At 38.5% G+C, this 288,358-nt stretch overlaps 16 protein-coding genes and 1 long non-coding RNA gene across 31 annotated transcripts in view; 7 read left to right on the top strand and 10 right to left on the bottom strand.

Moving 5' to 3' along the window:
* septin9a (septin 9a) overlaps positions 1-4,184 on the bottom strand; it is a 78,773-nt gene extending 74,589 nt beyond the window's left edge. The window contains exon 1 of the mRNA XM_060892048.1: positions 3,907-4,184. Within this exon, the coding sequence (XP_060748031.1) occupies positions 3,907-3,925 (19 nt within the window). The 5' untranslated portion in view covers positions 3,926-4,184. The remainder of the gene's footprint in view (positions 1-3,906) is intronic.
* Positions 4,185-30,230: 26,046 nt separating this feature from the next.
* LOC132861025 (uncharacterized) lies at positions 30,231-32,701 on the bottom strand. Its single transcript, XM_060892361.1, has 4 exons — positions 32,547-32,701; positions 31,737-32,078; positions 31,200-31,342; positions 30,231-30,946 (listed from the first exon to the last, which is right to left on the bottom strand). The coding sequence occupies exons 1-4, from the start codon at positions 32,614-32,616 to the stop codon at positions 30,857-30,859; spliced, it is 645 nt and encodes a 214-aa protein (XP_060748344.1). The 5' UTR covers positions 32,617-32,701; the 3' UTR covers positions 30,231-30,856.
* Positions 32,702-41,778: 9,077 nt separating this feature from the next.
* On the bottom strand, positions 41,779-43,101 carry tac4 (tachykinin precursor 4). The gene is made up of 5 exons (XM_060892747.1): positions 42,909-43,101; positions 42,712-42,808; positions 42,479-42,511; positions 42,323-42,376; positions 41,779-42,114 (listed from the first exon to the last, which is right to left on the bottom strand). Exons 1-5 carry the CDS (start codon positions 43,011-43,013, stop codon positions 42,083-42,085), a joined length of 321 nt encoding a protein of 106 aa, XP_060748730.1. The 5' UTR covers positions 43,014-43,101; the 3' UTR covers positions 41,779-42,082.
* An 8,091-nt stretch (positions 43,102-51,192) lies between these two features.
* On the bottom strand, positions 51,193-100,217 carry prkar1b (protein kinase, cAMP-dependent, regulatory, type I, beta). The gene is made up of 11 exons (XM_060892487.1): positions 99,970-100,217; positions 99,101-99,296; positions 95,195-95,365; positions 76,005-76,096; positions 63,083-63,144; positions 61,925-61,971; positions 59,869-60,027; positions 59,177-59,237; positions 56,173-56,294; positions 52,837-52,918; positions 51,193-51,867 (listed from the first exon to the last, which is right to left on the bottom strand). Exons 2-11 carry the CDS (start codon positions 99,272-99,274, stop codon positions 51,695-51,697), a joined length of 1,143 nt encoding a protein of 380 aa, XP_060748470.1. The 5' UTR covers positions 99,275-99,296; positions 99,970-100,217; the 3' UTR covers positions 51,193-51,694.
* Positions 100,218-104,617: 4,400 nt separating this feature from the next.
* Positions 104,618-107,616, bottom strand: LOC132861360 (uncharacterized). 2 transcript variants are annotated; one of them, XR_009649927.1, is made up of 4 exons: positions 107,215-107,616; positions 106,347-106,417; positions 106,051-106,230; positions 104,618-105,138 (listed from the first exon to the last, which is right to left on the bottom strand). It is a non-coding gene; the product is annotated as an uncharacterized LOC132861360 (long non-coding RNA). The 2 variants fall into 2 exon arrangements; XR_009649928.1 differs by lacking the exon at positions 107,215-107,616 and having other exon boundaries at positions 104,622-105,138; positions 106,347-106,458.
* Positions 107,617-117,972: 10,356 nt separating this feature from the next.
* On the top strand, positions 117,973-137,177 carry LOC132860857 (dynein axonemal assembly factor 5-like). The gene is made up of 13 exons (XM_060892136.1): positions 117,973-118,538; positions 120,580-120,764; positions 121,496-121,620; positions 121,722-121,840; positions 124,197-124,429; positions 126,605-126,832; positions 127,065-127,208; positions 130,200-130,365; positions 131,613-131,760; positions 133,118-133,268; positions 135,034-135,190; positions 135,305-135,484; positions 136,850-137,177. The coding sequence occupies exons 1-13, from the start codon at positions 117,998-118,000 to the stop codon at positions 136,972-136,974; spliced, it is 2,502 nt and encodes an 833-aa protein (XP_060748119.1). The 5' UTR covers positions 117,973-117,997; the 3' UTR covers positions 136,975-137,177.
* A 1,733-nt stretch (positions 137,178-138,910) lies between these two features.
* On the bottom strand, positions 138,911-140,145 carry LOC132860858 (myeloid-associated differentiation marker-like). The gene has a single exon (XM_060892137.1). It carries the CDS (start codon positions 139,893-139,895, stop codon positions 139,059-139,061), a length of 837 nt encoding a protein of 278 aa, XP_060748120.1. The 5' UTR covers positions 139,896-140,145; the 3' UTR covers positions 138,911-139,058.
* Positions 140,146-144,072: 3,927 nt separating this feature from the next.
* On the top strand, positions 144,073-145,648 carry mettl23 (methyltransferase 23, arginine). Of its 4 annotated transcripts, none has more exons than XM_060892342.1 (5): positions 144,073-144,222; positions 144,319-144,408; positions 144,802-145,039; positions 145,120-145,204; positions 145,390-145,648. In XM_060892342.1, exons 1-5 carry the CDS (start codon positions 144,112-144,114, stop codon positions 145,550-145,552), a joined length of 687 nt encoding a protein of 228 aa, XP_060748325.1. In that variant the 5' UTR covers positions 144,073-144,111; the 3' UTR covers positions 145,553-145,648. The 4 variants fall into 4 exon arrangements, with proteins under 4 accessions (XP_060748325.1, XP_060748324.1, XP_060748323.1 ...); XM_060892341.1 differs by having other exon boundaries at positions 144,304-144,399; XM_060892340.1 differs by having other exon boundaries at positions 144,304-144,408.
* Positions 145,649-147,629: 1,981 nt separating this feature from the next.
* mfsd11 (major facilitator superfamily domain containing 11) lies at positions 147,630-160,363 on the bottom strand. Of its 3 annotated transcripts, XM_060892484.1 has the most exons (17): positions 159,959-160,363; positions 158,933-158,999; positions 154,873-154,965; positions 154,518-154,597; positions 154,054-154,179; positions 153,764-153,819; positions 153,398-153,505; positions 153,241-153,320; positions 153,053-153,149; positions 152,870-152,928; positions 152,601-152,760; positions 152,450-152,490; positions 152,293-152,358; positions 151,728-151,853; positions 151,482-151,653; positions 151,212-151,347; positions 147,630-148,314 (listed from the first exon to the last, which is right to left on the bottom strand). In XM_060892484.1, the coding sequence occupies exons 5-17, from the start codon at positions 154,147-154,149 to the stop codon at positions 148,153-148,155; spliced, it is 1,359 nt and encodes a 452-aa protein (XP_060748467.1). In that variant the 5' UTR covers positions 154,150-154,179; positions 154,518-154,597; positions 154,873-154,965; positions 158,933-158,999; positions 159,959-160,363; the 3' UTR covers positions 147,630-148,152. The 3 variants fall into 3 exon arrangements, with proteins under 3 accessions (XP_060748467.1, XP_060748466.1, XP_060748468.1); XM_060892483.1 differs by lacking the exon at positions 158,933-158,999; XM_060892485.1 differs by lacking the exons at positions 154,873-154,965; positions 158,933-158,999.
* A 2,078-nt stretch (positions 160,364-162,441) lies between these two features.
* Positions 162,442-171,148, top strand: jmjd6 (jumonji domain containing 6, arginine demethylase and lysine hydroxylase). The gene is made up of 6 exons (XM_060892422.1): positions 162,442-162,868; positions 164,127-164,515; positions 164,832-165,118; positions 165,901-166,036; positions 166,127-166,265; positions 169,580-171,148. Exons 1-6 carry the CDS (start codon positions 162,740-162,742, stop codon positions 169,709-169,711), a joined length of 1,212 nt encoding a protein of 403 aa, XP_060748405.1. The 5' UTR covers positions 162,442-162,739; the 3' UTR covers positions 169,712-171,148.
* Positions 171,149-185,096: 13,948 nt separating this feature from the next.
* foxj1a (forkhead box J1a) lies at positions 185,097-188,465 on the top strand. Of its 4 annotated transcripts, none has more exons than XM_060892644.1 (3): positions 185,097-185,283; positions 185,893-186,431; positions 187,159-188,465. In XM_060892644.1, the coding sequence occupies exons 2-3, from the start codon at positions 185,913-185,915 to the stop codon at positions 188,002-188,004; spliced, it is 1,365 nt and encodes a 454-aa protein (XP_060748627.1). In that variant the 5' UTR covers positions 185,097-185,283; positions 185,893-185,912; the 3' UTR covers positions 188,005-188,465. The 4 variants fall into 4 exon arrangements, with proteins under 4 accessions (XP_060748627.1, XP_060748628.1, XP_060748626.1 ...); XM_060892645.1 differs by having other exon boundaries at positions 185,885-186,431; XM_060892643.1 differs by having other exon boundaries at positions 185,831-186,431.
* An 11,285-nt stretch (positions 188,466-199,750) lies between these two features.
* On the top strand, positions 199,751-210,947 carry tsen54 (TSEN54 tRNA splicing endonuclease subunit). 3 transcript variants are annotated; one of them, XM_060892635.1, is made up of 12 exons: positions 199,751-199,871; positions 201,380-201,538; positions 204,258-204,321; positions 204,468-204,551; positions 204,693-204,791; positions 207,820-207,872; positions 207,947-208,045; positions 208,384-208,514; positions 208,653-208,988; positions 209,330-209,390; positions 209,527-209,634; positions 210,608-210,947. In XM_060892635.1, the coding sequence occupies exons 1-12, from the start codon at positions 199,810-199,812 to the stop codon at positions 210,753-210,755; spliced, it is 1,404 nt and encodes a 467-aa protein (XP_060748618.1). In that variant the 5' UTR covers positions 199,751-199,809; the 3' UTR covers positions 210,756-210,947. The 3 variants fall into 3 exon arrangements, with proteins under 3 accessions (XP_060748618.1, XP_060748617.1, XP_060748616.1); XM_060892634.1 differs by having other exon boundaries at positions 204,705-204,791; positions 208,384-208,988; XM_060892633.1 differs by having other exon boundaries at positions 208,384-208,988.
* A 4,212-nt stretch (positions 210,948-215,159) lies between these two features.
* Positions 215,160-218,231, bottom strand: LOC132861710 (myeloid-associated differentiation marker-like protein 2). Its single transcript, XM_060893280.1, has one exon. The coding sequence runs from the start codon at positions 217,449-217,451 to the stop codon at positions 216,540-216,542; it is 912 nt and encodes a 303-aa protein (XP_060749263.1). The 5' UTR covers positions 217,452-218,231; the 3' UTR covers positions 215,160-216,539.
* Positions 218,232-219,956: 1,725 nt separating this feature from the next.
* Positions 219,957-224,140, bottom strand: ccdc137 (coiled-coil domain containing 137). 3 transcript variants are annotated; one of them, XM_060892205.1, is made up of 7 exons: positions 223,989-224,133; positions 223,539-223,587; positions 222,398-222,531; positions 221,261-221,480; positions 221,046-221,119; positions 220,865-220,944; positions 219,957-220,734 (listed from the first exon to the last, which is right to left on the bottom strand). In XM_060892205.1, exons 2-7 carry the CDS (start codon positions 223,544-223,546, stop codon positions 220,540-220,542), a joined length of 711 nt encoding a protein of 236 aa, XP_060748188.1. In that variant the 5' UTR covers positions 223,547-223,587; positions 223,989-224,133; the 3' UTR covers positions 219,957-220,539. The 3 variants fall into 3 exon arrangements, with proteins under 3 accessions (XP_060748188.1, XP_060748187.1, XP_060748189.1); XM_060892204.1 differs by lacking the exon at positions 223,539-223,587 and having other exon boundaries at positions 223,989-224,140; XM_060892206.1 differs by lacking the exon at positions 223,539-223,587 and having other exon boundaries at positions 222,398-222,527; positions 223,989-224,121.
* Positions 224,141-227,731: 3,591 nt separating this feature from the next.
* LOC132860902 (uncharacterized) lies at positions 227,732-229,394 on the top strand. Its single transcript, XM_060892207.1, has 2 exons — positions 227,732-228,427; positions 229,017-229,394. The coding sequence occupies exon 1, from the start codon at positions 227,779-227,781 to the stop codon at positions 228,400-228,402; it is 624 nt and encodes a 207-aa protein (XP_060748190.1). The 5' UTR covers positions 227,732-227,778; the 3' UTR covers positions 228,403-228,427; positions 229,017-229,394.
* A 3,590-nt stretch (positions 229,395-232,984) lies between these two features.
* On the bottom strand, positions 232,985-236,233 carry cenpx (centromere protein X). Of its 2 annotated transcripts, none has more exons than XM_060892209.1 (5): positions 236,079-236,229; positions 235,922-235,973; positions 235,778-235,831; positions 234,038-234,126; positions 232,985-233,238 (listed from the first exon to the last, which is right to left on the bottom strand). In XM_060892209.1, the coding sequence occupies exons 1-5, from the start codon at positions 236,112-236,114 to the stop codon at positions 233,224-233,226; spliced, it is 246 nt and encodes an 81-aa protein (XP_060748192.1). In that variant the 5' UTR covers positions 236,115-236,229; the 3' UTR covers positions 232,985-233,223. The 2 variants fall into 2 exon arrangements, with proteins under 2 accessions (XP_060748192.1, XP_060748191.1); XM_060892208.1 differs by lacking the exon at positions 232,985-233,238 and adding an exon at positions 233,282-233,385 and having other exon boundaries at positions 236,079-236,233.
* Positions 236,234-239,002: 2,769 nt separating this feature from the next.
* Positions 239,003-240,630, top strand: LOC132861576 (uncharacterized). Its single transcript, XM_060893176.1, has 2 exons — positions 239,003-239,088; positions 239,968-240,630. Exon 2 carries the CDS (start codon positions 239,974-239,976, stop codon positions 240,628-240,630), a length of 657 nt encoding a protein of 218 aa, XP_060749159.1. The 5' UTR covers positions 239,003-239,088; positions 239,968-239,973.
* The last annotated feature ends 47,728 nt before the right edge of the window (positions 240,631-288,358 follow it).

The following is a 288,358-nucleotide window of genomic DNA, read 5'->3' as shown; positions in this document are numbered from 1 at the left end:
TTGTTGCCACATGTCACTTCATTTTATTAGCAACCATTACACTGTTTCACAATATCTCTAGGTATGATAAGTGAGTAGAAGCATAACATTGTTCAGCACAAGCATCCCTTAAAGTTCCATCAGCCTCAAACATTCCTTGATCTAACAAGTCTTGATAATGATCAAAATCTTATGTTAAAGTAAGTAAAAAACAACAATGTACAAGGGAAGGGTAACCAAGTAGGTAATTATGAGCCACTTACTTATTTGATACAAACAAAACTGAACTTGACAAGAAGAGATATGTTTCTGTGGGTAGAATGAAATCTTGTACTGACAGGAATTTTCTTCCGTGACTCAAAGGGTAGCATGCTCCATCATTATCTACAAGTTTATGCACTGTGTACAGTATATCTCAAATCACTACTTTAGACCCCTCATGATTCACTCTTCAACTGAAAACAATAATGATATCTGGTACTATGATAATGACATAGCAATGATTTTGGCAAGTATCCACACATCCTACAAATACAACAGATACCTACATTTTAGAAGTGTAAATCCACAACAAGCACAAACTTTGAAAAACCCAAGAGCTAGATTTAATCTGCTTTGGATAAAATGATGAATCTCCCTTATACCTTTTGTACCTTATACATTTTGTATAACTACGTAAGGCTGAGGTGATTTAAAGTATCTGATGGACAAGAAGACAGTGGTGGGATTCATTCATTACACTCAGATCGAGAAGCATGTTAACTGAATGGAGATCATATTTAACATACGTTTTCTCATATATTGCACTCCTGGCAGGGTTGAGAAGTGAGGGGCCATAACAGGAGCCCGCTACATTCCTGCGTCTGCACATAATAATTACAAAGCACACAATCTGGTTTCAAAGACATAGAGATGGGTGGGGAAAGAGTGAAATAAATAAAAAGGACTGAGCAAGAGAACTAGAGGGGAAAAGAGAGACAGAGGGGGAACCATCTGTTCTCCTAAATTCCATCCCCAACTCATGCAAGAAAACAAAGGGCCTAAGCACTAAACTGTCAGGGAAAAAATTAACAGGATCTTACTGAAAAATAAAATGTTTTAAAAAGATGTTCAATACTCACAAATTAAAAAAGAAATCATTAATAAAAAATTAACCATCTTGTTACATTTCATGAGATTTACTTCAGTTTGTAGGTTTTTCAACCAGGCATATATATAAAAAGGTTCACTGGAACTGCTGGACAAGTTCATTGTTGCTGTTGTTGTCCCTTGCTGATAGCATCCATCCATAGCATCCAGTATTTCAATATTAAAAAATATTTAAAAATGTAAAAAATAAAAAAAATAAAAATAATAATGTAAAAAAATTAAAAAAAACAAAGTTAAATGATTATTATTTAAAAACCCCATCAGTGACATGCAGCTCTGTGCACAGTGTTGAGTCTGCATAGGATTTATGCAGCAGCAGATCTATAAATCAAAACATTTCTTTTGTTTGTACAGAAATATGATAGAAATATAGTTTTATTTTGGAACTTATTAAGACAGTGTTTAGATCACTTCCATTGAACAACAGTACGTCTCTTATTTATATCATGCTAATGATCTTTGTCCAAGTAAAATTATGCTGACGCCTGGCTACTCTGCCTGCAAGGGTTAATTCTTGCTCCCTTGTATGGAAGCTCTGTATGGAAGAACAAACTTTATATCCTGTGGGATCCCAGTCAAGATGCATATATTAAGTCTTTGTGTGGAGCTTTCTGGTTTACAGTACCTCCTATTCACATCTTTATTTGTATCCATTTAAAATACATTGTGTTCAATCCAAATCATGTACAACCATATATCTCTAATTTCTATATAACACTGTTTAATTCTCAAAGCTGGAACAGCAGTGAGAGACATTTGCTTTGGTTGAATGTGCACTGTAATGATGAGACATGCCGAGTCTTGGCCCACATCTGCTGTAATTTTGAAACTCCTCCAAAGACTGGAGTTTGCTTAATTTTGTGTTCATTTCTATAATCACAAAATCATGATATCGTGGCAGACTGATTATAGCACAGTGACTTCTGCATATATTTACTGCTCAGTGTCAGAAACACTAAAATAAGTGATTGTGTACTGAATACTGTGGAGATTCGTGTTCATCAAAACCACATCAATTTGGCAGTTAACTATTTTGTCATTAGTTAAAAGCTTAGAATTCTAATTCCTAACCCAAACTAAAAATACTATGCTAAACAATGCTGTCACATGGCAATCAACAAAAGAATGCACAGTTATTTTCCAGAAATAAACGAATGAGATAATAATAAGAAAATATAAAAGTAGTGTGCAGGCAGTAGAACTGAACCAGGCCATGTCTCATAGTCTGTTTGCCCTGGCAATAAATAAGTTGTTAGCCTAGCAGTGACACATCAGGTGAGGCAAAAGGAGGAGGACAAAGTGTGATAAAGAAGCTATCACTGCTCACATGTGCTAGGAGCAAAGATTACTTTCTGGTCGGCAATCCTCCAGGAAAGGGATTAACAAAGACATTCATTCATCCTTCTATAATGATTCCCTTCCTGTTGAGTACTGTAAGTGGAATCCCTGACTGATTCAAAGCCTTGCGGCAAATAAGTTTAGATATATTACACTCATTTTTGGGGAAATCCAACTATTGAGCTGATTTTAGTTCCGTCATTCATTACCTGTAATATTAAATACGATATATGCATACTGTTAAAAATCCAAGAATAATATGCAATATCTGGGGAGTAATAGGCACATATATTGCACTGAGATTGTATGTTACTCATTTACCAGAATTGCTGAGTCTGTGTCATGAGTACATTTAAATAAATGGGTTTGGGTGTTGAAAAGAAAACTCTGCTGAGAATTCTTTTCCCTGAGACTTCTAGGATTGAAGCATTGTAGATACATACAGTGTGTGTGTGTGTGTGTGTGTGTGTGTGTGTGTGTGTGTGTGTGTGTGTCTGTGTGTGTGTACGTGTGTGTGATAGAGAATGAGAGAGAGAGAGAGAGAGAGAGAGAGAGAGACTACATGATCCAACATGTGTGTGAGACTAGTTGGGTGTGCTGTATCAATGACTTTGGCTAACCGTAAGAAGTTCTACATTCCAGTCAAATAAGTGTGTACACAAAGTGTACTGAGGGGTTATATAGCTGTGTAGATTACAGAGGACAAAGCATGCAGCCTTTCGTAATGTAAGACCTCATGTAACCACCCCAGTGTCAATAGTAAACATCAACAATTAGGAGGTGAGAAAGGAAGCAGAATGTTTTCACGCAAATGTATACCAAACAATACACTGAGACATTGTTGAAGCATATCCAGATGTTTGACCTTTTGATTTAAGTCACAGAATAAGATAAAAAAATATGAAAGTTCTCTTTAAAATCTTGTGTATTCTATCAATTTGGATGGGACTCATGTAGCAAGCCCTCATGTGTATTGGAAAGTGTCAGTTTGTTTATCTAAAAACAGTGTCATGTCGAAATATCCCGCCCAGATGTTTCTCAATACTGTACTGTAGCACAGGAACATGCCACCTAGGGGTTTATAGGGTTTCCTGACACACCCTGTAGGTAAAAGTAAAATAGATCACAATTACAAGCTTTTGTATATGTATTTATCAGCTCATGTCTGTCATGTAAAGTTTCCATTTTCCATCCAAAAATCTTTGTAGTTAATTCTCATGTAACATTAAACTCTATTCATCCCCCAAATTCATGTATACCGCCAAAATCAAGTGTCTGTATATATGACTATGCTGAAAGTAGCTGCAAAGTGAGTTCTAATCCGATATTAAGTCAAAAGATAAACTAGCTGAAAAGATGACGTCATCTTGGATAAAAGATCGCTTCATCAGAAGTGTTATGCTTTTTAAGGTTATAGATTTATAATGAATGCGAACTCACCTGAAGATGATTTCTTCATTTCCTATTCCTCGTAAAAAAAAAAAACAGCCGGGATAAATAATATCACACACTTCTAGAGTGTGAAAGTAAACCTGAGTACAGTGTAGTTTAGAGGATATTTTTCTTCTCACCTTAACGCAGGTGGCCCCGCCCCCCTCCCAAAATAGTCCCCTTGAATAGTCAATATCTAGCTGACAAGTCGATTTCACGCAGATTGTTATAATGTACTATCTGTTAAAACCGCCACAAAACGAACAGATTCCTGTCGTTCTGTCAATACGCGTACACCTGAAGGCTGACTCCGCCTCAGTTAAAGAACAGCACACACACCTTTTTTCTCAAGTCAAACGCTGAGGCGGTACCAATGTTACTGTTACACAAACTGGCCTGCCTGCGGTGGCATCATCTCTGTAAGCCATGCTTCTTCAGAATATTATATACACTTTTGTTCACGGACTAATAAACAGTCAATATCTTTGGTATTTTATATATATATATATAAAGGATCTATATATATATATATACAGTATATAAGGATCCCCATTAGCTGTCACCAAAGTGAGAAGCTAGTCTTCCTGGGGTCCACAAAATAAATAAATCACATATAATAATCTAACAGCAGTAAAACATTGTAGACATCACTATAACCATCATCAGAAATTATTCATAATAAATTATTACAGTATTACATTCATTATTACATTCATACATTCCCTACTCACAATTTAAATAGTACATTCTCAGATGATACCTGAAAGAGACTTTGCCATTCATTTGACGTATATTCAATGGGCAATTATTCCAGTAATTGATGGCACGATAAATAACTGTTCTCTTTAAAGCATTTGAATTTGGACGTGGTAATATTAGCTAGCCATCATCAGCTGACCTAGTCAAATGAGAATGAACCTGATCACACCTAACAATTTGGTTATATAAGAACACTGGTTGAGAAAAAAAATATAGTTTTACTGAAAAATTTAGTTTTATTGAAAACCAGCCTTTTCTCCACCGTTAACCATGAGAGTCGACGGTGCATACTGATAGTATTTGTTCTTTGGGACAATGTAATACTGACCTGGCAGCTCTGTTTTGGGCAGTTTGTAATTTCTTTAGTTGACCTTTAGATGTAGATGACCATACAGGGGCACAATAATCCAGGTGACATAAAATTAAAGATTTAGCCACTTGTCCTATATATATATATATATATATATATATATATATATATATATATATATATATATATATATATATATATATATATATATATATTTATCATTTGTTGAATTATTAGAAAGATGTCTATAAGAAAGTCTGTATGCAGAAAGTATTCCTACCACTCCTCTTTTTGGATTCCAGAATTGATTCAGTCGACTTTATTGCCATAAATCTACACACGATAATCCATAATGACAAAACAAAAATGTTCTAAAATGTCTGCAAATGTATTAGAAAATGCAAAATTCTAAACTCAGCTGGATAAAATTTAAAAAAAAAAACAGTAAAAAGAGACTTATTGTATACTTACCTCTTACCCTGAGAGATGGTGGGACCAGACGAGCATGGGAGCATGATGCTAAAGAGCATGTCACTTTAGCAACATGCGAGGAAAAAAAAAATGGTGAGAGAACCCATGTGAGGATATGACTTCAACAAGAGAGTGAGTTCTTAGGGAGAAAAGGAAAGGACCAAGTACTGAGCCCTGTGAGACACCAGTTGAGAATCTGTGTGGAGCAGATGTGTGGAGCACTCTCTTCCATATGAGCAACCTTCCACATAGTAAGTAAACCATTCCCATTCTCAGCGACAAATTCCAAGATTCCTGAGGGTGGACAAGAGAGTCTTGTGGTTGACCATATCAAATGCCACCTACAGATCAAGATGGATGAAGACAGATAATAGCTTGGCTAATGTAGCAGCATGTACTTTTTCAGAGACAGAAAAAAGGGCAGACTTGTTGGGATCTTGGAGGTTGTTCTGTTACTGTATGTGTCTTGTCTTGGGAGAGGTCTGGAGCATAGTGGAAGGCATTGGATACAGTGGGCAGGTTGCTCACAGGTTCTGCTGCTATGGTTGAAAATAGTGACATTGAAGGAGTATTCAGGCAGAAGTGAATGTCTGTCAGATTTTCTCAATCTTCTTGTAAAAGGAGACAAAGTCTTCAGCAGTCAGGGAAGATGAAGGGCAGCGATGCTCTATACACTCATTGTTCACATTATTAACTTCACCTGCTCATTTATGCAGTGATCCCAACATGTAGTCATTTTCAGGATAATGCATAAAATCGTGCAAAAACAGGTCAAGAGCTTCAGTTAATGTTCACGTCAAACATCAGAATGTGTGTAAAAAGCTCGTGATTATTTGGAAATTGCCAGATTTGTTTGAGATGAAAGGAGGGATATAGCAACTCAAATAACACACTTTACAACTATGGTGAGAAGAAAAGCATCTCACTGTGCACAACCATTAGATCTTATTGTATGGCTATAACAACAGAAGACCATATTAGGTTCCACTCCTGTTCACCAAGTACAGGAATCTTTGGCTATCGTGGGCACAGTCACCAAAACTGGACAGTTGAAAAAAAAATTAACCTGTCATTTTCCAGGCTTCAGCTGTCTAGTTTCAGTGAGTCTGTGCTCATGACAGCCTCAGATTCTTTTTCTTGACAGACACAAGAGGAATCTGATATGGTCTTTTGCTGTTTGATGTGTTGTGCATTCTGAGATGCTTTTCTGCTACTTTTCTGTTAGTATTGCTTTTCTGTAAATGGCTACTAGAAGCTTCCTATGAACTAAACTAATTCATTCTTCATCAGTTTCTTTTATTTTTACTCCACTAAACACTAAACGCCACTGTCCTTTCTTTTTCTCTGATTGGCTATGATACGAGTGTGGCAGAGTAAATTATTTGACTAAATACTGAGTCTGAAATTCAAATTCTTACCCCTAGCAACTTCAAAACAGAAATAAAATATTAAAAAATACATTTATTCACTACAAAATAGAAAAAAATGTGATGTATCTACAATTTAAGTTTCATATTCATTAAGACTTATATTCGTTAGCATCAGCTTTCAAGCTTTATACAATAATGAAATAAATTTGATTTTATGAAATAAATGTCACATTGTAAAATGAAAAGATCATTATAAAATAAAAACACCCTTTTGCAAAAAAAAAAGACAATTTATAATAAAATTCATAATTCTGGAGGTAAAGCAAACATAAATGTGGCATAACAATTTATCAGAACAGGTTTCCATTCCACTTATTATGTTGCTTCTCTGAGTGAAGAAATTTGCCACCAATTTATCCTCCTCAGTTTCACCTGGTGGTAGCCGCTTTGGATGCCAATTACTACAGTCATCTGTTTTGATCTTCGTGAGTTTGTGACTGTTAGATGCAGGCCATTTTATTGACCACCGCAATTCACCATAGTTTTCATTGTCGGAGTGTACATTCCCCCAGAGCTAAAGCTAAATTTGCCTGTGAAAGTGATGCCTCCCTCCCAGATGCACTGAATGACTTTTACGCTTGGTCTGAGGTGCAGAACAACATGGAATGGAAGACCATTCCTCCCCCACAATGATCAGCTACTCTGTCTATCCACAGTCAACGTGAGGAGAACTCTATTCAGATTAAACCCACAGAAGGCTGTTGGACCAGACCACATTCCTTCCAGAGTGCTCAGGGAATGTACAGAACAGCTAGCGGATGTCTTCACAGACATCTTCAACATTTCCCTAAGTAGCGCTGTTGTTCCTACGTGCCTCAAGACAACCACCATCGTCCCCATGCCAAAGAAGTCTACAGTATCCTGCCTCAATGACTATCATCCCATCGCACTCACACCCATTTTAATAAGGTGCTTCGAGAAGCTCATCATGAGGCACATCAAGACCCATTTACCAGACTCAATGGACCCCCTATAGTTCTTGTATCATCCAAACCGCTCCACGGACGATGCCATTACCACTGCCCTTCATTTAGCCCTCACCCATCTGGACAATAAAGACACTTATGTACGAATGCTGTTCATAGACTTTAGTTTAGCATTCAACACAATCCTCCCTCAGCACTTGATTGAGAAGCTGAGCCTGCTGGGACTGAACACCTCCCTCTGCAGCTGGATCCTGGACTTCCTGACTGGGAGACCTCAGAATCTCCAGTAGGATCTCCAGCACCACCACACTGCCCAGCTCACTGTTGTTCACCTTGCTGGCTCACGACTGTGTAGCAATGCACAGATCAATCAACAATTGGTCTGGTCAATCAACACCAGCTACATCACCAAGAATGCCCATCAGCATCTGTACTTCTTACAAAGGCAGAGGAAAGCTCATTTCTTTTGTTTTACAGAGGGACCATTGAGAGCATCCTGAGCAGCTGCATCACTGGTTGTTTTGGGAACTGCACCATCTCGGATTGCAAGACCCTGCAGCGGATAGTGAGGACATCTGAGAAGATCATTAGAGTCTCCCTTTCCTCAATCATTGACATTTAAACCACACGCTGCATTCGCAAAGCCATGAGCTTTGTGGATATCCCCACACACCCCTCACACACACTCTTCACCCTCCTGCTGTCTGGAAAAAGGTACCGGAGTATTTGAGCCCTCACGACGATACTGTGTAATAGTTTCTTTCCACAAGCTATCAGACTCCTCAATAACTGAGCTGAACTTTGTTTTATACTGTATAGCACCATGGTCCTGGAGAAACATTGTCTCATTTCACTGTGTACTGCAACAGCTATATATACTGTAGTTGAAAAGACAATAAAAGCTTCTTGACATGACCTGACTTGACACCTGAGGATATTTTTAAACAATCTGGTGGAATGTCGAATCTGTCAGTAACATCTTCAAGCCAATCTGCAATATTTTCAGCTGTGTGTCTCTCTTCAAGGGTCATCGTGGTCAGGCTGTGGGACTGTGTGTGTGTAACAGAGACAGTGAGACTATGAACATGAATGAGGATTAGGCTTTGACAAAATTTAGCTAAATGGGGTACATCATAACTAGCCACCATATTGATTTATAGTCTTAAATAGTCACTACATAAAGAGAAAGGAGGGTAGGGTGAGAGAGTGAAAGGGAGAGAAAGAGCGACAGTGCAGCACACAGTGATGACATTTTCTAGTAGAATTTTAGATGAAATTCTAAATTCCCCTTATTCTCCAGAATTCACACTTACTGCCCTTTTCCTGTTACTTAACACCTTTTTCTTCATTGTTATTAATAAATGTGCTCAAAACACATTTGTCACTCAGTCTTTCTTCATTGTTATTAATAAATGTGCTCAAAACACATTCGTCACTCAGTCTTTCTTCATTGTTATTAATAAATGTGCTCAAAACACATTCGTCACTCAGTCTTTCATGACAGGTTTTTCAGCATCCTCTTTTCAGCTACAAGTTTCCTCATTTCTTTTCTTGCTACTTTCTACTGCATATAATTTTCTACTGATTATATGTTAACTTTATGAGTTTGGGTAATGATAAACATTCTTACTTATATTGGTTATGTTGTATAGTTATTTCTGCTAAGCCAATGCTGTTATAATGTTGCTTTGTATATAAGTGGAGTTCTATGTTGACTCCTTAAGCTTGCTTAACTTATGAACTTTGTTATGATCTCAGTCTGTCACTTTCCAGACTGGGCCCGCTCATGCATATTTTAAGCCTTAATTCCTCTACTTCTACTCCCAAATGTCTTATGACACCAATTGTAATATTTTGTAAGGCATAATACTTTATTTTGGGGCATTCTTGAGTTTCAAGATTTTTCACAACAAAGGTCCACTCATTCTGCTGGCAGTCAGTGATGAAGAGCAGAGGAAGCTTGATGAATAATCCATTGAATTGCGGGGAGTTGAAGGTTTTTGCCCCAGGAGCATGGCTCAGGCTCAGCAGCCAGGCGGGTGAGTCTGTGAAGGAGAGAGGCGGAGACTGTGTTTCACAGCCAGAGGGTGAGTGCCACAGCCGCACTCCTGATTGGCTCTCCACTTTTCGGTGGTAATTCTGCAGCCCCACCTTGCACACTAATTCAGCAGCACTGACTTTGGTGCTAAAGCTTTTTGCCACTTTGTCAGCGAGACTATATATGGTGCTGAACTGCTGGATTTTCCTTCCGTTTTAGCATTTCGGAGGCAAGGTACGGTATTTTTGCTGCATCAGGCAACAGTGTGTGCTCTGCTCTCACAGGGTCCCCCCCTTAGCTCTGAGCCCCTGCCTAGCAGCAGTCAACCACAGAGGGTGTGGCACAGAGAGAGACCATCCGTGTTTCCATGTTGGTTCCCGGCTCTGTCCTGGACCTGGAACGAGAAGTCCTGCAAAGAAGGAAAGTTGAGTTACCCTGGCATTATTCTTTTTTGTTTTTGCCATCCAAATCAGGGGAGCATGGTCGGTGGCCCATGGTGACGTGCCACCCTTCTAGGTTATAGCAAAGTTCCTCGATGGTCCATTTGATTGCAAGGGCTTCCTGTTGCACCATAGTTCTTTTAGGCGGGTGTCAGTTTCTGGGGAATGTAGAGGACCGGGTGCTGCTCCCCTTTAAACTCTTGCTATAGGAGTGCTCCAAGGCCTGTCTCTGTGGTGTCAGTCTGAAGGGTGAAGGGGAGGACGAAGTCAAGGTTGGAGGAATGCCCACTCGGTCTAATTCATCCACTGCACCCGGTTCAAGACCCCCAGGATCTCCCCAGATGGAATAAGTGTTCGGCCCACATGGGAAGTGGATGCTGACATTGTCCAAGCCGGAATGAAGGATCGGTGGGGGTGGAGGATGATGTCCATGAGGCACTGGAAGGTAGTTGGTACCATATGCAGGCCAAAAGGAAGGAGTGGCCATTGGCAGTGCTGAAGTTCGTCTTGGGCTTGGAGACTAAAATTGCAGCAGCAAGATCTGCTTATTTTGCACAGATTGTTAATAACAATCAGAATAACCCGAGACAATTGTTTCATTCCATCAACAAACTGCTTAAAAGTAATCATTCTTTGACTGGTTCTGCCTCAACTCACTTTTTTAATAATTTTTTTGCTTGAGTTTGATACTTAATTACAGTATATATCAGATACTTTAAGACTTTTGCTTGAGTAATATACTCAAGCAAAAGTCTTAAAGTATCTGATATATACTGTAATAAAGTATCAAAAGTAATTTTCTGATATTTAATGTACTAAGTATTTGAAGTAAAAGTAAAAAGTAAAATTTCATTGATTTTCGGTAGGCATAAGAGGCACTTCATCCAGTAGGAAGAATCTTTCATTCCAATGTACAGAAACATTTCTTGCAAATACGGCCACGGGTGTATAACGTTATCTTCTTCACACTGTTCACCACTGTCGTCGGGGTGGTCGTCTCAGACAGGGGAGGCCAAACCGTGGCTCCCGAGCCGCATGCGGCTCTTTGCCCAGTTTCATGTGGCTCTTATGTTCATATCGAAGTTTGTATTTGTGTCTTTTTATTGTGCGTGTTCACTTCGCTTGAGTTCAATACGGTATTTTCGTCAAACACACATGTGAGTGGGATGAAAATACCTCAAAGTTTCCCAGTAGGAGCAAGATCATTTGAGTAAACAATTTGTGTCAAGTTCGTTCTCAAAATGGCAGGTGATGTTCAAGTGTGCCCATGTGTATAATGTGACTCTTTGCGGTAACACAGTAAAAAATGTGGCTCTTGGTCTCTGACTGGTTGGCCACCCCTGGTCTACGATAACGGGAGGTCCTCCAGTATGGGCTTCCATGGCAGATTCCTCCTTTTGGCAACATTACACTGAAATAGAGCGTGCGGAGCTGCGTAATGTAATCTAGGAGCAGTGATTCGCCAAACCTCCCTTATTGCAGTCGCACACATTTCTTCTGATTTTATTTTGTAGTAACGAGTAACGAAGATGCTTAGTGGAAATATAGCAGAGTAAAAGTATACATTTTATCTAGGAAATGTAGTGTAGTAAAAGTAAAAGTTGACAAATTTAAATAGCGAAGTAAAGTACAGATACGTGAAATTTCTACTTAAGTACAGTAACAAAGTATTTGTACTGGTATTTGTAACAAGGTATTTGGCCTGTAACTTCTCATATATAGCCCATTCATATCGGGTGGGACCCTGATATCCTCAGGCTCATAATGCTTACATCTGATTGACGAAAAAGCATAGCTAAGACTTACACCGATGTGGCATTTTTATGATGTCTAGAAATGAGTGCCAAAAAGGAGGACAATGGGAAGACATACTTTAAATGTGCATCGCATATGTTAAATGTGCATTTTACGACTTCTTTCTTTGAAACATGCGAATTTAAATGATTTTTTTGGTATGTGGATTTTGACATTTAAGCGGACTCTGTACTGCTTCACATTATGACACAAATGGTCATCTATAGTGGTGCAAAATATGACTTTTGAAGAAACTATTCTTTGTGAACCTTGACTTGCAACCAGCTATACAATAGGCACAGTCACTTTTTGCTTAATTTTTATCCAATTGTTGATGATTTACATACCATTTTACTCATTATATAGCAATGCCACATATAGGACATGTGGATGTTTTTAGAACACTTGCCGTACTGCAAACTCAATTCATCGTAATGTTTGCCCTTGGATATACCCCCCAACTGCTCCAGGTAGTGGTTCCAGGTAGCTAATGTTCCAATTCAAGCATCAAACAACTGAGAAGAAAAAAACAAAGAGTTTGCAAACTGCTGGGTAAAAATAATTTAAATAACATTGATTTTCTATATTCACTTGGATCACAATTTAAAATCAGAAAATTAGTAATTTTCTAAATAAAAAAATCAAATCCCTAACTATCCCTAGTTTAAACGTCCATGGTTATATAGTGTAGTTAAGCTTTAACAATAGGAAATAAAGGTTGTTTGTTTTTTAAACCTTTACAATGCCACCATTTAGCACAATAGAAGCGCCTTTTCCCCCCATAACATTTCAGCTTTGTATATAAATTACACATAATTTAATGACATTTTTTAGAACAAAAATAATGCTTCCTCTACCACAAATGTGGACGCTTTCTGCTAGACACAGAGGGCTGTCACCAAAAATATAGCTTTTTATGTAGCATCTAAAATCAATGTTGACTTAACCCAAACAATGATAATTTCCCAACATGTTTGATGATGTATTGACCCAGGTATTGCACTTGAAAAAGCAATGTTAACATGGAATATTTCATAGCTGGTGCCAGCAAGTTATATAACTTTAGTTAAAAAATACAAGCTAACATGAAGAAAATGTTCTTAAAATGGAATAATAAACACTGTTTAAGTAACGTTAAAACTCAGTTGAATCCTAGCTAACATAACATCTTACCTACTTGTTCATTACTTGAGTTCTTTTTGGTTGTCAATCAAAATGGACACTCCAACTATGTTTTAGCATTAAATATGTTTGTATGCATCGATTAAATGATGAAGTTACCTTTCAAACACGTTGCCTCCTCTGGAACACAGCAGAGTATTCACCTCCAAGCTGCATCTCCGTTCATTTGGCACATTTCTTACAGCTGCGTAGTGCAAACACTGCCACCTGTACTACCTGCAGGGCTGTACGTCTTCATTCTACCGCTTATCCGAACTACCTCGGGTCACGGGGAGCCTGTGCCTATCTCAGGCGTCATTGGGCATCAAGGCAGGGTACACCCTGGACGAAGTGCCAACCCATCGCAGGGCACACACACACACTCTCATTCACTCACACACTGGCGACAATTTTCCAGAGATGGGGCTGTACGTACTGAACATAATTTTCTGTGAAGGAAAGGTGTGAGAAGGGTGTGAGGGTATTTCGTTTGCATTAGTTTTTGGCACCAGCACTGTCACCCTACAGGTGGGCTACTGTTGGTCAAGGAAGTAGAGGAGGGAGAAGGGTTTGTAGGCAGAGAGAGAAGAGGAAAGGCAGAAGCATAGGTCTGAATATTGGGACTCTTAACATTAGTACAGTGACAGAGAAAGGTAGAGAGCGGGTGAATGGGTGAATATTGTAGAGCAAAAATAGTAAAGATTAGAAAGGATGAGCTGAGGAAGGCTCTAAGGAGAATCCAGAGTGGAAAGGCTGTTGGTCCAGATGAAATGCCTTTGTAGGTGTGGAAGTGTCTAGGAGAGACAGCAGTGGAGTTTCTATCTAGATTGTTCAACAGGATTTTAGAGAGTGAGAAGATGCCTGAGGAATGGAGGAGATCTTTAAGAACAAGGGTGATGTGCAGAGTAGCAACTATAGAGGTATAAAGTTGATGAGCCAAACAATGAAGCTATGAAAAAGAGTAGCAGAAGCTAGGCTTAGTAAGGAAGTGGATATTTGTGAGCAGCAGTATGGCTTGATGCCTAAAAAGAGCCCAACTGATTGTTGCTCTGAGAATATTAATAGAGATGTGCAGTGATGGTCAGAAGGAGCTGTCTTTGTCATGTCTTTGTGGATTTAAAGAAAGCGTATAACAGGGTGCCAAGAGAGGAGCTATAATACTGTATGTCACGAGTGGCAGAGAAGTACATCAGAGTAGTTCAGGATATGTATGAGTGTAGTATGTCAGCCGTGAGATGTGCCATAGGTCAGACAGAGGAGTTCAAGGTGGAGGAGGAGCTACATCAAGGATCAGCTTTGAGTCTCTTTTTGTTTGCTATAGTGATGGACAGATTGATAGATGAAGTCAGACAGGGATCGCAGTGGACAATGTTTGTGGATGACATTGTAATCTGTACTGAGAGTAAGAAGCAGGCAGACGAACACCTGGAAAAGTGCAGGTCTGCTTTGAAAGAACAGGAATGAAAGTTGTACACAGAATACATGTATATGAACAAGAGGGAGGGAAGTAGAACAGTGAGGTTACAGGGGGCTGAGGTTAAGGTGCAGGAGTTTAAATGTTTGGAGGCAACCATCCAGTGTGACTGGGAGTGTAGAGAAGAGGTGAACAGTGTCAAAGAGGCAAGGTTGAGAAGGTTTGGACATGTACAGAAGAGGGATATTGGTTATATTGGTATATTGGAGATGGAGCTGCCAGGTAAGTGGTCAAGAGGAAGGCCAAAGAGGAGATTAAATGAGGACATGAGAGTTAATTGGTGAGAGAGTAGAGGATGCCGAGGATCAAGTTAGGTGGAAAAAGATGATTTGCCACCTAATGGGAAAAGCCAAAAGTAGAAGACTATTTAATAGAAATTGGACTTTTTTCACTTATTTTACTTTTTAATTTACAAAATTATAATGCATACTAAAGATCTAAAGACACTAGCAAAAATTATATAATAATTCTTTATTATGTAGATTTTTGTTAAACTCATATCCAGATTTTGATGGGATACACATGAACAAGGAAAATGGTTTGAAAGAGACCAACATGTTGAAAAAGACCAATAGATAAAACCTTTTATGGTTACTTTTTTAAAAAACAGATATTTAATATATTGCATTAAACAGAAATCCTTTGTTAATTCGTGTTACTGTACATAATTAAATAGACAGTTTATTGCTGTAATATTAATAAAATTTTTCTCTCATTTAAAAAAGCAGGGAAAACACTGTAAAATGTATTGGCAAAAACTGAAAAAAAGTGTTTTTTCTTTACAGTGTAAAATAATTAAACTAGCATTTATTTTTCACTTTCTCAGTTACTTTTTCCTGTTTGGGAACTGACTATGATTTCCGTTTTTGATGTTTGGATTTTTTTACTCTGTGCTTGCCTAAAACACCTCCCATATGTGGTTTGTTACAATAGTATGAAATCAGAACGTTTCAGAGTTTTTGAATTTCCATTTTATCTAATTGAGTGTTTGATTTCCTTCTTACAAATGGAATACCCGGGAAGGGCTGATTCTAGCATTAATAGATAGCCATCGGAGCTGACTCATCAGAGGGTGCCATCATTCTCTAGAAAATATGATTAAATGCATATATGTGTCAGGGATCCAGCAGCCACACCTTCACTTAACTGTTTAGGCTGATGAACATTGCTGGACTACCCAAGCTATGTGTTTAGTGTTGTTTTCATAGTTTACGGGACTTTGTGTTTAGTTCTCTAAACTTTATCTGGTCTTAGCATTCACCAGGTTTTGCTAAACCTGGAGCTTAGCTCTAGTTTGCCGTTTTCTGCATTTGTCCTTTGCTTTCTTCATTAAAACATCATGAATTGCACTTCGGTTTCCGGCACGTTCTTCCGCCTGACAATATGCCCAATTCTAATTAAGGAAAGAAATGCATATTATTGTGAATGTTTTTGACACAGGGACAATGGAAACCTGCATGCTATTCCAGCTTTAGAACATGCAATCTCCATGCACATAGGGCATAGACAATACTCAAACCTCCAGCAACGGAGATGTAAGTCAAACATTCTAATCACTAAGCTACCATGCCCTGTTTTTGACCTTATTATATTGCAATCAACAACAGTACTAGAGTGAATGCTATGTGGTAATGACTCCTAAGACTCATTGATACTCATTACTTGATTCACATTTTCCAGTAGCAAATCTGACATAAATGTTAATAGTAAAGCTGCAATGAAAAAGTAAAAAGCTGCAAGTATGTTCAGACACCTGACCAATCACACCCATACTTCCCATTATAGATTTAGTCTCTAGTTGCAGTTATAATAACCTCTTCTCATGGAAAGGCTGTACATTAGATTATGTGTCTAGTGGGGGCTTGTACCTATTCAGCTGCAATAGGGTAAGAAGGCCTGGCATGCAGTCTGTGTTTCAGTTTATTTCAATGGTGTTCAGTGGGGTTGATTTTAGGGCTTGCTGAGGGTTAAGGGCCTTTCTCAGGGGCCCAGTGGTGGCAGCGTTGTGGTCCTAGTCTAACTGGTGTGCTTTGTGTTTTTTTCCTGGTAGAATGAAGAGGCAGACATCGGGTTCTGGGTTTACTCTTCATTTACTGATAATAGATAAAGCAGTCTTTTACAATGCAGTGACCCATCTTATTTGCCCTTTACCTTTCTACCCAATCCCAAGAAAATACAGGAATGAGAAATGAAAAATGGAAACATTAAAGAAACATTCAATGAAAGAAATTAACAACCAACACATTTCTGAAATGTTATGTGCAGTAATATTAGCACATGTTCCAAGCTCACTGAGAGAAAACTAAAGATAACCTTAAATGACATTAAAACATAAAAAATAATAAAACATATAAAGAAAATACATTTGTTTAATATGTAAACAAATGTATAAAAAAAGAATAAATATAAAAATGATTTTTTTAAAACAAAGATGAAATTTGATTAATTAGAGCTTAATATAAATCTATTTCTCTCATCCCAAAATAATGCAGAAAGGAAAATGGGGGAATTACAGTCAGAAAATGTAAAGAGGATGATACATATACTGTACATATAAGCACATCATGTATACATTTGAATATTCTGTGTAATTTTAAATTTGATACATCTATGTTATAACATAGCACACTTTAAATTTACATTTACATTAGATGCCCTTATCCAGAGTGACGTACAAAAGTGCTTAAAAGTGTCCATCACTAAATACATTACAGACATCCCAACCTGCAAAAAAGTCATTTCCGGGAGGTATTTTGGGGCTCTCTGCCATGGGCCATGATGGTATAAAATGTGTCTCATACTTTGTTTTTTTGGGACTCTCTCCCTCTGCCATGGGCCATGATGGTATAAAATGTGTCTTACTGTATACTTTGTTTTTTAAAAATAAAAGATAAAAGAAAAATAGAGATAAAAGCCCGCCCACACTGACAATTGATTGTTTGACTTACCGAAACCAAGCCAATCAGGATGCTCTCTGTCTTACATGCGCTTAATGATGCACACACGCACACTAGCACACACACGCAAGGTCTCTCGCTCCCCCTCCCTCTCTGCTGTGCGTGCGCCATAGATATCTATACATATATTATTATTATATTATTGTTGAGAATTCTTTGTAGCAGGGTGGGAGGAGCTTTGTCTCCACAGCTGCATTAAATTGTTAATTAGTGGCTTTTTGTTCAGTGTGGCATCCAACAGCTTATGGGGAGATTCAGAGTTGATGAGTGCTTGAATTTATACCATACAACTCTGATCTCATGATTGCTTGACAATAAAATGTTAAGGAACTGGATTATTTGGAGCTTCTGTGTTTTAATGGGCACACCATCCTGGTAGCACTTTGCCTGAACTAGCATCTATCCTTATCAGTAATTTATACTTACAGTATACTTTGCTTTTTTGGGGCTCTCTCCATCTGCCATGGGCCATGATGGTATAAAATGTGTCTTATACTTTGTTTTTTTGGGGCTCTCTCCCTCTGCCATGGGCCATGATGGTATAAAATGTGTCTTATACTTTGGTTTTTTGGGGCTCTCTCCCTCTGCCATGGGCCATGATGGTGTAAAATGTGTCTTATACTTTGTTTTTTTGGGGCTCTCTCCCTCTGCCATGGGCCATGATGGTATAAAATGTGTCTTATACTTTGTTTTTTAAAAATAAAAGATAAAAGAAAAATAGAGATAAAAGCCCGCCCACACTGACAATTGATTGTTTGACTTACCGAAACAGCCAATCAGGATGCTCTCTGTCTTACATAGCACACACACGCAAGGTCTCTCGCTCCCGCTCCCTCTCTGCTGTGCGTGCGCCATAGATATCTATACATAGATGCCATCTTGGGGTCCTAAAAATGCGTCAAAACCACCGCCATCTTTGTACAGGGGTCTTGTACTTCAAATGCATGCACGATGCCGGACTTCTGTTCTGAGCTTGGTTGTTCAAACGAACGAAATATAAAAACCAGACAGCAAGGGATTACATTTTATAGGTGAGAATGTGTTTTATGATATTGAATGTTAGGAAATTATATTTCTGGTTATGTTGGTTTTGTTTTAGTCCTTGGTTAATGACCACAGCTAATCCATGCTACAGTAGTTACACGTTTGTTTTTGACAGTTAGGAAAACCGACAATGTTTGTAGATTCCGAAGCTCTTAATAAGGACATTAAAAATTGACCCTTGCTTTTTTGCTTAAAGGTGAAGAACCAACTTTATGTATGTTTTGTAAGATTCCCTTATCTGTCAAACATATTTTATTAGATTGTCCTGGACTTAACACAAGAAGAATGCTTTTTATGCATTCAGAATATGCCTTCCTAGGTTTTGGATTTTTTTTTATCGTAAGTTAATTAAAAAAATGTATAATGACATATTTGGTCTTTGTGATCACATTGTTGAGACTCAAGATGGCATAGACAACCATCACTTTAGCTTAATTTCACTGGTTGTCTGTGCCTTCCATAAGTTGAGACAACACCATGTCACAAAGGTTCATCCTCTGCAACTGCAGAGCAAAAATGTCAGGAAGAAACTGTGTAAGGTAGTTGTCAGGACTCAGCCCGGACTTTTGGCCATGTGTCTTTGTTTACGTTCCTCGTCACGTGTCTGCCCCGCCTTCGTCTGCTCCTCCCTGTCTCCACACCTGTTCCTAATCATTGTGTTTTGTATTTAACTGTGCTGCATTGCCTTGTGTAGCGCGGAATCTACTGTTGTCTGGTCTTGTCTTTATTCCGTGTCATGTTTCGTGTTCCTTTGTTATTAAACCCCGTTTGTTTTGCTATCCTGCGTTTGGGTCTGTTTTATCCTGCGTTCGTGACAGTAGTGTTGTTGCAGGGATACTTAAAACTTAGTTTTAAATGGTTAACTCAGCTGACAGTCCTGGAAGGATGTCACCGGTTTGCTTGGCAGTGTAACACACAAGTCCAGCCTCAAAGTCAAACTTTGTTTTTTTTTTGGTTTATGTGACTTTAGTACATACTTATTTAATGTGGCAAAAGTATTGCAGGACAGGAATAAAGAAAAGATTGAATGGTCTTTGGCACCTCAACTATCTAACTTTCACATTATGTTCCTCTCAGATTTGTGATTGTTCATTTGAAGTTTACTCAAGTGGAAGAATGTAAGTAATAAACATAGACCTACTAGCACTATGCATTATATTTTGAAAAAGTAGATTATTTTAATATCAAAACCTTAAATTTTCTCTGGACTTAATGATAAATACATGTCTGACTTGGGAACGAATCATGACGATTTATGGTGATTTTATTTCTTTGCCTACATTGACGCTGATGCATTAAGAGGAGGTGGTCCCCTGTACCAAGGTCCCCTGTACTCAATTGACGCATTTGTTTCAATGTACTGCCGTACCCAAGGCAACATCTACTGTATATACTGTATCTATGTGCTTGTGCTACCAGGTTTGGAGCGCAGTCTCTATTGCACATGCGTGCTCTTGCTCGCTCGCTCTAGATTCTGGGAGATTTTAACTAATTTGCAGGCATCAGGGAGCTGCTATCAATATGCGGGAGACTCCCGGAACTTCCGGAACACGGGATGTCTGACATTAACTATAGTTCATTAAGTTACAGACTTAAGATACCATGAGCCTGTTCAAAGTTTTAAAAACATTAATAAATTAATTTTTAAGTTTTAAATAGACACATACAACAAAGAGGGGAGAAAGTGCTAGTTCAAGTATTTCAGGAAGAGGTAGGTTTTCAACCGTTGTTTAAAGATTTCTAGGGGAGATGTCTGGAAACCTAGGGGAAGTTCATTCCACCACTTCGGTGCCAGTACAGAAAAGAGTCTTATTGTATATCCACCTCTTACCCTGAGAGATAGTGGGGCCAGTCAAGCAGTGCTGGTAGCTCTGAGGGTGTGAGGTGCAGTGCAAGGAGTGATAAGGGCTTTGAGGTAAGAGGGAGCCTGTCCCTTTTTGGCTTTGTAGGCAAGTATTAGTGTTTTAAATCTGATGTTTGCAGCTGCAGCAGATCGTTATACAGGGATATTTCAAGATTCCGCCCTGGGGATGAATCACCTGGAATGATCAGCAGTTCAGTTTTGCTGGAATTGAGTTTCAACTGTTGAGCCACCATCCATGATGACATGTCTGCCAGACATGCTTTTATCCGAACAGAAGCTGTGGTATCTGTGGGGAAGGGGAAGATTAGTTGAGTATCATCAGCATAGCAGTGGTAAGAAAACCCGTTTGAGGAAATAACTTTACCAAGAGAGTGAGTATACATGAAGAAAAGGAGAGGACCAAGTACTGAGCCCTGTGGGACACCAGTGGAGAGTCTGCATGGAGCCCTCCATGTTACCTGATATGAGCGACCTTCCAGGTAGGAAGCAAACTGTTCCCAAGCTGATTTGCAAATTCCAAGACTCTTGAGGGTGGACAAGAGAATCTTTTGGTTGAGCATATTAAACTTGCTTGGCCGATCTAGCAGCATGTAGTTTCACACATATATCTAAAAGGGCTGTCTCTGTTTAATGTGCTGCTTTAAGCCAGACTGGTTGGGATCTTGGAGGTGATTTTGTGAGAGATAGACAGAAGTCTGTAGTTACTGATGTCTGATGGATCCAGAGCCTGTTTCTTCAGGAAATGAATAACCCTTGCTCTCTTGAAGGTAGTTGGTACATGACCAGATGTTAGGGATCAGTTCATGACTATAGTGATGGAGGGCAGAAGGTCTTGCGAGATGGTCTAGAGAATAGTCAAAGGGAAGGGAGTGGATATAATAAGCAGGTGATAGGATTGCAAGACCGGATGAGTTGTAAAATCTCCTCTGCTGCTAGGTTGAGAAATGCGACAACGAGGTAGAAAGGAATCCTGGCTGTGAAATGCATTCGAAGCAGAAGTGAAGATCCCACAGATTTTCTCAATCTTCTTGTGGCAAAAAGAAGAAAAGTCTTCCGTAGTCAGGAAGGATAGAGCAGGTGGAAAAATACCTGTTACACTAGGATTTGAACTCGCAACTTTTCATTATGACACCTGACTTGGGCAGGTTCTCAATAGCAGTGAAGCCCTGTATTAGGCTGTCCTCCATCGGCCTTCAGAAAATCTTACCGGTCATCGAGACATTGCCTCATGTACACTGGTTATAGTTCCATTCCGCAAACTTATCACAGGGTTTCTTTTAAAATTTGGTTCTATGTAAAATATTTCCTGGGTTTGGAGCAGAGGCATTCAAGAACCATCACAGCCAATAAGATAAATTGGCTTTGATAAATGAATTATCTGCAATCTGACATTTCAATATGGAACTCATACAGCCAGGGGCGGTTCTAGAGGCGGGGCCACAGGGATTTCAGGCCCCTGCTGAAATCTGATTGGCCCCTGATTGGTCCCCATTCTATCAATCGTCAACGAGAAGAGCAACAGGAGAATTTTTCACAACAATCACAGATGCAATTTCACCCCCAAACAATTGGCGGCACTCGAGCGTTTGAAAAAGGAATAACTGCAGAAATGTATTTTCACTGTACTGAATGTACCCTGTACTTGGCCCCTGAATGTAACATGTGGCCCCTTAATGGCCCCTGTTACAGAAAAATTCTAGAACCGCCACTGCATACAGCATAGCATAATGCATTGACAAATAATGTGGAAGATGCAAATACAAACTGCAGTTTTAAAAGTTACATAAATAAACTTGAATAGGTAATATATTTGTTGGTAAAACTTTGTCTTATTAGGGCCTTAAAACTGAGTTTGTTCTAGAGTAGTTCTTGTGCACTAATCCAAATTGATATTCCTAGTCCCAGTGACACCCAGTGCACTCTTCATAAACCCCAATAACTTCTGACTGATGGAGGTTTATTTGATGATGTCCTGTTAGGTGGTCTGTGAATGAGCTGGTTGAAACAGCACCGTGATACCTCATTAATCTTGTTGTCAAAAGGTCCTTATAAATTCCTGTCACACTCACTCCGTGTGATCGTTTATCCATGTCTGTAGACCATGCTGTAAGATTTACCAGGACTGGAACATTGATCCCTTGTAGGTCACTGATTAGCACTCTGGGATAGGGTTGCACAACTACACCTGATGGAGGGGTTAGTTGTTGCTTTCGATACTTTTGTATCTTAACTGCTGTCAGATGGGCTGCCATGACCACATCCTAGTTCATCGCCACACTTGCAAACATAATGAATTTATGCACTCCCTCCATTTTATACACAACACAGAAAACATTACAAACACATACAATACACACTTGTCTATATACATGGCTAATTTATGATTGCATAGTTTTAAATTATCTATGTAATCTTAACAGGTTGTAAGTTTTTAGTTTTGTGGCAGAGCTTATAATCTGAATCTCTACATTTGTCAAACACTGGGTATGGTTTTATGAAGTTAGCAGACCATTGGCCTTCATGTTGGTAGTTCTTTACCATGACTTCAGTTTCAATGTTGTGATGGTGCACATCCTGACCAAACAACATATTGTTGTTCTGACTGTATGAAATTTGCTGTCTTGGTGATTAAATAGCAGGCTAGGTTTTACTCAGAGCTCCTTAACTTCTTGAGCTTCTTACTGTACCCTGTAACTAATTTAAATAAATCTTTGTGCCTGTTCTCTTAAAGGAAAATTTATCAGAAATATATCAGGATTATAAGGGGATAATGCTGATATCATATCTAGGACTTTAAGCAGTGCCTGATCTGGCATTTTTGAAAATTGGTTACATAATCTGGCATTTCTGGAACTTGTTTATATAACATGCTACTGTGGTGGTGACACACACATTGCTGTACAAACGCATCAAAAGACTGCTCTTCACCCTAGAAAGTCACTGCCAGGAGGAAACAGAATGACAGGATCATTCAGCACCAATAGTCATCTCTGCTGGATCAGAGTGCAAGGCAGAGGGTCCAAACTCCTGCCCCACATGGACGCTTTGAAGACTGGATTGGGGGCCGTACTTTCTTAGAAGTTTGACATAGAAGAGCACCCGATCTTCTTTATCTCCAGAAAACTTGTAGTGGCATGTTGTGGCCACCTGATGGGGCTAGAGGTCCAAGCAACAAGAGAGTAGAATTAATAAAGTGTTTTCTGCTTTCATCCAGTGAGTTGTGTCCTTGAATACAGAGTATAGAGGAACAATACAAAACTGACTCCACCAAGAAAAACTACTCCACCATGGAGCGAGAACCTCTTGCAATTAAGTGGGCCATGAAGGATCTGCTGGATCAGAGTGCAAGGAGGGTGGCCAAACTCCTGCCAAAAAACAGAAGGCCAATCAGGAGCACAGCTGTGGCATTCACCCTCTGGCAGAAGAGTACAGTGGAGAAACAGGCTCAGCAGCTAATGGAGGTAAATGGCGGCACTTTCTTGATGGAAATGCTGTTTTATTTTTTTTAGATTTGTCCAGGTGAACAACTCTTCTGCCTCCTACTGAGCCTGCGCCATTCTCCCGGAGAAAGCTGCTCCCTCCTCACCACTTCTGGCTGGACTCCCAGAACCAAACTGACCTGGAATCTATTACCTGGAAACATTACCTGGCCTTCACGTCTAGAGCTTCCAAAAAACTGCACCTCCTTTTTTCAGCTTTTTTTTCACCAACAACTTCAGTGAGTATGTTTTCTAGTTACTTTAATATACCTATTAGTCTATTTATTCACAGCTCCAGTTCTTTGAAGGCAAATAAACAAAACAGCCACATTCCTTCAGGCTTGTGAACTCGAAAGTCTCACTGGACACAACCACACACCTTTGGGCTTCAGGTGCAACAGTAACACTCACAACAGTTTAAAATGTAACACACAGTATGTCAGACAAAAACACTATTTCTGTTTTTTATTTGTTATATTTTAAAACAGTTTACTAAGCCACAGTACTTCAGGGATAAAAAATACTTGCAATTTAACACAGATACTACCCGATAAATAATTTTATGGTTAAATCTAAAAAAGTATGCCAAAAAAGGAAAATTCTTTTTGTGATACGTCTGTTGGAACATTGTTTTATTTATTTTTAGAATCTTTGAAAAGAATTCGCTATGTTTATAATTGATGATATTGACATTTTATTTGTGAGTACAAAATGTTTTATCTAGTTTTATGGGTTAGTGTTTGATGTTAGTAAACAGAAAGTGGGATGTATGCAAAGATAACAGAAGAGAAAAGTAAGAGAAAAGTAGGCCTTCAACCAGGCTAGTGTCCTTTTTCTATGTTTTTATATATGTCTTTTTTTATTGCTTGTGGGGGTGATGTATACTCATTAAGCCTTACTGTCTGTGAAGGTTCTTTTATAAAAGTGTGCCCCCAGCTGTGGATGCATGGGATTAACAGTGTAATAAGGAGCCACCTGGGAAACAACACCATGGTTCATTGAAATCAAAAAATTTTATGACTTCGCCCAATGCATCCTCAATCTGTCATCAAGTTATAGAAAATGTAATCAATTCTTGGCACTTGATTGAAGGTGTGCTTCATTGTAATTACATTTCTCCTTTAGTTGTTAAACTAAGAATTGGTTTAGGCGTGAGAAAACACCTGCTCACATATTGTATAGTGTGTTTTTTGGGCTTATTTAAGCCCCTATATGGCCTCAGTTGCAATTGTACACGTGTAACAAATGAGAAGACAACATAGGTGAGATTCAGACACAAAAGGGTGGTGTTTATTGGTTAAAAAGTGATTGGATTAAATTCATAACCATATTGTTCATCATTTAATCAAGTCATAATTATGCTCAGCTGTGGACGTCGCTCGGTCCCCACCGGCCTCACCGTGTGCCTCGCTCCCCACTCCTGCCTCACCATGTGCCTCACTCACCCCTCGTGCCTCTCCGTGTGCCTCGCTCACCACTCTTGTTCCTAATGTTTGTAGCCTTTGTCATTTTTCCTAATTAAATCCCTTTTTATGTTATCCCTGCTTTTGGGTTTGTGTTTTATCTGTTAAGACTGCCTGTTCTCTGACACTCTCAGCAATCAGTCAGTTCAATGTGGGGATATGAGTCAGATTATTTTAGAGAATCAGTTCATTTAGTATTTTTTTTATATCACATTGCTTACTGATCACAAACCACCCAGTCCTAAGTCAGCTGCTAAATGAATAACAGTAGAGACCTGGAGCACACAACCCACCGCAAATTTGAGGACAGATCGGTAATGTCCCATCCCTCTGCAACTTCCCTGACTCAATTCAGCATGGGAGAAAAAAATAAAAAGATGATTTAGTAAAAATGTAGGCCAAGTGTTACTGGGGAGGGCTCGGGACAGAGTAGGAGTTTTGAGGTGGCTGTTCAAAAGTTTAAGTCCCCTTTCAATTTATCAAACCTGGGCAGGTTCCGTTAACTATGATGACTCAATAGGTAAAAACCCACTCCCTCAGAACTTGCTTCAAGCAATGTCTGATGCTGTTGCTCAGAGATTCCACCCCACAGCATGTGACTGGAAGCTGATAAAAGATAGAATTAATTAACTTCTCAGAAATAAATAAAAAAAGTTTTCTCTTTTTTAAAATTTACAGTAATGCTTGCAAGAACTGTTTGAACATTTCCATTGCACTGTATTTTGTACTTTGTCATATGTTTAATAAAAGCAACTATGTTGAGCAACAATTGATTTTTTGTTATTTACTTAGGTGGAGCTAAACTTTGACAAATAAATTGCTGTATATACTGCCTAGGCTGTGATATACGGTAATACATTATAATATATTTAGTAGAATGTTTTTTGAGTGTTATGACACTAATATTTGCTTCTCAGTTTCAAGTTGCTTTGTCCCAGAATAAATGTAAAAAACACACTGTATTTTAGCAATGAAATCTGCGCTAGACCTCCTTATTAAGGAGCTAGACTTTCTAAGGTAACCATGGGGCTAGCTTAATTTTAAGGTGATATTTAAGACATCTTTTGTTTCAGGAATTTGGATTATTTTTTCCTAAGATCAATCTTGAGAAAACTGTCTACATTTTGTTTTTTATTGCTAACTTTTTCTTAAATTTGAATTTAGGAAGATTGAGGCAGTTGAGTAGAATTTTTTTCTTAAGAATGTATTGTGAATTCTGATAATAACTTTCAATACATTTACGATAGCAAATGTATAAAATAAGACCACACATTACTCGTTAATGTGCCCATGGGTTTGATGTGGCTCTTTGCGGTAACACAGTAAAAAATGTGGCTCTTGGTCTCTGACTGGTTGGCCCCCCTGCTTTAGATTATCTACAACCCACTCTCACGTATTTCCATGTCCCCTTAGACACCTTGACTGGATAAATACAGTTCAGTCCATCCACATGTTGAGCCATTTTAAAATGAATAAGATCAACAAGCTTCATTGCCAAAACATCAGGAAGATGAGAGTCCACTCGAGAAATACACCGGCATTTGAATTCTATTGGTGTACACGTAACCTCGCACAATGAATGAGTAAGTTATTCCCTTCAAGATGCTACCACAAATGTTACAATGTCTTGTATTTGTTGTGCCTAATGTGTCAAATATTTATTTCATGTTTTGCACTTGCTTTCAGGGACATTGTCCCAGCAATAGAGAATATTACTAGCCAAATTGATTAAATGTCCTCAAGGCCAGTGAAAAAGCAGCTATGGCATAACAATGGCGTGGATATCAGTGAGCGATAAATATGTAGGATCAGGCAAAAACTTGGGTGGACGTATGGAAAAACCCAACACTGTCCCATGATTAGAGAAAAAAATAAAGAGGAACATCTCGTCTCCAACAAGCCCAAAAATAGATTGACAAGAAGGAGTTGTTTCACAACATAATTTTCACTGATGAAAGAACAGTGGCTTTGGATTGAGTAACTTACTCAATCTGCTTCCAACAAATACTGTAACTAAATAGGCTGTTGCAAAGTTCTTCCTGCTGTGATTAAGAATCAGGGTAGACACACAGAAATGTAGAATACTGTACAGTGCAAAACCAAAGTGTAATGCCATAAAATTAAAAAGTCTACATATATGACCACATAAATTAATTACATATGACTCTTAATTACAAATGACTCTTTTTTTTGTATTTATTAGATTAAACCTTATTTTTGCTGGCCATAAATATCGGGCAGACCCCTCTGTTATTTGTAAAGGCTTTGTTTGATTTATTTGAATAAATAAATCAAACACTTATTTATTCAAATAAATTTGACCAATTGACTGATCATACAACTCTGAACACAGAGATTGTTCAGAGATTTGGAGACCCCCGCCTTCAACTATTTTAATCAGTTGTGTTGTGAGTACACTGCTACTTTTTTCTTTCTTTCTTTCTTTTTTTTTTTTTTTTGCAATCTAGCATTGTTTTTATTAAGGTGTTGTGATGTTGGATCATAAGGAGCTTTTGTGCCTTATATACTATTTAAATACGACTACTCAAGAAAGCCACTAATTGGTACTGTTATTTGATAAATACTATGCAATGAGTAATAAAGGTTATTCCAATACAAATGATAAGAGAAAATAAACAGAGAAGTTGATCATATGGAAAAGTATCTGAATCATTTACATTTACATTTACATTTACAGCATTTGGCAGACGCCCTTATCCAGAGCGAGGTACATAAGTGCTTAAATCTCTAGCATTGAATATATTAATGCTGGCTCACTAAGTTACATACTTAAGATACCATGAGTTTAAAACATTTGTTCAAATTTACAATGAAATGAATAAGTAATAAGTTTTTTTTATTTTTAATGCAAAAGATAGGGAAAGAAGTGCTAGTTGAAGTGTTTCCTGAATAAGTAGGTCTTCAACCGCCGCTTGAAAATAGCCAGTGTCTGGACCTCTAGGGGAAGTTCATTCCACCACCTTGGTGCAGACATCCATGATGAAATTTCTGCCAGACATGCTGAGATCAGAAGCTGTGGTATCTGAGGGTGGAAAAGAGAAGATAAGTTGTGTAATGTATCATCAGCATAGCAGTGGTAAGAGAACCCATGTGAGGAAATAACTTCACCAAGAGAGTGAGCATACAGGGAGAAATTTAATTGAACATAATTGTCTTGTGTTTTGGTGTTTTGTTTAAATATTGAAGGTGGTCTATTTTATTTACAATAAATACAGGTGAATGTCATATCATATATTATGATATTTATATCATATCATAAAAAAGTCTCTCCCCCCACCCCCCTTTATGAAAGTGAAATGCCCCCATTCTGTATGTTCTGGCCATGGCCCTGCAATACATTAATGTAGCTTCTGAATGCATGTGGCTTCTGAATGTATGTAGCTTCTGAATGTATGTAGCTTCCTGACACACATATAGATGACATTTACATTTCCTGGCTGAAACTATCTGTTAAAGTCACAAAGTGATTATGAGCATAATATGTCTGTTAACTGAGAATATGTTTTTTGAAAACCTGATAAACAACAAAAATCATCGAGCACTTAAAATTCTCTTACTTGTTAGGATCAAGTTCAAGAAAAAAATCCAGAGCACTGCTGGCTGCAGAGGATTGTTATTCTTGTTAGAAAAAACTTCTTTTTTTAACTCCAAACAGAAATTGAAACTCACACCTTAGCTGAGATGTATCATATATTTCATGCTGGCTCATGTTTACAGAAGACTGTTTTCTGCAGCCAGGCAATGTTTTCTGAGGTTAAAACTTCCTGACAGAGAGCATTTACATTTACTGACACAAAGGTCAAAAACATGTACTAGAATGACTAATATTGTGCTTTAAAAACCACATTGATTCACTTAAAATATCTAATGATGAGCTGAGAATGTTTTTACCCTCTATAAAACATTTTTTGGTGAAATATTTTCTTTTCCTTCCTTTTCCTCAATAACTGCATTAGATGTACAATAAATAATCAAATAAATAAATGAATACATACATTTAAAGTTTAGATTAATTTAAAATATAATATATATACGATTTCCCTTTTTTATATACTAAAGTATTGTTGAATACTTGACTGTTGTTGAATGGCAAGATTTATATTAATCCTCTCATTCTAATAAGTGATTTCTGGAGGAACAACATAAACAGGGACTTGTATGGCAGATGCTCCATATAAACTGATTTTTACATTTAGTGTAACTATTGAAGTTGTCTATAAGCATTTTTCATTTAAATTACCCAGGCAATGTTGGAAGGGGTCTCAATTGTTGTCACTTTTTAACAGTCAGAGATAAGAATTCATAACCCCACCTCCTCATAGATTACTGTATTTGACTTGATATATTGCCTATGTTGCTTCTACTCTATTTTCAAGTAACATACTATCTATGCCTGCTCAGGTCACATCTTTTGTTTACTCGATTTGCTTAGCCAGTGAATGTAGTCTGAAAACGTATGTTGGTGTGTTTTGGGTCAGCTCCACTACTTAGTGGAACAGAAAACCTTCAGATGTAAAATACTGTCTATGGTAATGGCAGCTTGAGTTGTGTTTTAGTAGCTAAAGAACTTCCAAGTTGGCAGAGAATGATGCTTGTTCATCATTTGTTGGAGAATGATCATTTATCATCATCAACAAAAAATTATATATTTAAAAATCGTCAATTATTATCAAATGATCTGGAAAAAAAAAAGAGATTCAAATGCAATTCCACATTTTATTTCTTTTATAATATTACAAATATCATCAAAAAAATAATTGCATAACAAATGAATACATAATACATTCATTCATTCATTCATCTTCTACTGCTTATCCGAACTACCTCGGGTCACGGGGAGCCTGTGCCTATCTCAGGCGTCATCGGGCATCAAGGCAGGATACACCCTGGACGAAGTGCCAACCCATCGCAGGGCACACACACACACACACACACACACACGCACACTCAGTCACTCACGCAATCACACACTAGGGACAATTTTCCAGAGATGCCAATCAACCTACCATGCATGCCTTTGGACCGGGGGAGGAAACCGGAATACCCGGAGGAAACTCCCGAGGCACAGGGAGAACATGCAAACTCCACACACACAAGGCGGAGGCAGGAATTGAACCCCCAACCCTGGCGGTGTGAGGTGAACGTGCTAACCACTAAGCCACTGTGCCCCCTACATAATGCAATCTGAGAATTTTAATGCACTGATAATATTTAATACATTTACAGTAAGAGAAACAGATGGCAAGTTTAAAAGCATTATTGAGCATTTCAGTAATGATGACATAAACAATCCTTATATTTTTAAACAAATAGGCAAAAAATAGCATCTTATTTATTTTGCACCCTGTGCATATCCTCATAGACTGGGCTATATTCCCTTGAAGTCTCTGCATGTTGCTTCACACATTTGGCCTTTATCTGTGAACATAAAAAAGTGTAACCTTTCTGATTCTTTTGTAGCTTTGCAACAACAAACCACAGGCACCACATCACAGTCACTTTTTGGGAAGTGCAGAGCTTTGCATGACAAATAAAATTAACACATTGAAAAACACATAAATACAGAGAGGAGCGGATGTTCTGTCACACACAACATGCACACATATAAGTTTCATAATAAAAAAGAAGACCAGAACATTCATATGGGTGCAGACTGTTTTGTTGTGCCTACCTTGGGTACACACATCCATATCATCAGGAAACAAACCAAAAATATAGTGCATGCAATCAGGGCAAATACCAGCACCAGTGGCTCAGACATAGCATGTGACGTGTTACTAGTTGATTTTTCAGTGGGTACGGTCTTATCCACATCTGTAAAAACACATAACAGGTAGAACATTCATTATTATTACATTATTGACTTAATATATAGCTTATATGTAATCCATGATTACATATAACCTAGACTATAGCAATAAATGTGGTCTGACTGGGGATCCCCAATGACTAAGTTAGGAAACTCTGATCTAGGATCAAGACAATTACAAACTATATGGATATACTCGTGTTCATATGAATTCGTACTTTGGTTACTAAACTGCAATAATTCCCATTTATTGATGCTGTACAAGCCACGCATTTATCACTTTTTTCTGATTGGACACCAAGAATTCAATATGCACTGTTATTTAGTATTATAGCATAGAAAAGTGGTGTCAGCATTAATACTGCCTTATATATAGTCTAAAGACAAATGCATACTTACCATACACAAACAGGAGACTGCTGCAGCCTTCTTCTCCTTCTTCTACACCTTTTGATATATTAAATTTTGTATACTGGCCTATGTAAAGTCCAGAATCATTTGGCTGCATGTCTCTAATTGTCACAGTTAGTTTTTGGGCAGTGCCACTGATTGTCAGTCTTTTGTTGTATTCTGGACCAAAAGTATAGACGTTTGTTTGTATGTCATAGGCCAGCACTACATGCTTGCTCGGGAGTCTTGAATATATATTTAAAGTATCTGTTTGCTTGTCCATTGTATTGCATTTCATTGTAAAGTTTTCCCCCTTTTTCATCTTTTCAAAACCTTTCTTCCTCTCAGAGTCTGTATAAAGAAAGGAAAATAAATCATCCTTCGTGAAAACAAAAAACAAAAACAAAAGCAAACTAAACACTGAAGCAAATAGAAGATATTCTGCTAGACAACTGGTAAAATTCTATTCAAGATACTAAATTCAAATTCAAATTCTATTCGAGAATATTCAAGATACACAAGTAGTATGAATCTATTACACAAGTAGTATGAATCTATTCCAAGAAGGTTGGAAGCTGTAATAAATGCAAATGGTGGTCCAGCACAATTAATAAAGAGATATTACATATTTCATTAAAATACCTAATTAAAATTCCAGATCATAAAATGTCTATCAATGTCTACCAGAAATATATATATATATATATTTAGATATATATATATATTTTTTTAAATGTCCTATCAAAAGTTTCCAACAAAATATGTTAATAATTCATGATAATAATGAAAGACAATTATAAGAGAAAATGCTGCTCTCACCTGCTCCTTGAACACTGTAGACAACCAAAACAGCAGTAAAGCACAAAGTTATAGTCAGTTTTGACATCATGGCTTTATCAGCAGAACTAAATCTACTTCATACCGTGTGCTGCTACATATAAGCATAACAGGAAATAACCACATCTTCTTAAAGGTCTGTAAGGCAAATGTGCTGACATCAGCGCAGTACTGTAGAAACCAGCGGTGTCAAAAGTATTCACATTCATTACTCAGGTAGAAGTATACATACTAGGGTTTAAAAATGTTTCTGTAGAAGTTGAAGTATCAACTCAAGCTTTTTAGTCAAGTAAAAGTGTAAAAGTACTGGTTTCAAAACTACTAAAAAATGGCATTAAGGACAAAAGCTTAGGCTGTGCCAAAGGGGCTTATTGTGCACTACCCCACCTCCTCAAAAAACTTATTTCTAAAAGCCATAATGACTATAATGTTATATTAATATGATAATGTTGAAAAATTTGGGATGCATTAGGCTACCTGTTTCAGCCGCATTCTGTATATGCCCGTTAAAAAAGAACGCATTTTAGTACAATGCAAATACATTAAAGAACCATATATGTGTACTACTTAGCTGTGTTCATGGAGCAGAAGATATGACTAGTTGGTTATAAGTATTGTAATGGTCAAAAAGTCAAACTTCAGAGGCATGTCATCAATAACCTTTATTGAACCAAACACAACCAAACAACAATAGAGTAAACAACAACAGGGAAGCACAGAACATGCGACAAAGAGTTACCAATATCCTTTGTTCAGCTGCAAAAGCAGCTGGTTTTTAAGGTTCTTTGAGCCAATGCATGCTCTTCTTGACCTGAAGATCAGCCCTGCAACACTGAACAGTCTTTCACAGGCTGCTGAAGCTGTTGAGTGGCGTATTAAGCTTATGTCATAGCTGGCACACAGCTGGGAAGGACTTCAGTACCTATACTGTGTCTCCTGGGCACCCCAGGTACGAATCCAACTGCTGGGTCGAGTCAAGAGGGCTGGTCTTCTTTAAGCAGGAAAAGAAGTCCTCTTCCTCAGATGATTGGGAGCCCTCACTGATGTGATTCTCGGCCTGACAGTCCATGTGGTTAATGATGTAGTCACGGCCTGTGGAATATAAACAAATATCACGGCAATTTAGACCATATGACACTATTGTAATTGTGTATTGGGTGTGTTATTCAATATCATTTTAAACTCAATTCAAACTCATTTAACTGTCTCTATAGATTTTACACACATTAAAGGGATAGTTCACCCAAAAAGAAAAATTCTGTCATCATTTTCAGATTTACCAGACGCCCTGATCCAGACAGACTTTTTTCTCATTTTTCTTTTTTATACAACTGAGCAATTGAGGGTTAAGGGCCTTGCTCAGGGGCCCAGCAGTGGCAGCTCAGTGGACGTAGGAATCAAACTCACAACTTTCCGATTGGTAGCCCAACACCTTAACCACTAGGCTACCTCATCCTCATCCTCATGTTCTAAATCTGTATGAATTACTTTTTTCTGATGAACACAAAAGAAGATATTTTGATAAATGATGATAAGCACATTTGTTTTCGAGAACAAGAATTGTTTTCGCATTAACAAATCCGAAAACAAATTAACAAATCCGAAAACAAATGTGTTAATGTGTTTTCAGATTTGTCAATGTGTTTTCGGATTTGTTAATGTGTTTTCGGATTTGTTAATGAACCAATAGGGTGTTGGAATGGTACAATGTTTATACTTCTCATCCAACCACAATCACATTCTCTCTATCCGGATGGTGCGATTTTTTTTTTTTTTTTTTTTTTTTTTTAAATGCGCGATTTATCTTGATAGGGTTTTTTTTAATGATGACAAGCCGAAATGAAATATTAGTAACGAGGCTATTTTTAAAATGTAAGGAGTAGAAAGCACAAGTAATTGCTTGAAAATGTAAGTAAAAAATAATCACTCAATTAAAGTATAGATACTGTACAGTACTCAAAATTTCTACTTAAGTAAAGTAACAAAGTATTTGTACTTCGTTACTTGACACCTCTGGTAGTAACCATGTCAACACCACAAAAGATGAGTAGAGCTTATCATGATAATAAGTAGAGCGTATTATTTCCTGTATTTACTTTTGATCCCAACTTTATTTGAGGTCACTACATCTAATCAATCCAGATTATAAACACAAAGTATACATTCGTAAACATTTTGGCAAATAAACCAACTGTAAACATTTTATTAAACATTTATTTGTCACATTTAAGCAGTGTAACACATGACATAAATTCATCCTGGCTTAATTTGCAAATGACTTACATATCAATGTTTATGCTACAACAAAAGTGAGCTGAACTGAACTGGGAATATTAACAGGTGTGAAATGCATTAAAATAATGGCCCTTCAATCAATTTAGGTTACCACACAATAGCAAAAAAAGTCAGTCAACTGTGCCTGTTTGCCATTAGGATCCAGGTTTCCAGGATCCGGCTCCTGTATCCAGATATACTTTTTGGAATAACTCAAAACTGTATATGAAATTCTTGACATATCTCAGATCCAAAGCATAGGTTAGTTAAAGATACCAGCTTGTGATGTCTTATTTATACCTGACCTTGTGTATCTGCCTTTGTTCGTCATTGTTTGTGTTGCATTTTTTGTCATGCGTGTTTATTTTGCCATGTTAAGTTATTCTAGTTTGTGTCTGAATGATTGAAAGTTGTATCCTGCATTTGATTCTGGTTGCGATGCTTCCGTGTAAGAGAACGTGACACCATGTTGACTTGACTTTTTTTAAAACTGGCCAGGTAAAAAGTTTCTCCAAAACCATACTGGTCGCAAAGTTGTAAATTATCATCTTGGGCTTAGCTTATGGCTGAACACACCTATGAACAGACTACTCTATGGAGTTATTTTTAAACCCTATGGAGTAAGTTGAAATATAATTTCATAAAATGTGCAAAATATGAACATTACATTGTTTTACAAAAAATATTTTCAAATGCACCTAATAAGAATCAAATCAAAATTAATTTTTCAAAAAGATCATTTCTGGAGCGTGGAAGTTATCTGTTATGGGAGACAGAGGGTGATGACAATGGAGTACAAACCAAAATTATAACAGGCAGTGATCAATGGGCAAATGGCAAGAGAGATAGCAGGGATGATGAGGATGGAGATAATGAAAAGGTAACTTTTTTAACCTTTTGTATACCTCTTGCTATATCCTTGCACAACGATCTGATCTCCCCTTCAGCCACAGCTCGCAACCTTGGGGTAACCATGGAAAATCAACTGTTCTTTTCCTCTCATGTTGCTAATGTGACTCGCTCATGTCGGTTTCTTCTCTACAACATTAGAAGGATTCGGTCATTTTTGTCCACACAGGCTGCTCAGGTACAGTACTTGTTCAGTCTCTTGTCATTTCTAGACTGGATTACTGCAATGCACTGCTGGCAGGTCTACCTATGAACGCAATCCGTCCTCTGCAAATGATCCAAAATGCAGCTGCCTGGCTTGTTTTCAACCTGCCAAAGTTCTCGCATACCACCCTCCCTCCACTGGCTTCCGGTAGCTGCACGCATCAGATTCAAAACACTGATGCTGGCCTACAAAGCCAAAAATAGACCAGCCCCCTCTTACCTCAAAGCCCTCATCACTCCGCGCACTGCACCCCGCACCCTCCGATCTACCAGCACTGCTCGACTGGTTCCACCAAGACTCTTCTCTGTTCTGGCACCAAGGTGGTTGAATGAACTTCCCCTAGAGGTCTGGACAGCTGAGTCACTGGCTATTTTCAAGCGGCGGTTGAAGACATACTTATTCAGGAAACACTTCAACTAGCATTGTAACTTTGAACAAATGTTTTAAACTCATGGTATCTTAAGTATGTAACTTAGTGAGCTGGCATTAATGTATTCAATGCTAGAGATTTAAGCACTTATGTACGTTGCTCTGGATAAGGGCGTCTGCCAAATGCTGTAAATGTAAATGTAAATGTAACTTCAAACACAAACACGACTTTATGGTCACAGATAACACAAGACACTTTCCTTAACTTCACAGTAGACGGGGGGGACGACGATGACGATAGCTGGAGAGAGAGACAATAAATATAAAGGTTAATAGAGTCAGGCAGGTAGAAGGCTATACTCAAAAGGGATGCATGTACTAACAAGACCGGAAGGGAAATGAATGAAGTAGCGGTCCTTTATACTGTGAGTCAGACGAAGCAAAGCGTTGTGGGAGTGTGGAGCCTGGCAAAGCCGTAACAATATCCCTGCCCAGCCTTTCAATGCTGATGCATCCTTTACATGCCAGAATGTATGGGTGCTGGCACATACTGTATAATAGGATTCGAATGTATACATTCTGGTGAGGCTTTGTACAATATGTTTAACCCTTGGTAGAGGATTACATCAAGATTTTATACAGTAGACCGGATTCAAAGAAAGAAGACATGTAAAAGCAACACATCATCAATCATTGGCTCAAATGCACACCTGCTCATCTCTTGATCAAGCTAATCTTGTCTTACCAAGGACTACTAGAAGCTGTTTATGAGCCTAAGTCCCGCCAACTCGTCTCCAGTCCTCTCTGTCCTTGTCATAATCTAAGAAAACAACCACTGGCAATGACAATTTCTAGTCACAATAACTACCAGTCATGAGCATAGAAGAACAAGGCCTTACAAACATCTCTAGAGTAAAAATATCCACCACACCAGGTAAAGAATGAGCAGTGTGAAAATAAATTAAAATAAGAACACGCAGGATTATATTATATTGCACAATCATTTTTATATATTTATACATACATATTTTTTACATATATATTTTTAACTGTGGAGCAGAACACAATACGAAAACAAAGAATAGAGTGGCATCTGGTGGTTAACAAAGATACTAGCAAAATAATAGTTTTAAAGTCACAGACTTTTTAACCATCCACAGCACAGTTGGTATGCTTTGTTTGAGTACCAGTGGATGTTGGGGAAATATCAAGATGTTGACAATACAAGATTGTTTTGTTTTGTTGCTTTGTAAAACTGTACGACACAAATATGAAAAAAGAACACTGTGTTTTGTTCACACAAAAGAGTCCTGACAAAAGACAATATTTATTAAGTAATAACTGACCAGTTTTGTGTTGTCTGCTAATAACAAAAAAGCATTTGCATTTTTTTCTTGTGATGATCAGTGTCAAATTATTGAGAACTCTTGTGGAGAAATAGTGGAGTAACTTTAAAGTCCATAGATGAACCACTGAATTGCCCATAATTATAACAGAGCCTAAGCATTGTGGGAAACTTAGGAAACATTTTGAAGGAAATTCAACCTTGAAAATGTCAATTCTGAATGAAATTTTAAACTAAATCTTGTCTGCAGTTAAAGATCACATGTTAATTATGAGGAAATACAGTATGTTCAAGTCACTCAGGGTGTATGTTTCTGTTGCATTTTATTAAAAACTGTTAGCAATTCGATGACTAATCGTTCACCGTATATATAGATGCCGAATTTCATTCATGGAGGACAATCAAAACCTACATTATACTGTAGAGATAAGTCTAATTATTTAAGCATAGTTTGTAACAGTAATTAACATTACCATTAATTTGAAAAAGAAAATCAATTAACCATTCAATCAATAAACCAATTAAATCAATTAACCATTAAAATCATGTCAAATTAGACAACAAATCGCTATTGCTATTTAATTTAAGATTTTTTTGAATGTTTTTCTAGTATAATACATTTCTAAACTATACAGATTATTAAGAGATGGGAATGTTATAAGGGGCCATTCTCTATAAGAACAAACACGCATACACATATGAATCTCACTGATTATTATTTAACATGGGTGGAGACTTTTTCTCTGACACACAACATGATCCAGGATGTAGCAATGTTTATTGCATGTGATCCTTCAACTTCAGCTACAGCTATTGTTTTTTTTTTATATATTATTATTATTATTATTATTATTCTTATTATTATTATTATTATTATTAATATTATTATTATTATTATTATTATGTTTTAAATTGATAATATCAAGTCTACCAATAATTCTGGACCTGCTTGTATGGAAAGATTTGAATAGATTTGGAAATTGTAAAAGTGAATTTATTTGAATTATTAATAGAATTTTCAATTTTATTGAAGTTTTATACTTACAGTAAATATTGTAATTGATATTTTTAGCTTTGTTTTTTAATCTGTACTATAAATTCTATGTTATGGGGATGTGTCTGGTTTCCTTTTCTCTCTTTTCAATGGCCCATAAGAGCTATATAGAAATTACTACCAGAATGCTCATGAATTAAAATTCTTTAATACAATACATACTACTGTATGTTATGTATTTAATTTCATCTTCAGTATTTGCTTGCTTAACTAAACAAAATATCAGTTAAAAGTGCTGCTTTTCATAAACATAACCCAATTACTATATTACAATTAGTAATCACATTTTGCTTAATAATCATTAATAATATTAACAACAACAAGAACAACAACAATAATATAATAATAAATTAAATATATTATAAAAAAAATTATAATAATTGCATATCATTACTCACTTTCTTTGAATTCTGCATTTTTTCTGTTTGTTTGCTTTGATTTCTTTTAATGCCAATTCTCCTGCATCTTTCCAACAATGGTGCCCAAAGGTGTCATTGACTTGTAAATATATGTGTGTCCTGCAATGGACTGTCATCCGATCCAAAGACATTTGGACTTGAGATCAAAAGATGAATACGGGACAATAAATTAAAATTTCCTGATGCTTATACTGTATCTATGAATGTGTGTTGAACATTTTGTTAAATGTTGCAATTTTGGTGGAAGTCCAAACAAATTTTTGGTGCTTTGGAACAGATCATCTTAAATGACACTTAATATTTGGTTGCATACAGTATACCTTGCTTGCAACTGTATCGACTCGGGGACCACTGACATTACTAAATCTTTGCATTCTTCTTTTGTGATCCTTTTCCAGTGTTGCACCATAGCTTCTTCAGTTATTATTTGTTTTGTGGGGTTCTACCTCTGTTTCCTCTTCACAAAGTGAAATGCATGCTCAACTGGATTAAGGTTGAGTGATTGACTTGGCCTGTTTAAAACATTTCACTTCTTCCCTTTTTGGCCACTTTTTGGGTGATTATCTTGCTGCATAATGCGCTTGTTTTTTACTTTTTGGTTCAATCTTGGTTTTCTGTATGTTGGCAAACTGATTATTTAGATTTATTTTGCTGCTACCATCATTCAGTATGTTCCATCACCAATAAACATTAGTGAACGTGTTCCAGCCTACCTCATTGTATTACCTCTTTATTTATGCTCTCCATGTCTTTGAACAGTATATTGTGATACCTTCACCCCTGCTTTGTGGGGTTTTTTGCTGTTGTCACTGATTGATGTTTTTCCACAGATTGCACAGTGTTTCTGTCATCAGCTGTTGCTGTATTCTTTGAACAACCGTATGATGCCACATGTTCCAATATTTCTGATCACTTGAAAAAGTCTACAAAATGTTGTATGATCTAAGCTGTTTAACAAATCTATATATACATTTCAAGAAATGAAAGGTGATATGACTTTGCTGTTCCAATTTTGTTGTATCTCATACTGGATTTGAGAAATGAATAGAATGCTACTGTAAATACAGAACCAGTAATTCAATATTGTGTACTAACATTTAAATGAGTGTTATAAGTTTACAGTAAGTTTTAGATGCATGACATTCTAAAAAGGTGTGCAAGCTCGTCTCTAAGTAATTAACCTAGTTACCATTAATATGTGTATATATAGAACCAAGGACAATTATAATTTACAAATCAATCTATATAAAATTATACATACGAATTTGCTTGTTCTGTTAACAAGCATGTACTTGCTGTTGTTTCCATTGTCAGTACAGATTATTTTCCAAGTCTCAATCTGTCTTAAGATCACATTCTTATGTTCAGTAGTTTAAACTATTGTGCTTGGATTTTGACAGTAAAGTGACATCATAATTTTTATTCCTGACTAAAGAGAAGCTGTGCCTGAATATTTACAAAATATTTCCTAAATAGTGCAGCACTTCTTTTGATGAATTGTACGGGTTTGGGTCATATTCTTTTGTCAGGTTTTTCTTTACAGATGCCCAATCTAGTCTGCATGGTTAGACAGGAATAGTAAGAGAAGAAGTCCATTTCATCACCTCATCAAGTTATGATGTGAAATTGAAAGATTGTCGATGTTTTAAAAAAGAAGAATATTCTCCAAATAATGCAAACTGAATAAACCAAATGTCCCTTACTATTTAAAATATTTAAGTATGCTAATAAAAAATTCTTAGCGGAACTTTTAAAATCTGAAAGCTGTTAAATCAGAAGGTGTTGATTATCAATGATTACCTGTCGGTTTTTTGCAGAAATTAATACGCCTAGTCAAAAAAAATATTTTTCAACGAGATCTCTTTTTGGCCAACATATGTGGTTAGTACTAGGAGAGCAGTGTTTTTCAGAGAGTCAAATCATTCAACCACCACAAAGATTTGACTCATGATGTTATGACTGATTGTGGTTCTTAGCTGAAATCTTCTGATGAAATATAATTGTACCTTAGAATTAAAAAAAAACAATGGTTTATAAAATGTAATTAAATAATTGATAGCCTAGATAAGCTAACTTATACTTTATGAAATATACAGAAATTTACAATTAAAAAATTTACAATAAATTTCTGGATCTTAAAAATATGAATCTAAAAAAACAGCTTGCCCGGATGTGCATCATTACTTTGTTAATGCAGTGTGTGTTTACACCAGAGGAACAGTGAAAGTATATCATAGTTTTGATTCTTACAACTACTTTATAAGATAATCTAAATGTATATGTAATATATGTATTATATAGTTGGAGAAAGTTCAAGCGCATAAGAATTCTATAATGGACTGTGTGACAGCATGGGTTCTTCATGTCAGATTATGCAAGGAAGATCCTAAAAAAAAGTTAAAAGCTCTGCGAATACCAATATAGCACATGTACAGTAGTGTGTTTGTGTATCTGTTTGCATGTGTGTATTCATACAGTATATATACTGTAAGTAACCAGAAGTATGTTTTCCTGTTTATATTTTTATTATGTAAATTAATATATTAAACCATATTTTTAATGTTAATAAATGAATGTTAATAAATAAATAAATTAAAAAATAATAAATTAAAAAATAAATGTTAAAACTACCCTGCAAAGACTTAAATAAAGCATTCTATTAAGACATTGATTATTACATTTACAGCATTTCAAGTCAATAAGCTTTTATTGTCATTTCAACCATATATAGCTGTTGCAGAACACATTGAAATGAGACAAATGAGACACTCAATCTAGAGCGACTTACATTTATTTCATTTATATTTTACATTGAATTTTGTGACATAAATAAAAGGTGTCACAAGTAGCATGGTTTTTAAATTTTATTTTTAATATAAATTAGATAGGAGCACAATACAGTACTGTATATTGAGGCAAAGCCAGTCATTTTGCATTATAGCATTACTGTGGCTTGTCTGGTACTTCTTCAAAATCTGTCAGAAGAGATAACACACATTAGTAAACTGATGTACATACTGGACATAAAAAAAAAAAAAAAAAATTAAAAAACAATTAAGAAAAGGCTTTAAATGGTTGGGGAATTGACAGATGGCTACTGCAGGACAAAGCCATCTAAATGAATTACTGCTTATCCAAGGTGACTGTATTTAGATTCATAATGTTTATGTGTAAAATCCGTACCTCCCTGTGAAGATCTCTTCCCCATTAGTCCAACAAACATCTCCCCATTGTTTCCTGGCAATAAAAAATTAAATGACAATGTGAAAAGCGGGATGTGAACAGGATACACTACACAGAGAAACAGCTTGAGAATATTAGGCATGTAATTTAGCTTACTTTTCTGACCAAGTTGCAGGGGTTGAGAAATTTCTGAGGAAAGGAAATCAGATTCAGTAAATATTTATAATCTGCTTTGGGGCAGTGTGTCCAGAATACTTCATTTTATTTTTGGTAGGTGTACGTATTCAAAAAAGTGCTAATTCTTCAATCAATATAATAACTGAAATGTCCAAATCATAGTTTTTTGGAATTCAGAGTAAGCTGGTCATTAAGAGGTAAATGAGTTTTACCTAAGCTTCGGCCCATTAAACCATGAAACTGCTGTGATTTTGAGTGCTTCAGCAGGTCATCAATGTGCAGAGTGAAATCGCTTTCTGCTGGATCACCCTGAAAAAGCAAGTGCTACTATTGTAACCTTACAAATGACTGAAAAGTAGCTGTGGCTTCTACTTGCCTACTTGAGATGTAAAGTAGAGAATATGCTTACCTGCCAGTTCGTCAGGGACCAGATATCCATGTCCTCACTTGACACACCAGTTTGCAATTGTGCATATAGGGCAAATGCCAGAACAGACAGTTTAAAAAGTTCCATTGTATGATTTGTAGCAATAAGTGAAATTAAAATTAAACAGACAAATTATGCAACTTATTTCATCTAATATTCTGTTAGGTATTGTAGGACAGTGAAAAAGCATCTGAACTTCAGTACTGTGCAGGTCATATTTATATAGCATTACCTGCAATGCCCCTCCCATCCTTAGTTATAGAGAAGTCACAAATTATACCAGCAATCTGTCATGTGGACACAGACAGGCTTTTAAAGTTCCTTAGATTTCTGTATGTTTTTTTGTTTGTCCTATTTTTTTTTCTTTTTCTTTTTGCTTTAAAGTAATCTCTTTGAGATCTACATATGCTATGTTACCAGGTCATTCCTGTATTCTTTGTTTATCCTAAATGCTCAGGACTCTTTTATCCTATAACACTCTATTACTCTATGTATATGTAATATATGTAAATGATAATCTCTGTTATTTCCTGTCACATTTATAAATATTCCCCTGCATGCATTGATTTAATATTTAATGTGTCCCGAATGTAATCCAATACATTTAACTAAAACTCTGACAGTTTCACTATATACTATTCACTATATATATACATGGATACGCCCCAAGAATATCACTGATAAACAAGAATATTTCTTGTTTCTTAGTAAAGAAAAGAGAGCATTAAGATAACTATTCTGCTGGTAGCAGAGTGGATGGTGTATTGATATCTACAATATTTGTTTACTTACATTTTTTAAAACCTGTAAATGCTGTTTCAAGCTCTTGACTCAATGTGATTGTTTTATTTCACTAATCTGAAACTTTAACTTCATTATATAGTGCAAAATTCTCCAAAGATTTTTTTATCACTATCTTTTTACCCCGTCACCCTTCATCATGCATTTGGGTGCTGGACAACCATAATTATATCAACAATCTATCTTTGTAACAATACTAAATTAATTTGAACTGAATTATACCAATGTTTGCACTGTTTACAGGTGTGATTCTTAGCAAATATTTAACCATGAATCATATTTCCCTTGTCCATTACAAGTATGCTTGTTTTTCATTTTACAAGTAAGTTGTATTTAAGTCGTCACTTTTTATTAATCAACTTTGGTCAACCTTTTAATTAGTTGTAAAATAACTGGTGTTAAGAATTGTTTATTTATGAGAAGTTTACTGAAGGAACTCTCATTTTTATTAGGTCCCACTGATGTTCTGAATGATTGACCAGATTATCATGATCTTTCCCATCTCTATCAACTGCTGGTGAAATTCTGCACAGATGGAACCTTTTTCACCACCTGTCAAATGGTTCTGACAGGTACACCTACGCCCACTCAGCAAATGTGCTTTTAAACAGGTTGATGGTGTGAATATGGACTGACTTTCAGCCATGAATCACCCTGGGATGTCGGTATGGTTGCTCAAAAAGAACATTCAACAGGCAAATCATGCACAGAAAGTACACATCCTGACAATATTTACATAATTACTCAATATACTGTATAGACTCTTAATATATACAATCTCATATACTATGTCTTTTTAAAATAATAACTTTCAATCCATTGTACTAATATTTTAAGTTACAAGCATACACTAAAAGAAAACAAGACATATGCTTTCACTTTTCTGCCATTCTTATAAAGCAGGGTTGTCAGGTGTTATTAAAAACACCTGTTATTATATCAGAACTACAGAATGGGCACACAATCTTCATCGATTTATTGGCCTTTGTATATGCAAACATTTTTCCTTGTCTTTTCATCCATGTCTTTTCCATTAGTATCTTTATTATTTACATTTTTCCAGTCTAAAGGTCCACACCAACGTCTTGATAGACAAAAACTACCAGTAGGAGTGAAGACAGAAGAGAGCACATGATCTGACCAGACATTGCTTTTCCTTCATCTTTTATGATAGGCTGCATATATACAGTGGGGAATTTTAGCAGCAAGAAAATTGATTTGTCATTAAAAGTGAAATGTGGTAGCTTAGTGGTTAAGGTGTTAACCTACTAGTCTGAAGTGAGTTTCTGTAATGATCAGGAAGAATGAACATGGAACAAATACAACATGAGTAACAATACATAACAAAAATATGGAAATGTAGAAACAAATCCAACCGTACCGTGCAAAGACAAAACAATGACTGACAAAGACAGATACATAAAGACTGATATATATATATATATATATATATATATATATATATATATATATATATATATATATATATATATATATATATATATACATGAGGGTAAATGAGAAGCAGGCAGGAAGGGCAAAGCACAACTCACGTGGAGAATAACAAATGGAAAAGCCGGCTATAAAGAAATGCATGCCAGCACCCTCTGGTGGTCTGGCAGGGAACTGTCCCAGTAGCTCCTGACCCTTAACCCTCAACTACTCAGTTGTATAAAATGAGATGAATATGTAAGTCACATTTAATAACATCATCTGCCAAATGCTGTAAACATAAAAGTGGAATCCACTGATAAATGTTATTACTATGGCAACCAGAATGGTACTTCATGGTTCAATGATTTCATAATACAGTGACTAGGTACTTAGATTTAGATCTTCTCTAGAGACTTATTTAGGAACGTTGAGATGCTGAGGACCAGGTAAGTCAATTGAATTTTATATAGTTTATTCTCGTTAATACATGACTGGTAATAATGCTCAATCACTGCTAAGCAGCTGTCCCTAAGTTCCACTTTCTCAAAAATGAATAAAAAACATTAGCAAAACTGCATGTGGTGGCAGTAAACTAGGCAGGATTATTTAAGAGATTGTTAAAATGTGGAATGTTCATGATGATCATAAGGTGGGCGCTGTTTTTATTTTATTCCTCAAGCTGATCTATGTCTGCCTAGGTCTAACTATGTGGATGACCATAGTCATAGCTCATTCATAGGTAGGTAGGTAGAATCCTTCCTGTTACAGCAGCTCCCGAGCTGTATTTTTTATTTTTTTTTTCGAATCCACTCATCATGGTTCATATGCACTTTTTTCTGCAATTTTGAGGTATTTTTGCTGTTATCATCACTGGCTCAGCGCTTGAGAGGTAAGTTATTATTCAAGTGAGGATACTAATGGTGGATCTTCTCCTTCCCTCTGCATTCCAGAGGTTATATGGAGTGACATTTGCGGATCCCTCCAGCATATCAGCTTTCTGTCACTCCTCTGCTGACCAACAACGCTGCTCCCCACCCCCACAACCACTTTCAAGCACCGTTCCATGACCATGCTGAGCTGCATATCCTACAATCTTCACTCTACACCTTTTTCACTGCACAAAACTAAAATAAAAGATCACTATATTGTCTTACCACATTCTGCCTCCAGGCCTTTATTCCTGTGTCCCATCTCGCCGTGCTACGGTGTATTGTCTGGCTGGTGTCCCTGTCCCTGATTGCACTTTGTACATTGTCCGTTACCATTACATGATCACAAGCATACCTAATATTCTCTCTCTCTCTCGCTCTCTCTCTCTCTCTCTCTCTCTCTCTCTCTCTCTCTCTCTCTCTCTCTCTATCTATCTTTTTCTCTCTTTCCTTCCACTGTTCCTGACCACTACTTCTGAAGACTGTCTAATCCATTGTCATGCCCCACATCGAAGTCCCGCAACCTGGAGGTGCTCATTGATGCTGAAAATGGCCACATGTGTACAATCTGGAGATACATGGGACTTCTGAGAGAGAGAGAGGGATAGAGAGAGAGAGAGAGAGAGAGAGAGAGGGGTCATAGTTGTGGGGATAAATTAAATTTAAATTTAATTTACTATTTACCTCTAACCTCTGAAATCTCGAGAGGAAGTAGGCACAGACGGGAAAATGTCCGTTTTACAACAGTTTATTGTCAAGTGGAATTGTGCAACCAATTTGTGCTCCCGAGGAACTAATAGGTCAGGATAAATTCTGAGTTCATTACAAAGTTAACATTTATTCCTTCCTGCTGAAGTCTTTAAATAGATAGAAAGTATACCATTTTTACCATCTTTTCTAAACAAGCAAATGTCACCTGGTGGGAAAAAATAAATACACACTATAATTCATTAACATGTAGGACTAGCTTTAGCAACAATAACTTGATGTAAGCAGCTTATGTTTTGAAAAAAACTAATTTGGCCATTCTAATAGCAGACTACTGTTCTTGGTTTACAGGCCTGGAACCTGATGAGGTTTTCTGCTGTTGTAACCCATCCAAGATCTTCTTTCTTTTATTCCTTTGATCTTTCTGTATTTTATATATTTCTATCTATCTATCTATCTATCTATCTATCTATCTATCTATCTATCTATCTATCTATCTATCTATCTATCCATCCATCCATCCATCCATCCAACAAACAGCTATGGCATTCCCTAGACCCACTGTGCTTGTGCTACTGTAGGTGGTAACATAACCAACATAATCCAAGGACTGCAGAATCATTCTGGAGGACAATATGCACTCAGTGGTTCAAACATTTTTCCCTGAAGGTTAGCTCCGACTGCTCACGACTGCACTTTGTTTGTTTTTGTACTTTTTTTTGCTTTTTTCTAGCCCAGACAGCTACATTTCTTCTCCATGGCCATTATTACAGTAAATGTGACAAAGACACTCTTATTTCTGTTGGTGTAAAACAAACTCACCAAACGCTGTTTTTAAATCCGGACTCAAGCTGGCCGAGCGAGATCTTGAGGAACAACAAAGGGCACGACGTGAAATGGCGACCACAAGGGAAACAAGCCGGCATCAGAAATAAGCTGAGAGCACAAGCACACTGAACTCCCCTGCTTAGTATCCCATTAGCCAACTTCTAGTTTCTGGAAAACAAACTCGATGACCTCAGAGCCAGGATAATATTCCAGAGGGACATTCGGAACTGCAACCTCCTCTGCTTCACTGAGACCTAGCTGAACCAAGCAGTGCAGGACCATGCAATCCAGCCGGCAAAATTCTTCTCAATCCATCATATGGACAGGAAAATGGAGTCGGGGAAGACAAGAGGTCGTGTGTCTGATGGTAAACAACAGCTGGTGCAAGCATTGCTCACACTCCTGCTCACCCAACTTGGAACTCCTAACCATCAAATGTCACCCTTTCTACCTTTCTCAGGAGTTTAGTTTGGTCATTGTGTAAGTGGGGTTTATATTCCACCTCAGGTGGACAAGAACACTGCATTGCGGGGCCTATATGAGGCTCTCACCTCACAACAAACACTACATAGGGACACTTGTGCCAACCTCAAGCGTGTACTGCCAACAGTGTACGGCCAACAGTGCCAACCTCAAGCGTGTACAGCCAAACCTCCACCAACACATCATCTGCCCCACCAGGGTTAATTGGTCCATGCGCCCATCTTCCTCATGCCAAAGGCTAAAACTGGAAGCCCCAGTTCACAAGAGATCGCGTGCTCTTCAGGACGCTCTAGATGACTCAGACTAGGACATGTTCCGGCACAGCTATGATGACAACAACATGTTTACGTAAGCGGTCATGGATTTATCGGGAAACTAGAGGATGACACAGTTCACAAAACCATTATCAGGAATGTTTCCCAACCAGAAGCCATGGGTGAATAAAACCATGACTCTCTGAGATCCCACTCCGCTGCCTACAACACGGGTCTTGCAAAGTGGCAAAGTGGTGCTACAGGAAGAAAATGGAGTCATAGTTCCAACACAGTGGCTCCAAGAGCCTGTGGCAGGAACTGAGAATGATCATGGACTAGAAAGCACCATCCTCCAAAGCATTGGCTTCTCTGGCAGACAATCTGAACACCTTCTATGCTTGTTTTGAGGCTGCAGCTAATGTCGCTAATGGCACTTACAGCGCTAGCTTGTGCTATCATTGTGCATGCTGAGAGAGCAAAACACGTTCACGATCTTGGAGCAATACGAGAGGAAGGCGTTCAGGAGAGTGAATACCAGGAAGGCAGCAGGACCAGACAGCATCACAGGGAGGGTCCTGAAGACCTGTGCTGACATGCTAGCACTGGTGTTCACCGAGATATTCAACCTCTCCTCAAACATTCAACCTTAAAGTTGGAGGAACTGGGACTCAGTTCGTCTCAGTGTCACTGGATCGCCAATTTCCTGATGCTTAAGGGACTTTAAACTTTAAAATGGTCTACACTTGCACCATTGAGAGCATCATGACCTCAACTGAACATACTATCCTCACTGAGATCCCTGACCTGGAGTCTATCTACAGCAAGCAATGCTGGACCAAAGCCAGGAAGATCATGAAGTACCACAACAAACAGCTATGGCATTCCCTAGACCCTAGTACAACAATGGACTCTTTTCTCTGAAAGCAAACACAGAGAAAATGAGGACGAGCTTCTTCCCAAAGGCCACCCAAGCCCTCAAAAAACAAAACACCTAGAATTATGTCTCTATAGACTCATTACTCACACATGACACTACTACCTCAGACAGACCCTTTGACACACCATACATTACAGAATGTACACATCACTTTGGAACTCTTTTCACACTTGTCACTTTACATTACTTTGCACATTATCATGTACAGTACATAACATAGATCTAAATTATATATAACATACTCATCCACGTTCCATCCCATTGATTGCAAATTGTACAGATCTGTTTTTACTCTTACTTTTTTGTTATTTATCCTTATTGTATGTTTTATACATAGAGCTATGTTTATTTTTTCTCTTTATTTATTCTTCTTATTGCACCTACATTTTTTATTTTTCATTTTTTATTTTGTATTTACTTCTCACTATAAGGAATAGTCATAAAACACATTTCACTATGTATTCACTATTCACTGTGTATGTTTAGTGAGGTTGGACAATTCCCATGGCCCGTCACTAGATCTGAATATTATTGAGCCACTTTGTGTTGGTTTGGAGGAGTCAGGAAACATTTTCATCTACCAGCATCATGTAGTGACCTGATTTCTGTTCTTCAAGAGGAATGGCTTAAAGTCTATTTAGCCACTGTGCAGGACTATCTGTCCGAAGGCACAGCGATGTTGTATTAGCCACATAAAAATACAAAATAAAAATAAAAATTCTGCGGTCTAAATCCATGTTTAAGTGTTTAATTATAATTGTCCAGCCCTTTCTTTGTGTATTTGTTTTTTGCTAGTTTCTCAGCCTGGTATCAGTACTGTTTCAATGCATCTTAATGTCTTAATACATTTAAGCATTTTAATGTTTTCATAATGTAATCATGTCTGAAAACTGTGATGATAAATGAAATTGAATGTCTGCATAGATTTTATGATTGTAAGCACTCTCCAACTCTTTTCTGTAAATTTAGATCATAGATCATGCCTAACATTGATATGACATGGATGACAGCCTTCCTGCCACAGCCATCAGAGAATATTGTTTCCATGAAAGGGTGTACATGGTCTGCAACAATGCTTAGGTAGTTGATATGTCTCAAAGTAACATCCACATGGATTGTAGGACGCAAGGTTTCCCAGCAGAACATTTCCTCCACCAGCTTTCTTTCTTCCCATAGTGCATCCTGGTTTTCCAGGTGAGCAACACACATGCACCTGGCCATCCACGTTATGATTCATCAGACCAGGCCACCTATTTCTTTGCTCTGTGGTACAGGTATGATGCTCACGTGCCCAATATTGGTGCTTTTGGCAGTGGACAGGGGTCAGCATGGGCACTCTGACTGGTCTGCAGCTATGCAGCCCCTTATGCAACAAACTGCAATGCACTGTGTATTCTTTGAGCTACTGTACAATAGTCTGTTGGTTCAGTCCACACAGGCCAGCCTTTGCTCCCCACATGCATCAATGAGCCTTGGCCACCCATGACCCTGATGCTGGTTCACCACTCTTCCTTTCTTGGACCACTTTTAAAAGATACTGGCCACTGCAGATCAGGAACACCCCAAAAGAGCTGCATTTTCGGAGATGCTTTGACCCAGTTATCTAGCCATCACAATTTGGCCCTTGTGAAACTCGCTCAAATTGTTACACTTGCTTACTTTTGAGGGTTTTTATTTTACATTGAATGGAGCTTGAGCATGAATGGCTTGAGCGTTTCCTCATCTCACGCTGTGTTGTGTTTATGTGGGTGGTACTTCATCCTTCATCTGTTTGTTTATCAAACCCTTAATCAGCATTTCAAAAGATAGAAAAGTCAAAGACAAATCTGTAGATATTCAGAGGTGTGTCTTTATTGACTTTAAAATGTCTCATCAAATTAATGCTATTATACTGTACAACAAAGAACAACAAGAAAAAACATATCTTACTTCAGAACAACACCCTAGAAAACCTAATTTTCATATGTCTATAAAATGAAGGGAATGGTTATGAGATTTATACTTAGCTCCCCTAAATGTTGGGGATTTTCTGAAGAGAATATTACTACTGAATAGCTCAGGATTTAGACAAACACACACAGACCAATTAATTTACACATCATGTGGAGCTTGCTCTTAAAATTGCTCTCTTCACTGAAATTGCATGCAGCAAAATGTAAAATGTACACCTACATACTGATCCACCTCTTCATGGCTCATAATTAATAGGTCCACATGGCACGAGTAGAAGTGAAATAATAAATGCACAAAAAAGCATTAAATAAGGCCTACAGCTTGCAAACCATCATTCAGGCCACATCTTTGTCACATCCAAGTTGTATTTAAAAAGTTAAAGAAGAAAGAAAGAAAGAAAGAAAGAAAGAAAGAAAGCTTGGAGGCCTTGTGAACTGTGCCTCAGACAGTGAGGGAGATGAAGCTGTTGTATCTCTGGATGTTTCTCTTCAAAATTTCGGAGCAAGGCCCTAAAACACGCTCAAAGCGTGGCCTATCCAGCTTCACACACTTCAATGGACCTCTGGCCACCACGGTGGCTGCACGTGGCCTGTTCAAGAGCAGTGCTATCTCGCCTGAGAAAAGAAACACTGAATGAGTAATATTCCTTTTTCCTTTTATAAAATGTCTGATACTGAATGATGATTAACAAAATCTTATATGTGATTTGAGTCTTCTTTATGCCACGAAAACCTCAAACCAGTGCAAGAGCATTCTGGACAGGCATGAACTTTATAAGACCTCTGAAGGTGCCTTGTTGTATCTGGCACCAAGATGTTATTCATTAAACGTGTTACTCCCACAGATCTCTTTAACAACAAATGCAGTTTTCACAAATGAAATTCAGGACTCTAAGAGTAGATATTCAAAGCATTGTTCTTATCTGCAAAGTGTCATTGTGGGTACTGGTTTTCATTCCAATAAAGCAGGAGCCACACCTGATTCCACCTGTTTAATCAGTCGATCTTGGCTTCACAAGTGCTTCTGCTATTTTAAAATGAAAACCTACACCCATACAGCTCTTTCAGAAAAAGGTTGGGCACCCGTCCTTAAAAATAATCCTTTTGTTAACAGTGAATAGTTGGTCAACTAGAAACATCTGTAAAACACATCTTGCAATATTTCTGATTAGATGAAAAATAGGTGGGCTTTATTCTCTAAATTGTTCAAAATCTAGTTAAAAATACAAGGAAATGAAAACTGAAATTCTGATCTAGTGTCCTATATGTATCTCTTGATTTCAGAATTGAATTGCATTTCTAATACTGTAGGGAACTATATAGCAAAAGCAAAAGAATCTCAATTACCCTTCTAATACTTTGCAATAATGAAATAGTATCACTTTCCTTTAAACACTGACTGTCATACCCACGTATGCTTGTTGAACAACATACTAAACATACATACATATGCTTGTTGCACTCTTTGATACTGCAACAGCCACCACTCTTTTAGAAAGGTTGTGTTGGAATGTGACTCTGTGGCCCATGTGTCATGAACCACAAATCTGTTCTGGCCATACTGGTGACTTTTTAGAAACTCACCAAAGTAGTCAGAGGGTCCAAGGCGGCCCACCTCTACATACTCCTCATTGTCAGATCTTCGCTGCAGGACAGATGCTGTCCCCTACGGAAAGTGGGAGACAGAAAAAGAGAGAGGTGCATTTTAAAGTTTAGACTTTTTATACAGACAAAGAAAATGTCACACCCTAATTATCAAATATGAATAATTATCATTAATTATCATCTTTTACTGTATCAGTGAGAAATACATATATGCTACAGTATATGCTGAAAATGTCTAATATTCTATATAATAATAACACACAGATACACTGTAGCTGCTGCAAGAATATGCTAAATCTAAAACCAAATATTTTTCCATATATACACAACCAGATATAGACAACCAGATATAAAGAAGCCTTAGTTGAAACTTTATATTAATCAATACAGTTTTTAGCTGATGTCTGCACAGTTAATACATACAGACATACACTGTCCATGTCTTTTCATTGTTCATAAAGGCTTCTTCGAATTCTTTTAATTGTAAGTTAAAGCTACTGTACATGATGTTTTGGAAATTTAACCTTGGTGGAAGAATGGTATTGTAGCAAAGTGTTGGAGGAATATTTTGCAATATGGGTTGTATTGTGCTGTACTGTTACATACCACCACAGATCTCATGGTTATGTGTTGCCAGATTATAGGCTGTGTGTGGAGATAATGTGCACTATGTAAACACAAATAAAGAAGTAATGTATATATAGTAAAGAATATGGTTCGGGATGTCATTAAAACTATATTGTGTACATGAGTCTGAGTGCCCCAGTTACTGGTTTCCTGCTCAAGAAAAAACCTCTCACTAAACTTTGATACCATTAGTTGGCTCTCAGTCTGACAGCTAATTAAGTAGCACTGTCCCAATACTTTATTAGTGCTATGCTAACGTAGTAAACAGCACCAATCCTGTCAAGTGGGAGGATATATTAGGCAACAAGTACACAATCAGTTGTCAAAGTTGATGTGTTAGAAGCATAAGAAGCAGAATCGCTTTGACAAGAACTAAATTGTGATGGCTAGACAACCGGGTCAGAGCATGAGAAATGCAGGAGGTTTTATAGAATGTCCCAGTGGATACTACCTACAAATACTGTCCACTGAAGGGCAACCGGTGAACCGGTTAGATGGTCATGGGTGCCCAAGAATCAATGATGGACATGGCCAAACCAGTCACAGAGCCCAGGCTGACCCTTGCTCACCAGAGAAAGCACCTAGAATGGGCATATGTGCATTGGAACTGGACCTGAATCATGAGTTCTTTTACAGCATGTGGACAGCTCCTTGCAACTTACAGGACTTAATCAACCTACTGCTAAAGTCTTGGCCCAAATACCACAGCACACCTTCAGGAGTCTTGTGGAATTTGCATTAAAAATTTGCAATATTTGCATTAAATGTTGGCAACAGATGCACTGAGCAGAGTGTATTAATCTGCTGCTAGGCCATACCTACAGAAATAAACAACCAAATCCATAAGGATGCCAAATCTCAGTGCCTATTTGGGACAGATGATCTGCTCATGGAAGAATACACCAGGGCATCAAAGTCTCAGAAGGTTGTCTGGCTTTTTCAGATAATATGTTAATATTATAATTTTGCACTGGAAATGAGGTCCACTCTTTCAAACTGTCCACTCTTCAGAGACAGTTGGACTTCCCTCAATTCTAGTTGGTTGCAGTGTTTTGAGGTTGAGTTGCACTTTGACACGTAGCAGATGTCTGAGAGTGTGGTGTGTCCCCCTGCCTAAAGGTAGTGTTTGCACCTAGCCCTGCACATGCTTCACTATTTCATAATCCCTGTCTCGGGTGTGTCTGTGTTCTGTAGCTACACTGGAGACTGTGGGCATGAACACAAATCCACCCCACACCACCATTATGGTAGACCAATTAATTAAGCATCTTTTGGATACAAGCCTCTAGCAGCAGGCAGTGACCCATGAGCTGGAAGAAAACCTACACGTAGCCACTACAGAACTAGTGGCTCTTAAGAAGCTCTATTTTCATTGCCAGTTCCTTCACCCTGACACCTGCCAAGATGCCCATAACCTTCTCTGAAAGATTAGCAATGATGTCAGCGATGAGAACATCAAGCATTCTTCCAGACCTTCTAACAGATCGCCACACAGGGAGAATGGCTGATGAAGTGGACTTTGCACTCTACTATGCACTCTACCTACTATGCCGACTAACAGGGTGGGACCTATCAGCTACCACCTGCAAAAGATTATATTATAATTATATATTATAACATACATAAGTCAAATCAATTTCTTAAAAAAATGGATTGAGCCACAATGGTGTCTGCATTTGCTCCAGTCCCCTCATCATCATAGACACTGTATGACTAACAAGCTGGGCCAGAATTTGAATTTGCTAAATCAACATGCATTTGACATGGATATTGCAATGCTGTGAGCACAATTCTGGTACTCAGTTTCATTTGTTAAGATGTACACCGTGTTTAAGTGGTATACTTTCACAAAGGTGTTTTCTTTTGTGTGTTTGTGTATGCAATTTTGAATTTTTAGGAAAACCCTGCAGATCATTCATATGGACTACAAGTGAGGTTTCTACACCTGCTCACTGGGGATTGCCAGAGGAATGGCTGCTCTAATTTTACATCCTCTTCTATGAGCAAGGCTCCAGAAATATTTTATTACATAAGACGATTGAGGAAACACACAAATTAAAAGAGATGCTTATCTGTAGTACTACTCACATAATAATTTACATAATGAAGTAAATAAATAAGTAAATAACAATTTAATGTTACTCACAATGAGTCCCTTTACCAAACCATGGCATAGTGCTAAACTTTCAAGTAACATATTAAAAATGTTTCAAAATATGTGTCTGAGAAGTGAGAGACAGACTGATATAGGATGAAGAATAACACCAGACTTTTAGACAAAGTTTTAGTGTTGTAGTGTATTTACAGTGTGTAAGGCTTTGAGGTGACAGGAAAATGTGCAACCATGGTAGCATTCATTAAGGAAGCAAGTGATGACTCTTTTAATTCTTATTGAACAATATGAAAATTAAAAAATGTTTTTAATACTACACAAAATAGAAGAAAATGGAGGCAAGCAACATTAAGATATGAAAACGATATCACAAAAACAAAAATTGTGCTTTACATTAAAAAGTATGTTATATCCTCAAATATACATTTTAAAAGAAAACAGTGATCACATCACAAGATCAGTCATGAATCTCAAGCTGTCTGCTCAGAAAAGGTAACAAATAACAAATAAAAGGCAAAAATAAAGTACAATTCTATAAGGGCAATATGATCTGCTTAATTGAGATACACACACACCTCTGTGATGATGAAGAAGTCATCCCCTGGTTCTCCTTGTACCACAATTTTTTCACCATCTTCAAACTGTACAGGCTCCAAAGCATCAGCCACTGTCAGTCTTTCCCACTTCTCTAGAGATTCTAAAATAGTGCATGAAAAAAACATGAGAAAGATATACTCTTTTTAAACTTCTAGAACTTTAAATTAAATCAATTTTAATGCTACATTGCTCTCTGTAATAAATAATATAATTTATTGGAATTAAGTGGTGTGGATATTGTGGTGAGCTGCAATGTTATAGTGGTGAGCTACAATGTTTGCTAAAAGTCACACAGGTGAAATTTTACATTTATTTTAAATATGCATTTTTTTCTTTGTCTTCAGCTTTCGGAATTGACCTTTATGACCTCTATAAGCTATGAAAGCTAGTTAAAAAGGATCAAAGTACACGTGACAGGGTGACAGAAAAGGGACTTCTGTGGGTTGTGATTGTGATTTACTGGTATTTAACAGATAATGTGTTTATTATTTGGGGACAGGATGCACAGTTTATCAGACTAGGCAAACGATGTAATAACTGTGCAGATGCTTAATAGCTTCAGGCATAATGTGATCCCAGTGAACAAAGAATGGATGTGTGTGTGTGTGTGTGTGTGTGTGTGTGTGTGTGTGTGTGTGTGTGTGTGTGTGTGTGTGTGTGTGTGTTTGGACTCTTGAATACTAGAGGGTCTACAATGAGTAACCTCATGTTTTTTTAATAACCTCAACAGTAAATTGTCTGTTCAAATTCAGTTAATTGTTAATTCAGATAACTAGTGAGACAGCTCTATTTTAGTAATGACTACTGATGTCTTTGTGAGACTTTGAATAAATAGTGGTAAAGAAAGGCTACATTACTTAACATACACATGTGGACAGAATTGTTGGTACCATTCGATTAAAGAAAGAAAACCCACAGAAGTTACTGAAATAACCTGAAACTGAGTAATAATAATAATAATAATAATAATAATAATAATAATAATAAATAAAAATATACTGAAAATTGACACTGCTTTTGAATTGTGGTACAACAGAAGCATTTAAAAAAATAAACTATTGAAACTGGCCTCTTAATATTATATTGGAAACATTTTGAGGCAATCACTGCAATCAAGTGATTTCTGTAACTCTCAATAAGACTTCTGCACCTGTCAAACCGGTTTTTGGCCCACTCTGAGCAAACTGCTTCAGCTGTCTCAGGTTTGAAGGGTGAATTCTCCAGACTGCATATTTCAACTCTTTCCACAGATGTTCAGTAGGCCAGGGGTCATAGAAGACCACTTCAGAAAAGTCCAATGTTTTGTTCTTAGCCATTCTTGGATGTTTTTAAACCCAAGGTTGAACTTGTCTCTAGTTTCAAGTTCCTGGGTATCCAAATCTCAGAGGACCTGTCCTGGACCACTAACACCTCCAGCCGGGTCAAGAAAGCTCACCAGCACCTGTTCTTCTTGAGGACACTGAAGAGCCATCAACTGTCTTCAGCCATCCTGGTGAACATTTTTCACTGTGCGATTAAGAGCATCCTGACCAGCTGTGTCACAATCTGGCACGGGAACTGCACAGCCGCAGACCGCAAGGCAATGCAACGGGTGGTAAAAATCACCCTGAGGAAGAACTTTACTTCCAGCCATCGAGAATGTCCAAAGGAAATGCTGTCATTGTTGAGCTCGTCTGTTTGCTTACTGAACTCTGTCTCCTTACTGAACTCCCCCCAAAAACCCCCACCCCCCAACCCTTCCAACGTCTGTATATTATGTCGATAACACCTGTATATTTGTATATATAATATATAACACCATGTATATCATGTGTATAACACCCAGCCTGTATATCTTGTACATAGCATATTCATCTGTATACTATCCTGTTCATACTGTAAATACTGTACTCAAAATGTAAATACGGTACATCTTACTCTTGCTGCTTATTGCACTTCTGATTAGATGACATACTAAATTTTGTTGCTTTGTACTTGAACATGTGTAATGACAATAAAGCTGAATCTAATCTAATCTTTTAGCTGTGTGTTTTTCGTCATAATACTGTTGGAGGACCCATGACCTGTGACTGAGACCAAGCTTTTGGACACAGCACATTTTGCTCCAGAGTACCTTGATAGTCTTCAGATTTCATTGTACTCTGCACAGATTCAAGACACCCTGTGCCAGGTGCAGCATAGCAGCCCCAGAGCATAACTGAACCTCCTCATGTTTCACAGTTGGAACAGCGTTCTTTTATTTGTATGCTTAATTTTTGCATATGTGAACATTTGCATCTGTTACTTGTCAAAAAGCTTTGTGGATTGTCAGCATGCATTTTGGCACATTCCAGTCTCCCTTTTTTATGATTTGCTTTCAACAGTGGAGTCCGTCTCAGTCATCTTTCATTAAGTCCACTTTGGCTCTAACAGTGAAGGATAATGCGATCTCTGATGTAAATTGACCTTGCAGTACACCTCTAATCTCACCTGGGTTACCATTCACAACATCCACTTCTGAACAATATCTGGAACTGTAGCTATAAGAACATCAAGCTGCTTGGAGGTGGTCTTATAGCCTTTATCTTTAACATGCTTGTCTATACTGTAAGTTTCCTTCTAAGCTCCTGAGACAACTTTCTCCTTAGCTTTCTGTTGTCCATGTTTAGCATGTGCACACCATGATACAGGACACACTTTACTTGTCCCCATGGTCAAATGATCATTTCTATTTTTGTCCAGGTCAGTTTCATTAGTTTGTTTTTGAAATGTTTGTGCTGAATCATAATTTAAATTTTCAAAATTGTCAGTAAATTTGTATTTATTATTACTTTTGTCAGTTTCACGTTATTTTAGTGACCATTGTGGGTTTTTCTTTTTTTTAATAAAAGGGTACCATCTAATTTGCATAGTTTATTTTTAATTTTATTATTTTTTTCAGATATTACTGGGTGAAAATGGTCCTACATAATTGAATGTGTGTTTCTCATGAGCACTGCTCACCAAGGATTGACACCTTACTCAGGAACTCTTCATACATCTTCCTCTTTCTCAGTGTACTGCCCTGGAGAGAGAAGAGCCACTGATTATATCTGTTGGTCATTAGATTTGATTAGTTTGGTGGACATCAAGTGGCCTAAAATTAAAAAATAATGGTATTTTAATAAAAGCGAAGGAATTTTAGGAATTTTAGTCCCTCAAGCTATTTATATACTGACAGGAGAACTAGTATTAAAAATTATTCAACATTCAGACAATGTGCAATATGATAATATTTATAAATCAAACTAAAACAGTACAGAATACCTAAGGTGATAGATACCAAACTTGATACACTTGGATAGTCAGCCAGAATTTGCATGGTTTATGTAATGGTTGATGTGGCCTTTGGGCTGTATTTTACATTTCGTGTTTTTTTTAATTATTGTTTCACTCATCTTTCAAGTAGCAAATAAAAAAGAATCCTAATTAACAGGTAATCCTGTTTTATAAGGTGCAATGAAATTAGATTATACAGAAATGCCTATTTGTAAAAACAATACACTTAATCCAGCCTTCCTCAGTGTTTGGTTATGATTGCCTGAGAATGAAATATTTGATTTACTTTAAGAGTGACCTAGGCCATTTGAGTGTTCCATTAAGTAGAGAAAAATTTCCCTAGATTTGAAATGTACTATGTGTGTGTTATGATGTACCATAAGAATACGCCGGTAGCTGTCACGGTCTATACCCCAAAGCTTGAGATCAGTCTTAGCCTTAACAGTGGCAGCACGTGGAGTTCCATATATCAGAGCTAGCTCCCCAAAACTGCCACCTTCTCCAATACTGGTCACCCATTCACCATTCACATATACCTGGTGAAAAACAAAGTATTATAAAAATACCAATAAAAACAAAAAACAAAAATATATTATTTTTTTTATTGTCAAGTGATTTATTTGCAACTGTTTTCCCCACTAACAACTTTACATTTAAGAGTTTTTTTTAAATAAAGCACAACGGATAATTTTGTTTCAAATGCGTTTCAAATGCATCATGTATAAAAATTTAGTCTGAGACGGGGCGGTTCTAGGCCTTTTTTAGGGTGGCTTCAGCCCCCCTGTCTGTGATCTCAGCCACCCTAAAACTAAAAGTATAATTTTTATTTTCATAAATAAACAATAAAAATAACGTTAAAATGCAGGACATGTCGATAGGAAAGAAAATTATTTATCAGTTTGATCCAAGAGCTATTTTTTTACTTTGATTTTACGCACGTGCGTTGTAGTCTTTCAAAAGTGAGTCATCAGCTGTCTGCTTTATTTGAACGGAGAAGCTCAGGCACACACAGCGTGCACACGCAGTCAGAGCTGGAGGCAATCTATAACGTTAATCAGCTTGGTCTGAGATCAAATAGCTGGTCTGGTCTGAGATCAAATAGCTTTATATGACTTATACTTACTACTTATCTTCTCAGCCTGATGTGCTCTTTAATGTCTTATTTGAAGATAGATTTAAGATTTCTAGAGTACAATATCACTTTAATGTGTGTACTTCTTCTGTAGTAAATAAAATGTTACGAATACCTATGTTAGTATTAGCTGGTCAAAATTCAATAACTGTGTGTACAGTATATGGGTATAGATGTAACTGTCTGTGTGCTTATGTTTCAAACTACACACACTTACAAGAATGTACACACACACACACAGTCTACACACAGTCGCTCTTTCTATCAGGACCAGTTCAAGTTGATGCATGACACAGTTTTGACTTTATGAGTTGGGGATTAAAAGAAGCAAAGCTTCTTCCATATATACTGTAGGGCTTCCATAGACTTGTATTTCTTCAGGAGCACTGTAGACTCTGCTTAAGACTCAGTATTGACTAATTTATTAACAGTAAACTAATTATGTTAACATAATTAACTAATAGGAAGAAGTAGATCTAAGGAAGAACTACTCATTCATTCCTGGTAAGTTACTAGATAGTTGCTTAAAGGTTGTACAATATCTACAATAATGTAGTTTCTTACAAGTGTGTGATGTGGTATGCAGAAACCTTTAGAAGTTGCATGCTAAGCTAGATACTAAACTAAATTAGCTAACTTAATTCCTGTTTGTGTGTTAGTGTGTGTTCCTGGTTGTGGTGTTAACTTGCCTGAGTCTGTGAACACAAATGCTTCCCATTTTTTTATTAGACAATAGAACCATAAAGCCCCAGTTACCTGGTCCCTCATTGCCAGACTTTTCCATCTACCAGTGCAGGGTCAATGCTAAGGCCACCATAAAGTTTTTACTCTGCTTCTGTTCTTAGCCCAGCCCTGCCTCACCTACATGTGAATCACAAACATGCCTTATTATCTCATGTCCTATATAATTGATCTGAAATCGAGCCCCGCCTTGACAGATACACTAGTCACACACACTCTGCTGCTTCTGTCTTTGCTTAAGCTTACCTATGACTCATGGGCAGAGTGTCTACATTGCACTCTGCTGACCTGAGTCTAAGTGTTGGCCTTGACAGTTGCATCAAATAATACTACGTCCCACCCATGTCTGCTTCAATGTATCCTTCTATAAATTCAAGTTTAACCATCTGGCTCTATGTCTGTGTTCAGCACTTGGGTCCAAGCTCTCATTGGTAATAACAGGCTCTTTTTCAATACTGATCACACAGTACATATGTTTAAAAACAGTGACCCAGAACAGGGATGACAATAAACATTCAAATGTCTATGTTTAACTGAGCTCCAGTGAATTGTTAACTTACATCAACTTCTCCTTGGTCAATTACGTAAAAGTTGTCCCCTTCATCACCTGAGACAGAAAGAAAGAGAGACAATTACAGAGAGATGATGGGAGAAATATGATAAGCACATAGAGGCAGAATGCATGGCACCCTTTAAGAGAATGCTCTGTTTATCATATGACATACCAAGATTTTGTTCATGTTTGCTAGTTTTGGTTCTGACCCAAGTTGGCCTTGATTTGTGGTTCTATCATGTAAATTGATAACATATGTGTACATTGCCTCACCCATGGCCTGTTTCTGAATTTTTCTTTGATATTGTGATTTAGATTTGTTTGCATTTAACAGAAATTGTTCTTAATAAACACAATGACCTAACTGTCACTTTCTCTGCTGCTTGACAGTATACTTGCAACTGGCAACAGGCAATTGTGGCTCAAGGCCGAATATTTGGAAAGCAACAACAACACAATGAATACCAAAATCATGTAGCTGCCTCTGCACTGCGATAGACTAGCACCAAGATGGTGATGACCTATCCTTTGGCTCCTTCTCCCAATGCTCACCTTGAAAAATACACAGATAACCCCACTCAGTGTTGGGATCCCACTCCCATGTATTCATCCAAATGTATTTCTCCAAACAAGTTTATGAACAACGTAAGGTGGCTCGATTCATCAATCCCAGGGAAAATGAGGATGCGATATGTTGCGATATGTCCTGGATTATGTGAAACTATACATAATGCACATCTAAAATATCACATGCATTTTTATTAGTATAAAGAAAGCAAATTCTGGAGTTGCCTGCAAGATTTAGAACTATCACAGGTACTTTCATAATCAGTGATCATTTCTGGACTTCATAGTACATGTTTCATAGAAATGAATAAGCATTTTCATAAATATCATTAGTTCATTCTGTTGAATGCTCACACCCTCTGTATCTTTTCTACTTAAAATCCAGTTATTCTCTTCAATACATTCCCATTCATCTCTCTCGTTTTCACCCTCTTCTTTGTCTATTTCTGTCTTTTATCACCTTTGTCTTTCATACTATCAATCCCTGTTACAAAGAAAATATATAAAAACACCAAATTCACACTTTAGGTTTTATTCTGATTGATATGGAAGTCTGAGATGAAAACACCTAGGTATGTGTAACATTTTTTCTACACACCTTGTTGAATGACTGTTTCTCCAGCAATGTGTGTAACCGGGAACATGGCATCAAATATGTCACTGAAAAAGAGAAAAATACAGCCATTAGTGATCTCCCTACTGTATATCTAGATGCCCCACCCATACACCCCCCCCCCCCCAATACACACAAACACATCTCAGAATGACACACCAAATAATCACACAGAGAGATTTTAACACACAACTATGCACAACATACATTTAACAAAAACACAAGGATTTTCCCGTTTAAACCTAAACATCTGGAAAAACACACACACATAGACACACACACAAACACACACAATTTAAGTTGTAGTAATAATTAATTTTGAAATAATAGTTAATAATTAATTCTGAAGTTGTAGTAAATATAGTTAAGTATAATTATCTCAAATATACATATTCCATCCACTATATTAAGGACACCTGTAATAGGACACCTCTAATCAGCCAATCATTTGGCAGCAGTGCAATGTAAAACTTATATAACTTACTGCAGATACAGTCAGCAACTAGGTGATATTCACAGAAAATATTAGGATTAAGTAAAGACGTGATCTCTGCGACACTGTGACATGCATCAGAATGCACTCCTCACACAACTGCTGACAGGATGCTGAATGAAAAGTCCTGCTTTACTGTTTTGAAGAGCATGTAACAGATGGGAAGGGTGTACAAATATGATGTTCAGGAGGTTCCTGCCACAGTGATCAGGAACCATACTGGGTCAGAAACCATACAGGTAAGAGGTCAATATTAATTTGACTGGTCCCTGAACTGCTTGTGTCCATGAATCTAGGGAGAAGCTGGCCAGGGTTCCCTGCATATAAACCCTCCCCAAAAAAGGACCATTTGATGTTGAAAATGATGGAGGCATCTCTGTCAGAATCCGAACCTGATAACGACATCTGTAATTTCCAAACCTACATTCATGAAATGTACACAGTCCTCAAAAAGGAGGGATAATTAAACTGCTGCTTACAGTACAACAGCCAAGTAATTGACCTAGCACACAAACATGTTAGCCTGTTTAAGAAATTGACTTAACCTGTACGAGTTATTGTAGCCATCTGTCAACAAAAAGCTATGGGACATGATCACGTACTGTAGACAAGTAGCCTGCGTTGACAATGTTGTTATCCACTCCAACATGTGAGCACCACCTCAGGGAAGACCTGTACTGTACCTTTTACGTTACAGTGCTTATTGTATGTTATGCCCATGTACTATTGTCTGTGAAATTCAGATTTTTGAAATACTCAAACCAGTCCATCTGGCACAAACAAACATGCCATGATTAAGTTACAGAGATCACATTTTCCCCATTCTGATGTTTTATATGAACTTTAAAGATTTTTACCTGCATTAGAATGAGTATATGCATTGTGCTGCTGTCACTTGATTGATTGACTGATTTGATAACTTTACAGTATACAAGTTTACGTGTACAGGTAGATCTGAAAATAATTCTAATGATTTACCACAGAAGGTGTCTCATTGTAGGAAACTTATTATGAAATATAAATTGTTGAATAGAAAATTGAAACATAGACACTGGAAAGTTGATAATGTATTTTTTCACATTTGTATTTATTATATCAGTATTATAACATAAGAAAACCGTCTGGCGCCTCAGGAGCAGGAAGCAGTCCCCTGCACACATTGTTTACAGTGGGAGTGGGAATCTGCTGACTTTGGGGACATCCTCGGACGGTGGAAGGAGTACTTTGAGGATCTCCTCAACCACACCGACATGTCTTCCACTGAGGAAGTAGAGGCCGAGGGCTCAGTTGTGGACTCGTCGATCCCCCCAAGCTGAGGTCACTGAGGTAGTTGAGAAGCTCCTCGGTGGCAAGGCACCGGGGGTGGATGAGATCCGCCCTGAGTACCACAAGTCTCTGAATGTTGTGGGGCTGTCTGGGTTAACCAGAGGGACCACCACCCCAGTCTGCCAGTCCAGAGGCACTGTCCCCAGCCGCCACGCGATGTTGTAGAGGCGTGTCCCCAGCCGCCACGCGATGTTGACACGCCTCTACAACATCGCGTGGCGGCTGGGGACAGTGCCTCTGGACTGGCAGACTGGGGTGGTGGTCCCTCTGGTTAACCCTCTGAGGTCTGAGGGTATTTTTAGGGCCTGGAGAAGCTCTGTCATACCCTGACATTTGTGCCTGACATTTTTTTCAGTTGCTTATAAAAACATAAATGGCTAAAGTCTAATATTACTGTAAGCAGCACAAACTGGACTACAATAATATGTGAGCAGCATGTATGTACATGATTGTGTTTTTGAGAAAACAATGTTTATGTGTGGTTAGTGAAGAATGAAACATTTTAAATCACTTGAATAAGGCCATAAACACATACAGAACATTGGTTCACAGGACTTTTGAGAACTGGATCTTGTAGCCTAGAGTTTTTGCTTCAAAATTATGTGAAAATCATCTTGTTTACTCACTCACAGAAAACAATATATTGATTTAAATTTTCTAAGACATTTTTTGTTTGTAAAGGACATATGCGAGTAGGCGTCAACTATCATGAATATTAGTGTGATTCACACCTGAGAAGACAAAGGCCCGCATAATGAGCTGCATAATGAGCCTTTCAGGCAAGTGTGTGACTGAGAGAGGAGTTACAAGAAAGAATGTGAGGACAAAATAAATGTGAATATTTTTTGTTTGTAGTTTATTTAGAATATTTAACTATCACAAAAAATCACTTTATAAGTTAGTAATAACACAGAAGACACAATCAGGGCAAAACTGTGCAACAAAAAAAAGTGTCAACAGGAAGAGTGCAAGGTAAAAAAGGGTGTAAGGTTTGTAGAAGCCCACTAACCTACTCTGTCACATAGTACCCAGAATTGAACAATTATACATCTTTGTGCCACTCTAGGAAACAGTTCCTTTTCAGCTGAACACACAAGTGAACATCACATGCCTGGCATTTCCAAGGAGTGTCCAGCCTCTTACCATGCTTTGCTTTGCTTAGCAAAGCACACAGGTCCGGATTTCATGTACTGAGTCATTCCTGTGTCTCGGGGGCGTGTACGTGATTACCTGAATCACCTCAGTTCAGTTGCATATGAACAGCGCGCTCAGAGGGAGGCAGGAACACATTAGCTATACTGTAATTAGGCGAAACAGGAGAAACCGGACCACTCCACTTTCTTACGGATTACATAAAAATAGATTATTTGTTTTTGACTTAAATTTGTTTATTTAAAAGTAGACATTTCAAGCTTTCTATGCATATATTTATCTTGTCTTTGAGTCAAGTATTCGCTGAGATTCGGGTTGTTTTATTTATGTGTCTGTGAAGAGTGGTGACTGAGATCAAGATGGCAGAGAACGCACTCTGTTTATTTTCTTTATTCTACAAAAGCACAGTGTTTTGTTGTTATTATGTGTGTATACAAATAAAAATAGACCCTTTACAGATTCGATTGATGTATTGCTCGTCTGTATGATCGAAACTGAAAGTGTAATTTAAGTTCTTTCGGCCTTAACAGGAGATTATGCCACAAAACGCGTATACGCGTTCATCGACTCCAGAGGGTTAAGTGGGACCGGAGGGTGTGTTCCAACAACAGGGGGATCACACTCCTCAGCCTCCACGGAAAGGTCTATGCCAGGGTACTGGAGAGGAGAATTCGGCCGATAGTCGAACCTCGGATTCAGGAGGAACAATGCGGTTTTCCTCCCGGGCCTGGAACACTGGACCATCTCTATACCCTCACCAGGTTGCTGGAGGGTTCATGGGAGTTTGCCCAACCAGTCCACTTGTGCTTTGTGGATCTGGAGAAGGCATTCGACTGTGTCCCTCGTGGTGATCTGTGGGGGGTGCTCTGGGAGTATGGGGTCCGGGGCCCTCTGCTAAGGGCTGTCCGGTCCGTATATGACCGGAGCAGGAGTTTGGTTCGCATTGCCGGCAGCAAGTCAGACTTGTTCCCGGGGAATGTTGGACTCCGGCAAGACTGCCCTTTGTCACCGGTCCTATTCATTATTTATATGGACAGGATTTCTAGGCGCAGTTGGGGGCCGGAGGGAGTCCGGTTTGGGGACCACAGGATTTCGTTTCTGCTTTTTGCAGATGATGTTGTCCTGTTGGCTTCATCAAATCAGGACCTTCAGCGTGCACTGGGACGGTTTGCAGCTGAGTGTGAAGCGGCGGGGATGAGAATCAGCACCTCCAAGTCCGAGGCCATGGTTCTCAGCCGGAAAAGGATGGCTTGTCCCCTTCAGGTTGGTGGAGAGCTCCTGCCTCAAGTGGAGGAGTTTAAGTATCTTGGGGTCTTGTTCACGAGTGAGGGATGGAGCGGGAGATCGACAGGCGGATCAGTGTATCCTCTGCAGTGATGCGGTCGATATACCAGTCTGTTTTGGTGAAGAGCTAAGCTGCAAGGCGAAGCTCTCTATTTACCAGTCGATCTACGTTCCTACCCTCACCTATGGTCATGAGCTTTGGGTCATGACCGAAAGGACAAGATCCCGGATACAGGCAGCCGAAATGAGTTTCCTCCATAGGGTGGCTGGGCGCTCCCTTAGAGATAGGGTGAGGAGCTCGGTCACTCGGGAGGAGCTCAGAGTAGAGCCGCTGCTCCTCCACATTGAGAGGAGTCAGCTAAGGTGGCTCGGGCATCTGTTCCCTGGGGAGGTGTTCCGGGCATGTCCAACCGAGAGGAGGCTCCGGGGAAGACCTAGGACACGCTGTGTCTATGACTATGTCTCTCGGCTGGGTTGGGAACGCCTCGGTATTCCCCCGGAAGAGCTGGAGGAAGTGTCGGGGGAGAGGGAAGTCTGGGTGTCCCTGCTTAGACTGCTGTCCCCGCGACCCGGCCCCAGATAAGTGGTAGAAGATGGATGGATGGATGGATGGATGGATGTAACATAAGAAAATAAAATATTGTTGAACACCACTGAGTAGAGGATCAGGTCAAACACCTATGTGAGACGAATTTTTTTATTCATTTAACAAAATCATATTAACAGGTGGGGGCACGGTGGCTTAGTGGTTAGCATGTTCGCCTCACACCTCCAGGGTTGGGGGTTCGATTCCTTCCTCCGCCTTGTGTGTGTGGAGTTTGCATGTTCTCCCCGTGCCTCGGGGGTTTCCTCCGGGTACTCCGGTTTCCTCCCCTGGTCCAAAGACATGCATGGTAGGTTGATTGGCATCTCTGGAAAATTGTCCGTAGTGTGTGATTGCGTGAGTGAATGAGAGTGTGTGTGCGCCCTGCGATGGGTTGGAACTCCTTCCAGGGTGTATCCTGCCTTGATGCCCGATGACGCCAGAGATAGGCACAGGCTCCCCGTGACCCGATGTAGTTCGGATAAGCGGTAGAAAATGAATGAATGAATATTAACAGGTAGTAGTCCTTCCAACATTCTTGTAACCTTCCCTCTTCTTTTGTTACTATGTGAAAATGTGGGAGAATCTTTAAATCGCAGTGCTGCAATGTCTGAGCATGTGTGGTGTTTGTGTGTTATTCTTAGCAGTATGCTGCTCAGACATCACAATAGGGTTAGGTTAAAAGAACATGTGAGCTTATTTTGTGTTTGTGAATGCTAGATGGTAACAAGACCTTTCCGGAAACAGATAATACAACTGTTTTTTTTTTTGTCTTTCTTCTTTCTCTCTACCCCACTATGGAATAATATAGAAATAGAAATCATATAAAGTGAAAGCAGAATAAAAAATATAAAATTTGACAACATTGATCTTATAAAGGGAATACAACTAGTCTTAGGTGTGTCATTTTAGTTATCACCACTCTAAAAGAACATCATCAAACAATTTCATCTCTGTGCCGTCTTAAGCACAGATGCTATATACCACCACTTCCTGATTTTGGCTTAGCATGTGTGTTATGACCTTCAGTCTAGTGTTTTATTTCTGTGCTGCCCTCGGGTGTTTCTTGTACCTGTTATGTGTTTCAGGAAGGCGGTTCCGGAGTTAATAGGAGGAAGGCTCCGATTGGTTGTCATCTCCACCTGTTCCAGATAAAAGGACTGCCTGGATCCCTGATTAGCCCTGCTTGGCTTTTTGCTCTTTGCTCATTGCTCTTTGCCTTTCGTGAAATTGTGGTTGCTTAGTAAGAGAGGTGTTTGTGTAAGAGGTGTTTGTGTAAGATTGTTCTGTTTATTCTGTTTGTCCTCCCCTGAAGCCTAAAATCATTGTCAACCCTTGAATAAAAGATTGTGAATTGTAACATCTCTGTATAAAGACATTCTTTTACCCATTCTGTTGCGACTGACCACTAGACGGTCGTAACATTGTGATACACCACCATCTGCACCCTTGGCCTGGCAACTTAAAAAGGTGTAACATATTCCAGTGACTAATAAGAGTGTTCTAAACAGAGGATGCAAATACACTGCAATAAGTTGTAATGGATAGTCAGCACTTTCCTCCCTTTATACCATTTGAGACCATCTGAGACCACTGATGTAGTCTTTGAGATGCATATGTCCATGGAAACTAGATACCATATATCTAGGATATATTATTGTCTTGGAGACTTTATGACTACCCTAACATCATCCATATGCCATAGGCAATTGTTACTATAGATTCCTATATCATCTAACTATTTAAGCATTATGGGACAAAGAATATTTTTACTTCTATCCCTATCATTTTGCTCAATTCATTCTAAACCACTATTTTGTATTTAGGCAAGTCATATTGCTGGCTGCAAAGATCTACCAGAGGTGCAAATAGTAGAAAAATGTGCAATGGAACAAGTGTAGATAAATATTTCAGTATATGTACGACAATAAGTAAAGTTATGACAGGTAGTATGTGCAAAAGAATAGTATGTTAAAATAGGAATATGTGCCAGTTGTATTGACAAAGTGCAATATGTTTAAAAAATATATATTTATACATGTTGTGCAAATGTGTGCATTATAGGCATTGTATGCACTAGAGTAACCAAGAAATATACAGTGCATGTACAGATAATATACATAAATGGATGTAAACTAGTGTATTGTAATGAGTCTGTCTGCTGTCTTGCCCTGCTTTTAATTGTTTGCTCCGCCCACTCGTTTGTTACCATGGACACTCATTGAACTCATTCATTCCCTCTCGTTTGTCATAGTTACTCATTGTCTCTGCTTTGTCACTGGTTCCTGTCTGATATATATTCTCTGTTTGTTCACTTCCCTGTTGCTAGTCCTTGTATGTGTTTCTGTTTCCTGTTAGCCCGGTGTTCTGCCTAGTCTTGCCTGCCTGTCTGTTTTCCTGTTTCTTGTTTTGATTATTAAATGTTTGACTGCATTTGGATCCTCACTCGCCTTTGCCTCATCGTGACAGGTATGCTAATATATGTACAGTTATATTCAATTATAATTTGTAGAAAAAGATGTCACAGAATGTACAAGGTGAAGCAGAAATTTAATGATTAAGTATAAGTGAGACATCAGGGTCCTAACAGTCCTAGTGTAGAGTTCACTAGGGGAAGGAGTCATTGATGATATTGTGTACTCTGTGCAAAAAATCTTCTGTGGTGAAGATACTCAATGGCAGGAAGTTGTGTGCCAATGGTGCGTTGAGCAATTTTCACAATGTAGAGTTGCCGTACCACACTGTGAAGAAATTTGTGAGGATGCATACAGCAGAAAAATTGGTCAGAATCTCAGGGGATAGATGAGCTTTTTTGAGTCTTCTCAGGAAGTACAGTAAAGACATTGTTGTGCCTTACTAACAAGAGTTGAAATGTTATGATGCCAAGACAGATCCTCCGAGATGTAGATGCCCAGGAAATTAAAGCTGGAGACATGCTCTATTTCAGTCCTGTTGATGTAGATAGAAGTGTTTCTTTTTCTATTAGATTTCAGAAAGTCTACAACAAGCTTTTTTGTCTTTGTGGCATTGAGGGTGAATTTGTTAACTGAACACCATGCCGACAGGTTTTGGATTTCCTCTCTGTATGCCGATTCATCTGACCAACTGCATTGGTATCATCTGCATACTTGATAAAGATGTAGAGTTATGCAGACACAGTAATGGTGAACAGGGAGTAGAGCAATGGGGTCTGCATGCAATTTTGTGGGACCCTTGTGTTCAATATGAGGGTTGAGGACATGTGATTGCCCAACTTAACAGACTATGGTCTATTAGTTAGGAATTCCATAATCCATCTGCACATAGATGGGCAGATACCTAGGACTCTGAGCTTAGTGATTAGTTTAGTGGGGACAACTGTGTTAAATGCAGAGCTGAAATCAATGAACAGCATCCTTATGTATGTATTTTTATTGTCCAGGTGAGTGGAGCTCGATACAGAGCAGTGGAAATAGCATCCTCCGTTGACCTGTTTGAATAGTGCATTTACATTTACATTTACAGCATTTAGCAGACGCCCTTATACAGAGCAACTTTCATCAATAGTAGGTGAACTGGTGTGGGTCCAGTGTAGGTGGAAGGCCTGTTGTGGCCCTCTCTTTCTCCACATTATGCTCACGGGTTTGCAGTGTGACCGCTTTTGATGCTCACAAGTTTGCAGTTTTGCATCGGTCAGCTTTGTGCTCAGGTCTTCATCAGTGTACATTTGAAGACTTCAGCAGGGATGAATTAGTATTAAGTCTGTAATGACCTTAGAAATTACCCTGACCTATTAGTTCATCAGAAGCTCTTGGTTGCACAATTTCCCTAGCCAATGAACTGTTTTACAAATAAAAGTATTTGCACCAAATGAGGATGGGTTAACTTTTAAGCCTTGTTGCGTTCAAGGTGTCTTCCTCATATCATCTCAGGGAGATTTTCATTGCCACCATATCTGCAGGCTTGCTCATTAGATGCAGATATTAGAGACAGAGTTTAGAGATAAATAGTAATTTCATTTTAATCTTCTCAATTATTCTGTTTCTATGTTTCAGGAGCTCAGACAGTTATTTTCCAGAACACCAGAAGGGGGTGTTAGCTGGTGGAAATATGGGACAGGAAAGGGTGCCCACACTATTTTTTCTATGTGGGCAACCTTTCCTGTCCCATGTTTCCACCAGTTAACCTCTCTGTGTACTCTTTCCCCTAATATCATACTTTTGAGGGATTTTCACATTCATGTGTAAAGTAGTGAGTGTACAGCTTGTACAACATTGTAAATTTGCTGTCCCCCAGTAATGTCTAAACTGCAGGCCACAAAAGTGAGTACAGTACACCACTAAGTGAAAATGTCCAAACTGGGCCCAATTAGCCATTTTCTCTCCCTGGTGTCATGTGACTCATTAGTGTTACAAGGTCTCAGGTGTGAATGGGGAGTAGGTGTGTTAAATTCGGTTTTATCACTCTCACGCTCTCATACTGGTCACTGGAAGTTCAACATGGCACCTCATGGAAAAGAACTCTCTAAGGATCTACAAAAAATAATTGTTGCTCTACATAAAGATGGTGTAGGCTATAAGAAGATTGGCAAGATCTTGAAACTGAGCTGCAGCACGGTGGTCAAGACCATACAGCAACATAACAGAACAGGTTTCACAATCAGAACAGACCTTGCCATAGTGGGCCAAAGAAGTTGAGTGCACGTGGTCAGCGTCATATCCAGAGCTTGTATTTGGGAAAAAGACTTATGAGTGCTGCCAGCATTGCTGCAGAGGTTGAAGGGGTGGGGGTCAGCCTGTTAGTACTCAGACCATACGCCGCACATTGCATCAAATTTGTCTGCATGGCTGTTGTCCCAGAAAGAAGCATCTTCTAAAGATGATGCAGAAGTAAGCCCACAAACAGTTTGCTGAAGACATTGGAAATATTGGAACCATGACCTGTGGTCTGATGAGACCAAGATAAACTTATTTGGCTCAGATGGTGTCAAGCATGTGTGGCGGCAACGAGGTGAGGATTACAAAGACAAGTGTGTCTTGCCTACAGTCAACCATGGTGGTGGGAGTGTCATGGTCTGGAGCTGCATGAGTGCTGCCGGCACTGGGGAGCTACAGTTCATTGATGGAACCATGAATGCCAACATGTACTGTGACATACTGAAGCAGAACATGATCCCCTCCCTTCGGAGACTGGGCTGCAGTATTCCAACATGATAACGACCCCACAACCTGTGGGTAAAGGTGATGGACTGGTCAAGCAGGTCTCCAGGCCTAAACTCTATTGAGCATCTGTGAGGCAAACTCAAATGGAAAGTGAAGGAACACAAGGTCTCTAACATCCACCAGCTCCATGATGTTGTCATGGAGGAGTGGTAGAGGACTCCAGTGGCAACCTGTAATGCTGTGGTGAACTCCTTGCCCAAGAGGGTTAAGGCAGTGCTGGAAAATAATGGTGGCCACACAAAATATTGACACTTGGCAAAATATGGGCCCAATATGGACATTTTCACATGGGGTGTACTCAGTTTTGTGGCCAGCAATTTAGACATTAATGGCTATGTGTTGAGTTATTTTGAGGGGACAGCAAATGTACACTGTTATACAAGCTGTACACTCACTACTTTACATTGTAGCAAAGTTTTATTTCTTCAGTGTTGTCACATGAAAAGATATAATAAAATATTTACAAAAATGTGAGGTGTGTACTCACTGTGAGATACTCTATGTTCACAAGGGACCTTATACAGTATCTTGCCTAGATAGTTTTGGATTCCCCAACACTCAAAAAGACACACTCTGGACCTTGCTTGTTGCTCTAATATTATGCCACTGTACTGTGCTGCAACTGAGTTACCTATCTCAGACCACAAATTTGTGTCCTTTTCTGTTAATATTCCATTTTCTAAATCCTCTCAGCAATGTACCATGTCCTTCAGAAATTTAAAAAAACATCAATCCTCTCATCTCCAACGCTGAAATCAGTAATCTCCTCTGCCCTGATCATTTAGCCACTTATAATGATCTTAGAACTCTGAGTTACATAACCTCTTGGACAGTTTTGCACCTTTAAAATCCGGCACGGTCACTTTTACCCACTCTGCACCTTGGTATACACCTGAGTTCCGTCAGATCAAAGCCAGGGGCCGCCGTCTGGAGCATCTTTCTAAAAGAACTGGGCTAACTGTACACAAACATGCATAATGAAAATATCAATCTGTATAAGGATGCTCTGACTACAGCTAGATCTGTTCACTACAATAAACTAATTAAGTCTGTTGAAGGTGGCACAATCCTTATTTTTCACAATTAACAATATTCTAAAATCATCAGATACATTTCCACATCACCTGTATTGCACTGTCAATGTAATGCTTAAATGACTTTATTCAGTGACAAAATTAATAATATTCATCAACAGTTAGCTTCTCCATCTAATATCTCTTACAGCCACTTTCACAGTGTGCCTGTTTCTCCTCTCACTGTTTTCTTTTCCTTTAGGCTTCCCAATGAATCTGAAATCTTTAAATCTTGTCCGTAAATCTAAATCCTCCACATGTCAGCATGATCCTTTACCATCTCACCTGGTAAAAGGCTGTCTACCTGGCCTCTCGTCTCTTATCACTCACATTATTTACCTCTCTCTCAATTCTGGCCTTGTTCCATCTTCTATTAAAACAGCTGCAATAACTCTAATTCTTAATATTGAATTCTTAATATCATAATTCTTTATGATACGGTTCCTCACACTATCGTATTAACCCGTTTAGCTGCTATCAGCATTACTGGTAAACTTTTGGCTTATTTCACTTTATACTCAGTTTGTTCAATTAAAAATTTTTAGTTTTTAAGGTTCTGTCTCAGGCCCTCTTTTATTCTTAATCTATCTTATCCCCTTAGGGCATCTTTTTAGGAAATGCATTAGTATGCAGAAAATACACAACTTTATATGTCCACAAAACCTGACTCTGCTTTCCCGCCCTCCTGTCTAACCAACTGCTTAAATGAAATTAACGCTTGGGTTTCCCCCAACTTTCTCAAGCTTAACAGTAACAAACTGAGGTTCTCCTTATAGTTTCAAAATCTACCCTGTCCATCAATGTAAAGTGATATTATCTCTCACTTTACATTGATGGTTACGCTATCATAACACTAACTCCCATCATGCATCACATTATTCCCTCCCTTCAACAACTCCACTGGCTCTCTATTAAACACTGTATTGATTTTAAGGTTGTTCTCTTCACCTTTAAAGCTCTTCATAATCTTGCGCCACCTTACCTCTCAGATCTCATACAGGTCCACACTCTCTCCTGTACTTTCTCATCTAGGCTACACCTCCTGCCCATTAAAGTACTATGGGCGGTAGAGCCTTTAGTCGTATGCTTCTTGTCTGTGGAATTCACTCCCCGAAAAAATCCATAACACAGGCTCTATCACCACATTCAAAACTCGACTCAAAATCCATTTGTTCAGAAGCGCTTATCTTAGGATGCACTTGAATCTCATAAGTTTAATGTTAGATAACTTTTATTCTTAATATTGTTTTATTGTTGTTTACTGTTACTGTATATACTGTTATTTATTATTTATTTATTTTATTTGTATGGTGACCTTGAGTGACTTGAAAGGCATAAAATTTATTATTATTATTATTATTATTATTATTATTATTATTATTATTATTATCTGTTAACGTTGTTGTCATGTGCACACTGTAACATGTTCGCATGTCCAGGTTATGATGCATTTGAGTCTGATTCGCTATTGCATCTCGGATATCCAGGTTCAATCTCCGCCATTCGCGTTGTCTGTCTGTAAATGTTACACTATGCTTATGTAAAACTGCTTTGAGACAATGTCAACTGTTAAAAGCAATATACAAATAAGTTAAATTGAAATGAAATTGACTTAGGAATACAATGGCTCAGTATGGAGTGTGGTTTAAATGTTCTTGAACCAGGAAGTAACTGATGATACCTAAAGTGTTCAGAATTTGGGTAAGGGTTCCCTCTGGCAAGGGGAAGGACTATGTGCAGGTTGAGCTCTTATACATATTAATAGATACAATTTCATAAAATTATAAGATCTTACCTCCGCTCATTGTCATCCAAATGGACAAACAGCACATTTTTAGAAATGGCCTTAGCCAAGGCTGTCATTGTCTTGTAGTCCTTTGGGATTACCTGGATACAAAAAAACAAATTTAAATTGTATACCCATCTAGACAAATTACTACTACATGACATATTAAAACTGCAACAAAACATATTTAAACCATAAGAGCAAGCTCAAAACAATATAAGATATAAATGAGCAAGCAATTTTCACAAGCAACACAATTTAAAATGATGACTGCATAAAGATTGAACAGAGATTTTAGAATTAAGCTCAAGAATACCCTACTTCAATTCTGTTTTTAATCAGGACCAAATTCTACAACAAACTGATACCTTCTGGTGACAACAACACAATGGATTTCTATATATAGTCATTTGTATTCTAAAAGTAAAACAAAATTCAGAAACTGGGTGGGGGAAAGATTTGTGTTAAGAATATTCTAATATAAAGTGGAGTTCATCGTTGTTTCTATAACTTAAACAAAGCAAGCCCAAATTATCACCTCTCCTCCACCATGCTTGACATTCAATACACTTAGGTCTGTGGGGCTGGGGCAGAATAGGGTAGTCTGAGATGCCATACTAGTTCCTGTGTTACCAGGCGAGGTCTTGGAGGCTACTCTCATGTTCGGCAGAGGTTTAAGACAGGGTCTCGGTGAGGGCATGGATGCTCTGGGGATCTGCTGTGTCCATTGTGGGCAGATCGTACTGGCAGGGGTGACAGAGGAGGGCCCAATTCAAAATGTAGACACAGGTAAAAATTAAAAGTTTTTAATGAATACAGGCAAGATGTTCCAAATCACGAGTAAACAGGGCAATGAAGGATAAGCAGTAAACAATGTCAGAAACAGAGAAATGCAGGACCGCCAGAGACAATAACGGGAACATGCAGGATTAAACCAAGCAAGCAGAGAGAAAGCAGGCTGAATCAGCATCAGGAGAACAGGCGGGGCCAAACCATACAGAAATATCACAGGATAGGCATAGTCAGAAAACCAGGAACAGTCAGAGTAGAAACCAGGCAAAACAGGAATGTTAACAAAGGTAGAATGACTAATGAGAAGTGAGAGCATGTCAGCAGCATGCTTAAATAGCACAGATAAGCAAACAAAATGGCTGATACCCTTGAAGTGCTACCTCCAATATGGCTGCTGACTCAGAAGTAAATGTTACATCACCAAACTTGCCTCTACTGCTCAAATGGCATGAACATTTTTGGAGATTCTATGGGCGCCATCTTAAGTATTCTCAAGTTTGAGAAATTTGTTGCTCAATCAAGCCATGGTCAAGATATGGTTTCTCTTGTTTTGTAGTTGCTGCCAAATTAATTTGAGTTATGACAACTGTTGTAGTAAAGTTAATGAGATTTTATTAATAGGAATGGAATGTAGGTTGTTTTGGTCATGCCAGATAGATCTGCCATGGTGCTACTGGTGCTGCTGCTGGGCGATTAAGGAGACTTGCTTGTACAAACTGCACACACATAGAGATAATAGTCATATGCTGCTGCTGATCCAAGATAAGGCAGGCAAGTGGAGGAAGCCCTCCATTGCTGCCTGCCACCCCAACCCTGCAGATCTAACCTCGTCTTCCACCAAGCCCTCCTCCAGAGAGCCATGGGACCTGACTGAGTACTATCTGTCAGTTTTTGACTGGTCTTATTAATCCTCTTCCACTTCTCCATGATGACATCACAGAGATGGTGGATGTTAGAGACCTTGCGCTTCTCCACCTTCCCTTTGAGGATGCCCCACAGATGCTCAATAGGGTTTAGGTCTGGAGTCATGCTTGGCCAGTCCATTACCTTTACCCTCAGCTTCCTTAACAAGGCAGTGGTCGTCTTGGAGGTGTGTTTGGGGTCGTTATCATGTTGGAATACTGCCTGCAGGGCAGTCTCAGAAGGGAGGGGATCATGTTCTGCTTTAGTATGTTACAGTACATGTTGGCATTCATGGTTCCCTAAATGAACAGACCAAGACACTACCACCACCGTGCTTGACTGTAGGCAAGACACAGTTGTCTTTGTACTCCTCACCGAGTATCTATTTATAAATATTAAATATAAAAAACAAAAAAGGGGATGCAGTATTGCACCAGTTAGAGGTAACAGTGGTTTGTGCTGCTTGGGCAAATACAGAGAAAAATAACTACAAATGAATCCTTGTGACTACCTGCAAGCATTTGCTAATCCAAATGGTATTTGGAATTGATTAGCTTTTAAGCTATAACTTAGTAATAACTTTAGTAATAACTTTTGAATTAACTGTTAAAAATTTCAAGTTATGCTGCTTTGGTTAGAGGCGAACCAGGAGTTGTGCTTCACATAGTGAGTGGAATTAGAAGGAAGATTTATGGGTGAGCTTTCAGCCTCCTTCCATGTGAGGGAGCAGTTTCTAACAGAATGGCTGAGTAGGGACCAAAGATGCAGAATGAGATGGTGCAACAATTGTGTAAAACAGGTCAGGCCAGGTCAGGTCAGGTAAGGTAAGGTAAGGGGTAAATGTTTACTTTTGGTTAGAAGGGAAGCCTTCAAAATGCCCTTTGTATATGGGTAAATGGATGGAGTGTTTGAAGAGCTGGATGTGCTGTAGATTTCATGCATGGGAGGGCAAGACCACTCGTGATATTTAAAACTTTTTAAATATCTTTTCTGTTTACCTGTGGACAGAGCCTGGCCCTGCTGGAGCCTTTGATAAGGTTATGGGAAGCTTTATGAAACAGATAAAATGAGAAGAACTTGTTTGAGCTCTTGGTCATTGGTAAGTTAAGGAGGAGTTACATTCATCAGTTGAAAGGGGGTGCTATAATATACTGGGGGGACAAATGGCTCTTGGGTTACTGTCTGAGCAATAAGGAAATCTGCGTTTAAAGTAAACATGTGCAGGTTATTTAGAATTAATTATAAAGGGGATGATGCTATATGGCTCGGGGATCGAGAGAAATTCTTAGTCTGCTGAAGGTTTTTTGGGCTAAACTGTTGTCCATCATAGGCTGGGCAGGATTGAAATGCCCTGTTTGTTGGTAAGGTGGCTCAAATTAGTTGAAAGCTTGTTATACCATGCTGCCTTAGATGGAAATGATTTAAGATATTCCTAGAGATTAAGGTCTGAGATAATGGCTTGGTGTCTGACAAACTCTCGTACAAGGCGGAGAAGGAGGTGAATGGACGGGGGAGTAAAGTGGTTGGGAGGTGAATTTCTATTTATTTATTTATTTGTTTGTTTGTTTTTTACTTTTTTAATTTTTTCTTAAAGCTGGAACATTGATTTTCATCCTGCAGAGAGCTGTTGTAGGGCTTTGGTTTGGCAATACATCATCATGGGATCTCTTGGCCTTCCATATGTTGAGTGGATAAAGGAGCAGAAATGGTTGGGAAATGAGGGTTTTTTTACATTGATTTGTTTTTTTGGGGGGGGGTGAAACCCTTTTTTTGAGTTTGTTAATGGAAGCCAGTCATGTGCTCCATGAGCTCAAGTGTTTGGTGGGTAGAAAGAGCACAGGAAATCTGCTTTGGCCGATAAGGAATCTTCAGTGGCTTGATGTTGGGTTCTGGGTCAAAGCTGGGTTTGTTAAGGAATTAAATAATGAAGGGTTACGTACAGTAAATAGGGTAACATGGTGAACCTGCCACAGCACTGCCACCTAGAAAACTAATCAGTGCAAGTTAGAGTTTCAAGGCTGAGCTAGACATTTGTGTGTAAAATAAAATTCTTTTATATTTTGGAAAGAATTTTCTGAATATCATGTAAGCTGAATTTGTTAAGGATTAAATAAAATTGTGGGCTTTAAAAACTTTAAAATCTTTTTTCAAAAAAGAAAAAACATGGGTGAAATGAATTTCATTCCTACATCAAACAGTCCAAAAGTTGATGCAAAATGTACAGCTTCAAGACAGCTTCAAGACACCTCCTGTATGGAGAAACGAGTTGCATGCATTGCTGAGGTGTGATTTTGGCCCATTCTTCCACACAAACAGTCTTCAAATCTTGAAGGTTCCATGGGCCTCTTCTATGAACTCTGATCTTTAGTTCTTTCCATAGATTTTCAATTGTATTCAAGCCAGGTGATTGGCTGGGCCATTCTAGCAGCTTTATTTTCTTTCTCTGAAACCAGTTGAGAGTTTCCTTGGCTGTGTGTTTGGGATCATTGTCTTGCTGAAATGTCCACCCTCGTTTTATCGTCATCATCCTGGTAGATGGCAGCAGATTTTTTTCCTTCCTTCAATTATACGAAGTTTGCCAGTACTGTATGCTGAAAAAACGCCCCACACCATAATGTTCCCGCCTCCAAACTTTACTGTTGGTACTGTATGGTGTTTTTGGGGTGATGTGCAGTGAAATTTCTCTTCCAAACATGGTGTGTATTATGGCATCCAAAGAGTTAAATTTTGGTCTCATCTGACCAGACTATATTCTCCCAGTATTTCACAGGCTTGTCCAAATGTTGTGCAGCAAACTTTAAACGAGCTTCAACATGTCTTTTCTTCAGCAGTGGAGTCTTGCATGGTGAGCATGCATACAGGCCATGGCGGTTGAGTGCATTACTTATTGTTTTCTTTGAAACAACTGTACCTGCTGATTCCAGGTCTTTCTGAAGCTGTCCACAAGTGATCCTTGGCTCTTGGACAACACTTCTGATAATTCTTTTCACTCCTCTGTCAGAAATCTTGCAAGGAGCACCTGGTCGTGGCCTGTTTATGGTGAAATGATGTTCTTTCCACTTACGGATTATGGCCCCAACAGTGCTCACTGGAACATTCAGAAGTTTTGAAATCCTTTTGTAACCAATGCCATCAGAATGTTTTGCAACAATAAGGTTGCGAAGGTCTTGAGAGAGTTCTTTGCTTTTACCCATCATGAGATGTTTCTTATGTGATACCTTGGTAACGAGACCTTTTTATAGGCCATCAGTTTGGACAGAACCAGCTGATATTAATTTGCATTGACAAGGGGCAGGATTGCTTTCTAATTACTTATCGTCTTGGCTTTCCATGCCTTTTTGCACCTCCCTTTCTTCATGTGTTCAATACTTTTTCCCTGTGTCATTTAACATTATTAAACATAACTTAATTTACGGACATCTATGGTTTGATTTTTTTTTTTGCATGTGTGGATTGAATGGGTTGTTACCAACATCTGGTGAAACATCTTTCATGTCAATAGCACCTTTAAAAATAAATTTACTGAGAAAAATGGTGACATGTTCAATACTTATTTTACCTGCTGTATAACTGTATGGCTTCTTTATCACGTCCAGCATAAAAAAAAAATAGGAAGAATACTAACAAAATAATATTCTTTCAGCAGTGCATGGAACAGCAGTAGCCACTAATGGGTCAATCAGTACCTAGCCTTACATTTTGCTGTAATTAGAGCAATAAATATCATAATAATTATGTGTAGCCACATTAATTAGTGTGCATTGACTGACATCTAGTGTTCAGTTCTTGTAATATATATGTGAAATATTATTTCACCTTTGTGAAAAACATTAATTTCTTTAGACACAACTGATAAAATACTAATATGTATGATAGACGGTTAGACATGTGTTGAATGTATGCCATTATCAAAATTATTTAACCAGACTTTGTTATTAAAATACACAGAGAACAAAAAAAATATAAAATAAATCAATACAAATGTTTGTTGGCATGTTTTTATATATAAGGTGCATAAATGTTCTGTCTTTCTTAAAATTCTAGCTTTGTCTGCTGGTAGACCCCAGAATTACTTTCAAAATAAGACCTCAAAAATAAGACCTCAAATGTAATGAGCATAAATGTACCTGAACTAATAGTACTGCTAGCGGCAAAGTCCAAAATTTGTGGAATGACTAAAAGCTCTGTGCACTATGTATTTATTTTTGTTTACCATAGTGTCGTAGATACTATCATAGACTTGTATTATATAATAATATAATAATAATAATAATAATAATAATAATAATAATAATAATAATATTAACAATGTGGATTGTTAAAATCACTATACAAATAAATTGAATTGAGTTAAATTGAATTGTATACATCGGAGTTCATTCTGCTGATACCATGCAGTTATACAAGCCCAAGCCCTGACACCGCCCCATCATGTTTTACAAATAATCTTGTATGTTTTGGATCATGACCAGACATTTTCTTCCTCTACACATTGGCCTATTCATCACGTTTGTAGAGGTTCATCATGGTTCCAAAAGATTTGTGGCTCACATATGTACTTCATTGCAAAGTCAAATTGTGATGAGTGGTTTGGGTTTTGTGTTATGGACTCTATATTTCTGCTCTCAAAGTCTGCCTTGCACTGTGGAGTGTGACATAGTCACCCATTCTCTGTGAGGCTGTTGGTGATGTCATTGTTGTCACTATCACAATGTTTCTTTTATCAGTTGTTTTCCTTGGCTGACTTGTTCAGTGTCATGTGCTCAGTACATCAGTGATCCGAATTGTAGTATTGGATCATTTTAATGCCTATGAGTAATTTTTCCCTATTGTCTCTGGTTCAAACTGGCTTGCTATAGCTCTCCTATAGACAGCTATCTGTCTATGTGCTGGTTTATCATTCTTAACAGCAAATGCAGACTTTTTCAATTAAACTTAAAATTAGAAGTTCATAGCCTTTTATTTATATACAAAATGTGCTATGTTGTTTAAAACATTTACATATTTATATAACCCCAATTTTGTCATTTCTACACTGGCTACCTGTTAAGTTTATAATTGATTACAAACTGCTGCTACTTACATACAAGGCTCTTAATGGTTTGGCTCCCATGTATCTAACAAGTCTTCTAACACGCTACAAGCCTTCACGCTTGCTGAGATCACAAAACTCAGGACTTCTGGTGGTTCCCAGAATATCTAAGTCTACTAAAGGTGGTAGAGCGTTTTCGTATTTAGCTCAGAAACTTTGGAATAGTTTTCCTGATAGTGTTCTGGGCTCAGACACACTTTCCCACTTTAAAGGTAGATTAAAAACTCATCTCTTTAGTCAGGCGTATACACAATACATCCCATAATACTGTGCTCTATTACATCAGACCAAATGAACATTATCATCTAGTACTCGCTAATATTATGAACAGCAGCTACGTTAATCCTGCTCCACTGCTTCTCTCTTCTACCCATCCGGAGGCATCCAGAAATCCAGCTCCAATTGTCTTCAGTGCCGTGAAGATTTTGGACCTCCACTGAGATGAGGCCGAATCTGTGAGAATCCTGAGGCATCTAGAGATCTACCAGCTCCAGTTAGACTCTACTATACTAAAGAGGACATGCCAACTACATGTGGTCTTTTGCGTCTTTTGTCAGACTGTATATTTATAATCACACCCTCCAGTGTCACCCATATGAGGATGGGTTCCCCTTTGAGTCTGGTTCCTCTCAAGATTTCTTCCTTCAATTCAAGGGAGTTTTTCCTTGCCACTGCTGCCTGAGTCACCTCAGATTTGCTTACTGGGGATAAATACAAACACAATTACATATATCTAATATTGATCTTGAGTAGAAAAGGTCCTATCTACTGCGTTAAACAGCAACTCCAATCTGTCAAAGCACCTCCTGAAAGCCGGTGACTCCACAGTAGAGACAGGCTGCATGTTTTCAACAACATACCGTGCAATAGCTTTGTTGATCTGTCCCTGGCTAACAGTCCGGTTAAAATCTAGTCGCTGTTGTTTGGCTGGAGGGGCTTGGCTCACTTTGAGTATGTCCACCGACACTGGGTTAGCTTCTAGCGTCCTTCTAGCTTTTGTTCTATGTTTATGTTCTGTAAAGCTGCTTTGAGACAATGTCAATTGTAAAAAGCACTATACAAATAAATTTGAATTGAATTGAACATATAAATACCAGGAAATAACTAAGAACTCCTCTTCTAAATCTTTTAAACTTAAACCCAATTATCTTCAGTCTACTAGTGATGGCCAGTTTGTGAACAAATCGTTCTTTTGAACCGGTTCTTTTTAGTGAACTGGATGAACCAGTTCACCAAATCGGGTAAACAGTTCGCGTCTTCAGTCAGTGCTGATCCACAAGTTACTAAAGTTACTCACTTTCGGTCATGCCTGACAGCCCCTCTGACTCTAAATAATCTAATATCCCGGAGTATATGTAACTCTTGTACACTGAACTGAGACATGTTGTGCTGAGAGAACTGTGAGCTTGAGCTGCTCATACTGCGCATGAATCACTGAACCGATACAGCGAATCATAGGTACAGAACTGAGAACTGTTTCTTTCAGACGCGTCCAAGAACCGATGAGCTGTTGATACTGCGCATGCTTGAATCACTGAACTGATACAGCGAATCATCAGTACACTGAACTGAGAACTGTTTCTTTCGGACTCGTCCGAGAACCGATGAGCTGTTGATACTGCGCATGTTTGAATCACTGAACTGATACAGCGAATCATCAGTACACTGAACTGAGAACTGTTTCTTTCGGACGCGTCCGACATACTGAGAACCAATGAGCTGTTGTTACTGCGCATGCATAAATCACTGAACTGATACAGCAACAAATGTAGATGGTTATGATTTAATGTCTTATCAATGTATGAGTGTTTAACTCAGTTGCATTAGTTTTTTAAACAACTGATGGAGCAAAAGAAACATGTAAAAATTCTGCTTTTTTTGTTTTTGTAAGTTGATGAAGATTAGTTTATTAACTTTATATCTTTAAGAAACGTAAAATACCCACGTTTGCACATCAATGCCTGTACTGGGTGTTTTAGTTGCAAAACTTAAATGTAAGAAACGCATTCAACTAAAGTTATGATCACAAAGAACTTTTCAAATGTGTTAAATTGATCGTATTAATATCTGCCGGCAGCGGCGGGATGAAGGATTTTACGTCATTACATCATTGTGAATTACGTCATTACGTCAGGATGTAAAAGAACTGGTGAACTGGATTATTGAACTGGTTCATTAAAACGAACTGTCTGAAAGGACCGGTTCACGGAAAAGAACCGAAGTTCCCATCACTACAGTCTACAGCAAAAATAAATGAACTGGTCTTGAGGTTTAAAAAATTTTGTTTGGGACTTCATCTGACTTACAAATACTAAAAATATGCTATTTTCAAAACCAGATTAATGAGAAAATACACAATGCAAGTCAACATTGTAAAGCTGCTGATTCATGCCCTATGATGCCCTGGATCTTCAGTCAAAATATTTTAAAACAGTGAACATTAAACATAATATTACAAAACAATGATACACACTGACATACAAATACACATTATCTTGCACCACAAATATATATAATAGCCAATACAGTGATGCCTTGAGATACGAGTTTAATTCGTTCCGTGACTTTGCTCGTATCTCAAATTGCTCGTATCTCAAAACAATTTTTCCCGTTTATATGAACTGAAATCCCATTAATCCGTTCCAGCTCGCAAAATTCCACTCCAGTTGTTTTGTTTGTGTTTTGAATCTGAAAAATGTACAGTACCTGTATTTATAAATGACAAATATTGTATAAAAACATACAGTAATAAAAGAGAATGTTAAAAAAATAAGCTGGTTTTACTTTACGGAAGATGCGCACGGAGGCTGAGGGAGGAGTAAACAGGAGGAATTTTGTCTCATACGTACACTTTCGCTTTCATTCACTTACTCGCTACTGTACACTCTTAATGCTACTTTACACTTAAATGGAACTTAACTAAACTTCACTAAAATTAACAAACTTAAATCAAGCACCACGTCGTCAACTGTGCATCAGCTGTTAATCAGCTGTCCACGACGTGCACCAATCCGGTTACGACCTCCATATTACCCGACTTTTTTGCCTTTTTTGTCACTCTTTCCTCACTAACATCTGCCGGTTGTTTTAATAAAAACCTGCCCGGTCGGCATATCAGATGCGGTGTAGTCGCACAAGTTCAAATTTTTTAACGGATCCAACGCTTAATTATTTAATTATTTATTTATGCTTAATTATTATCCGAAAATTACGGATCCGCAGATGGTCGGCACCTCACGCAACGCCTTTGCGACTCTCCATAGGAAATGAATGACTTCCTGTTTATCGGCCGTCGTTTGTCGTGTGCAGTGGAAAGGCGGCTTTAACCAAGTGAGACGGCGGGAAGCTGAGGCGGGGAAACAGAGCACACGTGGTTGTTGGGGATCTTTGTTTCGTATCTCAAAAACTTGCTTGTATCTCAAGCCAAAAATATGGTCGAATCACAGCTCGTATCTCAAAAAATTCGTATGTAAGAGCACTCGTATCTCGAGGCATCACTGTATTTAGTCTCCTCTTTTGTGAGAACATTTTGGTTCAGTTCTCTTAAATGTAATAATGTATCAAAGATATTTTAAGTTATTGCTGTTCCAATCAACCTATTCATTGATATTTTCTTTATTTAAGCAATGCCCTATTCCAACTAGTACTCCTAGTACTTTTACCCCAGATCCATCAATCTGGCTTAAAAAAAATATTAACTATTTTCACACATTATCCATTTGTGAACCCATAATTTATATCCATTTAGGTTGCTTGTGCTTTTCTAATGATCTGACCGTTCACTTTTATTACATTTACAGCATTTAGCAGACATCCTTATCCAGAGCGACTTACATTTTATCTCACTTTTATACAACTACAACTGAGAATTGTGGGTTAAGGACCTTGATCAGGGGCCCAGCAGTGGCAGCTGGGTGGACGTAGGAATTGAAGTCACAACCTTCCGATTGGTAGCCCAACACCTTAACCAGTAGGCTACCACATCCCCATTATTAACCACTATACCTGCTAGCACTAATTTTGGGGACAAATTGAGTTTTAGGGAATTAAAATTGTGATTGTGGATGTGTCCTGGAGCAGCATAGAGAGGTATGAGAAGTGTTATGGTCAGAAAGGCAGTACCAGAGCTGTCTGTGCCACATCATGATTACTTGTCGGTGGGGGAGGGCTCTGCCACCCCTAACCACTCTAATTCCCTTCAGTGACCTTTGGAGAGTAGTCAAAGGTAAAATAATAAGTCCCAGAAATTGCAATTATATCATCAAGATTAGGTTATATCAAGTGAAGTAGAACACTAAAACTAAGGAATAAATAACCCAATTATCAGAATCGTAGGAAAATGCTGTTCCATGCAGCTCATCAGCAGACTTTTTGAAAATTAATATTTGTGTCATTCTGAAAACTTCTGGCCAGAACTGTATACTCACTCCCTTGGTTATTTCCCCACACGGCTACTCTTACCACTGCTATGCTGATGACACTCAGTTTATATTCTCCTATCCTCCCTCAGATACAATGACTTCTGCTCTGTATCATTTATCATTTCACCTTGCTTCTTCGTAATGGAAAAAAGGGGTGGTCATCACTTTTGGATTCTACTTCTTGGAGAAAAACTGTGGGCTTAATTCATAATCATGTATTGAGACCCACTACCCTGTTTCCATTAGCACAGGAATAGCTTCTCAATGCTAGGATTATCATGAAACTGGACTACTTATGACTATCCATAAGGCATCCTTTAGCACCACTTCTGGTCACTTTGATGTTTGTAATCACTTACACTAAAGACATTGTAGTTCATGTCCATTGAGATTTATCTTCCCTCACCTGAAGAACCAGCTTTTTGTCAAACAGGAAAAGTGTAAATTTAATATCTTCAAAGTCTTGTTTCTGGGGTACATAATCAGCCCTGAGGGATATAACAAGGGTAATATCATAGATCTCAAGGAGTGACCAGTTCCAACTACTGTCAAGAAACTTCTGTAATTCCTGGGGTCTGTAAAATGAAATCATCTACTGGGGTTTAAGCTCTACCACAGCCTTATTCACCTTGCTGAGCAAGCCAAGAGCTCAGAGTTCACCACAGCCCCATTTGAAAACGTCCTGACCAATCGAAGCAATTCATCATTAAGGTAGGTGCCTCCTACGTAATAGTTAACCACTTTGCTGTCACAGAGGTTTAGAGAGAACCAGAACTCTATCCAGTGGCAGTCTTTTCAAGAAATAACAGAGAGTTGGCCCTAGTGGACAAGAAAGACATATATAAGGAAAACTGTTAAAAGCCTGAAACCTCAACAAGATTCAATGACCTCTCAATGTGCAAACAGAAAACGTGTGCCAAAACAAGTTCCTCATGAGAGAACACTCCTCCAAAACTACAGGAGATCTAGGCATAAATCAATCTATCGGCTTCTACCATACAAGTAGTCAAGTAGACGCTGATGGGTTGGTTTATGCCTGAATGTTTCGCAGACCTGTGTGTTTTCTGGCATCCACCTTTTTGTGTACTGCATGTGACCATGTGAAAGGTCCTTAACCAATAACAGCTGGAAAATCAACCCACATGACAGCAAACATACTCTCACATTGCCATGGACTTTGTCACAGATCTGACCAAGTCTGGCGATCATAGTTGAACATTTTTCAAAGTCTCTCTGCCTGATTCCCTTCTGGTTTGGAAGAAAACACACCACCACCTAAAACGTGCTGCACGAGTAAACAATTGTATATATGAACTCTAAACTGATGTACTGAGCCTTGTAATTATGACTGCTTTTCTGGTTTTGATCTTTGTTTCATTTTCTGTTTCTCACAGACTTTCAATAGAGACTTTACGCCTCCCAAATGAGAGTGTGCTGTGCTTGTCTCATGATTTTATTGTACAGGTCAGAAGTGATAAGAGGGGCACAAATGTGTGTGTATGAACGTATATTCTTTTCAGTTTTAACTTTGCTAGGATGTGTATTTTGGATGGGACCATAAGATATGGCCAGCACACTAAAGTTGCGTGGTCTAAGCTAGCCAAATGTTGGTGTTAGCATGTCTATAAGACATTTTCTTTCTCTGAGGCTCCTGTCAAGTTACTTGTAAATCCTGTTTATGTAAACGTTTATTTAATTCCTGTTTATAGTGCATGTACATCGACTTAAATTAGTTTTTGGGGCAATTGTTAGACTTTACCAGCTTTGCTACGACTCTCCCAGTCAGGTTCAGTACACACTACCCCAATCATGGGGAAAACTCCTGACTTGTTGTCCAGAAGACACTTATTAACACAATCCATAGGGATGGTAAGCCACAGAAGATCATTGCTGAAAGGGCTGGCTGCTCACAGAGTGCTGTATCAAAGCACATTCATGGAAAGTTGACGGGTAGGGGAAAGTGCTTTATAAAAGGTGCACAAACAACAGGGATGACCATAGCCTTGAGAAGATGTGCTTTAACTCTCTTCATTTGAATATATTGTCTTCTGGTAAAGTAGGTTCCTGACTTTTGTATACTATCTGCTTAACTCACTTTGTTCTAGAGTAGTGTGATTTGAATTGTTATATTCTATACCACTGTTGATTTTATAGTGTTGATCTTTGTTGTTCTCTCAGCTGATTAATCAGGAGTAGTTTCAGTCTACCTTAAGGTGTGAATTGTGGGCAGGGCGTACCTATTTAAATTGAAGGTTCTCCGCTACAGATGCTAGCGTCTGTAGCGGTTTGTAAGTATCTCTCTCTCACATTGTAACATTAGTGTCTAGTACTGTTTTGATATATTCTACCATACCTTAATTCTCACTCTTGTTTGACTGCAAATATATGCCTTAAACCCATCTCTGTACTCAATTCCTACTCTCGCAGAAGCTCTCGTCCACAGAGCAGAGGTCACAATCCCAGTAACCTCATCTACCCTCCTCTCAAAGTCTCAAACAGTGGTGGTAGGTGGGCTCTGGAATTGCCAGTCTGCTGTGAAAAAAGCTGATTTTATTTCTGCTTTAACTTCCCATTAATCCTTTGATTTTCTTGCGCTAACAGAGACCTGGATATCCCCACAGAACACTGCTACACCAGCTGCTTTATCCTCTGCCTATGCTTTCTCTCACTCACCACGAGAAACAGGCAGGGGTTGTGGTACAGGTGTATTGCTGTCAAAGAAATGGTGCTTTACACCTCTCCTCTTGTCACATTTAACCATCTCCTCTTTTGAATTCCATGCCATTTCAGTTACCTCTACAATCAACCTTGTTATCATTGTTATTTACCGCCCTCCTTGTCCCCTAGGTGACTTCCTGGAAGAAATGGACACACTGCTTAGTGTTTTCCCTTCCGATAGCTCCCCTCTGACGCTGCTTGGTGACTTCAACCTCCCCTCTGACAAGCTACATTCTTCTTCCCTCCTGTCTCTTCTCGACTCATTCACCCTCACACTCAACAGCTACATCCCCACACACAAAGGAGGCAATGTCCTGGACCTGGTTTTCACCCGTCCTTCTCCAGCTACAGATGTGACTGCTACCACACTACACGTCTCTGATCATCACCTGGTATCATTCACCATCACTCTCCCTACCGTACCTAAAACTACCTCTCCCCCCCTCGCTCTTACCCGCCACAACCTTCACTCTGTCTCCCCTTCTTCTGTAGCTTCTGGTACTCTTTCTTCCCTTCCTGATCCTGAGTCTTTTTCCTCACTACCCTTGGACTCGGCCACAGATACTTTCCTTTCTTCTCTTTCCTCAACTATGGACTTCCTCTGCCCTATGTTCACTAAACCCAAGAAAACTTCTTGTTCTGCTCCTTGGCTTTCAGATGCACTGCGCAACAATCGAAGAGAGCTAAGATCATCAGAGAGAAAGTGGAAGAAATCACAACTTGATGCCGATCTTGATTCTTACCGAACACTTCTTGCCAAGTTCTCCTCAGATGTGACTTCTGCCAAGACTTCCTTCTACAAGGAAAAGCTTGAAGCTTCCTCACATGACCCTCGGAAATTCCACAACATCATCTCTTCTCTGCTCAACCCCCCAGCTCCACCTTCTTCGTGCTCCCTGACTGCAGAAGACTTTGCTTCCTTCTACCAGGAGAAGATTGAGGAAATATGCCGGACTTTCACTTCAGCCCCAACTGCACTTATATCTCAGAGTATGGATTCCCCTACACTTTTGTTGTCGCATTTCTCAACTGTAGCAGCAGAAGAGATTTTACAGCTCATCCAGTCTTGCAATCCTACCACCTGCCCATTGGATCCACTCCCTTCCACTATGCTCCAGACCATCTCGCAAGACCTTCTGCCCTTCATTTCCACTATCGTCAATAGATCCATAGCATCTGGTCAGGTAAAAAACTACTTTCAAGAGAGCAAGGGTTATTCCCATCCTAAAGAAACCCGCTCTGGATCCATCAGACATCAGTAACTACAGACCGGTATAATTTCTCTCATTTCTTTCAAAAATTCTTGAGTGCACTGTCTATAATCAACTGTCTGTCTATCTCTCACAGAACAACCTCCAAGACCCCAACCAGTCTGGCTTTAAAGCAGCTCATTCCACAGAGACAGCCCTTTTGGTTGTCTCTGAAAAACTACATGCTGCTAGATCAGCCAAACTGTCATCCGTCCTTATCCTCCTTGACCTTTCAGCAGCATTTGATACCGTCAACCACGAGACTCTCTTATCCACCATCAGGAGTCTTGGGATTTGCGGATCAGCTTGGGAATGGTTTGCTTCCTACTTGGAAGGATGCTCATGTCAGGTAACATGGAAGGGAGTGACATCTGCTACACGCAGACTCTCCACTGGCGTCCCACAGGGCTCAGTACTTGGTCCTCTTCTTTTCTCCCTGTATACTCACTCTCTTGGGGAAGTTATTTCCTCATGTGGGTTCTCTTACCACTGCTATGCTGATGATACACAACTTATCTTCTCTTTCCCACCCTCAGATGCCACAGCTTCTGACCGGATCTCAGCATGTATGGCAGAAATTTCATCATGGATGACTGCTCATCAGTTAAAGCTCAATCCTAGCAAAACTGAACTGCTGTTCATCCCAGGTGATTCATCCCCAGGTCATGACCTTGCTATATCCTTGCACAACGATCTGATCTCCCCTTCAGCCACAGCTTGCAACCTTGGGGTAACCATGGACAATCAACTGTCCTTTTCCTCTCATGTTGCTAATGTGACTCGCTCATGTCAGTTTCTTCTCTACAACATTAGAAGGATTCGGCCATTTCTGTCCACACAGGCTGCTCAGGTACTTGTTCAGTCTCTTGTCATTTCTAGACTGGATTACTGCAACGCACTGCTGGCAGGTCTACCTATGAATGCAATCCGTCCTCTGCAAATGATCCAAAATGCAGCTGCCCGGCTTGTTTTCAACCTGCCAAAGTTCTCACATACCACCCCGCTGCTGCGATCCCTCCACTGGCTTCCGGTAGCTGCACGCATCAGATTCAAAACACTGATGCTGGCCTACAAAGCCAAAAATGGACCAGCCCCCTCTTACCTCAAAGCCCTCATCACTCCGCGCACTGCACCCCGCACCCTCCGATCTACCAGCACTGCTCGACTGGTTCCACCATCTCTCAGGGTAAGAGGCAAGCATACTACAAGACTCTTCTCTGTACTGGCACCAAGGTGGTGGAATGAACTTCCCCTAGAGGTCCGGACAGCTGAGTCACTGGCTATTTTCAAGAGGCGGTTGAAGACCTACCTATTCAGGAAACACTTCAACTAGCACTTCTTTCCTTATCTTTTGCATTTAAAAAAAAAAAAAAAAAACCTTTGACACTTTTTCATTGTAACTTTGAACAAATGTTTTAAACTCATGGTATCTTAAGTATGTAACTTAGTGAGCCAGCATTAATGTATTCAATGCTAGAGATTTAAGCACTTATGTACGTCACTCTGGATAAGGGCGTCTGCCAAATGCTGTTTAAGTAAATGTAAAGATTGAGAAGAAGAGAGCAGATTCAAGAACATGGGGGAGCTTAACAAGGAGTTGCCTGAGGCTGGAGTCATTGCATTGAGAGCCACCACACACAGACATGTCCAGGAAATGGGCCAGTGTAGCATTCCAAGCAGAAAGCCACTCCTGAACCAGAGACAATATCAGAAGGGTCTTACTTGGGCCAAGAAGAATAACTGGAGCAATACTCAGTGGTCCAAAGTCCTCTTTTCAGATGAAAGTAAATTTTCAATCAGGAAATCAAGGTTCCAGAATCAGGAGAGCCACATAATCCAGTCCAGTGTGAATTATCCAAAGACAGTGATGATTTGGGGTGCCATGTCATCTGAAGGTGTTGGTACACTGTGTTTTATTAAGTTCAAAGCCAGTGCAGACGTCTTAGTAGACTAGGAGATTTTACAGCACTTCATGCTTCCATCTGCTGACAGGCTTGATGGAGATGTTGGTTTCCAAATCCAGCAGGATTGGGCCCCTGCCCACAGTGCCAAAACTACTCGGAACTGGGTTGCTGACTGTGGTATTACTGTGCTTGAACTGACCTGACCTGAACACTATAGAGAACCTATGGGGAATTGTCAAGAGGAAGATGAGAGACAGCAGACACCGCAATACAGATGAGCTGAAAGCCGCTATCAAAGCAGCCTGGGCTTCCACTACACCTCAGCAGTGCCACAGGCTTATTACCTCCATTCCTGCTGCAGTGACACAGTAATTTTTGCAAAAGATAGTAAATGCATAAATTAATAGACTTTATTGAGAAGTTAGACTTTTCTATATTATAAATAATTTCGTTGATTCTTAAAAAATATTCTAATATTTTGATACTGGATTTTTTTATTTTCATGAGTTGTGAGCCATAATTATCTAAATTAAATAAGAAACTTGAAATATTTCAGTACATGTGTAGTAAATCTAAAATATGTGAATGTTTTAATGTTTGAATTAAATTGCAGGAAAAAAAATAATGTTTCCTTGACATTCGAATTTTCTGCGATGCACAGGTATATATTTTCTTTCATTTGAGTAAATTGCTGAAAACACAGACTCTGAAACTGCATTTTAAGTCTTTGATTCTTTTAATTGTGATGATTTTGGCTCACATTTATTAAACATGCACCAATTCACTTTCTCAACAAATTAGAATACTTCATAAGACCAATAAAAAAACGTTTTTACTGAATTGTTGGCCTTCTGGAAAGTATGTTAATTTACTGTATATGTACTCAATACTTGGTAGGGGCTCCTTTTGCTTTAATTACTGCGTCAATTCGGCGTGGCATGGAGGTGATCAGTCTGTATCACTGCTTAGGTGATATGAAAGCCCAGGTTTCTTTTACAGTGGCCTTCAGCTCATTTGCATTTTTTGGTCTCTTGTTTCTCATTTTCCTCTTGACAAAACACCATAGATTCTCTATGGGGTTCAGGTCTGGTGAGTTTGCTGGCCAGTCAAGCACACCAACACCATGGTCATTTAACCAACTTCTGGTGCTTTTGGCAGTGTGAGCAGGTGCCAAATCCTGCTGGAAAATGAAATCATCATCTTTAAAAAGCTGTGGTTCAGGAGTGGCTTAACAAGAGGAATACGACATCTGTAGCCAAATTCCTGAACACGTCTGTGTGTGGTGGCTCTTGATGCCTTGACCCCAGCCTCAGTCTATTCCTTGTGAAGTTCACCCAAATTCTTGAATCAATTTTGCTTGACAAGACTTTCAAAGCTGTGGCTCTCGGTTGGTTGTGCATCTTTTTCTTCCACACTTTTTCCTTCCACTTAACTTTCTGTTAACATGCTTGGATACAGCACTCTGTGAACAGCCAGCTTCTTTGGCAATGAATGTTTGCGGCTTACCCTCCTTGTGAAGGGTGTCAATGATTGTCTTCTGGACAACTGTCAGATCAGCTGTCTTCCCCATTCTTTTTTCTTTCTTTCTATGCAAATAAGTTGTGTAAGGAAAATGCATGGCACTTACTAAAGTATTCTTACTTTGCAAAATTAATTTATCATCAGAACCCTTTTTTAAGACCTTGTTTTTCTTATTTGTGGGAATTTTGTGGGGGGCTTTTATATGTGTGATCCTGTATTTAATGCACGCTGCTCATATCTGTTAATTCCTAGTCTCTTCACACCAAATTAATTAGGCAAATTTAGTTTTTAATTAAACTTTACTGATTTTAAGTATTCTGATTTGTCATGGATCAAAATTAAGTTAGCAAATATTTAGTAAATATGGTGTGACATATTGTCCATCCACAAAACCATGTTGTAAAGAATGGACAGGCCTAAAGCCTTTGCATTTGCATCTGTTGCTGGAATTTTGTTATCTTAGCAGCAAGTTACATTTGCAACTGCACAGAAAACAAATATAATGGGCACTGGGATAATCAATCAATGATTTGCAAAGCATTGTGAGTAATCGATCAACTACCCAATTGTTTAATTTGTGCTAACGTGTGTGTCTTACCTTCCTAACATAGCTCACTGCATCCTCCTCTGTGTATACCTCTGCGCTGACTCCCCCTCTCCTGCGGCGGGCCTTCACCACAGGATTTATTGGAGGAGGAGAAAATTCATCATCATGTGAATCGGATTGAGAGTTAGACTTCTGTCTTGCTAAGATTTGCTTGCTTTCCTCCTATGAAGATACAGAGAACAAAGAGAAAGAGATATAAAGAGATTACATAGAGTTAAAAATGTAGTTCCTTTGACTGTTGCATGATTGCTGGTGTCAAAAAATGGGATTTTCACCTAATACAAAGTTTACACATGATGTTATAGATTATCAACAGCAGTTAATCTCACACTGCATTTAGAAATTTTGCAAGGCTCATCTGTCCTGGGATAAATCGTTTACTTCCATAAACTATTAAATTATTAGAGATCCAATAGTACTGATGGAGATGTTTAGGGTGGTTTGCTGGGTGGTAAACTGTGTAGGGTGGTCAAATGTTTCATTTGATTTACACCCATTTAAGAAATAAAAAATGCGTAGTGTAAAAATAAGACGATGATGGTGAAGATCTTAATGAAGAACAAGAAGTTTATTCCAGCATAGCAGTGACAAAATACATGACGTACTTTGGGTTCATCGGAGTCAACAAGAACCCCGAGCAAATCCTGCTCAAGCATTATATACAGTTTTCCCTTTTGGTAATTTAAATGAAGTTCCGCTTTGAATGTGTGTTGAGTGTAAGAATTGAATGTCTCCCAAATGGCTGGGCTACACCTTGTTGTCTAGCTGATTGTCTTTAAATGTTAATCATGGTCACGTACACCTTGTCTTGGTATTGTTACAGTTGTTATCAACCAAGTGGTCACTTTAAATGGTAATCGCAGTCACGTAGACCCTTTGTTCATGGTGATGCTTAATGTCCTGCTGCCGTTCCCATATTTATAATTGAATCAAGTTTATACGTTTAGAGCCCTAAACGTATTACCTTATGATACTTAAACCTTTTTAGGAATGAGCTCTTTTAGATGTGTATCTTGGAGTGGAATTTGGGTGCAATTTCTGTAATTTCTTACACCCAGCTGCTAATTATTCTCTTAATGACCTGATTGCTGATTGTTGGATAACTTTTTAAAATTATTACGGCTTGAAATCTTTTGTGTTTTGTTTGTTTTTGGTTATATTTTTGCTTTTAGAAGTTTGTGAAGACCAGATCATTGTTATTCAGGCCCTGATAATAAAAAGAGAGAGCTGAAGATAGAGCTAAAATACTTTCTGTTCCCCATGACCATACAGCCCTTCAACTACGTGGGATACCACAGACACCTGCTATCAACACCTTAGAAGCCATCTGGGATACTACAGCAACCATGTAGCAACATTATAGCAACCACCCGAGCAATTAACTAGAAACACCATTGCCATCCACCTGAAGTATTATACCAAAAGTATGTTTGAAACAATAAATGAGAGGTGCCCAAGATTTTAGTGTCTCTGGAGCTACTGGAATACTGGATTCCCTGCACACCCTTACTTTAAAAGCATAATCTTTTAAAATGTGTATACAGGCAATATTAATCTGCAATATATTCTTACTGTATACTTAGCTACCTACAGTATACTCAAAAAATAAAACACACCAACTTGTATACACATTATTTGAAAGGATTTTTCTCAGGTCCAAGTCAACTTCCATTCATATGGTTTTGCCAAGAAGCACATTTGTGGGCCATGTGTCGTTTGGGAAATCTATCTTTACCCATTAAACAGACAAGTTTCACACAGATTCTTCAATAGCACATGATAGTTTTCTTTATAACAGTCATGGTTCAATGTCTGGCCACAGGAGTGCCATGTGGTTTACCTGTCATCACAATCACATTGCAATTTGATGCAGGTTTTTAATAGACATACCTCTTTCTACTCCTTGAATAAAGCAATTAAAATAAATTATGATGTAACAAAAATGTGATGCAAATGTATTTATCAACAAAACAAAATCCAATATTTTGCCAGCATACTGTACAGTATATGCAGTACTACTACCCATTTCTTACTTTCTTACCCACTTTACAACCAACAGGATACAGAATTTAGGCTACCGTGCCATATTAAGGAAGTACATGCTTCTATCCTTATTGCAATAGTTTGTGGAATTTCTTGTTTCACACCATAATGTCTCTTTTTAAAAAATACATTTACAGAGATTGGTGTAGAAAAACTTCACTGGACTGCACAGAGCCAACTTTGGGATGACGTCTGCTACTCAGTGATTGATGATTCTACTCAGTATACTTTCAAGACATGGGAATACTGTTCCCAAACACAATAACAACTTGCCTGATATTTACATTGCATTATTAAGCATATACCAATGCAGCACAACACAAAATTGTGCATTGTGGAAAGGTGCAATACCATCATTGTATTAGTTAAGCATCTAATGTAACTGCACTGTTTGAACAGAGGTCTCAATCTGCCCACAGAGTTAAAACATCCAGAATGCAGCACATGCTGTTTACATGATCTCATTGTTTAACTGCATACTTTTACCATTATCAAAAATCCTTGTTAAACTGATGCATTATGTTTCAATCAATCACCTTCACAATGTTGGTTCATTCCTGTTTGCTCAATAAAATTTTTTTTTACAAAAAAATTCCAATCAGGAATTAGAAGTGATTGCAAAACAGTTTCAACTGCTTTGGTGGAAAGGCCATAGCAAGACAACCCGATAAAAATGGGAATGTTTTTTGCAGGTGGTCACCACAAAATATTGCTCTCTCCTTTTCTTTGCTAAATGATGTTCTCACAGACCTCCATATACTAGTCAATGGTACCCTCACTGCTGTTAGGTACCGGGATGACATCTTGGCAGTCCTCATGCTGTTGCAGTGGGCCATGGGTTCCTCCTGGAGCATGTGACCTTATGTGGCCTTAGTGTGCAGTTTCTGTATGATTAAGAATGAATGGCCCTCACGTTCCCCGGAACTAAATCGATAAATTGAGAACCTTGGGGACATTATTTATCAGAGCATCTGAAGCCACCAAGTAGTGTCAAAGGCTGTATAGTAGTTTACTGATGACCTGATCCAGGTCATGGAGGAGATCCCCCAAGATACCACCCACCATCTCATCAGTAGTATGCACAGACTTTGTCAAGAGTTCATACAGGCATGTAGGTCTCATGCACATTACTGACTTGCATTCTGAGCTACAATGATAAAATTCAAGCCAGTTGGATCAGCCTATAAAGTCACTTTTTACTTTGATTTTCAGTTTGATTTGGAATCCAGCTTTGAGTGGATTGATGATTTTTGGTTCCACTAACCATTGTCACATCATTTTGTTTGCAATTAATTGCCCAAAGTATATAGTATAAAGATTTTCATCTTGATTATTTTGTTGATCAAGCTCAAGTGATTAAATTTTATATATATATATGTATTTTATGTATATATATATATATACGTATATATATATATATATATATATATATATATATATATATATATATATATATATATATATATATATATATATATATATATATGAAAATTTAATCACTTGAGCTTGATCAACAAAATAATCAAGATGAAAATCTTTATACTATATACTTTGGGCAATTAATCCAATTAATCCACTTTTACTCAAGATTTACATTTTATATATATATATATATATATATATATATATATATATATATATATATATATATATATATATATATATTTTTTTTTTGTTTTTTTTTTGTTTTTTTTTTTTTTTCAAGTTAGCACACTGTTCACAGCAAACTTTTTCGGTTCGCATAGCATTCGCAACTAAAAATACATGCAAGCTAAATAATTTTTTTGGCTTACCATGTTTGATTTCTTATCAATGGCAGGATATTGCAAAAGGAAATGAGTCTCAGGAACGCACCTTCTCCAGCTTTTCAAAGTGTTCCCGTAGGAACCTCATAGGACGCTCGGGTTTGGCGATGCATAAATTGACAATGCACTCTTTGAGTATCTGTTGGATGTTATGTTTCTGCACAAAAACTTCACAGCCCCTCAAACTCTCATCTTCTTCAAGATTGGGGGAGGATGTGGCCATCTTAGCACTGCTTCAGAGAGAACTGAACAGGGGAAAACAGAATGGGTCAGTAACTGGAACATGTTCAACCTGACGTTCAGTATCATCTCCAGCAGAGCAGAACCAACAGACAATCAACAGATGCCTTGTGGGGTTTTATGTGCGCAGATGGCAACTAAACTACTAAAATATTATTAACGATATATATATATACATACATATATATATATATATATATATATATATATATATATATACATATATATATATGTGTGTGTGTGTGTGTGTGTGTGTGTGTGTGTGTGTGTGTGTGTGTGTGTGTGTGTGTGTGTGCGTGAGTGTATAAAGAGGAGAAATCGTTGCCTGCCGTTTTTAAAAACGTTCATTTTAGATATATAAATCATTCATATAAGACATAACAGCCACCCTGACTTTTCTAAATCTGTCATTTCATTCCCGTTACTCATTAAGATAAAACTCTAAAACTGCGAGATCGAGATAACCGTCTATTAATAAGGGGCTAATTATATAAACACCACCATGGGTTTATACACCACATTCTGTCAGTATTCTCCGTTTTCATTCTCCATTCTACTTAATGCTAAGACCCTGACTGCACAGGGATCAATGGATTCTTCTCATTCATGCGGAAAGATTGCGAGCCTTAATACAAACGTAATCAAATGCTTCACGATGAATAATCTCGTTTCTCTTACCGTTTAATACAGGAGATGGCAAGGAGCTCTCTGGTTTGGTATAATACGTTGTATGGAGAGAGTCCGTCCGGTGTTTATTTCTCCTGCTGCGGAGTTTCTCCTCTCTCTCGATGTCAGTGACGTCAATGCGTCTGTGCTGAACCTTAACATTGCTTTACAAACACATACTCTATTAAGACCATATTCATTCAGTTCATTTAAGGACAGTTTATTGGTCAGGCCATAATGTGGTATATATGTGGATCCTCTTGAGCTGATTTGAATTCTGGGTCCGTTTGTTTTTGCATATTTGTGTTTACATTAAATAACGTGTTCTCTCACTCACACGTATTACTGAAGGTACTTGTGCTCATCACGCACAGTCACGTCTTCGCGTGCTTAAACGCATACGTGAGCATGTCCTGTAGGGAGCAGTATAACATAAACCACACCACAAATGACAAATATAATGTTCATGTTTTATTGTAGGAACCAGAAACAAAGGGCAACATGGGCATAACCACAATTCTTAAGACTTTCTGTAGAGATTTTCTTTGTGTCTTTGTTAAGCAGTTTCAGAGGTAACTGCTTAACAAAGTACATGTATTAAAGATTTTCAATAAATTTAGCAATCAAGGACACTGTTTTAACTTTAAATGAGCTGATCTACATCACAATATGTCTTTACTGGGAGTTAGTTGAAGAAAGAAGTGCAGAATGAATCTGACCGTTATCATGATCATAAGCAGCCTGTAAGAAGGATTGTATTTATCTCAGAGAACATTTTAAGACTGAGGAATACAGTGACTGTTTGAACTGCATTTGTGGTTTACAAAGTGTCATCCATTTCTATCATGAGTTGTTTCAGCAGTTTACACTTTCAGAAAACATTTTCAGGGCACCAGCTTGTTATATAAAACGAAAAGCAAACAAACAAATGTTATTTAGTAGTTTCCACGTACAATGGTATGATGAAACCTCCTGTTTTACTGGTTGACATAACAGTTTGTGTAAAACAATTCTTGCATCAAAATTACATCTTTAATAACTTTAAAACTTTAATTAAATATTAAAGGATGCTAATTCTACCTTAGAGTTAAGTACAAATTGCACAGAGACGTTAACTCAGCTCTGCTTAGTGTTAATTTTAATATATCATTTCTAAAGTCCTACAGGTAAATTTACACAATTCCCATTTATGATTTTATTTAATGCAGCATGAGAAACAGGCCAAGAAAAACAGACAGGGGTGTACCTAATGTTTTTTTCTGTGAAAGTAGTGAGAATCAAGGTAATAAGAGTTGTGGCGAGGAGAAATCAATAACTTTCATGTGGTGGTACATAGATTTATCCAGAGCCGATCGGCCCTATACGCTCACTACGCAAGTTGCGTAGGGCCCCGCAAATTACGCAAGGCTTAATTTAAACTCACCCTGCCTCATATTACAGATCATGTTAATGTTTACGGAAACAAAATGAGAGTGAAATGCGATAACAGCAATCATGTAAACTTGTGTTCTCTTCAGGTTTGATGTCAGCAAGAGCAAATAACAGTAAAGTTAAGTTGATGTGATTCTGTCTCTAGTCTCGATCTGACTAGCTAAATTAGCTGTGCAGTGCTGCCAGTGCAAGTGTGAATGTGTGACAAATGGTTTACATGGCTCACGGGTCAGGTAGGTGGGCCCCTTAGCAGAATTTTGCTTAGGGCCCCAGGGAGGTCAGGATCAGCTCTGGATTTATCACGCTGTAGAAAAAATGACGTGACAGGACGTGATGAAGAACTCCTCTGTTGGTTACTGCGTTTCAGAGAATTTCAGGAGGTAATTAGTCTCAACGTACTTAATGAGTACCTCTATACAGCATCAGCCATGTAGAATGGCTTGTGTCCCAAGGTGTAAGAGTACTGTAAGTGTTTCAGTGTAAGTGTAACACTGAAAGAATATAACATCATGGACAGATAATTAAGCAACAAGTTAGTAGAACATGACAACTAGAAAAAGAAGTGTTAGGTTGTGCCCCACTCTCCCCTATTGAATACAATTTAGATTTAGATTTAAAGCATTTATTGTCATATGCACAGTAAGGAAACAAGTTTCCCAGTACAATTAAATTATTTCTTTGCTGTCCACAGTGAATACCCAACAAGTACAAAAAAAAGAGTAAAATTAAAATTTGATTGGTATGCTGTGTGTGCTGATACATCCCCATACCTGGAAGTAAGTGATCGGGAGGTGCTGGTTGAGGGCCACCTTTTCCCAAATGTGCATAACGTGTTGTATACTCTGTTTGTCAACTTCAAGTCAGCTGGCCTGATATGCCCATCGGGACTGAGGTGGTCCTACTACCTGCCCCAGGTTTCAAAGAGCCATAAGCAGCTGGGACTCCAGAATCATGGTCTGCAATTTGCTGCATTCAATAAATAATAAGATTATTATGGTGATTACTTATGGTGTGCATTTAGCCAAATGTATTCTGTAATAATAATAATACATTTTATTTAACCCTCCTATTGTCCTCCTATACAAATTAGGAGCGCTGAGTCAATTTGACCTTGTCTGTTTTGACTGCTTATAAAAAATGAAGTATATATGATAGCCTTTTTTTCCACGTTTTTATTCTAACTTGTTTCCAACATATTAACATATATTTTGCAAAAAAATATATACATATATTTGATATAATAAACCTTATTTATATACAAAAATGCCTCATTTTTTAGTTAAAAAAAAAACAGAAATCTTTAATTATTTTCACTATAGAGGCACAAAAGTTGATGCACAATTACAGGCTGGTATATTTCAAGGGCAGGAGATTGTTTTGAAACCATTTTGACCATTTTTAGTCAGCAAATAATAAAACCTGTTTTTTTACAGGCCAAACTGACTTGAATGCTTATAAATCAAAAATTCTACAATTATCACCATTCTGTGTGTAATATCTATTTTACACTTGTAATATGTATTTTGCCCATCTGATGTCATCTGATCAACCAACAACAGGCTACACACACACACACCCACACTCAAAAACATGGCATAATTTCATGTGAATAAAACTTTGTTTACCTCCTTATGTTTTTTTTATTATACTTAATTTATGAATGATAAACCTTATGAAATTATGTCATGTTTTGAGTAAAATAAGCAGAAATTATTAAATATTATTTTGGATAACCACTGGCTGATAAATGTCAAACATTACTCAGAATATCTCCAGGCCAAAGCTGACTGATGCAACTAAATTCATAAATAAGAGAGGAAACAAATATGATTTGAATATGAAAACACAACGTGTGTGTGTGTGTGTGTGTGTGTGTGAGTGTGTGTAAAGCTTGTTTGTAGGTGTGTGTGTAAAGCTTGTTGGTAGAAGAAGAAGAGAAGATATTGTCCCCACCTGGACAAATGCATATAACAAGTGTGAAATATTTACAAATGATTGTCTTTGTTTTTTTGGAGGTGCAATGAATTGCAATGCCCAATGCTTGTGTGTGTGTGAGTATGAGTGTGTGTGTAAAGCTTGTTGGTAGATCAGATTTTGCCCCCAGCTGGACAAATGCATCTAACAAGTGTGAAATATTTACAAATGAGTAGCTTTTGTTTTTTATGGCGGTCTAATGAATTGCTGTGCCCAGTGCTTGTGTGTGTGTGTGTGTGTAGCATCATTTCGGTAGATCATATTTTGCCCTCTGCTAGGCGAAGGCATATCAAAAGTGTGAAATATTTACAAATGTTTGGCTTTTTTTTCTGGAGGCCTAATGAAATGCAATGCCCAATTTGTGTGTGTGTGTGTGTGTGTGTGTGTGTTAGTGTGTGTGCATGTGTGTGTGTGTGTGTGTGTGTGTGTGTGTGTGTGCGCGCGCGCATGTGCGTGTGTGTGTGTGTGTGTGTGTGTGGTGTGTGAGTGTGTTTTGGGTGCGTGTGTTAGTGGACATTTTATGTGTGCATTTTTGTGTCTGCATGTATGTTCATTGCGCTGAAAAGGAAGGGCAAAAGCGTGACCTGTTGCTCCACTAAATGTGGCCAGGTCAAAATGACCCAAAATGATCAAAAACGTATAATATATACTGTTCTGAACACATAGTTCAACGAAAATAGACAAAATTAATTTTACTTGCAAAGTTCATAATTTGGAACAATCCTGGTAAATTTCAGGCAAATATGTGGAAGAAAACCCAAATTATGACACATTAAAACCTTCCAGCTGGGTCAAATAGGCCCAGGGAAAATAGGAAGGTTAATTCAAGGTTAATTCAATTATTACTGATCAGGAATGTAATGTAGCATATTTATTAGAAATATGAATTAAACCATATGTAGTATGAGTATGTAGCATTAAATGGCAGAGAAAGAGATGTTACTTATGATGATAATCTTGGCATTACACGTTACACGTAAACCCAGACTTTTTTTAGTTTAGTTTACTAACACAACATTCCTATGCACATGTGTTGAAACCGCTGGCCACAATAGTGAGTACACCCCTAAGTGAAAATGTCCAAATTGGGCCTAAGAGTTAAGGCAGTGTTGCAAAATAATGGTGGCCACACAAAATATTGACACTTGACCCAATTTGGACATTTTCACTTAGGGGTGTACTCACTTTTGTGGCCAATGGTTTAGACATTAATGGCTGTGTGTTGAGTTATTTTGAGGGGACAGCAAATTTACAAATATACAAGCTGTACACTCACTACTTTTCATTGCAGCAGTCATTTCTTCAGTGTTGTCACATGAAAAGATGTTATAAAATATTTACAAAAATGTGAGGGGTGTACTCACTTCTGTAAGATACTGTATGTTATTGTTTTAAAGGCTGATATTCATTACTGCAGTTATATTTAAAATATTTTGCATGTACCTGGAAAAAATGTTTGATAGAGCATTGGTCAACATGATATAAAAAATTACCAACTATTTACAATTGTTGAAGATGCTGGCTTTTGCAGTGGCATAAATGAAAAGAACATATGGCCACAGTTTAACTGTTTCTGAGCTTATAGCTGAAGAGAAGACTGGAGTGGAGGAGCAGGGACTTTTAGAACAAAATTCATTGATGTGGCTGTGTATCAGATGGAATGTATATACTGGAGAAGCTGATCACAGTACGCAGAGTTGCGCTGCTTCTCTCTCACTTCCTCCACTTTCTGCTGCAGAAGAACATGCTCTGCAACACTACTGGCTTTCAGAACATCTGGAGAGAAGGAGATACACAGGACACATGATCTAGGTGGCAGTGATCTCTTTATACTGAAAAACACATTCCATTAAAGGCCCTACATGTTCTCTAATAGTCCCAGTTTCTCATTTTGGAAAAAGGAATAAACACATATGTTCTACTTGATCCGATGTGATCCAGGTCATAAAAATTCCTGATAGATTTAAAGAGAGGGTACAAATGGTCTTTTTTTATAATATTAGCCTGTGATTTCTATCAGGTGTTCACTTAACTATATTTCTGTTTTAGTGTTTAGAATAACAAAGTCCCCTTTATAGGGAGCCACAGAGAAGGCAGAGAGTCAGAAGAGTCATAATTTTAACTTATTTTGATTGGCATGTTGTGGAAATACTATTTACAAATTTCAACCTGTTTTTCATAATTATTAAATCTCACACTTGGTTTCAAAATACTTGGCAATCAGACAAGATTGTCTGACTGAAGTGCCCTGATTTTTCCTTATAAAGATGCAGACTAAAGCCATCTAAACTAGGTAAAAATTGCATAAAAAGAATCAGCAAAGCAAGCTGCTTGAAACAGGTTACTATAATCCAATTAAGAGTTTATAAAAGCATGGACTAGTTTCATGAACATTCAGAGAGCATATTGCAATTGCTTATCTGTAGCATTGTTAACTGTGGACACACCTGCTCTTAGGCAGGCCAAAATATACACATGACCCATTTTATGCCACACCTTAAAAAATAGTTTGGCAAATGTACTGTAATCAGGCTATTTGATTTGTGTAAGCCTATAGCACCCAAATTCCTTACTTTTTTATTCCAAACTTACCTATAAAAAACAAACAAAAAAAATACAACTGACCCTTTTAGTAAAGCCACAAAAAAGAGTTGTGATTTAACATCAACATATGATATTAACACTTACCCAAGACCATAAGCTGGAATTGGTGGTCAGGGTCATCTAAGTAAAGCAGTAAATGCTGGAAAAAGAACTCCAGATTGGGGCGGTATGTTTGTGTGTCTAAAGATGAGAGCCATGCACTCAGAGATTTTAGAGCTTCAACACGCACCTCCTGGCTGCTGTCATCTAACCGTTTTAAGAGCTCTAAAATACACAAACAAAATGAGAGAACATGTTCAGAAATAAACTGATTGTATTCAAAAATGTTTAAGAACTGCTGTGTTGCAGATTTTTGCATGAAATGATTTATATGTGTGTACCTGGTTATATCTTGTTGAGTGTATCTGGGTTAAGGCATCGTTCTGTAACAGTAATGATTGAGGATATTGATCTACAGGCGAAGACGCGAGAGAGCTGTGAGTCTTCGTTCAGAAATTTGATATGCACTGAAAACTGTCTCCATATGAAAACCCTGTCTCTCAACAGAAAACATACACTAATCAAAATGTGTCTCAGGCTATGAAGCAACTTTTTTGCACTTCTTTTTTGCATAAAAGAGGCCAAAGATTACAGAGAAAGGAATGTTTATGACTGAAACATGAATACACATGAACAACCCATCTGCTGATGTATAAAAAAGAAATATATTTCATCCATGCTATAGAATTTTATTTAGAATTTTTACAAAAATCTCCCAATTCATACAGGCTGTGATGAATGGAAAGTCTATAAAATCAACCCAACAAGCAAAGGTTTAATAAATTAAGTCAAACATTTATTTGCAACTGAAAACAATTTTTGCTATGACATCTATATATTTAAAGCTACTTCCCCAAGGTTTTATGATTTCCTCCAGAACACCAAAAATTAAGGTACATTTTGTGAAGCTACAATTATAAATAAATCTATTTTTAGCTGAATTATGCACAAACAAGTAATATAAACAAACCTTGAAAGAGTGTTTTAAAATTAGCTATTTAATTTTAGTAAATGACTTTCTTTAGTGACAAATGTCATGTTTTAATAAGTATTGCTCAGTTGTAAATAATAATAACACACACACACTCACACACTCACACACACACACACACACACACACATATATATATATATATATATATATATATATATATATATATATATATATATATATATATATATATAATTAAGGAGTTTGCATGTTCTCACCGTGCCTCGGGGGTTTCCTCCGGGTACTCCGGTTTCCTCCCCCGGTCCAAAGACATGCATGGTACCCCGTGACCCGAGGTAGTTCGGATAAGCGGTAGAAGATGAGTGAGAGTGAGAGAGATATATAATTATACTATTTGAGATTTGAATCTGGATAAAGGTACGCGATATGTTTTATGACCCCATATATCTAAATGCTTCTTTTCAGCATAGGTCTAAACCATTACACCACCTATGTTTCTTCTTGGTTAATGGGAATATCATGTTCTTGAAAAAGTGTGTGTAGACAGGAAACATGAAATTGTTAATAGACTCAGTTTCATGTTAATTATTTGGATTTGTTGGTCTCCTATAATGCCATTTATCAGTGATTAAATCACTATAATATGCAGTTATTACATCCATAACCCTTTTATTATGGATGTAATAACTGCATATTATAGTGATTTAATCACTGTAATTGGCATTATTGAGGGATTTTATTTTCTACTTCTGATTCTCTTAAACCACGTTGAGTCAAACTTCCCTTTTTGAATACTGAGCATGAAGAGTTAGTAAAAAATGTTATTGTTGACAAGATTATTGATATGAGAGCTAATTTTAAAGGTTCTCCTCTTGTGTAGATTTTTCTTCCTATTCCCAGCGATACATGTTGACTCTGCAGAGTCACTGTTGCAGATTTAGTCAGAAAGCTTAATTAATTATTTAATAATAATAATAATAATAATAATAATAATAATAATAATAATAATATTATTATTATTATTCCTTTTGCAAATTAGTATAATTTAATAGTTCTGCTCTAAAGTTGTTGCGCCCTCTAGTCCAACAATATTTATTTTAGTGCTGAGAATAGAATAATAGGATGTCATTCAGTAAAAGTGATTATTGAAAAGGATGATTAAACATGAAAAAGCTAACATCTTTTTGTTTGTTTCACAAGCTCTCCATGTTTGTGTTTCTACCAGTAGCAACCCAGAGAACTATTTGTTTTACCTGTTCCTTTGAAAGAGCTCCACCCTGCAGCATAGATAGTAGACAGCTGAGAGCTGAAGCCCTAACTGCGGCAGCAGTATTGCCTGGGTGAAGGGAGAAAAATATAATCATATGATATGGATAATAATTCACTTTCAGTATTTACAGAATTTTTGTAGATAAGAGCTCAAAATAAAATTCAGACAGGAGAATAGCAGTGTCCTAGTGTTTCCTCTGCCAAGTCTACTCACTGCCTTAACTTCTGATGTAACTGTGAATAGGTGATACCATTTCCAAATTCTAACAACAACCAGGGTCATCATTGATAATACATAATAAGACAAAAGTATACAACAGAATAAGACAAATGTATACAATAGAATAAGACAAAAGTATACAATAGACTCACTTACAGTCTATAGTATCTATAGACTTTATGTATCTATAATATTTATAGTATGCTATATAATACCTGGTCTTTGAATATTTGCCACCTAGTCAAAAACCTTTTGCTAAAGTAGGTCACATTTAGCAAACCTTACTAACAGGTGTCCCTTAAAAGATTCATACTAAAAGCAAACAGACAAGCAGTGGATGAGGCCAGCGGGCTTGACTAACCTCATCATTGGTGTGCTACATTATTATGTATGTAAATACATGGTATCTTTACCAGTTGTTAAAAATGGAAGTGTTCTTCCAGTTTACTTGCAAGCTATAGTGTTCTTATGATTTTAATAGATTATGATCCATCAAGCTGATATCATCATATGTATTATTCATAAGTTAGAGTAAGGATAAATGATCCTCCTGATAATTTTTGGCAGATGGTTGTGATGGATGAAATGTAAATCATTATGCACATTATAAAGCATACAGAGTACTCATTTTAGTGAAAGATTTAGTTATCAATTAGTATTGGTTGTGTTTATTATGCTGTCTGCCCAACACCTAACCCACAACTTAACAAGATAAGGTGTGCATAAACAATAATTAATTGCTGTAATATACTGCACACGGGAAAAATTTCTCTTCGCAAGCTTCGGTGCACAAATTCAGAACACCTACCAAGCCATGAAGTCCAAGAAATTATCTGTAGACCTCTGAAACAGGATTGTATCAAGGCACAGATCTGGGGAAGGGTACAGAAAATCTTTTGCTGCATTGAAGGTCCCAATGAGCACAGTGGTCTCCATCAAATGGTTTGGAACCACCCGAACTCTTCCTATAGTGGGCCGCCTGGCCAAACTGAGCCAATACCATCCCTACTGTGAAGCAGGGTGGTGACATCATGCTGTGGTGATGTCTTTCAGTGGCAGGATCTGGGAGTCAAGATCGAGTGAAAGATGAATGCATGAACACATGAGCAATGTCCATTGATTAAGCCATTTCTCTCTTGAAGAACAGCTAACTTCATTAAAGGTTCATCACAGTGCCAGTCAGCCATTATGAAGTGTTTTCTGGAAAAATGAGTTAAGACATCATACAAGTTCTCCTCTTTCCATGCATGTACATCTCATTATTATATCATTGTTTGTAATGTCATGGGCAGGCAAGCATCAATAATACTCATATTTAATGCCATTTATTTTAACCATATGCTTTATTATAACTTGGTGACAGTGTTGTACTCTTAGGGAAAATTTGGAAAACTGCTTTTTTATGAATGAATGGGGCATAGAAGCATTTATTATCACCATGTATACATTACAACATAGTTGAATTATTTTCTTCTGCTGGGGCAGAAGCCTGATCCTCTGATCAACAACCCAGAGCCTTAACCACTTGAGCCACCACTGACCTTTTTTAAGCTCTTGTTGTAGTTGTTTTTTTTTGCACACAATTACAATTTTTTGCACACAATTATCTGACGTTGTACCCTACATTGTAACTCCAATTTCATTAAGGTTGCCTACATTATTCTACGGAAAATGTAACATTATGAAAAATCAGAGCTCATGACACTGCAATTTGAGTTAACGAAACATGCTTAGTTTTCATAATAATGATGAAAATAACTTGATATCATTCTGTGAGCTTACAGAACATAAGCATAGAACAAAAGGTTATTATAAAGATTAATATAATACAAAATTCAAGATTAATATTAGATAACTGCTTATATTAAAAAATGAATAAATAAAATTATAGCAATGACTAACAGCGGCATCAACATCTGATGGCTGATACACTTGGCTTGGGCAGGATTCTCACAAACATAAAGAAGTGTTCACTTAGGCAGATAGAAGAATAGTATTTATACAAATTTATGTGAACCAAGACCAAAAAGGGAATTGTGTTGTGTTGGCTATTTTTGTTGGTTTGTACTCAATTCTTTAGGCATTAGCAACCTGTTGACTAATCTCACTAAAAACAAAGTACCCGATTCAGTTCATGGAAAGGTGCAGTATACAGGCTTTTGCAAGTGTTGTTGGGGGCCCAGTGTGATATGACAGACAGTAGGTCTGGCTGAAGATGTTCCACATTGTTAGAGTAAAATTACATACTGTATTGCATACATTTATACTTTTAAAGCACCTCCTCTGCAAAGCAAGAGAGAGGAGTGGTGTTCTTGGAGCAGTGTCCTCCACAAAGCAAGAAGGAGGAATGTCGTCTTCCTCATAGGAAGGGCAAGGCGCAGCGGCCTCCACGAAGCAGGAGGGAAGAGTGCCATCATACACAAGGTGGGGTCGGGAAGCAATGTACACTACAAGGCAAGGAGCAACACCCCTAGATGATGAAGGACATGGAGTAAGGACCTCACCTGAGCAGGGCGGTAGAGTGATGTCCTGAGCAAAGCAGAGCGGCAAAGAGACATCTGAAGTTGGCATGGAGGGTGGGAGATGGTTTTAGTTGGGTCAGAAGGTCCTTCCTCAAAAAATGTCTTGAGCAGGTACATGGTGTCAGCCACTTCTAAGGAGCTTTAGCCAAACTTTTTCCCCCTGTTGCTTACACGGCAGGCAGAAGTACTACAATGAAAAAATCTACTGCATCCATAATTTAGGTCGAGGTTTCTGTCAAAAACTGAAAGCAAAGTCAGATAAAAGTGTTGTTGTCAGATGAAAGGTTGAAGTCACCAAGTGTCTGATGGTGCTTGGTGACTTCAACCTCCCCTCTGACAAGCTTCAATCTTCTTCCCTCCTGACTCTTGACACTCAACAGCTACATCCCCACACACAAAGGAGGCAATGTCCTGGACCTGGTTTTCACCCGTCCTTCTCCAGCTACAGACGTGACTGCTACCCCACTACACGTCTCCGATCATCACCTGGTATCCTTCACCATCACTCTCCCTACCGTACCTAAAACTACCTCTCACCCTCTTGCTCTTACCCGCCGCAACCTTCACTCTGTCTCCCCTTCTTCTGTAGCTTCTAGCACTCTTTCTTCTCTTCCTGATCCTGAGTCTTTTTCCTCACTACCCTTGGACTCAGCCACAGATACTTTCCTCTAATCTCTTTCCTCAACTATGGACCTCCTCTGCCCTTTGCCCACTAAACCCAAGAAAACTTCTTGTTCTGCTCCTTGGCTTTCAGATGCGCTACGCAACAATCGAAGAGAGCTAAGATCATCAGAGAGAAAGTGGAAGAAATCACAACTTGATGCAGATCTTGATTCTTACCGAACACTCCTTGCCAAGTTCTCCTCAGATGTGACTTCTGCCAAGACTTCCTTCTACAAGGAAAAGCTTGAAGCTTCCTCACACGACCCTCGGAAATTCCACAACATCATCTCTTCTCTGCTCAACTCCCCGGCTCCTCCTTCTTCATCCTCCCTGACTGCAGAAGACTTTGCTTCTTTCTACCAGGAGAAGATTGAGGAAATCTGCCAGACCTTCACTTCAGCCCCGACTGCACTTACATCTCAGAGTATGGATTCATATTTGTTGTCGCATTTCTCAACTGTAGCAGCAGAAGAGATTTTACAACTCATCCAGTCCTGCAATCCTACCACCTGCCCATTGGATCCACTCCCTTCCACTCTGCTTCAAGACGTTGGTGGAGACGGCTCGCAGCACAGCGCCCACGGCGAGGATCATCGTGTCCGGACCACTTCCAACGTACCAGCGAGGAATTGAAAGGTTCAGTAGACTTTTCCCTTTTAATGAATGGCTTCAGTCATGGTGTCAGGTTCAGAATCTACTCTTTGTCGATAATTGGAATGTTTTCTGGGAGCGTCATAGCGTCACATCTCCAGGGCACTGCACACCCTCTGACTGGTAAACTACGCTTTAAATTTAAATTTCAACAGCCTTCCTTCACCTCAACACATTGACACAGATGCACACATAGCTCACCCCATAGAAACTGTGTCTGTTCCCCGAGCAGTAACATTCAAAAGTAATTATGTGAGACGTTCTCAAAATAATCTTACTGTAATTAGACCAGAAAAATGCCAAAGAAACAAACAAAAACAGTTCCTAAAGTTTGGGCTTCTGAACATTAGATCACTTGCTCCCAAAGCACTTATTGTAAATGAAATAATCTCAGAAAATAGCCTTACTGCACTCTGCCTTACCGAAACTTGGATTAAACCAAATGACTACATCGGTCTAAATGAGTCTACACTATCAGGATATATCTATAAGCACGAGCCTCGTCAGACTGGTCATGGAGGTGGTGTCGCCACTATTTTTAGTGATTACCTTACTGTTACACAGAGAACACTGTATAGATTTAATTCTTTTGAAGTGTTCGTTCTCAATGTTCCAATATTGGACATGCAAACGAAAAAATCCCTGATGTCTCTTGCGCTAGCGACCATATACAGACCCCCAGGGCCCTTTTGTAGGAGATTTAAACATTCATGTCGACGACACAAATGATGCGTCAGGACTCACATTCATGGACTTACTAAACTCACTTGGGCTTAAACAAAACATCACTAGAGCAACTTACCGTCGTAATCATACACTAGATTTAATAATATCACACAGAATAGATGTCACTGATATAGATATCATTCCTCAAAGTGATGACATCACAGACCACTACCTTATAATGTACACACTACCTGTAGAACAGACTAACTGTGTCTCACCACGTTATCGACTCGGTAGAACTATTATTCCGAGCACTAAAGACAGATTCACAAATAACCTGCCTGATCTGTCTCAACTTCTTACTGTACCCTTAAACACAAATGATCTAGATGAAATTACTAACAGCATAGGCGCTACATTCACTCATACATTAGACACTGTTGCCCCATCAGATTATAGAAGGTTAGAGATAAAACGCTTGCACCTTGGTATAATAGTCATACTCACACCCTCAAGAGAGAAACCCGTAACCTCGAGCGAAAGTGGAGAAAAACTAAATTAGAGGTTTTTAGAATTGCGTATAAGGAAAGTCCAACTATAGACAGGCTCTAAAAGCTGCCAGGGCTGAGCACCTGAGCAAACTCATAGAAAATAACCAGAACAATCCCAGGTTTTTATTTAGTACAGTGGCTAGATCAACAAAACACCAGAAATCTGAACACACTATTCCATCACAGTTCAGTAGTGAGGATTTTATGAGATTCTTCACTGATAAAATCGAAAGTATCAGGAATAAAATAGGTGACACTCAACATATGAGAACAACTAGTGACCCAGTCTCACCTACAGTAAGGCTCTAGACACACAACTACAGTGCTTTGCAAGTACAGGACAGGAAGAGTTAGACAAACTTATTACAACAGCTAAATCAACAACTTGTTCATTAGACCCCATTCCAACTAAATTACTTAAAGAAGTGTTAAATAAAGTTGGTGAGCCTCTTCTTTATATTATTAACTACTCGCTATCTTTAGGTTACGTCCCTAAGTCTTTCAAGTTGGCAGTTATTAGGCCACTCATCAAAAAACCTAATTTAGATCCAAACGAACTATCAAATTACAGACCTATTTCACACATTCCGTTTATGTCTAAAATACTTGAAAAGGTTGTGTCTGTTCAACTGAGCTCCTTCTTACAGGAGAACAATATCCTAGAAGAGTTTCAGTCAGGTTTCAGGCCCCACCATAGCACAGAAACTGCACTTGTGAAAGTCACAAATGACCTGTTCTTAGCTTCGGACCAAGACTGTATGTCACTATTAGTTCTACTTGACCTTAGTGCTGCATTTGACACTATAGATCTCAACATTCTCCTAGATCGTTTACAAAATTACACAGGTATTCATGGACAAGCTTTAAGTTTAGATCCTACCTGTCTGACCGATACCATTTTGTAGAATTAGATGGTGAACCCTCCAGTTTACTACCAGTTAATCATGGGGTCCCTCAAGGATCAGTTCTAGGACCTCTGCTTTTCTCGATATACATGCTTCCATTAGGGAACATCATTAGAAGACATGGGATTAGTTTCCATTGCTATGCTGACGACACATAGTTATATATCTCATCAAAACCAGATGAAATAACTAAATTGTCCAAATTAACTCAGTGCTTTAGAGAGATAAAAGACTGGACAAGCTGTAATTTTCTGTTATTAAACTCTGATAAGACAGAAATACTACTTATAGGTCCAAAAACCAGTACACAGAAACTCTCACAATTTAACTTCCAATTAGAGGGATGCACTGTTTCTAGTAGCTCGACAGTGAAAGACCTGGGTGTTATATTAGACAGCAACTTGTCCTTTGAAAATCATGTCGCCCATACCACAAAAACAGCCTTCTTTCACCTTAGAAATATTGCCAAGCTGAGAAACATCCTGTCTGTATCTGATGCTGAGAAACTAGTTCATGCTTTCATGACCTCTAGACTGGACTATTGTAATGCATTACTAGGTGGTTGTCCTGCATCTTTAATAAATAGGCTACAGTTAGTCCAAAATGCAGCTGCCAGAGTTCTCACTAGGACAAGAAAGTATGGCCATATAACCCCAATTCTATCATCTCTACACTGGCTACCTGTTAAGTTTAGAATTGATTACAAACTGCTGCTACTAACATACAAGGCTCTTAACGGTTTAGCGCCCACGTATCTAGCTAGTTTTCTAACACGTTACAATCCTTCACGCTCTCTGAGATCACAAAACTCAGGACTTCTGGTAGTTCCCAGAATATCTAAGTCTACTAAAGGCGGTAAAGTGTTTTCTTATGTAGCTCCCAAACTCTGGAACGGTCTCCCTGATAGTGTTCGGGGCTCAGACACACTTTCCCAGTTTAAATGTAGATTAAAAACTCATCTCTTTAGTCAGGCGTACACATAACACATCCCATTATATTGTGCACTATTACACTAGACTTGCACATTTTTATGAACAGCAGATATGTTAATCCCTCTGCACTGCTCTTCTCTTTTCTTTTTCTACCCATGCCGAGACACCCAGACATTGTACCAGCTCCGATCGTCTTCTGTGCGATGAAGTTTTTGGACCTCCGCTGAGATGAGGCCGACTCTGTGAGAACCCTGAGACATCTACAGATCTACCAGCTCCAGTTGCACTCTGTGATACTAAGAGAAGATCTGAACTCCATGTGATTCCTACACCAATACAACATTGTCTGACTGTATATTTGTAATCACACCATCTAGTGTCACCCATATGAGGATGGGTTCCCCTTTGAGTCTGGTTCCTCTCAAGGTTTCTTCCTTTACCAGTTAAGGGAGTTTTTCCTTGCCACTGCTGCCTGAGTCACCTCAGACTTGCTCATTGGGGATAAATGCATATACATATGTACATACATACATACATACATACTGTGAACTATATATATTTTCATTCATTCATTTTATACCGCTTATCCGAACTACCTTGGGTCACGGGGAGCCTGTGCCTATCTCAGGCATCATCGGGCATCAAGGCAGGATACACCCTGGACGGAGTGCCAACCCATCACACAACTCACACACTCACAACCACACACACACACTCATTCACTCACGCAATCACGCACTAGGGACAATTTTTCCAGAGATGCCAATCAACCTACCATGCATGTCTTTGGACCGGGGGAGGAAACCGGAGTACCCGGAGGAAACCCCCGAGGCACGGGGAGAACATACAAACTCCACACACACAAGGTGGAGGCGGGAATCGAACCCCGACCCTGTAGGTGTGAGGCGAACGTGCTAACCACTAAGCCACCGTGCCTCTATATATATTTTGAATTTTTATATTAATTCTTTATACTACTCCTTATGTTTATCTTCTGTTCTATGTTTATGTTCTGTAAAGCTGCTTTGAGACAATGTCCATTGTAAAAAGCGCTATACAAATAAACCTGAATTTATGCTCCAGACCATCTCACAAGACCTTCTGCCCTTCATTACCACTATCATCAATAGATCCATAGCATCTGGTCAGGTACCAACTACATTTAAGAGAGCAAGGGTTATTCCCATCCTACAGAAACCTGCTCTGGATCCATCAGACATCAGTAACTACAGACCGGTATCACTTCTCTCGTTTCTTTCAAAAATTCTTGAATGCGTTGTCGATAATCAACTGTCTGTCTATCTCTCACAGAACAACCTCCAAGATCCCAACCAGTCTGGCTTTAAAGCTGCTCATTCCACAGAGACAGCCCTTTTGGATGTCATTAAGTCACTGAATTCACCCTTTGAAATCCCTCAACCTTGTACGGACACCATAAACACACACCATTCTTCACCCAGATTGCAGGCACATCCTTCACTTCTTCAGTGTCAACAAGGCTGACAATGTGGTACATTATTTCTGCTAGCAAACACAAACAACAACAACAACAAACAAAAATATAAAGGCAAATACAGAAAATCAATTATCACACATATTTGTGTAGATTGTGCCCAAGCGTAGCACAAAATCTTTAATCAATTACAAATTTAGAGGTGAGGAGGGAAAGGAAAAGTAAAAGAAGAAAAAACAAACAAAAAAAACAGCCCACCTGCCCTTTCCCGCATGTGGCAACCTCACATATTTACGTATATTTTGTCTACGTTCGTATGTGAGTCATACTCCAATGACAGATCAGAAATTCCTAAGAAGCTATTGGGTTTTCTTTCTTGGAATACTCTTTATAAATACAAATTCGCAACCTTTAAACAGAATAATGTTTTGCACCAGAACAACAATCACCATCTGAGGTTTTAATGACCACACCATCCTTACTCAATTCTATGAACTGCCCAACAGTTCCATCAAACCCATCTGTGTGCAGAAATTTTGTTTGTGTTTTCAATCCCTGTACCTGTATATCACTGCTGCTTTCTGAGTGCACAGTGTATTGTATTTCAGACATCTTTTGAATTACTTAAGTTAAGTTACTTTAGTTAAGGGGCTCTGTGGTTTCCTGATCTTTTTTTCAGTTTCTGCATGTAATTTTCAAATGGAAATCCAGATATTAGGTCTAAATGACCATGAAGTTTGACATCACTAAGGTGAATCAATCCATGTATATTGTACACCACAAATTCTGGGCCATACAACCTACTGAAATGTTCAACAAATGACACAAGCAATGTGTTGGCAAAATCACTCATGGATAAACAGAATGATTGATTCGATAAAATACAAATTGCAACAGACAAAAAGCATGAAATTATATTACACTTGCTCAGAGAGACAACCTCTGAACATTTGGCCCACTATATAGAAAAAATTGTCTAAATTTGGTTGCTTTCCATTTTAGTCTTTCTTCCAGATTCCTTGGCTTTCTGGCAAATTCAACAGGTAGACAATTTGGTTGTATATTAGAGTGCTTACACAAAAGTCCCTGGTGAAAACCCGGATTTAAACGAATGTTGCACGTATTTAAGAACTTTCGGAGTCTGCCGTAAATAGACGTGTTTGTCGCAAAGCTGGCCATCACCATAACTACTACCGACTCAGCAATATATGCGTGTAAAAATGGCGACAGAAGAAGAACGTGTTGCAGCGGAAATTGTGAGATCTTTGGCTAGACACTTAAACTGCTTGAATGGAGATGAGAAAAACACAAGAAAGCGAGCATTGGAGGCTATAAAAAAAGAAACAATAGAGAAAGACTGGTCAAGTACCGTGTTACAAGAAGTTTTTAACTGTCTGCTGAATTCGCTTCTGAGATGCCTATCAGATCCTATGGAAAGATGCCGAGAAGTTGCTATTCAAATAATACAAGACTTTATAAGATGTGTTTCGAGACCAGAATCGTCACTGCCTTACCTTTTGCCTTGCTTGGTTCAGCGACTCGGTGCTAATGAGACAGTAGAAGCAGCAGAAGAGCTGCGGCTGTCCATGGTGGAAGTTCTGTCGCTTATTGTAGAGGTCTGTGAGAGGCACCTTGCTCCGTACCTGGACGATATGATACAAATACTACAAAAAACTATAACTGACCCTTTCCCCGACGTTATAAAGGAGAGTTGTAAATGCACAATACTTTTTGCCCGGAGTGTACCAGGTGAGTCTTTGGCGTATACATACACCTAGCCTTTAGTATTATAATAAATTCAAGTTATTACTGTTTACTGGAAACAAAAGCGAAGAAATATTCATGCCAATGTTTTTTTTTATTAGTATTATTTATTAAGGCTGGAAGTACATTTGCAACTCTATTTTAACAGTTAAGTTTGTTTACTTACCAAGGACTCGATTGCCATGGTAACCACGTAACTACGAAAAGTCATTAAAGTCTAAGTCGTGTGTTGTTTTGCATCTGGGAAACTCTGAAACCGCAGTAGAGTTTATTATATTTTGGCTATTCGTTGAATGAGTTTCTCACTTCTATATTTTTCACGAATTAAAGGTACAAGTTATAAAACGTATATATTCTTCCTGTGGCGTGGATAGAGAAATAATAATCGATAGAGAACATCAGTACAGATCAGAACAAAGTACTTTATTAGGAACACATTTACACCTACTTATTTTAGCCAGTTAACCATTACATCTTAATTGCTGAAATTCTGTCTAGACTGATTATTTATGGGGAAGTAGAAATGACCACAAATGCCATTTCAATGTTGGCCTCAGCATCCATAATGCAGGAACTCTAATATAAGATCTTGTCTAATTATGCCAGCCAACACAGATTACTTAACTGTTTTTAGCCTGTAATTACTTATAAATATACCGACCCATAACGAGTTACTATTTCATTCGGAGATGGGGTTAAACAGATAGTAGACTGCAAAAAGTTAAATTGAACAAAAAATATGAAAACACCAAAACATATATGCACAATGTCCATGCAAGAGTTTATTTTTTGTATATATACCAGTTTCCCTGGAGGATAGGTAAGTACATATCAGATACATTTCTGTGCATATGCATTCTTTATGAATGAGGCCGAGGGCTAGTACTTAGGGCTCTTTCAGACAATCAGCATTTTGTGTTTTGTTTACTGCTATAGGAGCTGCATTGTACAAGTGTGTTAAAAAGAGCTATATCTTAAGAAAACAAACGTTTTTAAAATGATCAAGTGTATATTGCAAAAATGTTTAGGTAGGTGGTATGTATCTACAAATATAAATCATAAATACAATTAAAAAACTAATAAAATTGTGTGAGAGTGGAGGTATGACAGCAACTAAACATCCCAGTTCACCCGAACACTCTAAGCCCATGAAGCCTCTGAATCCTCCCTTCAGAAAACATGCACAAAAGGCTCGACTAACCAAGGGTGTTTTCAGCCTGAACCTAAAGACAGAAGACTGTTTCATAATTGCAGGACTTTGCATTCTGCTGTAGCCTTTGAATTTATACTCCGCTGTAGCCTTTACTGTAGCCATAGACACTTTAATAGGAACACTTGTTCACCTGTCTTCTGTACTGTTTTATTGAATAAGCCAAGCCTACGTCAGAAGTGTAATGCATTAAATAATGCCAGTACGAGACGAGAGATTCAGATAATGCTCAAGCACCAGAATTGGGGGGGAAATAATGACAGGGCAAAGCTACTGTAGCACTTGGATAGTTAATGTTTGCCATAATGGAAAGTAAAAAGTTAATGTTTGCCATAATGGAAAGGTGTATTGCATCTTGATGCGTATCCGTCGCCCACCGCTAAACGGGGCATGTGAACTGGATCATGGAACAATGAAAGAAAGAGGACCAGTCTGACGAAAGGTGTTTTCTTTTTTATTGTGCGGATTGCTGGGTACATGTGCATTGTTTGCCTGTGGAAGAGATAGCACCAGAATGCAACATGGAAAGAAGGCAAGCTAGTGGAGACAGTGTGTTGGTCTGGGCAATGTTCTGCTGGGAAACCTGGGCTCCTTGCATTGATCGAGATGTTATTTTAATACATACCACCTGCCTAAATATTTTTATATAAGCACTCATCTTGGTATTGGATCAAAATAGAGAATAAGTTACATCAACCTAATGCTTTGTGGGCATGGTTCTTTTTCCGTCTTTTTCTTTTAGTTAAAACTTTACTTGTACTTTAATTGTCTGTTTTTACTTAATGTTTTGTTGTTTATCTGTTGTTTATTACATAGACCACTTCCACATGCAAGCAGAGTGCCTGGTTAAGCCTTTGATGCAGACTATCTCACACCAGCATTCTCGTGTGCGAATGGCTATCATAGAGGCCACTGGGACTGTTGTCCGTTATGGAACAGTGAAGACAATGGATGATGTTCTCTCACACATGGCACAGAGACTGTTTGATCACTCACCCCAGGCAAGATGATTATTCTCGATTAGGTTCTAAATATTTAATATTTTTTTTGTTTTCCAAAATTTAACACACCTGATCAGTTTTGGCTGACTATCATGCCATTTATGAACTGAAAACCTGCCAACCTTTTCATATTATGTGTAAGAGCTCCAGATTTTAATATTAATGTATGGTAAGGTAAAGGAAAATGCTCCCCCAATAAAAAAAATACAGCCAACCATCTGAATATTCATTTGGAAATAATCATTGCTTAGGTGCTTAGCACCTCACTTTCTCTCAATGTAGATGAAGTTCATTCATGTGAAGATCTTTCAAAGTATGTGTGAAATAGCTAACATTTAATAGTTACTCTCAGTTAACTCTATTTTGCATGCCACTGAAACTTCAATGTTTTTTTTGTCTAAAGAATAAAGAAAGTAAAAAGTCTAGCTTTTAGTTGTGATGACAGACAGAGAATGAAACAGTTTATTTCCTTTTAGCTGCAATAAGCAGATGATGGGTAAAAGGAGTATATTGAAAATGTACATTGTTCTGTCTAATTCGATTTTAAAATTTACTTGATGTACCCTTTGCAACTTGTAGTAGCTCTTGCAATAGGACATTCTGCTTTCCTATAAGCAAATTGAGTCTCATTTTGCACTCACTTTATTTAACAGTGAGATTTCATTTTCTGATATTGATATAACCTGTTATTGGTCCCTGCATCTTGCTGTTCTTTGCCATGCCTTTTTTAGGTGAGGAAGGCTGTGACTTTGGTTGTTGGTGACTGGCTTCTCAACTTCCGTGACAGATACTCTTACTTCCACAAACTTCTTCCACTGTTGCTGAGCAGCCACAGTGATGAAATCCCAGAGATAAAGTATCAGTAACCAATGACATTATTATGCCTTTCCTGATTCTAAATATGTATGAGCTTACATAAAACACTCAAAACTAGTAAGGAATATTTTCTTTGTTCAGGGCTTTGGCAATTGATCTTTGGAGGCAAGTTGGTACTCAGTGGGAGAAAGAAAATGAAGATGATCTGAAGGACAAAATGGATTTCTTGCTTTCCCCACCTGTGCAGTACCCTCCTGGAGGTGAGTTAACAAATAAATAATAAATGCCTATAATGCATGGTCCATGATGCAGCATATATTTAAGGTTTGAGGTAGCAAAATATTTCAGATGAGATTACTTTATCATGTGATGCATAAACTTTGTTATATTCTGTCCAGTTTGTGAGCCTATTTAACTTTTAAGTGATTTGTTCATTCCCTACTCAATCTTGTGGTTTTAAGCACTTTAAGGATCTTTTGTTAATGTCTTAGTGCCAGATAACACAGCACAGGAGGTAATGTGGAGTCCATGCTTTGTTGTGTCACTAGTGTTTTTGGTGGCACCTGATTGATTTGCACAATAGAGACAGGTGGTTTTAATGCTATGGCTGATCAATGTGTGTGTACACGCTGTGGTAAATACACAAGCCCACATACTGGCTGTCATGATGGAGCCCAAAGGATGCTGCACCACATTTTCCATCAGCTCCAGCACATTAAACTATCTTAACACTTTCACCCGTGTCTTACCCTGATATAGCACCCCTGTATAGGTCTAGTTTGCGGGTACCTCAGTGTCAGGCTTTTGTTTTTTCTGTGTTTCCGCCTTGCCTTTTTTTTTTTTTTTTTTTGACCTTTAATCATACCTTTCATCTGACTTTGCTTTCAGATTTTGACAGAAACCTTGACCTAAATTATGGATACAGCAGATTTTTTCATTGTAGCCTTCCTGCCTGCTGTGTAAGCAACAGGGGAAACAGTCTCCCAAGCAACTAAAACCATCTCCCACCCTCCATGCCAACTTCAGATGTCTCTTTGCCACTCTGCTTCGTTCATGACATCACTCTACCTCCTTGCTCAGCTGAGGTCCTTAATCCATGTCCTTCATCATCTAGGGATGTTGCTCCTTGCATTGTAGTGCACATTGCACATTCTGACCCCATCTTGTGTATAAAGGCACTCCTCCCTCCTTGCTTTGTGGAGGCCGCTGCTCCTCACCCTTCCTTTCAGGAAGACGTCATTCTTCCTTCTTGCTTTGCGGAGGACACAGCTCCTCCCACTTGCTTCCTTGAGTATACTGCTTCTCCCTCTTGTTTCACGGAAGATATCACGCCTTCTTCCTGCTTTTTGGAGAATACCGCACCTCCCTTTTTGCTTCAGAGAAGAACACCACTCCTCGCTTTTCGGAGGATTCTGTGTTTGTTCTTGCTCTGCAGAAGACACTGCACATGCTCAGCCTTTGCTCTGCTTTATAACCTAAACATAGCAACTCCATGATGGGTTGCACCATGATGGGTAGCACACCTAAAATCCTGTTGCCCAGGATCCCCTTTTGATGGTGTTATGCACTTTGAAAAGTGGGGTTCTGTCATGATGGTGCTTAAAGGACACTGAACTATATTTCACATTAGTGTCAAGCTTTTGTTTTTTCTGTGTTTGTGTTTCTACCTTAGTCTTGTTCTTAATCTGTATGTTTTGTCTCTTATCTGTTTTTGTTTTGTTTTTTTCTTACATTTTTTTTTTGTTTTTGGTATATTTTAGTGTGTGCATCGTACCCATCTTCATCTCCAGTACGTGACGTGTTAAAAAGTGTGCTTTATCTGTGTTTGCGCACAAGTAAATCGACTCATTACCTAGGATGATTATCCTCATCTGACAACATAGACCCCATTGTTTCTGCCATTCTTTTCTTCAAGTGCATGAAAAAAGCTGCATAGATCAAAAATTTTTATTTGCTTATTTGAAGAGATGGCAGTAAATCTATATTATTTTAATGAAACTCAATCTAATGAAAATTCCAAACTTTCAAGATTGACTGTTATTGGTCTCGCTAAATCACTTGTGTCTGATGTATAACTTAACAAAATAAGATGTTTTCTCTAAGGATATTGAAGTCAAGGGGATCTGTCAATTTCCTTTTGTTAAATCCAGTGTTGAGTAAAAGCAAATACTCAGTGTTGAGTATGCATCAAATATTGTCAAGTTGTGCCATGCTGAGACTCTTATTTTAATGTGAAATATAGAAGTGCTGTTATAAGACTCAAAAGGTGCTTCAACAAAGTATAAATTTATGCAGTTAGGTTTTTGTAATTTTACTGCAACAATGTAGGGTCATCTTCAACCAGACCACCAGTCTTCTGTCTGTTATATTACAATGGGCCCCCAGCAACACTTGCAAAAGCCTGTATACTGCACCTCAATTCAAGTCAAGTCAAGAAGCTTTTATTGTCATTTTAACCATATATAGCTGTTGCAGTACACGTTTCTCCAGGACCATGAACTGAATCTGGTACTTCGTTTTTAGTGAGCTAGTCAACAGATTGGTAATGCCTGAAGAATTTTTTAAATGCCTAAGTTTATTCTATTTAATTTGCAATATTCTCATTTCTCCTCACAGTGGATCGTCCAGGGCTGGGCTGCAGGGAACTGGTGGTGAGGAACTTGTCTAAGCTTATGCCAGCCGTGATCCATGAATCAAGGGATTGGCTAGTGCAGACGCGAGTGAAGACAATGCAGCTATCGCAAGTTCTTATTCTGCATGCTGAAGAGCACTGCACGCAACACCTGCAGCAACTGCTCATAACTCTCTACTATGCCTGCTCTGACTCAGAACAAGCTGTCAGAAAAAATGTAAGCTACTCTCTCTTATCTTTGTACTTGGATTCATAATGCAGAAACTTTGAACAATATTTTTTAATGCAGGATAAATAAAGCATTGTTATTTATTATATTATATTTATTATTATATAGCATGTCTTGTAAATTATAAGTGCAATGATTATCAGTTATGTAAGACTTTCTTGGTCAAAGGTGTAATCAGAGTTGATTACAATTGTCACTTTTTCTGTATTTTCTTTTTATTGTGAATCAAAATAAGTCATGATAAAACATTAATTAAAATGAGGCTAAATCAAAATACCAGGATTAGAGCTGCAAAAATGGTTCCATCAAAATGTGTTGATGTTATGTCCATCTTTTTTCACAAAACGTTCTAAACGGTTTCAATGTCTTCTAGAACTTAAGAAGCCTGATTAAGACACCCGGGCTCGTATTCTAGAAAATTTTAGTGCAAAGAGTTGCTCCTAGTGACAAAATTCTAAGAATATTCTTTGAAATGTGGGCATTTCCACTTAAATATAAAAGTTATTCATAAAGCATCTTAACCCTAGTAAGGGCTCATAAGGTCAAAAGTCTTAGGAGTAGAGAGGATGACTATAAGAGTTTCTTTAGCAGAGGAGAAAATGGCTGAAAGGCGAAGAGGGGAAGAAATGTATTGTATACAATATTCAGTAATGATAGTAAGTTAATAAGATGATACAGATTAGATAGTGTAGGGATTATTTTTGTGACCAGTCATATGAGGGATAACATCTTTGGCACAGAGCAGAAATGCAGTTCATGTGAGGACACCCACTAAAATCCCAAGCTCTTCTGTTCTAATGTTTTAAACTCATGGTATCTTAAGTATGTAACCTAGTGAGCCAGCATAAATGTATCCGATGTTAGACATTTAAGCACTTATGTATGTCGCTCTGGATAAGGGCATCTGACAATTGCTGTAAATGTAAATGTTCTGTGTAATGGTATAAAATTCTTTCAAGCCATTGTGCAGGACTGACCAAAAGTTACCAGAAACTTTACTTAGTTATTGCTGCCCAAGCAATTGTGAGCAATTATTGCTGCTCACAACAGATACTGAAAGCAAAGGTTCACATAGTTTTGCAAGTTAAAGATATGTAATGCTGGATCAGTTTTCTCAATAATTAAATGAAAAAGAATAATATTTGTAGCTCATTTGTTTGATTGTGTTCACTTTGTTTACTTTTAGGATTTGTGTGCAAATCTGTTAATGTTTTTGGTCATATTTAAATAGAAAAATAGGAATTTCTAGAGGGTTAGTAACTTTCAGGTGGGACTGTATACATGCACATATATAATTACAATTAGTTTATAATTACCCACAGAAAAACACTGAAGCTAAGGCTCTGGAACATCTGGCTGACAAACCAACTCATTCATAAGTGGTTTGATTGTTTGTTTGTTTGTTTGTTTTTACCAAATGCCCCTCTTTTTTTCTTAACATATTTTTTGTGATTGTGGCCAAAACATTTCATATTTAATTGATCAGTTTACATTACTTGCTTCCAAAATGCCTCAGACGTATATACTGTAGATGTATAATACTTTTGAGATGAAATCACAGGTATTCCTTCTGATGACTCATCCATGCAGATCATGAATGTTTAAACAGTGCTTTCAGGCCAGCATTGGGGCAGTACTATTTGAGGGTGTTCTTGCTCTTTTAGATCTTGCCTTAAATTGCAGTTTTCTTTACTGCCATTTCTTACCAACATTGGATGCTGGAAATTACCTGGAAGTGGTTTGATATGTTTTCATTTCCTTGCCCTGGTTTGTAGACATCAATCACTCAGGCAGCTGCTTAGAGCAGACCGTGGATGTTGATTGTTCTACAGTTTTCAGAATGGTTTCAAATAGTTTGTGTTGGGGCCTTTTTTTTTTTTTTTACTTCTTTTGACTTGAAAAATCAACAAAATATAATTGTATATTTGTGTAATTTGGCCAGGGATTCCCAAATGTTTCCACATATCTGTAAATATGTTGGATTTAAAATTATTTTGCATATATTAATAAATTAACATGCACTACTTACAGGTTACTGCATTTAATAAATACTAATAAATTATAGTATAATAGATACTACTAAATAAAAGTAACATCAGATAATTGAGTGATTTATTTATGTCCAGATGAATAGATTTTCTCAGTAATATCTATCTTCCCCAGGGTTTGGAGTCAGCCAGGCTCCTAGGGGTGTTTGTTACCCCCGAGGTCTTCCTCAAACTTATTCTGGCTCATGTGAAGAACTCTTCCTCATGCTCCAGTTCTCCTTGGGCTCCTCTAATGGTGTTTGCAGAAATGCTGAAGGGGAGCAGCAGGAAGGTGCTGGGTCCACAACTTCTCCAAATTGCACAAGTACTTTCCCATCCTGATGTCTGTCAGGATTCTCAGCAGGTAAATAAAGAATAATGACTTGGCTGATCTATTGGTTGAGGAGTGTGCAGGACACATATTTTATATATTTTAAATATACTTCTAATAACAATTAAACTGCTCTTTGCCAGTTTGTATTCAGTTTACTGCCTTAACATCACATAAACATAAATGTCTATCAGCTCAGTTTTATGCCTTTTTTTCTATCTTAAATAGATATCCCTTAAATCACTGTTACACATGTTCTTCACAGACTGTGTATGTTGAGCAGTTGCTGGCATGTGTGAAGGTTCTTCTGGAGGTGTGTGAGGAAGATTGTGGCATCATCAGTCTACCACTACTAAAGATTCTTGTGACTGTGCAGTGTTTATCCACAGAACCGCAAATCCATTCTAAGGTAGAAAAAACATGAATGCATGCATACACTCAAAAACAAAGGTTTATGACACATCATTACTTTAAGATACCATTATATTTTTTTCCTTTTTCCTTTGCTGTTCTTGTCTATCCTGTCATCTGTATTCTTTTGTACAATTATTATCTATATTATTATCATCATAAACTACATAGTTTTCCTATAGCAAAATATTTAAGTTGTCAATCTAAAACAAAATGTTTTCCTTTTTGGCTTGTATCACAAATAATTTATTGAGAAATTTCTTTTTGCTCCTTATGCCTTGAGTTCTCTTAACATAAAAATGTCAAGAACCATTTAGTTCCACCCACTTTATTTTTGACTACTTAAAAAACATAGCAGCCATCAGCCATTTAACAAGATAACATTGAGCTTTTGTACCAAAACCTGAATGTATCTGGGGAATTGATGTTTTTGCATTTAAAAGGAAGCTACTGTTAACCTCAAATTGATATAGCTTCATGCATGCTTCATGGGGAGGTTATGCACTAATTTGTGCTGGATTAGCTTGTCTGCTGGTATCTTAACGAGCACACTTTTTGATGCACCTAAATTATTTACTGCATTGTTGTCAAATTGCTTCCTCACGTACCACCTTTGTCAGTCCATACACAGTTCATAAGTTTAAAGACCACACTAACAACAGAATAGATTTAATGAACTTTACTGAAGTATTAATAATAATTATTTTCATCATCATTTCTTGACTCTCTGTCAATGCCTCTTTGCTTGTTGCTGTATTTGTCTTGACACTTATGGATTTAGTACACTGGTCAGTTCCAATCTTCTTGGGTGCAATTATTACGTAACTAGTACGTGGTGTGTTAGCTGGGTAGGCATTGTAAATCAATTAATATACTAATCATTCCAGATAATTTACCTCAAGCGGTCCGCTTTGAAGTTCTCAGAGGAATAAAGACGCGCACCGAAGGAGAGAAGCATTTCCATTGGCTCCAGTCTGCCGGTATTGGCCAATCACAAAAGTCGATATTGCACAGCCAATATCACTGAATATCCCACTATGTTTTATTATTATAATTACGCTACATTTATATGGATATTATATTGTAGACTATTGAGTGGATAAAATATAGAAATCCTTTTAATTAAAAAAAAAAAAAAATATATATATATACACGTGTATATATATATATATATATATATATATATATACACGTGTATATATATATATATATATATATATATATATATATATATATATATATATATATATATATATATACACGTGTGTATATATATATATATATATATAAACGTGTATATATATACACGTATATATATACTGTAACCCCTCCCCCCATCATTCAGAGGTGATGCACACGTGGCACACACACACACACGTCCAGCTACAATAATGTATCATATTAATTTGAAACAGCAACCCAGAATATTTGTCACAAGCATTGATTAAAACAATGATGACAATAATCACAGGAAAAAAACGACTTAAATTCTGGACCTTTGGCAGTGGGGGGGGAGTTTGTTCGAACCACCCGAACCCCCCCTGCCTATGGGCTTGAGCAGTGGATGAGGCCAGCGGGCTTGACTAACCTCATCATTGGCATGCTGCATTATTATATATGTAAATACATGGTATCTTTACCAGTTGTTAAAAATGGAAGTGTTCCAGTTTACTTGCAAGCTATAGTGTTCTTATGACTTTAATAGATTATGATCCATAATCTATAAGAGTAAGGTTAATTGTGAGCCCCCTGATCATTTATTGGCAGATGGTTGTGATGGATAAAATGTAAATCATTAATGCGCATTATAAAGCATAGAGAGTACTCATTTTAGTGAAAGATTTAGTTATGAATTAGTATCTGTTTTGTTTATTATGCTGTATGCCCAACACCTACCCCACAACTTGACAAGATAAGGTGTGCTTAAACAATAATTAATTGCTGTAATATACAACATTGGAACCACCCGAACTCTTTCTATAGTGGGCCGCCCGGCCAAACTGAGTGATCGGGGGCGAAGGGCCTTGGTCATGGAGATGACCAAGAACACTCTGATGGTCACTCTGACAGAGCTCCAGCACTGTGGAGAGAGGAGAACTTTTCAGAAGGACAACCATCTCTACAACACTTCACCAATCAGACATGTATGGTAGAGTGGCCAGACCTGGAGTTTGCCAAAAGGCACCTAAAGGACTCTCAGACCATTAAAAAATTAATAATAATAATTCTCTGGTCTGATGAAACAAAGATTGAGCTCTTTGTCCTGAATAGGAAGTGTCATGTCTGTGGGAAACCAGGCATCACTCATCACCTGGCCAATACCATCCCTACAGTGAAGCAGTGTGGTGACATCAATGCTGTGGGGATGTTTTTCAGTGACAGGATCTGGGAGACTAGTCAAGATCGAGTGAAAGATGAATGCATTAACACATGAGCAATGTCCATTGATTAAGCCATTTCTCTCTTGAAGAACAGCTAACTTCATTAAAGGTTCATAGTGCCAGTCAGCCATTATGAAGTGTTTTTATGAAAAATGAGTTAAGACATCATACAAGTTCTCCTCTTTCCATGCATGTACATCTCATTGTTATATCATTGTTTGTAATGTCATGGGCAGGCAAGCATCAATAATGCTCATATTATTTGCCACAGATTTGCTAGAGTAAAAAGCAGAGGAGAAACAAACCCGTTAATATCAGAAAAACATGATCATCATTGTCTTAATGTGAAATTTGACATAACATTGTTTTTTTTCCCTTTTGCCCATGTGAATGGCCTGTAATCAAATGATGTTAATTATTTGCATCTCACATGGCCTCAGAATCATAGAGATGAATGCTTACACAGTATTACACTGTATATTTGCATTCTTTAACTTGTATTTATTATTTTGAACAGTGTAAATGCAAACCTATTCAAAATATGCCACAACAAAATAAACAATAGTCTGATATAAATTATATTCTTTATAGTGTTTTCTCTTTTGCAGGCAGAGGATTGTGTATTGTGCTTGTGTCAAGTGCAAAGTCTCCGTGTGCATGAGCTGTACAGACAGCACATGGCACAGTTGCTGCAATGGTTGATGGAATCCCCAGAATCCTGGTCCACATACTCTATCAAGAACACCCAACTGGAGATTATCGCCTTTCAGTCTGGTTTGTTGGCTCATTATTATAACTTGGTGACAGTTTCAACCTTTTGGGGAAAACTGCTTTTTTATGAATGAATGAATGAATGAATGAATGATTGAATGGGGCGTAGAAGCATTTATTATTGCCACATATACACTGGAAGTCTTTTTTCACATATCCTAACTGGTCCTGGGCTGGGGTCCAAGTGCAGAGGCAGCTATGATACAGTGCTGCAGGGGCAGTTATGATACACTGAACCTGGAGCAGGGAGGGTTAAGGGCCTTGCTCAAGGGCCCAACAGTGGCAGTTTGGGCTTGAACCCTGATCAACAACCCAGAGCCTTAACCACTTGAGCCACCAAGTTGATAGCTACCCTTTTTAAACTCTTGTGTGTTTTTTTTTTGGCACAGACTTTGTACACTACATCAACTCCAATTACATTAAGGTTACCTGCATTATTCTATAGAAAATTCCCCATTATGAAAAATCAGAGCTCATGACTGCAATTTGAGTTAACAAAACATGCTTAGTTTTCATAATAATGATGAAAATAACTTGATATCATTCGGTGAGCTTCTGAAAGTTAGTTTGTTAACCTTTGGAGGCTGTCTACAGTGATTAAAAAAAGTTACCAACAGCAAAGCTTTTTAAAGGCAACTATTTGACTACATGCAATGTGTGTTGGAAAAATGTCTATTGTGAAAGCTGGCCAACACGTTACATTTTTAATTCTTCCATACTTAACCTTTGTCATTTAGAAAATTCACCACAACTTTTTTTTAGTTCTAACAAACTTAGTGGCTAGTAAGCAGCTAATGTCAGTCCTTTAGGCCAACAGTTACATCTTAGTGATTCCTAAAGTCCAGCATTATGCTTTTTATTTTTACCGCACAAAAGGCTGACTATTTTTACCGCACAAAAGGCTGAATTAGAGCATGCCTTAATTTGTACAACACTGATAAATAAGCATCCCTATATAGGTATTGTGCCGTTTTCAGGTTTCGCTTAAGATACAGTTTGATACAAAAATCTCTTGACTAGTAATTTTAGGCTCTGAATTGAACTTTATTAGACATTATTATTAAATTCTGTTAGTTTTAATCACAGAAAAGTGTAGAAACAATGCAGCCTTGTGTGTACATGTATTCCCTGTACAGTTTAGTGGCCTGTCACACTAGGCTGCTTTACTAAAAATGTGGTTTAGGGTCCATTCGAGTCGGACTATTTCCTGCAACTTATATTAAATATTGTTCTTGTTTTTGTTTCCCCAGGTCCAGTGGTTGGAGAATTTCTCCCAGAGCTCATATCTCTTTTGCAGAATTGTTTATTGCCCAGTCAAGATCCAGAAATGCGGCTGCACATTTTTATTATGCTCTCCAAGCTTTTGTTGAATTCTAGCACTACACTGGATTCACAGGGGTAAGTTGCTCACTGTCTCACACACAGCTGTATTATAATGTGACTGAGACTCATGGTGCATGATACTTTTTTAAAAATCACTTTTCAAGTGATTACTCAGAAATACTATGAATTACTATGTGTTTGTTTTGTTACTTATTTATTTTAAATGATCTGTTGTAGATAGTTACACTGAAAGCCTACTCATAAAATTTACCGTGCTATCAGAAAAAAGAAATACAATAGAGCATTTACAATGAGTGTAGACTTTCAGCATTTGCATCACATCTGCATTCAAGGGGTTTAGCAAAAGATTTTATGTTACCTGTTTATGAAATTACAGCCATTTTTACATAGTACCTCCATTTTACGTAGTCACTATGCCAGACCTTTACTGCAGCCTCCATTAGTTGCTGCTTGTTTATGGGTATTTCTCCCTTCAGTTTTGTCTTCAGTAAGTAAAAAGTATGCTCAGTTTGGTTGGGACTTGGGAAACTGAGAGTTGACCAAGAACATTCTATTTCTTTGCCTTAGGAAGCTCTCAGGTTGCTTTTAGAGTATGTTTGGAGTATGTTTAAAATTCCACAAGACAGTGACCCAATCACACCATGCCAGCACAACAGATTACTTAATCAAGGGAAAAAGTGGAAGGTTTTAGACTGGGCAAGTCAAGCACCAAACTATAACCCAAATGAGCATGCATTTCACCCACTAAAGAGGAGGCTTAAAGGAGGAAACCCTCCAAAACAAACCACTGTATTTGCTGGGTAAATAATCACAAAAGAAGTTTGTAACAGTTTGGTGATTTCAGTGGTTTACTCCAGTTATTGAAAATATTATGAAATGATAGATGGCATTCTAGTCTGGCATCTAATTTTCATTTTCTCTTGGGTTCAGTGTATACCAAAAACAAAATAATTTCCATTCTTATACATTCAAAGGGGATTGTATATTCTCAAAATGTGTATCTATCTAAGTGTTGGACACTTTTGCTAAATTTGACTTACTTTAGCAAAGGGTTTTTGATTAGGTGGCAAATATTCAAAGACCAGGTATTCTATAGCATAGTATAAATTTTAAAGTCTATAGACACTATAGATTGTACGTGGTATAGTCTATTGTATACTTGTGTCTTATTCTGTGGCAATCAATGATGATCCTGGTCATCCCTTGTTGTCAGAATTTGGAAAAGGTATCACCTATTCACAGTTACATCAGGAATTAAGGCAGTGAGGACAATTGGCAGAGGAAACACTAGGAAGCTGCTATTCTCCTGTCTGAATTTTATTGTGGGCTCTAAGCTACAAAAATTCTGTAAATTCTGAAAGAAGTGAATCATTATTCATATCATATGATTATATTTCTCTCCCTTCTTTAGGATGTTTTCTAAGTCCCAAGAGGTGTTTCTGCAGGAACTCCTGTTACCTAATCTGGTGTGGCACCCAGGCAATACTGCTGCCGCAGTTAGGGCTTCAGCTCTCAGCTGTCTACTAGCTATGCTGCAGGGCGGAGCTCTTTCAAAGGAACAGGTAAAACAAATAGTTGGTACTGGTAGAAACACAAATATGGAGCGCAAATAGATGTTAGTGTTTTCATGTTTAATCATCTTTTTTAATAATCACTTTTACTAAATGACATCCTATTATTCTATTCTCAGCACTAAAATAAATATTGTTGGACTAGAGGGTGCAACAACTTTAGAGCAGAACTATTAAATTATACTAATTTGCAAAAGGAATAATAATAATAATAATAATAATAATAATAATACTAATAATAATAATAATAATTAAGCTTTCTGACTAAATCTACAATAGTGACTCTGCAGAGTCAACATGTATCATTGGGAATAGGAAGAAAAATCTACACAAGAGGAGAACCTTTAAAATTAGCTCTCATATCAATAATCTTGTCAACAATAACATTTTTTACTAACTCTTCATGCTCAGTATTCAAAAAGGGAAGTTTGACTCAACATGGTTTAAGAGAATCAGAAGTAGAAAATAAAATCCCTCAATAATGCCAATTAGCAGTGATTAAATCACTATAATATGCAGTTATTACATCCATAATAAATGGGTTAATATAAATGTAATAACTGCATATTATAGTGATTTAATCACTGATAATTGGCATTATAGGAGACCAACAAATCCAAATAATTAACATGAAACTGAGTCTATTAACAATTTCATGTTTCCTGTCTACACACACTTTTTCAAGAACATGATATTCCCATTAACCAAGAAGAAACATAGGTGGTGTAATGGTTTAGACCTATGCTGAAAAGAAACATTTAGATACCTTTATCCAGATTCAAATCTCAAATTTGTATTTTTTTAAATATTATTATTATTATTATTATTATTATTATTATTATTATTATTATTATTATTATTATTATTATTCATAATATTTGTTGTTGTTGTCATTATTATTGATATTATAATTTACAACTAAGAATAATTATTAAAACAATTAAAAAAATAATTGACATTAGTCACTTAAAGTCATTTACCGAAATTAAATAGCTAATTTTAAAACACTCTTTCAAGGTTTGTTTATATTTCTTGTTTGTGCATAATTCAGCTAAAAATAGATTTATTTATAATTGTGGCTTCACAAAATGTACCTTAATTTTTGGTGTTCTGGAGGAAATCATAAAACCTTCATAAAAAATCATAAAAGGGGAAGTAGCTTTAAATATATGGATGTCATAGCAGAAAATCCATATTCAAATTGTCACATACACATACAGAGCACAACATTCAGTGAAATGCTTTAAGTTTTCACATATCCCAGGTTATTATAAGCCTGGGGTCAGAGCAGGTCAGCTATAGTGTGACACCCCTGGAGCAAGTGAGGTTAATGGCCTTGCTCAAGTACCCAACGTTGATGTCTCAGCAGCTTGTGGGATTGAACCCTGACCTTCTGATCAGTAACCCGAAGCCTTAACCACTGAACCATCACGTCCCATAAATCAGTTGCAAATAAATGTTTGACTTAATTTATTAAACCTTTTTGCTTGTTGGGTTGATTTTATAGACCTTCCATTCATCACAGCCTGTATGAATTTTTTGATTTTTGTAAAAATTCTAAAAAAAATTCTATAGCATGAATGAAATATATTACTGTTTTGTTTTACTCAGCAGATGGGTTGTTCGTGTGTATTCATATTTCAGTCATAAATGTTCCTTTCTCTGTAATTTTTGGCCACTTTCATGCAAAATAGAAGTGCAAAAATGTTGCTTCATAGCCTGAGACACATTTTGATTAGTGTATGTTTTCTGTTAGGTTCTAAATATGGAGACAGTTTTCAGTGCATATTTAATTTCTGCACTGAACGAAGACTCACAGCTCTCTCGCGTCTTCGCCTGTAGATCAATATCCTCAATCATTACTGTTACAGAACGATGCCTTAACCCAGATACACTCAACAAGATCTACCCAGGTACACACAAAAATCATTTCATGCAAAAATCTGCAACACAGCATTTCTTAAACATTTTTGAATACAATCAGTTTATTTCTGAACATGTTCTCTCATTTTGTTTGTGTATTTTAGAGCTCTTAAAACGGTTAGATGACAGCAGCCAGGAGGTGCGTGTTGAAGCTCTAAAAGCTCTGAGTGCATGGCTCTCATCTTTAGACACACAAACATACCGCCCCAATCTGGAGTTCTTTTTCCAGCATTTACTGCTTTACTTAGATGACCCTGACCACCAATTCCAGCTTATGGTCTTGAGTAAGTGTTAATATCATATGTTGATGCTAAAGCACAACTCTTTTTTGTGACTTTACTAAAAGGGTCAGTTGTATTTTTTTTGTTTGTTTTTTATAGGTAAGTTTGGAATAAAAAAGTAAGGAATTTGGGTGCTATAGGCTTACACAAATCAAATAGCCTGATTACAGTACATTTGCCAAACTATTTTTTAAGGTGTGGCATAAAATGGGTCATGTGTATATTTTGGCCTGCCTAAGAGCAGGTGTGTCCACAGTTAACAATGCTACAGATAAGCAATTGCAATATGCTCTCTGAATGTTCATGAAACTAGTCCATGCTTTTATAAACTCTTAATTGGATTATAGTAACCTGTTGCAGGCAGCTTGCTTTGCTGATTCTTTAAGCAATTTTTACCTAGTTTAGATGGCTTTCTGCATCTTTAGAAGGAAAAATCAGGGCACTTCAGTCAGACAATCTTGTCTGATTGCCAAGTATTTTGAAACCAAGTGTGAGATTTAATAATTATGAAAAACAGGTTGAAATTTGTAAATAGTATTTCCACAACATGCCAATCAACCTGCGTGGGTTGGAGCTTGTTTATTTAAACAACTGTACTTTATGAATGCCTTCATAACAAAAACTTGAAATGCCTGAAATTCTGAAAAAAGGAAAAAAATCTGAGGTGATATGCAAAGTTCGCAGCATAACCAATGAAAAGATGTGTAGTTAAGTTAAAATTTCTCAGAAAACTAATTTCTGATTGTGCTGCATGTGCAGGCATTTTGTCATTACTAGCATTGAGCTATTGTCACAAAACTGTATTTTCTATATTATGACTTATTGAGACTCAAAGGACTGCTCAAATTTGCTGAATGTTTCATTAGTAATTTGTAGGATCTTATCTGATACCTTCTCTAACATAAGTGGCAGTGAGAAGGCTGACTAACCATTAGCTGATGGCAGGTTGAACATATATAAACTGAGAGACAACAAAGAAGAAACACAGAAGCTGTGCATAACCAAGAAGCTACAGAAAACATGGTCACTTTATGCACTGACTGCTGACTCTCTGCTTTCTCTGTGGCTCACTATAAAGGGGACTTTGTTATTCTAAGCACTAAAACAGAAATATAGTTAAGTGAACACCTGATAGAAATCACTGGCTAATGTTATAAAAAAGACCATTTTTACCCTCTCTTTAAATCTATCAGGAATTTTTATGACCTGGATCACATCGGATCAAGTAGAACATATGTGTTTATTCCTTTTTCCAAAATGAGAAACTGGGACTATTAGAGAACATGTAGGGCCTTTAATGGAATGTGTTTTTCAGTGTAAAAAGATCACTGCCACCTAGATCATGTGTCCTGTGTATCTCCTCTCCAGATGTTCTAAAAGCCAGTAGTGTTGCAGATCCTGATCTTCTGCAGCAGAAAGTGGAGGAAGTGAGAGAGAAGCAGCGCAACTCTGAGTACTGTGATCAGCTTCTCCAGTATATACATTCCATCTGAGGCAAAGCCATCCAGTGGACTAAATAAAGTTTTTAAAATGTATTAATGATCATTTATGGTTTGCTGCTTGTAATATTACAGGATATAGATTAAAGTTATATGTTTAGCAGTAGTATTGCTATGCTGGAAACAAGCAAACAGATGGAACCAAATTCCTTGTGTGTGTCGACAGACTTGGCCAATAAACCTGATTCTGATTCTGATTCTGATGCTGTACTGTTTGCTATGTGTTATCATTCATTTGCAATGAATGTGAGAAATGGTTGATGTTTTGTTCCCAAAGCCACTTAGATATCACTTTTGCCTTCTGGCAAGGTGCTCCATCATGCTGGAAAAGGCATTGTTCTTCGCCAAACTATTCTTTGATGGTTGGGAGTTGTATTTTGTACCATTCTTTTATTCATAGCTGTGTTCTTAAGCAAAATTGTGAGTGAGCCCACTCCCTTGGCTGAAAAGCAACCCCACACATGAATGGTCTCAGGACTAAAACATATAAAAACATCTGGGTTAACGTGTAATGCCAAGATTATCATCATCAAGTGACACCTCTTTCTCTGCCATTTAATGCTACATACTCATTTGGATTAATTCATATTTCTATTAAATATGCTACATTAAATTACCTGATCAGTAGTAATTACATTAAGAATAAGCACTTTCGTCCTGATTTGAGACCTGTCATCATGTTAATCAGGTTACTAAAATGTTTCTACATTTTTTTTGTTAGCTCAGGGAACATACACAGTGTCTATATTGTAAAACCTGAGTGATGACTCATTGCAGCGAGCAGATGATTGGTTTTCCCTCCTTGTCTGATCCCTGGCATTGGATTGTTACTGATTAACTAGGACTGTTCTGAGATGTGCTATGCTTCCTTTTTGGTAGGCAGGCATGTTGATATATGAATACAACAGAAAACTTGATACTTTGTAGATGGATTGATTTTACTTGTCATTAACAGTAATGACATACAGAAATAAAAACCCAGCCTACTATTTCCTAGACTATACATATAAATAAATTTGATTTAAAAAAATTGTTAAAATTAGAATAAATAGAAATAAGAAGCAATAGAACATGATGTGCAGTATGTCACATGTAGTAGGAGTGGAACATGATGTGCAATGAAAGTGATGTACGAAACAGTCCTTATCACAGTAGACAGATATGGTTACCAAAGTGGGTGGTACAGTAACTGGTGGTTTTAGCAACATTGGTAGTTTAGTGTAGATTAGATGTAGTACATAAACAGTGCTAAGGGGAAGAAGTGATTCTTTTTTAGAAAGACTTTGATTGCTTCTGGTATCTCTTTAAAGAAACATGTAGGTAAGAGACCCAGTACACATGTTTTTGAATTCCACAGTGCTTACAGGAGCTAGTAAGTTTGACCACCTCACTCAATCCTATCCGAGTTACACTGGCTTCCTTTTAAAATTTCACATTCTCTACAACTTACTTGAAATGAATCATTGCATCTCCATCATTGTATCTCATTGTATCATTGTATCTCCACAGTATCACAGTATCAGTATCCAACAGTTCTGTTCTGTTTCTTTGTTCTATTATTTCAATACTGTTTACAACTTACAGCTTGTACGTTTTTTAATTATTATCTTCGTGCCTAGTTTACTTTCTTGCCTTGCTATTCATCATTAAGGCCATTTTAATTCTGAACAATACTATACAAATAATGTGCACACACCCACACCCAGATTAATACATAACCAAAAGACTTGCATATTAAAATGTTATTTTTTTATTTCGAATTATATTCTTATGTTTTATCAAATGTTATACAATACACCAGAATGAATGATAAGAAAATAGTCCAGCCTAGCTCCTCTGAGCAAAATATAATCATAAGAAAGAAAGAAAGAACGAAAGTAGTTTGACAATCTATGTATGTTTTTTCTGTTTTTTTGTGTTTGTTAATTAAAAATATGTACCCTTTTAAAATATTTTTTACAAACAGCTGGCTACTCGATTCAATATTTTGATGTACTGAAATAATTTCACTGCACTTTATTTTTTTTTTACTGCACAATCTATTGTGCTTAAAATGTTAGCGTTACATTTGTCTTCTTTTATGCAGGTGTGATGAATACAAGGTGGATTGAGTAGCATGTATCCACAATATAGACAATGAGGTTTACACAGGACATAAAGGACACTACCACTTGTTTGTCCCAATAACATTGGTTGCAGTTTGAAGGTCTTGGATTATCCCGGAAACTGTAAAGAGGCCATAAGACTACTACTGTCATGTACATAATAACAGCAAGTACATTGTAACCAGTAAGGACTTTGTCAAATGGAAAGGGGCACAAAGCCAGCAGCCTGCAGATTGTGAGGATGATAATAAGGAGGGCAAAAATGAAACAGAGTGAGTAAACTGCAACACACCACTCCAGGGCTGCCCCGTTGACTTTTTCAAGGGAGATGAAGATGATGCAGGCAACAAAAGCTTCAAGAACTTTCATCAGGCCTGGAACTGTTGATAGGAAACCACTGATCTCACCAGGTCGTGCTCGAGTCAGACCTACCTCCATAGTGTATGCAATAAAACACAGGCAGGATATGACAGTAGCAGCAATTTGACGAGAACAAGATGAACATACAAAGAAGGTGGGGTAGATGATTGAGGCAGCCAAAATCATTAGTGTAGCCAGCATAGCAAATGCAGTAGTGAAGTCATCCCAGGAGATGGGTACCCTTACGTGGAGACTAGTGAATTCCATTATAAGGATAAAAAGAGTAATAAAGCAGCAGAAGCACCAAGTAAACATGCACCAGGCCCAGTATGATGAGTCAATGTATTCCACAGAGGCCACCAGACTGAAGACGACACATGTCAGCACAACTTCCACCATCCGTACAATGCCAACAGGCATGGTCAGAGAACGAGTGTTAAGTGGATCCATGATGAATTAAATGTCCTTGAAAAAATGTTGTCCTTCTTAATATTGGCTGATGTCTGATTCAGTTCCTTTACACGATGTAAAGTTCCTCTCACGATTTAAGTCAGTCTTTTTGCTTTGGTTTACTGTTTATAAATCTATTCTCACTGTTTTTTCCATTTGTAAGTCATCTGTCTTTTCTTGGTGACTTGGCTATTTGTCTCGCCTTTGTGCCTTGCTGCAAATCTTGACAAAGAATCTCTTACAAAGAATGATCTGTATAGAAATCCAGAGTGGGAAGTCATATTAGCCACTCCCTCTGACTGATACCTTATCAGACATTGTTCAGCAAAAGTACATCTGTTTGTATGTATCCAGATAATAAAATGTTTCATCGTGCTCTTTTAGTGTCTGTCAGTTATGAATGAAGATAAGAACAGGGTGTAGACCTAAAGATTATGATCATAGTCTCCAGCTGCAATTTATGCAAGTTGTACATATCACTTTTTATAGATTCAGTTGACACTAGGCCATCCAAATAATTTTTATTATTAATTATTAATGTTATTTATTTTCTATTTATTTTCAATTTTTTATTGCAGCAATACATTTAATAGGTTGGTTTCCAGACACATATTAAACCTTGTTCTGGTGTAAATGATATTTGTATTCGGTAATCTTCAGTAACATTTTTATACTGTGAACAATGCATTGAAAATTGCCTCTGGAAACATGTGCTTGAGGAACATGTGAGACCATCTGTCAAAAAATTGAAGCTGAAGTGGAACTGGACCTTGCCACATAACAAAAACATACCAGTAACCAAGGACTCGCTGAAAAGTTGAGAATTCTGGAATGGCTAAGTCAAAGCCCAGATCTAAATCCTACTGAGATCCTGGATACTGGGGATGTCTCAATGAGGTTATTTTGTTGAAACCATCACTTCCAGGACACCTTGTACTTCTCTACATTGAAGATGGTACTTCATAACATTTTCTGTATGTTTGGGGTCATTGTCCTGCTGCAAAAAAAATGTGGGGCCAGTGACTCCCTAATGGCAGTGCATGATTGATAACTATCTGCCTGTATCTCTTTCTATGTTGAAAGTAAGTATTAAGTACTGCATTAAGTTTTCTTGGCCCGACAACTGTATCAACGGCTATCAAAATTGCCTGTTTCTTTGTACTTCTTCAAAATAGATTGAACAGCAATCTTGAAACAATAGTTTGCTTTGAAATCTTTGCCTAGGAATGACCCATTTAGCGACTATCTAGGATTAAAAATAATGGAGGTTCTTCCACATTCAACTTTATGCTACAACGTGTATGATAAGTTGTACCTTGCTCTCCCTTAGTTTAAGTTTTAGTTTCTTGTTTTATGGGAAATAAACTATTTCTTTTCTATCACATGTTGTATCATACAGTATGTTTGTTATTGTGCCTCAAATTAAGCCTAGTATTATTAGATTTTTACCATTTTATTGTTAGTTTAATATGAATTAGAGCACTAGTATAGGCATACTATCTAACAATCCATTGTTTGTTTACTTTGTTTAAGGGTCCTCTTATGGTTCCTATACTGTATAGTCCCCTGAGGTCTGCTGCTTGTCCCGCAACCATGCCATTATCCCAGTACACAAAAACATTTTAGACATATTTTTTTTAGCTGGGTTTGTGCTTATAAAAACACCCAGTTAATAATAATAATAATAATAATAATAATAATAATAATAATAATTAAAGCTGCAAGCAGCATTTCCCGGGGTTCATGCGTTTAAGGCCTTTAGGGAGTTTAAGGCCTTAAAGGATTTTCAAAACTTTAAAGCCTTTCAAGACTTGCATCAGTAATGGAAAAGCCCATTTACAGCCAACGCAGTCCATTGAAAATACATGGTGTGCAGCTTTTTACCAATTACAGCGCCACCTATCGTCCGATCAAGATAAAACTTGGCATGATTGTTAAAGGTCATATGTCACGTTCTCAATGAGTGTCGTATAAATTAGACTTTTCGTTTATGAGTTATAGGCTTTGAATTTTTTTTGCCACGCCCATTTCATAAATAATCCTTTAATGGCAAGCCAAAGGATAAATTTCCACTTTTTTTCGATAATTATTGACATTAAGACTCCGCAGAATATTAATGCACTGGATTGGTCTCGATCAGGCGAAAAACCTAGGACTAGTTTGCAAAAGTAGGTTTTTCACCTGATCAAGAATGATTAATGAACAATTTGATTGACAGCATTGGTCCAAGAGGCAAAGTTGTTCAGTATGTGGAGACTTATCAAATGATATAAAGCACGTGAGATTTGGACATACGGTTTAGGAGTTATGGGCACAAACGCGTTGAGGGGCGCTGAAGCGCCCCCTATTGGCCGATTTCGCTGAGTCCTTGGGCCTGAGTAACTGTGACCAGTACTACCATCTGACCAAGTTTGAGCTCTCTAGGCCTTACGGTTTGGGCTGCACGATCGTTTGTAGGGCGGAATAATAATAATAATAATAATAATAATAATAATCCTAACGAAAACAATAGGTTTCCAGCGCTTCGCGCTTGAACCCTAATAATGATGATGATGATGATGCATGGCCAAGCCAGAATGTGTGTTGTGCCTTGCTCCCTTTGCACCATAGATATATACATTAGATGTCGCCTTGTATATGGCAGTACATTGGAGCGAATGCGTCAACTGAGCCGCCATCTTGGTACAGGGGACCCCCTCCTCTTAATGCATTAGCGTCAATGTAGGCAAAGAAATAAAATCACCATAAATCGTCATGAATGCGATTTCTAGTTTTTTTGGTTCGTTCCAAAGGTCAGACATGTATTTATCATTAAGTCCAGAGAAAATTTAAGGTTTTGATATTAAGATAATCTACTTTTTCACAATATAATGCATAGTGCTAGTAGGTGTGTTTATTAGTTACATTCTTCCACTTGAGTAAACTTCAAATGAACAATCACTACTTACCTTATAGCCTACTGCATGTAACACTGCTACAATGGTGTGACTATACATGTTAATGTAAACATTTAAATTGTATTGGTTTATTAAATATGATACACAAAGCAATTTGCAGGTGGAAGCAAATCACAAATTTGAGAGGAACATAATGTGAAAGTTAGATAGTTGAGGTGCCAAAGACTGTTCAATCTTTTATTTATTCTTTTCCCGCAATACTTTTGCCACATTAAATAAGTATGTACTAAAGTCACATAAACCAAAAAAAAAAACACAAAGATTGACTTTGAGGCTGAACTGCCAACCTAACTGGTGACATCTTTCCAGGACTTTCAGCTGAATTAACCATTTAAAAAAAGTGTTTAGTGCTGCAACTGCAACTCGTCTCTGTTTATCACTTGGGAATCTACAAACAGATTCAGATTCAGATTATTTTATTTAATACCATGTCAGCAGTCAAAGCTATTCTCATGGCAAAAATTCAATTACAAAAACACAAATATCATATAAATGCAATAAAAACAAAACAAATATAAACAGCAAGTCATATTGTACTTTTTTTTTATTTATTTTAATTAACATACGATAAAAAAAAAATCCAAACCCTTTTTAGGCATAATGTCATTGAATATGTCCTTAAGTGAAGTAACTTGATAAAAGAGCATTCTTCTTGTGTTAAGTCCAGGACAATCTAATAAAATATGTTTGACAGATAAGGGAATCTTACAGAACATACATAAAGTTGGGTCTTCACCTTTAAGCAAAAAAGCATGGGTCAATTTTTAATGTCCTTATTAAGAGCTTCGGAATCTACAAACATTGTCAGTTTTCCTAACTGTCAAAAACTAAAGGGTAACTAACATGGATTAGCTGTGGTCTTTAACCAAGAACTAAAACAAACCAACAGAACAAGAAATATAATTTCCTAACATTCAATATCATAAAACACATTCTCACTTGTGTAATGTAATCCCTTGCTGTCTGGTTTTTATATTTCTTTCGTTTGAACAACCAAATGCAGTACAGAAGTCCGGCATCGTCCATGCATTTAAAGTACAAGCGCACCGTATAAAGATGTCGGCGGTTTTGACGCATTTTTAGGACCCCAAGGCGACATCTAGTGTATAGATATCTATGCCTTTGCACCACATGTACCATTTGAGCACCACGTGACAATTTATGCCTGTACGTAGATAAACCACGTGGGTAGGTTCAGCCAACAGAACTGTATTTACAACGTCCATCGTCTTCCTGGTCTCTTATAAATGGTTTAAAATATGAGTTTACTTACGAGGAAAATAAGGAGCAATGTGGATGAATCTGCTAGACCATATTTTATCTACAAAACGTTCACATTTGCGAATGCATTAACAGTGTCTGTCCCAGAGGTAGTGAAAGTGCGAATATGTTATTAATTGTAGTAAGAATTTGTACGCGTTATCAGATATCGTTTGCATGTTTGACTCCAGGTTCTTGGGTCGCAGTATGGGATGTACGTCTGGCCCTGTGCAGTGGTTTTGGCTCAGTATGTGTGGACCATGAGAGAGAATATACAAAGGAAAAAAGTACTCGAGGTTAAGCTTTTAAAATATTAATCTAAAAGTGAATGAATAGAAATGTTATATTAAATGTATATGTGAAAACAGGGTTGTCGATTTTAATTACCTTCAGGTAGTCAGTGGGCGTTCCTACTGGTAGTAATGACGTTTTCAGCACAATGGCCTTATAATTGTTACATGTTTTGTCACAAAAATCACTAGATAGTAACCTAAAGCATAAACACTTGACTGTATTTTAAATTGACATTTAACATTTAGATTTGCTGTATCTTTAAAATTAACACTGAAACCTGCACTTTGAGATTCACTGGATTCACCACTTATGTGTATCCGAATGGTCTTAAATGTTGTAAAGTGTATTTAACATTTCAGATTTTGCATAACTTCTAGTTCTTAATTATATCATAGCTAGGTGCTGGGGTGAGTTTGCCAGGAATTGTGGCTGCTAAATGTGGAGCTGATGTGACTCTGTCAGACAGCGCTGAACTTCCTCTGTGTCTGGAACACAGCAGGCGCTGTTGTGAGCATAATGATCTGCCTGGAGTGCCTGTGGTTGGTCTCACCTGGGGAGAGATATCACCAGAACTGAGGTCTCTACCACCTGTAGATATTATACTGGGATCAGATGTTTTCTATGAACCTGAAGGTGAACCTGACTCGTTTAATGTTGTTTTCTTCCTTGTAAGTCTTGCCTTACCAACCACCTCTCATTTTTTCTTTCAACAGATTTTGAAGATGTACTTGTAACAATCTCCTTTCTTCTAAGGCGAAACCCTTCTGGTCAGTTCTGGACCACATATCAAGAAAGAAGGTATCAGTCCCAATTTATTTTAAACCTATTGCAATTAATGAAAAAACGCATAACTATGGAATGTTCTGTTATTCATGACATAAATGTTCAGTCAAGACGTCAGTCAGTTGTTATTGACTTGCTATTAAAGAACATTGGTGTTGGTGAGGTGACTGTCAATGATTAATTAAAAAAAAATGTTTCAGCTCAGATTGGACTATAGAAACTTTGATGAACAAATGGAACCTTCAGTGCACTGATGTTTCTTTGGATGTATTTCATGCAAACAAAAAACATCTAGCTGGATCGACTCTGCCTGGAAATCATTCAATACAAATGATGATTGTAACAGCACAGACCATGATGTAATAATGTATTTGTTTGTAATTATAATGTTGGTTGAAAAACAAATATTTATCTATCTATCTATCTATCTATCTATCTATCTATCTATCTATCTCTCTCTCTCTCTCTCTTTATATATATATATATATATATATATATATATATATATATATATATATATATATATATATATATATATATATAATGTATAATACTAATAAACACCATAATTTTTTGAGCAAAATAATAAAATCTGAGACATCAAAACCATATTAAAAGCTTGTGCCTCTGCTTTCTGTTCTTGGCTGACAGAACTGGAACCTGATGTAGTCATAGTTTTCTGCTGTTGTAGCCCATTTGCCTCAAAGATTAAAGTGTAGTAAATTCTGAGATGCAGAGTGGTTATTACTGTAGCCTTTCTCTCAGCACAAACTAGTTTGGCTATTCTCTGTTGACTGTTGAAAGGTGTTTCCATCCGCAGAACTGCTACTTACTAATTGTTCAACTTCCGTGGTTTCAGTAAAATTGCACCATTCTGACTAAATTGTAGGGTTAGGGGAATCTTCTAAAGCATTTACTGTACAATCATGCTGAGTCCAAATCACTGAGATCACATTACTGTTCATATTCTGATGGTTGATGTGAACATTACCTGGACTTTTGGGCCTGTTTCTGCATGATTTTAGGCAGTGCATTGCTGCCACATACTTGTCTAATTAGATGTGATGAATGAGTAGGTGTAGAGGTGTTCACTGAGTATAAGGAAAAATAATCAATTTCGAAATATTGCTACCAAGGAAGTGTCTCTCATTACTAACAGTCTGTCCAATGTGGTTCACAGAAAGACAAACGCATGACTAAGGACTTAATAATTATTTAATTCCACAAGTGTAAAATTGGCTTTTTGTCAGCTTTGTAGACAATATTATATCAAAATCAAAACTACTGTGCCAGCACAGCCATTATGTAGAGAGCAAACAGCTTGTATTTGACACTTTTGCACTATGCTTATTCAGATTGACCCAGTTTATGTTGTCCTTTTCAAGGCGCATCCAATCCATCATACGTGACATTGCAAAGAATCAATATTTGGTGTGACCACCCTTTGGCTTCAAACCATCATCTTGAACACTCTGCACACTTGCACAAAATCAGGGAGTGTAGGGTGCAGAAAAATGGCATCAGGTGATCTTGATGAGTCAAAATTGAAATATTTGGTTGTAGTAGGAGGCAGGTTGTTTGCTAAAGGGCTGAAGAGCAGTAGAGTAATGAGTGTCTGAAGGCAACATGAAGCGTGGTGGAGGTTCTTTTCAAGTTTGGGCCTGCATTTCTGCAAATTTGGTCAGTATTAATGGTGTCCTTATGCTGAGAAATACAGCATACAATACTAGCAGGGAGGCATCTGACTAGCCCCAAATTTATTCTGAGGACAACAACCCCAAACATACAGCCAATGCCACTAAGAACTTTCTTCATTGAAGAGAAGAACAAGGAGTCCTGGAAGTAATGGTTTGGCACTCACACAGTCTGTCTGGAATTACATGATGAGACAAAGATTTGAGGTAGCCTACATCCACAGAAGATCTGTGTATAAATATAGCACACAGAAAATTAATTCGCGACATTTTTATCATATCATCTTTATGGTTTATAGAACACCTACCCTATCAATGATTCAACATCCATTAACCTGCCCTAATTTAATGATGAATCTGTCATACTGTATACGTACAGTGCATCTCAGTAATCAAAGATGTCTTGTAGCACATGTCCTTAGTTCACATTTACCTCCCATCTATACTTGCAACTGCACTGCAAATGAAGGTACTGCTTTGACAAATGATATGTGTGTCAAATTACAATTCATGATAGACTGTTTTTCAAGAGGAAATTCACGTATAATTTTGTCATTCATACCTGGAGAAGTGTCATACAGGTTTGCACATTCATACATCATTGAACCTTAACCTATTTATTTATCATCAAACACATCGGCTGTAAGTATGAATAACACTGAAGATATGTGCTTTGCATAAACATTACATGATTGTAATATGCAGTGGCTAAAAAATATTAATAAATGAAAAAAATTCAGAAGACATAAAATAAAGTAAAACTTTAATGGTTTAATATTTCTCAATGCAATTTTGCATTGGAAGCTTATTGATTTTGAGACAGGATTATAATTAAAATATATAATTAAAAGGTATTTAAAATTCCTCTCTATATAATTTGATTGTGTTGAGACAGTTGTCATACAGCATTATCTGGTTCTGTTGATAATTCCTGACAGTGCTTGAATTATGTCTGAAATAATTATTCAGCTTATGTAGTATCACATTTTTGAGTGGTGCAATCGACCAACCCCTCCCTTTTAAAATTAGAACTAAATTACCACAAATGCAAACAGTGACTTTAATGGCTTATATATTGAGTATTTAAAAAAAGAGACAAAAGACACATTTCAGAGCGATGAGTGAGCCAAAAAAGAGAACACCACAACATTCTGCAGTACTACTCATTCCACACCAGTCCTGGGGATCCAGAAAGATGCACAAAAAAAGCTGAAAAGGAGGGCACAAAGGAAGTCTTCTGGTTCCAAATTCTCTCTCGGACTCCAGGCATTAGATGCTGTCATAATCTGAGTTTCGTCCGCAGTTGACCACCCTCCATTCAGCCACAAAGAAAGAAAGGGTGCCAGTAAAGCCCACCAGTACCATAATGAGCAGTTGCCAGTATAGCTGGAGATAATTACTGTAGAAGAAGGCTAGAGCTGCAGCAATGGACTGCAGAGAGCATGGGGATAAGAACACATGGTTTTCCATTACAAAGAAGAAAATATTTTTAAAGAGTCAAAAGTAGTAATTTTTCATACTACACAAATGCTTTATCATTTAAAATATATATAAAAAACATTTATATTGTTGTGTATTTGTAATTCTATTTATATTTATTTATATATACGTATATATATATATAAAATTCCATTATAATCTTCAATCTTATCAGCAAAGGGCCATTCAGTCCATGAAGTGCATTTGATGTTTAATTGCAGACCAAGATTAACTAATTAAACAAGTGCATCAGGTCCACCATGCAGATAGACAGAAGTCTCCTGCATTATAAAGCCAGGTATATAAAAATTTGGACATTGTCAAAGTTGCAATTATTTTAGCCTTCTACTACACTATACACCGATCAGCCATATTAAAACCACCTACATAATAATTTGTTTGTCTGCATTGTGCTTGTAAAATAGCTCTAACCCTCTGAGTCAAGATACTTGCAAAAGTCCTGGTGGGGCTGCCAGTGATTGGATTGTTTGTCCAGCATATTCCACAAATGCTCAATTGGATTCAGATTTGGAGAATTTGGAGGCCAAGTTAACACCTTGAACATGCCATGTTCGGTAAACCATTGCTGAACAATTTTGCAGTGTGGCAGGGCATTTTTCCTGTTGAAAGTGGCCACTAACATTAGGGAATTCCATTACCATGAAAGTGTATACATTATGTTTAGGTACATGTTGGCTATATGCTACAGTGTCCAAGTAGCAGCAACAAGATTGCTAGGACCCAAGGTTTCATACAGCATCAAACTTTCTCCACCGGCTTGCCTTTTTACCTATGGTGCATCTTGGTACCAGCTCTTCTTCAGCAGGGATATGATTTTTCCATATTTTACATAAATATGTATTTCCATATTTTACAATCTGAGATGCATGACCCAGTGAACTGTGTAATTCAGACACAAACATTCAACACATTTCCAGTCTGAATCCAGGCTAAAAGTGAAATATTTCAGGGAAGCTTAGTGAAAAATAAATAATGGGAGCCATCGTTTAGGTAAGCAACGCACATGCACCCGGCCGTCCACACAATGTAAAAGAAAAGGTTATTCATCACCTCAGGCCACCTTCTGTTGCTCTATGGTTCAGTTAAGATGGTCACTTGCCCATTGGAGTCATTTTCATTGACCAGTCTGTGGCTATACAGCTCTATAAGCAGAAAGTTGTAATGTACTGTATGTTCTGACACTTCTCATTTACAGGCAGCTTTTTCAGTAATTTTTGCTACAGTAGCTGTTCTGTGGATTGGTCCAGATGGGTTCACTGATTGTCTGTCCTTGGAACACTTTTCATAGGTGCTAGGCACTTTACAGTAGGAACACCTGACAAGGCCTGCTGTTTTGGAGATACTCTGACCCAGTCATCTAGCCATCCCAAATTGGCCCTTGTCAAAGTTGCTCAGATCCTTATGCTTGGCCACTTATCCTGCTTCCAAAACAACTTGGAGAACTAACAGTTCACTTGCTGTTCATCTCTTCCACCCATTGACAGATGCCATTATAAGATGATTATAAGATCAGTTTTGTTTTCTTCACCTAACAATGATTTTAATTTTATGGCTTATTGGTGTATACAGAGGGGGGCACGGTGGATTAGTGGTTAGCACGTTCGCCTCATACCTCCAGGGTCGGGGTTCGATTCCCGCCTCCACCTTGTGTGTGTGGAGTTTGCATGTTCTCCCCGTGCCTCGGGGGTTTCCTCCAGGTACTCCCCCGGTCCAAAGACATGCATGGTAGGTTGATTTGCATCTCTGGAAAATTGTTCCTAGTGTGTGAATGAGTGTGTGTGTGTGTGTGTGTGTGTGTGTGTGCGCCCTGCGATGGGTTGGCACTCCGTCCAGGGTGTATCCTGCCATGATGCCCAATGACACCTGAGATAGGCACAGGCTCCCCGTGACCCGAGGTAGTTCGGATAAGCGGTAGAAGATGAATGAATGAATGAATGGTGTATACAGAAGTAAAAAAATAAAAATGAAAGAATTAAATGCAGACCTTTAGTTTAATTAAATGAACCTTAATTAGACCTTAATTTGAGGGTCCTTACATAGAAATAGGGTGTAGGGGTTTGTACTAGTTTGTTTTGGCTGTAATTCTCTCCGTGAGACAGTATGCAGGAGTTGAAATAAATTGGATTATGTATTTGATAATGAATATTGTATTATGTATTTGATAATGAATATTGTATTATGTATTTGATAATGGATATGTTCATATCCATTATCAAATACATAATCCAATTTAATTTAACTCCTACATACTGTCTCCACATACGTTTTAAGTATCTAAATATGGACCTGACTGTGAAAGGTAACATGTTCACAGTGGATGGTCAATGTATAAAGTACACAGTCTGATGCCCGTTAATTTTCTTTGGCTACAAATTTTAATGACAGATCCATAAGCTGACACAGACTAGCATAAGAGGATTACCAACAAGTTATTATTAGTATTAATACTATTAATTACTATTAGTGTTAATGCTAGTTTGCGAATAGTACACCAAGCATAAAAAAGTCTGCCCAGCAGCAATCTGGGTACTCAGTAATTGACCTGGTATTTATGTAAGTAGTTTTAGATCCAATAATAAATAATAAACATAAGAACAAAACCTAATATGCACATCACCTATGATCACATTATTTTGATGTGATCATATACTGCTTGTATAAAACTTGTTAGTTTACCAAATAACTAATGAATATCTAATTATTGTTAAATGCCAAATACCTATTACAAGCACAAAAAAATAAATATATATATATATATATATATAAAACAAATAAATTAATAAATACATTTAACCACAACATACAACAATTAAACTGCTGTGTTTTACCTGTACAAACTTGAAAACAGCAAATGCTGGGGCACTGTCTTCACGAAATATAAATCCCACAATGCTCAGCAGTTGTGTGTTGAAACAGCTATCACCGAGCCCAAGCAGAAAACTGCAGAACAATGCCAACTCGATGCTGATTCCAGGGAAAACGTGATAGGATAAACACAAAATCAAATACAAATCAAGATAAGCGGACAAACCAACAGCAAGTATACCTTGTATAAATTGCAACCAGCAAGTATGGGCACTCCTGTTATTCTGTATTACCTGGGAGTGATGAAGCCTTCCAGCTGTGTGCCCTCCTCTGGGGCCAAGGGAGCATCACTGGCTATGTTCAGGAATATTAGGTAGAAGGCCAAAATATGGGTGACCAATCCCAAAAACACCACAGGGTTCCTTCCATACTTGCACTGGTTCAGCATTCCAAACACAGACCCACCTGATCAAAGAAATATCATTATACCTTTTTGTGTCAAAACACAGCCTTATCAAAACACAATCAGAGAATCTTACCAAGTATTTCGCCAACACCAATAAAAATTCCAGCAAGGCCAATGAGACTTTTGGCATCATCACCAAAGCGAGTCATGGCTCCAACACATGTCCCATAAACACCACTGTAAAAAGTCAGTTCCAGCCCTGTAAAGGAAAAAAACATACTTTATTTTCTTGGTTTGTGAAGGTGGACTGCATTCTCTATTCCTGCAACCATTACTGTGGTAAATTGCATTTATGCTCGGGGTCTTATCATGAACCCTGCATCATTTACATTTATAACATTTTAGCATCATTGTTGCAAAACAGTCCCGAACCCTAATGCAACATCACATTCTATAGTGGGTGTCAGCTCAGTCATCAGGGAAAGAAAAAGTGTCAAACATTAATGTCCTTGGAAATTGAGATCAATTTTAGTGAAAAAGAAAAGAAATCTTGATTTAGTAACTTGCATTTGTTTCAAAATTTCTTTAAGAAGTCCAAATCTTGCTATGGGTTTTTATGACAAAAAAGTTCTTCTGGAAAGGGATTTTTAATGTAAAATGTAATAATCTAACAGTCTAGGAACAAGTATTGGGTTTACCTGTGTATGCGATGGATATGCTTAGCAGCAACATTTCTTTGGTCATGGCCAGCTGAATGGATTTCTCTGTTAACACAACATTCATCAGTACTTAAAACTAGTTAGCTGAGTTTAAAATTAGTGTTTTAAAGTATTTTACAGCAGCACAGAAACTTACTGAATGCCACCAGTGCCTGAGCACCTAGACCCTGGGGTGCTCTGGGTAAAAACACAAACATTATTGAGATATGTTTGTCTTTACTGTATATTAAGCATGAACTATTAAAAGCATTTTTTGCCAATCCAGGGGTCATGATTTCCATACTCACATCACAACTGAGTCGCTTTCACAAGCATCTCCAGGCAGTGGTGATTCAGATCTGTCAGATGGCACAACTTCTGTTACAGGCCGCTGAATGAGGAAGAAAAGGAAGTTTCCAACCAGACTGATGATGGTGAGTGAGATGAACACTGTCTGCCGGTCTTTATCTTAGACACACAGAGAAGTAGGCAGCAACTTTTGAGTATTATTTCTACCTACACATAACTGCACATATAGTATGTACTCATACCACTTGAAAAACATCATAACCCTCACCTGATATGTGAACCTTCCCTTGCCATTCAACATAAATATATAGATTGCCAAAGAACAAGCTGCAAGAAAGAACATACACACACAAAAAGTATCCTTCAGCTTGTTCTGGCTTAAGATAAATTCATCTATTATATAATGTAATTTATTATATAACATATGGAAAACAAAAAATCACAGAGACACCTAAACTGAAGCAAAGCCCAGAATATCCCACTGTTTCGTCCAATGGAAGAGTCACTGGAATTGATGGTGAGAAGATTCCCCTGAGCTGTCCACAGCACTATGAAAAGTAAATAAAAAGATTTAAAAAGTGAAAAAGAAGAGGATGCCACAAAGGTTTGTAAAAGTGCTTAATAATCATCACTCTTTACCTGCAGCTGCAATTCCAACCAAGACTGAAGCAGTGTAGAAACTCCAGGTAAAGGGGTGAATAAACATAGCAATGTATCCACTAAAAAGAGACCATTTTCAGTACAGGAATGAATATGACAATTAGAAAAACATACATTCTCCTTGTCCTGACCTTACCTGTAAATTAGTCCACTGAAAAATAGTGACAACTGAGGTCCAATGACAGCTACCACTGAAGGGGCAATTAAGTTTGATGCAGAGAAGACTCCATAGATAATAGCCATGCTATCAAAAAGCAATTAAGTTAATATTAGTGTGAAAACAGTGTCATGTCTTGTAACATCTTTTCCTCCTTGTGCTAATAATGTGATCTCCCAGACAAAATGACCAATGAATTGCCAGGACTTAAATTCTTGGAAATAAATACTGAGATTCCTTAAATTATAAATTCCATAAAGAGTTATGAAGAACTTTTTACTACAAAGGAAAATAAACTCACAGCAATACAAACAAGCTAAAAAAATATTTTTGCAAACATAATACCTTGTGTACCCACTTCCATGGAATTCTGTGCTATTATAACTTCTAATCACAGTTTGCTGTAAAAAGACCAAACACAATTAACACAATATTATATATATATATATATATATATATATATATATATATATATATATATATATATATATATATATATATATATAAAAAGCCTTTTCAAAATATAACATTTCAAAATATGTATAAAAGTATAGTAAAGTGAAAGAGTAACAAATAATGAGTTTTATTTACACTGAAAATATTTTAAAATAAGATTCAACAATTTTTTCTCGTACTTCAATGTTTCCACAGGTCTGGAAGGCAGTGAACATTAACATAAAGCCAAGACCCAATACAATGATGTTTAACAGTGATTTGATTTCTGGCCTCATCTTGGTGTGATATCCTTACTTGACAGCACCCTGAAAAGCACAAAGATAGCAGGTGACTGCTGTAAGACAACCATGTTAATAGTTTCTCAAATGCTGCACAATGAGCTGGAGACAGATGATGAAAAGCTGGGTTTGTATGTTATAAAGATACTTTGATACAGGGGTACACCTTGTAAGACAGTTTTAACAAGTGGAAGTCTGAAGGATAACAAATGCACAGGCAGTCCCTACAGGACAGAACTAAACTTGTACCAAAGAAAAGAACATAAGATATGCTGCTTCACCATACTCTGTATTCACCCTGCAAATATAACTAGCTACTACTCTGTCATAAGAGAAAATACAAGGAAAGGTCCCCACACACTCACCTCGTTTGTCTAGACAGAGAAAATCTTTGGGAGAGTTTTGTATGCGCCCACACTTGCTGACCTGTTTGTCCTTCCTAGGGCTGCAATTAATATTTACAATTAATACAACACACACAGCAGACATTTACATACCATAGACAAACAAAACACATAGTAGAAACAGTTAGAGTTAGTGCAAGAGTTAGTACACTTAGAACAGAATCATAGCAAAGAATACAAATTTAAGCACAGAGAAAACAAAAGCAGAGCAATAAGGTAATAATCTCTGTGTGTGTGTGTGTGTGTGTGTGTGTGTGTGTGTGTGTGTGTGAGAGAGTGTGGCAAAGTGCAAGCTCAACATCACTGCCATGCTCACTTTAAAGATAGGACTCCTCCCATTCCAGGTGCATCCCCATGATCAACTGGCGACAAAGATGACTAACACTCAGTCCACCAATCGGGCAGAGAGCTGCAGAGAAATGGAGGGGTAAAGACAGATGAAAAGAGCAAGCAAGAGAATAAAAGAACAAGCAGACATACTAATGCTTATGAAAGTAATACACCCACCTGAACAGACCAAACAGGTTTGTGAATACCTATGTACAACTTATTTACCAGGCTTGTGAAATTGATGATAGTTATAATAAGTTATGAGAAGTTATAGTTTTGCACTATGACTAACCATCACAAAAGTCTCTGGTTCTGGTTGTACATGTGAGATAAATGTACTAGAGTTTTATGCACTAGAAACACTAGTTCATGCATTTGTTACCTCTACGTTGGATTACTGTAATGCTTTACTGTCTGAATGTTCCAGTAGGAGCATAAACAAGCTCCAGTTTGTCCAGAACGCAGCAGCTAGAGTCCTAACTAGAACCAGAAGATATGAACATATCACCCCTATTTTATCCTCATTGCACTGGCTCCCAGTCAAGTTTTGCATTGATTATAAAATACTATTACCAACCTATAAAGCACTTAATGGTCACGCGCTACAGTACTTGAGAGATCTTTTGTTTTTTTTAATGTTCCAACATGCCTACTTCGATTAAAAAGTGTAGGCTATTTGGTAGTGCCTCAAATACAATAGGCTATAGCAGGGGGCAGAGCCTTTTCTTAAAGAGCCCCACAGTTATGAAACAGACTTCTAATTAGACACAGACTCAGTGTTTAAGTCCAGGCTAATTTGTTTAATCTAGCTTTTTATGAATAGCATTTCTTAGGTAAAGGAGTAGATCTTGAGGGTTGAACTGGGATGTCTGGATGCTGTGGGCACATATAATGTACAGTTTCAGTCTCTGTCTCTGTGTCGCTGAGTCTGTGTGTCTCTGTGTCTGTGTCTGAGCCTGAGCTCCGTAAGAAGAGATGATCAGACTTGGAACCCGGAACACTGGGAGGGAGGGGGAGGGAGACACAGAGACACAGACACACACGCACAGGCACAGAGACACACACGCACAGAGACACACACGGGCACAGAGACACACACACACACAGGCACAGAGACACACACACACACACACAGGCACAGAGACACACACACACACACAGGCACAGACACACACACACACACACACACAGGCACAGAGACACACACACACACACAGGCACAGAGACACACACACACACACACAGGCACAGAGACACACACACACACACAGGCACAGAGACACACACACACACACAGGCACAGAGACACACACACACACACAGGCACAGAGACACACACACACACACAGGCACAGAGACACACACACACACACACAGGCACAGAGACACACACACACACACACACAGGCACAGAGACACACACACACACACAGGCACAGAGACACACACACACACAGGCACAGAGACACACACACACACACAGGCACAGAGACACACACACACACACAGGCACAGAGACACACACACACACACAGGCACAGAGACACACACACACACACAGGCACAGAGACACACACACACACACAGGCACAGAGACACACACACACACACAGGCACAGAGACACACACACACACACAGGCACAGAGACACACACACACACACAGGCACAGAGACACACACACACACACAGGCACAGAGACACACACACACACACAGGCACAGAGACACACACACACAGGAACAGAGAGACACACACACACAGGAACAGAGAGACACACACACACAGGAACAGAGAGACACACACACACACAGGAACAGAGACACACACACACACAGGAACAGAGACACACACACACACAGGCACAGAGACACACACACACACAGGCACAGAGACACACACACACACACACACACACACACACACACAGGCACAGAGACACACACACACACACACAGGCACAGAGACACACACACACAGAGACACACACACACACACAGGCACAGAGACACACACACACACACAGGCACAGAGACACACACACACACACACACAGGCACAGAGACACACACACACACACAGGCACAGAGACACACACACACACACAGGCACAGAGACACACACACACACACAGGAACAGAGAGACACACACACACACAGGAACAGAGACACACGCACACACACAGGAACAGAGACACACGCACACACACAGGAACAGAGACACACGCACACACACAGGAACAGAGACACACACACACAGGAACAGAGACACACGCACGCACACACAGGAACAGAGACACACGCACGCACACACAGGAACAGAGACACACACACACACAGGAACAGAGACACACGCACACACACAGGAACAGAGACACACACACACACAGGAACAGAGACACACACACACACAGGAACAGAGACACACACACACACAGGAACAGAGACACACACACACACACACACACACACACACACACACACACACACACAGGCACAGAGACACACACACACACACACAGGCACAGAGACACACACACAGGCACAGAGACACACACACACACACAGGCACAGAGACACACACACACAGGCACAGAGACACACACACAGGCACAGGCACAGAGACACACACACACACACAGAGGGACACACCCCCACACAGGCACAGAGACACCCCCCCCCCCCCACAGGCACAGAGACACCCCCACACAGGCACAGAGACACCCCCACACAGGCACAGAGACACCCCCACACAGGCACAGAGACACCCCCACACAGGCACAGAGACTCCCACACAGGCACAGAGACACACCCACACCCACACAGGCACAGAGACACACCCCCACGCCCACATATGCACAGAGACACACCCCCACCCACACAGGCACAGAGACACACCCCCACCCACACACCCACACAGGCACAGAGACACACACCCACACAGGCACAGAGACACACACCCACACAGGCACAGAGACACACACCCACACAGGCACAGAGACACACACCCACACAGGCACAGAGACACACACCCACACAGGCACAGAGACACACACCCACACAGGCACAGAGACACACACCCACACAGGCACAGAGACACACACCCACACAGGCACAGAGACACACACCCACACAGGCACAGAGACACACACCCACACAGGCACAGAGACACACACCCACACAGGCACAGAGACACACACACAGGCACAGAGACACACACACAGGCACAGAGACACACAAACACAGGCACAGAGACACAAACACAGGCACAGAGACACACACACAGGCACAGAGACACACAGGCACAGAGACAGAAGTCATTTGAGAGGCTCTTGTTGGCCTAATTGAAGGACATATATATATATATGCTGCTTTGAGACAATGTGAATTGTTAACAGCACTATAAAAATAATTTGTAAGAAGAAATGTGACAAGACCACATCCCCCAGCACTGAGGCCAATTAACAAATGGCTGAAGACCTGAATGAGTTCTACTGCAGGTTTAAAATACAAAAGCCTGGTCTGTTAATCTTACAACACGGGCATCAGCACCCTCCCCCTGCCTCCTCCCACTGTTCCTCAGCCTGTACTCAAGATCTGTGAAGATAATGTACCCAAAGTCTTCAGCAAATAGAAGATAAGGAAAGCCAAAGGCCCAGACTGTGTCTCTCCAGCCTGCCCCAAAGCCTGCACTGTCCAGCTATCTTCTAACTTCACATTGATCTTCAACAGATCATTGGAGCCATGCAAAGTCCCTTCCTGCTTCAAACTCTCCACCATAATCCCTGTACCCAAACAACTAAAATCCCAGAACTGTTGCTTTACCGTCTGTGGTCATGAAGTCATTTGAGAGGCTCGTGTTGGCCTACTTGAAGGACATCACTGGACCCTTGCTGTGCCCCCTGCAGTTTGCTTACCGAGCAAACAGGTCTGTAGATGATGCAACATGGGATTGCACTACAACCAAATTGGAGCTGAACATGCTCAAAACTGTGGAGATGATAGTAGACTTTAGGAGAAATCCCCCCCTGCCCTCCCCCCACTCACCATCATGGACAGCACTGTGGCTGCAGTGTTGTCATTCAAGTTCCTGTGAACCACCATCTCCCAGGACCTGAAGTGGGACATTCAAATTGACTCCATTGTTAAAAAGGCCCGGCAGAGTTTCAACTTGCCACAGGCACAGATGACACAATTTTATTGAGTCGGTTTTGTGCTCTTCTATATCTGCTTGGTTTGGGTAAGCCAGCAAATCATACTTAAGGACACTGGAACCGACTGTTAGGACAGCTGAAAGGATCATTGGTGTACACATGCCCAACCATCAGGACTTGAACAACTCTAGAGTAAAGAAATGGGCAGGTAACATCATTACAGACCCCTCTCATCCCAGCCACAACCTGTTTGTACTTCTCCCTTCAGGAAGACACTACAGATCTCTGTGCACAAAAGCAGTTTTGTCTCCTATTTACGGACTCTTTCTCAAGTACTATGTAAATCCTTACTATTTAAATGTTTACTGTTCACATGCCAGATATGTATAAATGTATGAATGTTACAAGGGCACCTTAAAAACCACAACAAATCCCTTGTGTGTCTGTGCACACTTGGCGAATAAAGCTGATTCTGATCCCAAATCAACATAATTATGACATCATTCTTTCACCTCCTCCATGTCGATTCAGAACCAGTTAAAATTCTGGATGTAAACAGTGTAATATGAGTCACAATGTAATTTATTAATAAATAGCAATATGGCAAGAGAGTAACCAATACTGTTGTGTATTTACAGGTAATTACAATAGTTTTAAAAGTACAGTATATTGCTTAAGGTTCTTGTACATTAAAATAAAATATTATCCACTACATTTGGCTAAAGCTATTATCCTTCGACTTAGAACTAAGAAAAGATGACAACTAAGCAGCTGAAGGTTGCTTCTGATCTTTACCATTGACACACGTCACTTTATCAACTACATTTGATCGATTCAATCAGGTGAAGTGTCTGTCTTTCGATCAACGACCATTGTAGTTCGGAGTTGCTGTTGATTCGCAATTTTTTCAAGAACTTACCTGTGGTAAGATCCTATAGTTATTGTCCACAGTTTGCAGGGTCTCAGAACCAGACCCAACAGACGTCCATGTAAATCGACTTTACGTATATTTAAATTATGTGAATCCACCAAACAACCCTGACAATATCGAACAGTTTTCACGCTGCTAACTAATCATATGCGCTTCAATGCTGAAATCGTAAAAACTCTGTCATGTGAGGAATCAGCTGACTTTCAGCAGATCAAGCCGTTTATGGGTAACTGAGTTTTTTAAGAAGTCTGACTGACGGGTGACTTCCAAACAAGGAGCAGTGTGTTTCGGTTAAAAACATAAAATGTAGCTATTTAACCAATTAAAATAATTGTGTCAACGCATTGTTTTTCGTAGTTGTTTGTCCTGTCCTACCACCATTTAAAGCTTGCCTTTGTGGGAGGGAGACTAGAGCTATGTGTGCGCGTGCGCAGTAAATATATTAGGGCAAGCCTAGTCAGGGCGACTTTTGGCACGGGAAGTGGACTACCTGGTTCTGTCACAGAAATAAGAGTTTCTATTATTTTTCTTTAGTCAGAGATACGAAACCGTATATATTATACAGTAGCTGCATTTAACTAAAAAAAAAACATTACACAGGATAAATAATCCATAATATAATTTTTATTAAAAACAAATTCATAAAATAATATATACGTATATATGTATATATATATATATATATATATATATATATATATATATATATATATATATATATATATATACACACACACACACACACACACACACAAGTATATTGTAATTTCTTGTTAATCATCCCCCTGTCCCACACATAACCACTCCCCCTGAATGTGATCAAACAACATATGTGTGGATACAACATTCAGCACAAACTATCTCTACATAATTAGAAACAAACGTAGTCTTCAAACGTAATAAAACATGTTAGGATATTCTGGTCAACCCTGAAATTTAATAACAAATCAACAGCCCATAGGGGTGTTTTAACTCATTCATTCATTCATCTTCTACCGCTTATCCGAACTACCTCGGGTCACGGGGAGCCTGTGCCTATCTCAGGCGTCATCGGGCATCAAGGCAGGATACACCCTCGACAGAGTGCCAACCCATCACGGGGTACACACACACTCTCATTCACTCACGCAATCACACACTACGGACAATTTTCCAGACATGCCAATCAACCTACCATGCATTGTCTTTGGACCGGGGGAGGAAACCGGAGTACCCGGAGGAAACCCCCGAGGCAAGGGGAGAACATGCAAACTCCACACACACAAGGCGGAGGCGGAAATCGAACCCCCAACCCTGGAGGTGTGAGGCAAACGTGCTAACCACTAAGCCACCATCGGTTTGTAGATTACCAAGTGATAAACAGAGACGAGTTGCAGTTGCAGCACTAAACACTTTTTTTTTTAAATGGTTAATTCAGCTGAAAGTCCTGGAAAGATGTCACCAGTTAGGTTGGCAGTTCAGCCTTTGTGGGTTTTTTTGGTTTATGTGACTTTAGTACATACTTATTTAATGTGGCAAAAGTATTGCGGGAAAAGAATAAATAAAAGATTTAACAGTCTTTGGCACCTCAACTATCTAACTTTCACATTATGTTCCTCTCAAATTTGTGATTTGCTTCCACCTGCAAATTGCTTTGTGTATCATATTTAATAAACCAATACAATTTAAATGTTTACATTAACATGTATAGTCACACCATTGTAGCAGTGTTACATGCAGTAGGCTATAAGGTAAGTAGTGATTGTTCATTTGAAGTTTACTCAAGTGGAAGAATGTAACTAATAAACTTACACCTACTAGCACTATGCATTATATTGTGAAAAAGTAGATTATCTTAATATCAAAACCTTAAATTTTCTCTGGACTTAATGATAAAAACATGTCTGACCTTTGGAACGAACCAAAAAACTAGAAATCGCATTCATGACGATTTATGGTGATTTTATTTCTTTGCCTACATTGACGCTAATGCATTAAAAGGAGGGGGTCCCCCGTACCAAGATGGCGGCTCAGTTGACGCATTCGCTCCAATGTACTGCCCTATACAAGGCGACATCTAGTGTATATATCTATGGCTAAATACTAGACCTAATCTCACTGATTCATTTACACTCATTGCGTTTTTTTTTTTTAAACCTCTAGGTTATTTCCATCTTTGACACCTGCAGTATCTTACACATTTAATGCGACAAGCTCTTGCATATGCTAGTACTGCTAGTGGTATTAATGACCCTCACCCTACCTTCCTGTAATTTTAGTTTCCCCCACACTTCTTGTCCATAATCTTGACGTTAGCCAATCACCGGTACTATTTTAAGCGGTACGTTTCACTGTTGCTATCCTATTGGTTTATCCGTGGACTGACGGCAAAAAATATTTGTAGCAACCAATTACGTTTTACATTTTAAATCCGTTTCAAAATATAGCAAATAGGCTTGCTAGGATTTCACAAAAGGTGGGGTTAATCTTTTAAAAGTAGGTTGTGCTAAGCAAGGTTGAATTTCGTAACTCTTGTCGCTGTTATCTGGTTAAGTTTTATTTCTCCTAGAAGTTTTCTGCCTCCATTATTCGTTACAGGAACATATGGTTTTTTTCTATGTTAATCCGGAGGTGGTTAAAAAAAGAAATCTGAACAACCGAGCTCCCGAATTCCCATGTTTTACTGCTTGTTGGCTAGTCAGTTTTACCGCTCCGTTCACTGATATCTTGTGGAGCCTCGCCGGCTAACCACTTTTTCTGCGGACTCCGCTTCAAACACACCCAGCAGGAATGAACCACAAAAGTAAGAAACGAATCAAAGAAGCAAAACGGAGTGCTAGGCCTGAACTAAAGGATTCACTTGACTGGACAAAACATAACTACTTCGAGACTTTTGATCTTTCGCACCGGACAGTGAAGGTAACCGAATGCTAGCTAGAGACGAGGCGCAACGCAGATAACGTTAACTGGCTAAGCTGCGTTTTAAATTAGCTTGAGCTGCGAACACTTTTTTTTTTTTACCCCCATGCTAACCTGTTGCATGTGTGCACAATATTGGCCAGAAATCCTGACCAGTTTTCGGTACAGCGTTAAATATCCACTTACACTGTATTATTACTCGAACAGAGTTTTCTTCAAGTTCCCGTTTATCGTGAGCAGCAGTGTGGATAATCCACGCTAGGTACTGCACGTAGACGATGGTGGTGTCTGTGCAGCGCCTCTATAACGTTTAGGCAGAGTTGGAAATTAACGTGTAAAACAGCAATCATCGAATTGGGAAAAAACTGCAGTATAATTTCTATTCTGACTTGATTAACTCGCTTTGGTTAGAATGTTCTTAAAGCGCCTACTTAAATTGCAGTTGTTTGATAAAATCTTTTTATGAGGATCATCACCGGCATTGAATTAGCAAGTTAGACTGCATGCAAGGTGAACAGAGATTTTGCCCCAGGTTAGAAGAATATTGCTGCCAGTTATCCATTATGATTAAGGTCCATTAAGATCTTGTTCGATCATCTCAAAAGGTATTGGAATGGCAAGGCCAGTTAATTTATTTCATACACATTGAAGATATTTGGTTTTGAGATCAGAAGATATGAGGTGATCCGTATTTTGGTTCATCATCTTGGTACATGATGATCTTTGAAATTAGATTGGATGCATTTGTATGTAAATTGCAGACAGAATGTTTATGGTGCCACAATCATGAGTAACATAAATGGTGAGCATGTTTTAGAAGCAGTAATGCAATCTCCAGCCATGACACTACCTCAGCTATGCCTGACAGATGAACTCGTGTGTTTTGGCTTATGAGCATGTTCTTTCGGTCAGTTTGTTAAATCTTGGTTCCAGATGTTTAATGGCTCATCTGTGTGTTTATTTGCAAATCCAGTCTGGTCTTCTGATACTTACTACTTCGTTTTCATTGAACAGTGGGTTGTTCATCCCTGCCCAGTAGAGGTTGTTGGTGAGATCACTATTATTTTGTTATTTTTGTTTTTTTCTTCAAAGCTCCGCAAAAGCTCTTGTTCTCCTTGGCTGAAATTTTCTAATTGTTAGTAAATCAGTGTTTGTTTCTTTTTCACAACATGTGTACATGCAAAGTATATTGGTTATGCTCAATGCATTTGCAAATTTCCAGTCACATGCACAACTGATATGTAGCTGTCTTTCCCAGGACAATGTGGAGAGGGTGGATGCACTGCACCTGAGCCCAGACGAGTTCATTCAGCGCTTCGAGAAGCCCTATAAGCCTGTAGTCCTTCTTAATTGCCAGGAGTTGTGGCCTGGCAGAGAGAAATGGACCTTGGAACGCCTGAAGCGCAAGTACCGTAACCAGAAATTCAAGTGTGGGGAGGACAATGATGGCTACTCTGTGAAGATGAAGATGAAGTATTATGTTGAATATATGGAGTCCACTCGTGATGACAGTCCGCTCTATATTTTTGACAGCAGTTTCGGTGAGCACGCCAAACGCCGCAAACTGCTTGAAGACTATCAGGTGCCCCTCTTCTTCAGAGATGATCTTTTTCAATTTGCTGGAGAGAAGCGCAGACCACCTTACAGGTAACACAAATTTATTTATTCCCTCCCCATGTTTGAACTGGTGATTTTGTCAAAAAATGTGTATCTTTTTGTTGTTTGCTTCCTAGTGCCCCAGCACATATTCCATGCAATATATCTCATAGTAAGTTTGGCTTATAAGTCTAAATAATTAACAAATAAATGTAAAGAATTGTTGTAAAATTGTGAAGTTGTAAATAATCAATATCCCTCAAGTCTACAAACAACTAGTTTGAGAGAGAGAATTAGAGTGCATTATTATTACTTTAAAACTTTCAGGTACAACATAACTTTTCAACATCCTTGTTCTTTCCCTTAGGTGGTTTGTGATGGGCCCTGCACGCTCTGGTACAGGCATTCACATTGACCCACTGGGCACGAGTGCATGGAATGCCCTGGTGCAGGGTCATAAGCGCTGGTGCCTTTTCCCCACACACACACCACGTGAGCTTATCAAGGTAACCCGAGAAGTGGGTGGCAACCAGCAGGATGAGGCCATCACCTGGTTCCGTGTGATTTACCCACGCACACAGCTACCTTCCTGGCCTGCTGAATTCAGGCCACTGGAGATTCTGCAGCGTCCTGGAGAAACTGTGTTTGTTCCTGGTTAGCTAATTATTCTACCTGAAAAGGTTTTTACATGCACTATGTTTACAGTGCAGTCATGAAATATTTAAAGTATTTTGCAACTTAACAGTTTCTTACCAGCTCAGAGACAGGTTATATAAGAAAAATTTAAAGTATTATTATTTTTGGTTTCAAGATGCATGCCATTGTCCATTTTATGTACTAGGATGCTGCATTGCTTTGCAGTTTACATTTCAGTGCATCTAAAAGACAAGTGATCCAATAGTTTGTCTGTATTGACTGAGGTGTTGATACTGCAGAAGAGGCATAAGAATCCTTAATGCAGTGCTCTTTTGATTCAATGAATTAGCGACGTGGAGCAGAATCCCTGGCTCACTTTTTCTGTTTGCAAACATACAACATATCAGGACAATACAGCATTGTTACTTGTCATGGGTCAAGAGTTGCAATGTCCTCAACTATTAAGCATTCTAGCTTAAGCTGTTGATTTGCAGGAAATATACAAGGGAGGAGCTGCATTTGCTGTGTTTCACGATTCCACATCAGTTACCATGCCTTTAGAGCAGGTGTATCCAGTCTTTTCCACAAATTGCCAGTGTGGGTGCAGGTTTTCATTCCAACCAAGCAGAAGCCACACTCGATTCCATCGGTTTATCAGTCGATCTTGGCTTTCAATAGCTTCTCTTTGGTTGTGATAACAAAAAACCCACACCAGCTCTTTACAGATTCGATTATACTTGAGATTAATGCAAATCCATTAGCTGTACATGTTTGCTAGTGATTAACTAAATGTCCCCTAGGTGGCTGGTGGCATGTTGTCCTCAACTTGGAGACTAGTATTGCAGTCACTCAGAACTTTGCAAGTACTACAAACTTTCCCATTGTTTGGCACAAGACTGTTCGTGGGCGGCCTAAACTCTCCAGGAAGTGGTACAGGTGTGAATAAATTCAAATGTTTATTTCAGTAGCCTAAATAGAATAGATTAACTTATAAATGAAAACTGAGTAAAGTGTAATCTTTTCCAGAATTCTAAAACAGGAGCGTCCAGATATAGCTGCTCTGGCAGACAAAGTGGACCTGCAGGAGTCCACAGGGATTGCTTCAGACAGTTCTAGTGACTCGTCATCCTCCTCTTCTTCCAGTTCCTCCGATTCTGATTCAGAGGTATGTTGGGCTTTACTTTGCCAAAATCATACTCCATTAAATCTTTTGTCTAAAGATGAAAAGCCTGGGTGATGGTTTGAGTTTATTGGAATCTGTCAGAGATTCTACTCCATTTAAATGACTAATGCATTATACAAATGTTACTCATGGGTTTTTAATTATTTTACTCAGTTACTTATGTTTACAGAAAAATGAGTAATACATAATGCTGTTTCTTCTGGGTCTAAATTTGGTCAAAAGTGGCACCTAGAGATGAGCCGGGTACTCTGCTGAAATGAGTATCCAGTACGGATAAAGCACTTCGGCCGAGTACGAGTATTATACAAGTAATACGAGTCAATATCTGTGCTCGGATTGAATGAAAATCATCATTGGGTAGCTGATTGTGTCAGCGTCCTGTGATAGGCTAGTCACAGCGCCCCCCCCCTACACACATACAGATGTATTGTGTTGCTGTGTCTCACTCTGCTCACTCACCGTCACACACAGAACAGCTCTCTCTCTCACTCAGTCACTCGGGTTCGCGGGTCTTTTCCGTTAACGTTTAGGGTTTCTTCAGCTTTTTACTTCGGGTTGTAACGTTAATAATACATACTTACTAACCAGTAGAGTTCTGGTAAACGTGGGTTCGTTCAGACGTGGTGCTTGCTTGGTAGAATGCGACTCGCATTGCGTCTCTGCCTGTCTGAGATTTTTTTTCTTTTTTAAACCTTCAGCTGTCTCTAACCAGGAACCAGACACTGAGTGTCTGACACGTTTTTGATGTATTTCATAAAAAGAAAGGTAGTAAGCTAGAGTTATAAATATTAATTACCAGTTAAAGCCCCACCCATTTCAAGACAAGCTACTTCCGGGTTAGGCCCCACCCACTGCGAGTACAGATACAGATACGGATAATTCATATGGTTAACAGATACAGATACAGATAATGCTGTACTTGCTCATCCCTAGTGGCACCTAAACAAATTATATCTTTGCTGTATTATGTATTTGCATTATCAAAATAATGTAGAAAGTTTTGAAAGAGGCTTGCAAAATGATCAGAATCACCATTATTGCCAAGTATTGTGGTTTATTATGTACATGGTATTTGTCTTAGTGTACTGGTGTATAGTAATGTGAAGGGAGCATAATTTATTCCATATGAACCTATGAGAATAAACATAAATTTAATTGTGCAGGATATACAATAGTAGATCAGTCACCATGCTAAATTGCAAATGCAACATGCAGTGGAGATAAAGCTTTAATTGTTCATTAGTGGTCAAATGCAAATGCTCTCAGGTTTTTGTAGGGAAGTGCCTTGGAAGTGTGCACGCCATGAAGATGTGGCAAATTGTATCCAATCACCTTCTCGGCAAACTTGAATGACACTCTTCCTGTTAGTGGCAGCAGCATACCAAGTGGTGATGGAGGAGGTGAGCATGGACTTAATAATGGAGGTGTTTTGACACAGGATGATGGGTCCAAGTGGGGCTGGGGTTCTTTCTTAAAGTCTGCAACCATTTCTACAGCTTTCACCGCATTAAGCTTAAGTTTGTTTCACTCCTGTAGGCAGACTTATTCCCCTCAGAGATGAGCCTAATAAGGGTGTTGTCATATGTAAACTTCAATTGTTGAAGCTGTTGGTATAAAGAGGAAGAGTACAGCAGAAGGAACACAGCTCTGTGGTGAACCAGTATTGATGGTCAGGAAGTCAGACATGTTTTACCGGTCTCAAATTACTTCACAAAAACTTTCTTCAAATTACTATTAATGAAGAAGCCAAGGGCTCGATGACCAGGTTATACTGAGGCCGGAAGCATGGCCTGCATGTCACTAAAAGATGATATCTGAGGGATTCACGTTAAAAGATCCCGTTACATCCAGTGGTGCCTTTTAGCCAGTCATTCTGCTCCATCGTTTCTGACATTCATTTGCAGGTTCCAGAGTGTTGCCTCATATCTGTAGCCTGCAATGACAGGGTTGAAAATGTGCCATAATTTTTCAATCTCTTTATGGCTTAATATGGCTTTATTAAGCCATAGTAAATGGTCAGGCCCAGGAATTTGTGTTCCTTCAGGCTAGTTATCAGACTCCTGTTTGTGCTCGTCTTCTGCATGTACGTGTGTTGCAGATACTTCTGAAAAAATAACTGGGACAGCTAGAGAGAAGTGTGTTGCTATCAGGCTATAGCCAAGGAGTGTGGGCAGGAGAAAAGTGGAGATCATCCTTCTTAATGTGCCACCGGTCCTGTTCAGGTTGTGTTGTAGGCAGAGGTGCAGCTGCTCCACTAATGGTTCAGAAAGGTGCTACTTTGGGCAGAGCAGTTGGAGCTGTCAGTTCTGCTCCACATAGGTGTTGGGTAATGAGCACTGTGAGAAGGTTCAGGGACACCTTCTCTGCAACAATATATGATCAATTATGTAGAGTACAATAAATTCCAGGTACTGCAGTATTCCTTGTGTGGAAGCAAATTCGTATGCTACCTAAAAAAAAGGCATTTCTGCATTACATGCTAAAACTGACACAATCCACTGTGTCTTCCTCTGAAAGACTCAAGCTCTTCCCCAGATTCACTATTAAATAACTTCCAAAACCTTTGACAATTTTTAGCTTTTTGTGGAAAACAAGAGGGACTAAAACATGTCTTGGGCTACAAGTTAATTGGCTTTTACCTGCTGAATGACAGCACAGCATTTCATCAGATACCAATACTTGGGTGCATGAAAGTGGGTGTGGAGTTTGTGCATTGTATTAGCTCTGTCTCTGAATGGTCTATCTTAGCAAGTAAGGTCTTGTTTAAAAGGTAAACATTGTGTCAAAGGCCAACCTATTAAAATTGATGCTGTTTGTTCATCATAGAAAAGGTACGTTGCACTATTTTACAAATTTTTAAAAGGGTTGAATACCAAAACATGCATTTTGATGATCTGTGATTAAATGTAGGAAATTACAAATAATGCTTTTTAAGTCAATAATTGATTGACTTTATTCACCTGGAAATGGGTATGGCTTTATAAAACTGGCAAGACTTATTTGTAAATTGTAATTTGAGTCTGATATTGGGTCAGTCATTGGGTTTAAATGTAATGTGCTAAATTCTGTACCAGGGTTATTTGTGGAGAGTTTTAAATTGTTTGCTGCAGCATGCTCAAAAACCTCCTGTTGCCCTGGTCAACAGTGGCAATCATGACTCTTCACACACCGAAAGCCAATAGTGTTTGACACATCTATTATTTGTTTCTTTAACAATGATTTCCATTCTGCTCATGGAATGTTAACGTCTACCTTACCGTGAATTGTGCGTGATTATTCTTTCTTTCTCTCTACAGGCTGAATCAGGCTCTGAAGGTGATGCCATGATCCACCGCAGGAAAAAGCGAAGAACCTGCGTCATGATGGAAAATGGTGACAGCACAAGCCAAGATGACTGTGTGAGCAAAGAGCGTAGCTCATCACGATGACCTTCTCCTTCAACTCCACCAGAGGGGCAGCTCCCTCACTTTTTATCACTCTAGACTGCTGCCCAAATACATCATGAATGACTAAATTGGGGCAAGAAGAAAGTAATGTCTGTGGTATTTGTTTGATGGTGAATATGAAATACTGCGATAAGGTTTATGGTTTTTGCAAGCATAATGGCAAGCTGTACAGTGCATTCTTTTTCTTTCCCTATTTATGGACTTTTATAATGGGATGAGTGTTGGTAGTGATGTGTACATCTGGCACATTATATTTCACTTAATTTGGTGGGGAAAGCGCAGTTATGTGAAATTTAGCCTTCATTGGTTGCCCCAACCCCATCAACTGATTTTACACTTGTCTTATACTGTTATGCCAAGCTTCAGGCTTGCAGACCTTGATGCAGTTAAAGCTAAATTATCTACATGAAAATAATTGTTTAAAGACATTGTTTAATGTCCGCCTATATGGCTGCATTATTGCAGGGGTTTTATGAATGCAGAATTCATGTTTGATTTTATATTTAATGCATTTCTGAAGACTTTTAAATAGAGTAATAGTATGTTATTTTATCTACTGCATCTTGTAGTGTATATGCATACAGTTACAGTGCATTTCTCTGTAGAGAGAAATCTCCTGCTTAATGGAAGTCTGTCTTTAATTTATCTCAATAAATGTTTGTAATGCATACAAACCTCTGGAAAGCATATTTGACCTGATTTGAGATTTTGATGTTCCACTGTCGGACAAATTCAAAAACTGAAATTTGAAGTTTGAAATTTGAAAACTGAAGTAAACAGTTTTCTTAGTAAAGGAAAACCTTTCAGTGATAATTGCATGCATGCTACAGATGCAGTAGATGCAAATGAGGAGAATAAATACTGCAAAATTCAGTTCTTTTGCAAACACTCTGCGAAGGAAAAGAAGTGCCATTTAACTCAAGTTCTAAACATGTTAATGCTCTACATGACATTTAACCAGCAATTCTACACCAGGAATACCTATTTATTTGATAGACTTCATCCATTCTGACACAGGCAGTACACAAACCAGAACCCGTTGGAGGAGTTCAGTGAAGCATGCACAGTATGGGTGAATATGCCGAGTTTAAAATGAGGGCTGTGCATGGGTGCTTGAATATATGGATAACCATATGAGATGCCAGTATTTGAATATGAATTTGCTATTCAGATATTTATATCTATATGTGCATCAATGAGGGTGGAAAAATTAAAAGCTGCATCTGGTGATATTTTTGTACAGAGTGTGGTGTTATGGTGCTGATATTTTGAATAACATGTAGTACAACTCCATTAAAAATTTGACTACAATAGACAGCCCTGGTACCTTGGTTTGCTCACTACCCAATTTTATACTGGATGAAGCACATTGTGGTTATCTGTGGTGGTGTACATTAAACTAGCCTTCAAGTAAATAGACACACCTTTCTGCCTCGGTCCTGAGTTCAGCATGTTATGTCAAATCAACATGTCTGTACAAAGTATCAACAGTAAACAAATTAGCCCTTTTTTGCTTTTAAATATATGCTGTATTTTTATTATTTGCATTTGATCACTAAATACAGACATACAGTATTAGGTTGTTAGATCAAGGTTGTAAATTAAAAATAACATTTCAATGTTTTTTGGACAATGTAACACCTGCATGCTTGGCTTCTCAAAGGTAAGGAACCTCAAAACCACCTGCCAGTCACTGAAATTGTAAAGAAATTGACTAATATCTCATTCATATCAGATATGTATATATATATATATATATATATATATATAATATGCATGCATCAATGCATATATATATATATATATATATATATATATATATATATATATACACACACAAGTTCTATATATATATATATGTATATATAATAAAACAGTACATAACATTAAAACCAGTGACATGAATAACACTGATTAGCGGAGGATGGGGCGTGGGGGGTGGGATGACATTTACATTAAAGCATTTGGCAGATGCCCTTATTCAGAGTGACATACAAAAGTGCTTTTAAGTCTCCTATCATTGAATACATTAACTCTGGTTCACTAGGTTACAGACTTAAAACACCATGAGCCTAAAACACTTCAAAGTTTTTTCTTTTTTCTTTGATATATAAATACACATACAACAAACAAAGAAGAAAGTGCTAGTTCAAGTATTTTATAATGAAGTATTTCTTCAACACTCGTTTGAATATAGCCAGTGATTCAGCTGTCCAAAGTTGCAAGCTGTGACTGAAGGGGAGATCAGATCGTTATGAAGGGATATTGCAAGACTGTTATGCCCCGTCTAGGGGTGAAGGCACAACATGAAAGGGAACGGGAAAACAGAGGTAACTGAAAGAACAATATTTTAATGAGAAGAACAATGGTACAAGTCGGGGTATGTCTTCAGGAGCCGACAAGGCCAAAATAACAAACAAAACAGCTAATTATTGTACCCTTTAACTTCCCTACTTAGCAAACAAAAGAAAAAGAAAATAAAATCACTTCCCTAACACCCTGAACAAAAACACAATTAATAAAAGGTACAAACAAAAATGGCATCACTCTCCCTACCTCCCCAATAATACTATATACAACTATTTACAGGTTAGCTAATAAGTTCAAACAAGGGCATTCCAGAATCAAAGTAAAAAAACAGGCAGGAGTCAGTATTAACAGGAATGCTAAACACACAAATACAACAAACATCTCTCACAATACTGGCTAGCAGCAAACACGCAACTAAACACAGGAAGAGGTGGTGGAGGCTTTTAAAGGCCACAGGGAGTCAGCTGACCAGGCAGGCCATGGCACCAGGTAAACCTCAGGAACCTGGTGCCATGGGTGCCATACCTGGTGCCATATCATCTCAGGATGATATGTCTGCCAGAGAGAACCGAACAGAAGCTGTGGTATTATTTATTTATTTATTTATTTATTTATTTATTTATTTATTTATTTGGGGGGGGGGGGGGGGAACGACACACACCAAGTACTTGAGCCCTGTGGGAAACCAGAGAGACTGCATGGAGCAGATGTCATTCTCCTACATGTTATCTGATAATGACATGCTGGAAGCAAGAAAGTGACATAGAGTGACAAGTTATGAGGGCCAGGCAACAGTTTCAGAGCATCTTGAAAATAGCAGTCCTCTCCTTTTCCTCCCTCAGATACCATGGCTATTGCTATGATCTCAGCATGCCTTATATACAAATACATTTAATTGAATTGAATGTCTGGTTGACATATCATCATGAATTCAAATTCAATTTATTTGTATAGTGCTTTTAACAATTGACATTGTCTCAAAGCAGCTTTACAGAAGTATAGAAACAGAAGAGAAAAAAGAAATAAGTATATACAATAAGAAGAACAAAAATAAATAAATGAATACATACATTTAAAGTTTAAAATTTATTTAAATATATTTATATTATATATCTATCCCTATCCCTAATTAGCAAGCCAGAGGTGACAGCAGCAAGGAAAGAAAATTTTCTAAAATAGAAGGTCTCTATTGTTCATCTATATGCTACCTGTGCTGTGAGGCCCAGAACTAAAGTGAGCTCAAATCGTAGTCAACTTTGTGTAGTGATACTGGCTTAATTCACAATGGTAATCCTGCCCTGTCATGTCTCAGACCTGATAGATTCTGGATCCGCCATAAATCTGATACACCGCCAGCTTGCAGAAAAATCACCTAAAGCCTGTTCCTCTGAGGATTACAGTGGTGGGTGGTCAACCCATTGGGGACAGCCTCATCACTCATCACACACCCCCTCTCACATTACAGATCGGTTTGTTTCAAGTACATTGTGTTATACGTCACCTCGTCTTCAGCTATCCAGATCATTCTAGGATTTCCATGGCTTCAGCTACACAACCCACAGGTATCGTGGTGCAACAGGGAACTCAATGTCTGGTCGCCACATTGTGTCACCCACTGCCTCAAACGCCCCCAGAGTCTTCCATGACATAGCACATCCATAGAGAGCCTACAAACTATCCTCCAGAGCAACATACCAACAGTATATAATTACCTAAGCAATGTGTGGCTTAACGAACACGCTAGCTGTCTTTCAGGCATTTGTAATGGAAACACTAAGGCAGGGGTTCCCAAACCTTTCAGACCGCGACCCCAATATTAGACTGCTGAGGACACACACACACACACCCTCCTCCTCTCTGTGTTTTCCTCCAACAGCTTGTGAGGATTTGCGAATTTGGTTACAGACTGACAGAGCTAAAACAAAAAGGAACACAATCTCTAAGCCAGGCTATTTTATTAACAAATTATGGACAAAAACAGAGTGTGTGCGTGCCCTGCGATGGGTTGGCACTCCATCCAGGGTGTATCCTGCCTTGATGCCCAATGACGCCTGAGATAGGCACAGGCTCCCCGTGACCCGAGATAGTTCGGATAAGCGGTAGAAGATGAATGAATGAATGAATGAATGAATGGACAAAAACAAATACATCCCATAACTGTGAAATGCTTACAGACAGAATACGAACAAGCTGCCTGTAACATGCGTACAGCGTTGGCTGGCGCCTTGGAACAATTATAACTTCATGTATTGTAATTGTAAATGTATTCAGAAAAAATGCCTAATGTGATGGATGGGCACTGTGCGCGGAGCAAAGCAGGTCCACTCTAGATTCAATTTTGGAGATCACCACCCGCAGATCATCTTCCACGTTAAGCTGTGACCTGTGCTTATTCTTAATGTAAGTCAGCACGAAGAATGTCTTTTCGCATAAATACGTTGAGCCAAATTGCCTGAGTACATCCAAAGCGGCTTTCGACAACTGTGGATATTCCAGCGCGACAGAAAGCCAGAACTCATCCAGCATCTTGCCGTCAAATGGCGTCCTCAGGGTTCAATCAGTTGAAAGTTCTATGAGCGCATCTTCCATATCTGACACCAGATGATTTGCCGTGGTTACATTGGATGGTGATCTTATCCAGTCATATTGGACGGGAGTGTCTCCTTCAGGGACATACTTATGAAAGTGATCCAAAAGGGACTGAATGTGGGCAGTAATAGACGTCTTGATGCTGTTAACACTGAGTGCATTTTCCTCCATGAATTCTTCCAGTTCAGAAAACATGTCTATGCGTATTCCAATCTCTCTCTCCAACACACCAGCTTTCTCGCAAATGCCTGCACTTTATCATTAAGGTACAAGATGTTTGTATTTTCACCTTGCAGGGACACATTAAGGCTGTTGAGTTTTTCAAAAATACATGACAAATATGCCAGACTTGTCACCCAGTTAGGATCAGACAGACGCTCAGCAAGTGGGGATCTTTGGTCTGTGTGGAAAATGCGCACCTCATCCCGCAGCTCGTACAGGCGTCTAAGCACATTTCCTCGCGACAGCCACCTGACTTCTGTGTGCAGGAGCAGGCCTTTGTGCTCTGATCCCATTTCATTACAGAGAGTGGAAAACAGTCGTGTGTTCAGTGGACGTGATTTTATGTAATTAACAATCTTCACAGCAGTGTCAAGATCATGTTTAAACTCTGCATTCAGGGTTTTGTACACGAGGGCTTCTCTGTGTATGATGCAGTGCGTGAAATTGAGGTGAGGTACAACTTGGAGGACTCGTGCCTTCAGTCCTTTCTTTTTTTCCCAGCATTGCCCCAGCTCCGTCTGTGCACATTGATATGCACTCACCCCAAGATAGCCCTTCATCTTTAAGTTTGCTGTAGAGTTTATTGAAAATGTCCTCGCCCGTGCATGATCAGTCCAGTTGCGTGCAAAATAACATTTCCTCACTTAGTTTCCCCAAAATATATCTGACAAATACAAGGAGTTGAGCGGTGCTGGACACGTCTGTGGATTCGTCCAGTTGTAAGGCGTACCTCCCACTCTTCTTCACTCTGTCAATCAGTTGACATGATATCCTGAGCCATGTCTGTAATGCGGCGGGATACAGTCCCATCAGAGCATGGCACTTGTTCCAGCTCAGCGGCCAGTTTATCTCCATGCATGACGCGACTCATAGCTATTGCTGCTGGTTTGATTAAAGTTTCTCCAATGGTGTGTGGCTTTTTTGTCTGTGCAATTAAATATGCCACCTCATATGAAGCCCTCTGAGCTTTAGTGGGGATAGTTGTTTGTTTAATAAGGACTTTCTTTTGTCCCTGTAACTCTTTCTCCTTTCTGCGGAAAAAGTCAGTGGGTTTATCTGTGAGGCTGGGGTGTTTGGTGTTAAGGTGTCTTTGCATTTTCACAGGCTTCAGACTCTTATGTGCGAGGACTTCAGAGCACACAACGCATTGAGGGTGTTGTACCTGATTTATAACAATGCACATGAAACCATAGTTTATGTATTCCTCTCTGTATTTTCTGGCTTTCGAGGAGGGATGGCCCGTTTGCGGGGCATGGGTTTGGCGGGCTGCCCTTCCAGAGGTGAAGGGTAGTCCGGGCGGCTTATCCTCTTCTCTGCCCTCTGCAGTTTCCGCTGATCCCGCTCTCTCATCAGCAGGCATCTCCCTTCTCTTTTTCTTTTGATGATAATAACCACCGTTTCATTTTTGATCAAGTTTAGATCGCAAAATAGACTGATCGCTGTTTAGCAAAACACCAAATGTGCATCTAGCTAGCGCATGTTGTTGTGCTGTAAATTGTGATTGACGCCGTCACTTAACTGTCGTAATTAATCGGAGCAAACAAAGTTATTTATTTCCAGTTTATTTTAATTATCCTAAATTCATACTCGCATCATTACAATATTTTTTAACATATAAAAATATAAATAAATAAATAAATAAAGTTTCTGGAAATCATCCCGCGACCCCCTGCCCCCCACTCCGCGACCCACTTTGGGAACTGCTGCACTAAGGGACTTCCTGAATCTGTGCATAATTGTCTATATTGATAACATTTTCATCTACTCACCTACCCTAGAAGCCCACATTACGCAGATACACCAAATCCTCTTACAACTTAAATTGTGAAGAAAGAGAAGTTACATTCTTTTTATCATTCATACATGTCATTCATTCATGTACATTCATACATTATCAATGGCTGGAGGGTGGAAATGGACCCAGCAAAGTAAGGGCAGTCATGGAATGGCCCACCCCAACCAGCCTCAAGGAATTGCAAAGATTCTCAGATTCGCAAACTTTTATAGAAGGTTTATTAGAAATTATAGCTCTGTGGCAACCCCCAAGACAGCACTGCTATGAGGTAAACCACATAAGCTGTTGTGCTCGGACTCTGCACAAAACACCTATAATGACCTCAAGAGTAGATTCACCACAGCCCCTATCCTGAAACACCCAGGCCATCATGGAAGTAGATACCTCATGTACCGGAATAGGGGCTGTGCTCTCCCAACGTCATGGATCCCCAGCCAAACTGCACCAGTCTGTGTTCTATACTAGAAAGCTCACCAACTATGACGTGGGAAACCAGGAACTGTTCTCCATTAATGAAGCATTGGAGAAATTGAGACACTGGTTGGAGGGGGTTCAATGTCCATTTTAAGTCCAAACGGACCACATGAACTTGGAATACATCAAGAGTGCCAAACGTCTGAATCCTTGCCAAGCCAGATGGGCATTATTCTTTACACACTTTCAGTTCACAGTCACTTACAGGCCTGGATCCAAGAATAGCAAAGCTGATGCTCTATCTCACCGACATGACCCGCCACATCAAGTGACGGAACCCCAGATTATTAGGACCATTTAAAGTATTGAGACAAATCAATCCAGTGACTTACCACCTAATACTTCCCCCTAGTTACTGCATATCACCAACATTCCATGCCACCAGAAACCAGAAACCACCACCACCACCACCCATCAAGATCGAGGGGGAATATCTGGTCAGAGCAATCATTGACTCCAGGAGACATGGGAGTCACCTGCAGTACCTTATAAATTGAGAGGGGTATGGTCCAAAGGAAAGGTCCTGGGTAAGCTCCAAAGACATTCTAGACCTGTCTGTGATCACAGATTTCCACCAGTCGCACCCAGACCATCCAGCCCCAAGACCCTGGGGGCACCCCAGGATAAGGACAACTGGAGGTGCCCCTAGAAGGGAGGTTCTGTAAGAACATCTTTGCCAGCTCATCACCGGAATACTAACTTCTGGGTTCAGTAAAGGACACTTATGGCTATAAATGCAAATATACAAATGGCAATACGATGCGGAGTATCATCAACCCTGTTGTGTACCAAGCCTGGTTTTTCTGCGCTACCTGTTTTTGCCTTTTTGCTATTGGATTTACTACGTCTGTGTACTGATTAGGGATGAGTGAGTACAGCATTATCTGTATCTGTTAACCATATGAATTATCTGTATCTGTATCTGTACTCGGAGTGGGTGGGGCCTAAACCGGAAGTAGGTGTGTCTTGAAATGGGCGGGGCTTTAACCGGTATGTTATTTTAAGCATGCAATTGATATGGGTTGATCAGAAATTGTTATATTTATTGCTGATTAGAAAAATATTTACAGGACAGCATCAGGATTGAGCTTCAGATCAATGGTTTTGATCACGATAGCAAACGAACTATATTACAGAACAGGTTTTGCAACAATGAAAACAAAACAATGCAGTGCAATTATGAAGTAAAATGTAATGAACAAAATAACTTTCTTTTTGAACTTTTAATTTTTTTATGATCAGTGTGATTTTTTTTATTTTTTTGGTTCTTTTTTATTTTTTTTATTTCCACACCAGGTATGAGTGTGTGTGTGTGTGTGTGTGTGTGTGTAGCTTAATAATTAATTTGTAATATTTATAACACTAGCTTACTACCTTTATGTTTTTATGAAATACAGCAAAAACATGTCAGACACTCAGTGTCTGGTTCCTGGTTAGAGACAGCTGAAGGTTTAAAAAAGAAAAAAAAATCTCAGACAGGCAGAGACGCAATGCGAGTCGCATTCTACCAAGCAAGCACCACGTCTGAACGAACCCACGTTTACCAGAACTCTACTGGTTAGTAAGTACGTATTATTAACGTTACAACCCGAAGTAAAAAGCTGAAGAAACCCTAAACGTTAACGGAAAAGACCCGCGAACCCGAGTGACTGAGGGAGAGACAGAGAGCTGTTCTGTGTGTGACTGTGAGTGAGCAGAGCGAGACACAGCAACACAATACATCTGTATGTGTGTAGGGGAGGGGCGCTGTGACTAGCCTATCACAGGACACTGACACAATCAGATGCCCAATGATGATTTTCATTCAATCCGAGCACAGATATTGACTCGTATTACTCGTATAATACTCGTACTCGGCAGAAGTGCTTTATCCGTACCGGATACTCATTTCAGCAGAGTATCCGGCTCATCTCTACTATTCAGCGCATATTTCTTTTTTAATTACTTTTCAGAGCGCCGCCAGTCGAATCCATTCTGCTTGAGGAATTCCCTAATATATTAAATTCCATTCCATGTTTTACCTACAGCATTGACCACGCTCCTGCTTCCTGAAATCCATGGGCGTCGGAACCATTATATGTAGGTGAGACAGGACACACCCCCTTTTTTTTGCTTCCAAAGCCTATGAATATAAACATAGAGAAATCTGAGAATTTAGTGCAAGTTTAGTGCTAGGAAGTTCACTAGCTGTTCACCTTCTGGTGAATAAAGTGTTTTAAAATATGTGCAGTGTTTTGTAAACATAAATAAAACTGAGGTACACTGAGATACATCTGTAATATAAAAAACAAACCTGATACAGTACAGTAACATTGTTTGAAATATAAAACCTGCAGAAATATGAAAAAGTAGATCTTCAAGTTATTCTTACTCTAATCATACTTGAAGTTGAACTATTCAAGTATATTTTCAGTCCTCTTTTATTTACAATTTCCTCGCTCGCTGCGAGACAACGATATGGCGCAACCAAACAAACATGATACTGTTACATGATTGGCTGTTAGAGTGTCACTCCCTACATTGCTAGGTTACCAGAGAGCGAGTGCCTTTGTTAATGCAACCAAACTTGCTTCGCAACCTCTGTTTTCTTCCGATGAAGAATAAAAAATATCGAACGTTTTATCGAACATATTTTTTATTGATATTGATCACGTGTCTATCTCGATACATATCGTTATCGTTTTATCGCCCAACCCTAGTACCTAACATTATATTAGTACCTAACATCTTATTGTTTAAAAATCAAGTCAGTACTTGATATTGTACAATACTTTATTCAAAATGACTCAAGAAGGTTGAGACATTGAGACTTTTTTAGTCTCTGTCTTAGTGACTTAGATGAATAATTGTTGTTCGGACAAGTTTTTAAGGCTTGACAAAATTTACCTAGCTATCATTGCTCATTCACAGTATTCCACTGTAATTTAAAATAGCATCAGGCAGTAGCCAAATGGTTTTGCTAATATGATGGCAGATAGGTCACTTTTGGGTGGATGTTATATATTTAAAAATACATAATGATTGCAATACTGGTTAGTAAGTTAATGCTAGAAAACCCATACTACCTGTTTAAGACTACTTGGTGTTCCTAATAGTTTTCCATTCAGTCTCTTAGACTTCAGATTTTAGGTGCTTCCTCAATATCAAGGCCATGTGAGACACAATGTCCAGAGGTTATCCAAAGTCAATATACACATCTCCACACTGCTGAAATACTATCAACACCCACCCCAAACTATTTCTGAAGACAAGAATGTACCTCACAGAACTACATCACAAGACACTTTCACATGGTACAGCACATTTAAGATATGTCACTTCTAACAAAAAATTACAAAATCTCAGTTGGTTTCATGTATCACATTCAGTGCATAATGCACTGAAAAATTCAAACATTTTCTGTTTTTGCAATATTATATTTTTGTGCAGTGAAGTTGAAACTGGACCATGGCATTTTTTCCTGTTATGTTTTTGATTATAACTCAATGTTTAATGATTTCATAATCAATACGTCTTGTTCTTTTCATATTTTTCTTAAGAAAATGACTCAAAATCCATTATTCAGCATGAACACAACTGTAGAAGATGGAAAATACAGAATGGCATGAGGTAAAATGTTTTGTCACACTATTGTTTGACATTCTATTTATTACTCTGTTTTAAATATTACTACTCAAAATGTTATTCAACCCATGGAACATGTTTAAAAAATGTACATGCATCTCACCCAACCAATTATTATTTGCATGGCCTTGAGCACTGAAGATACACACATCACATACTTAGCTGATGGGAGAACATAGCATCAATTATGCAGGGAAACTTACTTTTCAGTGTAGTGTGTTACTTTGCCCCAACATTTACAGCTTGTTACAAAAAACCTTATCCAGAGAGATTTATAGACTGTAATAATAATAATAATAATATATATATATATATATATATATATATATATATATATATATATATATATATATATATATATATATTTATATTTTATATATATATATATATGTATAAATTTGGGGGCACGGTGGCTTAGTGGTTAGCACGTTCGCCTCACACCTCCAGGGTCGGGGTTCGATTCCCGCCTCCACCTTGTGTGTGTGGAGTTTGCATGTTCTCCCCGTGCCTCGGGGGTTTCCTCCGGGTACTCCGGTTTCCTCCCCCGGTCCAAAGACATGCATGGTAGGTTGATTGGCATCTCTGGAAAAATTGTCCCTAGTGTGTGATTGCGTGAGTGAATGAGAGTGTGTGTGCCCTGCGATGGGTTGGCACTCCGTCCAGGGTGTATCCTGCCTTGATGCCCAATGACGCCTGAGATAGGCACAGGCTCCCCGTGACCCGAGGTAGTTCGGATAAGCGGTAGAAGATGAATGAATGAATGAATGTATAAATTTATCATTCTTAATCTATAATCGATCTCCAACAACCAATAGTGACATGCAAATGGGTGTCTTAACAGATCAAAAATGGGTTTAATAAGGGAAAACAACATAGACTAAGATATAAAAAATATAAAGACTAGGAACACAGAAACACAAAACAACAATAAACCGAAGACAGCAAACCAAAGGCAAGGATCAGGAGACAACAAACAAAGAGAGAGGGACTCAACAAAAAACAGACAGGATAACTAAGGTATAAATAAGGAGAACAATCATTGAAACACAAGGAACAGGTGTGCAGAGGCAGAACAGATTAAGAATAAATTATTAAATGGAAATTGAATAAATACACACAAATTAATAAATGGAAATTGAATAAATACTTTTGGGAGGGGGCATGGGGGAGTGGAGATGTCACTCTTGCCTGTCTTCAAAACATGAGAACCCTGTAGTTATGTTAGAGCAGAAAAATACCTTAAAACCCATTCCTTAAGTTACATAATCTCACCCATAGGTGGCGCCAGTGAGTGACATTTTAGATATTAGGAGTAAGTAACGTGTTTTACTCATTATACATTCACTTTATAAAAGCTAAGTTTTCACAGTATACAAGAGACATTACAAATTTCTAAAAACAAATATAAAACCATTTAAATTAAGTACTATGATTTATTAATGTAGAAAGTTCATTCCTCAAAGAGGGTTTTTCGAAAAAAAATACATTTTACATATATATAAATTAGGATTCATTAATATAATTATTTAAATCATAGCTATAAGTCATTTTTTTAAACATTCATGTATAGTTAATTATGACACATTAGTTTATTGTGAATTATACACAACACACTAGGCTTGTTATTGTTTTCAAATGCATTATTTCACCCTCTTTTTTAATGTTGAAAGTGTTTCAAACTAAACGAATCAGCCAACATTCATGAGTAAGCAGATCCTTGTTTGTTTACCTAGAACAACAATTACCAAGTTGTTTATTTCGGCAGGAAGGAATTTATGTTAAAACCATAATGATTTCAATAATTACGCTGATGCTCATACTTGTTAGTTGCACAAAAGCTCCCTGTTACACAATTCCACTTGACTATATGCAGTTGTAGAAAGGAAATTATTCATAAGAACACTCTCCTGTGTCACACAGATGAGGATGGGTTTCCTTTTGAGTCTGGTTTCTATCAGGGTTTCTTCCTCATACTGTCTCAAGTAGTTTTTCCTTGCCACTGTTTTCTCTGGGTGCTCATTAGAGATAAATATAATTTTAAATATGAATTTAAATTAGAATTTTTATTTTCCTGTAAAGTTGCCTGTGATGGCCTTCATTCTCTCTAGTTGATAGCTGTTTATGATATGGAAGCCCAAACTAGTAGGTGGGTATTTGCCAAGATTTGGAATTAGGGTAACACTTCAAATCTTCTTTTGATGGATGAGCTAATCAACATATTTATGACAGGCAATTGCTTAAGTCTTTTGAACTGCCAAGTCATGTAAAGCTCGGCCTCCTTTGCACTACATATTTCTGCACACTGTGCTTGAAAGATAACTTTATGTCAAGGTAAATAAAGAATGTTTTGAGTTCATTAATGTGGAATAGAAACAATGTGTTCAACTTGATTAACAGACGCAAATATAATTAACATGAATTGACAATAATTGTGAGGGAGGCCACCAAAAATATTGCCAGAAACAGGCTCAGAAACTGTATTTTCACTAGTAGAAAAGATGAAATTTTATATCTAATATTTTATAAATAATAATAATGGTAAACATTCATTCATTCATTTTCTACCACTTATCTGAACAACCTCGGGTCACGGGGAGCCTGTGCCTATTTCAGGCGTCATCGGGCATCAAGGCAGGATACACCCTGGATGGAGTGCCAACCCATCACAGGGCACACACACTCTCATTCACTCACGCACTCGGGACAATTTTCCAGAGACGCCAATAAACCTACCATGCATGTCTTTGGACCGGGGGAGGAAACCGGAGTACCCGGAGGAAACCCCCGAGGCACAGGGAGAACATGCAAACTCCACACACACAAGGCGGAGGCGGGACTCGAACCCCCAACCCTGGAGGTATGAGGCGAACGTGCTAACCACTAAGCCACCGTGCCCATAATGGTAAACATAAATTTATTTAAATCACGGTTTGTTTACTTTGCACTTCTACATTGTTCAGTGTAGACAATAAACAGTTGTAGAAGCATTTCATGGTTTGTACATCTTATATATATGAAATATATATATTTAAAATGTACTGTGTTATGGTTTCTACTGTTCAGTGCATTTTCAATGCATTGTTTTTCTTATGGCTTGACAGGTGTGTTGTATTAGTAAACTCTTATTTTCCTGTGCTATATTTTATTTTATATTATATATTAATTAATAATAGGTGATAAAATCCTTCAGCAAATTGGATGACTTTGTCATATATTTGCACAATAAAAACCTTTGTGGACTGGATTGTGTAACCTCATATCTTGTGTATATGAAAGGTTTTACTAAGATGTGATTTTACTAAGAACTAATGCAATAAAGATTTACTCTAATTCAGTTGTGGAAATATTCAATCGAAGTGTATACATGTGTAAGTAAAAGGTTGCTATTTTAAAATCAAGTGGTGAATAAAATATGTGAAATATGAAAAATAATGCATTATCTACAACTTGTAGAAGATTTTCACTTTAATTTAACTGCCATTTTGCTGGAAAACCATCTTTATTTAATAAAACTTTATTCAACTTCTCTTTATGTTTGCTGCTAATATGTATGACTATATAACTATATAGATTAGTAATGAATTAATCAGAAGTAGAATAAAAGCTAGCTATTGATGCAAGTATAAACTTACAAAAAAATAAAATAAAATAAAGAAAAATAAGAAGAATGAATGAACTAAATATCCTTTATGAAGTGTCATTTTAAGTACAGTATGTGATATGAGCCAGCTGTATCGGGACAAATGCAGATGTGGCTAATCAAGAGAAGAAGTGGATTATGGGCTGGTGACAATGAATTTAATGTTGGTGTTATAATACTTTTGTGCAGAAATTCTTCTGGAATGTGACACAAATAAGCTTTGATAAAGTGGAACTAAATGAGAAATATCACGGGACATTTAATGGGGGTTTGGCAAAAAAACGCAAAAGGTCAAAGTACTCAAAGTTCTTTTCATTCACATCTTCTACTTCTGTAGCATTTCAGCTTAAATGAACAACTGTATATACATTTTTAAGAAAAATATCTTTAAAAAGATTGGCTGGAAAGTTGAACTGAGCTTTTCTACATAAACGTAAGAGAAAAAGAATAGGGAATGATAAAACATTTTATCCTCTTTGCATCCGTCCCGCCCACTATTTTGTCAGCCAGACCGAATTCACTTGCGTGACAAGCGAACTTGTGTGTGAGGGAGTGATAAAACTTAGCGCTATAGCAACTTATGAGCCAATAGAAACAGGAGAAGCTGTTTACAATGGGGTGTAGCGTTGCTATAGTTGCTGGACAAACCTCCTGCAGCAGGTATTAAATGCAGACCCCCCCTTGAGCACGCAGGTTTTGCCAGAAACGCGCAAGCATTTATACCCCCATCGTATCGGAGCCGCGGGAGTATCAACGTTAACCACTCAATCTTTCAATTTCGCCCCATCAATCAACAGTTAACGTTACACCACGCCATTTCTAATAAGGATATAAACGACATACCGTGCCTTTCTGGATGCCCTATTTATCGCCCTATTTATCTTAACTTCATAAAAGCAGGTGAGTTTACACAACGTTAATTTTCTCTCTCTCTCTCTCTCTCTCTCTCTCTCTCTCTCTCTCTCTCTCTCTCTATGTGTGTGTATATATAGGCCTATATATATATATATATATATATATATATATATATATATATATATATATATATATATATATATATATAAAGAAATGAAGAAATTATATATATAATTTGTTAAAACCTTTCATAATTGTTTAACTATGTTTACCTGTTAGTGAGTAAAGTCAGTGTGGCATTTGGAAGTTCTTGTTTTGTTGGAAGAATTTCCTTTTGGAAGACTTTCTCAGACAGCTTTCATAGCAAGCCGAGACTGTTCGGGAAATTCTATGACCTTCAGTTAGTTATGTATGCTGGCTTTTAGTGGCTTGATCATTCACCATTCTTATTTCAAATTTTAAAGAAAGATGCTTACAACTTCAGACTCATACTCTTAACTAAGCTCTTTTGATATGAGCCAGTTAATGTTTTCCTCATGCCTAATTAAAACTGGCTGTGGACTAGATGGGCATTTTAGTGTTTTCTATGCAGGTCACCATTTGTGAAGTGCATTGAAAGGTAACAGAAGGACATGCTGTCATTGAGTTGTATAGATTCCTGCCCCAAGGACTCTATGGGGATGGAAGAAGAAGTAGCCATTCCTGCTATGAAGGTGAAGGACCTAATCAAAAGCAGCAGTTTCAACAACAGCAGTTCTGACAACCTGGATGACAGCCTTACCAGTCTGCAGTGGTTGCAAGAGTTCTCTATCCTTAGTGCCAGTGGAAGGCAACAAGATATTTCTACTAGCCAACACCAGAGCAACCTCTTTGAGCAGCAGTTGGGTGGAGAAGCCCCTGCATCTCCTTTAGCAGGTGACCTTGCCACTATAGGCATGCCACTGACCCCTGGTAAGCCTACATCAACAGCAGTTCCTGCCCTGTGCACTCTGCCCAGCTTGGTTGCACATGGGCACTGCCCAGATGAGGTTGACTACAAGACAAATCCCCATGTCAAGCCACCATACTCATATGCAACCCTCATTTGCATGGCTATGCAAGCTAGCAAGAAAAGTAAAATCACACTCTCTTGTATCTATAAATGGATCACTGACAACTTCTGCTACTTCCGCCATGCTGACCCTACCTGGCAGGTAAGTTATACTGGTCACCTAAAGTCGATAACAGTGATCACTTTGTTTTCAAATTTATTTGCCTCCTCAAAAAGCAAAATGAGCTATGTATATCCAGGAAACTTAATTTAATTTAAACTTAAAAACAAAACATAATTTTGCATTTAATGCTATAGTATACTAAAGTCAGAGCGAAAGACAATTATCATAGCAGCCATATAAGACCCTTAGGATTTTGGATATAAACAAACATCTTCTTAGCACAATGATTGTCTGTCAAGTGGACCAAGGACCCAGTTAAATACAGTAGCACTAAAGCAAAGCTTAGGTGCTGTCTAGATTGAAAGAAATGCAGTTAGTTTAGTCATCCAATGTACTAATTAAATTTGACATTTTTTTGAGAAATAAAAAAACACTTGTTGGTGAATGATTAATTAGCCCCCTAGCTTTCTCAGGATAAGCCAGACATTTCCTCAGTTTTTAGTCACTCTAACTCAAAACATTAAAATCTAATGTTTAACTAGGATTAAAGGGTCAGTGCTTCTTTTAAATATAGTTTCTTAGTGATAGTTTTTCAAGCTCTATAATTATGTTGATTAAAATAGGGATTGAACAAAGAACTTGTGTTCATCATTCCCAATGTGTTTCGCTTCACTGTATAGAAAGATAATAAGGAAAAGCATGAATTTAACAAAATGATTAATGAAAGATGCTATTGTGGTTTTGTCTTTTTTCCAAATGAATTCAGAATTCCATCCGGCACAATCTCTCACTGAATAAATGCTTCGTAAAAGTTCCAAGGCAGAAGGATGAGCCAGGAAAAGGTGGTTTCTGGAAAATTGATCCGGATTATGCTGAACGTCTCCTGACTGGAGCTTATAAGAAGCGAAAGATGCCTCCAGTACAGATTAATCCAGCTCTTAAAAATCAACTCCGAATGATTTCACAGCCGGTCATGACCGTGCCAACAAATGTCACAAGTGTTCTACATGTTAGTCCTGAGTCACAGCAGCTCTTACAAGAATTTGAGGAAGTCACTGGACTTAACCTGAACTGGGATCCTCGCCTAGCAGAAACCACTTCATTTGATTGCTCCAGTGCAGTAAAAGGCCGCAAAAGAAAACAGCCATATGGCCAACGGGCTGGAGGTGCCAAAGCTTTTTGCCGCTCTAGCTCCCCACTGCTGGCCACAGAGGAACCAAAAGTTCTGGGATCTCTAAAGGGTAATTTTGACTGGGATGCTTTGCTAAATTCGGCCCTGAACGGAGATTTGAACCTGAATGAGGGTGGTCCTCTGAGCCCAGTGCCACAAGATGGGGACCTAATCGTACATAGCTTTCATGTTAACTCCCTGGAGGCCTCTGTCAGTATTGCAGAGAGTAGCATGCTATTAGAAACACAAAAGGACAGTAATGTTGACTTTGATGAGGAGACATTTTTAGCAACAGAATTTTTACAGAGTCCTTGGACAGAGGAAGAAGAGAAGAATCATCCTGATTTTCTTTGTACTTCTACTGTTAACATCAATCAGCTCTTTGATCTGGGTGACTCACTTAGTGACGACATTGACAGTAGAATCGAATCTCTTCTCTAAAGAATTCAACAGTATCTCTTGAGACAAATACAATAATATGTAACCAATACCATTAAAATATTATATGGAGTGGTGAAGTTTAGGGCTGTTATATTCCAAAGAGTACAAACACTGGTTCTACAGCATTTCCTTTTTTAATTTTTTTTGTTTTTGGAAAGTGATTTACCTAAAAGCCACTGATCAAAAACTGCCACAACAGTTCTATTAAAATCAAATTCTTCATGACTGGACTGTGAAACCACACCTGACAAACAATGAAATTACAGAAAGAAATTAGTTAAAATGAAATCCTCATTTTTTTGCCCATTGTTTACATTCTAGATGTTTATTTTAACTAATTGCAGTTAAAATCAAGTATGAAATACGTATTTGTAGCATCTACAAAATACAATAAGAAAATGTAAATGTAACCATTTATTCCAATCGAGGTACCTGCTTACAAGGAACAAAATATGCAAATAAACATATACCACAATGATAATAATGGACTCGTAGCTATATGCATTTTCATATAACTAAACTCTTTTTATTCACACTACAAGCATTTTAGCCCATATACTAACAATAACAGTTGTACATTAACAATAATATGTATTAGAATGGCATCCTAAAATGTGTTGAAGATAGCATAGAATTATTACTTTATAATGTTTAATATGAAAGTGCCACAACTCCGCTCATTGTAAATCAACTTTTTTCTTTTAGCATCTTAAAAAATATTTTAAAAAAACTAACAAAAAATTCTTAAAAGAAATCTTTTAATATTAGCATATACCTTTTTATATAAATCATATTAAATATATACTATTATGTTATTAAATATCTACAATACAGTTCTTTACTCTTAAGAGTAGCAGTGAGTTATTAAATTTTCATTTCCTGAATTCTGTTTAAAATGTTTAATTCATCTACAGATGCCTATACCTATAATAGTTAATATGTACCAATTGTAATAGCTGGCAAAGACAGTGTTATGTGTTGTTATGTTCTGGGTTGAAATGAAATACTGCTATTCTCCTTCTGTGTATTATTATTAAATGACAATACAGCCTGACACTCTTAGAATTATATATGGGCTTGTGCTAGATACTAGTGTTCTAGACTGTCTAATTTTGAAAGTGAGTATTTCTGCTCTTTTGGTGTTTTGTAGGCAGATTTTCACATCCCTTATAGTTTCAGGCCTCCATCCAATTGGGTCCATGGGGAGACTTATGGGGATGAGTGTTCCAGTCCCTCATATCATTGGCTGAGCAGTGCATTGGCTACAATAACAACTACCACCACCACTTGATTAGTGAGTGAGCATGATTAGTTAAATGGATCTACTTATGTATTCAATGCCATCTAGAACATAATAGAATTTTATCACAAGTGAATACCACAGTGTTAGCAGATCCCTAAGTACATTGAAGGTGACCCCAAAATATTTGTCTTTCCCTGAGATATATAAAGCCAAATGCAAAACTAAAATCTAAATGCATTTCTTCTGCTACATTTCTGCATGTAACAGGATCAGTGATGTTGCTGTTGATAACTGAGGCAGATAATGTTAGGATTATTACTAATCACGATTTTTTGATGAATTAACATTTGCAATATTTAGTCTAACCATCTATATAAAAGATAATATTAGCACTTTAAATATTCATTAAACACTAATGTTTTGGCTATTATATAATGCTTTCCCTACCTTTCTGTGAAGGACAGGTTATCTCTAGAATGACCAATGCATACTGGAAGAGTCCTTCCAGGTAGAGTGCATGGTTGGTAATTATAATGTTGAGACTTGGTTAAATGAGAGGCCAGAGTAACCTGATGCAAACGTTATTGTCCATCACTGCTGAAGGAAGCGCGTAAGGAGAGCTCCCTGATGAAATGTTAAACCTAGCACGTTTTTTAGCCAGTCCAGCAATATTTGGAAACAAAACTGCATAGTACATTTTATACCATTTAAAAAACTTCTACTGAAAAGGGGAGAAAATGTTGAGATCATCAGTGCTATGAATGTAATTCAGGGACATCAAATACATTAACAGGTAAGATTTAATTTTTACGTAGCCGGACATTTGTTACGAGGGTCACAACTTTGGTGTCAGAGCTTCTATCAAACTGTGTTTTCAGGATAAATTTTCCACTGTTGCCACCACAACTCCAATGGTATTCCTTGAGCTATGTACCAAAAAGCGAAGCGCACAGAGCGACGACTGGTTCAGGAATCATCTCTAAGCTCAACTTTCCCCCTTTTTCCAGAAAAAGCCTGAAAAAGGGGGGTAACTGCACAAGAGAGAGGTAGAAAACATCTTTTTTCAGCACATGCCCCTCTCATAAAGGCCTGTCTCCTGGGTAACTGTGGGTGCCATTGTCATGAAGACTGGATGCAAAATGGGAAAGGGCCCATAACAGTTTCTGCAAAACACAGAAAGAGAAAGAGTCTGGTGTTTCCCAGGATTTATCACAGTGATTGTGCAGAGTTTTTGAAATTACATGGCTCTAGTGATCTAGTAAAGCAAAAGTGTTTATATAGGTGAATTCATAGAATGTATGCTGGCATTAAAATAAGAATTATCTACAGTATTTTAGGTGAAGGGCTGTGCTCCAGAATCCTTAAACTACAGATATAACTAGGCTCTACTGTCAGGTACTGAATTCTGTAACACACTACAACACACCTGTAGTTAATTGTAACAAAAAGCTATGTTGTAGGGGTCGGAAAAGAAATGTGGCATTCATGCTTGGGCAACAATTAGTAGAAAGATAAGCACTGGCATTACACATGAATTCACTATGCCCTCTAAAGAGATTATTTCTAGTGGTTTCTTCATATTGTTGCCAGCATTGCTGCTTATGTTGCAATAAGCAAAATTTGCCAAGTACATTTAGAAAAAGTAAATGTCTACACCTTACAGACACAGATGCAACTGAAATGTGGATGTCACACAAGAGCAGTTTGTCATTGTATGCAGAGTTGCTGGTGGTGGGTTTATGGTGTGTGTGTTCTCTGAGCCAGTGCCTCTTTGTGTGTGAGACACTAGTATCAGGGTAATCTGACATCCATCACCAACTTGGTGGGCAATACACACAGTGAGCAAGTGCAGAGAGAACAATGCTTAGTGAAACTGTGGGAGGCCTCTTATTCATTACACAAAGCTGTGACTCTCTTTTGTAGGTGTTTGGGAAGCAGAGGGGGATGAGCTGGCAAAAGATTGCCATGACAAAACTGTTTACCACCTTAGCCAGAAGAGGGATCATCATGTCTTGGAGTGATAAGCTGTCACTATACATCATTCTATTATTTGTATTTTTTTCTTTATAGTTTCTTTATGTTTCTGTAAATGTTTTGGGTGAAACAGGGCTACATTCACCAGTTTCTTAAAAATGTAAATTAAAAATACTATACAGTAGCATGGTGCCAACTGTGTGCATACAGCACTTGTAAGTGCCTCATATTTTCCTTAATCATTGAAAATTGTACAGTTATAAGGTCTCTGTGGACAAATACAGCAGGTCTGAATGACCATATATGATGGCACTGTTTTGGAGAGCAAGAAATGCAGAGTTATTTGCTGCACCTTTCGTAGAAGTGCACTCAACTAATAACTAATATCTGATCTCTTCACTTGGAAGGGCACATCAGACTGCTCATATAAGTAGAAAGAATTACATAGAGATATAGAAAAAGAAACACAACAAAGCTCATAGCAGCCAGGTCCAAGCTTTGCTGTTTACTGTGTGTAATCCTTCTGGCCTCTACTTTGAATGGGCAAGTCCAGACCTGTAATGCGGAGCGGGAGGCAAGCCCAGCATTACTCAATGTCATTTGTCACTGGGACACAATAAAAAGTTTATGTATATATATATATATATATATATATATATATATATATATATATATATATATATATACACATATATATGTACATATGTATATATGTATATATATATATATATATGTATATATATATATATATACGTATATATATATATATATATATATACGTATATATATATATATATACGTATATATATATATATATATATATATATATATATATATATATATATATATATATATATATATATATATAGGTATGTGTGTACATAGGGTGGACTCCAATAAACAAGCATTTAGACTTCTCTTTAGTATAAAAGTTTAAATACATTTCTTTATTTTTTGTTTCTCAGCAGAGTGAATACAGCAAAATGATGCTACTTTACATATCTTAGGCTCTCTTGTCAATAGGTGAGCAGCTGTAGTGACAGAAATCCCACAAAAGGCCCAAACAGTAGATCTAAAGTGGGACCCCCTCATAGAGCAGCCCAGCCAGAGCTTTGTCTTTTCCTAATTCTAACACAGCGGTAGCCATAGAGTCTCAGGACTCTAACCTCAGCACAGACCTGTGATGTGCCTGGCACTCCTGTTAAAGCACTAGACTGGAAAAAAATAGACAAGGAAGCGAAACAAAACTTTTTTTTTTCTCCCACAGGCTTCTTGCTGTCTGTCCAGGGCTAGTGGTGGATAGTGTGGAATCACTGTTTCAATCAGCATTTTTTATCCTGTGGATATTGGAACACAGAATCAGAGCAGAAGAAATCACAGAAATAGTATAGAAATTGTTTTGAATGTTTATGGTGCATTTTTACTATATGAATTATTACATGATCACTATATAAATGTATCTGATTAAAATGACATTTTAATGTGTAATGCATCCTAGGAGATATTGTGATGTAACTCATACACTGTTACATATTGAAAAATCCCGAGAGTTTATATGCATGTGTGTTAGCATACAGGGGGCACCTGAAACCTATATTGTATGTGATGTGTTGGCAACTTAATTATTATTATTGTTAATAGGTGAACTGGAGATCCATGAATATTTTTTAAGTTTATCAGCTAAGCATCTCTCTTCTTCATTCTTATAAAAAAAAGAAATAGAAATGCCCAGTCTGTTACTGTGGGGTGATCTTTAGACCCTTCAATGGATCAAACACTTATTAACTGAGAGGAATGCAAACAAGTCAGGACTTAAAGGCTAGACACAGTAGAAAGACAGAAAAAAGGAGGGGAATATCCTGCAATCACCACCTCGACTACATACAAACACAAAATAATCCGTTCAGTGAATACGCTTTAACATTCTAGAACTAAGGAAAGCAATTAAGGGAGGAATATTTGACTTCACACTGTGTATTATTAGATGTAAGCGCACAAGTAATTTCTTGTATTTAAGCATTCCATATTAATTGAGAGCGATAACCGTCCCGTTCCTCCTTAACTAGGATTGCACGACAAGCGCACTCAAGCGCACCCATGCGCGGACGCACCAACACAACTGCAGGAATGGAAATTAGATTCATATAGTTTGCTTAATAGTTCCCTGTTCTATTATTAATATGAAATTGATAGATATCAAAATATACATCTTAGCTAAAAATGCTAAATTGTAATAAAACTGTAGAAAAACAAAATACTGTATTACCCTCTAGCGTCATTCCCCCGTATATATCCCCCGTAATTGGTGTTTAACTCATTTAACTCATTTTTCTGGAAATATGGACACTGGACAACTTTGTTTGAATAAAACCCTTGAGAAGAAGAACTAATTACAACTAACATATATTTTATAAGTATACCAGATTTCATTAATAACTTTTCCCTACAAAAACATTTGTCCCCAAGGCGTAGTGTAGGGTGTCCAATCTCCACTTATCCGTGGATGCAGGTTGTCACTCCAACCAAAATGAATCACGCCACATAATGAATCAGTTGATCTTGCGTACCAACAGCAGGCATATGTGGATAATAGTGGACAATGTCTAGGTTGCCTAGGTTGACATTGTACTCGGAATCACATCCCTGATTTCGAGTAAAATGTCAACCTAGGCTCAGTGCTTTCCATCAACGAAGTTCTAGTGCAACTTTTTCCGCTGACTCCAGACCTCACTGGCCAATGGATGATCATGCGCCTGTACACGAGATCACATCAGCAGCAGAGTTGATATCGATATACAGTGAATAACACAGACGCTTTTTACACTAGCTAAACAACCATAATTAAATTACATTTCTTAAAAAAAAAAAAAAAAAGGAAAATGCTGCCTGTAAAGGTCTGTGCTTTTGTATACAGGGGCTTACTGATGTGTATTGATGTTTCTCGGCGGGTGGGGTGTAATTCGGGTTAATCGCTTCCGGGTATCTGTTAGATCACTAGACTGGAAGAGAAAACAAAATAAAACTTGCCATTCACGCGCACAGTAACTTGAATTTAAAACGGTCAAGGAAAAAGCCTAAATAAACAATGGGATCTATACAAATACACTATAGGTGCTGGGCGACAACGTCTCTTCTCTTTGTGCTTCAACTGTTAGTAACTTTTCATTGTGGACTCACCCATGACTCCAAGAAGCGCAGTTTAAAGCACATCATTCTACGCTGGAGATGCGCATAAGCACTTTGTGCCGCTCTGTTTTGGAACCTTTTATGCTATAATAGTTTTTTGCAACGAAATATTATTAATATTTAGCCTTTTTATTTGTTCTGTCGTATTATTGTTAACGCTGTTGCTAAATTATACAGTAGCCTATTATATGTTTCGTCATAGGCTATGATTTTATGTTGTTTTTATGTATAATAAATTTGTGTGGAGTAGTGTGAAGAAGTTTATTAATAATTAAGTACTGGGTTGTGTAACAAATAAAAGAGTGATCATGAGTTCAACACAGGGGTATAGATATATAAACTGATTAAGAAAAAACAGCACCACTATTTGATTGGAATAAGCCAATAAGCAGATTTTGGTTATTAAAATCAGATCAGTAAGTAAAATTGTTACAAGGCAGTAGCAAGTGTATACTGTGCAGGGACCTGTGTTCCTCCTAGCCCTTTTAGTGCTGTGCTGTTATGTCTGTATTAGCCATTGGACAGTTTGGCTGCATTTGTTGAGATTGCATGTTGTGCAGAGGACAGAATACATTGAGATTTTTTGAAATGGAAAAAAGATATAGAACTTAAATTTTCTTTGCGCCTTTTGAAGTAAAAAAAAAATAGGTGTCTTTAAGTCAGCCATTGATGAGCTCAAATAGCACTGTATCATAGTTGTGAGCCTAGTGCTGTTAAAAAAGCTTATAGGAGATACAGGTTCCCTTTCAACTGCATGGAGGTAAAAGGGTTTCTATAAGAAACAGTGTAATGTTGTGGAATGTGCAGAATCTATACTTGATCCTAAGGAGAAGAGGTCATTTGACTATACAACAAACTCTTAATTGTCATACAACACACTACATTACACGGTTTCTTATAGAAACCCTTTTACCTCCATGCAGTCAAAAGGGAACCTGTATCTCCTATTGGGTTTTTTCTAATTGCTAGGATCAGGCTAGCAATTAGAATACCTGAGACTAAAAGAAACAATACAATGAACAAAGGATTTATTTGGTGGTATACAAACCAACCTTTGTATATTTCAAGGAAAATAAGTTCTTATCTATGCAGGAAATCATTTAATTGATATTGTATTTTAATGAGTTTGAAATTTGTAATCACCTGGATACATCAGCAGAATCGCTTTGTTGAAAGTTTCACTGGGTCTTAGTTATGAAGATTTTGCACAGCTGAAAAAAAATCAGTTTCTCTCTACAAATGTGAGAAGTGTGGCATTTTATCGAAAAACCAAAAAATTCATGAAGTACATTTGAGACATCAGAAAAATGGAATGCCAAACTATTATGGTTTAAAGCAACCATATTTTGTCAAAACCCAGTCACATTTTGATGAGACTACTTGGTTTCCAGCAGATATTTTGCACAATCAAGGCATTGTCCCTTTTGAGCTTGCACCGTTTTGTTGTATTCATTTGAAAAATAACTTCACATTACTCACATTTAATAGGGCAATAACATCTTTTTGTTCTAAGTGGACAGACAAGATGTATATACCTTATCTGCATGACCTTATCTCCTTAAGTTTATATCCACAGAAACTATTGGGGGAACTGCCCATGAGCAATGGAATCTACTCAGATTTTTTGCCATTGTTGATTTGGCAGAAAGTTCCAGCTCTTAACAGTTAGTGTATTGTTGATCTACTTCATGGTTTTCTATTATTGCGACCTCAAACCTAAACACCAAGTACTACCCACATTTGGTGCACCTTGTTGCTCTATGGATTAGGCATTTTGAAGCACAGCATAGCTTTTTTAATCCAGTTGCAAGAAATGTCAGGATTATCAAGAACATGTTTCTTTCACTTTCAGTATCAGATTGCACATCATTTGCACACATTAATGTTTCCCAGGCCTCTAAAGTGTCAAATGCTTCCACTATTCACATTGATGTCATTAACAAAGGAATTTCCAATGCTTTGAGGCACAGGTTTTTTTTAATTGACACTGTGAATAAGTCACATAAAATTGGCACATATAACAGTTTTGTGGAATGATCTTGATTCATGGATCTCTTGGGAGACGTTTGTGTTTTGTTAAATCATCTAAATGGTGACACTGGAAAAGAGATTGATTCCCATTGTATCTCAGTGGGTGGTATATTGAACGCTACAAAGCCTGTAATCTTGAAACATCAAAACATTTATTGCATCAGTTACATATGCAATATTTAGAAAAATATTTGCCACAAATTGAATATTTAGTTGAATATTTGACACAGCATTTTAACTTATGTTTAAATCTTAGATTTTAAATAACATATATTTGCAGCAAACAGAAATAGTGAAATTCCAAAAACTGGGCCACCTCCACCTCCCAGTTTTTCTTCATGATGTTCAGATTGGTTGGGTTACACTTGTGTGCTGCAATTTGTAAATAGTGATTCTCAGTAGAATTGAGCTCAGGACTTAGGAAATGTATCTTTTTGTTCCTAAGCCACTCTAGTGTTGCTTTGGCCTTGTGCTTAGGACCATTGTCCTGCTGAAAGGTGAATTTCCTCCCAATCTTCATTTTTTTTAGCAGACTGAAGCAGGTTCTTTTGTAGCATTTCTCTAAATATTGCTCCATCCAATCGTCCTTCAATTCTAACAAAATGCCCACTCCCTGCTGATGAGAAGCATCCTCACAGCATGATGCTGCCACCACATAGCCCTTTGAGTTTTGGCCAAATTTCTTTTTATCTTAGTCTCATCTGACCACAAAACCTTCTCCAAAATCAAAGCTGGGTTACTCACATGCTTTTTGGAAAAATTCAGATGTGCTTTCAGATTGTATTTTTTGTGTAACGACTTCTTTCTTGCCATTGTTCCATACAGGTTGACTGGTGCACCATTTCTCCAATTCTATATAAAGTATAATGAATATTTATTAATTATCCTTTTTTGCGTTCTCTAGCCAAATAAAAAGAATAAAACCTGTTAAAATAAATTTGGAGTTCCATTGTGCTTTTATTAAAGTTGAAGTGAAATATTATCAGCTTAAAAGGCACATGAAGCATGCTGTATATTAACTGACATAATGTGAATAATGAATTGCTTTTTCAGGAAATTAGTCAGTATGTGCAATAAAGTTTTTTTCAATAACTATTACAGAGAATCCAATATTGTACCTTTTTTCTAATTATTTTCAATTTTCTCTTTAGGTCTGTCAAGCCCACTGTTTACATAAAACACTTTAACTATTAATGGTCATCAATTGTCTAAAGGTCACAGAGTTTTTTTGTTGATTAGGATTTAGTCCTTGCTGGAAGGGCCACTGTTATAGAAGCATTTTGAACATTCATTCAAAAATATGTATAGAAATGGTTAAACAGATATTCATAAATAGAAGGTTATCAATTACATTCTATTTCAAGAAAATACTTAATGTTAATTTATTAATTAATTCAGCTTAAGAAACTGCATGGGGTCCCTTCCATCTTACTACCTCTAAAAATGATAATATACTCTGTGACTGCTGTCAAGTAATAATTGTATTCATAATTAAATAATAGTTAATAATAGTTAATAAGTAATTTAATTTAATAATAGTAAATTAAATTAAAGTACAGTAAGTACAAAATAAAAATAAGATGTCATGGTGAGGTGTGATGTAATATAATATAGATAGTTTTACAGTTGCAAACACATCAGTAACCACACATTCCAAAGGTTTTTTTTTTATTTCTTATATCAGTTTGACAGTGATTATTTTTTATTATCAAATAATGACACATCTTGACACTGCTGACATTATATTGTAAAATTGAAATGTTTTTCAGTTCAGGAAAGCTTGCAGTTTTTAGAAAATTATAAAAGAAAAGGGTTAGTCACTTCTGCTCTTATAATTATAAGCTCCTTATCTGGCATAGCTTTTATTATTTACTAGAGAACTGGCCTTGACTTATATTTGGCATACACTGTATTCATGTTTGATTAAATTGAGACAGTGGTTTTGACATAATTATATACAACGGGTTAGTACTTTTTATTTTGTATTTTTAATCTAAAGCATACATTTGAGAAAACAAGATTTGTATAGCTGGCTATGCCTTAAATTTCAAGTTTTTATATTTTATTACGAATTTAATTATAAGTTACTTCTCAAGGTGTACCAGTCTCTGAGAAGATGTAGAATATGACAGATGACTGCTTCATCTCCTAAGTACTGCATTATCAGAACTGTCAGTCATCACATCATCCGTGTATGTCACACACACTACTGCTGCTGCATATTGTACAAAAAGCATAATATTGCACAATATTGTTATTTGCACTTCCTACACTTTATGTACATAACTGATCAGTCAAATATTCTGTATTCATATTTAATACTCATAATATCTATTGTATCACAGCTGCATTTTCTTGTATAGTCTGTATTTTCTTGTATAGTATAGTGTTATTTATGTCTGTACTTTTGAGAGTCACAAACAGCTGGAACCAAATTCTTTGTGTGTGCCAACTGTGTGATTCTGATATTGGTCACATATCACAAATGGTACTTTTTTTGACTAATTGGAATATAAAGGTGGTAAAACAATGTTATGATGATATTTATTTACAATTATTTTTATAGCAAAATATAGCAAGTGTATGATCGGTTAATGAAATGGAAAGAGTGCAACCAACGTGGCTCGGGTTTGAGTTATGAGTGACGTTCCAGTAAGGAAACAAAGCTTTGTTTCATGTGGTCAAGTTCCACTAGCACTAATACTGAGGCAGTAAAACTGCCCAATACAATATAGGCCATATACAATTGACTCATATTTGATAAGATTCTACAATATTTATGTAAAATACACATTATAATTTCTCTTAAATCTGACTGACCAAATATTCATTTTTTCAGTGTGCACTACTTTAGAACAATCGTTTCAGTTATTGTTTCTGTCCAATGGGACTAGACCATCACAAGAAATCCGAACACAGCAACTTTCTCTAAAAGCTTATATTAACTCAGTGTGGTTTATAATTAGCTTTGTTCGGGGAACCGAAATGGACGAAAAATACCGGTAAAAGTACCGGTGTGTTTTCTGGGTCAAAATAAATAGATTTAAATTCAAAACTTGTCTTTCTTTTATATTCAAATTACTTTATGCTAAACAGCCATTCAAGAATTGAAGTCGTTTTGTTTGAGCCTGAAAACACAAAAATGTGCCAGACTTCGGACCTGGAATGGGAAACTGATTTCTACTCTTATCGACAGCAAATGCTGCTTCTATTCTGCCCTCTTGTGGAAATGCTACAGAATTATAACAGAAATTGGGATGCACTAGGACCCAGTGGTTGAAAAGGTGTTTTTGAGAACGGTTGCGACGGATATTCAACCGGAACTGGAATTGAGATGCACTAGTGCACATGTTTACTATGTTTACGTGAAGATGGCTGCAAACGGTACTCAGTTGGCGCTTGTTCAGGTTGATTTTTGTAATGAATTGCTGAGGTAAGCGAGATTAATGACAGTATTTTTTTTGTTTATACTCATGTGAACCTTCCCTTTTCCGTTTTAAACACATATGTACAGAACGAAGTCTCAGTGACGGGGTGAGTGTAGACAGGCTTCTTGGTAAAACAGGTGTTTTTGGTCGTCCACCTGTTTATAACGCAGTGTAAAATAAATATTTATTTAAGACTTAGTAAGTCTTAAAGTGCAGGACAAAACAAACAAGACAGTGCAGGACAAAACAACAAGACAGACAAGACAGTGCAGGACAAAACAAACAAGACAGTGCAGGACAAAACAAACAAGACAGTGCAGGACAAAACAAACAAGACAGTGCAGGACAAAACAAACAAGACAGTGCAGGACAAAACAAACAAGACAGTGCAGGACAAAACAAACAAGACAGTGCAGGACAAAACAAACAAGACAGTGCAGGACAAAACAAACAAGACAGTGCAGGACAAAACAAACAAGACAGTGCAGGACAAAACAAACAAGACAGACAAGACAGTGCAGGACAAAACAAACAAGACAGTGCAGAACAAAAAAAAACAAGACAGACAAACAGTGCAGGACAAAACAAACAAGACAGACAAGACAGTGCAGGACAAAACAAACAAGACAGACAAGACAGTGCAGGACAAAAACAAAACAGACAAGACAGTGCAGGACAAAACAAACAAGACAGACAAGACAGAGCAGGACAAAACAAACAAGACAGTGCAGGACAAAAGACAGTGATACTAGATATGACATGTATCTCATTGTGAGGTCACAGACCTGGGCGGACAATTAAATCTTGGTTAATAGGTATTTTGGACAGTGGCACAATTTTAGTTATTTTGCCAGAAGTATGGAACCCATATGCTTTGCCAGGCCTTTCCTGCAGCTACTTACAGTCTTTCTGCCTTAGGTTTTGCTCAGTTGTCAGAATCAGAATCAGAATCACGTTTATCGGCCAAGTGTGTTGACACACGCAAGGAATTTGGTTCCAGCTGTTTGTGACTCTCAAAAGTACATTAACAAATAACACTATACTATACATTTAGCTTGGACTATACTACAAAACAGACTATACAAGACAATACAGATGATGTTATACAATATAGACTGTACAAGTATTAAATATGAATACAGAGTATATGACTGATCAGTTATGTACATAAAGTGTGAGAAGTACAAGTTAGTGCAAATAACAATATTGTGCAATATTATGCTTTTGTGCAATATGCAGCAGCAGTAGTGTGTGTAACATACAGGCATGTCTGTATTTTTTATTTTCCACTACAGTACAGCACATAAAATTGAACTGAACTTAAATTGTTATCCCAAGAGTAAGCTGAAGAGGCCCTGAGCATGCAGTCAGAGCTAGAAATAAAATATTGACCATCAATAAGAGTTTGTGTGTTATATTTGTGATTTCTTGGAGTGTTTAATTTGTTAGTATACCCAAAGCCTTGTAGCCCTTTATTAATTTATGTTGTACTGTCCCATGTTTTCCCTTACAGTTCATCAGAACTATTTCAAAGTCGGAGCCAAAGTCATAAGATTCCTGTGAGGGGTCAAAAAGAGTTTTTACCAAACAAGTCAGAGCAGCAAAAGGCATGTTTGCAGAAGACCCTTGATGAGCACTGGGTGCTTGTGAAGGAGGAACGAGTGGAGCGAGTGTGAGTTTTGTTCTCGCAGTTTAGTACTCACAGTTTGTTCAACACAAGAACACCTTCATACAGTCATGTTTTAGCATATGTTCTAAATTTCTGTAAGTTTGCAGTAATCCATGTCTCTCTAGTATTACATATTCAATTCAAGTAGGGTGTCCCACCTATAGGATATAACAATTTACAAAGTTTCAAGAACGAAATTGAAATCCCATGTATATTTCAATGACTATGGTTTAAGGAAGTGAGATCTTTGTTTTTTGGATGTTTCCGGTTGTCAAGCACATTCAACACAACAGCAGAGTGCTTTATGCAGAGTAGGATTGCAAGAATGTTTAATCGTTTGATTTAAAATGTCAAAATTAAAATTGGAACCTTGTTGTTTGGTGGTTTGATATTCCTTATGCCTGATTTCTAAAAATGACATTTTATTGTTTTAACCAAGTTTTTAATCCAAATAGCCATGAAATAGTGTTAAGCCACAAACACATACCATGCATTATTTGCACAGACAGACTGACTGACCGACCAACCTTTGTTGTAATTGCAACATCTAATAATAAATCATAAATATGAATTCTGGCAAGTCAACACATATTTAAATGTATATATACTTGTATATACACACACATCGGCAATGATCTGCTGTTTTAGGTTATAGAATGAAATTGCTGTTGAATGATGAAAGCCTATTTTGTTTATATGCTCATATAGCAACATGGCAGTCATTTGATCTCACTCAATAATTAATCTCCCTCTCCTGTTACATCCTTCAGCACACCTTGCCAAACCTGCCACACAAGTCAGCATTGCTTATTGTAAAAATAAATACAGATATTAAAGACCAGTAAATATATAGTGCATAGTTTTGTGTGTGTATGTTCAGCAGCAGTAACGTTTAGGGATGAGCAAGTACAGCATTATCTGTATCTGTATCTGTTAACCATATGAATTATCTGTATCTGTACTCGGAGTGGGTGGGGCCTAACCCGGACGTAGGCGGGGTTTGTCTTGAAATGGGCGGTGCTTTAACCGGTAATAATTAATTTGTAATATTTATAACACTAGCTTACTACCTTTTATGTTTTTATGAAATACAGCAAAAACGTGTCAGACACTCAGTGTCTGGTTCCTGGTTAGAGACAGCTGAAGGTTTAAAAAAGAAAAAAATCTCAGACAGGCAGAGACGCAATGCAAGTCGCATTCTACCAAGCAAGCACCACGTCTGAACGAACCCACGTTTACCAGAACTCTACTGGTTAGTAAGTACGTATTATTAACGTTACAACCCGAAGTAAAAAGCTGAAGAAACACTAAACGTTAACGGAAAAGACCCGCGAACCCGAGTGACTGAGGGAGAGACAGAGAGCTGTTCTGTGTGTGACTGTGAGTGAGCAGAGCGAGACACAGCAACACAATACATCTGTATGTGTGTAGGGGAGGGACGCTGTGACTAGCCTATCACAGAACGCTGACACAATCAGATACACAATGATGATTTTCATTCAATCCGAGCACAGATATAATACTCGTACTCGGCAGAAGTGCTTTATCTGTACCGGATACTCGTTTCAGCCGAGTATCCGGCTCATCTCTAGTAACGTTTAAAGCACCACTGTACACATACTCAAATCTGTATTTTATGTACATCTGGATGATTAAAGATAACATCCACTAGATGGCATGTCAAACCCAGAACATCCCTCTCACTTTGTTATACTGAGCTGCATCTCAAATGGAAAACTCTTGACCTTTACATTCAAAAGAATTTTGTCTCTAAATATATAAGAGAAAAGAGATACATGAATGAAACTTTATTACTTTTGTTGACATGATTTTGAAATTGAAACCTTATGTATAATAGAAAACCTGTTCAAATTTATACTCAAAAACTGTGTACTTCATACATGCAGTGCCATTTGGCGCTATTATTACTACTATTTATACTAGAATTGTACCATGCAATGCAATTAACTTCATTAATGTTCCTTGATTCCTCTTGGTAATCTCTTAGGTATATAAAAAAAAATATATTTATTATTGGGTTGTATGAAGTGTAATAAGACACATGGTTAAATGGTTGTTTTTCATGAAAATAAATTAGTTATTTTACATGGTACAATTTGGTTTACAAATTTATTTTAGTGAAATTTTACATTTATTAGATTTCAGCCAAAAAGAATGTCTAATGAAAAGAATATTTATATCATATTAAAAGTTTTACTGTCTAAACACAATATTTGACCTAATGTTTAACACTGAACTTACTGTATGTTAACTATTATTTACTATGAAATTTCAACTTAATTAAAATTAACTATATTACAAAAAATGACGAACGAGTAACGAAGATGCTTAGTGGAAATATAGCGGAGTAAAAGTAACTGCTATATACATTTTATCTAGGAAATGTAGTGGAGTAAAAGTGAAAGTTGACAAATTTAAATAGCGAAGTAAAGTACAGATACGTGACATTTCTACTTAAGCACAGTAACAAAGTATTTATACTCCGTTACATTACAACACTGGATCACATAACACTTTAATTGAATAGCACCTGTGTGGAATTATTTGTGACTATACAGTAGATGGCAGCTGGTTACACCAGAACTAATTTAGCTATACTGATACCCAATGCTGTTATTCTACAGATGCAGGGCTAAATCTAAAATTGTGTTTTGTTTTCTCATTTATTCTTGGTTCATTTCTTTTTTCCCCTCATGTGTAGTGGGAACCTTGTGAATGCAGAATGGATCCCTGAGGAAAAGCTAGTGAAGCTAAAGTCTCCAGCTGTGAGTTCCCCTGTACAAGAATTACTTTTGTTAACTGTTAATTCATGCTTCTTGTAACATCATGTCCAAAAACTTGTACAAATGTACAAAAACTCACTTTTACCGTGGTAATGACACCATCTATAAACTATACAATTCTGTTGCAGGGAAAATTTTGGCAGACAATGGGATATTCTGATCAAGGAAAGCAGTGCTTGTTTCCTGAGGAGGCTCTTTACCTCATGGAATGTGTATGTACTTACTCATTATTTTGCATATAATGACTGAAAGCCAGATGGGCCCCTTATGCAATTCTATACTTAAGAAATAAATGCATGTTCATGCTTTTTTGTTGATTATATGGAATGTTGATCTCTTATTAAATATAACAGGGCAATGTGCAGGTGTTTTACCACGATCTACCTATCTCCATCCAAGAGGGTTATGAAAGTTTCCTTTCTGCTGAAACTGTGACTTTTATTCAGTACCAGGTTTGTTTGTGTTTTTACATTTGGGGGATTCTTTTGGTGGTCTTTTTTGGCATTAGTAGACCACACATCATATAGCTGTATTTTTTCCCTTTATAATTTGCCTTAAAAGCTCTTAAATTTACTTGGAGAGTCAGTCTGTTGTGGAAGAGACTGCATTTTATAGGCTTAAAAAATGTGCCACTGAAGATTGTATTTCTCTAAAATTACTGAGTTGTTCGGGTCATGGAGAAAATAAATGTAGAGTCAATTGTCAGTGTTCATAGTAAGAAGATGAGAAAAAAAATATTGCAGTGAAATTAGTATACTTTTTCAATAGCTCTTTGTTTTAAGAAAATTAATTGTCTTTAATGTTTTGTATTACAATTCAATTACAATTGCTATTATTATTTTTGTCCAACTCCACCAATCTGTCTCCTCTTCCCACATGCTTCTTGTCCTCTATTATCCCTTCCAGACCCAAATATTATCCGCTGATTTTGCCAAGCTGCCTAAACACGTTTATAAATGTGAATACCATCATAGACCACTACTGATTACACAATGTTTACATTGCACATTGTATTTTTTTATTTCTACAAGGCACACTTACAATTCCTGTTCATATAGCAAAAACAAGTCAAGAAGCTTTTATTGTCATTTCAACCATATATAGCTTTTGTATACACAGTGAAATGAGACAATGTTTCTCCAAGATCATGGTGCTACATAAAACAAAGACAGAGCTAAGGACTTAAGTAAGTAGTTCTAGCCACATTAATTGCATCTGTGCAAACAGTGCAAGACAAAACAAAAAGATAAAAGACTTTACATAAAAGACATTACACAAAAGACAGTAAATAAAAACAGCACTGGCCAGTGTAAATACTGTATGTTCAACCAATATTTCGTGTGCAGAAATACAGAAATGAACACATTAGTATTATAGCAGCAGTTACATGAGGTAATGTAAAGTATTGTGCAAAACAGCTGAACAACTGAAATGTGAGACAGCATGTGCAAAAGAGCAGAAACTGTGTGCAAAACAGCATTTAATGCTGGATGTATATTGGAAGAGTGTGTATTTGGTGTGGGTCTGCGCAGTCCTTACAGTTGATGTGTGTGTTGTGCTCGGTACAGTTCAGTTCAGTTATTAAGGAGTCTGATGGCTTGTGGAAAGAAACTATTATACAGTCTGGTCATGAGGGCCCGAATGCTTCGGTACCTTTTTCCAGACAGCAGGAGGGTGAAGAGTGTGTGTGAGGGGTGTGTGGGGTCATCCACAATGCTGTTGGCTTTGCGGATACAGCGTGTTGTATAAATGTTCATGATAGAGGGAAGAGAGACTCCAATGATCATCTCAGCTGTCCTCACTATCCGCTGCAGGGTCTTGCGATCCGAGATGGTGCAGTTCCCAAACCAGGCAGTGATGCAGCTGCTCAGTATGCTCTCAATGGTCCCTCTGTAAAACGTACTCAGAATGGGGTCAGGGAGATGGATTTTTCTTAGCCTTTGTATGAAGTAGAGATGCTGCTTTCTTGGTGATGGAGCTGGTGTTGACTGACCAGGTGAGGTTCTCCGCTAGATGAACACCAAGAAATTTGGTGCTCTTGATGATCTCTACATCCGTCGATTGTTCGGTGGAGAGCGGTCACTCTGTGCTCTCCTGAAGTCAACAACCATCACTTTAGTTTTTTCAACACTCAGAGATTGGTTGTTGGCTCTAAACCAGGCACCTCCTCTCTGTATGCTGACTCGTCGTTCTTGCTGATGAGACCCACCATGGTCGTGTCATCGGCGAACTTGATGATATGGTTCTGTCTGTGCATTGCTACACAGTTGTGAGTCAGCAAGGTGAACAGCAGTGGGCTGAGCACCTGATACTGAGGGGCTCCACTGTGGTGGTGCTGGAGGTGCTGTTCCGATCTGAACTGACTGAGGTCTCCCAGTCTGGAAGTCCAGGATCCAGTTGCAGAGGCAGGCTCAGCTTCTCAATCAGGTGCTGATGGATGATTGTGTTGAAGGCTGAACTAAAGTCCATACCTGCAAACTAGTTGCTTTTCGGCGAAATTCGCCGTTTTTAATCAAAATATGTCATTTGTGTGAATCGTGTAGATCCGTTTTAGTTTGGGGTCTGCGTCCGAAACCGCTTACTTCCATCCAATAATTAGGCGAAGTAGTGCTTAGGCGGCGGTTTTGGACGCAGCGTAGTATACCATCTATCAAGCTGATGCCTCGCGTCTCTACTTCTAATGACTTTTTTCGAACCTTGTCACTATTTCACCTCTTGTGAGTTTGCAGGTATGAAAGTCTATGAGCAGCATTTGTACGTAAGTGTCTTTATTGTCCAGGTGGGTGAGGGCTAAATGAAGGGCAGTGACAACGGTAAATTCATTAACAAAACACCTGAATCTGATCTACTGTGCCTCCACTCAGTTCCCAGCTCTCTCAAGGTTTCAAATCAGTTATTTGCTCTTCTATGATCTCTGCTGAAGGCATGCATTTGCATTGGACACTTTGAGGTTGTAAAACAGACTCCCAAGGGACATCAGAGATATGTGCTTTCTCTATCAAGACTAAAATCTTGCTTCTCAAAATGGCATTTTACATTGATATACAGAATTTCTTTATATATTTCTCCTTTTGTTCCTGTTTTGTGGGTTTTTTGTCAGATTTTTTATCATGCTCAGATAATATAAAACAGTTGTGACCCTAAACTATGTGTATATGTCAATATATACACATAGTTTAGGGTCACAACTAAGTTTTATATTATCTTGTACAGCACATTTAACAATTATTTTTATTAACTCTGTACAGCACTTATTGACTTTGGTTGTTGTACGTAAATGTGATTTTAAATAAAATAATTGCTAGAAATCTATAGTCTATAAACTTTCAATGCATGTCTCACTTGACTCCTACCCTGCAATGAGTAGTTAATCCATTATTTCAGAAGAATATTCCACAGTCCAGGAAAAAATAACAAAAGATTAATACTTATGAAAGATCTTGCATTTCTTTTCTGAAGTGTAACTTTTCCCGTCAATAGGTATTCGGTCATTTAAAAAGACTAGGATATGTGGTGAAGCGATTTGATACAAGGTAACTATACATACACATTTAATGATGTAATGTCTGTTCATCAGTTTCCAAAAGGTGTCTCTTCTTTCTGATAGATTGCCATCTTTGTATAGACAACAGCTGAATCTGCCCCTATCCAACAACAGACTACACAAGCTGTTTAAGAGGAAATGGAGCCTGATTCCTGGTGATAGGTAGCCACCATTTCACCAATGACTGCTCAGTGATGCTTTCTCTTATTTACACATCTGGCTTGCTTGATATTTACCACACTTTTGTTAATTTGTGTTCAGTTTTGTCTACCTAAATCTACCTAAAGTTTTGACAGTTACCAATCGAATAATCTAAGAGGTACCCAGAAATGTGTCACTGTACAGTTCTCAGTTACATAGCATTGTCTAAATCATATGGGTATTAAATAGGAAATGGGCTTTTTAGGTGATTAAGGTTAATTTACTAACAAACTTTTTATTTTGTTATTTGTAGGTTCCATTTATATGTCTCTTAACATTATGATTCTGCTTTTGTTTAGACTGTGCAATAAGAAAAGTACTGAAAATCCAGAGGTATCTGCAGGACATCATGAAGGTGAACTTAAAACCAATGTCCCATACAGCAGCTTGGAATCTCCAGGCCAATTACAAATGCAACAAGCCTTCCAGGGTGAGACATTGATTCTGGATCAGTCTTTAAACAGAGCTCCAGGGAGGAACTGGTGGACTTATATACCAAGCAAACCCCAGGCTGATTCATTTCAGCCTTCAGTATGGTACTGGGACTTCAGCTGCATCTTTTTTCCAGATCTGGGCTCATATAACGCCAACTGTGCTTCCCTGCCCCCTCCTGATCCCAGCTTGCTCCCTGGTGCTCTGCAGGTACAAGAGTGCCACCTAGCTCAGTGGCACAGAAATATCAATATGAGGCAGGAACTTTGGTCCAAGCAAGAGTGGCAGAGGGAGCAAAACCAACACCGATGCAACATTAATGATGATCAGCGTGTGCGTCATTGCAGGAACTGGGTCGAGTATTTAGAGCTGGTGGATAAAAGAAGGAGCAAGCAGCACAACGAAAGGCCCAAACACTATGGGGAACAGCAGGTTTTGCCTCTTGCTCAGCCCAGAAAATGTAGTTCACATCGTAAGTGTTTAATTTGAAGTGTCAGTTATATTAAAGCCCCAATAAGATCAGATGTATTATTACTTTACAGGAACCCCTTTTATATAATCTCTACATGCATTCTAGCAATAATTTGATTCTCATCAAAATATTATTAGGTATTAGGTGTTTATCAGCTCTGGTGTTTATTACAATACAGAGTGTCATATTTAGAGCTTGATATGACTGCTTACAGAACAAATGACTACTTTAATTCCTGGTGGATGTTCTTGGTGATGTTTATTGTTCATGCAAGCAGATGTTTCTGGTTTTTGTAAACATGTTTTCTGGCATTGTTTGTCTTCTCATTTCTTTTTGTTTAGGTGAGCTTCTGGAGCACATTAACATTATTCAGTCTTATGATTTGTTGACAGAAAACTCCAGGTACATAAAGATAATCATTTAACTTGACATTATGTTTTACTATAGAAAACTAATACATGTGGCCAGGCAGTGGTTTGATGTTTTGCATCAGCTGCTTAAATTCTATGGTATGTCACTTTAGCCTTTTCCCTCTTAGGTTACCGTGCTCAGAACTATGGAGGATCATCTTTAACCTTTACCAGCCTGACACTGAGTTTAAGAAAAGTTGCCCAGGAAAGCCCTATACCCGTTTGTGTGTTTGCAGGTAAAATTGGACAGTATCTGACATTATCTGACCCCCACCCCCCTTTTCCTCTTTTTTTCCTCTTTCTCTTTTTTTTTTTTTAAACCCTTCCGTACTTTGTCTAACACACTTTATTTTATGATGTATAAATAAGGCTTTCTCCTCAAACTGAAAGTCTGAATTCGGAGCTCATATTTATTATTTAGTTTCAACTCTTATATACTCTGGTAGACAGGTAAAGTATTCTCAATTTGTGTTTGAAGCTGATTTTATTAGTAATGCTGCACTTACCACTTTGAGATAGTGTCTACTGTGAAATATTAAGTTGCACTTCCAGGAAAAATATTTAGTGTACCTGTTAAAAACATCAGCCAGCCAGGGGGTTTCCACAACCAGTATGGGAGGTTGTGTGGCCATTTTATATTCTGGCACAGAGGTCTCCACTTCACATATTCTGCCTCCTGTTTTGTGGTCACTAATCATATCCTCATATGCTAGTGTACTTGGTTAGGGACTATGAATACCACCCATAAATTAAAAAGCCCTGTCATTTTATATAGTTGCCATTTATTAAAGATTATGAAAAAATAAAGAAAAAGCCATAAATTAACCCAGTCTTTTAATTATGACAGAAGAAATGCTGCTGTACAAACAGGAAAAGGGCTAGTCACATATCCTTAAGCCATAATCAAATGCCTCAGCTGAGGGAAGACTTTGTTCTACTCATGCTTCTGAGAGAAAGGAAAAAGGCTTTTTTTTTCTTTTGGAAGGACAAAAGCTGGCTTAAAAATCATTTCCAGTTTTAACATTGTTTTTCTGAATGCTATTAATATTTATATCCATTATGAATAATCTGACCATATGTAAAGTGTTTAGTGTCCAACACTAACTATCTAATGCTTGCACTATGCAACATTTGTTCTTGACTTGAAAAGTAATTTTTGTGATTTCACTCAGCAACAGTAACTTGAGCCTTTGTGTCTTTTTTGAACAGTTTTGATGAGCCAGTGCCAAACTTGCATGTCTTGAACAAGCTGTCCTTGCAAAGTGGAGACGTGGCTATGACATTTGCAGTGGTGGACCATGGAGATATTTCCTTCTACTCATTCAAAGATTTTAAGCTGCCCACTGATGTCTATTAAGAGGACTTCATGTTTAAATTGAAGAAGCCAATTGTAACCAACAAAGCCATCATATCTATTATAGTCATATATATCTATTAAGAGCATTTTGATGTAATTATATTTTATTTCAAATGCTTATTCATAACACACTGCACATGTGTATAAGCATGGCAAATAACATATTTTGCACAATAAAAGTACATAAAATAACATTCACATAAGGTCAATAAATGTCATTGTTTCCTCAATATTTGAAAGAGAATCAACTGTGGTATCTAGATCTATGACCTGCAGGTCTTTACACATGATTAGGATCTGGCTGCTCATCATTAGTACCCAACGTGCCACAACTCAATTTCAGGCAAAATATATACTGATTACAAAAATTGTGTGTTAAAAATGAGAAAGAAACCTTATTTTAATTATTTACTAAAATCCTAAAGAATCAATATTATAAATGAAACTCTTTTTCATAATACTACTTCATTTATTATTTACTTTTTATTTATTTTTTCTTATTTACTTTTTTTCGCTAATGTTACTCAAATTAACTTTACTGGAACAAATGTACGCATGCACATGTGTGCAGTTATCTAACCAGCCAGTCATGTGGTGGAAGTAGCACAGTGCAAAACAATCATGCAGATACAGCTCAAGAGCTTCAGTTAATGAACATCACATCAAACATTTGAACTGGGGAGAAAAACAAAACAACATTCTGTGAGCAGAGGATCTACCGGCTAAGAGAGATTACTGGAGAATGGCCAGGCTGGACCAAACAAAAGACCCTTGAGCACCCATGACCAAATCGATGGTTAACAGATTGTCCTGCCTTGAATCAGCAGTTTTCTCTGGGGAGTGTAAGAACATACTGACACATGCTACACCATTGTTGGTTATGCGGGAGAAGTTGTGTGTAGCATGTAAGACCTAATATTCAGTTTTAAGACATTTCAACCTTACGGCACACTTTAGCTGATAAAAGCCTACATATAAGGTGTGAATTATGGTAGAATGCTTTTATCGATAAATTCAGTCATAATTAATGCAGCAACAATGTTAAATATTCAAGAAAGTTTAGACATTCTAAACATTACATCACACCAAGTCCTGTGACTGTTGCGTATGATCAGCATCCACTGTCTAATCTCCTTGATGCATTCCTGACCTTGTGAGCCACCATGGCACACAACTAGGAAACAGACTATAGGCCAGGGAGGAAACTCAAAGCCTTGTAGTGTGAATGTTAGCTTCATAAGAGGAATTTTACGATGGCAATCATTCAAGGCAATAAAACTTAAGACAGATAGAAAAACAAACTTACAAAACTACAAAGGTTTTAGTTTATTGTGTTCTATCACAATTCACTAACATCAACACAGACAAAAAATGGCTATTGTAGCAATTGTTTCCTAGGCTGCACACAGAGACTTGTAATGTACTAACTTTTTTCTTTTCTATTTACAACTAAGACAAAGTAAATCACCAGACAATTTTAGAGCTACCTAAAGCTGAGCAGACGTGCTAATGACTCACAGGAAAAAAACCAAAAAATTTGCAAAATAGAAGGACAATAATTCTTCTAGCTACAAACCAACAACTAAATTATTTTAACATTTCAGTAATCAGATTTACCTACCAAACAATAATAAAAAAGTCAGAGTGCTGCAGGTTTCTGGCCAGTGACAGCACAAAAAAAGGACCGCAAGCTATTTTTTATGTTTTTTTAACTGTAAGCTAACATTACTGATTGGTTCCTATAGCTAATATGAAATAAGCAGACAGATAAAAGACAGATAATTCACCTTTCCATGTAATTTATTCCTAAAATACTGAATTCAGATGGATAATCCCCGAAAAGAAAGTCCAGAGTTGGCTCCTCGTCTGTTCTGCATGCCACTTTGAGTGTGCAGGCTCTTTGCTTTTGATGCTACACAGTATATTGCATTATTGTATGGGTAACAGCAAGCTGCATATAAAAAAATTCCATTATGCATTGTTTATGTTTATATTACATTTTCTAAATGTTTTTTTAAGTAAAGTACAGTTTCCAGGGAAAATTGTGTTATTGTTGGAATTTGGCCATTTTCTTACAGCATATTAAGTTCTTATTTTCTTTTAAGTACAGCTACATTATCTAGAATGTTTGACATTGCAATATGGCAAAAAGCATATATTATGTTTCAGACACATTTTAAATGAGATGAGATAATGGTCTGAGATCAATAGCATGATGACCATTATGAGCATGTCCTGTAATGATGTGGGTAACTTTAACTGAATCCAAAATAGACACAACCACTGACCTCCGTGGGTCTTCTAGAGTATCAAAATGAATTTAAAGTCTTTAATGAAATTCTACATTAATTAATGAATTGGGGGCACGGTGGCTTAGTGGTTAGCACACCTCCAGGGTCGGGGTTTGATTCCCGCCTCCACCTTGTGTGTGTGGAGTTTGCATGTTCTCCCCATGACCCGAGGTAGTTCGGATAAGCGGTAGAAGATGAATGAATGAATTGATAAATGTAAATCTTATGAAACAACAAAATTTCAGATTAAACATACAAACTCCAAAGGAATTCAGAATATGGCCCTGGAGTTCTGTAAATAATTGAATTGGTAGACTTTTTTTTGGCTACATAAGGTGGTATAAAGAACTTCAAATTCATTGAATAAATGAATTTTATGGGTGATACCTAAATTTGCATCAAAAATTCACTTCCTCACCCTGGCAGTTAGACAGGATTGATGTGTATACTGTATTACTATTTCTGGGTGAACTAGCTTGATTTAATGCTACATACCTACATGCTTAATCCATTCATTCATTCATTCATTCATTCATTTTCTACCGCTTATCCGAACTATTCTCGGGTCACGGGGAGCCTGTGCCTATCTCAGGCGTCATTGGGCATCAAGGCAGGATACACCCTGGACGGAGGGCACACACACACTCTCATTCACTCACACACTACGGAAAATTTATGCTTAATCCATTTTCTGTTAAATATACAGTAATAATTTCATTAACAATATGTTTAACAGCCTTAGCTTCAGATCAAAGTTGCTGGTTGTACAAGTTTATATGTTGTGTCGTAGAGCTACTAATAGATACAAAGAAACTAAGGAAGAATGAATGAACATACTGTCTAACAAACTGATGAAGCTGAATGTTTGCCATAATGAGTGTTTATAACGTAATGTTATATTAAAAAAGATCCAAAACAGATGTGTTACACATGCTGTCTTTAGACAGAAAACAAAAGCATTCTATGGAAAAAAAAAAACTTATGTGGCAAAAGTGGAAAGTAAAAAACTTAAATGATAGTACAAAAAAACATACTGATGAAAAAGAAGACAGTATAATTTCATGCTGACACAGACAAGAAACTTGTGCAAATGATTTGAAACCACCACTACAACACAGGAAGTCATTGTGTTGTAGGACCAGAACAATTGTACAACATAGTCTTTTGTGTCCTGGGTTAGCTTCATTCCCTATTCCATATTTAATGATGCTGGATGCATTTTTCATAATAAATTCTCAAATACAAAATTCACTCATATGACTATAAGATCGATGAAGCTGATGTACAATTGTACAACATAGTCTTTTGTGTCCTGGGTTAGCTTCATTCCCTATTCCATATTTAATGATGCTGGATGCATTTTTCATAATAAATTCTCAAATACAAAATTCACTCATATGACTATAAGATCGCAGTAGCGGTAAGCGGATAAGCGGTAGAAAATGAATGAATGAATGACTATGTTGTACAATTTATTAATGAATAATTGCAAAGTTACCCAATCATTTAAATAAAAATTGCTTTTCGCCATTAATATATTTGTTCATGTTGATACAACCATTTTTACCCCCAGCAATTGTCCAAATATTTTCCGCTAAAATGGTATGCCTCCCCACTCATGAAAAGCACCAAGTCAAGTCACTTTTATTGTCACATCACCAGAGCACATGTGCCTTGGTGAGTGAAATTCTTGGGAGCGTGGCTCCCCCACTGTATGTTAATTGCCAATGAAGTTAAACAGACATATAGATAATCACACACATACACTGATCAGCCATAACATTCTCACCTGCCTTATACATCCAGTCATGCAGTTTTATTACTTTTTAATACTTAAATCTATATGTATGACTCCAAAGATGATGATAATAATAATCTTCTAATTAATGCTTATTTGAAACAATTCTACAGTTAACTCAGTGGTTTCTGTCAACATGCAAGATTAGGGTTTTCCAATACTTTCCAAGATTTTATTTAAACTTGCAAGTATTCACCTCTTCAGAGGTTCACTTACAGAGGTTGTTTTTAAAATGTGTCTAACTCACTAAAACTTTAACTAGGAATCTATTTCCTAAATTTCTAAATGTATACATAATACACTTTAAATGCCTCATACTGTCCTGCAGAACTACTGATTATTTAGAGAAAAATGTGTTCAGTTGTTTTATTTTACAAAACACAAAAACAAGATACAGAGAATAGAAGCAAAGTACAGCATCACAGACATAGGTTATTTGGATGGTAATTGCGTCTGGTTGAATGATGGTAAAAGGATCTTATATTGTGCAATGCTTATCTTTTTATGCCCCTGAACTTCTTTGAAGTGTCTCCTGATCAGAGTACCAAATGGAACTGATACAGTGTAGGTAATGATCTGGTGAACCTTTATCTGGGTAGCTAATTAGGTGCTGAATTTTAATTTGGTTCCTAAGATTGAGTAGTGGTCTCAATGTATGCTATAAGCATCGCAAAGTTTAAAAATGAAAATATTTTGAATATAGTCAAAATGATGTAGTATAAAAATATAAGCCAAATATATACATACATTTTTGTATCGTACGATATTTTTATACATACGATAGGCATTTTTTTGTTTTTAGACATTTTACTAAATTCAGGCAGGAAATAGTCAACCATAGTGTTGGAAATCTATGAATCTTCATTAAAATATTTCTAAAACTGTAATAGACCATTTCCTGTCTGAAATTCACTTTTCACTGAAAAAGTGAAAATGTCCATGAGTTTTTTGTTAAAGATATATCTATTAATGATGTATGCATTTACTTTCTTCAAACAGTCCAACTTTGTATCAGCTAAATTAGTGAAACCCAGAAAGGTAACTAGCAGTACAATATATACATTTAATAGTTTTAATGTACAATCATGCCCTGCGATGGGTTGGCACTCCGTCCAGTGTGTATCCTGCCTTGATGCCCGAAGACACCTGAGATAGGCACAGGCTCCTCGTGAGACGAGGTAGTTCGGATAAGTGTTAGAAAATGAATGAATGAATGTACAGTCAGGTATAACAAAGGGCCCTGTTTCAAGTGGAAGGAATTCAGAAACAAAGTACACATCCAGTACCATGATACATGCTTGAAAAAATAAGCTTGAATTTGGTTTGTTGTAAAAAAAAAAAAAAACAAGTGTACTATAAAATCATATGTTCCCATAATCATCTAAATCAATGGATTTGATAACTGGAGATAAAGAACCTTAAAAAAAAACGATAAATTCAAGATTTGACTGATTTTAATCATGTTACTAAGTAAAATTGAAAGGTATACATGAAAATAAAGCTATAACAGGTTTTCCATTACATAGAAGCAGTCATAGATCTATCTATCTATCTATCTATCTATCTATCTATCTATCTATCTATCTATCTATCGTAAAATTCAGAGACATGAAATGACTCAGTATTAGTGGCTATATTTGTATAAGCACTTGTATAAGAACATTATTTTAAGCAAGTAGAAGCAGAAATGCTATTTTAGGGAGCTGACTGTGAGACAAATCGGATTCTTTGAGAGTACAGTAGGTCAATGACGTACAGCACCAGGTTGGCAAAGGTGAACACTGCCACCACAAGCTTGCTGTCCCATGGGCATTTTCCCTGGGGGCAATCATCCGGTCGCCCAGGAGAGCCATACTTCTTATCAAAACTGAAGACCGGCCACACCACAGCAGCACTCATGTACAGCAGGACTGCCAGGAAAGTGTATATAATCACAAAGCGGTCAAATGGCAGCCTCAGAACTATCGTCCTTCCTGAGACTGTCAGAATCACCACTACCACTGTAATGGCAAAGCATAGACTGTAGACCACTACACAGTACTGTGTGGGAATGTGCCGATGGTACTCACTGTCGTTTGCCAGAGCACCAAAAATTATGCAAGCAATGAAGGCCTGAACTACCTTTAGCAGACCTGACAAGGTGGACATGTAACCAACTACATGGCCTGGTTTGGCACGTGTGAGGAGAACCTCAGCACTATAGGCAAAAGAACAGATGCTGGAGCAGACGGTAACAGCAATGCGATAGTTGCGCACTTCACAGCCTTCAGTCGGGCATTCATTGCCGAGGAAATATACAGGGTACACAACGGAAGCTGTGATGTACATTAATGTGGAAAGCATGGCAAAGGCCACAGTGAAATTGTCCCAGGAGATTGGCACGCAGCCATGCAGGCGAACCACATCAAGAACAAAAATAATCAATGTCATGGCGAAACAGAAGCACCACACAAACATGCAGAAGGTGCCATAGGTGGCACTGAAGCCTGCGCTGTGAGCCACCAAAGCCATCGTGGTGCAGCCCAATATCAGTTGGCACATGCGAGCAACACCCAGTAAAGATAGCACTGCGTCTCGGTTCAGGTAGTGACCTCCATAGGGATCCATCAGCAGATCTTCTTGGTGCAGGCTGGATGGATTTAAACAGCTCTTCTTTTAGAATCAGTGTTACTATGCCTCCACATATGACTCCACAGCCTCGCCCTCTGTCCAGGTCTTTTTTTAGATGCCCTTTAATTACCAGTCTTATTCTGTGCTTTCCTGTCACACTTTGAAACTCAGTGTGTGGATCAGATTTTTAGTTCTTGTGTTGTTTGTTTCTCTCTAAACGTGAATAATTTAAACCAAGGGTTTTACAAAAAAGTTCAGTTATATTTTAATATATTGATATGTAATATATTAAAATATTGTCAATTCTGTCTCTTAAAAAAATATGCCATACCTTTGACTATATATTGATAGAAGTGAATGCAAAATATTCCTGAGGTTCAGTAAAGTATCCTTTGTATATAAAAAAATCTTCAAAATCTTGTCAATGTAGTTCCCCTTACAAAAGAGCACTGAAGATTCCTCATCCATGCCATAGAAGAGTTTTAAAAGAGCAGATTAATAACTTTTTCATAGCCTTGTTTCTGTGTCCGTCAAACCTTCAAACTCCTTCAAACTCTCCCACTTGATCTGCTAGGAAACTCTTGTACTGAGTTGTACCACACCAGCTCTATAAATAGGAACATATGTCTCAGTCAGGCAAATGTGTATGTAGTTATCTTAGGGCGGGGATGTGGTTTAGCCTAGAGGACTGCATTTATGTCTACTACAGCACTGGTTCATGCAAATAAAGCATATATAACATTTGCAATAACAAAGGGAAATTTTAAGACTGGCAACCATATATATATATTTTTTTTGATATTCCATAGATTTCTATTTTGTATAGAAATCGAACCCCCAACCCTGGAGGTGTGAGGCGAACGTGCTAACCACTAAGCCACCGTGCCCCCCAAGCTTTACTTTGATCTCTATATTATTCATTATTATTATAATTAGCTTATTAATTGTTTTTCAACTATTTGAGTAATGTGTGATTTCCTGTAGGAACATGTAATTCCACAGTGTTATACCCTGACACTAGACTGACATTTTCTTCACAAAGCAATGATTTTTCTTGTTACAATGCCAAAAATCTTGTATACATAAAATTCAAGCTATGGAAAGATGTTTTAGTGTAGCTAACAAGGTAGCCAATTACATAAATACAAGTTCAGTATTGTTGAATAACAAGAGTGCATTAAAAAATATTTTTTGCCCTTAAGTAAAATAAAACTATTTTGTAGATACATAATATTTTCTAGATAAATTTAATATGATCAATTTAATATGTAAAATGTATAAATTGTTTTACATATATATTCTATTTATAGTGACAAATCAACTAGAGACCATTCATTTTAATGAATTTATTTAATGAATAAATTTTTGGCAACTATAATCAAAATGTTTCATTTTAGCATCAAGAAAACTGATTTATTGTCAGTTTAAATGCTGGTTATGCCACACATGGCAAGAATGCCTACTGGTGACCTTATAGTAGAGCACTGGAGCAAAAAAAAAATCACTGCATGTGTGAGACATTGAGACCTTCATTGACAGTCACAATCAGACAAACTGCAAATCAAGTCATTTATGATTGAAGATCTTTGGTTGGAGCATCTATTAAGCAACTATGTCCAACTGTGCCCTGTCAAATTTGCAGTAAATGAGTTGCACAAAAATAACTATATATATAACACTTTTTGTAATGTACCACAAATAGCACTCCTGTAATTTGTGGAATCCACTGCATTATTTATAACTGTGTACATCATGTGACATTTGTTGAACAGCCTACATTTACTCATGTTTTTGAAACATATCTCATGTCAAATTATGTGGTTCAAAACACATTGTGTGTTTTTTGTGAGGTCTGCTCTAGCCAGATAGCTAGAACATTTTTGCTAATTCCCATTTGCTCTACAGGTCACAAGCACGAGGCAATTCTACAGCTTGTACTCAAAGTAGAGAAATGCCTGTTGCATAACTTTTCTGTTTTTGCCAAATTAAAATATAACTACAAGCTATAATCTAATTGTAAAATGGCAGTATATTCCAGCTGCTATCCCCAGTGTCCTTTAACTGTATTTGAATATATTGTCTTCTGGTATGGTAGGATTCTGAGTTTTGTTTACTATCTACTTAACTTACTTTGTTTTAGAGTAATGTGATTTGAATTTTGTTATATTTTAAAGCATTGTTCTTATGTTATTCTTCGCTTAGTGGTTCTCTCAGCAGATTACTCAGTAGTTTAAATCTCCCTTAAGGTGTGAATTGTGGGCAGGGCTTACTCATTTAAACAGCATTTCAATAGCATTGTAAATAAGTGTCTAGTACTGTTTTGATATTTTCTAACACCATATTTTATTCTCACTCTTGGTTGACTGCAGATAAGTGCCTCAAACTCATCTCTGTTAGTCACCTCTTACCGTAGTAGGCACTCTTCATTGTTAAAGGTGCTATACAAATAAAATATATATACATATACTATATATAAAATTTATACATAATAGAAATTCTGAATAATTTCACAAAGCTTTATGCTTTACTTTATATTTATCCTTATTGAGCAGCCAGAGGAAAGAGTGACAATGAAATACTCCCTCAGACAATAAAAGGTAGAAACCTTGAGAAAAGCCAGATTCAAAATAGAACCCATCCTCATCTGGGTGACATGTGATTAACTAATGTCAATTCTACAACTGTATTTTGTCAAGTGGAGTTGTGTAACCAGAAACTTCTGAGAATATATAAAGTATGAGCATCAGTGTGTTTTCTGCATTCATTATAGATTTAACAAATTCCTTTCTGCAGAAGGAATCAAACATTCAATGTGTTTTTTTTTGTTTCAATCTGCTTCTTCAATCCATTCTTGTCTCAAAGCTTACAACAACAATTTCTGTTGCATTCTGCATGAATGTTTTATTTTGTTTTGCATTCAACCATTTAAAAAAATATGTGCGTGTGCATATATATATATATATATATATATATATATATATATATATATATATATATATATATATATATATATATATATACACATACACACACACATCACACAACTAACATCTCCAAACACACCCACCCACACACCCTGGAGGCATTATTGAACGTTTAGAAATTTGTTCATCCATTCCTTTTGCTGCTTTTCGCTCTTCTTCCTCTTTAGTTGGCGGTAAGCATGGACCACCCTTTCATGTTCTTCCTCAATTATCTTCTGCCTTGCCATAGATGGCTTAGCTGTTGAGACATCAGTGTGGCCAAGGATAGAACTCAGAAGAAGGCTATTGGATACCCTCTAGAGAATTTTTCCAAACATAAATATTAAAACTTTAGTAAAAAAAACAAAAAACAATAGATTAAAATTAATATACTTTGTTTTAATGTTTACATTTTGTAATAAGACAAAAGTTTCAGATGTAGCTTACCTGAGGTTTCACAGGAGCCTTCTTTGGTTTGACAGTCAGTGATGGAGGTTCCATCGCAACCTCTCCAAATTGTACTTTATCTTCAAGAAAAATAAAGAACAAAAACTTATTTACAAATTGAATCAAAATGATAATAACAAGCATATCTAATATTAATATGTTCTTTTTTGCAAGTACATGCCTGCAAATATATTTTTCTCAATGTCCTCTTGTAGCTTGACCTTTTTTTCATGGAGCAATTTTCTTTTATTGTACCTTATTAGAAAGTGCACGCACACACACACACACACACACACACACACACACACACACACACACACACACAATGAATTCAACAATAATAATGTGTACAATGCACATAATTAGATCTAATCAACAAACCAGTATGTAACTAACTTTTTTTTTTTTAGATTTTTGTTTGAAGTTGTTGCCTTCTCCTCCAGGATTCGTTCAGGATGTCTCTCTGGCTGGTTTTTTGTGAGAAAGAGAACATGCTGCGTTTCTTGTGACATGCGCCGTAGGTAAGCTCTCTCAGACTCTTTCTTTCCTCTTCGAAAGTGTGGAATTTTGATCTGATCCTGCTCACAGATTTCTGTCTGTGCTTTGGGCTTGCATGCTACAGTGAAGATTGGACAAAAAGTTAAAAGTATTCCAGGTTCGATTCTCAGGCAGGGAGCTAACTCAGCCACCGAAGAGTTAACTCGCAGTGCCGGTCCCAACCCCTTATAAAAACGGGAGGGTTGCTTCAGAAAGGGCATCTGGTGTAAAACCTATGCCAAATCTATTATGCGGATCACGTGACCTGCTGTGGTGACCTCAAACAGGGAGCAGATTTATTCTACATAAATCTCTTTCCTCATGATGCTATCTATATGAAACAGTTCTTTTTCAGTAAAACCACCAATGTGGCTTTGAATTATAAGCCTCACCATTTTCCCTCCATACATAGTGCTGTACATTATGGCCAAACAGTTCCATTTTCTTTTTTTAAATCATTCACCAGTGCCTTTCCCGTGTCCTGTGGTTCATGTAATCCTTTCAGACCAAAGCTCATCTCTGGGATTTAATATTTTCATCTTTCATGAATGGTGTTTAACATTTAACAATCTTTTTTTTTCTTTTTTCAAAATGACTGTTTTTGACAAATTACAAAGTTTGTTTTGCTTATTCTATTACATTTCTGTCCAATAACCTCAGTCAAACTATGACTATTCTTTTGCTTGATTTTTGAAAACGTTTTTTTTTTTTGCATCTTAACGTAAGACTTTTCATCTATAATCTGCAAACAAAACTGACTGTTAAGACAAGTGAGGACATATCTTAGAAATCCATTTTAATTACAACTTGTAACATACAATATATTTAAAAGATTACCAAATTTTTTGTAAATTCTTGGCAATGGAGTCTGGCATAAGCTGCAAATGTATATAGCTAATAATGTAACAATGATCTACACCAAAACAAAACAAACAACAAGAAACAGTGACTAAGGATATCCAGGGGTAACTACTGTATTGGTCATGTAATCCATACCTCTTATGATCTTCAGTTTACTGGATCCCATATTCATTTTTTCTTTACTTTTCATAATTCTACGCAGTTGAAAAGGTATATGCTCCAGATGTTCATCCAGTTGAGGTTTCATAACTTTCTTTTTTAACTTCTTGCTAAAGGAAACAAATTAATAACTTATACAATTTTTAACAACTTAAAAAAAATTGCTAAAAAAAACGGGGCAACAAATTTCCAGAGCAATTAATTAGTCTGTGTTATGAAGCAAGTGTCTTGATGCATTTCACATAGACTAAAACAAACCTTATAGGCATGAAGCCTAAAGAAAACAGTTTCCTCTAAAGTATGGGAACACTTTACACTATTGTAAACACTGATTATCTCCTTACGGTGGAACCTTTCAAGGGGTGGGATAGATGTTTGGCAGAAAACGAAGCCAGTTCAACAAGTCGGTCATGTGTTTAAAACAAGAAAAAATGGGCAAGAATAAGTCACTGGCCAACAAGGGACCAGCTTGTGATGGCTAAATGATTGGGTCAGAACGTCTCCAAAATGGCATGTCACCAAAACTAGTCAAAGAAAAGACTGACCACACGTTTTTTGAACTGTACACACACATACACTGATCAGTCAGGTGAAGTAAATAATACTGATTATACTTTTCATCATGGCATCTTAAAGTGGGTGGGATATATTATCAGCATTTGAACATTTTGTACTCAAAGTTGATGTGTTAGAAGCAGCAAAGCAGCAAGTCTGGCAAGGGCCAAATTAAAATAACTAGAAGACTGGGACAGAGCATATCTTGTGCAGATCTTGTGGGGTGTCCCCATTCTGCAGTGGTCAGTATCTATCAAAAGTGGTCCAAGGAAGGAACAGTGGTGAAGCGGTGACAGGGTCATGTGCAGCCAAGGCTCATTGATGTACTTGATGATCAAATTGCTGAAGAAGTTAATGCTGGTTCTGTTGCAAAGGTTCCACAATACACAGTGCATCAAAGTTTATTGCTTATGGGGCTGTATAACCGCATGTCATGGCACCAAGATGCACTATGGGAAAAAGGCAAGCCAGCAGATTTATTGTGATGCTTTTGGCAATGTTCTTCTGGGAAACCTTGGGTGCTGCCATCTATGTGGATGTTACTTGGACACGTACCACCTACCTAAGCATTGTTGTAGACCATGTACACCCTTTCAGCAGGATAATGTGCCCTGCCACAAAGCAAAATTGGGTCAGGAATGGTTTGAGGAGCACAACGAGTTTGAGGTATTGACTTGGCCTCTCTTTCTCGCTCATATATATATATATATATATATAAAGGGTAGATATATAATAAATATAGATATGGGGTAGATACTGCTGCTAAGGGAATGAACTGTCGCGGCTACAACGCAAGTGATTACAGGTCTCTCGTACTTAACAGTATTAAATCGTAACAACAAATGAGTTAAAATACTTAGCTTATCGTCATGGATTATTCTGATGTCTGTCGATTGATATTCTTTAAATAATAGACAATTCTGAAGAGAACACGTGCTATCTTTAGGACTAGCTCTCAGAACATCTAAAAGGTCGAATGGCGTATTCGTCCATGTATTTTAATAACTCCTACCTTGGATTCTGTTCTTCTGTTTGCTGATGAGTGAATTTTGAAGCTTTAGTTCGTCTGTTTTTTCCCATCGTATCTATTTGTTCCCAGTGTGGTTACCAATCTGCGTCTCGTGCCAGATCTACGCATGCGCGCTCATTTTTTTTTTACGTTTTTATTACGAGCCACGCATGCGCAGTGTAAATATGTCAGTGGAAGCGCATCATAGATATCACTAGATGTCGCCTTGTATACGCAGTACATTGGAACGAATGCGTCAATAGAGCCGCCATCTTGGTACAGGGGACCCCCTCCTCTTAATGCATCAGCGTCAATGTAGGCAAAGAAATAAAATCACCATAAATCGTCATGAATGCGATTTTCTAGGTTTTTTTTGGTTCGTTCCAAAGTCAGACATGTATTTATCATTAAGTCCAGAGAAAATTTAAGGTTTTGATATTAAGATAATCTACTTTTTTAAAATATAATGCATAGTGCTAGTAGGTGTAAGTTTATTAGTTACATTCTTCCACTTGAGTAAACTTCAAATGAACAATCACTACTTACCTTATAGCCTACTGCATGCAACACTGCTACAATGGTGTGACTATACATGTTCATGTAAACATTTAAATTGTATTGGTTTATTAAATATGATACACAAAGCAATTTGCAGGTGGAAGCAAATCACAAATCTGAGAGGAACATAATGTGAAAGTTAGATAGTTGAGGTGCCAAAGACCATTCAATCTTTTCTTTATTCCTGTCCTGCAATACTTCTGCCACATTAAATAAGTATGTACTAAAGTCAATAAACAAAAAAAACAAAAAAACAACAAAGAAAGTATGACTTTGAGGCTGAATTTGGGTGTTACACTGCCAAGCTAACTGGTGACATCCTTCCAGGACTGTCAGCCGAGTTAGTATAATTGTTTAGTATACCTGCAACAACACTACCTTACAGTTTCTTCCTGACACTTTTGCTCTGCAGTTGCAGAGTATGAACCTTTGCGATTGCGATTGTTGTCTCAACTTATGAAAGGCACAGACAACCAGTGAAATTAAGCTAAAGTGATGGTTGTCCATACCATCTTGAGTCTCAACAATGTGATCACAAAGACCAAATATGTCGTTATACATTTTTTTAATTAACATACGATAAAAAAAAAAATCCAAAACCTTTTCAGGCATAATCTGATTAAATATGTCCTTAAGTGAAGTAACTTGATAAAAGAGCATTCTGCTTGTGTTAAATCCAGGACAATCTAATAAAATATGTTTGACAGATAAGGGAATCTTACAGAACATACATAAAGTTGGGTCTTCACCTTTAAGCAAAAAAGCATGGGTCAATTTTTAATGTCCTTATTAAAAGCTTCGGAATCTACAAACATTGTCAGTTTTCCTAATTGTCAAAAAGTAATAGGTAACTAGCATGGATTAGCTGTGGTCGTTAACCAAGGACTAAAACAAACCAACGTACCCAGAAATATAATTTCCTAACATTCAATATCATAAAACACATTCTCACTTGTGAAATGGTTTTTATATTTCGTTCGTTTGAACAACCAAACGCAGCACAGGACACCTGAAGGACAAGACACCTGTACAAAGATTGCGGCAGTTTTGACGTATTTTTAGGACCCCAAGGCGACATCTAGTATAGATATCTATGGAAGCGCATTAGGTAGTGATGTTTGTATCACGCATGCGTTAATGATTTACGGCGAGAGACATGCGCAAAAATGACGCATACCTACCAAATTTCCTAAAATTTTTATCTGCCCACATGAATCCCATGTGGGTCATTTAAAGGTTATTTACCCGCACTGGGCTAACGCATGGTAGCTAACAAGGATTCACACATTTTTAGGAGGGGAAAATACGCACCTTCCAACACAGTATTATTTTCGGGAAAAATAAATGTGAAAGGCAGGAGTTACAGAACAAATGAAACACACTGTAGGTCTGACCAACCACTGCATTTGTTTTTACAGTGATTTCAAAGTTACGTTAGTAACAGCTTGAAGTTGAAAACCTCCATAACAAAATAAGTTTGTTACTGTAAAATATTGTAATTTAACAATTTAGTATTTAAATAAATTGTTGAAATAAATCCAATGTACTATATGCAGAGCAATAATAACCTAAACATTTTTCCAAATTGCAACATCTGCTGACATTTTGAAGACAGGCAAGAGTGACACCTCCAACCATTTATCTCAGGGCCCCCAGTTTGCTCTGCAGTTGCAGAGTATGAACCTTTGCGACATTGTGTTGTCTCAACTTATGAAAGGCACAGACAACCAGTGAAATTAAGCTAAAGTGATGGTTGTCCATACCATCTTGAGTCTCAACAATGTGATCACAAAGACCAAATATGTCATTATACATTTTTTAATTAACATACGATAAAAAAAAAATCCAAAACCTTTTCAGGCATAATCTGATTAAATATGCTACACAATAACATTACCAACATGTAAATTAAAAATATATGATAATTATTATATAATAATTTGCCTACTAAGCAAGACTTAATGCTTGAATCTGTATGATACATATTCCCTCTCCTGTTATTCACATTCATTTTAAAATGTGCGTGGGCAGAAGGAGGTGGGGATTATGAGCTTTACTGGGACCAATCACCTGGGGGCGATCGAGGCGTTTTAGCTTCAGTTTTTAACAGGAGTGTGGTAGGCTTGCTGTCCACAAACAAACTTAATTGACAAAACAGTGTTATTAAATTATATCAATGTACACTATATTTCTTTACTTTATATCATCTATAAGATATATCATGATATATAGATTTGTCACCCTTCCCTACCTCAGGCTCACCAAAAGAGACTTGGCTAATAGAAGTTTAATCACCTTAAAGATGATGTTATTTTTAGTCTTATGGTAAGAAAATAAACTGGTTTGACCATATAATACCATTTAAATTATATCCTTGGGTAACTTGTGTAAAAAATTAGTTTCCATAATGCCTTTGCTGTGCATGTATTGTGTTGTGTGTTTTATATGTGATATGATTTAACAATTTTATTCAGTTTTGATACTTTTTTATTTTTAAGATTACTCTTTTAATGTGATTATTGTTCATATCACCAAATATCTTACCAGTTTCTCCCTGAATTTTTAGGTTCTTGGAGTACAAGGCAGGGCAACAGACAGATGTCACACAGCCAACTATAGCGTCGTCGTTTACACAGAAAGTGCAGGTGTACCGCCTACATTCACCAAGACAACAAGCCATCAGTAAAGCCATTATCCAAGATTTGATAATTGGGTGTTGTCTGCCTCTGTCACTTGTGGAAAATGGACATTTAAACACTTTCTTGAGATTATGGACAATAAGTACACACCAATCTCTAGAAGAACAATTTCTGAGAAACGGATACCAGTGTTGGTAAAGACAATTGTGTGCAACAAATTGAAGGATTCAGATTCCTATGCACTCGAATCGTACTTGCTGGACTGTAGGCATTTTACAGTCAGACATAGTGGGGAGCGAACTGCTTCTGCCTTTGAGGAGATCACAGAGGAATATGGTACCGTATACGTCAGAAGATAAGTTATATCATCATAGACAATGCTGCTAATATGAAATGCGCTTTCAAAGTTCACATGCCACAACAACAGTCTGATGACAGTGAGAGTGAGGAGGAGAATCTAGATGATGAACACTTGTGGGAGGACATGAATTTAGTGGGAGGACATGAATTTAGTGGAAGACACAGAATTACCATGCTCATCAGGTGAACATCTTTCCTGCTTTGCCCACTCTCTGCAGTTAGTTGTGAATGACGGCATGAAGGAGGTAAGGGCCATTTCCCGCTCCATAGCCAAAACATCACGGTTCACAACGCTGTTACATAGCAGCTCACAATTTAAAGAAAATTTTGAGGCTATGTTTGACTCTAATAAGACCATTCCAGCAGCAAACACCACTCGCTGGAACAGCACGTTCAAACAGGTACAGGCCCTCACAGCTCTGGACCACAAATCTCTAAATGAAATGTGCAGTAAGGACTATGAGAATGTGATGTTTAGTGCTCGTGAGTGGAACCAGCTGAAGGAACCGAGTGCAGCTCTTGCTCCATTCTCTGAGGCAACAGACCAGACAGAAGGGGATAAATCAGTTACCATCAGCATGGTGGTTCCAACTGTCCTGGACTTGAATACACACCTCCTCAAGATGGAGGATACCAGAATGCAGTGCCGGCCAGTAGTTAAGGCCCTCCGTCAGTCTCTGGTGAAAAGATTCTCTGGAATCTTTACCAAAACAAACATGACCAAAGAGAGTGGAAGAGAGGAACCTTTTAGCCACAATGTGTACTTCTTAGCTACCATGCTGGATCCACAGTTTGGCTTAAGTTGGGTGGATCTGGATGTTAACAATGGGGGGAATGCAACATCAGTGAAGAAACTCTGAAATGAACTGAAGAAGACATTAACAGGTTAATATACAGTAAATTCTTATCCAGTGAAAACAAGTCTTGTAATTTGCAAATCTTAAAATGTCATACATTTTTTAAATAGTAGTCCTTGAAAGGCCTTAAAGTTTAATTCATGGGGTTTTAATTTTTAACAGTTTATTTTTATCATAAAACAAACTGACTAATTGCCTGTCATGGTCACCTGTAGAGAAAAATCCAAGAAAAGTCTAGTACTTGCCTATGTACTTAAGTAAAAAAGTAAGGCAACAGTTAGATGTATTACAGTAGAACTATATCTGACATAAATAAATATACTGGTCATACTAGAATAATTTTAATAACTTCTTACTAAATCTGACTAATCTTACTAACCTGCCATATTCCTACTTAAAACTGACCTCTGAGTCTGCACTGGAACAAAGACCATGTGCTTAAGTTTATATTAACACACAATGCTCATTTAAATAAGAAAAAAAAAGACTTGTCTAAAAATCATTCTTAAATTATTTTTAAATTTGTCCTAAAAGTATAAATGTAACTCTCTGATACAGTATGTGCAGACATTCTATCTCTTTACATCTAACCAATTTATTATGTTTTTGCTTCTAAGACACTTTGAACTCAGAGGTGGAGAAAATAAGCAGTGAACGAGAAGCAACTGACTCAGAGGCCCTGAATGTGGATCCACCCAGTGATTCGCCACCAGTCAAATTCCCGCGCCTTCTGTCCCGCTACAAGGCTCACAAGAAGCGCAGTTCAACAACCCAGGATTCAAGTATTGAAACACAGATAAGCAAATACTTTGATGTGATCCATGATACAGATACTGACACTGACAATGCACTCTCCTTCTGGGCCAAAAACCATGACAGATACCCTCAACTCCACAATCTGGCCATGAAAGTGCTGTCGGTCCCTGCCTCCTCTGCACCAGTGGAGAGGGTTTTTAGTAGAGTCGGCATTATAATGAGACCCCATCATGCACGTTTGGGTCACAAAATGTTGCAATCTCTAATTTTTCTTAAATGTAACCAAATGCTACTTTAAACAAATTTCCCATTGATCATATTTGATTTTTTTTTTTTCTCGTTAACTACAGCTCTATGTTTGTCCTTGGTGGCGAGCTTGTTAGGAGTGTTTTGCCACTGCAGTTCATTCAGGTTTGGCATATAATGTCATTGATGTTTAAGGTTTTCCCAATTACAATTTTTGTAATTTTATGGCTGAAACACCTGCATTGTGTTAGGTGGAAGGCAAACCATGGAAAAGGAGTTCTGAATAAATGGTTAAGTTAATTTCAGCTCTTAAGTGTTTGTTCGCATTTATTTGCTTATAGAAGAAAAAGATAAATTCCCACATATCTGCAATGCCTTTTGATTATTTTATCAAAACTTCTCTCTTACACACCCACACACATGAGAGAAGTGCCAATCGTATGCATATTCCACATTTTATCATAAGTGTGTCATGCAGTGTGGGGACTTGCACTGGTCTTGGTCTTGACTCGGTCTCGGCCTGTCTTGGTCTTGGTCTTGACTTGGTCTCGACCCTTCAAAGTCTTGGTCTTGTCTTGGTCTCGGTTTAGGTGGTCTTGACTACAACACTACCACTCAGTATCAACATGAATCTTTTAGGAACTTGCTAAAAAGTTTCCAAATACAATGATTAATATAAATTGCTATATTATTTTTATATATTTATTTTAGTACTACATACATTCATTCATTCATTCATTCATTTTCTACCACTTATCTGAACTACCTCGGGTCACGGGGAGCCTGTGCCTATCTCAGGCGTCATCGGGCATCAAGGCAGGATACACCCTGGACGGAGTGCCAACCCATCACAGGGCGCACACACACACCCTCTCATTCACTCACGCACTCACACACTACGGACAATTTTCCAGAGATGCCAATCAACCTACCATGCATGTCTTTGGACCAGGGGAGGAAACCTGAGTACCCGGAGGAAACCCCCGAGGCACGGGTTCAGAACACTCGTTTAAACAGTGCATACACTCGAACTTGACCGCACATCACATTTTTTACTTTATTGATACTGCTTTATTAAGCCTGCCTAGACGGTGGACTTGAGCTCAGGAGTATTTATTTATTTATTTATTTTTTGAGCGGCATGTGGACGAATTCTTTCTACACACACACTATTTTATTTCTTGATATCAGACCGCTGCAAACTATAACATCGTTGCCATGGACACACAGGATTCTAACCTAAGACGGAGCGCACTATTTTCTTTAGCGGTAACAATACAATCGTTTTTAAAATCAATAAACTCCTTTTTAAATCATCATTTTCTGTCAAATTATCGATTTATTTGGTAGGTAGCAATATAATAAGCGGGATCCGCTTCGCGGACCTGTAACTTGAGCAACAGCGCGAAGCCGCGAACTCGTTCTGAATATTTTAAAGGCGTAACAGCTGATGAAAAAGCAGAGACAATTGTAGACGAAAATGAAGAGAGATTTTATCTTAGTTTTTATTTCATACAAAACATTTTCGTCTCGTCTTTTTTCGTCAACAATAATGCATGTTAATTTAGTCTTAGTCAGCGTTTTTGGACAGTGGTGCAGTCTTGTCATCGTCTCAGTCATGTAAAAAAAAGGTTGTTGATGAACATATTTCGTCTCGTCTGACGAAATTAACACTACAGTTCAGTGACCGTCTGCCCGTTCCGCGCTGCACACCGGAAAAAGTCGCGACATGACCATACGCGCCACACGTGCCACTGCCTAAACTGAAACTCACTGGTCTTTTTTTATTAGCGGATAGCGGTGTAGTGTATGAAATAGGCAAACAGCTTTCAAAGAGAATGGGTTGTCATGTCCACACATGCATTTATTTATTATTTATTTATTTATTTCATAAAATCGCAGCATTTTGCGTCATATAATCGCACAGGCTTGATATCGCGATTGCGATATGATTAATCGTGCAGCACTAATGTATATGAGCCTTGTTATGCATGTGAGAATTATATCCCTATGGAAAGAGGTACAGTAGAAAGTGTTATTCAACCTATAGGTGGGTAGAGTAGCCAAAAATTGTACTCAAGTAAAAGTACTGTTACTTCAGAATATGACTCAAGTAAAAGTAAAAGAGTAAAAAAGTACTTGGTGAAAAAACTACTCAAGTACTGAGTAACTGTTGAGTAACCTCTGATTTATTTTTTAACACGACAACAATCAGACAGACAAAAATACAAAATAATATTTAGGCAAATTATGGATCATCCAATCAATAAAATTAATTAATTAATTACAAAATAGCTTAAATTAAAATAATTCAGGTAAATTCAAGTACTTAATAAATAAAATATAAATATGCACAAGTAACACAAATTTCCAAACCTTTATACTTTTTTACCAGGCAGAACTAGAACGAGGCAGCCCATAAATTCTCCTAAACTGTGTGTGTGTGTCTCCAGTGACAGAACAACAGAAGGAAACACACACACCCACACATTTCATTTATTTTGTGTTGTGATTGTTGCACATTTGATGCCTTGATGAAAGGACAATAATAATGAAATACATCTCTACTCCTTTAATTAATTTCAGGAAGCCTCTAGTACTTTCCTTAGTTTCAGGTAAGCTAAAGCTTCTGGTTGCAAAGCTGTTTTTGTTTCTCAAAATATCTTCCTTCATGTTCATCAGAACAAAGAAATTTATACAGGTTTGTAACAACATGAGAGTGAGTAAATGATGACAGAATTTTCATTTTGAGTGAACTATCCCTTTAAATATGTGTGTTCGGCGCTGCAAGAAACGACACGTCTGATGTCATCTGTTTGTCGGCTCTTGCGGCGCTGAGTAAAGTTGAGCACATAAAAAAAACTCGAAACAGCTGAACTCGACAAAACTGCTCCGTGTACTGTATGCCTTCGCCTCGTCCATTACTTCAATAGTATATAGCAGAAAAAGTTCTCCCTTGCATCTCAGCGTAAGAAATACAAGGTGTGAACTGACTGAAATGCGTGTCTCACAGTGAAGACTTGAGAGCTCTGTCATATGTAACCTAAAAGACAAACATGCGCCTATCTGCTTTGGCAGACACAGAAGACACCTCATAATGTAGCTGCTCTCTCGCACTTTTACTACGGTAAACATGCTTCCAATATGAGGCCAGGGGTGCGGGTTTTCCTCCTCGTTTGTGTCTGCATTGCCGACTTTTGATTCTGACATGTTTGTGTTGCTAACTAACCCGTCCCGCCGCTGAGCTTGAGTATGGTAACGTGACGAGACTGCACAACTACGTTTGATTGGTGAAACAGTCACGTGGTAGAGCCTTAGCGGAAGTTTCTCTATCTGTCAATAAAACATTAAAATTGATGCGTAGAATACCAAAGAGGTAAAAAGAAAAGTAACGAGATCATTGTAGCCTAATGTAGCGGATAAGAGTACAGTTTCTTCTTCACAAATCTACTCAAGTAAAAGTAAAAAGTATAGTGATTTAAAACTACTCCTAGAAGTATAATTTTTTCAAAAACTTACTCAAGTAAATGTAACGGAGTAAATGTAACTCGTTACTACCCACCTCTGTTAATACAATACCATCTTGAACACAAGAAAAAATATTTTATTAAATTGATTTCCAAAAACAGATAAAGCTGCATTTATAACCACATAAAATTTAAACTAAAGATGGAAAGTTACACAACAGCAGATTAACTTTTAGGCTACTGAGAATTATTGTTTATATACAACAAATGCACAACATGCTTGCCACTGCGTTTGGTCCCAAAAGTCCACACTCACGGATCGATACCAAAAGTCCATCATTGGCCGCATCACGTCTCAGAAATCCAAAAGCTGCAACATTTTAAATTCATGTGATTTTGGAATAACACTGGAAAAGCCAGGTTTTAGTTTTTTTCTCAGTTATACCAGGACTCTAAAGTGACTGGCCAGAGGTCCTTGATTAATGTTCTGTAACAGCAGCTCACACAATACATGTGGCTGCAAAACACAGAGATTTACATAATTTGCTACTGTTTCTACAGTAAAAGTTATACAGGATGCAGGCTTTTTAACAATCATTACATTTTCTACCAAAAGGAGTCTTCAGGACAGAGGATTTAGCACATTCTGTATTCTCAGTAACATGATTGTTTTTATTTTTCCTGTAATGGAAAGAGGCTGGAGTGGGCATGATTCATTACAGACCATCTCAATGGCTGTTTGTGGGTTATGTAAGTGATCTCTTTGGTCCTCAAACATTTCTGTTTAGTTGCTGTGCACATTTAATAAATTGGCGGGAGGACATTTATAAACATTGATATTATGATAGTTTATTTAAACGAGTGATTAAAAATGTCAACTTTTAAATTAGGACAGTCGTTGCATACTCTCCAAGACAATTCTTTTTATTGCATTGCCAGTTTCTCCCACAACATTAGTTACTACATTTTTAGTCTACCAAAACCCTTCATTTTTAGTCTACCAATTTTAGACAAAAGTATTGTCTTATACATGGAAAAATATGGTAAGAAGTGTGGTCTATTTACATGTGTTCAATAATGCCATATAAAGCCAAAAGCTAAGATAAGCTAAGATTTCTGGTTATTATGCCTTTAACATTAGGATCATTTTTTACCTGAAATATACTCACCAGCTGAGGCAAAATTCTCTCAACATGTTCCAAATCCACACCAACACAGTCTTCATTCTCTGCATGCTTTATTGCTCTGCGTGTTGCTTCTGCAATGTTTTTTGAGATATTGAGGAAAATATCTGTCTGATGATATGACTCATGACTTCATATAAACTAAATACAACCCCAGAAAGGTTATTATTCAAAAAGTTTCTTATTCTAATTTTCCACCTTTAAAATGAGCACATATTTCATATTGTGTTGTCTCTTAATTATTAATAGGGAATTGCAAACTGAAAAAAATAATCAAATTAACAGGATTACTACAGAAACTTTTCAGGAATTGCCATTTCTACTGGAGTTGGTACAGTATGTCATTCCTGATATGTCATGCTTAAACCCATTCCATACAAACCCTTTAATAAAAAACAGATAATGAGACTTAAGTATTCATCAACTTAACTTTTTTCTTGACAAAATTTGGAAAAAATCTAAGATTGCATACATATTCACTTTTCAGTGCCCACAATATAGGACCCAATTGTTGGTAGAAAAAAGGTAGAAAACTATAGTGAACTCCTTCTGGAGTTCTAAATCAAGTATGTAATTAAATTAGAATGCCCTATTTTTGATATCTTGATCAAGATCTCTATGTTTATTCTTGATTTTCAGCTTATATTATCTTTGTAGATATAAACATTTGTAACAGTCTATAACTTATTCACCAGTTACTTATTATTACTTATTATTGTCTTGGGCTTCAGTTAAACTGTTGTGCTAAGTTTATTCATACCTGTGAATTTGCACATGACTCCTAAAAGTGTGTTTGTAGTCCCAAAACCTATAGATACAGTTGTTTGTAGAGATGTGATTGGTACCTTCACCTAACTCTACCCTTGGCATCCTCTACTCTAGCATCAATTACCTTCATGTCCTCATTTAACGCATCCATATATCTCCTCTTTGGCCTTCCTCTTGACCACTTACCTGGCAGCTCAATCCCCAACATCCTTCTACCAATATAACCATCTCCCTCCTCTGTACATGTCCAAACCATCTCAATGTATCCTCTCTGACCTTGTCCCCAAAACAGCCAACCTGAGCTGTCACTCTGATGTGCTCATTCCTAATCCCGTCCATCCTCGTCACTCCTAAAGAGAACCTCAACATCCTCATCTCTGCCTCATGTCTTTTTGTCACTGCTAGTCTTTTACCCATACAGCAGAGCTGCTCTCACTACTGTCTTCTGCACCTTTTCTTTGATTCTTGCTGACACTTTCCTGTCACACGACACGCCTGACAATTTTCTCCACCCACTCCAATCTGCCTGCACTCACCTTTTCACCTCTTTTCTACACTCCCATCGCGAACTGGATGGTTGAGCCCAAATACTTAAACTCCTGCACTTTCTTCACCTCAGCCCCCTGTAACCTCACTGTTCTACTTCCCTCCCTCTCATACATATGCATGTATTCTGTCATACTAGGACTGACTTTCATTCCCCTTCTTTCCAAAACAGACCTCCACTTTTCCAAGTGTTCCTATTCCCTACGCTCATCATTGTCCAGATTCCTGTCTGACTTCATTGGTCAAACTGACCATCACCATAGAGCTTTTTTCAGGGCATGAAGACATACTGCTGCCTACAAATCTGATTTTACACATCACTGTGTTGCAAACATAAAGGGACTTAAAAAAAGAATTTTAAAAACTGTCAGATTAGAATGGAAACAATTATATGCATTAAAACCGACTTACCGATAACGAAAATTCTCAGCATCTCAGCCATGAGACTGACAGAATCGTTGCTGACTTTATAAAAATAGAGAAAGAGATTAATCTTTGGCTAGACCTAGAATTCACTAGTTAGCTAAAATTGGACTTGAAAATATGTTACCATACCTTTGCTTTTGCCGTCCTTAAAGAACAGCATCAAAAGTTTGCTGACGGTTTCCTACAAATACACTGTCTTCGTTAAGCATTTTATTTAGCTATCGAGCTTAGCGATTACCAAAAAACACAATAGCTGTTAGATACCGATAAATGATTTGAAATATACCTTTTTGAAAATTACTTCACGCGCTTGATCAACCATTGTTATTCCCCAATCAACAGCCTTCGCCCGACAAGACAGACAGACAGACAGACAGACGCCGAGGCTTCTTCTTCGTCTTCTTTTATTTTTAATGGCGGTTAAAAAAGCTTGACATCCTGAATTAATTGCGCTTTTTTTCCGCCGCCTACTGGACCGGAGTGTGTTGAGCAACCAAAACCTTATTGAATAACATTCCTGTTATTCTTAAAAATAAATAAATAAATAAATAAATAAATAAATAAATAAATAAATAAATAAATAAAAGCTGAATTAAAAATTATGTGCTTTTTTGGCTGTTTTGTTTTAGCCACTATTTTAGCCACTAATTAACCACTATAATTAAATAGTTGAAATATCCCATTTTAAATAAACTCAACTAAATCTTGTTCATATACTACACAGTATAATATCATATTCAATCTAAAATTCAAATTTAATTTGTCACATATGTACATAACCATACACATTAGGACATCTAGTGTATATGCTTTTTAATGTCTGTGACATAAAAGTAGAATAAAATAATTTGATACTATTAATGGCTATAATTTGATACTATTAATGCCTATTAATGACTATTAACTATAACTTAAACCAGTAGGTATAAAAGATTTCATGATGAAAGGAGCTGGCCCAAGTCTGGCTCATCCCTCAGCTGGATTTTCAGTTTCCATTCACCTATTCATAGGTATGTCAAATAGTAATTACTGTCTGACTGTTGAAAATTTTACTGCTGATGCTTATGCCAAATAACAGTAACAAGCTAATGCTACTTCTACTGTAAACAGAATTCTCAGTAGCATTGTAGTAGATGCTTTTAAATGCATAATTGTTGAGTTGTGCTACACTACTTTTGCAGCTAGCGTTGCGTTCGGATGACAAATGGACGATAGAGATGGATCATCTTTAGCCGTTCTTGGCATGTTTATTTTTCCAGCTGCCGACACATCAGTCTCACGGTCAGACAGCTCACAGTAAGAGACAACCGTAACTAGGACAAACATATTAACGCAAACGCGTTTACAATAGCTTACACATTAGTGCCCCCTTGTGGCTTACTCATATGCATAATACAGAACTGTACAGCATTACATTAACATACAACTGAGGACATAATGAACATATTTTAACAATAATACACAATGTATTCTTTTTATAATGAGGTCATTATGAAATATATCTAATTGTGATTCACTTAGACAAATTATATAGGTTTAGTTGTTGACTATTCTTAAATGTTAAGTTGGATGTAAATTTTGCTTATTAGATATAGGCTATCAGTTATATTAAAACCTCTTATGATTTCTTGTTTTTCACTAAGCAGAGTTAGTCAGGAAGTGGTAGGCCAGGTAAAGTCTCAGACTGGGGTCAGTACATCCCTGCTAAAAAAAAACAGCATTGCTGGTCCAGCATAAGGTATGTTTTGCATGCTGGGACCAGGGGCCTGTTTCAGAAAGGAGGTTTAACCAACTCCGAGTTTAAATTTGAACTCTGAGTTGGGAAACTCTGAGTTTTCGGTTACAGAACAGCTGAAAAGAGTTAGTTTTATCAACTCTAAGTTGACTGACTCTGAGTTAAGCGCGTGCACTGCAACTTTAAAAAGCCATTATCAATGGAGCGCAGATATAACGAGTCACCATGGCTACGGCGTCAGACAAAAGAAAAGTCTGCATATTTCTCGTCAGCAGAACCGGAAGTGCTTATGCAAGTGTATGGAGAATATGAACACGTATTTAAAAAAAAAAAGCAACACTGTTGTATAAAACAATAGTGGATTTAACTTTTAAAATTTTAAAAGTTGTATTTCAAAAATTATTCTTATATACACATTTTTACATATACACCTTTTAAAATTTTATGTTAAATCCACTATTGTGTGTGTATATATATATATATATATATATATATATATATATATATATATATATATATATATATATATATATATATACCTTTAAAAGTTATATTTTTAATGTAAACTTCTCCCTCTAGTTACACACTTTGTTCAATTCAAGGATAATTCATGCAATTGTATATTGTTCATTTCTTGTCTCTCCTTATTGTTCAAGTGGTTGAGGTTGATATAGGATTTAGAAAGTAATTAATAAGTAAGTAGACCAAATTAGTAAGTAGACTAATACTTTCTAGAGATAGTAATTATTACATTAATCAAATTAGACTTGTTGAAGATGTAATTTGTAGTTCATAATTAAGAACTAATTTAGAGTAAATTCCCAACTGTTATAATATCAGAGGTGAAACCGGAAGAACGGTATTTTATTTTATCAGGAAACAACACAAAAATTGTCAGAAAGCACTTAAGAGCGAGGCGCACTTTCCTGACCGCTCTGCAAACAGTAGCCTTACTAATATGTTCTGCATCCCCGATGTTATACACAAAACTACAATTCACAAAGAAGCGTAAGGCAACGCAAAGCATCTGCTCGGATGTAAGAGCATGGCCGCGATGGCTGATGTAAGGATGGATGAGGTTATGGATCTTATTGACTGTAAAGAAAAACGGTATCGCTCAAATAAAAATGCATAGGGATGTGACAAAAATCCACTCTGGGCTCAAAAAAATTAATACAGACTCTTCATCAACAGGATCGTCCATATAAGGGCACGCCATTTCATTCATTTTACATTTACGGCACTTAGCAGACCCCCTTACCCACTTTATACAACTGAGCAATTGTGTCCACAAAAACCTTAGTGAACCTGGGATTTGAACCCCTGACCTTCTGAGCAGTAGTCCAACACCTTAACCACTGAGCTACCACGTCCCACATTGGCTTCGCTGAGAACTGCGTCAATGAATGAGGTGTTCCCGCGGTCCTAAACCACTACGGCTGCGGTATATTTTCGGCCGCTGACCCTCTTGTGGCGCTGTTTCCGCGCATGCGCCGTGAGATAAAGCGCGCTGCTCGACTCCCGTTCGTTTCATTCAACAGTATCGGCCCGTCGATCACAGGTAAGTTACCTTAAAATGACTCGTTTGTGTTTTACAGTTAATGCTAAGCTCCTATTAGCTTCTCTGCGAACAGTTTTTTTTTCTTGTGATTGTTCTTGGACACATCGGCTGTGGTTTATTCAGTAGTCATTTTAAGTTAATATTAATTATAAATCCATATTAATTCTGAAATCAAAGTTTTCCAGGGTAATTACATACTAAACAATGAATGAACGTGTCTATTCTTTTTTCTGCGTTTTTTTGTAGTGTCTATATGTTTACATGTATTACACTAATTTTAAATGAGTTTATTTTTGTCCTGTTGAGGATAATTACATACTAAACGATGAATGAACGTGTCCATTATGTCTATATGTTTACTTTATGTCTATATGAACGTGTCTATATGTTTACATGTGTTACACTAATTTTATATGACTTTATTTGTGTCCTGTTGGAGTGTTTAATTGATGATTGTGTGATATATTAGTTAAATTATTAATGAGCATGACTTTATTTCTGATTTTATGTATTTAATGACTTACAGAACAGTTGTTTTAAAAACTTTCAAGCACATTGAATGCTTTTAGTGTTAGTTATACTCTATATGTTAATGAGTGTGTGAAACTCTTTGTCTGTGATGGCTCCTATGTCCCATTGCCTTTTTCCATACATCAGTCAAAGTCACTCCTAGGTGTTAAACCACTAGGTGTGAAAGACTTGTCTGGGAACAGTTGTTAAGTGTTGCCTGATAATTAAATCATATGATTGTTAAGTTTGGGCCAGGGTGGGTAGGGATTATAAACAAACAGTGTATAATGTTTTATAGAGATTATTGTAAGGTTTTGTTTTAAACAGACATGCTAACATCTAACATTTACTACTCTTTCTGTATTACAGGTCACCATGCACAAAAAATCTGTGTTTTGCCCAGGGTGCATTAAGGTCGTGTTCCGTAAGGGACCACTCGGATATCTCCTTCAGGACCCGACTGAGGAGGCCAGGGTGATCAAAGATAACCCAGCTCTTCAGGACAAGTCGGCACCAAAGAAGGAGGAGCTTGTCAGGCAAAATGCTCTTGCTGTGGTCCGTCAGAGAGGAGGCGACGCCTCTGACAAAAGAGAAGTTCTTGGTGAATACATCCTGCAGTTTGGAAAGTACAAGGGGAAATCTTTCCGGTGGCTTCTTGAAAATGACATGGGTTACACCATCTACCTGATAAAGAACCTTCAGCAGGAAGAGGCCATGGGGGTCTTTACATCAGAAGGACCCAGCAAGAGCAGTCTGTTATCCTTTTCTAATTATGCCTGCAGTTTTAACGAAATTCAGTCTCTGCTCAGTTATGTGTCCAAAAATCCAGGTGTACCAGCAGCCTCGTCGGAGGTGACCAGCTGGTTGGTTTTGGTGCTCATGCGAAGAGTACGTGGCAGGAGATTTGGAACAACAGGGCTGATGGTTATGCATCCTTTATATTGTGGGCAACTTGTGTCCCGGGGACACGGATGTACAAGCGGCAGCAATACCTGCGTAATCAGATGCAGTCTGCCCGTCCGCAGCTTCTAAGCCAACGGGTCAGTTGTTTATTTTTTGCTTCTGTGAAGGAATTGTTTGCCGTTGTGTCCAGTAGTATGAATAACATCATAGCTTGTTTTACATGCACACTATACTTTAATTAATACAGAGGTATAATTTAAGAAATCCGAGTACACTGAAAATGTTGTCTTTCACCAACAGAAATGGATGATGGCGACGAGTTAGAGAGTGCGATGCTGAACATCTCCCCCTCCAAGCTACAGTTGCGGTGTAAGTATTTCTTTCTGTACTGATGGCATGTAATGAATTGATTGTGTTCCAAATGGATTTTCATTTTGTCAAACGTCTTAAAAATATGCTGTATATGTTAATGTGTTGTGTGCTTATCACTAGCTTCACCACCACTGTCATCAACATCATCATCCTCAGCTGCTGAACTGAGACGGTCTGCGGGACCAGGAAAAGGTTTTTACACATCAGGCTCAGCACTGGAGCACAGTTCTGTTGAATTGTGATATGAAATGCTCTCCAAGTCTGAATAAAAAGCCTTTCTTATTTTGTCACTGTTTTGGCCATGTTCTGGCCTTGTTCCACTAACAAATGTCTGTGCCGTTGGAATGGATGGAATGAGATGGAAAGACAGAGATGGGTGGCAGAAAGGAGAAAATAAAAATAAGTGTTGTAAATTTTCTTTCACCTGCAGTAAACTTTTGTAAATATATTTTCTCTTTATTTAAATGTGTATTAATTTAATTAGTCTTTAATGTTGCATTAATACGTATATATGTTACGTGTGTTTTTCTTACATGTGTTATTTCTATTGTGTTTTACTCCTTTAAAGTGTTTAGAATGCCAAATAAACATAATGTTTTACACTTATTTCTTTGATGTAGTGTGTCTCACTTTACAGAATTCGTTATATATTATTCAGAAATGTGTTAAATATATGTATTTGTGTTTATAGTTCACAAATTAGTGTGCAGAATATTTTTTAAAGTTGCACTGAGTGGGATTCGAACAGATGTCTAGACAAACATTTTAATTCATAAAAATTGACCGTGACGTACATTTAGCATCTGGGAGAGCAGCAAAAATGCTTCAATTTGATTGGCTGGCACTCTGTTCCAAATATACACTTCTTGCCTCCGCGAGGAGACCGAAAGAAACTCTGGGTTTACTGAAGAAAACCTACTCCCGACCAGGTTAGGTTCACAGAGTAAGTTACTGTGGTAACTGACTTTGAGTATAAGTTACCTCTCTTTCAGAAACGGGCTTAATTTAACCTGCTTTCTCGGGTTTAACTTACCTCCCTTTCTGAAACGGAAAACCCAGAGTTTCCCTCATTTCAGGGTTAACTTACTCAAAGTTTTCACTTAACCCGCTTTCTGAAACAGGCCCCAAGCTTGGGATGGTGGTATGCTGGTCCAGCATTAGGTGCTGGTTGCTGGTGTGCAGGCTGACCAGCCTGGGATGCTGGTGTGCTGGTCAACATATGTTGTCTTTTGGATGCTAGTATAATCCCAGCAAAACCACAACAAAACCCATTTGTTACTTTGTTACATATCACATTTCTTAGTGCATATTCATAGTTAAATAAAGCCCAAGACAATTTTCTAGAGAATTGTAATTCACTTTTTAATGAAGAAAAACATTCTGGATATTCCTATCATTTACATGGCTCTATATACATATATATATATATATATATATATATATATATATATATATATATATATATATATATATATATAAAGTTTGTTTAGAATATTTATTGGACAATGACATTTGCCATCACGCTATAATATACACACGTACACAAATAACGTTACACAATATATCCTTTACAACACACATTTTTGGTCTTAGCTTCCACTCTCTCTTTTAGCGAGTAACAAGTAGTATGTGGTGGCGATGACCATGTTTTTTTTTTAAGAGGTGCTACCCGGAGTAGTTTGCCTGTAGACAATTCCTGCTCTGTCTTCTTTATTCTCTGAAAAATTATAGAAACAAAATAAGAAACAAAACTATATATCAGGGGCACTAAAAACTATGTGTAACCCACACCAAGGGTGTAAATTTTACATCAACTCAATTAGGACCAGGATGATCAGAAGGCTAGGTTTGTCAGAGAGAGAGATGGAGCGACAAGAGTGAACACACCCACACGTCAATATTTTAGGAACAAGATTCACTGTATTAAACTCAAAATGGTTTGTAAAATAAGTACAAAAAAAACAGTAACACCAGAATGCTCACGTGTCAACATTTCGTGCTATTCCTTTTTTTCTAAAGCATTACAATCACTATCAAAATAAATCCAACAGGTTTAGCATGAATCAAAATAAAACAATTATGGATAACCAGTGAACCAGTGGCCTTAATTCACTACCAATTGAAAAAAAACAGTGTCAGAATTCAGTCCAGTCTCAAAAAAATTAAAGTGTTCTTTTATGTGCAGCTGATCCAGGATTAGGCCACAAAAAAAAAAAAGTTGTTGTGCAACTTTGCTCCTACCGGTTGACGGCAATCACTTTCACGCTTACAAGAAGTTCTGAGGATTCAAACAACAGGTGGCTCGCCAGTCCAACCCCACCCAGGTGCATGCAGAAGACGCAGGAGAGGGTTGAGACAAATCACAGGGATTCACACTCGTGTCGGTTCACATCTGGATCAGGCAGCATTCAACAGCAGGACTCAACTCGGACATCATCACAGAGAGAAAAAAAAACCTGGCCAAGGAACTCAATCACACGTGTATTGGCTGAACCGGAAAATACCAGATCATACACGTCCAATGTCACTCTCTACACAATCCGCTTCTCTCTGCACCCGTTACTCTTCTCCGATTTCAAAACTCAAATCTCCCGGAATAGCGAGAAACGTCCGTCTGCATCCGAAGCTATAACGAGAAAAGAAAAATCTCGAACATGCGGAATCCGAAAAATGCCGCGAGGGCGGAGCTTTAGTGACGTCAACACGACCTCATTGGTTACCCCAACAACGCGAAAATATTATTGGAGAATTTTGAGACCTTCAACATTCTATGCATATGACGCATATACACACGCACATACACATGGCATGCGATTATGTATTATGTAATTAGTAAAACTTTATCACACCATAATCCATGGTTTCAGTCTCCTATGGCTTCAATCTGTCATTTAATCTGAAAGTTATTTCTTTTCCCCCTTTCTTTCCCTCAGTCATTAACCATTAGTAACCTGGGTTACACCTCCCCCCACTGAATGAAGGCACGTCCTCGGGCATGCTAGATAAGTGGTTGGTTTTGACGCCTCTAACGGGGAAATGCCAGGCATGGTTACAGACTGATCACTGACAATCATGTGGTCTTCTAAGGAAGTAGTAAGTGCTGAACTCAGGCCTTGCAGCAATGACTGAATGACCAGTGTCAATGGATTTCCTAATTTATGATACTGGAACTTGTTAGGAGGTCCACACTGCCTTTTAGAACGTCTAGGGTTAGTGGCCCCTAGGTCATCATCCATAACTGGTTTGTTACTAGAAACATCTTGGGCAGGTGAGGTTTGATCACTTGACTGCGGTTCTTCAATCGCAGGGTCTGACAGGCTTGGAAACTTCAGCACTCTTTCATTTGCAAACTCTGACAGCTCTGGAAGTTCAGACTCTTTAGCACATTTGTTTCCGCCTTTCTCCACTCCATCAGTATCAGTTTCCACAGGAGTATTCACAGGTAAGTGACTTCCTCCTTCATTATGTGGTTCATTGCCTGTTGAGCCTGTTAGTCCGATACCATGTAAGGTTTCTTTTACCGGGTGCATGACAACTGAAGGAACTTCAGTATTATCAGGTAAGGTCTCATTCACAAATTCTACTGTAGCAGGAGGTGACTCAATGGGCTCTATTTCCGGTAGGATATCTGCAATCCTAGGATGTTCTGTAAACGGTGAGATGGTCTTTGTACTGAACTCCAATTGGCATTCTGGATGGCTAATACGGGCGGTGTCATCATCTGATTCTGACTGACTGCTCAATAGATGTTCTTGGTGGCCCGCTTCCTTTGTAGAGTGGGATCTGGTTCTCGGCTTACGACAAACCTTTAGAGGGTCTGTTTCTCGAATTTCACTCGGGGGTAGAAACCCACAAGGCAGTAGCAAATCACGGTGTAGGGTGCGGGTCGGTCCATCTTTCCCTTCTGGACAAACTGTGTACACTGGCATGTCACCTGCCTTCTGGAGTACTACATAGATCTCAGGTTCCCATTTGTCTGACAATTTGTGTTTCCCTCTTAATCTGACATTTCGCACAAGGACCCGATCACCTGAATCAAGCGCAGAGACAACTACCCTCCTGTCGAAACGTCTTTTGTTCTGATTAGCTACTTTTGATGCATTGTGAGTAGCAACTCTGTAACTCTCCTCAAGTCGATTCCTTAGGGATTTTACATACTGCGAATGAGACTGGAATGGGAAGTTATTTGTAAGTCCAAAAGCAAGGTCGACCGGTAGTCGAGGCTGTCTGCCAAACATAAGCTCATATGGTGAATATCCCGTTACATCACTCCTGGTGCAGTTATATGCGTGCACCAATGGCTTGACATGATCTTTCCAATGAGCTTTGTCCTTGTTCTCCAATGTGCCCAGCATCTGCAAAAGGGTCCGATTAAAGCGCTCCACCGGGTTCCCTCTGGGATGGTAGGGGGTGGTTCTCACTTTGCGGATGCCAGCAACCCGACACAACTCTTGGATGGTACGAGATTCAAAGTCTGGCCCCTGATCACTCAGCAGCTTGTCCGGGAAACCGTAGTGGACGAAAACATTATCCCACAGGCATCTGGCTACTGTTTGCGCTTTCTGGTTACGGGTTGGTATTGCGACAGCGTACTTAGTAAAATGGTCGGTGATGACCAAAATATCTTTGGTGTTACTGCTGTCTGGTTCCAGTGTCAGAAAATCCATGCAAACCAGTTCTAAAGGTCTGTGAGTCTGAATGTTCACCAAGGGAGCTGCTTTCTGTGGGGAAGCCTTCCTACGAACGCAGCGCTCACATGTTTTTATTTTTGTGTCCACATCTGCTGCCATCTGCGGCCAGTAGAATCTGGACCGAAGAAGATCGAGTGTTCGCTCTAGGCCAAGGTGGCCCATATCATCATGGAGACTGGCCAGTACAATTCCTCTAAGATCTTTGGGTAAAGCCAGCTGGCTTAACACTTTGTCTCCATCCATCCTTTTCCGATATAACAACCCATTCTTTAGCTCAAGTTTGTTCCATTGCCTCATCCACAGGATTACAGCAGGTGAGTGGAATTTCAAATTTGATGGTTTGTTACTAGACTCCAAGCACTCAATTACCTCTTTAATGTCAGGGTCTGCTCTCTGCTTCCTGATCAGATCCTCTTCAGACAGGCATGGCATCTCTGGGAGACCATGGACACCTTCTGTCTGGATTTCTTGAGGTAATGCTGTTACAACCATGCTCAGAGACTCTACTAAGGTCAGAGGGAAAGACTGAGAATCAACGGATTGACTTGCGAGATGTTTTTCACAGATGGCCCCCACTACTTCTGGGGAGATTGTGTTGGTGTTACTCTCAAAATCTGCAAAATGATGTAGAGTGAACTGTCTGATCCTCTCTTGCTCTTTTTTAGATTGCCAATCATCTGATGGTTCACCGTTTGGACGACGGGACAATCCGTCCGCATCTTGATTTTGGTTTCCAGCTCTGTACTGTATCTTAAAATTGTATGTCGAGAGACTAGATATCCATCTATAACTAGTGGCATCTAGTTTGGCGGAGGTAAGGACATAGGTGAGGGGATTGCTATCCGTGACCACCGTGAAATCTGCCCCATACAGATAGTCATGGAACTTAGTAGTGACTGCCCATTTGAGGGCCAAAAATTCCAATTTGTGGGCTGGATATTTGGACTCACACTTTGTTAGTCCACGGCTAGCGAACGCTATGACTCGCATATGTCCTTGCTGTTCTTGATACAGAGCCGCCCCGAGACCTGTAGCACAAGCATCTGTATGTAGCAGGTAAGGCAGATGAGGATCGGCATACCCCAGTATGGGAGTAGATGTTAACTTTTCCACAAGGCTGTCAAACGCCTGTTGGCATTCAGTAGTCCATCGGTCACCCAGGGAGTCTTTTGGGTTGAGGTAAGTATGATTTCCATCTTTCCTTCTTCCCTTTCGAACAGGACAATAGCCAGCAGTAAGATTGTTGAGTGGTTTTGCGATCTTGGAGAAATCTTTAACAAATCTCCGGTAATATCCGGTAAATCCTAGAAAGGACTTAAGTTCCCGAAGATTCTGGGGCCTTGGCCAGGTTTTAATGGCCTCAATTTTTGATGGGTCAGTTTCTACACCATTTTGGGAAACAATGTGGCCCAGGTAGCGAACAGATGTTTGAAAGAATTTGCACTTCTCAGGTGAGAGCTTCAACCCATATTCTTTCAGGCGGTTCAGGACTTGTATCAGCCGACGCTCATGTTCTTCCAGGGTTTCGGAGAATATGATAAGATCATCTATAAAGACCAAGACTTCTCTTCTATTTAAATCACCCATGCAACGCTCCATGAGCCGTTGGAATGTGCTCGGCGCGTTGGTGATCCCCTGCGGCATACGATTAAACTCCCAAAACCCAAGTGGGCATACGAATGCTGTCTTCTGCTTATCTGCTTCATCCATCTCAATCTGGTAATACCCAGACTTCAGATCAAGAACGGAAAACCACTTGGAACCGGTCAACACCGAAAACACTTCCTCCAAGTTTGGGAGCGCGTATGCGTCTCGGATGGTCTGGGAGTTAAGCTTCCTAAAATCGATACATAGCCGCACTGCGTTGTCTTTCTTCCTGACCACTACAATGGGAGATGCAAATGGGGACTCAGACTCCCGTATAATCCCTGCTGCTAATAACTCCTGTATATGTTTCCTGACAGCATCAATATCTTGTGGATGAATGGGACGAGCTCTATGCTTGAAAGGAGTTTCATCACTCAGCTTAATTCTGTGTTTCACCTGGTCTGTGTGCCCATAATCCATGTTATTCAGAGCAAAAACATCAGGCATAGAGTTTAACCTGGCTGATATCCGTTCTTTCCATTCTGAGGACAGCGGGGAGCCTCCAAAATCAAATGTTAGCTGGGTGCTTCTGGGTTTTTCTGTTGTTCCAGGAGCATTGCTTGGTAATGGCTTGTCTATTACCTGCTGAACAGCATGCATTTCTGCGATGACAGTCTTGGGTGGGATAACTATGTTAGACTGAGTCTCATTCTTGACCACTACGGGCAAGGAGAAGGACCGCTTCACAGGTAACCCGTGCAACCCGCTAGCAACTAATAAACCCCCAGGCAGAGACGACATTTTGGGAGGGCTTATAACAGTCAGCTTTTCTGTTGGAAGACAATTTAGGCAGACGACTCCTTCCAGAACAGCGGTGCATCCGGCTGGCACAGTTTCAGGGGCTGTCCCTTTTAATGTTACACATCCAAGAGTTTCAGCACATGCTTGTCTGTGTCTCACATCAAGTGTCTTCAATACAGCTGCATATCCACGAGAAGCTGGATTGATGCTGACAGGCTCCCTTTGTACATAGCTGGAGTAAAGTGCATCCAGGGTATTTGTACCTACTAGGACCTGTGGCACATTTATCAGATCTGGGACCACCAGTGCTAATGTGGCGACCTCTACATCTGCTCCTAAGAACTCTTTGGGAAACATCAAGGTTAACTCTACATACCCAAGGTAAGGTACTGATTGTCCATTGGCCCCCTCCACTTCCAGCAGAGACTTCAATGATTTCATGGGGTAATGGGACAAGTTCTTTTTATAAAAAGACAAGGGGATAGTGGTCACCTGGGAACCAGTGTCTAAAAGGCAGTTCACTTTAATTTCATCAACATAGATTTGAGCAGTGCATTTCATTCCAATTAGCCCCTTTGGCAGTTTGGTTTTAGGGCACTGATGTTTTATCTCAGTCTCCATATGCCCTGCTACAGAGACTGCATGCTGTTTAACTGGGCAGTAGCTGCTTGGTTCTTTAGATCCCACTGGACCTGTCTTTCTCTCAACTGACGTCTCTTTTCATCCACTTTAGGAGGGTTAGGGTCATTTTCACAATTGATGGCAAGGTGTCCGTCTTCCCCACACCTAAAACAGTATCCTGGACGAGGACGAGTGAATGTCATAGAATCATTTCTGAGCTGATTGTTCTCGTTCCTCTCAGCTTGTCTAGGTTGAAATCTTGCTGATGGGCTTTTGGAGGTTGTCGTCTTCCCTGAACAATGTTGGGGTATTTCAGGGGTGGTCAACTGAGCCTTTAAGTCTGCCACTTGTTTCTTCAATCCAGCTAGTTCTTTAGCTGCTGGGGTTTCTTTTGCCACTTTACCAGAACTGGATGTTTTCATTGCCTCTACTTGTGCTTGTAGTTCTGTTAGATCTTTCCTTATCTGGATCACATCAGCATTCTTGAAATAATCAGGCTGGCCCTTCTGGTAAGGTGAGGTTTGCATAGCAGCCATCTGAGCATGAATTTCAGATATCTGAGCCCTCATGGCACCCACCTCTTCAGCTGCTCCACCCACTAATTCATGGGAGTATGCCGATATTTGATGGGGAGCAGTTCTCAGTTTAGGAGCGTTACTTGGCTTGCTCATTCCAAAATGATTCCTCATTCTGTCCTCTTTTGAGGCTTGCCGGTCTTCTTCTGTGCGAATGGACACGACCAGCTCTGCAAAGGAAGGTGGATTGGTCTTTTTCTTTTCTAGCTGTAAGTTGGCAATTATTCCGTTGTCCCAGCATCCGCGGCAGAACTGCTTTATCAAACAACAGTTCTGCTCACTTTCAGCAATGCCGCCTCTTCTGACCGTTGTGCTCAACATCACCTGCAACCTGTGTAAATAATTGGAGGGCTTTTCTCCTGGGTTCTGTAGCATAGTCATGAATTTTGCTAACAGCTCGTCACCATCTTCCACTGATCCATAGACAGACTCTAACAGTTCCAAGTACACTGAGGGTGAAGACTGGGGACTCACATGTTTAATGACATCGGCCGCAGGAGGAAGCAGACTATCTAGTATCCTCCTTGTGCGAGACAGGTCAGAAATTGAGGGATCATCCAGAAGAAATTGAACACTCGCCCGCCACATGTCAAAGTCTGGTTCATTAACTGGTCTAGGAACTTTCCCAGAGAAGGGCCTAAGACGAAATGAGGTAGGTGGTACTGCAGCAGTATCACTTGATCTGACAATATGTTCAACTACAACTTTTTGCACGCTGGGAGGATCAATCATGTCCATTGTAAGTACTGGATGGGGTAATGCCTTAGCTGCAGGATTGCTAATTCTATGCCTAGATCTTTCCTTGGACAGGTTTGGTGATTTCTCAGATTCAATTCCATCAAATGGTGATGTTTCTAATAAAGGAAAAGTGTCTTGCTCTGTCGTAACTCTCTGTGATTTGGCTGGGGACAACTGTTCGTCCAGTGAGCTGGTTGTGCTGCTATCGCGCATTTGAGAATCTGCTACATTTGTACGCTCAGCTCCTTCACCTGAAGATAAGGGCTCTGCAACAGGACGGCCACCCCTTATTTTCTTTAACTCCCCCTCGAGCACTTCTTCAATTGACTTTCCACTTGCACTAGCAATTGTATGCAATTCCTTTAAATACCCCTTGGTGGCACTATCACTAGCTACTTGAGGGTAGACAGAGTTCAAGGCACGCACTATGAAAGTAGTATCTGGGTCGGATGTGCTTACCATTGTCACTGGGAGCAGGGGCATTAGTGTTTTCATACCAGAGCTATAAGTGAACTCTATAATAGCATGACGATGGAATTCAGAGTTTGGATCATCAATGAGAAGGTTGCGATTAATACTACCATATCTCAACAGCCATGTTTCTAAGTCCTGATCTGTTTCAGTCAATGTCAAACCGCTGACTACTATGGCATTTGAGACATTTACATTCTCTCTTTTTACAATATCCATGCTGTTAGTTTTCCACACAAAGTGTATTATTTTCAAATTAACTCAGCTCTTCTAATCGTTCACAGTTGTTGCAAACCAATCTCTCTCCTGGCTGGCTCGCCACTTTTTGTGTAACCCACACCAAGGGTGTAAATTTTACATCAACTCAATTAGGACCAGGATGATCAGAAGGCTAGGTTTGTCAGAGAGAGAGATGGAGCGACAAGAGTGAACACACCCACACGTCAATATTTTAGGAACAAGATTCACTGTATTAAACTCAAAATGGTTTGTAAAATAAGTACAAAAAAAACAGTAACACCAGAATGCTCACGTGTCAACATTTCGTGCTATTCCTTTTTTTCTAAAGCATTACAATCACTATCAAAATAAATCCAACAGGTTTAGCATGAATCAAAATAAAACAATTATGGATAACCAGTGAACCAGTGGCCTTAATTCACTACCAATTGAAAAAAAACAGTGTCAGAATTCAGTCCAGTCTCAAAAAAATTAAAGTGTTCTTTTATGTGCAGCTGATCCAGGATTAGGCCACAAAAAAAAAAAAGTTGTTGTGCAACTTTGCTCCTACCGGTTGACGGCAATCACTTTCACGCTTACAAGAAGTTCTGAGGATTCAAACAACAGGTGGCTCGCCAGTCCAACCCCACCCAGGTGCATGCAGAAGACGCAGGAGAGGGTTGAGACAAATCACAGGGATTCACACTCGTGTCGGTTCACATCTGGATCAGGCAGCATTCAACAGCAGGACTCAACTCGGACATCATCACAGAGAGAAAAAAAAACCTGGCCAAGGAACTCAATCACACGTGTATTGGCTGAACCGGAAAATACCAGATCATACACGTCCAATGTCACTCTCTACACAATCCGCTTCTCTCTGCACCCGTTACTCTTCTCCGATTTCAAAACTCAAATCTCCCGGAATAGCGAGAAACGTCCGTCTGCATCCGAAGCTATAACGAGAAAAGAAAAATCTCGAACATGCGGAATCCGAAAAATGCCGCGAGGGCGGAGCTTTAGTGACGTCAACACGACCTCATTGGTTACCCCAACAACGCGAAAATATTATTGGAGAATTTTGAGACCTTCAACATTCTATGCATATGACGCATATACACACGCACATACACATGGCATGCGATTATGTATTATGTAATTAGTAAAACTTTATCACACCATAATCCATGGTTTCAGTCTCCTATGGCTTCAATCTGTCATTTAATCTGAAAGTTATTTCTTTTCCCCCTTTCTTTCCCTCAGTCATTAACCATTAGTAACCTGGGTTACATATGGCTTAGTGGTTCTTTTTCTAACTTCGCTCGGTGTTTCACTATGGGGAATCGCTTTGGGCGTGACCAACTACGGAAGCTCTTATGACACCACGTCTGTCTTTGACAGACAGGTCGACCTGCGACCAGACTCCGCCTTGCCTATATCAGCCAGGTCGACCCCTGTCTTCGTTATTCGCGCTTTCTTCCCGTGGGAGACTGCAGCAAGCTCTCTCAGCGCATCCCGACCTGCTGATCTTGCTTAACTGTTCAATAGACGGACCGTTATTGGACTCCGTCGCCGAACGCGACATCAGTAGAGGGATTGTGGTGAGTGACAACCCTACACTTGGAGTAGCATCCGCGTCGTGGCGAGCTATTCTTACCTCCTGCTGCGTGTTTAGTTACAGCGGTAGATAGCATCTAATTTGCTTCGGTCTACGCGTCAAGGCGGACCTACCGGAGGTTTAATCCACAGTCTAACAGGCTAACGTGTTGTGACGAGTCTTTAGACTACGCTATGTCGACGGCAATTACCCCCGCCAAAGGGCATGAGTCGAAGACTAAGGAGGCTGTATCCCGCCCTTGTCCATCATCATGTGGAGCTACCATCTCGGGCAGGGACCCCCATCCTATGTGCATAGTGTGTATGGGCCCGAAGCACGCTCAGACGTCGCTAGCGGACCCGCAGACATGCGCTCACTGTGCGTCATTGCCGGTGAAAATCTTGGAAAGGAGGCTGAAAGTGTCGGTGGCTAACCAGCAGGACCCTTGCCTGTCTGAAGCTGCCTCGACAGATATGGCCCATCTGCCGCGAGCTAGCAAGAGCTGGGCGGACATGATGGAAGCCGAGTCCCCGGACATGCCTCCGCGGTTCGATGGCCTGCTCATGCAGGTGGATGATGAACTGGGGGACGAGGACGCAGATGGCGATGCTAACTCTGACCTCCTCGATCTGGGTATGGACGACGAAGAGGAGGAGGACAATTCCCCCTTCCCAGTCCAACAGTCTAGACCACCTAGCACGACCGATTCAGCTCCCCCGGCTGACAGCAGCCTGCACGAAGTGTGCAAACGAGCCGCGGCAAAGTTGGGCCTAGCCTGGCCAGCCGCCAAAGCTGCCGAAGGTGCCGTGAGAGACCTTTACGATGGGAAAAGGCTGCCGCCGACCCACTCGGCAGCGAGACAGCTCTTGCCTGCCGTGCCTGCGTGCATGACGGAGATGTCTCGGTATTGGTCTAGCCCCTTTAAGAGTAAGCTCCCCACCAAGGGACACTCGATGTTGGAGATTCAGGGGATGGAGGAGCTGGGGTTGGCCGGACCCCCAGCGGTGGAGCCTTCGGTGGCGTTCCACCTCCATCCGAATCGGCAATCTGTTTCCTCCTCATCGCAGTTTTCACTGCCAAGTAAGACGGACCGCTTGACCGCCGCGACCTTTCAGAGGATGTACAAATACGCGGGGCAGTCCGTATGTTCGCTGAATGCTGTGACTTTGCTGTCAGCATATCAAGCGGAGATTTTGGAGGAGATGGGGCGCCAGTTGGACTCGGGTGTACCGAACCCGGCGCTCTGGGACGAGATCTGTGTGGTGAACGACCTGATTTTGCGCTCCTCACGCGGCGCGGTTCAGGGCTGTGGCCACGTAATGGGCCTGGCCGTGTCAGGTGAGAGAGCGCTGTGGTTAAACCTGTCAGGCCTGGGCGACGCTCAGAAAGCGGAGGTGATGGATGCCCCTTACGACCCGACTAAGGGCTTATTCGGGCCCGCTCTCGAGAAAATGAGAGAAACCAGCACCCTCAGAAAACAGGAGGATGAGGCTTTTCACCTCTGTTTGCCGCGCAAGCAGGCGGCGCGACCACCCCCTCAGCCGACGCGGCAGGGCTTCGCAGCAGCCGCAGCATCGAGGGGGAGGCCGATGGCCGCGAGAGCTGTGAGACCAGCTCACAGCGGACAGGTCGGTCAGCGACCGCGTCCAGATGGCTCCGGACCTTGGGGTAAGCATTCTTTTGCGGCCGCGGCGGCTAGGAACCGTCCGCCCCACCCCGAGGAACGGAAGAAAAAGCGTGCGACCTGACGCACAGGTTTTTCCCGGTCCTTCTCTCTCCGCCGGCGAAGAGAAGAAGGCGGGAGTTCAGCCCTTCTGTTCTGAGTTTGTTAGGGGCTCATTATGTTCGCTCTCCTCCAGTTCAACGAAGAGAGGGAGGTCAGAGCCATGTGCGGTGTCACCAAGCACTCACACACACAGGGGAATTCATAATAAAGCATGCATTATCGCAGCCAAGCCACGGGCTGAGGGCGATATGCTCCCCGGGTTCGAGACACATGGAAATAAATGTTGCACTATCGCAGCCAGGCAAACAGCCGAGGGCGATATGTCTAAAAAATCCCGAAAAATGCAAAGGCATGGAATGCGCTCCCCCAGTCCCTCCGCTGGGGGCAGTGCTCGCTTCCCCGTCAGCGGGGGCCCGCACGGCGCGTGTGATGACGTCATCACTGCGCGACGATGGCGGGGCGGAAGTGTACGGGGGCCTTCTCTCGACCCGCATAGCCAGCTGGCGCGCATGCGTGGCTCATCCGTGGGTTTTAGCAACAGTGTCACGGGGATACAGGCTCCAATTTGCCATGAAACCGCCTCGATTCAACGGGCTGATCATGTCAGTGGCCGAGGGAGAATCGGCTCGTGTGTTGACGGCCGAAATCGAAACCCTCCTGCACAAGCAGGCAATCAGAGTGGTACACGGGGAGGAAAGCTGTCAGGGCTTCTATTCCCGTTATTTCGTAGTTCCAAAGAAAGGCGGTTCAGCCCTCCGTCCCATTTTGGATCTACGTGTATTGAACAAGCACCTCAGAAAGTATTCATTCAAAATGCTGACACACAAGGTGCTGTGTCGATCGATTCGTCCAGGCGATTGGTTTGTTACGATAGATCTGGCGGACGCGTACTTCCACATAGATATTTATCCCTCTCACAGGAAATTCCTCAGGTTTGCATACCGGGGCACAGCATACGAATTTCAAACTATACCGTTCGGGCTATCATTAGCTCCGAGGGTTTTTACCAAGTGTGTGGAGGCAGCCCTGTTCCCGTTGAGGGACAAGGGCATAAGGATATTGTCTTACATAGACGATTATCTGATATGCTCGTCGTCAAGGGAGCGAGCCATAAGAGACGCAGAGATTGTCCTGTATCACCTCAGAGACCTGGGTTTCAGGATAAACATGATGAAGAGCCGGCTGGTGCCCTCTCAACATACGGAGTATTTAGGGCTCGGCTTGGACTCCCTTTCGTATCGAGTCACGTTGACGGAAGAGAGAATAGCGTCTTTCACACAATGTCTCGCTCGTTTTCAGAGGGGACGAGTGGTCCCGTACAGGCTGTGCTTGCGAATGCTGGGGCTGATGGCTTCGGTGATCGCGGTAGTGCGTTTGGGGCTACTCAAAATGAGGGATTTTCAGCGCTGGATCGCGCGCTTGCGTCTGTGCTCTCGCCGGCATCTCAGCCGACCGGTGAGAGTCACTCATGCGTGCGTCGAAGCGCTCAGACACTGGAAAGGCCCTGTGACGTTCAGATCGGGGATTCCCTTAGGGGCGGTGTCATCGAGAATAACTTTGACAACGGACGCGTCATTGAAGGGTTGGGGTGCAACCCTAATGGGCAGGACTGTGAACGGCGCGTGGCCACCACAGTTGGTGCACGAACATATAAACTATTTGGAGCTGTTGGCGGTGTGGCTGGCACTGAAACATTTTCTGAGTTTCCTCAGAGGTCGGCATGTTTTAGTGAAAACGGACAACACCACGGTGGTTGCTTACATCAACCGTCAGGGGGGCACACGCTCCCTTCAGTTGCATCGGTTGGCGACGAAGCTGATCGTGTGGTGCGACACACGGCTTCTGTCCCTCCGGGCGACTCACGTTCCGGGGATCTTGAACAGAGGGGCGGATTTACTGTCCAGGGGAAATCCCCTGTACGGAGAGTGGAAACTCCATCCTCAGGTGGTCAGCCAGATATGGCAGAGGTACGGTCAGGCTGCCGTCGATCTCTTCGCCTCGCGAGAAAACGCTCATTGCCCTCTGTATTTCTCCCTGGTGGACGCAAATGCACCGTTGGGTGTGGATGCTTTGGCCCATCGATGGCCGGACGTGCTTCTGTATGCGTTTCCCCCTCTGAGCTTAATCTCCCCCACTTTAGCCAGAGTGAGGGAGCGGTGTCTGTCATTGATTCTGGTAGCCCCGCGCTGGCCATCCCGACATTGGGTGGCGGAGATTGTCCAGCTATTGTCGGGGCAGCCGTGGCCCCTCCCCCCACGGAGGGACCTCCTGTCTCAGGCGGGGGGGGGAGATTTACCATCCTCATCCGGACATGTTAGCCCTCTGGGCCTGGCCCGTGAGAGGTGGAATCTGAATGCGGCTGGCTTGCCCTCGTCAGTTATACAGACTATTCAGAGTGCGAGGGCCTCTTCTACCCGCGCTCTTTATAGCAATAAATGGCGTGTTTTTGAGGAATGGTGTGGGCGGAGAGTGATTATCCCTTTTCAGTGCTCTGTTAGGGATATATTATGCTTCCTCCAGGATCTGCTTGATAAAAGGAAGGCTTTCTCCACCATTAAGGTGTACCTGGCGGCTATTTCAGCCTGCCATGTAGGTTTTGGTGACAGGTCGGCAGGCCAGCACCCTTTAATAAGTCGTTTTATGAAGGGGGCGCGCCGCATACGGCCGGTGTCTAGGCAGATGGTTCCTTTATGGGATCTGCCCATCGTCTTAGAAGCCCTGTCCCAACATCCTTTTGAGCCGATAGAGGCGGTGAGTCTTAAGTATCTCTCTCTTAAGACGGCACTGCTCCTGGCTTTGGTGACAGCCAAGCGTGTGAGTGATTTACATGCTTTGTCGGTTAGCCCGTCTTGCTTACAGTTCGCTCCGGGGCTCACTAAAGTTTCTTTCCGTCCTAACCCTGCGTTTGTGCCCAAGGTTTTGGAGTCGACATATAGGTGCCCGTCTACTGAACTGGCGGCTTTTCATCCTCCACCGTTTTCTTCTCCGGAGGAGCGGAAACTCAATGCATTATGCCCGGTGCGGGCTCTTCGGGCGTATGTGGGCAGGACAGCTGGTTTCAGAACTTGTGACCAGCTGTTTGTGTCTTGGGCTACTCCCCACACAGGGAAGCCGTTATCTCGGCAGCGGCTGTCCCACTGGATTGTGGAGGCGATATCTGTGGCGTATGGTTGCAGAGGTCTTCAGCCCCCTGCGGGCTTGAGAGCCCACTCCACTAGGGGTATGGCCACGTCGTGGGCTTTACTCAGGGGAGTTTCCGTTCTGGACATTTGCTCGGCGGCGAGTTGGGCAACGCCGCATACGTTTGTACGATTCTATAGGCTGGACGTTTCGGGACCGTCCTTAGCACACGCGGTGCTGGGGGCCGGTACTGCTGTACCCGTTTGGAAACAGTAATATGGGTGCAATCCGGGAGCTGTCTATATCTCCCATAGTGAAACACCGAGCGAAGTTAGAAAAAGAACGTTGGGTTACTTAACGTAATCCCCGGTTCTTTGATAACAGAGTGAGGTGTTTCACCAGCACTTCCCTCCTTGCACTTGGACGGGAAGAAATCTCGTTAATGACGAAGACAGGGGTCGACCTGGCTGATATAGGCAAGGCGGAGTCTGGTCGCAGGTCGACCTGTCTGTCAAAGACAGACGTGGTGTCATAAGAGCTTCCGTAGTTGGTCACGCCCAAAGCGATTCCCCATAGTGAAACACCTCACTCTGTTATCAAAGAACCGGGGATTACGTTAAGTAACCCAACGTTAGCACCTTCGCCTCACACCTCCAGGGTTGGGGGTTTGATTCCCGCCTCCGCCTTGTGTGTGTGGCGTTTGCATATTCTCCCCGTGCCTCGGGGGTTTCCTCCGGGTACTCCGGTTTCCACCCCGGTCCAAAGACATGCATGGTAGGTTGATTGGCATCTCTGGAAAATGTGTGATAGCGTGAGTGAATGAGTGTGTGCCCTGCGATGGGTTGGCACTCCGTCCAGGGTGTATCCTGCCTTGATGCCCGATGATGCCTGAGATAGGCACAGGCTCCCCGTGACCCGAGGTAGTTCGGATAAGCGGTAGAAAATGAATGAATGAATGAACTATATATCACTCATTTGTTTATATATATATATAATAAATATTTATTTGTTTATATAGTTATTTATTATAACTATATATCACTCATTTGAACTGCATTTACAGCATTTGGCAGACGCCCTTATCCAGAGCGATGTACATAAGTGCTTAAATCTCTAACATTGAATACATTAATGCTGGCTCACTAAGTTACATACTTAAGATATCACAAAGTGTCAAAGGTGTTTTTTTTTTTTTTTTAATGCAAAAGATAAGGAAAGAGGTGCTAGTTGAAGTGTTTCCTGAATAAGTAGGTCTTCAACCGCTGCTTGAAAATATACATACCTTTAAGCATCAGTATTTGTGCCCTGAAGAAGTCTCGCTTCCATCATACCCAATAAACCTGAGTTTGGTCAAACATGGCGTAGTTAAAGTCTTTAATTTCGCTAGTTGAAACAACTGCCGTGCAGCCGTCATCCAGGTACCTCACGTATGCAAACATTCTGATTCCCAGTGATCAGCAGATTCGTCATGTAGAAGCGGAAGCTTTTTATTTACCCCAAAACAAAATCCTAATTACGGTGGCAAAAACATGATGATCTGGAACATGTGCACTTATACTAATTTCGATAAACACTGTAAGGTATATAATGTAGTCGAAAACATTGCGAGATTTATTTTAGGAAAGTGCAGGAACTACATTTACCTTCGTGAACATAGTTGCTTTAAAGGTTGCAAAGCAACACTGATGCTGGGTAATATCTCTTCACATTACCTTCACATCACTTTACTAAAAAAACAAACAAACAACTTAACTACTTCTTAATTGAGACAAATGGATTATATATATATTGCAAAAACCATCATTCTGTATGATTTATATGCTGCTTCCCTCATGGAGCCCGGGAAGTCAACATTTGTTGGTATTACTATATTTAATTTGTGGAGACACTTTAATCCCTAACGAACGATTTTTAAATGTTTTTATTCTTTGTTATTCAAAGCTTTTTGAGCTTTGTTATTTCAGTTCTTTATTCAAAAGAGGGAGCAAAAGAAATAACACACTTATAATTAAATATATTCCAATATATTGTGTTTTAATCTTATATTAATGTGTTACATAGAAACATACACAAGCAAAAATAAAGGTTGTTCCCATGAAGCTCATTCCAGCAAGATCATACTGGTTAACCAGCTACACCAGCCCCGTTTGCTTAAAAACACCATGACTATGCTGGCCACCCATCTATACCAGCACTATACCAGTACTGACCAGCATTATACCAGCACTATACCAGCATGAACCAGTAAAAACCAGCCTGGACCAGCATGGAATTCATGCTGGTATATACTGGATTTTTCAGCAGGGATGCTCAAAAGTCACCAACTTTCTGCAGAGTCAATATCTACACACCTCCAAACTTCCTGAGGCCTTGAGATTAGCTCAAGAACAGTGTATAGAGAGTTTCAGGGAATAGGCTTCCATGGTCGAGCAGCTGCATCCAAGCCTTACATCACCAAGTGCAATGCAAAGTGTCGTATACAGAGGTGTAAAGCATGTTCGGTTGCCAGGAAAATGGTACTTGCCTGACGACATTGTGCCAAAGTTAAAGTTAAGCTTGGCCCCTTTTAATGCTTCAATATACCAAGTCATTTTGGACAAATTCATGCTCCCAACTTTGGGAACAGTTTGGGGATGACCCCTTCCTGTTCCAACATGACTGTGCACCAGTGCACAAAGCAAGGTCTATAAAAGACATAGATGAGCAAGTTTGGTGTGGAGAAACTTGACTGGCTTGCACAGTCCTGGTGAATCCTGACCTCAACAAAAAAGAACATCTTTAGGATGAATTAGAGGGACCAGTGCCTAATCTCACAAATAAAAAAATTCCCATAAACACACACCTACTTGAAGCTGTTATAGTTGCAAAGGGTGGGCCAACTCCATATTAAACCCTATGGATTAATAATGGCCTGTCATTAAAGTTCAGCACTTACTAGATCATGTGGCGACCTTAGAATTGAGGGTAAACCTGCAGAAAACTGTCTGGTTCATTTCCAGTCATTCTTTTTTCTATGTATGCACCTGGATTCAGGTAAATGAGGGCTACACTTACAGAGCTTAAGAGGCAGGCTGTGCACAGGGTATCAGCAAGCTTCCAAGTTTAATGCAGGCTATCCTACCTCAACTTTCTATGTCCTGATGGGATACTCACTGCAGCATCAATGGTCATTCATTTTGGGCTGTTACACCTTTGGCAATTTCAATGCTGGTTAATAGTCCAACAGTTGACACCAATTCAAAACCGATTAACCCCTAATTTGCATCACAGCCAGCTGTACAGGGGGCAGATTCTTCAGAGAAGGGTGCAGATGGGGCTGCTTCCTGTGTGCAGAGAAGTGATAACTAAAGATGCTGCCATAAAGGGATGTCATATCAACCTTCTTGAACGTATTTAAGGCAGAAAAGTTCAGGGAGACACATATTGGTGCGAACATACAATACCAACATTAGTGTTTTCTATCAATCACCAGGACAAAACAAGGTCTCAGTCATGACTTCAACTGACACAAGCAATATTGCTTTTGGCAGACAGACACCTCCTGTCAAACAGAGCAATGCATATTCCTGGTCAGAGCAATGTGATGGACTCTTTGTCTTGCGGCAGCCCGAGATCAGGGGATTTGTGTCTTGTGAAAATAATTAATCCAACAATGTCCAAAAGATAAGAATCTATTATATCTGACTCCAACACCACATTGACCAAACTATCTCAGTCAACCAGGACTTAAATTAAGGAAGACAAATTATGCAGACTGGATAAAGGCAGATACAAGTTTTATTGCAGTCAGCACTGGTTAAAAGAATTGCGTTGTTCTAATGTTCTAACAACCACTGAATCATAGCTTCCAAAACATTGTCCATTTATTTTTTTCCCTTACCATTACATGATGAATTAATCCAAAACCCTCAGCTGGAATGCTCTCTTCAAAATTTGGAACTTTTTTAGAAATAATTATATTTTACTTTTTGACATTTCCATTAAAATCAATCTTTGACATCAACCATATATTTAAAAAATGGGCGTGGCCAGTCCCAATTACTGGGGTTTTTCCAGATTGCTTTTGTCAAACAGGCTTATTCTGATTTGTAAGACAACATGGGTAAGTTTCTCAGAGCCATCCTTCTTTTAAATAATTTAGACTTGGCTGACTGAACAGTTGAGATAATATCACAGGCAAACACAGAAAAGAAAATTCTGTTGATGATCCCCTTTAAAGCACAGTTCCTAAGGAGCTCTGGATAAACATGATGGGCAAACTTAAGAATTGTGCACTGGTGCAAATGAACCAAAAAATTTTTTTGATTACAGGCTTTGTGAAATGCAGTATGCCAAATTCTGGTTTGTGTTTTATATTAATTGAAAATCATATTGTGAATCTCCAACCATTTATAATAATGTTCAAAGATTGCAATTCCCACAGCAACATGTGAAATTCTCTGATACAAGAACAAAGTAAAAGCATAGAAGAAAATAGAGTTGCAGCTATACAGAACATTCCAACAGCTAATAAAAAGAAACTAATCTTTAGGCATGTGTTCTTATTGCAAAACCTTAATACCTAATTATGCAATCCTCAAGGCTCTCTTGAGTGCAATGGTTTAAGGCCCACGGTGCACTTAGTTAGATACCTGAAGCAAAAAGGCCTTTGTAGATATAAAGCTAGCCTTACAAATCACCTCCACATTAGATATACCAGATCCAAACAAACCTTTCACACAGACAGTGGATGGAGAAAGAAACCCCAAAAAGGAATCCAAATGGAGATAGTAAATCTAGATGCCTGAGGTTCCTTGCACGGTTGGCCTCTTCACACTGAATGTCCAAGATCTTCATGAAGTAGATCACAACTGGAGATGGCTCAGCCTTCACAGACCAGAAAATAGGCCACAGCTGTTTGGGGCAGTAGCCATGTAAGTAGTAGAAGTAGTAGTAGAATGTAATGATGCACCGAGAGCAGGTGGTGTAGGATGCATGTGCAGATTTATTAGGAAGCAGTCACAAACAAACAAATAATAAACAGTGTAAATCCAACCACAGAAGAATAGGGTCAAAACCGGGAAATCACAAAAATACAGGTGAAATAATCCAATAAACGGTAAGGCAAAAATCGTAGCCCTAAAGAAAGCAAAATTCAAAACACGGTCAGAACAATAGCATAAACAATCAGCTTGGTATCAACGTGGAGGAATAATTCTTTTTGCTAACAGTAACGTGTGCTTGGTTTAAATATTCACGAAAGCCGGAATTGGCTAAAACTCAGATGAGGGTTGTGGAAGCATAGAGGTCTCCTTACTTTTCCAGGTAAATCAATCATACATAAATGGCCTGATTTCTGAGCTACTTGATGCAATCCTATTACCGAAGTCTTTTGCTATATGAAAATGTAAAGCACAGGGAAAACTGATTCCATTTCACAGGGCAATGTCAAAGCAGATGCAGCAGCAAAGGCAGCAACACAAAAATCCTCTATGTATAAAGAAACTTTTGAAAATTCATACTCCCACAGCTGACCTTAAAGATCTTCAGGCATGTTGCACAGCAGAAAAAAGAGCAGCATGGAGAAAAGCATTATGTATGGTAAGAAAAGGGATTTTGTACAGAGACAAACATTGACAAACTCTGCTTGCCAAAGAAAGTGTTTCTTTACTATGCTATTCTGATGCGTAAGCGAGGATATGCATTAAAAGGAGAGATGTATGACAGTATACAGTATACAGAGACTAGAGACTGGTATACTAAGGGCTTTACTAATTATTCCCAAAATTTAGCAAAAAATGTGTCATTTTTGCCACAAATAATGCCGGCAGAGGTTTTAAAACCTCTCAGAGTGCTCACCCACAACCATACAGACCTTTTGAACATCTGCAAATAACATTCATAAAGTTAACACCAAGTGAAGGGAAAAATTTGTTGTTGATGATATGTTCTCAGAGTTGGTGGAGGCCTTTCCAACTTCAAAACAAGATGCCAGTGCTGTTTCAAAAACCCTGTTATACAGAAATAATTCCAAGATGCGGAATTCCAGATAATTCCAGATTTAATGAATTATTATGGTGGGCGCCAGATCCTATAGTGCTAAGCACATTTGGTAATTCTTATACTTGCTTGATCTAATCAATAAAGATAGCACATATGGTGTACTTGGCAGAAACAAACATATATTCCACAGCAGCATACAGTACACATCCAACTTTGAGGGTAGAACATGTAAGATATGATCAAGTTAGGAGATGATTTGTTATGGTCAAATGTATCCAGTCATATAATGAACATTGTGAAGTCCTTGCCAGTATGGTATTCTGGTGGACATTGTAGCTGCCGCTAGAGGCAACTCTCATTATATATGCATTCAGTTCATAATATGCACTTTACAGTTTTAAGTAAATAAATGGTTAAAATGTTCAAATAATAATTAGAATAAAACAGGAATATATTTTTGTTTCTGTTAGTTTATTTATGTTCTTAGTTAAAACCATAGAAGGGTGAGAGGGAACATATAATTTTGTTTCACTAGGGAATTATTTAATTGTTGCTATCACTTCCGGGGGGCGCTAAATGCAGAAAAGACGCACGAGGTACGCGCTAATGTGCATACAAGTTGCAATTGAAAGAAGTGTTAAGTTTATTGCTGCTCTTTGGGTTAAAGAAGAAGAAACTAATAAGGCCATCATCCACATAAAAGTTTCTTTCTATGAATCTTATAGTTGCTTCACTGAACTTGCCTTGACCTTGTGCTGCGATGTACTTGAGACCAAAGTTTGCGCAGGCTGGCGAAGAGGCAGCTCCAAACAAATGAACTCGCATTCGGTAGACTGATGGACTTGAGTGAAAATCTCCTTTGTCCCACCACAGGAAGCGAAAGTAATCTTGATCTTCAGCTCTGACTCTGAATTGATGAAACATACGTTCTATGTCACACATCACAGCTACGGGACCTTTGCGAAACCGACACAATACACCTATCAGGGTGTTGGTTAGCTCTGGCCCTGTGAGCAGGTAATCGTTTAATGACACTCCCTTATACTTTGCTGAGCAATCAAACACTACTCTTATTTTTCCAGGCTTTTGAGGGTGATATACCCCATGGTGCGGAATGTACCAGGCAGAGCCTTTTATTCAACTCGAGGGGAGTAACAGTCAGAACTCAGCCTGTTCGTGCTGGAGGAGAACAAAGCCGTGCCAGTCGCAGCGGAGCTGTAAACGAGCGCTCGTTAAACTCGTTAAAGTGGTGACGTCGCTCTCAAGCATCAAAAGAAAAGACGGACTGCATGTGCACAAGCACCAAACCAGCGTTATCCGGGTCCAAGAGTGCAGCGTGGTTAAGCTAAGAAGTAACGCATTTAAAACAAGTTAAATGTGAAGAAGATTAACCTTGCTAACTTTTAAGGGGACTCTGTTACTAAGAATTTAAATGAGTACTGTGCTGTGGTAAAAAAGCTTAATTTATTGCTTGTTTAACATAAGGTGATTGTTGCTAAGCTTATTTCAAGTTAACTTCTAGCATTTTGCTAATTTAAGGGTACAGCAAGGTATTCAAATGTTAAGTGTTTACTGTTTCATTTTTGATATTGAAGGTCATTTGTCTTTTTATTTTCTAACAAGTGAAAGCTCTAATATCTAATTTTGATTTATGGTGTTTGACACACATTTAAGTTTATCTTTAAAGAGTGAAGTACTTTAAGTTCATAAGTACATTTAAGAGCAGGATAGTAATTTGTTAAGTTAAAGTCACAAGTAACAAAGTTTAAAGTACACTAGAGTAGTGACATGGCTGATCGAGAAGACTGTGATACTGAAGCTGTGGAGTTACAGCAACAAGTAAGTCCTGATGAGGAAGCTCTGGACACAAGCCCACAAGAGCCAAGCACAAGTCAAGCTGCTAAAGAAGAGAGCTTGAGGAAAAGCCAAAGAGTTCGGAAACTCACTGAAAAGGGCCAAGCACTGCATGAAGAAAAGGCAAATAAGCTTAAAATGTGCTTTAAGGCAAGCTATGATGAATGGAAAGTCACTGCTAAACAGGTTAAAGGAGCACTTGACGCACCTGTCAGTACAAAGTTATATGATCACCATGTTCGGATCCAATATACCTCAGCAGAAGTCAAACAAGCCTATGACAAGCTGCGCAGTCATGAAACTCCTGACGGAGACACTCGTCGCAGAATGGATACTTGTGATGCTGTTTCTCAAAAGCTCATACAACAAGTTCAAGAATGTCTGGTAGAAGGTGAAAATGTAAAAGGTTCAGCAAAGAGATCAACTCGCTGTAGTGAAGCTGGTTCAGTGTTCAGCTCAGCAGCATCCCAAAAATCTAAATGCTCAAGAAATACAGCATCCTCTCATAGATCTGAAGGTTCACGGAGTACATATTCAAGTTTAAGCAGGTTGTCTGTAAAGAAACAAGAAGCAGCCGCTGAACTAGCCGCAACTGAAGCCGCTCTGAAAGTTATGGAGGAAATGGATCGTGAAAGAAACAAGCTTGAAAATCTTGAAGTAGAAAACCGACAAAGGTTAGCAAAACAAGAAGCAGAAAATGCTGAAAGGCTAAAGGCATTAGAACAGAAGCGAAGAGAGCTAGAACGTCTAGAAACTGTAAGGCAGATGAATGCTGCCAAGGCACGACTAAACGTGTATGAGCAAAACTCAGACGAAGAAATCTCAGAACTCTTGCATGATAATGCTAATCAAAGGAAACCTGTTTCAAAGCCAGTAAGTCTGCCTGAACATCAGTTCACACCCTCACAACCCACTGCAAATCTGCAACAGTTTTCTACTCCACAACAGATCACAAGGTCACAACTTACAACCAATGCTACACAAGAAGATAGCATTACAGCACTTGCTAGAGCTTTAGCAGAGTCTATTAATATAAGCCGTCTACCAGTGCCAGAGCCTGCTGTTTTCAATGGCGACCCTCTCAAATATAGGGATTGGAAAATGTCCTTTCAGACACTAATAGACCGGAAAAACATTCCACTGAATGAAAAGATCTACTACCTCCGCAAGTATGTTGGCGGACAAGCCAGAAGAGCTGTTGAGTGTTACTTTCTGCTGGGTACAGATGCAGCATACTATGCAGCATGGGACACTCTGGAGGAGAGATATGGAAGTTCATTTGTAATCGCCAAAGCCTTCAGAGATAAGCTAGCATCATGGCCAAGGATAGGTGCAAAGGACAGTACTGAGTTACAAGAGTTCTCAGACTTTCTCAGAGGCTGTGAAGCTGCTATGCTACAAATCAAGAGTCTGGAAATCCTAAATGATTGCAGCGAAAATCAGAAAATGCTTAGCAAGCTTCCTGATTGGCTGACAGCAAGATGGAATAGGAAAGTCATTGAGATTGAAGAGCAGTACGGTTCTTTTCCAACATTCAGTAACTTTGTCAACTTTGTCACAAGAGAAGCCAGGATAGCATGCAACCCAGTAACGTCACTCCATGCACTCAAGGGAGGTGACTCAGAGAAGGTTAAGCCTACAAAGATTCGCAGCGTCGGAGCTAAGGTGCTGACAAGCAGTGCAGAAGAGAAACCAAATTCAAAGAAATGTGTCTTTTGCGAGAGATTAAACCATGATATTCACATATGTCGAAGGTTCATGGACAAACCAATAACCGAAAGAGTCAAGTTTATACAAACAAAGGGACTGTGTTTTGGATGCCTTAACTTTGGACACCATTCAAAGAAATGTAGAAAGAGAAGTGTTTGTGACGCATGCAAAGGAAAACACCCAACCTGTTTACATGAGGAACGGGACACAGAAAGCATAAAGAATAAAGAAAGCAAAAGCATAAAGGATGCAAAGGAAATCAAACAAAGTAAAGAAGCACCAAATGAGACAATATCACACCGTGTAGTCCAAAACGACAGTAGTGACCTCACATCCACAATCATTCCAGTTTGGTTATCCACGATAAGCAACCCAGAACACGAAATCCTGCTGTATGCCCTTTTAGACAGCCAGAGCGACAGCACATTCATTCTACAAGAAAAGGCAGATGCTCTAGACTCTGAAAGGAAAAATATACAGTTAAAACTTTCTACGTTATCAACCAGAGATACGGTCATTCCAAGTGAAAAGCTGTCTGGTCTACAAGTCAGAGGCTTCAATTCTTCGAGAAGAATCCCTCTTCCTGTAACTTATACAAGAGAGTTTATTCCTGCTAATTTCAATCACATCTCCACTCCCAAGACAGCAAGAGCATGGCCGCACCTAGAGCACCTTGCAGAAGAGATCGCCCCTCTCATAGAATGCGATGTTGGCCTGCTCATAGGTTACAACTGCTCACAAGCTCTGTTACCCAGAGAGGTTGTGTCAGGAAAGGACAATGAGCCATTTGCGCAAAGAACAGACCTGGGCTGGACAATAGTTGGTGGTGCCGACCCTTGCGTTGACTATGGTGATGCAATTGGAAGCAGCCACAGGATCATTGTCAAGGAAGTGACACCTAGTCAGTCATCAGACCAGTTGCTAAATGAAGTCCATTACATTTGTCATACACAAGTCAAAGAAATAGTCACACCACAAGATGTGATTAAAGTCCTGGAGTCAGACTTCAACGAAAGAAAGGTGGAAGATTCTCACTTCTCCCAAGAGGATCTGCGCTTTATTTCTATAATGGAAGAAGGTGTAAAAATGAAAGCAGATGGCCATTGTGAGCTACCTTTGCCATTCAAAGAAGACCGGCCAATTCTGGAAGACAATAAGAGCTGTGCAGAACACCGACTCAAATGTCTTAAGAAAAGACTTGAAAGGGACAAACAATATCACAACGACTATACAACCTTCATGAACGAAACAATAGAGCGTGGAGATGCAGAAAGGGTCCCACCTAAAGAATTGAACAAAAGCCCTGCCTGGTACATTCCGCACCATGGGGTATATCACCCTCAAAAGCCTGGAAAAATAAGAGTAGTGTTTGATTGCTCAGCAAAGTATAAGGGAGTGTCATTAAACGATTACCTGCTCACAGGGCCAGAGCTAACCAACACCCTGATAGGTGTATTGTGTCGGTTTCGCAAAGGTCCCGTAGCTGTGATGTGTGACATAGAACGTATGTTTCATCAATTCAGAGTCAGAGCTGAAGATCAAGATTACTTTCGCTTCCTGTGGTGGGACAAAGGAGATTTTCACTCAAGTCCATCAGTCTACCGAATGCGGGTTCATTTGTTTGGAGCTGCCTCTTCGCCAGCCTGCGCAAACTTTGGTCTCAAGTACATCGCAGCACAAGGTCAAGGCAAGTTCAGTGAAGCAACTATAAGTATTTCTATGAATAAGTAATTCATAGAAAGAAACTTTTATGTGGATGATGGCCTTATTAGTTTCTTCTCAGCAGAAGAGGCTATTAGTCTAGTCCATGAAGCGAAACAACTCTGCAGTACTGGAAAATTGCGACTGCACAAGTTCGTTTCCAACAGTTCACAAGTTCTGGACTCTCTTCCTAAAGAAGATTGTGTAGAGATGGTAAGAAACCAAGACCTAGCCCTGGGTGAGCAACAGATTGAAAGAGCCCTAGGAGTTAAATGGGAGGTCACCTCAGACCAGCTTCAGTTTCGAATAGTTGTGAATGAACGTCCACTTTCCAGACGTGGAGTCTTGTCAACTGTAGCCTCCGTCTATGACCCACTTGGGTTTGTGGCACCTTTCGTTCTACTTGGCAAGCAAATATTACAGCAAATGTGTCGTGACAAGTCAGACTGGGATGAACCACTCTCAAAAGAACTCAAGCCACGGTGGGAGTCCTGGCTTCTAGATCTAAAGAACCTCGCTCATGTCAAAATTAATCGCTGCTATCTTCCAGCAGATTTTCAAGAAGTTCAGAGATATGAACTCCACCATTTTTCAGATGCAAGTGTTACAGGATATGGTGTTTGTACCTATTTAAGATCAATTAGTAAATTAGGACAAATCCACTGCTCACTTGTCATTGCCAAGTCCAGAGTTTCACCCACCAAGGTAACCACTGTGCCAAGACTGGAATTGTCTGCTGCAGTAGTAGCAGTACGTGTAAGTGACATGCTCAAGGGAGAACTGGAGTTGAAAAATGTCCAAGAATTCTTCTGGACGGATTCGCAAGTTGTCTTAGGGTATATAAACAATGAAGCGAGGCGTTTTCATGTCTTTGTTGCGAACCGTATCCAGCGCATCAAGGAAAGTACTAAACCAACACAATGGAAGTATGTCACATCAGAAGACAACCCCGCAGACCATGCGTCTCGAGGACTCAAATCTGAAAGGCTCATTGCTTCCAACTGGTTTAGCGGTCCAAGTTTTCTCTGGCAAGATCAACTTCCCAGTGGAGAGATTAAGGTGGGAGAACTTGACACGGAGGACCCAGAAATATGCAAAGTTCTTGTTTACCACACTTTAACAACAGTAGATTCTTTGGTAGAACGCTTCCTGAAATTCTCCAGCTGGACAAGGCTAATTAAAGCTATTGCAAGACTTACCAGATTTGTAAAGGAGTTTAAAGGTTCAATGAAGAGGACTAACGAAGCTACAAGTCTCGATGAAAGGCAAGAAGCTGAACTTACAATCATTACCATTGTCCAAAGATCTGTTTTCTCTAAAGAAATCAAAGAACTTCAGTCCCAAAAGGAGTTAACTACTAAAAACAAGGCAAGCAGATTGTATCGACTCAATCCCTTCCTGGACGACAAGGGCATCCTTAGAGTGGGAGGTAGATTAGAGCATGCAACTTTACATCCACACATCAAGCATCCAGTAATCTTGCCAAAAACCAGCCACATCACCAAGTTACTGATTGATCACTATCATCAGCAAGTGAGACATCAAGGGCGTGGCATGACCATAAACCAACTAAGATCTAATGGCATATGGATTCTTGGCTGTAGTCGAGCAGTATCATCGTTTATCTACAACTGTGTCAAATGCAGGAAATTCAGACGTCGAACAGAGGAACAAAAGATGGCAGACCTGCCTAGTGAAAGAATGGAGACAACTCCTCCCTTTACTTACTGTGGGATGGACTGTTTCGGCCCGTTCTATACTAAGGAGGGAAGAAAGGAACTAAAACGCTATGGACTGCTGTTCACTTGTTTGTGTTCTCGTGCAGTACACATAGAGTTACTTGATGATTTATCTACTGATGCATTCCTCAACTCACTTCGTGCTTTCATTGCTCTACGCGGAAACATCCGTCAACTGCAATCAGACCAAGGCACCAATTTTGTTGGAGCAAGACGTGAGTTCTTGGAAACAGTAAAAGAAATGGATCAAGAATCCCTGAAACAACTAGGCTGTGAGTTTGTCATGAACCCACCCTCTGCTAGCCATATGGGTGGAGCTTGGGAAAGGCAAATCCGAACAATCAGGAGTGTGTTAACATCCATCCTGGATCAGTCATCCCGAACACTTGACGATTCATCCTTAAGAACCTACCTGTATGAAGTCATGGCAATCGTAAACAGCCGACCTATAACAGCACACCTGCTCAACGATCCTACTGGACCTCAGCCACTTACACCCAACCTTCTCTTGACAATGAAATCATCAATAATACTGCCTCCACCAGGAGATTTTGTAAAGGAAGACCTTTACCTCCGTAGAAGATGGCGTAGAGTGCAGTATCTAGCCAATGAATTTTGGCAAAGATGGAGAAAGGAGTATCTGTTGAGCTTACAACAAAGGCAGAAGTGGCACAAGACAAACAGAAATGCGAAGGTCAATGACGTAGTGATTATACAAGATGATACAACACACAGAAATGATTGGAAACTGGCTAAAGTTACTGCTGTCTACCCAATTCAAGATGGATGCGTACGAAAGGTGCAGTTGCTAATCAGTGACTCTGCATTAGATGACCATGGGAAGAGACTAAGTAAACCAGTTCATCTAGTAAGACCAATCCACAAGACTGTCACATTGTTAGAAGCAGATTAGGACAGTTCATAAGTTCATTTTGGAAATCACAAGTGATTTGGTGGGAGTGTAGCTGCCGCTAGAGGCAACTCTCATTATATATGCATTCAGTTCATAATATGCACTTTACAGTTTTAAGTAAATAAATGGTTAAAATGTTCAAATAATAATTAGAATAAAACAGGAATATATTTTTGTTTCTGTTAGTTTATTTATGTTCTTAGTTAAAACCATAGAAGGGTGAGAGGGAACATATAATTTTGTTTCACTAGGGAATTATTTAATTGTTGCTATCACTTCCGGGGGACGCTAAATGCAGAAAAGACGCACGAGGTACGCGCTAATGTGCATACAAGTTGCAATTGAAAGAAGTGTTAAGTTTATTGCTGCTCTTTGGGTTAAAGAAGAAGAAACTATAACCTTCAAGTTTATTCCTCTTGAGTTAGAGAGGCCAATGAGGTATGTGTTTGTGTAATTAGCCAATTTAAGTGTATTTTCTGACTTGTTGAATGTGCACTTTATTTAAGTTATGTATGTCCTTCTGTAGTTTCTGTAGTTTCTGTAGTTTAGGAATTTCGACACTATCGGCATTATTGGAGCATAAGGCTACAAGACATGTTGAAGACTTGTCCAAAATAAATGTCTGTTAAAAACCAAGAACGACCTGAGCCTTTTATTCAACTCGAGGGGAGTAACAGACATATTGGGACTGAGTGATGTGCTAGTAATCTCTCCTCAATCCTTCAACAGTCCCTCAATGTGACAGAGTCATATGGGGTAGAAGAGACCGCAACTATATGGGAAATAAAGAAGAACCTTTGATAATTTTTTGTTATTTTATTGTCTAAATTATTGTTAAAGTATACTCACTAACACATACACATTAACACATACACTTGTTGGAAAAAATCCACACACTTCAACACATACACACACTAACATACAGTTTTTCCAATGCATGACAAAGGCGGTAGCAAAAATTAAACAGAATAACATAAAAAACCTGTCTTCATGATTACAGGTCCAAAATGTAAGAACACATTTTTCCAAGAAAACTGTATGCCTGTCAGAGCATTAACAATCAGTAATTTTTTTATGTTTGTTTTTTGTTTACTCACATTTATCCACATGAATGTATTTTACAAACATACATATATATATATATATATATATATATATATATATATATATACTCTCATACACAATCAATTTTATCATGACAACATATTAATTTCCTGTTTTCCTGTGATCATTCATTGATTGTTTTGTCAAATTATGATTGATAATTAGCGTATGATAGCCTGTATAATGAGGTTTCGTGACTTGGGTCATGAAAATGTAGTGTATTTTTTTGGGCTTATCTAAACCTACATATGGCTTGTCCGCTTGTCAGGGAACCGGGATGTCTTTGTGGATAAGAGACCCAAATTCAGGAATAAAAAAATAAAAACAGATTTTATTAACATGACACAAAAAATAAATACACAATAACAGAAACCAAAACACTGATGCCGACAAAAGAATGAGGACTCTGTGAAGCTAAACACAACGCGGAGGAAATAAATACACATAATAATTAACCCAATAACAAACAGGTGAGTAAGACAAGACACATGACAGAAAACATTGCTCATGTTCCGGCAAAGAATGTCCAAGCAGAATTCCTGACACTGCTATTGTATATGAGTAATAAATGAGAACACAACATGGGTGAGATACAGACACCAGAACGTTATGTTTACTGGTTGATTGGATCGTAATTAAATTGCTTATTGGTTAATAAAATCAAAATGCAAAAATTTTAATTATAATCACAATATGCTGCATTACACTTTGTTAATTATTCAAGTGTGATAACAGTGGTGGAAGAAATAAACAGTTAAATAAAGGAAAATATACATTTGTGCAGAGAATATAGATCTCTCAGCAAATAATGCGCTGTTTGCTGGACACAGATAGTGGGGAAAATCCAGAAGCATGGGAACCAAGGACACTTAATTTTTAATATTTTGTGTACCAGAGGTTTGATTATAATGGTGACATTGAGAGATAATGGTGTCCAGTAAACTTCCAACTGTCCAGGAAGAAAATGTGGTTTAACACTGTAACGACCAAAAGCACAGCTGAGGTCATAGCCCTAGATAAGGAGACTGGATATAATGTGAATGATTTTGAGCCTAATTTTGTAGAAGCTAGGATGGCATTTTTTGTCAGTACGAATCTTCCTTGAAAAACCTTGCTTTCCCTTTATCATCCAGTCTCAGTTTTTCTTTATTTTCTTTTTATCAAACTAGATTGGGCTAGTCGGGTCAATGTGGTGACTGGAGGCAGATAGATTACTTTAGATAAAAGCCCCAGGACCTGATGGGTATCCTGTTGAGTTCTTCAAGAAATTTGTTAATAAATTAGCACCTCTACTTTTGTCAGTGTTTAATGAATCCTTGGAAAATGGTTTGCTCCCAACTACTATGACCCAAGCTTTGATAGCGCTTCTTCTGAAGAGTGACAAAGATCGAACTTTGTGTGGTTCATATAGGCCTATATCTTTGTTAAATGCTGATGTTAAAGTTCTGGCAAAAACTATAGCTCTGCGTCTAGAGAGAGTGTTGCCCAGCATTATTTCTGAGGAGCAAAACGGTTGTATTAAGGAACGTCATTTATTTTTTAATACTCGCACACTTTTAAATATTATTCATACAGTACATTCCGAGACGGTACCTGAGATTGTGATTTCAATGGATGCCGAAAAAGCATTTGATAGGGTGGAGTGGGAGTATTATTTGCTGTATAAAAAAAAATTGGTTTTGGTAATAAATTTATTAGTTGGGTGAAATTACTTTATACATCACCTCAAGCCAGCATTCAAACAAACAATGTGCACTTACAGTATTTTCCATTGAAACGTGGGACACGTCAGGGCTGCTCTCTCTCTCCATCTTTATTCGCCTTGGCCATTGAACCATTGGCCATTTCATTACGATCCTCTATTTCATTTAAAGGCATCACTAGGAATGGCATCGAACACAGACTATCATTGTATGCAGATGATTTGTTGCTCTATGTATCTGACCCTGTATCTGGTCTACCTGGTATCTTGTCCACTCGTGATACATTCAGCTCCTTTTCTGGATATAAATTAAATTTTCAGAAGAGTGAATGTTATCCAATTAACACAACTGCAAATTTGTATTACTGGGCAGCACACATTCATAAGATCCGGTGTTGGGTTCCCAGTCATGTTCTTCCTCATCCTCTATACCTGCTCTTATATACTCTTCTCGTCCAATTAAAACTTCTTTGTATGTTAAAAATTCTGTTGTATTAAATACTTTAAAAATCTGGTATCAATTTAGGAAACGTTTCAAGTTTGTAACTGCTTCTCCTTTAGGTCCATTATGTAGCAATCATCTTTTTCCCCCTTCATGTCTGGATTCTTTTTTCTCAGTGTGGTATAGCAAAGGTATACACTGTTTTCTTAACTTTTACACAGAAGGATTTTTTAACAGTTTTGCTAATTTGTCGTCATTGTATGGGTTACCTGCAGCCACCTCTTTAGATATTTACAAGTTAGGCATTTTGTTCAAAAATATTTTCCTTTCTTTCCCTCAGCACCACCTCTTCAACAGTGGGAAGGTTTGCTTACGTATAGATCACAACAAAAAGGTGCTGTTTCTGAGATCTATAAACATATTCTGGATTTCTGTGACCAATCTACCTCCAAAACAGGCTGCTTGGAGACGGGTTGTGGGATAGTGTTGTAAATGGATTTGGTAATGTCTCATGTGCTCGTCTCACACTTATCCAGTTTAAGGTCATTTATAGGGTGCATTTTTCTAAATATAGATTGTCTCAAATTTACCCAGATGTCGAGGACAAATGTGACAGATGCTCTAACACACAATGCCACCTGAGTCACATGTTTTTTTTCTGTCCACAACTATATAATTATTGGTCGGGTTATTTCAGTACGATGTCCACTATTCTGGGAGTACATTTGCATTGATTGCTATATTTGGACTTCCAGATGAAGCATCTCAGTTAAACTGTATGCAAAAAGATGTTATTAGCTTTACATCATTGTTGGCCAGACATTGCCTTCTTCTTCAGTGAAAGTCCTCTGTCCCACCATCTCACTCACAATGGCTAAAGGATACAGCAGTTTTATTAGGCTCGAGAAAATTAAATATACGATAAGAGGTAATACCTCCAGGTTTTTTTCATAAATGGCAACAGTTTATCTCATATTTCATAGGCCTTCAGGTTTTCCCGGATTAGGTTTTCTTTTCTTTTGTAAAATTAAAATGACTTGTATTCGATAATCATACCTGCAAACTCACAAGGGGTGAAAAAGGTGACAAGGTTCGAAATATTAGACACACACACACACACACACACACACACACACACACCCCCGAGAAAAATTGAGAACTTTAAATGAAGCATTCTGACAAGAACATAAAGGGAAAATACAGTTAAAAAAGCACTTTTAACAAAATTTCTTGGAAATATTTTTTCTCTGTACAATTTGAGTGCCTTGGAACCAGGGGCGGTTCTAGACCTTCTTTAGGGTGACTTCAGCCCCCTGTCTGTCATCTCAGCCACCCTAAAACTATAAGTATAATTTTTACTTTCATAAAAAAAATGATAAAAATTACGTTAAAATGCAGGACATGTCGTGGATGGGAAAGAAAATTATTTATCAGTTTGATCCAAGAGCGATTTATTTACTTTGCTTTTACGCGCGTGCGTTGTAGTCTTTCAAAAGTGCGTTATTTGAACGGAGAAGCACAGGTACGCGCAGCGTGCACGCACAGAGCTGGATGCATTTATCTATAATGTTAATCGCCGCAAAGACGGCAACCAAAAGCAGTGAAATTTCACTATTCTTATTACCAGAGTTGTCATATAATATATAATATAAAACTCTTCTTGTTTTAAATTCTCACTGAGGGCTAAAACTCCTAAAGATGAAATCCTAAAACCGCCCCTGCTTAGAACCTTAATAAATTGATGAACACAAATATATAAGACGCGAGGATGATTGAGACGTGAGGCGTCATCTGCTTACTAGTGCTTCACACTCCAGTCTAGTTGGTGGCGGTGAATGCACCAAAAGTTGGTTTGCCATCCGCCATAAAAAGTCATTAGAAGTAGAGACGCGAGGCATCAGCTTGATAGATGGTTTACTACGCTGCGTCCAAAACCGCCGCCTAAGCACTACTTCGCCTAATTATTGGATGGAAGTTATCGGTTTCGGACGCAGCTGAAAGATGAAATCTGCAATGCAAACACTTTTATTTCAACACAGAGACAAAAATCTAATTTTGCTCCACGAGTAATTCCATATATATGTAATGGGGCAGAAGGTATAGGACTACAAACTGGGTGGACTACAAATCCCAGGAGTCAAGAGAGTATAAAAGGAAGTCAAGCTTGGTGATATCCTCTTTGTGTATCATGTGTTAAGAAAAGCTGTTTGGTGTTTTTCAAGGCTGTGTTATTATGGCAAGCCGTTTTAACATTTATTGGCTGGTCTGGATATGTATTATAGATATCCATAATTCAGTTCTGCCTAGTCAAAATGAAAATTTCAGATATCCACAATAGCATCCTCCTATCCACAACAGTCTTTTCAGATATCCACAACTCCATTCTTCCTAGGACGAATGACGTCACGTTTCCTATTCATGTCTATGGAGTTTCCCTTTACAGATATCTTTAATTCAGTTGTAGATATCCGTGATGTGAAATGTGGATATCTACAACTAAATTATGACTATCCATAATTCCGGTTAGAGATATCTACAATTTAATTCTGACTAGTCACAATTCCAGTTCCATATCCTCAACTCCCCTCAATTAAAGATATCTATAATGTATTTGATAATGAGATATTAATGTATTTTATAATGAGATATCATAAATTCAATTTTAACTAGTCAAAACTAGATTATAGATATCTTGAACTGAAATTGTGACTAGTCAGAATTAAATTGTAGATATCTCTAACCGGAATTATGGATAGTCATAATTTAGTTGTAGATATGTTATCAAGTTATAGATATCTTTAAATGAATTTTGATTAGAGATATCTCAAATCAGAGACATCATTAACTTTCATTCTTCCTAGTCAAAATGTAAATACAGATATCTTGAAATAGAGTTTTGACTAGACAAAATTATGTTGCAGATATCTGTAATGATGTCACTGCAAGTAGGAGGAGGGTCTTGTTATAGGTGGGAGGGGCTTGTTATGGTGTGATTGCTGTTAAACTGATTATAGACTGAATAGTAATAGTAATACTAATACTATTAATACTGTTACGTTTCATTACGTAATGTGTAGGTTTTGGGATGTTGTTGTGGTGTTTTGTTTTTTCTCTCTCTCTTTTTCTCTCTGCTAAGCAGCACTTCTAAATCATCAGCAGCTGAGGCCAATTAGCAGCAGTGTGGCTTAATTGCTATACGGCGTGCCGGAGAGATAAAACAGGAGAGACCCAGCGCACGAGAGAGACTTTCCTTATCCACTATCCCAGCACCGTGGCGTTTGTGGCTGCTATTGTGAAATTGGTCAAATGTAAACATAGTGTTAATGTGTGAGTCTTCCTTGGTCAACCTGTGTAGGGAGATGGGTGCTGATTTGTTTGGGTTCATATACCCCCTTCTCTATTTTTTTTTACCTGTTTTTCATTAGTCAGGGAGAGAGGTAAGAATATTGTCTTTAATTTTATTGTTATTTTGGGCAGGGAAGTTACATAGTTACTTTTAAGTAAGTTTCTGTTTTGTTTGTTCTTTTGGCCTTTGCTCTCTCCTGACGCTTTGGGTTGTTTAGGCTTATTTACAGTTTGTATTCATTGGTTTGTTATGCCCTGGACAATAAAGAAAATATGAGTATTTTCTTTGGTGTGGTGTTCTTTTCGATTATGGTGTTAACAAAGAGGGGATTTGTGTGAACCTTTTTTGGGTAATACCAGTTTAAAAAGTGAGAAGACCTGGGATAAGGGCAAAGGAAAGTTCTCATTTATTTATTTTACTTGTTTACGTTCTCAATAACCCCTAGAAAAATTTGAGTTCGTAACAAATGAGGGCTCGTCCGGGATCTTAAGTTAATGGGAGCTTGTTTGTCTTTTGTCCAAAATTGTGAAATTTTTCACCATTGTTTTGTGACAGTTGTATGAACGTCACGTCTAAATTCACGATTTGGTACCATATAACGCAGCGTCGGTGAGTACTTTGTTTCTCTTGCTCTCTTTGGGTTGCTGGCTGTTTTTGTTTTGAGTGAAAGGAGAGTGTTCGAGTTAATGATGGAATTTGATCTAATCTCGTTTACGCTTGCGCCAACTACTGAAGTTTTTAACCGCTGTAAAGAGTGAGCTTGTGATGATAGCAGACTTCTTTAGGGTTAATATACCTAGAGAGGCTACCAAACAGGTCATTAAGGATGAGCTGTACGATAAACTAGTAGTTGAGGGAATTTTACCAAGACAAAGCGGTGATAGTGGAGCGCTAGAACAACTCGAAGTTACAGCAGTTAAAGAATTGGATAGTGTAGATCCACCTGACACGGATGCTGTGGCTGTGCTAGACCCTAGGTTAGCAGTTAAGTTAAAAGAGTTGGAATTGGAGATAAAGAAACAGGAGTGTGAAGCCCAAATGCTTATATTGAGAACTGTTGAAGCGGAGGCTGACAGGGATATTAAATTGCGGAGACTGGCGTTAGAAGCCCAGCGTATGGCTGAGCAACCAGTCCCTTTACCACATACTAAAATTCAATCAGTTTCCTCTCCTATATCGGCTGTAGTTAGTTCTTTCTCTGGAGGGCGTGGTCCTGCATCTTCTGATGTTCTGTTTGATCCTAGTAGATATATTAAACTTGTACCACCATTCAGGGAAGCAGAAGCAGATTCTTTTGTTGCGTTTGAGCGAGTTGCAGGCAAATTGGGGTGGCCAAAAGACATGTGGGCCCTATTGTTGCAGTGTAGTCTCACAGGAAAAGCACAAGAAGTCTGTTCGGCTTTGCCAATTGAATCTTCTCTTGATTATGAGACAATTAAAGCGGCGGTTTTGCGTGTGTATGAACTTGTCCCAGAAGCATATCAACAAAAATTTAGACGACATGAGAACAGCCAGGCAATCTTACGTAGAGTTTGCGAGGGAGAAAAAAGTCCTCTTTGATAAGTGGTGTGCCTCTACCAAGATAACGACCCTGGAACAGTTACGGGAGTTAGTCTTGCTAGAGGACTTTAAGAATCGTGTGCCAGAGAATTTGGTAGTTTACTTGAACGAACAAAAAGTTGTCTAACGCAGCTGTTTTGGCTGACGAGTTTGTGCTGACACATCGTGCAGTTTTTCCTGCAGAGCGACAGTCAAGTTTTGCTCCGAGATCGGTTGATGTGCACAATGTAACGTCTCGTGTAATGCGCCCTGTTAGAGGGGAAAACTTTTCCAAGAGTGTATGTAAAACTAAATCTGGCAATAATGAGAAACGAGAATGTTTCTATTGTTTGAGTCCTGAACATCTGATTGCAGACTGTCAGTTGTGGAAGCAGAAGAATTTGAAAACTAAGTGTGGCACTTTCTCAGTCCTTACCAAAACCAAGAACAACTGATGTGGAAAGTTATCAGCCATTTATGTTAGAAGGCATGGTTTCCCTTCTTCCTGATGCTGAGTTTAAGCCAGTTATGTTAAGAGATACTGGATCAGCTCAATCCTTTATTCTTGACAGTTGTTTACCATTTTCTGCTGATACTTACACTAATTTTGATGTATTAGTTCGAGGTATTGAGATGCGCTGTGTTAATGTGCCTTTGCATATGGTTCATGTGAAGTCAGATCTGGTTAGTGGCGCATTCAAGCTGGGTGTCCGTAAACTGTTACCTGTAGAAGGGGTAGATGTAATAATAGGAAATGATTTAGCAGGTGGCAAAGTATTTCCTATTCCAATGGTGACTCAAACCCCGATTGAAAAGGAGCAATCTGATCTTTCTGTTTTGTTTCCTTCAGCATTTCCGGCATGCGTAGTGACCCGTGCACAAGCTCAGAAATTCACCGATACAGTAAATATCGCTGATTCCTTTTTAGTTTCTGGCTCTTCTCCAGTAGAGGGTATACTGTCTGTGGAGCCAGAGCTAAAGCATGATTCCATTGCAGAGCCTAAAATCTCCTTAACAGTGAGCAGAGAACAGTTGATGAAAGCACAACGAGGGGACACAACACTAGCTGAAAGTATTAAAGCTGCAGATCTTGGGCAAATGTCGTTGTCAGATGTGATGTATTTCTGGGACCGCTAAAATTGATAAGTGAACAACTGTTGGTTGAACATCCGACCCCTATGACTGTTCCTGACTATGTCCAGTCTCTTCGTCAGAGACTGCAACATGCTTGTGAAGTGGCAGCACAACATCTTGTAACAGCACAAAGCAAAATGAAAGTACACTATGATAAGAAGTCTGTTGTCAGATCCTTCCAGCCTGGTGATTCTGTTCTGGCTCTCTTGCCTATCCCTGGTTCTGTGTTCCAGGCGAAATTTACTGGTCCCTACGTAGTTAAAAGGAAAGTGAGTGACATAAATTACGTCATTGACACACCTGACCGCAGACGTAAAAGCCGTATGTGCCATATTAACATGCTAAAAAGGTATGTGACTACACAGTGTAAAAGTGAAACAAAGTGTGACAAAACCGCAAATGATAGTGTGAGATTGAGTGTGTGCCAACTTCAACCGTTGCTATGGTTTCCAGCTACACCATGGAAGAAGATGGACTGGGTAACAGAGAAGTTCAAGTTTCCTCCACATGCCTACAGAATTCTGTCATTCTAGGCAATTTGAAGTCTTATCTTGGTGAGAGTCAAGCTAATGATTTGACTAACTTGCTGTATGAATTCTCTAGTCTGTTTTCAGATGTGCCTGGAAAAACTACAGTTTGTTCCCACGACATTGATGTTGGAGATGCGTTTCCAATCAAACAGCATCCTTATCGAGTGAACCCTCAAAAGCGGGATATAATGAAGGCTGAAGTGGAATATATGTTGAAGTATGGATTTGCTGTGCCGAGTCAGAGTCCTTGGAGTTCGCCCTGCCTGCTCGTACCAAAACCTGATTCCAGCTATCGTTTCTGCACTGACTTTCGCAAAGTCAACAAGGTAACTAAGGCTGATTCCTTCCCGCTTCCTTGGATGGAAGACTGTGTGGACAGGGTGGGTAATGCCAAGTATATAACAAAGCTAGATCTTCTTAAAGGATACTGGCAAGTGCCTCTGACTCAGCGAGCATCAGAAATATCAGCCTTTGTTACTCCAGACAGTTTTCTACAATATTCTGTTTTAGCTTTTGGGATGCGAAATGCACCCGCCACCTTCCAACGGTTAATGAATTCAGTGTTAGATGTGGAGAACTGTGAAGTATATTTGGACGATGTAGTTATCCACTCACTTACCTGGGCAGAACATTTATTCAGCCTCAAAGAGGTACTTCAGCGGTTAGCTGATGCTTCATTGACCCTGAACCTTGCTAAGTGTGAGTTTGCGAAAGGAAAAATGACCTATTTGGGTAAGCAAGTTGGCCAAGGGATGGTCAAGCCTGTTGAAGCCAAAATTACAGCTATTCTTGAGTACCCTGTTCCTTCTAATAAACGTGAGCTTCGAAGGTTCCTAGGAATGTGTGGATACTACCGTGCTTTTTGTCCAAACTTTTCCTCTGTTGTGTCACCACTAACCGATTTATTAAGCACTACAAAAAGGTTTATCTGGATATCCAGCTGTGAACATGCTTTTAATGCTGCGAAAGACTTGCTCTGTAGTACTCCTATACTCAAAGCCCCTCAGTTTGATGTCCCATTCAAGTTGCAAGTTGATGCCTCAGCCACAGGAGCGGGTGTGGTCCTGTTGCAGGAGGATCAAGTTGGTGTAGAACATCCTGTCTCTTATTTCTCAAAAAAGTTCTCCAAGTGTCAGCAGAACTATAGTGTTATAGAGAAGGAAGCACTGGCAATGTTGCTGGCACTACAGCACTTTGAAGTATACTTGGGTGGTAGTGTGACCCCTATAATGGTGTACACAGATAATAATCCGCTAGTTTTTCTTGAACGCATGTCTAATTTAAATCAACGCCTTATGCGGTGGTCTCTAGCCATTCAAGAATTTAATCTTGATATTTGCTATAAAAAAGGATCAGACAATATTGTTGCGGATGCATTGTCCAGATCATAGATTACTGTCCTTATGATGACAATATGTGGTTGTCGGGTCAAAGTGAGTTATTGATTGGTTATCATAAACGGTGTTGGTGGTTTATGATTTTAACGGTGGGGTGTTACGTTTCATTACGTAATGTGTAGGTTTTGGGATGTTGTTGTGGTGTTCTCCCTTGTTTTGTTTTTTCTCTCTCTCTTTTTCTCTCTGCTAAGCAGCACTCCTAAATCATCAGCAGCTGAGGCCAATTAGCAGCAGTGTGGCTTAATTGCTATACGGCGTGCCGGAGAGATAAAACAGGAGAGATCCAGCGCACGAGAGAGACTTTCCTTATCCGCTATCCCAGCACCGTGGCGGTTGTGGCTGCTATTGTGAAATTGGTCAAATGTAAACATAGTGTTAGTGTGAGTCTGCCTTGGTCAACCTGTGTAGGGAGATGGGTGCTGATTTGTTTGGGTTCATATACCCCCTTCTCTATTTTTTTTTTTTACCTGTTTTTCATTAGTCAGGGAGAGAGGTAAGAATATTGTCTTTAATTTTATTATTTTGGGCAGGGAAGTTACATAGTTACTTTTAAGTAAGTTTCTGTTTTGTTTGTTGTTTTGGCCTTTGCTCTCTCCTGACGCTTTGGGTTGTTTAGGCTTATTTACAGTTTGTATTCATTGGTTTGTTATGCCCTGGACAATAAAGAAAATGAGTATTTTCTTTGGTGTGGTGTTCTTTTCGATTACGGTGTTAACAAAGAGGGGATTTGTGTGAACCTTTTTTGGGTAGTACCAGTTTAAAAAGTGAGAAGAGCTGGGATAAGGGCAAAGGAAAGTTCTCATTTATTTATTTTACTTGTTTACGTTCTCAATAACCCCTAGAAAAATTTGAGTTCGTAACAAATACTAATAGTAATTAATTACTAATTAATACTAATAGTAATCAGGCTGCAGCCCGTGCAAGACATGAGCTGGCAGCAAGAAATGCTGACAATTTACTGACTTCAACAAGACAACTATTTCGCCGTCAAGTTCAAAGAATTTGGGGTTAGTTACATTATGTTAACGGTTGTTGCATCCTTGTAAATAATAGGCCAACTTTAGGTTAGGTTTAACCTTTAGGTTAATGTAACTTGGTTCAACATTAGCTCAGTTACCATTCAAATTATTTTGCAGCATAATGTGTTGGCCTGGTTTAACACATCGGCCTCATTAACCTGGAAAAAAACGGCGGCAACCAAAGAAGACAATAAACTAAATAATAGTTGTAGGGGTGGGTAGTAATGCAAATAAGTATTTTGTTAATGCTGGAAATATTTTACCCAAGTCTAACTGATGTCACAGCTTTGCGTTTGTTTGCAGGAAGGACTGGTGGCCGCAGGGAAGAACCTGGCATGCAAACCTCTTCCTTCTTACAGGGCCTGATAGTGAGATTCTTCCCCCTACATCTGCACTTGCTGAACTCACCAAACATGGATTAGGTAAATGTGAAAAAAGCTTATTAAGAAAATTAACTTATTTTATGACTTTTCAACTGTTCTATGGGCCTCCATATGATTTGCTATTAGTGCTGAGATATTGCAGATAGGAATGTGTTACTCTGCCACTTGAAACTGATCATACTGATGTTTTTCATTTGTAGGAAAACCTGTGCATGAGTCAGCGGAGGCTGGACATACAAAGTCGAAGATTGACATAAGATGGAGTTTATCTGAATTGAACCCTCAACCCCAAAGTTACCCTCATATTAGTTTAAATTTGGTAGGCTTTGAATTGGCAAGGACAGGCAAAGGACGCAAGATACAGAAATTACAAGTTAGTTCTGTAAAAGAGCTAAAAACAGCTGTTGGCAAAAGCAGACTTTACATCGTTCCACAAGCTACTGTCATACAGGTATGGAAATATATACATAGGGATTTATATAATGTTAATTTAAAGGTCACAGGTTTGTAAATGAACTTAAAAGGGTCCATTTTTACCATCAGATTACATCACCACCCTCTGCCATATCCCAGAATTCATTTCCACCACTCTCCACAGCTGCAGATGTAGAGCTCACAAGTGACTGAAGAAAACGTAGTTTCGGATCTGGTAAGCCAGTGCTTCTCAGCCTTATTCCTGGAGGGCAACTGCCCTGCATATGTTTGTGTTTTCCCTGCTCTATCACATCTGCTTCAATTAAGAAAATGCTGTTAATTTGTTGACTAGTTAAATCAGGTGTGCTGGGAGCTGTGAAGGCACTAAAATGTGCAGGGCAGTAGTCCTTCAGGACCAGAGCTGAGAACCTTTGAGGTAAACAATATTAAAATGATTGCACATCTACCCATTTTAGATTTTTCATTTAAGTTGTGGTTCCTTTGAAAAGGTAGATAGTACTTTACTACGAAGATTAAGAGCATTACAAATCCTTGTCAGAACAAAGATTATTTTGAAAGATGCTATTTGAAAGATATCCCCTTCTCTTAACTAAAGCAAAAATTATTTGGATTTTCTGTGTACAACCAGGCGACATCCAAATCCTTTGCTATATCTCAGAATTCATTCCCACAATTTTCAGTTGCTCCAGTACAAGATGTGACAGTTTTGGCTGAGAGTACTCAATCACTAAATGTGGTTTCAGATCAGGTAGCCAATTTTGACATGGTACAGAACAATTTGATTACATTTTTTAGTGTGTGTACTATTTTGTCATGATTTGTGATAAATATCTTTTATACAATTTGCTTTAGGCGCTTCAAGTATGGCACGCAATGTGCCCAGCAGGAACAGGAGCATAAAGAAACCTTGTTGATGGATCAGGAAAAGGTAATATCCCAAAGGTTTTTGTGTATGTTTTCCATGCACTTGCAAAAAGCAAAAATATTTTTTAAATCTGTTCTTTCAACAGGAGCTGAAGAACCTGGCATATCAGGCCTCTGAGGACAAGCGTCAAAAGGTTTGTTTGTTATATATTAGTTTACTGAATTAACAGAACATTTTTAATGAATGAAACCACATTTCAGACTATTTAGACAAGATGTCAGCGAATGGCCATGTGTAATGAAACCTCAGATGGGATATTGTTAAAATTTAAAAATCCAGATGGACACATCAGCATGAGAAAATTCAACTTTTCTGAGCCAATTCAGGTGAGGTTTTCAGCTTGACAAAATATCAAGGGTCTGCATGGTGGTTCACTTAAACCTTGGCCAGTATAACACAATGTCTTACATGTTTTTAGGATTTCTTTGAATTCGTTGGACAAGAAGACATGGCGAGTGAAGAAGCCACTTCATCAAGATCGATTGAGAGCAGTTCCTCTGGGTCAATAATGGATCATGGCATAAAAGCACCTTCAACTCTATATGTACTTTGGTTTTCAAATCAGGATGTACAGGTGAATGTAACTATGTTGTATTTTAATTCCTGTCTCAAATGAAAACAGAATACATGTTTGTTTTGTGTAAGCTCACATATTTTGTGTTTGTTTGTCTTCAAATAAGGAAATTCTCTCATGTTAACAAAGTGATGGCATGTATGACCCTCAACATGCATCTCCTGGTCATCCACCACTGGCTGTGCCCTCCAGCCAGCCACCACTGGCTGTGCCCTCCAGCCAGCCAAAACTCACTCTGCTCCCACACCCACTGGAATCCCCGATTTCTCAAGATGAAGAACCACTTGCTGCTTCATCTGCCCAGGAGCCAATCGTTATTCTTGATGAACAAGAGGAGCAAGTTTCACAAAACTGTGGACATACTCGACTTGTTGAAGAGTATGAATTTTCTCATTAAACTTGCCTGTATAATGTTTTGTGTGTGTGTGTACCACACTACCTCAAAGTTAGTATAAACAGTCATTGTGATGCCCATATCCTGTTACCTTTAGTCAGGTGATTAAAATTGCTATGAAATATTGAACATTTGACATGTCTAAAACACAAACGTCTTTGGTTACAGGATTGATCTACAGACCATACTGAAAAAACTAGTCAGCAAAGTTGATGGAAGCTTCTGTCCAACAAGCAACCAAATAAATATATGCAGGAATAATGTTTTCCTGTGTAGCATTCAAATGTAGGCACTTCAACCCTGAAGCAAAGTTGGATTTTGTGTTTGTGGATGAAGATGACAATGCTGAAGGGGCAGTTGATGAAGGTGGCCCAACAAGAGAATACCTAAGGCTGTTGATGAGGGCCATCCATGAGTCAAACATCTTTGAGGTCCATGAGAAAAGCCGGCAGTTGTGTCTTAATACTCAAGGTAAGTAAGCCCACATTCTTGACTATTTTTTTAACTGGCAGAATTCCTTTGTAAGTTTGTTTTTGGAAACTTTTTTAAAAACCTAATGTTACTTTAACTATTTTTCCTGTCTGATTTATTGCGTTTCATGGTCTGTTATGTTTTTAATCTCATGGTCAGGTTTTTATTTTGCTTTGTTATTGTCTGGTTTTTGTCTAACTTTTGTTAACCATTTTCTCTTGTAATGTTTTTACTTTGATTTGTGTTTTAAATGCACAGAAAACTTGTACTTGTACTTTGAAAGGTGCAATACCAATAGTTAGTCACAGTACTACTAACACCCATCACTACATTAAGACATACATTTTTGTAAGAATTATTTGAGCCAGAAGGTTTTACTGCTTTTTCATTTTTCAGTCTGCAAAGCTAAAATGAAAAAGCAGTAAAACCTTCTGCTCAAATAATTCTTACAAAAATGTATGGTCTCACACACAGCTATCATTTTTGCCACGAATGTGTACAGCTTAGTACACATTCGTGGCAAAAATGATAGCTGTGTGTGTTGTTCATGGAGGAGTTGGTCCACACTTTTTCTCCGAAAGGCTTTTCCAGCAGATCTGTGGATTACCTACACCACCCACCATGGTAGACGAAGTTGCTGACCATACCTTCAGGGAACAGTTAATCAAAGTAAGTGTATAATTTGCCCTGTGATGCATCCTTCAAACTTATTCGTCTAATTTACCTGTTCTGTTTATGGTGTAAAACTATTTTCATCTATATACAGAAGGTATCTTTAAAAGCCAATTTTGGCCTCTGGGCTCTACTTTACAATGTTTTAATTAGTGTCAAGAAAAAGTATGTGAAAATTTTGGAATTTAATGGTTTCTGCATTGTCCTCAAATGTGATCTGATCTTCATCAGATTTTTTCATCAGATAAGTCAAGGGAATTGACAAATATAATGTGCCTAAAATAATAACACACATGAATTCTGATCTTTCATGTCATTTTATTCAACACACTCATCTGCCATTCAAAATGGTACTGGAAAAACTAAGTGGACACTTGGAATTAATAACTGGATGATGTCTTCAAATCTTTGGGGGTCACTAAGGTTTGCTTCTTTTCCGAATTGAGTCCTCATTGTGCTATTGGGTGCCCACTTTTTGGTAGAGCAGCCACAGTCCCAAAGTGTCTTCATTTGCCTAACTGTACACTGTTGAATTTCTTTGAAATCACTTGGTAACTTTTTCTGGCTTCATGTAAATCAACAATTCTCGATCAAAGATCTTCTGAAAGCTCATTTTGGCGAGGCATGGCCCACATTAGTGTATTCTTCTTGTGAGGAGCAAACTCGGTTTAAGTGGTTTTTAGTCTAGTCCAAACTCATTTTCCTAGCAAGACTCCAGGTATGCTTACAGCTGACTTTATTTAGCTTTTTTGAGGGTATTAACTCAAGGGTTCACATACTTTTTCCACTAGCACTTGAGCTTTTTAATGGTTGTTCTCAATAAAGACTTGAAAGATCAGAATGTGTGTTATAATTTTAGGCACATTACATTTGTTAATAGCGGGGGCACGGTGGCTTAGTGGTTAGCACGTTCGCCTCACACCTCCAGGGTCGGGGTTCGATTCCCGCCTCCACCTTGTGTGTGTGTGTGGAGTTTGCATGTTCTCCCCGTGCATCGGGAATTTTCTCCGGGTACTCCGGTTTCCTCCCCCGGTCCAAAGACATGCATGGTAGGTTGATTGGCATCTCTGGAAAATTGTCCGTAGTGTGAGTGAATGAGTGTGTGTGTGTGCGCCCTGCGATGGGTTGGCACTCCGTCCAGGGTGTATCCTGCCTTGATGCCCAATGACGCCTGAGATAGGCACAGGCTCCCCGTGACCCGAGGTAGTTTGGATAAGCGGTAGAAGATGAGAGAGAGAGTGAGTGACATTTGTTAATACTCTGACGTAATCAAATGATCAGATCACAAATGACAAATGATGCAGAAAACCATGAAAATCTTAAAAGGTCCACATATTTTTCTTGCCACTGTATCCTTAATAAATGAAACAGTC

The sequence above is a fragment of the Tachysurus vachellii genome, chromosome 18 (genome assembly GCF_030014155.1).
Source record: "Tachysurus vachellii isolate PV-2020 chromosome 18, HZAU_Pvac_v1, whole genome shotgun sequence".
NCBI lineage: Eukaryota > Metazoa > Chordata > Actinopteri > Siluriformes > Bagridae > Tachysurus > Tachysurus vachellii.
The sequence above is the reverse complement of the archived record's forward strand: the minus strand, read 5'-3'. Positions and strand labels throughout refer to the sequence as shown.

Excerpts from the sequence above, each read along its gene's own strand:
- LOC132860858 (XM_060892137.1), bottom strand. The coding sequence starts at position 139,895 with ATGGATCCACTTAACACTCGTTCTCTGACCATGCCTGTTGGCATTGTA.
- mettl23 (XM_060892340.1), top strand. The coding sequence starts at position 144,112 with ATGAGTTTACTTACGAGGAAAATAAGGAGCAATGTGGATGAATCTGCT. Across the intron at positions 144,223-144,303 it reads TAACAGTGTCTGTCCCAGAG|GTTCTTGGGTCGCAGTATGG; the intron begins GTAGTGAAAGTG and ends GTTTGACTCCAG. Across the intron at positions 145,040-145,119 it reads TGTTTTCTATGAACCTGAAG|ATTTTGAAGATGTACTTGTA; the intron begins GTGAACCTGACT and ends TTCTTTCAACAG.
- LOC132860902 (XM_060892207.1), top strand. The coding sequence starts at position 227,779 with ATGAAGGAGGTAAGGGCCATTTCCCGCTCCATAGCCAAAACATCACGG.
- tsen54 (XM_060892633.1), top strand. The coding sequence starts at position 199,810 with ATGGCTGCAAACGGTACTCAGTTGGCGCTTGTTCAGGTTGATTTTTGT. Across the intron at positions 204,792-207,819 it reads TGACTTTTATTCAGTACCAG|GTATTCGGTCATTTAAAAAG; the intron begins GTTTGTTTGTGT and ends TCCCGTCAATAG. Across the intron at positions 209,635-210,607 it reads ACCCGTTTGTGTGTTTGCAG|TTTTGATGAGCCAGTGCCAA; the intron begins GTAAAATTGGAC and ends TTTTTTGAACAG.
- mfsd11 (XM_060892484.1), bottom strand. The coding sequence starts at position 154,149 with ATGAGGCCAGAAATCAAATCACTGTTAAACATCATTGTATTGGGTCTT. Across the intron at positions 152,491-152,600 it reads GAAAGCGACTCAGTTGTGAT|AGCACCCCAGGGTCTAGGTG; the intron begins GTGAGTATGGAA and ends GTTTTTACCCAG. Across the intron at positions 151,854-152,292 it reads CATATCCATCGCATACACAG|GGCTGGAACTGACTTTTTAC; the intron begins GTAAACCCAATA and ends TTTCCTTTACAG.
- LOC132861576 (XM_060893176.1), top strand. The coding sequence starts at position 239,974 with ATGCACAAAAAATCTGTGTTTTGCCCAGGGTGCATTAAGGTCGTGTTC.
- LOC132861025 (XM_060892361.1), bottom strand. The coding sequence starts at position 32,616 with ATGATGTCAAAACTGACTATAACTTTGTGCTTTACTGCTGTTTTGGTT. Across the intron at positions 31,343-31,736 it reads CAGTCTCCTGTTTGTGTATG|ATGTGGATAAGACCGTACCC; the intron begins GTAAGTATGCAT and ends GTGTTTTTACAG. Across the intron at positions 30,947-31,199 it reads TATGGATGTGTGTACCCAAG|ATAAAGGCCAAATGTGTGAA; the intron begins GTAGGCACAACA and ends TTATGTTCACAG.
- LOC132860857 (XM_060892136.1), top strand. The coding sequence starts at position 117,998 with ATGCGTGTAAAAATGGCGACAGAAGAAGAACGTGTTGCAGCGGAAATT. Across the intron at positions 120,765-121,495 it reads TGTTTGATCACTCACCCCAG|GTGAGGAAGGCTGTGACTTT; the intron begins GCAAGATGATTA and ends TGCCTTTTTTAG. Across the intron at positions 130,366-131,612 it reads GATTATCGCCTTTCAGTCTG|GTCCAGTGGTTGGAGAATTT; the intron begins GTTTGTTGGCTC and ends TTGTTTCCCCAG.
- ccdc137 (XM_060892204.1), bottom strand. The coding sequence starts at position 224,056 with ATGGGAAAAAACAGACGAACTAAAGCTTCAAAATTCACTCATCAGCAA. Across the intron at positions 220,945-221,045 it reads TGAGAAAAATATATTTGCAG|ATAAAGTACAATTTGGAGAG; the intron begins GCATGTACTTGC and ends TTTTTCTTGAAG. Across the intron at positions 220,735-220,864 it reads AGGCTCCTGTGAAACCTCAG|AGGGTATCCAATAGCCTTCT; the intron begins GTAAGCTACATC and ends AAAATTCTCTAG.
- tac4 (XM_060892747.1), bottom strand. The coding sequence starts at position 43,013 with ATGGAACTTTTTAAACTGTCTGTTCTGGCATTTGCCCTATATGCACAA. Across the intron at positions 42,809-42,908 it reads GGTCCCTGACGAACTGGCAG|GGTGATCCAGCAGAAAGCGA; the intron begins GTAAGCATATTC and ends TTGCTTTTTCAG. Across the intron at positions 42,512-42,711 it reads TTTAATGGGCCGAAGCTTAG|AAATTTCTCAACCCCTGCAA; the intron begins GTAAAACTCATT and ends TCCTTTCCTCAG.
- cenpx (XM_060892208.1), bottom strand. The coding sequence starts at position 236,114 with ATGGTTGATCAAGCGCGTGAAGTAATTTTCAAAAAG. Across the intron at positions 235,974-236,078 it reads GTGAAGTAATTTTCAAAAAG|GAAACCGTCAGCAAACTTTT; the intron begins GTATATTTCAAA and ends GTGTATTTGTAG. Across the intron at positions 233,386-234,037 it reads AGAGAATTTTGCCTCAGCTG|CCACATGTATTGTGTGAGCT; the intron begins GTGAGTATATTT and ends TGTGTTTTGCAG.
- prkar1b (XM_060892487.1), bottom strand. The coding sequence starts at position 99,274 with ATGGCCACATCCTCCCCCAATCTTGAAGAAGATGAGAGTTTGAGGGGC. Across the intron at positions 95,366-99,100 it reads ACTTTGAAAAGCTGGAGAAG|GAGGAAAGCAAGCAAATCTT; the intron begins GTGCGTTCCTGA and ends GTATCTTCATAG. Across the intron at positions 51,868-52,836 it reads TGGACCCTCTGACTACTTTG|GCGAGATAGCACTGCTCTTG; the intron begins GTGAGTTTCTAA and ends TTCTTTTCTCAG.
- foxj1a (XM_060892643.1), top strand. The coding sequence starts at position 185,871 with ATGCTGTCATTGAGTTGTATAGATTCCTGCCCCAAGGACTCTATGGGG. Across the intron at positions 186,432-187,158 it reads ATGCTGACCCTACCTGGCAG|AATTCCATCCGGCACAATCT; the intron begins GTAAGTTATACT and ends AAATGAATTCAG.
- LOC132861710 (XM_060893280.1), bottom strand. The coding sequence starts at position 217,451 with ATGGATCCCTATGGAGGTCACTACCTGAACCGAGACGCAGTGCTATCT.
- jmjd6 (XM_060892422.1), top strand. The coding sequence starts at position 162,740 with ATGAACCACAAAAGTAAGAAACGAATCAAAGAAGCAAAACGGAGTGCT. Across the intron at positions 164,516-164,831 it reads AAGCGCAGACCACCTTACAG|GTGGTTTGTGATGGGCCCTG; the intron begins GTAACACAAATT and ends TCTTTCCCTTAG. Across the intron at positions 166,037-166,126 it reads CTCTCCAGGAAGTGGTACAG|AATTCTAAAACAGGAGCGTC; the intron begins GTGTGAATAAAT and ends AATCTTTTCCAG.